Source organism: Balaenoptera ricei, chromosome 19 (genome assembly GCF_028023285.1).
Source record: "Balaenoptera ricei isolate mBalRic1 chromosome 19, mBalRic1.hap2, whole genome shotgun sequence".
Classification (NCBI taxonomy): domain Eukaryota; kingdom Metazoa; phylum Chordata; class Mammalia; order Artiodactyla; family Balaenopteridae; genus Balaenoptera; species Balaenoptera ricei.
Window position 1 is genome coordinate 57,383,039 of NC_082657.1, and position 220,503 is coordinate 57,603,541.

Consider the following 220,503-nt stretch of genomic DNA (forward strand, 5'->3'; position numbering starts at 1 on the left):
GGCAGATAGATAGATAGATAGACAGACTGTAGCCTCTGTTGTTGCCATGGGTTTGTTACTTAGGTTGAAGGGGAAGGCGGTGGGGGCAGGGTGCATTGAGCAGAAGACCTTGAAGAAGGAATCAGAGAAGCTGAGAGAATTAAGCAAGTAGACAAGAGTATTCCAGGCAGAGGGAAGAGCTGGAGTGAGACTCCAAGGCAGGGTCCTGCCTGTGTGTTTGAGGAGCGGCAAGGAGGACCTTGTGACTAGAATGGAATGAATAACAGGATAGAAGTCATAGATCAAGAGCAACAGGGGCCAGATTATCTAGCCTTGGAGCCACTTGAGGATTTTGGCTTTTACTCTGGGTGAGATGGGGAGACCTTGCCAGGTTTTTCGCAGATGAGTGATGCGATAGCACTAAGGTTATGAAAGGATTTCTCCAGTGCTGGGTTGAGAATGGACTGTGGGGAGACAAGGGTGGGATCAGACGGACCCACTGGGAGGCTGTTGCTGTCATCCAGGCAGGAGGTGATGGTAGCCTGGACCAGGTTAGTAGCAGTGGCATCAGCAGGTAGTGGATATATTCTGAAGGTAGAGCCAGCAAGGTTTCTTGATGGATTATTTGGGGGTTGAGTCAAAGATCAGAGTCAAGGGGAGTCCAGTGCCTGTATGCTGTGCTACTAGAAGGATGACCTTGCCCTCACTGAGATGGGGAAGGATGCGGGTGAAGCAAGATTGGAACATGTAAATTGGGGCATTAGAGTGAGCTGTGAGCTGAGAAATCTGCAGGATAGAAGAAGTTAAAGTCCATGGGATAATAAGGGAAGGAGGCAGAGGAGGGGGTTAAAAAGAGAGTGAGAAGAAAAAAAAAAAAAAAGAGAGTGAGAGAAGCACAAAGAAGCATCTATGAGGTCGGTGACACTCCACAGTGGTGATGGTGGGAGGACACGTAGGCCCTCGTTAAAGCTCCCAGTACTATTACATGCACTTCGGTGATTGTGTTAGTTTCCTAGGATTGCCATAACAAATTACCACAAGTTTGGTGGCTTAACCAACGGAAATTTGTTCTCTGACAGTTCAGAAGACTAGAAGTCCAAAGTCAAGGTGTCGGCAGGGCCGTCCTCCTTCTGAAGGCTCTAAGATACTTCCTTGTCCCTCCCAGCTTCTGGTGGCTCCAGGTGTTCCTTGGCTGTGGCACCATAATTCCAACTTCTCCCTCCATCTTCATGGGGTCTTCACGCCGTCTCCTTCTGTTCATGGGAATTAGGGTCCATCCTAATCCAAGATGATCTTATCTAGAGAACCTTATGTTAATTACATCTGCAAAGATCCCTTCTCCCCCAGATAGTGTCACCTTCACAGGTTCATGGATTTAGGACCTGAACATATCCTAGTGGGGCCACCGTTTATGCAACTACAGTAATGCTCCTCCGTCCCCTCCATCCCTCCCACCTGAACTTCCAAGCCTCCAAAAGTAGGAGGAACTTCAATAAAGTTGACTTTACTGCTTTAAGTTTTGTTTTACAAATGAAAAAGAGAGGTTGGGTTTCACACTGAGCTCAGAATGGTAGAGAGAAGCAGTGACTTACCAGAAGCAGACGAAACTGTGAGAAGGTAGGTCCCTAGGATCTTGAAGAAATCTTGGTAAGGCTTTGACATCCCCAGGCTGTGGGATTGGGAATTTGAGCCAGTCTTACCTGGATCCCAGAGTTTAGGAAGCTCCTACTGATATCTGGGTTATGAGGACATAAAATATGATCATATTATATATTCTACTTTGTAACCTGCTCTCCTTGCTCAAAAAATATTGCAAAAGTTTTCTCAAGTCATTAAATATTCTCCAACAACATGATTTTTAATGGCTGCAGAGCAGTCCATCAAATGGAAGTACTGCAATTTATGTAACAAATCCTTTATGGTAAGCCATTTAGGATGTTTCTGCGTTTAACATATGAAAAATAACACTGAAATGAACAACTTTCTCTATAAATCATTGAGTACATCTTTGATTATTTTCAAATGGTCTCATTTTAAATAACCATGAACAATTTTGTGATAGCAATTTCTGCTTATTGTTTTCTTATGAACTAAAACTTTTCCTTCAGGAAAAAGAAAAAAATGGAAAAGAAGTTCCTGGAACATCTGGCTTATGGTATAATTTACTTTTGGTATTCAGCTGTGCTCCCAAATTTTGCAATGCCTTCTTTCTAATAGATTCACCCTAGATTTAATCTCCCTTCTGGAGATACAGATGCCAGCATGTTTCCTTCTGTGAATCTTCAGCCTGGGAGCCATGGCCGCAGGAGAGAAGCCACATCAAACTGTGCATTGGTTGCCTGCAGCTCCTATTTCTCAATTTGTAAATCCAAAGAAGGGACAGAAACTGATAGAATTATACTGCTGGAGTTTTTGTTGAGGCTGAAAAGATTCCTGTGATAATGGCTGTCATGGAAAACGCTGATATGCTAGGCCGTTTACATAGATTATCTTTATAACCAGTATGAGGTACAAGTTATTATCCCACCATTGGTGAACAGCCTGCAGTTCAGAGAAGAGAGGGCAGTTCATACAGTCAAGTAAGTAGCAGAGTTGGATTTCTACTCAAGATTTATCTTACTCAGATCCACCATGTTGTATGTTAGTGGGACTCCCACGTTTTTGAATTTTGAACACTGGTAAGGTTTCAGATCAAAATCTGGGAGACATGCAGTTGCGCCAACTTTTAATTTTGCCAAGTAAGGGCATCAAAACAGAAACAACAACCAAACTGTGATATCCCATCACCACCATTTCATACACAAAAAAAGAGTTTAATGCCAAAAAGAGAGGAAGGCAATACTCTCCAAAGATAATCCTTTAAATTAAATGAATTCAATCATATGCAAACTCAATACGTTGTCCTTACTGATGACCATCATCTCGCCAAGGATCAGTGAAAAGTGAGTGCTGTCTCTAGACCCCATTCAAGAACTGCTTTCGGAGGTCCTGTTGTCACCACTGCCTCGATGGAATGGTTTCTCTGCCTTGGCTGACCAACATGGAAGGGGATGCATGGCCTCCCTTCTGCTGCAGGAAGGAGCTGGCAAAACATTCAGCTGAGTGAGAGTGGCGCATTCATGTCATCACCATCCCCCCCTTTCAGGGTAGAATTCTCACACTCCAGTCCTTTCCAAGAGTGAGGAAAGGAAGTGGAGACCGGGGTGTAGACTAATTTCAAGACATTTAAGAGGGAGAATAAGAAGAGAGAGAGAAATATTTGGATACATGGGCAGAAATATTTGGGGGTTGATTCCTTAATGTATTCATAAGAAGTAGAGCTATGTAGATGGAGAACCCCTGTCAGTCTCCAAGTGGATAAATCAAAACAGAACTCATGGATCTTTAAAGCTGGCCCTTTACTAATATGGTGGTTCTGATATACAATGTACGGGAGGGAAGGACGATGGATCATTAGCACGGATTTCCACTCCTTCGCTGACACAGGGTCCCTCAAGGACTACGAGGGGTCTTGGCACTGAACGGACACTAGGTAAGTAATTGATGAACCATGAAATAAACAAAAACCAGTTATTACGTCAATCTCTTATTGTTTAATTTTAGTAGCTCACTCCACCCCATCCACCCTCATTGCTTCATTTTATTGGATTTATGGTCATAAGTGGCTCATAAAGGCAAAGTTGGCTTGTGGATGGTCTCCACGGTTGAAAATGTCAGCAAAAAGGTCACAGAAATGAAGGTCAGGATGGTCTCCTGACTCAGGAGTAAGGTTGGCATTCCTGAAGTCAGCCATTATTGAATGAGCACCTTGAACCTGACATTGTACTAACCGCTTAACTGGCCGTGAGCTCACATGATCCTCCTGAGAACACAGTGAGGGAAATACTATTAATATTATCTCCAGTTTACAGACTGCGGAGACCATGGAGATGCTTAGTGGCTGGGCTAGAGAGCTGTAATGGAACAAGGATGGAAGCCACATCAGCCTTGCACACACACAGCCTAGGCACACATACATACACTCACACACAGACACAGCCCCACCCACACACATACACATATACACTCCCACAAATACCCACACACCCACACGAATGTGAACATACACATAATCACACACCTACACATATATACACGTGCATGCACACACATACCCACAGACACCCACACACATACACAGAGTCATATATATTCACAATTACACACATATAGTCATATAGACACACACACACACATACGCACACACACACACACACACACACACGGCAAGAGCCCTGGTTATATACCAAATTCTGATGCTCATTGTCTGTATGACTCTAGTCGAATGTTATCCCCTCTCCGTTCCTCAGGTTCCTCACTGCAAGTTTAGATTAAATCAGAGATCATCTGGTCATGTGTCCAGGAGCCCTTGGGTCCTGTGGCGGTGCCTTGGGGCTGCCTCAGGGGTGAGAGAAAAGCCCGGCAGGCTGCCCATACCTCACCTCGGCTTCAACCAGGACAGCTAAACTTTCTTTTGTTTCACCCGTTGCTATTCCACTTAATTATTTCATTAGCACAAAAAGTACTGGAAGCAAGCAGAGTAGAGTCCCGGGGAGAGGATCAGCCTGAGAAAATGCTCCAGGCCAGGCAGGGCCAAGGGGTTTCACTGAGCAGCGATGGTAAGCAATCGATGCTCGGGTAGTCCCTGTGCAGCCCCCTAGTGGCCATCTCCCACCCTGCAGCTTCCAGGGAAAGTCTGTCATACAGGAGAGCCTTGTCCTACTGACGCTGCAGGAGATTGTGTGAAAGGTTATTGAACAGAAGTGCAGCCTGTCTCAACTCACCCTCCCGCTGAGGACAAACACGGTGATCATTCTGCCGTGTGAAGAGAAGGCTCTGGGCTCAGAGTCCCACGCAGCTGCCTGAAGGGAATCACTGGGGTCCAAGGGAACTGAATTGCTGGTAGGAGCCAGACCCGGACCTGGACCTGCTGGGGGCAGGAAATGCTTTATGAGAAATGTAACTCCCCCCAAATCCTCAGGGATAATGTCGAGTTCTGTATGAGGCATTAGGACTCCAGCCTTATGAGAGAGAAGGAAGGTCCCAGAAAGCCAAAGACTTCGGAATATTCAGGTTTTATATCTATGTGTACCTAAAGCCAAAATTACCATCAGGTAATCAGGCAGAGGAATGTTTAAATCTTTTTTTTTAATCGAGATTACAAACCTACTTGGCAGGAGGAGGACTACCTTGTAATCCGAGCTTAAACATACTTATTGAACTTAAAGGGTGTGTGTATGTGATCCTGTGTGTGCGTTTGTACTTGGCTTTTCCATTTTGGTGCTTGTTGTTTATTACCCCTTGCTGTGGTCAGTGCTAAGAGTCAAGAAGGGGATGGGCCCCCAAACAAGAGCAGAGATAAAAGTATTGGGATTTTACATGCTGCTTTCTATCCACAGAATCCATAACTTGTTCCCTATGTCTCTTGAGCATGAAATTCTGTCATCTTAAGAACAAGAACTTCTCCATTCTTACACCTCACATTTTGGTTCCCAAGTGGCAATCCATTGCCTGCTGCCAGTTGGTGACAAAGTTTTTCTTTTCTGGGGTGATACCTGAAAAAGGAGGACAGCATAGAAAGTTTCTTATAAAGTTAAAATGAATCAGTGTGAGACCACATTTTATTCCGAGACTGTGTCCATCTTTTCAGTTTTAAAATATCTTTTCTTGTGCAGACTGTCGGTAGTTGATTTCTTAATGCATTTTCATTTGGCAAAGCTAAATATTGGTGACTCCATGTGTATCTGTCTCATTTTGAAAATAGTTTACTGGTCTATGAAGCGAAAAATTTGGGAACTACTGATCTAGGCAATTTTATTATTAAGTTGCAGTCCCAGGAAAATTATCAGCCAGAATCACAGCAAAGATTTTCTAAGAAAATTACGCAGGAAGAGCTTTGCAGCCTACAAACTAAAAATATAAAATGTTACTACACTTAAAGATAGGATACCTTCCTCTATGAAGCTGAGATCCAGATTTGGATTTTACCTACAAACAACCTTGATGCAATGGGCATAGTTATGGATTAAAATTTTTTCTTCCAGTTTTATTGAGATATAATTGACATACAGCACTATATAAGTTTAAGGTACACAGCATAATGATTTGACTTACAGAAAGAGAAAGACAAATACCGTATGATATCACTTCTATGTGGAATCTAAAATATGACACAAATGAACCTATCTATGAAACAGAAGCAGACTCATGGACATAGAGAACAGACTTGTGGTGAGGGGGCTGGGGGAGGGATGGAGTGGGAGGTTGGAGTGAGCAGATGTGAGCTTTTATATACAGAATGGATGAACAACAGGGTCCTACTGTACAGCACAGAGAACTATATTCAATATCCTATGATAAACCATAATGGAAAAGAATATAAAAAAAGAGTATACATATATATATAACTGAATCCCTTTGCTGTACAGCAGAATTTAACACATTGTAAATCAACTATACTTCAATAAAAAATAATGATTTGACTTACATACTTCAGGAAATGATTATCACAATAAGTTTAGTGAACATCCATCATCTTGTATAGATAAAAATTAAAGAAATAGAAAAGAATTTTTTGTGTGTGATGAGGACTCTTAGGACTTAGTCTCTTAACAATCTTCACATATAACATACACAACAGTGTTAATTATATTTATTATGTTGTACTAGTACTATTTATCTTGTAACTGGAAGTTTTTACCTTTTGACTGCCTTCATCTAATTTGCCCTCCCCTCCACAACCCACCTCTGGTAACCACAAATCTGATCTCTTTTTCTATGAGTTTCTTTTTTGTTTTTGAAGTATAATTGACCCATAACACTACATTCGTTCCTGTTACACATAGTGATTTGGTCTTTCCATGCATTTCAAAATGATCACCACAATAAGTCTATTTACAGTATGTCACCACCCAAAGATATTACATAGTTATTGACTATATTCCTCACACTTATTTCATACCCATAACTCATTTATTTTGCAACTGAAAGTTTGTACCTCTTAATCTCCTTCACCTATTTCTTTTCTCCCCTCACTTCCCTCCCATCTGGCAACCCCTGTTTGTTCTCTATATCTATGACTCTGTTTCTGTTTTGTTATGTTTATTCATTTGTTCTGTTTTGTTTTACATTCCACATATAAGTGAAATCATACAGTATTTGTCTTTCTCTGTCTGACATTTCACTGAGCATAATACCCTCCAGGTCCACCCATGGTGTTGCAAATGGCAAGATTTCATTCTTTTTTATGGCTGAGTAATATTCCATTGTGTGTGTGTGTGTGTGTGTGTGTGTGTGTGTGTGTTTATATATACCACATCTTCTTTATCCATTCATCTATTGATGGGCACTTGGGTTGCTTCCATATCTTGGCAATTGTAGATAATTCTGCAATGAACATTGCTGTGTATATATATTTACAATTGTTATATCTTCTTCATGGATTGATCCCTTAATCATTATGTGATGTCCTTCTTTGTCTCTTGTTGCAACCTTTGTTTTAAAGTTATTTTGTCTGATATAAGTATTGCTTCCCCAGCTTTTTTTTCATTTCCATTTACATGGAATGTCTTTTTCCATTCCCTCACTTTCAGTTTGTGTGTGTCTTCAGATCCAAAGTGAGTCTCTTATAGACATCATATATATGGGTCTTGCTTTTCTATCCATTCAGCCACTCTATGTCTTTTGATTGGAGCATTTAGTCTATTTAAAGTAATTATTGATAGGTATGTACTTATTGCCAGTTTGTTGTTTTGGGGTTTTTGTAGTTCTTTTTTGTTCTTTTCTTCTTTTGTTCTCTTCCCTTGTTATTTGATGACTATTTTTAGTGTTATATTTGGAATCCTTTCTGTTTTCTGTGTGTGTGTGTGTATTACAGATTTTTGGTTTATGGTTACTGTGAGGTATGTATGTGTATTTGTGTGTGTATGTATATATATATATATATATACACACATACACATATATGTGTGTGTAAATATATACATATATATTTTAACTTGCTGATCTCTTAAGTTCAAATTCAGTTTAACAACCTCGCATTTTTACCACCCCCCATGTTTACTGTTTCTGATACAATATTTTACATCTTTTTGTTTTGTGTATTGATTAATTACTCTGAGAAATTATTTTGAGTTCTGAAAGCCCTACACTCCCAGCTTCTTGTCTTTTTTAAAAAGAGAAAGAAAATGTCTTCTGAAAATCATGGACCAGAGAGAGGAATTAGATTCTCATCATGGGTCTTATTGAAAGAATGGTTTGGGTAATCTTAGAAGAGGACTCCACAGTTATCAGGAATTAACTTGGCTGACTAGTAAATAAATATGTCAGGTTAGAATTACTCTGCTGATTGGTAGAATGAATAAACATACTGACTTTGGATTTCAGCAAGGGATTTGACAAGGTCACCTTTGATATCACTGTTGGCAAGATAAATAAATGTCAGATGATTAAAATCAACTTGAAAAACTGTTTTCCAGTGGTACATCTCTCATAGCTATATTGAATTAGCTATTTACTGGTCTGTCTCCCTGACTAGAATTTAAACTCTATGAGAGCATGAACCAAGTCATTTTTTTTTCACTGATGTATTCTCAGTACCTAGAACAGCACCTGGCACATAGTAGCAACTCTATAAACATGTGATGAATGAATTAATGTTTTATTAAATGTCTTGCTTCAACACTTAGATAAAGCTATGTAAAATACAAATAGATTTTCCCATGACATGTTGCTAGCAGGCTAGAACAGTGGACCCAATATTAACTACATAAAATTTAATAGGATTTCCACTTTTATATAAATAATATATCTTACAAGGACAGGGAGAGCTGAGCATTACCAGAAGGTATAAAAAAGACACAGGAACTTCACTTCTGGTAACAGCAGACAAGATAATTAGGATGAACCCTTTTGCTGAGAGCTTATCCAATAGAGCCAGATAAAATAGAAAACATATCTCCTCAGACGCATCAAAATGCTGAAAGAAAACAACTGCCAACTAGAAATTCTATACCCAGTGAAAATATTCTTCAAAACTGGTGAAGTGAAGACATTCTTAGAAAAACAAAAACTGAGAGATTTCCTCACCAGCACCCATACTAAAGGAAATACCAAAGAAAAATGACCTCAGGAGTAAGTGTGGGGAAGTGGGAAGGAATGAGAAGCCACAAAGGGTAACAACTCTGTGGGAAAATTAACTGAACACTGCATAAAACAAATATAGTAATGTCATATGGGATTTGACATATCTAGATAATACAAATTTATGACAACAACAGCATTTAAGTCAGGAAGGGTGGAATGGTGTTAAGGTGTTCAAAGGTCCTGTGTTATGCAGATAGAGAGCCAAAATACCAAGTCATGTTAGACTTTGATAAGCCTCATAAGTAGCTATTAAAAGAATCATAAAAAGTATGTAACTGTCAATGTAATGAGGGGAGAGGGTGGAAGATGGACTAACAAACAATAATTCAAAAGATGTCAAAAAGGAGAAGGAAAGTAATATAGAATAGAAAGGACTAATAGAAGGTAAACAGTAAAATGATGGGTTTAAACTAAATATATCAACCCTCACATTTAAGGTAAATGAATTAAATTGTTTGATTAAGAGACAAAGATTATTATACTGGATTAATTTTTAAAAGTACCCTAATATGTGGTGCTTTGACAAGACATATCTGAAATGTAAGAATATAGCAAAATTGACACTAAAGGGATGGGGACTTCCCTGGTGGTCCAGTGGGTAAGACTCTATGCTCCCAATGCAGGGGGCCTGGTTTCGATCCCTGGTCGGGGAACTAGATCCCACATGCATGCCGCAGCTAAGAGTCCGCATGACGGAAATGAAGAACCCGACTGCTGCAACTAAGACCAAGTGCAGCCAAAATAAATAAATAAAGCACAAAAGTTTTAAAACAAAAAGAAACTAAAGGAATGCAAAACATCTAGTTGACATGCATGGAATAGTGGAACCAACAATAGACCATACATTCTTTTTAAGTACATGTGAACATTTACAGAAATCAGCTGTATGATGGACCATAGAGCAAGACTCAAGATATTTCAAAGGACTGCAATCACGTATGTTTTTTGATCAGAGTAAAACTAATCTAGAAAATGCAATAGAATTATCACTAAAATTACCCATATGTTTGGAAATTACAAAATACACTTCTAAATAACCCATGGAACAAAGAACAAATCCCAACAGAAATTATAAAATATTTTTCAGTGAATAATAATGAAAATAGTACACACTGAACATGGGGAATGCAGCTCAGACATACTTAGAAAATATTGTATAGCTTTAAAACGAATATAGTTTAAGAAGAAAAAGGCTTAAAAACCATCCATCTAAAGAAGTTAGAAAAATGGAGAAGAAACTTCATAAGGCACTTCACCAAGAAGATACCACATGGCCAATAAACATATGAAAAGTTGCTCAAAATTATTAGTCATCAGAGAAATGAAACTTAAATCTCAATTAGATCCTACTACAAACCTGTCAGAACAGCTAAAATTAAGAAGCCTGATCATAGCAAACTTGGGGAAAGAAGGTAAAGCAATTGAAACTCTCATACTCTGCTTTGAATTGGTGCAATCATTTTGAAGTTAACTGGCACTAAAGTTGAATTTATGTATATCCTATGGCTCCCACAATTCCACTCCATTGAATATATTCAACAGCAGTGGATACTCATGTGCCTCAAGAGACATTTCTAGCAGCTTTATTTATGACAGCCAGTAAAGTGAAAAACAATCCCCCATTAATATTAATGGAGAAGTAAATAGTGGTATACTTATGCAGTGCAACGCTCTACAGCAACGGTTGGCAAAATGTTTATATAAAGAACAAGATAATGTTCATTGCAGCTCTATTTACAATAGCCAGGACATGGAAGCAACCTAAGTGTCCATCAACAGATGAATGGATAAAGAAGATGTGGCACATATATACAATGGAATATTACTCAGCCATAAAAAAACCAAAATTGAGTTATTTGTAGTGAGGTGGAGGGACCTAGAGACTGTCATACAGAGTGAAGTAAGTCAGAAAGAGAAAAACAAATACTGTATGCTAACACATATATATGGAATCTAAAAAAAAAAAAAAAAAAGGTTCTGAAGACCTAGGGGCAGGACAGGAATAAAGATGCAGACGTAAAGAATGGACTTGAGGACAGGGGGAGGGGGGAAGGATAAGCTGGGAGGAAGTGAGAGAGTGGCATGGACATATATATACTACCAAATGGAAAATAGATAGCTAGTGGGAAGCAGCTGCATAGCACAGGGAGATCAGCTCGGTGCTTTGTGTCCACTTAGAGGGGTGGGATAGGGAGGGTGGGAGGGAGACACAAGAGGGAGGAGATATGGGGATGTATGTTTATGTATAGCTGATTCACTTTGTTATACAGCAGAAACAAACACACCATTGTAAAGCAATTATACTCCAATAAAGATGTTAAGAAAAAAAGAACAAGATAGTAAATATTTTAGGCTTTCCAGGTCTTATGAGCTCTTTCTCAACTACTAAACTTTGCCATTGTAGCAGGAAAGCAGCCACAGAAAAAGTAAATGAATGAGCATGGCTGTGTTCCAATAAAACTTCATTTACACAGGCCAGATTTATCCTTTAGGCTATAGTTTGCCAACCCCCGCTTTCTGCAGTGAAAATTAAGCACCCACACAGTATGAATGAACCCATATAGTGTTGAATGATAAAGCTGAATATTAATTACTGTATAATTCCATTTATATAAAGTTAAAAAAAAAGGCAAAACTAAATTATAGTGTTAAAAGTTAGGATAGTGCTTACTTTTGAGAAACACAGAAAGAACAGTGATTGGGAGGGGGCATGAGAAGGGTTTCTAGGAGTTTCTGACAATGTTCTTTTTTTTTTAAATAAATAAATTTATTTATTTATTTATTTTTTGGCTGCATTGAGTCTTCGTTGCTGCACTGGGTCTTTGTTGCTGCACGTGGGCTTCCTCTAGTTGCGGCAAGCGGGGGCTACTCTTTGTTGCGGTGCATGGGCTTCTCATTGCAGTGGCTTCTCTTGTTGCAGAGCACGGGCTCTAGGTGTGCAGGCTTCAGTAGTTGTGGCACGCGGGCTCAGTAGTTGTGGCACACAGGCTTTGTTGCTCCGCGGCATGTGGGATCTTCCTGGACCAGGGCTCGAACCCATGTCCCCTGCATGGCAGGCGGATTCTTAACCACTGGGCCACCAGGGAAGTCCCATGAAAACGTTCTTCTTGACCAAGAAGGTGTTATAATTTATTTTCATTTGTTGGAATATATATATATATTATATACTGTGTAAAATTATATATTATCTCAAATACATAAAACTACATATTATATAATACTTGTTATATTTATATATAATATATAATAGATCACTATGTATGCATATATATGTACCACACATGTATATGTATATATAAATAAAATTCTGTACTATCTTCATAATTTCCTGTAAATTTATTCTAAGATAAAAAGCTTACTTAGATATATTTATATCTATCGCTACATTTACGATTTATTATAATATAAATAAATAACATTTATTATAATATATTGTATATAATATGTACCATTATATTTATTACAAAATTATTAATAGTTTTATATTTATATATTACTATATATTTAAGTAAACTTTTAATTTTAGAATAGTTTTAGATTTATAGAAACATTGTGAAGATAGTATGGAGTACTGTATACTCACACCCACTTTCCCCTACTGTCAACATCTTCCATTACTGTGGGGCATCTGTCCCAACTAATGAGCCAGTAGTGATACATTATTATTAACTAAAATCCATACTTTTTACCTGATGTCCTTGCTGTGTTTCTGTTCCAGGATCCCATCCAAGATGCCACATTACATTTACTCATCATGTGTCCTTAGGCTCTTCTAGACTGTGACCATTTCTCAGAAGTTCCTTGTTTTTGATGACCTTGACAGCTTTGAAGAGTGCTGGTCGGGTGTTTTGTAGAATGTCCTGCAATGATAATGGTGCCATTTTCATTGCATGACTTATCACTGGTCATGTTGACCTTGATCACCTGGCTGAGATGGAGTTTGTCAGGTTTCTCCATGTCAGGTTCCTCTCTTTCTCAGTTTCCATGCTGTGCGTTTTGGAAGGAAGTCACTATGTGCAGCCCACACTCAAGTGTGAGGTCTGTTTCACCTCCTTGAGTGGGTATATCTACATAAATTATTTGGAAATTTTCTGCATGGGAGATTTGTCTTTTCTCCATTTATTTACTTTTTCAATCATTTATCTATATCAGTATGGACTCATGGATATTTACTTACATTTACATTTTGGATAGTTTCTCCACATTATATTTTACAACAAAGTAATTTTAATGACAAGAAAACTACAAAAATTGGAATTTAACTTGATAGCAAACACAATGGAAGTAAATCATAGGGCACTACTGTTAAAAGAGCAAATGAGTCTTTGGACATATAAGTAAAGATATAACTTCAGGGATAGGGGAGGTGATAATCTTGCTCTATTCTGTGCTGTTTGCACTGTACTGAAAGTATTGTGACCTCTTCTGGGCTTAACCTTTCGGAGGAGAAGTAAGTACTTGGATTCCATTCTAAGAAAAGCCACGCTGCTAAGGATCCTTGAAACCCTATACAATAAATTGAGATCTGACCTATTTGGAATTAATGATTTAGACATCTTCACCATAATTCACTGACAGAAAAAAGACTCGATCCAACACCACCATCTGGTTGTCTTTTCCGCCTCCCAATGTGAAATAGAGAATAGATATTATATATTTGCACAATTACACCTCAACACTTAAAATGTTAGTTATCATCCAAATGCTTGAAAATCATAACAAAACTTGTGCTACCAGTAAGACCACCTTGATGTCCGTGAGATGATCTGTTATGACTTGTACTACCACATCTATATCTTGACATTTGGGTCATGGTGACATCAACACATGGTCATTCTCTGCTTGGTGAATCACGTTGTCACCATGCTACATTCATCGTAACAACATATTCTTCAATTATTGCAACAACATGATTTTTTAAATGTTTGAACTCTTAAAAATATGGCTGCTTCAGGCACTAAGCATCAGATAAAACATATTCTACCATATATAAGGGGCAATTGAGAGAACTGAGGACCATCCACCTGGAGAAGGTAAGACACGATAGTAGTCTCCAAATAGCTGAACATATTCTACTATATATAAGGGGCAATTGAGAGAACTGAGGACCATCCACCTGGAGAAGGTAAGACACAATAGTAGTCTCCAAATATCTGAATGAAACAGGGACTAAATTGGTCTGTGTGACTCCAAGTGGAAAAGGAAGGACAAGTGACATGATCAAGCTCAGTCTAGAGGAGATCTTTTTATTTTTACATCTTTATTGGAGTATAATTGCTTTACAATGGTGTGTTAGTTTCTGCTTTATAACAAAGTGAATCAGCTATACATATACATATATCCCCATATCCCCTCCCTCTTGCGTCTCCCTCCCACCCTCCCTATCCCACCCTTCTAGGTGGTCACAAAACACTGAACTGATCTCCCTGTGCTATGCGGCTGCTTCCCACTAGCTATCTATTTTACATTTGGTAGTATATATAAGTCTATGTCACCCTTTCATTTCGTCCCAGCTTACCCTTCCCCCTCCCCGTGTCCTCAAGTCCATTCTTTACGTCTGCATCTTTATTCCTGTCCTGCCCCTAGGTTCCTCAGAACCTTTTTTTTTTTTTAAGGTTCCATATATATGTGTTAGCATACAGTATTTATTTTTCTCTTTCTGACTTACTTCACTCCGTATGACAGTCTCTAGGTCCCTCCACCTCACTACAAATAACTCAATTTCATTTCTTTTGGTGGCTGAGTAATATTCCATTGTATACATGTGCCACATCTTCTTTATCCATTCATCCGTCGATGGACCCTTAGGTTGCTTCCATGTCCTGGATATTGTAAACAGAGCTGCAATGAACATTGTGGTACATGACTCCTTTTGAATTATGGTTTTCTCAGGGTATATGTCCAGTAGTGGGATTGCTGGGGCGTATGATAGTTCTATTTTTAGTTTTTTAAGGAACCTCCATACTGTTCTCCATAGTGGCTATATCAATTTACATTCCCACCAACAGTGCAAGAGGGTTCCCTTTTCTCCACACCCTCTCCAGCATTTATTGTTTGCAGATTTTTTGATGATGGCCATTCTGACTGGTGTGAGGTAATACCTCATTGTAGTTTTGATTTGCATTTCTCTAATGATTAGTGATGTTGAGCATCCTTTCGTGTGTTTGTTGGCAATCTGTATATCTTCTTTGGAGAAATGTCTATTTAGGTCTTCTACCTATTTTTGGATTGGGTTGTTTGTTTTTTTGATATTGAGCTGCATGAGCTGCTTGTAAATTTTGGACATTAATCCTTTGCCAGTTGCTTCATTTGCAAATATTTTCTCTCATTCTGAGGGTTGGCTTTTGTTCTTGTTTATGGTTTCCTTTGCTGTGCAAAAGCTTTTAAGTTTCATTAGGTCCCATTTGCTTACTTTTGTTTTTATTTCCATTTCTCTAGGAGGTGGGTCAAAAAGGATCTTGCTGTGATTTATGTCATAGAGTGTTCTGCCTATGTTTTCCTCTAAGAGTTTTATAGTGTCTGGCCTTACATTTAGGTCTTTAATCCATTTTGAGTTTCTTTTTGTGTATGGTGTTAAGTAGTGTTCTAATTTCATTCTTTTATATGTAGCTGTCTAGTTTTCCCAGCACCACTTGCTGAAGAGGCTGTCTTTTCTCCATTGTATATTCTTGCCTCCTTTATCAAAGATAAGGTGACCATATGTGCGTGGGTTTATCTCTGGGCTTTCTATCCTGTTCCATTGATCTATATTTCTGTTTTTGTACCAGTACCATACTGTCTTGATTACTGTAGCTTTGTAGTATAGTCTGAAGTCAGGGAGCCTGATTCCTCCAGCTCCATTTTTCTTTCTCAAGATTGCTTTGGCTATTCGGGGTCTTTTGTATTTCCACACAAATTTTGAAATTTTTTGTTCTAGTTCTGTGAAAAATGCCACTGGCAGTTTGATAGGGATTGCACTGAATCTGTAGATTGCTTTGTGTAGTACAGTCATTTTCACAATGTTGATTCTTCCAATCCAAGAACATGGTATATCTCTCCATCTGTTGGTATCATCTTTAATTTCTTTCATCAGTGTCTTATAGTTTTCTGCATACAGGTCTTTTGTCTCCTTAGGTAGGTTTATTCCTAGGTATTTTATTCTTTTTGTTGCAGTGGTAAATGGGATTGTTTCCTTAATTTCTCTTTCAGATTTTTCATCATTAGTGTATAGGAATGCAAGAGATTTCTGTGCATTAATTTTGTATCCTGCAACTTTACCAGATTCATTGATTAGCCCTAGTAGTTTTCTGGTGGCATCTTTAGGATTCTCTATGTATAGTATCATGTCATCTGCAAACAGTGACAGCTTTACTTCTTCTCTTCCAATTTGGATTCCTTTTATTTCTTTTTCTTCTCTGATTGCTGTGGTTAAAACTTCCAAAACTATGTTGAATAATAGTGGTGAGAGTGGGCAACCTTGTCTTGTTCCTGATCTTAGAGGAAATGTTTCAGTTTTTCACCATTGAGAATGATGTTGGCTGTAGGTTTGTCATATATGGCCTTTATTATGTTGAGGTAAGATCCCTCTCTGCCTACTTTCTGGAGGGTTTTTATTATAAATGGTTGTTGAATTTTGTCAAAAGCTTTTTCTGCATCTATTGAGATGATCATATGGTTTTTCTCCTTCAATTTGTTAATATGCTGTAACCCATTGATTGATTTGTGTATACTGAAGAATCCTTGCATTCCTGGGATAAACCCCACTTGATCATGGTGGATGATCCTTTTAATGTGCTGTTGGATTCTGTTTGCTAGTATTTTGTTGAGGATTTTTGCATCTATGTTCATCAGTGATATTGGCCTGTAGTTTTCTTTCTTTGTGACATCTTTGTCTGGTTTTGGTATCAGGGTGATGGTGGTCTCATAGAATGAGTTTGGGAGTGTTCCTCCCTCTGCTATATTTTGGAAGAGTTTGAGAAGGATAGGTGTTAGCTGTTCTCTAAATGTTTCATAGAATTTGCCTGTGAAGCCATCTGGTCCTGGGCCTTTGTTTGTTGAAAGATTTTTAATTACAGTCTCAATGTCAGTGCTTGTGATTGGTCTGTTTATATTTTCTATTTCTTCCTGGTTCAGTCTCAGAAGGTTGTGCTTTTCTAAGAATTTGTCCATTTCTTCCAGGTTGTCCATTTTATTGGCATATAGTTACTTGTAGTAATCTGTCATGATCCTTTGTATTTCTGCAGTGTCAGTTTTTACTTCGCAAGAGGAGATCTTTCTAATACTCCAAGCTGTCCTGAACTGGAAAGTCACCTTCAAAGGCTTTGCAGTGCCTGTTATGAGAGGCGTACAGGCAGTAGACAAGATGACCACTTGGTGGGGATGTTACAGAGAGAATCCCTGTTTTAGATGGGACGTTACTTCTTCAAATTCCCGTTTCAACTCAAGAGCCATAGACTCTAAGAAAGTATACATTCCAGGATTCTCAGCATTCCCCCCCCTTCCCGGGGTTGAGAAATCCTCCCTTTTGGGTAAGATATGTTGTCTTCAGAAGGCGCCTTCAAAAAGGCACCTCTACTGGCAGAAGGAAGCAACACATTGACTCATTGGCATCATTAATAAGAATGAGTTGATCCAATTGCCTCCTTCCCCCTGTAAAGTTAAGTGCAAGTTTGCCAGAAATGGAACATTGGCCAAGCAAGGAAGATCTCAAGGAAAGCTCTAAGACAGAATGATGTGGATGAAAAGGAGATCCAATTCAACTCAGTCAGATGGAAGTAAGTCAGAAAAAGAAAGACAAATACCATATGATATCACTTATATGTGGAATCTAAAATATGACACAAATGAACATGTCTGTGAAACTGACTTACGGACATAGAGAACAAACTTGTGGTTGACAAGGGGGAGAGGATTAGGGGAGGGATGGAGTGGGAAGCTAGGGTTAGCAGATGTAAGCTATTATATATAGAATGGATAAACAACAGGTCCTACTGTAGAGCACAGAGTAATGTATTCAATAACCTATGATAAACCATAATGGAAAATAATATTTAAAAAAGAATGTATCTATATGTATGTATAACTAAATCACTTTGCTGAACAGCAGAAATTAACACAACATTGTAAATCAACTATATTCAATTAAAAGATAAAAATAAAAAAATAAAAAATAAAGCTCATGTTCTCAATATAGCATACCACCTTCCCCATCAGAGGGCGAGAAGCATCCTTACCTAGGCTTCTACATCACGGCAGGGTTTGCCTTCTCCTTGGGAGCCCCAGGACTGAGCAGCTGGAAAGCCACGTAGGCTGCCACCAGGAGATTTGCTCCATCCTTTGTGGGTGTGCACCATCAGGAAACCCACATGGGTGTTTGGCCCCAGCCCCAGCATGGGAGCCACTGACAAAGTGCTGAGGCCCCCAGCAGAGAGCCATAACTATCCCGCATCCAGCTAAGTCATGGGTGTGGGTCTGGACCCACTACTCTTACTTAAGTAACTTATCCTCTTCCAGCCTCAGTTTTCCTCTCTGTAAAATGTGCATAATAACATCCACCTTGAAATATTTCATGGTTCAAATGAGGCTAAAGTGAAGAAAGGCTAGTACATAATGTACTAACTGTCTTTTGCTTTTTTCCTAAGGCAGGCCGTAGAGTGGTTAGAGCATAAAGCTCTGAAACAAGGCTGCTTGTTTCCACTTCTGTGTGATCTTGGGCAAGTCTCTTAACCTCTCTGTGCCTCAGGGTGCTCACCCCTAAAATTACTACAGTAATAGAACTTACTTCATAGAGACATAGTGTTCAAAGAGACTGCACATATTGACTGTTGAGTGCCAGTGCCTGGAGCAGAGCTTGGCAGAGAATAGGGTCTCAGCTGAACATGGCCCCTGGCGCAAATAAGTACCAATAGGTATTGACCATTATTTATATTGTTATTATTGTGTTATCTCTCCCTGGCCTATCTTTCCTCTGGCGAGACCAAAGCAGTTCTCATCTGCCAAGAATCTCTTCCTCTACTTCTATATTCTCTTTCCATCTAACCCTTCAGCCTGACTCTAGTGGGGGATGGCAGGAGTCCCGCAGATGTGGGCAAAATCAGTGATGTGCGCACACACACACACACACACACACACACACACACACACACACTTGAGTCAGGAAAAGGGCTCCACACACAGACACACCACAGGCTCCTAAAGCAGAAGAGACTTCCTGCGAGCTAGAGGTTTTGTTATTCACTGTTCAGACAGATTGAATTCTGTCAATTATTACCCAACTAGTTATCTCTCCAGAGGTCATTAAAAAAAAATGCGTGTTTGTTGTGGGTGAGTATGCGTCTGTGTTGTGTGTGAAGTGGGCGTGCGGGGAGCAGTCAAATAGGAAGTGCTCTAGTATTTATATTAAACTGCAGACTGGTTTAAATTACCCACCAGGAAATATGTGGCTGTATGAGTATGCTTAATTCATGCTCATTCAACGTGTTCCGGGGCTGTTTTCTCCCCCTCCCTTCTTGCCTCTCCGTTCATATAACCCAGGCTGCCTGCAGCCTGTCTTTGCCCACTTGACTCACTGGCCCTGAGCACGGAAAGGAGCAGAGAGTCTCTGAGAATGGGCACTTTCTTCTCTGAGCCAGGATGGCTTTGCCTGACTGTCACCGCAGTGCTGGGAGGAACAATTTTTTGCAAACTCAAGAAGAGCCAAGGGCAGGTGGGGAGAAAGGTGGTCTGCCTGGCGGGCCTCTGGGGAGGGGCTTGCCTGCTCAGGCTGTCCCTCTTCTGGGGCTTGATCCTCTTCTCCCTGTCATGTTTCCTCGTATATACTTACTTTTCTGGCCAAGAGTTGTTACCTGCGGATCAGAAGGCGGTGCTGATCACAGGTAAGCAGACGGCACTGCGATTCTCCCTCAGGGCAGGAACTGACACTTGCTTTGCCTTACGGGGACTCTTTCAGATTAGTTTTAAGAAGAAAATACTTGGCATGGAGTAAATGAAAGCACTTCCCCAGCGTCTTTCACTACACTGTTTCGGTTTGCTTTCTTTAGGAGGTGCACTTGAGGGGCTGATGGTGAGAGGGACTGGGAAGGGGACGTGCACCTAAGCCACGAGTTTGTTAATTTCCCAGCATGTGTATGAGTAAGTGAACGCGGTTTGTTTCGTTGTAGCCAGGATTGTCGCCTCGGTTTTTTAAAGCTTAAACCAAATTTCGTTCTGAGATTAATGTTCAGCTGCGTTCTAGACTTGGCCTCTTATTCCCTAGGTGCGCAAAAAAGCTGTCAAATTTAGGTTATCCTTGTACCTTGCTTCATTTTTTTAAAGATCAAAGAGACTTACCTGGGCTGGAAATTTTGCGGTTTTCCCCGACTGCTGTCAAGAACCTTGGGTCTCATCTGAACCTTTGTCTTCAGATCTGTCATTGGACCACTAATATTTACTAATTGGATCAAGCTGGCAGTGTGTCCAGAAGGCGGCTGCTTGTTGGCTGAGCTGCCAGCTTTTTCCTTCTTTTGTGTTTCTTTTTCCGCTGCAAGTGTGAGGCCAAATTAAATTCCTGGGTGTTGTAAAACTGGTTTGTTTGGTTGTGAAGTTTGAGCTTGGATAGGGCTTTAATTAGGATCACCCAGCGTTATCCTAACCCAGAAAGCCCAGCCAAGGTGAGGATACCAGCTGTAGAATCGTTTGCCGGGAGGTCATCACCCCATTCCCTGCCCCCCACCCCCAGGCTGTGACCTGCGGGAGTGAAGGCAAACAGGGAGTGGTGAACAGAAGCAAATCAGGCGGTTTCCCAGTTCAATGAGAAATGGACTAGAAAGTGACTTGTCTATCTTGCCTTTGACTTTAACTCAATAGTGAAATTCTCTCTTAAAATGAGACGCAAGTTGGCCCTTGTTGGAGTTTTGAAGTGCTGCAGAAATAAAGCTTCTGCGATGAAAAACAAAAATAACCAAAACAGTTCAAAGGTAGAAAATTCAGCTGATCCATGGGACGCTTATCTCTGTGAATGTCTGGTATCACCTGGAATCATGCATCCAGAAGACTGGCTGTGTTTTCCACTGTTCCACTTGAATTCTCTGGGGCTGGCTGGGTGAAAAGCTATAACAGCAGTATAAATTTTTCTGTTCTGTGTGTAGTAGCAAGTACCCATGGTCTTCAGAGTAATTCTAGGTCAAAGTTATTTTTTGTACTTTTCCACTTGCCCGAAAGAAGACAGAACAATTAAGCATGTTAAAGAAAATAATGGCGATGCTGTGGTTGACACTAATGAAACATGATCTCCTGGAGGTCCAAATATTCCTGGGAAATCAATTTCAGCGAGCAGCACTTCTAAGGCTCATAGATAAGAATACGAAAGCTTAGGATAAACAGAGGCAAACTTCAAGGTAACCGAGAAAATAGGAATTATCTCTTGCTTGTTTGTCTTGTCAATGTTCTTTATCCTCTGCTTTTGAAGATGTAGGCATGCAGAAACGCACCAAATACACACCCAATTCAGTTAGTTCACATCAGCCATTGAAATGTCCTGACTTGTGTTTCAGTGTCATGGAAAATGACTGATTCAATTAGGCAACTTGAGCCCAATGACTAATCCCTCAATGAAATGCTTAGCAATTAGAAAGCTTAGAATTAAGAAAGGAACGACATACATTAAGGCTGACTGAAATGTGCCTTTCAGGTTCTTTGTCATTTTCATGAGGAATGCCATAGATTCCACATAATTCTAGAGACGCTTTCAAGACCTTTGTACTAAATAGGGAAATTTTAAATGACTTCATTTAGTTAGGCCAAAACTCATTAAAAAATGAGTCATCGTGACTTGGAGTAACTTTTGTTTCAGGTTGGCTTATGTTATAAATTGGTACACATTTTAGTGTCGGGGGATACAGAGAGAAATGTCTCAGTATACGTCAAAACCATAAATATTATTCCTTTATCCGATAATTCAAGATTTGGACATTTCTCTTAAAGAAATAATCTGAAATGTAAAAAAAGGGTAGATGCAAACCAAAATGGCACATTCACAAAGTTGTTCAACACAACCTTATTTAAAATTGTGAAATATCAAAAGCAATCAAAATGGTGACAACATTGTAAAATTAGAAAGAAAACAATAAATGTCATTAAAAATGAAAAAAAAAGAAAACCCGAAATGGTGACAAATTACGGTATATCCTCTGGATGTAAAAATAGGCAACAATTAAAAATGACAACCACAGGACTGTGTTATAACATGGAAACTGAACTAAGAGAAAACACTCCGGGGATCTAGGTGTTTGGATAAGACTGCATCTATGTCACATGAAGAGGAAAACACTGGAAGGAAACAGTCTGTGAATGGTTGGATCAGAGTACTTGGATTTGTTTTTCCCTTAGAATTACTCTAATATAGTTATGTAACTTACATAACAAAAATATTTAACAAAGAGATTATGTTAAAAGGGGAAAGTCCATTTTAGTGCCTACTTAATTATGGACCCAGGTATAGGACAATGACAAGAACAATTTCAAAAAAACTTCTTTTCTTTGAGTCCCCTACTTCACTTTGCTAAGATAAAGGTCTTTTGTCTCTGAGACATATACTTATAGCAAGAAGAAGAAATAAGCAAGCACAGGGCATTTGAACACACATTTGTCCTCAAGGCCCCTGAAGCCACAGCAGCCATTCAATTTTTAAAATAACTACAAGATTCGTGAAGAACAGGTCCACAAGATTGCAATAGCATCTCAAGCACAATACAGTGAAAAGAATGTTGAAGTCTGACAGGCCTGGCTTTGAATCTTGCATTTACTTTGCCTTAGGGTAGGCTCTCCAGGGGCAGGGCTTGAGATGAAGATTTGTGTGAAAGGGATTTATTAGGAAGTTCTCCAAGGAACAGAGGTCCCAGAGTAAGGAAGATGGACAGGGAATGGGAGGAGGCCAAGCCCGGGTTCAGCATCAAAAGAAGCCTGCTGAGGGTCCCATGTTGGCTTAATCGCCCGGGGCAGATCTGGAGGCACTGGGGGGCGGGGGGGGGGTCACAGGTGAGAGCCATCCCCATTGTGGACCAGGGAGCTGTACTCCTTATACCCCCACACCTGTCAATCATTAGTTAAGGGCTGTCACCCCCATCCTCTTTGGTGGTAGGAGGGGAGGCTTAAACTCCAGGCACTTCTGGCTCTCCATGGTCACTGGCAAAAAGGACCCCAGCATCCTGGGCAGCCCTTGGACAAAGTCGCAGGTTCAGGTGGCTGGGAGTGAAGGTGGTATGGATTAGAGCACCAAAAAATGGTCAAGGGATCTGGGGCAGCATGACGTCTGCTACATACCTCTTACTAGAAGTGTGATCCCTGAAAGTACCCAGTTTTAGGCTTTTGAACTTTTGCTTTCTCCTCTGTAAACTGGAAATGATACACACACACACACACACACACACACACACACACACACACACACACACACTCTCTCATAGATGGAGTTAGTAGATGAGAGAGGGAGAGGAAGGGAGGAAGATAGGAGATTCTGTGTGTTGACAAGGTGAGCGTTGAGGTTAGGGAGAATAAGAAGAGAACAAAAAGAAAAAAGAACAGCTGACAACGAAATGGAAAGAAGAAACATCCATTTATTCATTCTATTCATTCAACTATTGATTGAGTCCTTGGTATGTGCCATGTATTGTCCAGAAGCAGTGGGGGAAGAAAGTTAAAGACCATGCAGTTGTTATGTTGTTGGGCGATGGGATCTGAGTTCCCAGTTTTCCTTAACTTTGGACCCACGTCCCCTGGGGGTTCCTTCCTCTTCTTCTGAGGTTGTGCATTGTCATTCTCAGCCTACCCTTTGAACCTGGTAGAAGATACACAAGTAACTGATTTTCCACCCTCAGGGCTTTCATCCTGGCCCCTCCAGTGTTTCTCGCCCATCTCGAAAGTTAACTACTGATTTGGCATCTGCTGTGTGCAAGGCAGACACCTGGAGGCTTTCCTAGTCCACTGGGACAGATATGGCCACAGCTTACTGTAGCCATGAGGTGGGGTACAGAGGGTGCCTTCAGGAGGGTTCCCAGAGTGCCATGGGTCCCAGTGTTGGGTGCAGGAGGGGCCTCATTAGGAACTGAAAAGTAGCTTTCTACAGAGAAAATGAGGTCTTCCAGGCTAACTGGTTAATAAGGTATGACACACATCTAGCCCTCATTAAAATTTGTTGAGTTGAATAATTTTAATTGGAATTTTCGAAATTGGGTACAATGGAAGAGAGATCAGGGAGGGCAAGAAAGATATGTTTGATGTGGAAGTCTTTATCTTATGCTCCAAACAAAGTGTCTAGGTCGATGGTGACCCCCTTCTAGGGCTTATTAGATAGTCTAATTAAGGTTCTAAAATGGAATACTGTTGGCATCAGCCTGGGATTTGGGCTCCTTTGACTTTAATGGTAGACTACTGAAATGGATAAACATTGACAGTGGACTAGGGACTAAAGCAAATAACATCTCTGCACTCAGAGCTTTACATACCTTTTATATTTGATTCCCATAACCCTAATAACTAACATGAATGAGGAAACGGTGTCCAAAGTCCCTGAACTACTAAGCAGCAGAGATGGGACTAAACCCAGATCAGACCCATTTGCCACCCAAAGCCTTTTTCTTAACCACTGTTATTATCAGTGTTATAGCTACAGTTACTAGTAGCCTACAAAGCTTTCCAGGATATAAAATGTGTCCATTCATCGGCAAGTGAGTGTTGAACATCTTTTATGTGCACAAGACTCTGCTTGATACAGAACTTGGCAATTGACTGGATGCAAGATATGCTCATGAGAGAAGATAAAATGAAGGCACCATGGATGGGGAAACCTTTGAAAAGGGTGATAACTGAGAGATGACATATGGTGAATTTGACTTCGGGTTTGAGTTTGAGGGCAGTGAGGGGGCAGTGCAGGTGAAAAGTCATTGGCAGTTGGAAATACAGACCTAGACCTTGATTAGGTTTGGAGAAGGAGGATGGAGAAACACAAGCAATACAGTGATGGTTAATATTACAAGGGAAGAGGTCATTGGTATATATTGTATGAATCAATACTGTCCTCAGTGAGTCTATAATTCAGTCGGTCTGTCAGATTTTTTTTTTTTTTTATGAGCACATATCCTCTTTTATCATTCAGTTTGAGCTTAACCTTAGCCCTCTACAGAGAGGCATAAAAAAGGGATTGCTAACTTGGGTAATTTTGTAAAGGTTTGAACAGTGACTTTATTAGGCATTCTAGATGACGTGTTTAGGTTGGCGGATACTCTCATGGAATGAAGTCCCCCAAATGTATCATAAGCTGTTTGATGGCAGGGACCAGATATTTTTTATAACCAAGTCTCTCCTCAGTCTCTGAGCACGTTAGACCCAATACAATGTTAATGAGTGAGTGAGCCGTGAATGAATGAACCAAGCTCGTGAAATGTCCTCCCATTTTCGTGGTCATTGGTTAGACACAATGGGTTTGTGCCAATCTGCCCACTTGCTTAGGTACTTATCTCTGCCGGTTCTTTTTGCTGGGGTCACCTGTGTAGAAAGGGCAGAGTGACATGGCTGAGCTCTGAAGGCCCCATTGTTCTACAGTGACTTCATTGTTGGCTTGCTCTGGACAGGGCTTCGTGGTGACTTGGTTCTAAGCACGCTCCTGCTCACCCAGGATGTGGCACGAACAGACTGTCCTCTGGTCACACCCCCAACCCCTCCCAGCAGGCTGCTGAAGCTGCTCTCCCAAGGGTCACTGGTGCCCTCCTAGTCCCCAGAGCTTGGTTTCTACTCCAGCACTGCTGACCATATTTTCCTTCTTGACACGGCCTCCTTTGCCTTCTGGGATACTACATGTCCATGCTTCTCCCCCACTTCTCCATCCTTTGACTCCTCCGGGTCCTTCTTCCTACCCCTCCCACTAGGTGGCCTCTATGGCTCTGTCCTTAGCTCTCTTCAGAAGGGTTCATGGTACAAACAAGTTCTTATCTCAGAAAGTGATCAAAGATTATCCTTGCTTACCCCCTCATGGCCAAAGCTGCCTTGTCCATTTGTTTATGTCACTCTGTGAACCTTGATTACCCCACAGATTTTGGCATCCCCTATTTATGCTCCTAAAGATGAACCCTTCCCAGATGCTATTCCTTTGCCTTATCCCCTACCTTCCAGCATTGGGGTTCAATGTTGAGCCTCAGAGTTGGGGATTACATTAGATCATAGGGTGTCAATATATATCTGCTAGGACATGGTGTGGGCAAAGGTTCTGAAGCAAGACCGGAGATAGCAGGTTAATGGGTAGATGGTTCAGATAGTTCCATTTTGCTGAAACAAATGGAGATAAACAGACACCTGGGGATGACACAAGTCAGTAAATCCAGGGGCCAAAGAGGACAAGATGGGGGCAAGGTAAGCAGGGAGCATGAGGAAGTCTCGTGCGGAGACAGAGCGGAATGGAGAAACATGTCTATCTTGGATGATACAGGGACCCCTGGGTCTGTCCCATTCACCACTGTCACAAAGTGGCATCTCCTCTTTAACATGGAATTCACTACATGCAGCACACCCTGGTGTTCCCTGACCCCCAACCCCTTGCCCACTAGTCTGGATCATGAGATCCTTCCTCTGTGCTCAGAATTGCCATCTCCCATGGATTTCATGCCATAAACAGGACATTGAAAAGATACATATCCTGCTCGCCAGGCAGGGTCTGGTCACATGCAAGGGTCTCCCTTGGCCTGACTCATTTGTAACAAGCCCGTTGTGATACTGGGTGGAAAAAATAATGAGGAGGAAAGAACATCTCATCTGCCACTTTGGCATTTACACAAGCTACGGATAAACTTCATTTCCACCATGAAAAGGTACTGAAAAACAATTCTAAAATTCAAAAACAGAAGCCATTAGGAACCTTGAATGTCCTCTGTGTGCAGAGGACTCAAGGTCCAGGGACTGGGCCAGATGAATTTTAATTTGAAACAGTCAGTGGCCAGCATGGTCTTAGATTGACTAGAACCCAAATTCCACTTTTATGGATCAAAGGCTTTGATAGGGCAGTTGAAACACTGGAAAGGGATCTGGATTTCATTGAATTCTATTTTCTAAAGATTCACATCTACTGAGGTCCTATAGCCTATAGAGTCAAACCAAACCTGGGCATCATTAAGGAGAGGAATAGAAACAAAACCAAAACTATGTTCCTCTCTTGAAACAACACATGTGCATCTAAGTGCAGGTCTGGTCACTGTCATTCAGGGTGGGCAGTAGGTTGCAGTGGTTAACACCATACACTTAGGACAATGACTGATACGGCTACCAGCTCCTGCCTTGCCACTTACTAGCTTTCTGACCTAGGGCAAATTAATTAACCTGTCTGAACCTCAGTTTCCTTATCTGTAAAATGGAGATAATCATAGTAGTGATCTCACTGGGATTGTTGCCAGGATGGAAAGAAATAACACCCATAAAGGGCTATCTGTAGATGGTAACTCTCATTCTTAGCCAAACAGGGCAGAATGAGGGTGGTGACCACATAGTCAAAGGATGAGGTTGCTGAAAGAGTCCTCCACCTCTGGAAAGAGAAGAATGAGAATGAGCATGATTGCAATAGGCTCTGGAATATGAGATGGAAGGAATCACTTCCTTGGGATCCTCCCACCCAATACCAACACCTTTTCCCACTTAAAGTTTGAGAGAAGCTTCTAGAAGCCACAGAAAGTGGGTGTTCACATACAGATAGTAAACCAATAAGTCATCCTAGGGAAATATCATTGTAGGGACAATGGTGTAGGGGCTGGGGTTCCACTGCATCCTGTGCCCCAGGCAGGGTCTGGTCACATGCAAGGGGCCCCTGGCCTGACTCATTTGTATCAAGCCCGTTGTGATACTGGGTGGAAAAAAATCATGAGGAGGAAAGAACATCTCATTCTGCCACTTTGGCATTTACACAAGCTATGGATAAACTTTATTTCCACCAGCCATCTCCCAATGCCTGAATGACCTTTTCAGGATCATCCATTTAATCCAGTGGGGTTACCCCTGTAATGGAAAACTCATTACCTTCTCAGGGAAATCATTTCACTTTTATCCAATGCTAATCGTTGTAAATATTTTCTTTATAATGAGCCAAAAATTGCCTCCCTAAAATATCCAACAGTGTACTCAGTTCTGCCCTTGGAAGTCACATAATCTAATTAAACCACTCTTTTGCACGGTAGCCCTTGAAAAATGTGAAGACTGCATCATATCATAGCCAAATCTGCTTTGAACTAAATCTTCTCATTCGTTTTATCATTCCTCCCATGACCTGGTTTCCAGAACTTTCACCATTCTACTAAGTCTCCTCTGGACCATTTCCAATTTCTTGACATTCCTTTGAGATGTCAACTCATTTTTAACATCAGGTGCCATCTCGGTATGAGCAATACACATCAGACTGGAACTAATGCGGTGAAATTAAATCAGTATACATGCAAGGTTCTTCTTAGACGTTGTTGCTTTGTTTGGTGGGGTCAATCCATAACTCCCTTTTTAATATCCCCAGCTGAGTTCTGAACTAATAGACATAGACAAGTGGAAATCAAGATGTCAGCTTTATTCCCGATGGAAGCCTTGGAGAAGGTGTCTTAGATGTGTAGTACTAATGGTACACCCAGTCAAGGCAGGGTTGAAAAGACTCAAGCCTTGCCCACAAGGTAGGGCTTGGGTTGAACAGCTAGGCTATCGCAGCCTAATTGCACAGGCGCTCTGCAGGCTGGGCGATGCCGAGGAGGAGAGGAGAGCTTCCATGTGACACTCTGCCCTCTTGAGTTTTCGCCTCTATTTCTCAGTCCTGATCATTTGCTCTGAACTGTCCTTTTGGTTCTTCTGTTAGAGAGAGGAAAGACCTTTGCATCCAGTGAAACGGTCTTGTACAGTTCTTTCTGTCAAAATCACCAATCAGATGCTTTTCTCCACCTCCCGAGGGGGAGGGAGGAGTGGGAGACAGAGAAGGTCCAGTGTCACACTGATAGATATCCCTCCATACGGAAGGAAGCATAGGCAGTGAGGAAGAAGTGTTCGCCCTAATATTAGGCTCAGAAAACCGGCTCTGTGGATGGAGGATGCTGTATCTGAACTGTGGCTTATGTGATAGAGGTCCAGGGAGGTCTGACTACAAACTTAAATGGGGTCAATAGTGGGTAGCTTGCCCACAACCTACCCCCTACCCCTACCTACCCCAGCTTGCCACAACCTCATCCCAACACACACACACACACACACACACACACACACACACACACAATATCTAAAAGAAGGTATTAGACCACTGACTAGCTCTGGGCCCTTGAACAAGTTGCTTTACCTCTCTGAGGTTAGTTTTCCTCCTGTGGAAAAAGGGAATCACGACGGATACCTCTTCTCAGGATTAAATAAGATTACAAATATACATGTATGCTACATGGCACATAGTAGATGCTTCCTGAAATATAATAACTTTTACCCTTCCCCATCTTGTCCGGTTTAGTAATCCCCTTGGCAAAGGAGATAAAAGCGAAATAGGAGTTTGGTAATAATTCTGCCTTCTGTACCATTCATGAATACTACCTCATTGGCCTCCATTTTGCCTGCTCCTTTGCTCTTTTGCATTATAACCATCACTTGAAAGACAAGCCTTCTTTCTGTGGTTAACTCATTTCTGCAGGCCTCAGACTCATCTAGGTTTTCACTTACAGATGCTTTTCTTACATGGGTAGGGCTTCTCCCATGTCAGGACCCTTAGTTCTGTGCTGTACCTATGTTTGGTTCTTACCCTTTTAAGCCCTGGCCTCATCTGAGAGCTCCCTATGTGGTCACTCTAGCCTCTTGAGTTTTTGCCCATGATTCTTCTCAGTCTTGATCCTTTTCTCTGCGTTGTCTTTTTGCTTCTTCTCTTAGAGAGAGAGTCTTTGGAGGGCATTGGATCAGGAGCCCTTGCTCTGGGTATAGCACTCAGCTGCTGTCTCTCCTCCTGAGTCTCTACCTCTATATGAGAATCCTAGGCTGGGTGTGAGGGGTGCCGAGAGTGACGAGGATGTGTGACTGACTTGAGCTGTGATGGGAAACACAACTGGTTATTGTCTTCACGTTTCCAATCACCACTTGTCAACTGCCCCCTGAGCACACTTGACATACAATGGGGAGCAAAGACAGACAAGGTCTCTGCCCTCATGAAGCTTAATTCCAGTGGAGAAAAACATAATACAAACCAACCAATAAATAGATAAAATAATCCCAGCATGGCAAGACTTTGATGGCACGGATAGTGACTTCACTGTACTGCTGAGAACCACCTTGTATTGGAGGCTTCCTATGTGTTAGAAACTGCATCAGCCACTGTGATTAGCATTTTCCATGCCTAATTTCAGTCAGTTTTCACAATACCTCATAAGAAAATTTTTTTAATATATGCAAAGCTTTAAATATATGAAAGTAGGGTAAATATTCACAACATGCCCAATACCCATATTCTAAAATCATGATGGAGAGATCGATGAGATAATATCTATCATTAATCCCATTCAGAGATGAAGAAATTGAGGCTTTCAAGGGATTATACAACTTAGGTCATATAACATAAAATAAGTAAGTGGCAGTGCTAGAATTTAAATGCAAGTATTCTATCCTTCTTTTAGTTCAAGCAGATGATAGAGTAGTGCAGGCAGGGGAATGGCAGGTGTGCCTCTTCTGGGGGAAAGGGACAAGGATGGCCAAATGTTTCAGACCTGCTAAGCTGTCTCAAGCATCTCTGGCTTCCACATTCAGGCCTAGGGTGTGATGGTAAAGCAGACTCTCAGCAATGGAAGGAGAGCTCTATCACCCAGCAAGGCTCACCTTGGCAGCTCCAGAAAACCTTGAGGACTGAACAAGCAGGGACTTCCCTAGGGTTTCTCTCCAACAGCAGGGTTGTTATGTTTCCCATGAGAAGCCGTTAGTGCCCCGTGCAAGGTGACTTCTCACAGGGAGTCAGTTCCTATTTTCCAAATATTCCCAACTGTGCCCTGGGGCTGTCACTTGGCTACCTCTAGGTTATTACTTCAAACCTACCTTGTGTACTGTTGAGTTTTGTGAAGTTTTCGGTAGTGTGCAAAGGGGATTAGAATCTATTCATTCATTACTTCACCAATAATTATTGAGCACCCTGTGCTGGGTACTGGGAATACAGGGACAAATAACATGCATTCATTACACTGAATAAACTTACAGTGTAGTTGGGGGGATAGATAAGGAACAGGACATTACAAGGCAATGCAACATGTGAGCGTTCAGAGAAGTGAGAAGAAGTAAGAGGAGATAAGACCCCCTAGGAGTCTGGGGCAGAGGCCAGGAGTTTGGAGAGCAGCAGCTGATTGGAGGGACCTTATGATGGGAGAATCAGAGGACTTGCTAGCTCATTGGGTCTAGGTAGAGAAGAGGAGAGAGCCACTGCACATTAGACTTTCCCTACTATAACCCTCAGCAAAGCTCTTTGTGATTTCTTTTGACAGTCTATCTTGCCAGATGGACGGTGAGCTCCACGAGGGCAGGCAATATGTAAAGCATGGTGCCCACAGCAAGCTCAAGGAATGAATTCATGAACAAATGAATGTAGACAATGATTCTGAGGCACTGAGAATGATTCTTCCTACTAAGAGAAACAGATTTTGAGAGGCTGAGGGGAAAGAATTGACTTTGAAGAAAAGATAAAGCCTTTTGTTTGAGACACTTCAAATCTGAGGTGCCAAGGTTGTACCCAGGTGGACTGTCCAGATGAACTGGAAAAGTGAGGCTAAAGTCCAGAAGGAGCCCAAGACTGGAGATACAATTAGGTTAGTCTTCCACATAGGTAGGATAAATAAAGCTCTGAAAGCTAAAACAATGCCTGAGAGAAGAGTGTAGATAGAGATTGGGACAGGGAACTGGGCAGTGAAGGCTACCCAAGTCTATAGAAGAGGAGGTAGAAGGTAGATCTGAATGGTGTAGGGTTCCAAGGAAGAGGAAAGTTCCAACGAGGAAAGTTATAAACAACTTCCAATATGGAGGACAGATTGAGTGGGATGACAAGATACCTCTGGATTCAGTTCTCTGGGGAAACTGATTAGAGAGATTTCAGGAAAGGGTATAAGAAGACGCCCCAATGAAAGGACAGTGAGGGGATGGTGTTGGTGAGCAACTCTGAAGTTCTGAGAACACTGGTGGAAAAAGGAAGGAGCAAGATGGGAGATTAGCTCTAGGGAATAGTAAGATCAAAAGAACTTTTGGGGAGGGAGAAATTTGTGGGAGTGGTTTTGGAGCCCCAAAAGGAAGGACTCAATGAAGAAGACATTGAAAGTGCAACAAAGATTGTGGTAATTGATGAAGTGGGAGGCTCTTGCCCAGGGGATGAAGAAGAAGTACAAGCAGTCACTGTCTCAGCTTTCCTTCAATTTACTTCGTTTCAATTCACTTACGTAGTGAATCGTCAATGGTTTGTGGTGCCAGTTATGGTTATAGGGTAGTTACGAGAATAAAATGATATAAGGCATGCCAGATGCTTAGTAGTGTGCCTGGCTGCATACTACAAAATCAGTGAATGCTACTGCAGGAAACGAGAGAAGACAAAAGACAATAAAGTAATCAGAGAAAGCCTCATGTTGGAAGTAATACCAGCTATTTTTCTGGGCTGGAACAGGTAGTCTCCATGTTGGACTCTCATCTCTCTGTTCCTGCCAAGTTAAACAGAATGTCTCCTGTCATCACATTTGCCAACCTTTATGAGTATTTGTCTGATGTCTTCTTCCTTCTAGAGCAGTAGCTCTTGACTGGAGCAATTTTGCTTCCCAGAGGACATTTTAGCAATGTCTGAAGATATTTTTGGTTGTCACAACTTGGGGGCATGGGAACAATCCATTGGCATCTAATGGGTAGAAGCCAGGGATGCTGCTAAACATTGCACAGCATGGTCCCCATAACAAAGAATTACTTGACGTCAGATGTCAATAGTGCTGAGGTTGAGACACCCTGTCCTAAGGTGTGAGCTCCCTAGATCAGGGGCCATATCACTTTTACTGATCACGGTATCCCCAAGTGCCAGGTACAGAGCAAGTCACACGATGGGTACCCAATAATAATAAAAGGAAATGAAAGGAAATGGATAAAGAAGATGTGAGATACACACACCCACAAAGGAATATTACTCAGCCATAAAGAAAGAATAAAATATTGCCATTTGTGATACGATGGATGGACCTAGAGGGTACTACGTTAAGTGAAATAAGTCAGACAGAGAAAGACAAATACTGTATTATTTCACTTATATGTGGAATCTAAAAACCAAAACAAATAAACAAACATGATAAAACAGAAGCAGAGTTATAGATACAGAGAACAAATAGAGGGGGGTGGCCGATGAGAGAAATAGGTGAGGGAGATTAAAAGGTACAAACTTCCAGTTGCAAAATAAATGCATCACGGACATGAAATGTACAGTGTGGGGAATGTAGTCAATAACTATGTAATATCTTTGTATGGTGACATATTATAACTAGACTTGTGGTGATCATTTTGAAATGTATAGAAAGACCAAATCACTATGTTGTGTAACAGGAACTAACATAGTCTTGTAGATCAATTATACTTCAAAAACAAACAAACAAATTCATAGAGAAAGAGATCAGATTTGCCGTTACCAGAGGCGGGAAAGGGGGAATTGGATAAAGGCAGTCAAAAGGAAGGAAAAAAAAAAGGAAATTGGGGATTGAACTGGAGCTTGAAGAATAGGCCAGGTCTGAATGTATTTTTCTCTGCTTTGAGTACACAGTGGCAGAGGGTGCTGGGAGTTGTTTGGAAAAAAAAGTTCACAAAGGAGACTGTAAATATTCTATCCCCAATGGAATGGAAGAGATGAAGCAGCCCTGGGGCTTCCCCAGGAGACTGACACTGCTATAAACAAGAGTCTCAGAACAAAGGGCTTGGAACTGAAGGTAACACAAGGACATCCCAGACTATGAGCAGTTCATTGTTTTGACAGAATTCAGCCAGTCTCAGAAGCAGCAGAGATAGAATTTTAAATAGACACAAAACAGAGGGTTCTTTTGGTAATGCACAAAGGTGAGGTTTCTCAGCCTACTGTGAGCTGCCTGCACACAGAGAAGGTCTCCACCTTGGGGCAGGTCTACGAGTCTGTGGGATGTCAACCGTCACTGTGCACTAGAATCATCTGTGGGGCTTTTAGAGCATACTGATGCTTGGGCACCCACTCCCAGAGCTCAGGTTTACCTGATCTAAGGTGTGTGACCTGGCCATTGGTATTTCTTACAGCGCCCCATCCCAGGTGAAGCTACATTGAGAATGGAGCACAGCTCAAAGCCTCCTATAAGCAATTCCTCTCTCTAACACCTTATGTACCCAAGTCCACTGGGTGTCTCGGACTTGCCATGTCTGAAAGTGAGCTCTTGATTCGGGACCCCCTCCTACCTGGCCCTGGCTCAGTCTTCCCCACCTTGGAGATCCACACTACCCAGCACCCTGTGGAGACCAGAATCCCTGCTTCTCCTCCTTCTCCCCCCAGATCCGGTTCATTGCCAGTGCTGTAGCTGCTACTGATACCCCCATTGCTCTCCTGCACCACCTCTGTGCTAGTCAAGGCTGCCATCATCTCTTCCTGGGCAGTTCCGGGCCTCTGGGGTTCCACTCTTGCCCCCCGGCCCAAATCATTCTCTGCAGAGCAGCCAGAGTGCCCCTCTCTGGTTTAAAAACCTTCAGAGGCTTTCCATGGTAAAGAATAAAACCCCAAACTCCTGCCCAAGCCCAGGGGCCCTGCACGATCGGCTCCCTCTCATCCCACACCTTTCTCCCCTACTCCTTAGCCTGAGACACTAAGCTTTTCCTGGCATTGTAGCCTGTGCACATGCTGTTCCTTCCATCTGGAATGCTTGGGGCAGGGGAGACCCTTTACAGGGCTGGCATCTTCTTCACCTTCATATCTTAGTCTAAATCAGGGTTCCTCAGTCACCATTAACATCCCAGGCCATAAAATTCTTTGTGGTTGGTGCTGTCCTAGGCATTGTAGGATGTTTGGAAGCATCCATGGCCTCTACTCACTAGAGGCTAGTAGCACCCTACCCCACCATTTTTGATTGTGACCACCAAAAATGTCTCCAGACAATGTCCCATGGGGGCCAAATCACTGACCAATTGGAACACTACTGGTTTAGTTTAATTCTTTTTTAAAAAAATTTTACTGACGTATAGTTGATTTACAATGTTGTGTTACACTGGTTTAAATATTCCCTTCTTGAGCAAGTGTTCCCTCGCGTCCAGGCTTTAAGTCTCCAGCTGTTATTCTCATTCTCCGTATCTTACTTTCATAGCACTTTTCTCACTCAGAAATTAAATATACGTAGCCTTTCCCCACTAGATTACCTTGACCTGTTCACTCAGTTCTGTATTAACACAGCTGCTGGCACATAGTAGATACTCACTAAACATGTATTGAACAAGTGCATGCATGAACAGATGAATGCATGAATGAGCCAGGACTGCTGGACATGTGAGTGGGAGATGATCTAGCACAGTAGAAAGAGCATGGACTTTGGAGCCAGCAAGTTCTGGCTTCCCAGAAGCCAGACCTGTGTGACCTGGAACAGTGTAATGAATACCTCAGAGCCTTAATTTAATCGTCTACAAAATGGGGACACTATCCTTGAGTGTCTCATCAGCTGTGCATTCCTTCCTGCTCTCTCCCAGATCACAAGTGATTTTCATGCTCCTTCCTGTGTCCTTGGCAGCTGGAGCAGGTCTGTGTCAGAGCTCACCATTGCCAAGGTCAGGAATCAACACTGTATCCTCCAGGCCTTATCTGATGCCAAGCATATCAGAGGTGTTCTGCCAACGATCTCTGGGCAGTGTGACCAGAGATCACGTTGTATCCATGCTTTTGTGACAGCACTGTGGCCAGTCTGCTGGGATGATTCCTACGGGGCCGGTCCCTGGGAAAAATGACCTATCCCAGATCCCTCCTTGGTAGGTCATGGGTCTGGGCAGGTTGTGCCCCTCTCTGTTATGGGTTCACATTCATGTAGGCCTTCTGGCTTCATGCAGAAAATTGGGAAGCCTGGCCTGGGTCCTCCAGTTTCTCTGTTCCTCCTTCTTCTCCAGGCTTTGCAAATAATGAATTTGATGATGATGTTGTCCGACTGACTCTTTGACCCAGGGAACTGAGGGTGGGGAATAAGGCCCTCCTCTTCCTCATTCACCAGAAAAGGGAATCTCCATGTCTCCAAGATGGTTCTAGGAAAGAGTCCTTGTGAGTGGAGTTATCAATAATTTCTAGTTTGTTCCTAGCAGGAGCTCCCTCAGGAGGCATCCCTTTTGTAAAAAAAAAAAAAAAAAATGTATTTATTTATATATTTGGCTGCATCAGGTCTTAGTTGCAGCATGTGGGATCTAGTTCCCTGACCAGGGATCAAACGCGGGCCCCCTGCACTGGTGGCATGGAGTCTTAGGCACTGGACCACCAGGGAAGTCCCAGGAAGCATCCCTTTGAGGTGCCCTACCTGCTCAGAAGCCCGCAAGAGGAGGCTAGCCCCTGGGGTATGCATTTCCCTTGGGACTGGCTCATACGAGTCCCACTAGGCCAGCAAGTGGCAAAGCAAGGATCTGAATCTAGGTCTTGTCCATCTCTCTATTTAATGCTCAAAATCCACATCCTGGGGGAAAATATCCTTTTCCCCAGCTCCAGCAGGGTTGGGCTATCCAACCAAGATGCTACGTGGTAGTGAAGGGGTAGCCCCCTCTGTAGTGTCCTAGGGATGCTGTAATAAGGGACCGTATACTGGGTGGCTTAAAACATCAGAATAGTTGTTTTTAAGTTGGTTTCTTTTTTAAATTTTATTGGAGTATAGTTGAGTTATACAATGTTGTGGTAGTTTCCGGTGTACAGCAAAGTGATTCAGTTATACGTATACCTACATTCATTCTTTTTTTAGATTCTTTTCTCATATAGGTTATCACTGAATATTGAGTAGAGTTCCCTGTGCTATACAGTAGGTCCTTGTTGGTTATCTATCTTATATATATTAGTGTATGTATTCATCCCAAGCTCCTGATTTATCCCTCCCCCTGCCCACTTTTAAGTTGTCTTACGGTTCTGAAGCCAGAACTCCAAAATCAAGGTGTCAATAGGGCCTTGCTCTCTTAGAAGCCTCTAGGGGAGGATACTTACTTGCTTCTTACAGCATCCAGTGGCCCCTGGTGATACTTGGCTTGTGGCAGAATAACTCTAATCCCTGCCTCCATCTTCACATGACTGTCTTCCCTCTGTGCGTCCAAAGTTCCCTCTTATAAGGACACCAGTCATATTGGATTAAGGGCCCATCCTACTCCAGTATGACCTCATGTTAACTAATTCATCTGCCACAACCCCATTCCCAAATGAAGGTCACATTTTGAGGTACTAGAGGTTGGGACTTCAATTTATCTTTTTGGAGGATGCAATTCAACTCATAACATCCCCTCAAACCAAAGCAAGGTCCCATCACCAGAAGAAGAGGGAATGGATGTTGAGCAGATGTGCCGGCTACAGGCAAATCCACACTGCACCCACCCCTTCTCCATGCATCTTCCCCCCTCTGCTCTCCATCCTGGAGACTGACCTCAGCCAATGGAGAGCAAGGGTCAGAGGTTGCAGGAAAGGAGAAGTGTGAAATCAGATTAGTCCTCCTGGCACCCTCCCTGTAGGGTCACTGGGGGCTGCCTAACTCCCTTGCTGGAAGGTCACAGTTCACTCTCTCTAGATTCCAGTATCTAATCCCTCCCTTTGCCCCTTCAGGCCTAGGAAAGGGGATCCTGACTTTTACATGCCCGGGGTGTTCTACTGTTCTTTTACCCTTCCCACACCCCTTATTGACTTTCCTTCCAATCACCCAATTTGCCATCTCTTTACTCAAGGTATCCTGCCTTATACAACAGATGTCCACTGAACTTCTAAGAAATGTTCATTCTTCCGTTATTTCTTGATTAAATAAACACTTTGCTAAATGACATCTCTTGGTCACGACTTCCGATTCTCCGTGTTTCTTTGATCCTTCATCTAATCATAACTCATTAACTAAAGTGCCTTCTAAGAACTTTTCCTAGCAGCACAGGCTTTGGCTGCACTGAAGGTGCAGAAACATAAGGACCCGCAGAGCCCGTGCAGATCAGGGAGTTAGTGACTTGGACCACAGAGAAAAGAAGCCAAGCCAAAAAGCACTAAGAGCAGGGGAGATTTGGAAGAGGCACGCATTCCCAACAGGCTAAGATTAACATGCCCCTTGTGCAGAGTCTACAGAGGAGACAGAGATCCTTGAAATCGTCACCATTTTTCATTCTCCTGAGTTAAAAACAATGGCAGGGATTGCAAACTAAGACAGCAAATACCAGCATAACCAATGGTAAATTTAGCAGGAATGGGAAAAGTCCGGAGTGCCAGCCATGGACTCTGAGTTTCCCACCAGACTGTAGGCCCCTTGAGGGCAGCGACTGGGTCAATCTCGGTCATCATTCTACCCCCAGCATCCAGCCCAGTGTGAGGCAGAGAGAAGCTGAGTGAATTAATGAGTGAGGCTCTTTGGTTGGGGCTAACTTCTAAAGGTGTTATAAATCAACTCTGAGACTATGCAGAGAGAAAACTTGACTGTGTGTGTTTTTGTCCCTGAGGGAAGCTTCACCTCTGGTTGCTGCTGGGAACCAACACAAGGCTGGATGTGGAGAGTCGCCCATGAGCAGGGTATCCCCTTGGCACTATGCAAGGAGGTTCTAACCTAGAATATATAACCATAGATAGAAGTTCATGTTTTGATTTAATCAAGCAAATAATCAAAGTGACTCAGATATCAGGGAGGGTCACCCTGCCCCATTAAGTCAAGATATCATCTGCTTGAGTCCCTATATGATACCCTGTGAGAGGTCCATCCATGCTCTCTAAAACATGTTTGCAAATCCCCAATCTTTCTCCAAGTCAGCTCTGACTCTCATTTCCAGTGAAGGTGAACTCCTGTTCTCCACACTGCTTTCCATCAAAACATTTAAGAGCCCCTTCTCCTTAAATACTCACCCTCAAACCACCTACCAAAAAAGAAAAAAAAAAAAAAGCCACACACACCACGCACACAAATCAGCTGAAAGTAGTAAGCTTTCCAGAAAATTCAAGGCTCTTCTGTCATAGCAGACACGGTAGATATTAGACTGCCCTATTCTTCTATTATTTTTTATATCTTACTTTTAATTGACTTGTAATTCACATACCATAAAATTCACCATTTAAAGTGTACAATGCAGTGGTTTTTAGTATATCCATAAGGTTATCCAACCATCATCACTAACTAATCCCAGATTTTCATCACCCCCAAAAGAAACCTGGAACCATTAGCAGACTGTTGGGTTCTGAAAATGTCACTTAGTCATTTCTGTCAATTCGACTTCTCAGCCTCCCGACATGTTGCTTTCCATCTCCACCACCTCCACTTCATCTCTTTGGAGTGTCACTCTTTCTCCCTTTCCATTAGTGTTTTTAGCTGGAAGGGAATAGTACACGGCAGTACTGTCCAGTGGAAATATAATGAAAGCCACATAAGTAATTTAGATTTTTCTAGTAGTCACATTTTTAAAAAATGAAAAAGAAACAGGTAAAATTAATGTTAATCATATATTTTACTTAATGCAATATATCCAAAATGTTATCTTTGCAGTATGTAATTGGTGTAAAAGTTATTAATGAGGTATTTTTCCTTGTACGAAATTTTTGGTGATTTGCTTGTATGTTACTTCCTTGGAGAAGTCTTCCACGATCTGCCTCCTCAAGGCTGGTCCCTTCTGCCTCAGTTATTCATCACAGCACTCATTTAGTTCCTCTGTAACACTTAAAACAATTCATCATTTTCTTTTTTATACCATACAGGTAATGTGTGTATCCCACACTGGACTGTAAACTTTGTGAAGACAGTACTATAGTCTGAATTACGTTCTCCCCAGGAATTCCCTGGTGGTCCAGTAGTTAAGACTTCATGCTTTCAGTGCAAGGGGCACGGGTTCGACTCCTGATCGGGGAACTAAGATCTCACAAGCTGCGCATGCAGCCAAAAAAAAAAAAAGAATTACATTCTCCCAAAATTCATATATTGAAGCCCTAGCCCTCCCCTCCCCCCCCTCCCCCAAAGTGATGGTATTCAGAGATGGGGCCTTTGGAAGGTGACTGGGTTTAGATGAATTCATGAGGGTGGGGCCCCCATGATGGGATCAGTGTCCTTACAAGAAGAGATACCAGAGAGCTCTCTCTCCTTTGCTCCCTGTCTGTCATGTGAGGACACAGTGAGGAGGCCTGCAGTGAGCTTTCTTCCTGTAGGCCAGGAAGATAGCTTTCACCAGAACCTGATCATGCTGGCACCCTGATCTCTGATTTCTGGCCTCCAGAACTGTGGGAGAATGGATTTCTGTTGTTGAAGCCATCCAGTCTACGGTATTTTGTTATGGCAGCCTGAGCTGACTAATACAGATGGGTATCACATTTATCTTCCTCATCAATATATCCCAAGTGCCTACCACAGTGCCTGGCACACAGTATGATCTCAGTAAAAACTTGGCGAATGAATGAATAAATAGATATGGATGTCAAAAATTACTAAGGTGTAGCAATAGCTACTTAGACAAGTCACCTAGAATAGTATCCATTGGGAACTTTTCTTTCTGGGAATTGTCACCAAACCTGGAGATTGTCCTCCTGGGAATGGGCCACACAACACAAATGAGATTTACTCATAGCTGTGGTCCAGGCAACAAATGTTGAAACTCAGTTCTCTTGTCTGTGAAATGGGGATAAACAGATTGACCCTAGGAGCCATTTATTCACTCAACAAACACAGAGTTCCCAGTGTACTCCAGGCACTGTGCTAGGCGCTAGAGATTGAACAGGTCACAAAGCAAAGTTCTTGCCCTCATCAAGTCTGCATTCTACTGGGAAAGACAAATATTTAAAAATTAACGTACTGGGGGACTTCCCTGGTGGCGCAGTGGTTAAGAATCCGCCTGCCAATGCAGGGGACACGGGTTCGAGCCCTGGTCCGGGAAGATCCCACATGCCGCGGAGCAACTAAGCCCGTGTGCCACAACTACTGAAGCCTGCGCTCTAGAGCCCGCGAGCCACAACTACTGAGCCCATGTGCTGCAACTACTGAAGCCCGTGCCTAGAGCCAGTGCTCTGCAGCAAGAGAAGCCACCACAATGAGAAGCCCACGCATTGCAACAAAGAGTAGCCTTCTCTCGCCACAACTAGAGAAAGCCCGTGCACAGCAACAAAGACCCAACGCAGCCACAAATAAATATAAAATAAATAAATTAATTAAAAAAAAATTAACGTACCGGGACTTCCCTGGTGGCGCAGTGGTTAAGAATCTGCCTGCCAATGCAGGGGACACGGGTTCCATCCCTGGTCCGGGAAGATCCCACATGCCACAGAGCAACTAAGCCCGTGCGCCACAACTACTGAGCCCGCATGCCACAACTACTGAAGCCTGCGCGCCTAGAGCCTGTGCTCCGCAACAAGAGAAGCCACTGCAATGAGAAGCCCGTGCACTGCAATGAAGAGTAGACCCCACTCTCCACAACTAGAGAAAGCCCATGAGCAGCAACGAAGACCCAACACAGCCATAAATAAATAAATAAATTTATAAAAAAAAAATTTAACATACCAATATGTCATACAATGTCAGGTAGTGGTAGGAACAATGAATGAAAATACTGAGATATCCTAGTTAAGGTGTGTAGTACAGTGTCTCAAATATAATAAGGGGCCAATAAATGGTAGCCTTTATATCACTCTTACTATTCAAGTCATGATTTACTACACAGTAACTAAAGAGATATTTTTAAAATCAAAGTCAGCTCATGTCACTCCTTTGTTCAAAACTTTCTGATGCCATCTCATCACACTTAGAATAAAAGCTGTAGTCATCACCGTGTTGAAGGCAGGGTTTCTCTATCTTGGCACCATTGACATTGGGGCTGGATACTTCCTTGTTGTAGGGCTGCCCTGTGCATTGTGGGATATTAAGCAGCATCCTTAGACTCTACACACTAGATGCCAGTAGCACCACTCAACTGTGATAACTAAAAATGCCTCCAGGTACTGTTGGATGTCCCCTGGGGTGGGGGCCAAATCACCCCAGTTGAGAACCATTGGCTTAATGGCCCCACATGAACTGGCCTTGAACCACTGCTCTGATTTACCTATTATTCCCTTCCTCACCTACTCTGCTCTGGTCAAAATGGCCTCCTTGTTCTTCCTCTAATAATTATGTCCTAAGAGCTCTTCCCTGTGCCTATACAGCCTTCCCTGGGATATCTGTTCAACTGTTCCTGCACAGAGGTGCCTTCCCTGACCTCCATACAGAACCTGGCATCCTCCTCCCCAGTCACAGCACTCATCACCTCTTAATATCATATGCATTTGTTTGTGTGTTTATTGGATGTATCCCATCTCCTTCTACCATGTAAGTTCCATGGGACAGGGACTTGGGTGGTTTTATGTACTGCTGTACCCCCATGATCTACTATGTGCATAGCACATAGTAGGTACTTAATAAATAGCTGTTGAGATGGCCAGTAGGCACATGAAAAGATGCTCAGCATCACTAATTATAGAGAAATCAAAACAACAATGAAGTACCACCTCCTGCCAGTCAGAATGGCCATCATTAAAAAGTCTACAAATAACAAATGCTGGAGTGGGTGTGGAGAAAAGGGAACCTTCCTACACTGTTGGAGGAAATGTAAGTTGGTGCAGCCACTGTGGAAAACAGTATGGAGGTTCCTCAGAAAATTAAAAATAGAATTACCATATGATCCAGCAATCACACTCCTGGTCATATACCCAGACAAAACTATTATTCAAAAAGATACATGCACCCCTGTGTTCATAGCAGCACTATTCACAATAGCCAAGACATGGAAACAACCTAAATGTCCATGGACAGAGGAATGGATAAAGAAGATATGGTACATATATACAATGGAATACTACTCAGCCATAAAAAAAGAATGAAATAATGCCATTTGCAGCAACATAGATGGAACTAGAGATTATCATACTGAAATAAGTCAGAAAGAGAAAGACAAACACCATATGATATCACTCATATGTGGAATCTAACATGTGACACAGTGAACCTATCTATGAAACAGAAACAGAATCACGGACATAGAGAACAGACTGCTGGTTGCCAAGAGGGAGTGGTGTGGGAGAGGGATGGATTGGGAATTTGGGATTAGCAGATGCAAACTGGTATGTATAGAATTGATAAACAACAAGGTCCTACTGTATAGCACAGGGAACTATATTCAATATCCTGTGATAAACCATGAATGGAAAATAATATGAAAAAGAATGTATTGGGTTGGCCAAAATGTTCGTTCGGTTTTTCTCCGTAAGATGGCTCTAGTAGCACATAGTTGTCTTTAACTTCATTCGAAACAATTTTGTTAGACTGTATTGTGACAGCTGTCATATCAGTGTGCATTTAAAAAAAACATCAAAATTGGTGAATTTTTGTGCAGCCATTTTAATGTTGAAGATGGAAAAAAAGCAACATTTTCAGCATATTACACTTTACTATTTCAAGCAAGGTAAAAATGCAACTGAAACACGGAAAAAGATTTGTGCCGTGTATGGAGAAGTGCTGTGGCTGCTCGAAAGTGTCAAAAGTGGTTTGTGAAGTTTCGTGCTGGAGATTTCTCGCTAGACGATGCTCCAGTGTTGGGTAACTGAGTCACTTTGCTGCACAGCAGTAATTAACACAACATTGTAAATCAACTATACTTCAACAAAAAAATAAATAGCTGTTGAAAGAATTAATTAATGAATAAATGTATGATTATCAGAAGGATAGGCAGGAACACACAGGATGGAAAAAGCAGGACATGTGTGGGATGATGAAGAAATCAGCCTGACTGGAATACAAGGTAGAGCCTAATCTTGGGCTTGGTTGGGTGTGTTATAGAGATTATTGAAATCCAGGCAGGGTACTTCATCCATTACTTATCAGACAAGAGGGAGCCAGAGGAGGTTCATAAGTCGGGGAGAGATATGGTAAGGATGGAGTAGAAATTAGAAGCCAGACTCCAACTAGAAAACAATGGAATGAAAGTCTGGATCCAACTAGAAAATAACACAATGTTTTGTGTGTGAGTAGGGATGGCAAATAGCTTCCTCTCTTTGCTGTCTCTGGTTGGTTAGGCATATGGGGGGAGTGGGTTCTAAGGGAGAGAGGGCTTTGATTGAACAATGTCCATGGTGGCATCAGAGGGGTGTGGTGGCAGGGACATCCCAACCCTGTTGGAAGGAACTAAGTCATTGGCGGTGATTGTTAATGAAACAGAAAATAGAGAACTTCTGTAAATCAGAGATCTCTTGGATTTCTGGGCAGTATTTTAGTCATCTTTGGCAGGTAGCATCTTGTACCATTATATGTTAGAAGCAGCCAAGTGAGTTTTTGGCTACATGTTGGCAAGTAGGACATCCTGTCAGTCAGGAAACACCTTTCCTGTGTAAAAGACGCACAGAGATATTATTAAGGCAGTCCTTTGCAGATGAAACTAGAGATAATCATAGGGAGGAGGAACTAAGCCACCCTGGGACAATGGGGGAATTTAACGACATCTCTAGGTACCTTTCCCTTCTTTGTGTTATGTTAATCTTAAGTAAATTCACTTTTTATGTAGTAGCGTGCTATTTTTTTACGGAGTTGCTTAACATGTTTTTACAAGTGTTACTTTGCTTGTAAACTTTCTTGTGAAATACAGGGTTGGAACCTTTTGAAAAAAAATTCCACTAACCAAACCACGTGAAAACAAAGCAGAATGAACAAGAGAATCCAGCTTCAAAAAGGAGTAATGCATGGCTCCATTTATTTAAAGTGAAAATCAGGCACAAGTGATCCGCTGTTCGAAGCCAGGATAATGGTAACTTATGGAGTGGGGATCACTGGAAGGAGGTACAAGGGAGATTTCTGGTGAGCTAGTAATGTTCTGTGTTTTGATCTGGTTGCGGCTGCATGAGTGAATTCACTCTGAGAAAATTCATCAAGGTGTACATTATAAAAAGTAAAAAAAAAAAACTAAGGAAGTGGCGGGGGGATGGTGGTGGTGGGATGAATTGGGAGATTGGGATTGACATATACACACTAATATGTGTAAAAGAGATAACTAATAAGGACCTGCTGTATAAAAAAATAAATAAAATAAAATTCAAAAATTCAAAAAAAAAAAAGCTAAGGAAGTTTCTCTGTAATGTACACAGCAGACTGATAGTCTCAAAACTGTTGTTGCTTAAGTAACTCCATCAGGTGAAATATACACTAGTCACTGATTTACAAAGATTGACTATATTCAGATGAAACATGGTGAATAGGAAAAAAAAAACAACCACCCTGTGATTTAGAATCTAATGATTTTAATTGCACCTCTGCTCTTGTTAGTTTAGTGATGGTGGATGGAAACTTTATATTCTTTGAAGCTTGGTTTCCTCACCTATAAAATGGAAATAAAAAGATACAATTTTTTTTTAAACAGTATTCTGCTTGCTTTTCTTTTTCTTTTTTCTTTTTTTAATTAATTAATTAATTTATTTATTTATTTATGGCTGTGTTGGGTCTTCGTTTCTGTGCGAGTGTTTTCTCCAGTTGTGGCAAGCGGGGGCCACTCTTCATCGCGGAGCGCGGGCCTCTCACTATCACGGCCTCTCTTGTCACGGAGCACAAGCTCCAGACACGCAGGCTCAGTAATTGTGGCTCACGGGCCCAGCTGCTCCGCCGCATGTGGAATCTTCCGGGACCAGGGCTCGAACCCGTGTCCCCTGCATTGGCAGGCGGATTCTTAACCACTGCACCACCAGGGAAGCCAAAAAGATATAATTTTATAGGAGCCAACTGAAAGAGCTCCAAATGGCCAAAGCTGGAATAATTTGAGCAATAAAATAAAGTAGTATTGGATTATAACCCAAAGTATAAAATTAACATCCAAGAGTCCATAATGATATGAATAAATGAATACATTTATAAATGAGGGAGAAGAGACAAATCTCCAATGCAGAAGAATTCCAAACAATTTATGTAGATATTTATGCATAGAGGCTTCCTTCCAAAGAGTACAGTATGGAAGGAGGTGGCAGGGGTGGGGGCGAGTGTATAAAGAGCAACTTCATAGTGGAGAAACCTCCCCACTTTACTTCATCCAGGTGATCAAGGGCAACATCAACATTCATAAGTCTTGTCGACTGTATGTACTCAATACAATGTGATGAAAGTGGCACTTTACCTGTGATCTCCTCCCCCAAACTCATAACCCCAGTCCAATCATAAGGAAAACATCAGACAAATTCTAATAGAGGAGCATCCTGCAACATACTTGACCAGTACTCTTTAAAACCATCAAAGATATCAAAAACAAGGAAAAGTCTAAGAAAATGTCACAGCTGAGAGGAGCCTGAGGAGATAGGATGAATAAATATAATATGGGATCCTGGAACAGAAAAAGGGCATTAAGTAAAAAGTAAGGAAATCAGAATAAAGTATGGAATTTAGTTAATAATGATGATTCAGTATTGGTTCATTAATTATAGAAAATGTAGCATACTAATGTAAGATGTTAATAATAGGGGAAACCGCCTGCAGGGTATATGGGAACTCTCTATACTCTCTTCCCAATTTTTCTATAAATCTAAAACTGCTTAAAAAATTAAAATCTATTTTTTAAAAAAGACCCACTTTACCCTGAGATCTTGGGCATGAAATAAGGTAACATATATAAACATAAGGCTCTCAGACTTTTGGGACCTAGATCCCAGCACTGTTTTAGGCACAGAGGACTGAACAGTGTAGTAGATAACCCAGTTGTTTCCCTGCCCTGATGGAGGTGACCTAGTTCTTTCTCTTTCCTGCCTGTATTCTTCTCCAATGGGGTGTTCACTAAAGGAGGGACTTTAAGTTCTCTGTAAACAAAAACTATGGCCTGTAGTTCCCAGGACTTTTCTTAATGTCTGTCTTCCCCCACACCAGGGTTTCTTCACCTCAGCACTATTGCCATTTGGATCATTCCTTGTAGTGGGGTCTGCCCTGAGTGCTGTGGGATGTTCAGCAGCATCCCTGGCTTCTACTACTGGGGGCCAATAGCACTCTCAGAGTTATGACAACCAGAAATGTCTCCAAATATTGCCAAGTATCCAGGGGGACAAATTCACCCGTGACTGAGATCCCTGCCTTAAGTGATTCTCGACCCTGGCTGTACACTGAAATCACTTGGAGAGCTTTAGAAGCTATTGCCAATACTAAGCCCCATCCCAGGCCAACTAATTAAGACTCTCTGGGGATGGGGTCTGGGCACTGACATTTTTTAGAGTATCTCAGGGATTCTAGTGGGATTCACGATTGAGAACCTCTGTTCTAGGCAGTAAGCTTCATGAAGGCAGGGAAATGTCTTTCTAGGACCTAACACAGTGATCCCTTAGTGAATGAAAAATGAATAAATGAATGAATGAATGAAGGTGAAGAGAGGCAGGAAGATGTGTCAGAAGTTAAAAGTGGCATTTAGGGAAAGCCAGAGCACCACTTTTTTTATGGTCATGGACACCAATTGTTGAATAGATTCTTCCTATTTCTTTTTGAGAAGGTGGGCATTTAATAGATTTTTTAGAAGTATTCTCTGAGTCTCTGAAAAGGCACCCTAAGAGGAAATGGTCTGGGGAGGTTTGGCTGAGTCCCCTAGTACTGCCAAGAAGGAGTTTTCACACTCTTGTCTAGATACTTAACTCACCTCTTTCTAATGGCTTCTGGTCTTGGCTGAGGATTTCTGAAATTCTGGCCATCTCAGCTGACTGAACATCATGCCCATCAGCATAAATTTCGGGGATGTCAGTACTGAGTTTCATGTCCAGTGTTTCTTAACTGGCATACTCTCAACAGATGTAATATGAAATCTTGGACAATTATGATGTCATTTTCTGTGGCATTTGAGGATGTATATCCCTAACTTGGTGGCAATCTGATGGGAAGCTGAGCTGAGTTGGCTTTTTTTTTGTCATGAAATGCAGAAAAGGAGCTATAGATAGATGTCAACGTCTTAGGACGAAAGGCATGGGTACTGAATGGAGGTGAGGACTGGGAGAGAAGGTTTTGGTCCTAAGTAACTGGAAGGAGGGTGATGTCATCTAGGAGAATAAGAAATTCCAGAAGGTGAAGCAACTGGGGGCAATTGGTGATGAATTCTGTTTGAATTTGGAATGGCAACAGGTGGAGTTCAAGAGAGGTTTCAGGACTGGACTGTGGTCTGGAAATCCAGCCACTTGCTCAAACCCAGCAGGGCTACTTTTTTTTTTTTTTATCTTACCCACAGGATATAATCATTATTTTTTTTTCTCTAACAATACATTTTATTTTATTTATTTCTTTTTAACATCTTTATTGGAGTATAATTGCTTTACAATGGTGTGTTAGTTTCTGCTTTATAACAAAGTGAATCAGCTATACATATAAATATATCCCCATATGTCTTCCCCCTTGTGCCTCCCTCCCACCCTCCCTATCCCACCCCTCTAGGTGATCACAAAGAACCAAGCTGATCTCCCTGTGCTATGTGGCTGCTTCCCACTAGTTATCTATTTTCCATTTGGTAGTGTATATATGTCCATGCCATTTGGTAGTGTATATATGTCACTTCCTCCCAGCTTATCCTTCACCCTCCCTGTGTCCTCAAGTCCATTCTCTACGTCCAGAAGAGCTACTTTGATTGGTTGCTTATTTTGCTGCACGGCTAGGAGTGGCTCCATCATGCACCACTGAGAATAAACCCATTGCATTTTTCCTTCTGGAAGAGCTCTCAGGCAGAGAGCTTTCATCATTGGTGTCCCCACTTTGTGCACCCCCCACCCCCACCAAGTGCTCAAGGAGATGATGAATGAATCATAGCAGTAAAAGAATGTGAAAGAACAAGTCTGGGTTTGAGAGCCAACTCTAGTACATCCCAGCTGTGTAGCCTTGAATGAGTATATAATCTCTTGGCATCTCAGTTGCCCATCTTAACATAGGAATATCAATAGTATAGAAGAATTATTCATAAAGGTTACATTCCAGGAAAAATGCATCTATTTTCATTAAAAAATTGACGTGAGAGAGACCTTCAAGATGGTGGAAGAGGAAGACGTGGAGATCACCTTCCTCCCCACAAATGCATCAGAAATACATCTACATGAGGAACAACTCCTACAGAACACCTACTGAACGCTGGCAGAAGACCTCAGACCTCCCAAAAGGCAAGAAACTTCCCACGTACCTCGGTAGGGCAAAAGAAAAAAGAAAAAACAGAGACAAAAGAATAGGGACGGGACCTGCACCACTGGGAGGGAGCTGTGAAGGAGGAAAGGTTCCCACACACTAGGAAGCCCCTTCACTGGCGGAGACGGGGGGTGGCGGTGGGGGAAAGCTTCGGAGCCACGGAGGAGAGCGCAGCCACAGGGGTACAGAGGGCAAAGTGGAGAGATTCCCGCATGGAGGATCGGTGCCAACCTGCACTCACCAGCCCGAGAGGCTTGTCTGCTCACCTGCCAGGATGGGTGCGGGCTGGGAGCTGAGGCTCAGGCTGCGGAGGTCAGATCCCAGGGAAAGGACTGGGGTTGACTGTGTGAACACAGCCTGAAGGGGCTAGAGCGCCACAGCTAGCCGGGAGGGAGTCCGGGAAAAAGTCTGGAGCTGCGGAAGAGGCAAGAGACCATTGTTTCGGGGTGTGCGAGGAGAGGGGATTCAGAGCACCATCTAAACGAGCTCCAGAGATGGGCGAGAGCCGCGGCTATCAGCACGGACCCCAGAGACGGGCATGAGATGGTAAGGCTGCTGCTGCTGCCACCAAGAAGCCTGTGGGCAGGCACAGGTCACTCTCCACCCCTCCCCTCCCGGGAGCCTGTGCAGCCCGCCACGGCCAGGGTCCCGTGATCCGGGGACAGCTTCCCCGGGAGAACGCACGGCGCGCCTCAGGCTGGTGCAACGCCATGCCGACCTCTGCCGCAGGCTCACCCCACATCCGTACCCCTCCCTCCCCCGGGCCTGAGTGAGCCAGAGCCCCCGAATCAGCTGCTCCTTTAACCCCGTCCTGTCTGAGCGAAAAACAGACGCTCTCAGGCGACCTACATGCAGAGGTGGGGCCAAATCCAAAGCTGAACCCCAGGAACTGTGCAAACAAAGAAGAGAAAGGGAAATCTCTCCCAGCAGCCTCAGGAGCAGCGGATTAAATCTCCACAATCAACTTGATGTACCCTGCATCTGTGGAATACCTGAACAGACAAGGAATCATCCCAAAATTGAGGCGGTGGACTTTGGGAGCAATGATATATATATATATTTTCCCCTTTTTCTCTTTTTGTGAGTGTGTATGTGTATGCTTCTTTGTGTGATTTTGTCTGTACAGCTTTACTTTTACCCTTTGTCCTAGGGTTCTGTCTGTCCGTTTTTTTGTTTTTTTGTTTTTTTTAGTATAGTTTTTACGACTTGTTATCATTGGTGGATTTGTTTTTTGGTTTGCTCTCTTCTTTCCGTTTTTTCTTTTTTAATTTCTTTTAAATTTTTTTATTTTTAATAATTTTTATTATTTATTTTAATAAATTTATTTTATTTTATTTTATTTATTTATTTATTTTTTCTCCCTTTTCTTCTGAGCCATGTGGCTGACAGAGTCTTGGTGCTCCAGCCAGGTGTCAGGCCTGTGCCTCTGAGGTGGGAGAGCTGAGTTCAGGACATTGGTCCACCAGAGACCTCCTGGCTATACATTATATCAAACAGCAAAAACTCCCCCAGAGATCTCTATCTCAACGATAAGATCCAGCTCCACTCAATGACCAGCAAGCTACAGTGCTGGACACCCTATGCCAAACAACTAACAAGACAGGAACACACCCCACCCATTAGCAGAGAGGCGGCCTAAAATCATAATAAGGCCACAGATACCCCAAAACACACCACCAGACATTGACCTGCCCACCAGACAGACAAGATCCAGCCTCATCCACCAGAACACAGGCACCAGTCCCCTCCACCAGGAAGCCTAAACAACCCACTGAACCAACCTCAGCCACTGAGGGCAGACACCAAAAACAATGGGAACTACGAACCTGCAGCCTGCGAAAAGGAGACCCCAGACACAGTAAGTTAAGCAAAATGAGAAGACAGAGAAACACACAGCAGATGAAGGAGCAAGGTAAAAACCCACCAGACCAAACAAATGAAGAGGAAACAGGCAGTCTACCTGAAAAACAATTCAGAGTAATGATAGTAAGGATGATCCAAAATCTTGGATATAGAATGGAGAAAATACAAGAAATGTTTAACAAGGACCTAGAAGAACTAAAGAGCAAACAAACAATGATGAACAACACAATGAATGAAATTAAAAATCCACTAGAAGGAATCAATAGCAGAATAACTGAGGCAGAAGAATGGGTAAGTGACATGGAAGATAAAATAGTAGAAATAACTACTGCAGAGCAGAATAAAGAAAAAAGAATGAAGAGAATTGAGGACAGTCTCAGAGACCTCTGGGACAACATTAAACGCACCAACATTCAAATTATAGGGGTCCCAGAAGAAGAAGAGAAAAAGAAAAGGACTGAGAAAATATTTGAAGAGATTATAGTTGAAAACTTCCCTAATATGGGAAAGGAAATAGTTAATCAAGTCCAAAAAGCACAGAGAGTCGCATACAGGATAAATCCAAGGAGAAACACGCCAAGACACATATTAATCAAACTATCAAAAATTAAATACAAAGAAAAAGTATTAAAACCAGCAAGGGAAAAACAACAAATAACATACAAGGGAATCCCCATAAGGTTAATGGCTGATCTTTCAGCAGAAACTCTGCAAGCCAGAAGGGAGTGGCAGGACATATTCAAAGTGATGAAATGGAAAAAGCTACAACCAAGATTATGCTACCCAGCAAGGATCTCATTCAGATTCTACAGAGAAATTGAAACCCTTACAGACAAGCTAAGAGAATTCAGCACCATCAAACCAGCTTTACACCAAATGCTAAAGGAACTTCTCTAGGCAGGAAACACAAGAGAAGGAAAAGACCTACAATAACAAACCGAAAACAATTAAGAAAATGGTAATAGGAACATACATATCGATAATTACCTTAAATGTAAATGGATTAAATGCTCCAACCAAAAGACATAGACTGGCTGAATGGATACAAAAACAAGACCCGTATATATGCTGTCTACAAGAGACCCACTTCAGACCTAGGGACACATACAGACTGAAAGTGAGGGGATGGAAAAAGATATTCCATGTAAATGGAAATCAAAAGAAAGCTGGAGTAGCAATTCTTATATCAGACAAAATAGACTTTAAAATAAACACTATTACAAGAGACAAAGAAGGGCACTACATAATGATCAAGGGATCGATCATAGAAGAAGATATAACAATTGTAAATATTTATGCACCCAACATAGGAGCACCTCAATACATAAGGCAAATACTAACAGCCATAAAAGGGGAAATCGACAGTAACACAATCACAGTAGGGGACTTTAACACCCCACTTTCACCAATGGACAGATCATGCAAAATGAAAGTAAATAAGGGAACACAAGCTTTAAATGATACATTAAACAAGATGGACTTAATTGATATTTATAGAACATTCCATCCAAAAACAACAGAATACACTTTCTTCTCAAGTGCTCATGGAACATTCTCCAGGATAGATCACACCTTGGGTCACAAATCAAGCCTTCATAAATTTAAGAAAATTGAAATCATATCAAGTATCTTTTCCGACCACAACTCTATGAGACTAGATATCAATTACAGGAAATAAACTGTAAAAAATACAAACACATGGAGGCTACACAACACACTACTTAATAACCAAGAGATCACTGAAGAAATCAAAGAGGAAATCAAAAAATACCTAGAAACAAATGATAATGAAAACACGACTACCCAAAACCTATGGGATGTAGCAAAAGCAGTTCTAAGAGGGAAGTTTATAGCAATACAATCCTACCTCAAGAAATAAGAAACACCTCAAATAAACAACCTAACCTTACACCTAAAGCAATTAGAGGAAGAAGAACAAAAAAACCCCAAAGTTAGGAGAAGGAAAGAAATAATAAAGATCAGATCAGAAATAAATGAAAAAGAAATGAAGGAAACAATAGCAAGGATCAATAAAAATAAAAACTGGTTCTTTGAGAAGATAAACAAAATTGATAAACCATTAGCCAGACTCATCAAGAAAAAATGGGAGAAGACTCAAATCAATAGAATTAGAAATGAAAAAGGAGAAGTAACAACTGACACTGCAGAAATACAAAGGATCATGACAGATTATTACAAGCAACTCTATGCCAATAAAACGGACAACCTGGAAGAAATGGACAAATTCTTAGAAAAGCACAGCCTTCCGAGACTGAACCAGGAAGAAATAGAAAATATAAACAGACCAATCACAAGCACTGACATTGAAACTGTGATTAAAAACCTTCCAACAAACAAAAGCCCAGGACCAGATGGCTTCACAGGCAAATTCTATCAAACATTTAGAGAAGAGCTAACACCTATCGTTCTCAAACTCTTCCAAAATATAGCAGAGGGAGGAACACTCCCAAACTCATTCTATGAGACCACCATCACCCTGATACCAAAACCAGACAAAGATGTCACAAAGAAAGAAAACTACGGGCCAATATCACTGATGAACATAGATGCAAAAATCCTCAATAAAATACTAGCAAACAGAATTCAACAGCACATTAAAAGGGTCATCTACCATGATCAAGTGGGGTTTATCCCAGGAATGCAACGATTCTTCAATATATGCAAATCAATCAATGTGATACACCATATTAACAAACTGAAGGAGAAAATCCATATGATCATCTCAATAGATGCAGAAAAAGCTTTTGACAAAATTCAACACCCATTTATAATAAAAACCCTCCAGAAAGTAGGCAGAGAGGGATCTTACCTCAACATAATAAAGGCCATATATGACAAACCTACAGCCAACATCATTCTCAATGGTGAAAAACTGAAACCATTTCCACTAAGATCAGGAACAAGACGGTTGCCCACTCTCATCACTATTATTCAACATAGTTTTGGAAGTTTTAGCCACAGCAATCAGAGAAGAAAAAGAAATAAAAGGAATCCAAATCGGAAAAGAAGAAGTAAAGCTGGCACTGTTTGCAGATGACATAATACTATATAGAGAATCCTAAAGATATTACCAGAAAACTACTAGAGCTAATCAATGAATTTGGTAAAGTAGCAGGATACAAAATTAATGCTCAGAAATCTCTTGCATTCCTACACACTAATGATGGAAAATCTGAAAGAGAAATTAAGGAAACACTCCCATTTACCACTGCAACAAAAAGAATAAAATACCTAGGAATAAACCTACCTAAGGAGACAAAAGACCTGTATGCAGAAAACTATAAGACACTGATGAAGGAAATTAAAGATGATACAAACAGATGGAGACAGATACCATGTTCTTGGATTGGAAGAATCAAAATTGTGAAAATGACCCAAAACAATCTACAGATTCAATGCAATCCCTATCAAACTACCAATGGCATTTTTCACAGGACTAGAACAAAAAATTGCACAGTTTGTATGGAAACACAAAAGATCCCAAATAGCCACAGCGATCTTGAGAAACAAAAACAGAGCTGGAGGAATCAGGCTCCCTGACTTCAGACTATACTACAAAGCTACAGTAATCAAGACAGTATGGTACTGGCACAAAAACAGAAACATACATCAATGGAACAGGATAGAAAGCCCAGAGATAAACCCACGCACATATGGTCACCTTATCTTTGATAAAGGAGGCAAGAATATACAATGGAGAAAAGACAGCCTCTTCAGCAAGTCGTGCTGGGAAAACTGGACAGCTACATGTAAAAGAATGAGATTAGAACACTCCCTAACACCATACACAAAAATAAACTCAAAATGGATTAAAGACCTAAATGTAAGGCCAGACACTATAAAACTCTTAGAGGAAAACATAGGCAGAACACTCTATGACATACATCACAGCAAGATCCTTTTTGACCCACATCCTAGAGAAATGGAAATAAAAACAAAAATAAACAAATGGGACCTAACGAAACTTAAAAGCTTTTGCACAGCAAAGGAAACCATAACCAAGATGAAAAGCCAACCCTCAGAATGGGAGAAAATATTTGCAAATGAAGCAACTGGCAAAGGATTAATGTCCAAAATTTACAAGCAGCTCATGCAGCTCAATATCAAAAAAACAAACAGCCCAATCCAAAAATGGGCAGAAGACCTAAACAGACATTTCTCCAAAGAAGATATACAGATTGCCAACAAACACATGAAGAATGCTCAACATCACTAATCATTAGAGAAATGCAAATCAAAACTACAATGAGGTATCATCTCACACCAGCCAGAATGGCCATCATCAAAAAATCTACAAACAATAAATTCTGGAGAGGGTGTGGAGAAAAGGGAACCCTCTTGCACTGTTGGTGGGAATGTAAATTGATATAGCCACTATGGAGAACAGTATGGAGGTTCCTTAAAAAACTGAAAATAGAACTACCATATGACCCAGCAATCCCACTACTGGACACATACCCTGAGAAAACCATAATTCAAAAGGAGTCATGTACCACAATGTTCATTGTAGCACTATTTACAATAGCCAGAACACAGAAACAACCTAAGTGTCCATCGACAGATGAATGGATAAAGAAGATGTGGCACATATATACAATAGAATATTACTGAGCCATAAAAATGAAATTGAGTTATTTGTAGTGAGGTGGAGGGACCTAGAGACTGTCATACAGAGTGAAGTAAGTCAGAAAGAGAAAAATAAATACTGTATGCTAACACATATATATGAAATCTGAAAAAAAAAAAAAAAGGTTCTGAAGAACCTAGAGGCAGGACAGGACTAAAGACGCAGATGTAGAGAATGGACTTGACACGGGGAGGATGAATGGCAAGCTGGGATGAAGTGAGAGAGTGACACAGACTTATACATACTACCAAATGTAAAATAGATAGCTACTGGGAAGCAGCCACATAGCACAGGGAGATCAGCTCGGTGCTCCGTGACCACCTAGAGGGGTGGGATAGGGAGGGTGGGAGGGAGACGCGAGAGGGAGGAGATATGGGGATATATGTTTATGTATAGCTGATTCACTTTGTTATAAAGCAGAAACTAACACACCAGTGTAAAGCAATTATACTCCAATAAAGATGTTAAAAAAAAAAAAAACTGACGTGAAAGATGTAGGTATTTCCCAGGGCCTCACCACCCAACAAGTTACTATCCTTTAAGAGTGCCATGGGCAAGGAAGGTGGGGTGTCAGTAGTACAACTGTCAAGTATTTTCTCTTCTTGGATTAGGAGCTGAGCCTTGTATGGCTCTCAGGGAGGTCTTATGTGCACTAGAGTTTTATTCTATTTATCTCCCATTTTATTATACCTCAATCAATTTTATAGGGAACAGGCCATGTCAACATAAGGGTGGCAACCTGATGGATTGCTTAAATCTTAAACAAGGGAGGGGAAAGTCCTTTCCTCCTTAGTTTTCCACAGGTTTCCAGATAAACAGGGCTAGCCCCAGATGACCTTTGTTAAGTGGGACAAAGAATTGCCTGTGTGTTGGGCTGTGAGTGGGGCGGGGGTGGGGTGGGGGTGGGGTGGGGGGCGAGTCCCAGTGGTGAGGATGTTGGCCATAGAAATGCGCATGCGCCCTAGGAAGTGGTGAGTCTTGATCTGAGAGCATGACCCGTGGGAGGGGGCAGCTTTGGGATCCTCAGCTTGAGCTCCTGACTTCATTGTAGGAACGCAGGCCTGGGGTTGGCCCGTCTCCTGGTTAATCAAGAGAAACCATCGATCTGGCTTTTCAGGTGAAATAGCTGGACTCCAAGTGTTTATTTAAATTTTTTACAAAATACAGTGTGTTGGCCAAGCAAAACACATATTCAGACGGTGTCCTCTTATTTGGTATCAATACATAGCAGGTCCTCAATTTGTGTTTGTCTATTCCACTGATAGAACTGAAATTCCACTATGAGAATGGGCCTTGATACCTCTGAAGACACTCATCCACTGAGAAGCTCTGCTTTAAGCTGCTGTTGTTCAAAGATATTGACAAAGGGGAGACTTGGAGGAGCTTTAGGGACAGAGTCTGGGAGAGATGGGACCACTGGCAGAAAGCAGAGGGTAGTCCTTGGCCAATTCATCACTGTGGTTAGAATAGCTGTGATGACCTTCTGAGATAAGAACTGAACTGAAAATCCTTTTGGTTCCAGGAACTAGAAGTAGCCAGTGAAAGAAGTAGCATGGATTAAAAATTTTAAAAAACCCAGTTGCCATTTATTTAACTAACATCTGGATAGTAATTGCCATGTGCCAGGCTGTGGTCCAATTACTTTAGTACATAAAATCATTTAATCCTTCTAACAATCTTATGAGGCAGGTCCTAGTATCACCTCACTTTATAGATGAGGAAACTGAGGCACAGAGAGGTTAACTGGCCAAGGTCACACAGCTGGTAAGTAGCAGAGCAAGGATTTGAACCCAGGTATCCTGGCTCAAGAACCCAGGCTCTCATCATTTCTGTCTCTACTGCATTTTGACTGGGAGAATTTTACCCAATAGTGAAAAATGATGATTTATGGTTTTGTAGACTATGTAGAAATAGCTAAAACTGGTTTATGTAATATTAATTTAAAAATTAGTTGTCAAATCATATGTGTGCTATAACTGTAATTGTTAAAGAATAGTGTATAGGAAAAAAAGACTAGAAGAAAAAGTACAAAAGTTATGTTAGATTGGTGAGGTTATGGATAGTTTCTTCTTCTTTTGTTTATCTTGTTGTTCTTAAAGTTTTATTACTTATATGATGTTTTACTAATGTCTAGAAATTGTTTACAGGCTTGCAAATTCTTCCCCCTTCATCTCTCTTTCTGAATGCAGCTTCCAAGGGACCAGCCTGTGTCCAAGAGCACATGCAGTCTGTCTTTACAGGGTGGGTGTGTTTCATTCAAGGGACATAGCCCTGAAGAACTTCCGAACTCGAATTATTCACAACTTGCCTAATTTAAGACTTGACCCAACAAATGATGGGATGTGTTTCTGTTCAACAGCTAATCCGGCGCCCCCATGTGGTAATAGCATAAATCCACTTACAATTAGCCCACCAGCTCTGAAACTATACAATTCTTAATTCTTCTGGATTAAAGGGATTCACGTTTCCGTTTTTCACACAAATTGAATTTATTAATATTTTAGAATAAATCACTATTTCACATTCACTCCTATTTTGCAAAAATGGGACTCTAGTACTCGTTGCTTGCTCCAAGCTGATGGATTTCTAGGCCACTAGAGATAGAATGATCTCAAAGGGCATAGCTTAAAACCACCCCCAGCATTTTCCCCACCCTCTCTTGGGGTAGACATCCAACTCAATATGTTTGCTGGGACTTATTTTGAGTCAGGAACCCTAGTGCCATAGGACTCTCTCTCTCGCTCTGCATTTTTAAGGCATTAAGGCCAATGCCCTCTTTTTTTTTTTTTTTTTTTTTTTAACATTTATTTATTTATTTATTTTGGCTGCACCGGGTCTTAGTTGCAGCACGCAGGATCTTTGTTGTGGCATGTGGGATCTACAGTTGCGGCATGCAGGCTTGTTAGCTGCAGCATGTGGACTCTTAGTTGTGGCATGCATGCAGGATCTAGTTCCCTGACCAGGGATCGAACCCGGGCCCCCTACATTGGAAGCACAGAGTCTTACCCACTGGACCACCAGGGAGGTCCCAAGGCCAACGCCCTCTTAAATGCCCATTTAGCCAACTCATGCTTTTTTTTGATCACCTACTATATGCTAAGCCCTGTGCTCTGGAAGATTTGAATATTTTACACTCCAGATGTTTATATGCCAAGCCCTGCCTGGGTTCCAACCTACCTCTGCCATGTGCAGCTGAATGACTTAACCCTTCTGTGTTTCATTTTCCTCCTCTGTAAAGCGATGATAGTAAAATGACTTATCTCCCAGGGTGGTTGTAGTTAATATGTGTGAGGCTGGCTGGACCTTGGTAAGCATTAGAGTCATACTAGGTATGATACTCTTCCGAGGTTACTATTGGGTAACTTATGAAACACTTTGCCTTTTCACAAAGGCCCCCACCTTGTCTTTGGGTTTCTGGAGTGCACAAGGGCTACTCTATCTTGACAGGGAGCAGCTCCCCAGCCACATACTTTCCCAAGGCCCTCTTACCCCTGCACAGCCCTAAGACACCAGGGCGCTAGCATAGCCTGATCTCTGACAGGAGATCAAAAATGATGTCTGGGTTAGAGCCACGCTACTGATAACAAGTCACATATGACAGGCTGGGCCTTGTGCAGAACATCCTCTGTCTTGTTGACTTCCAGGGTCAGCCTAGGAGGGAGGTACTGGTATAACCCCACTTCCCAGATGAGGAAGTGGAGGATCCACACGACTATATGTAACATTTCCCAAGGCTCAGACATGGGAGAGGCAGAATCAAGCAGTCTGAGTCTTCACCAAGCTGTTTAGCTGACTGTCAGTAGAGGCAAACTCCCCATCTACCAATATCATGAATGTAAAAGGCCTGTAAGTCAAGAAGGATGTCATGTGCCTAGTATTATTAAAAAAAAAAAAAAAAAGATCTATTATAGTAATTACAGGCACTGTTAAGCACATCACAAATATCAACTGGTGTAGGCACCATTATCAAGCCTATTTTACAGATGAGGAAGCTGAGGCACAGAGAGGTTAAATAACCTGACCAGGGTTGCACAGGTAGGGATGGTGGGGCCAGGCTCAAAACCAGGCCTCTGTGCTACCTTTTCTCACTGGTAAGGACAAACAAATGGTCCCCCGTGAACTTTGGCTTTCTTAATTCACTGTCAAATAAAAAAAAACAAATCCAGATTTTGTATGGAAAGACTTTATAGGATTACTATGGGGCCAGGGGCAGGACTGTTGCAGTGAAGGGAACACTTTGACCACAGGTCTGCAAGTATCTCAAGGGTTAGTCAAAAAAGAGTTTTACTTTCATGGGGAGGGTGAACAAGTCTGAAAAGAACCAGGTGAGGGGAATGGGGATAGGCCAGGAGTGATCAGATGGCAGAGGAGGGACCATCTTCTCTGAGGCCAGCCTATTCTCAGGAGGGGCTATCTGCTGCCTCAGGCTGACGGTGGGCCAGGACCTGGGGGAAGGAAAGAATCTATACCAAAGTTTGGTTAACAAGCATTTTGTTCCAGTGACTCACTGGGGACAAACAGTTTAGCTTGTCATTTATGAAGCAAAGGGTGGGAATTTGGAGGGCCTGGGTCTGGCCTTGTCATTGGTAAACAAGGAGGGCATCCCTGAATCCTCTCTAATTCACATGGAGAAGGTGACTCCTGTGCAGGAAACTATTTCCCAGAACACAAAGAGTGGAAGTGTTTTTTAACTTTTGCTGTTTTCCAGGACCACAGGGCTCGGTAAAGTTCAATATGTCATCTCTCATTTTGTGGCCAGCATCTCCCGTAGGCCAGGCTCTTCCTAGGAACTTTCCGAAGAGAGTTAGATCCTGGATTCACGAAGCTGCCTAAGCTGGTCTAAGGCATTACCTTCGAAACTGTCTTTGGATCATTCTCTACTCAGAGAAAATGGGGTCAGGATCAACGTGTCTCTTCCTTCTTTAACCTAGCATAATGTTTTCAAGATTCAACCTTGTTGTAGTGTGTATCAGAACTCCATTCCCTTCTATTGCTGAATAATATTCCCTTGTATGGATAGACCACGTTTTGTTTATCCACTCAGCCACTGATAGATGACCCTTTCTCACCTTCCTTGGTATGCACCCTGGCTGAGTTTATTTGCTGCGTGGAGCTGAAGGCCACAGCCTGCATCTCTGCACCACAGGATGATTCTCTCTGCGCAGAGGGAACATGCTGGCATCCTGATATGACACAAACGTTTCAGGGGAACTGGGAGCTTTAAAACCCATGGCCCCAATATGCCCAGCCACACCACCCAGGAGGCAGAAGCACAGGGTGTGGTGCGTCGCAAATGGGAGGGGCCTTCTGTGAACACCTGCTCTCACCCAGCAGAGTGTGTATCACCTGGCTCCAGGTTCACGCGTCACTCCAGTCTGGTTCTGAGTTAGTTATTTTCAGGTTAATTCATATCCTTCCTTGCTGGGCCACAAGAGGCTCATTCAGAGGCTGGCTTCCCCAGACCTTCCTTCTCTGCTTTCACAGATAAAGGAGAAGGTGGTCCAGGATGAGGAAGAGTCATGCACTGGGATTCAGGTCCATCCCTTCTATCTCTGTGACCTTGGCCTCTCTCATTTTCACTTTCCCCATCTGTAAAATGGGAATGATAATCTCGACTGGAGACATGGGGAGAATAATTTTACAAGACAGATTTGACCACCAGTGACATTTGGTGGTTTCCAGGGAGAGGCCACATGCATTGCACCCACCACCTGGTGAACTTGCCACTGTCAAAGATCTGGCCTCAGATCATTTTTTTTTTTCCTCTAAAATACTTAGCTTTATTAGAGAAATGGCACTAAAAATAACAAAGGTTCAAACAACATTTGCTCTATTCTACTTACATATCATAAATAAGAAGCTTTGATACAAGACACACACTCCTTCACAATCTTTCCACGCAGACTCCGAAGCTGGATTTGTCCAACTGCAGGTCCATTTCTACAGGGCAAAGCTACATTTGCAGGGCTCGCAAAATTGTTATATGCATGTAGTATTATATTTTAAAACCAAAATTCTAATGTGCTAATTTACAGCACAGCAGAGATCTGTCACGTGGCCCAGATGCTTAGGTCTGCCTCAAACGGTACGGTCTCCTCCTCTTACCAGGACCAGGCAGGAAACCATGCACACACAGGTAGATGTGGACATACAAGAAACAAAGTAAAGTGCAATCAACTATGGTAACCAGACGCCTTCATCTTGTGTTAGGAGGGGCAGAAGTGCCCGCACATCTTCCTAAGGCTGCACTCTCTTGGGCAGTGTTTGCAGACGCCACCTACAATGGCCTCTTGGTAATACCTTTTCCTACACTTATAGGGCCCATCTTCATTCTAATTGGCATGACCTTTAAAAGAAGAGAAATTACACAAGAAAAATCAGTACTCTCTTGCAGCAAAAATGGAAAACATTGTAAAACAAAGCTCCGTCCATTCTGCCTCTCCTCCTAGAGGCAACTATTACCATCTTGGTGTCTCTCGTTGCAAATCCTTCCTTCTATATTTGCATGCATGGGTAGGTAGAGAATTAGTTTCCTCCACCCCTGTTTTGGGTCATAAATTGGATTCTGTATAATAATGGCTGTACTGTAACATTTTATTTCACTTAACAAAGTATCTTGGAGCAGTATCTATGCCAGTTTATATAGTTCTACCCTATCTTTTAAAATCGCTGTGTCATATTCCATCATAGGTACCATAATTTATGCAACCATTCTCCAATTCATGGATGTTAAGGTTAATTCCTTCTTTTGCTATTATATACAGTCCTGTAAAGAACATCCTTTGTCTCTGAATACATGTGAGTTTTTCCTCTAGGACAGATACTGAGACTTTTTGGGTCTCAGTATCGAAAATGGTCATAGATTTCAGCCCTTCACATTTATCAGCAGTATCTGTGAATGCCTGTTTCTCTGTCCTTTTGCCTTTTGTTGGTGATTACCCTCTCTTTGGAGACCGCAACACTTCTGGTCAGATTCCAGGCAGGTCTTGTTAGCTTTGAAGTCAGACATCTTTTCTGATCACTTACATACTGATCCTTGAGTTGACTGTCAGCATGCTGATTTCCTGAATTTTCTGATTCTTAGGGGGATGCCTGACTGTAGTCCCCAACTGCTGACAAGACAGATTCCCTCAAGGTTTACAGGAAAGACTGCCTGACACAGCCAATGTGAAGATGATCTCTCGTCTTTAGAGCTGTAGAAACATATTGTTACACGCTTTTTCTGGTATGGCTCAAAGGGTGATTTTATGTCCACATTATCTTCATCTTCGGAATTTCAGGTATCTACGTTTGTACTTGTGGGTGTGAAACAATTTCTCTAGGGTCCATAATATCCTCCAGAGTGGGTTGGGTAAACTCCCATCTCAGATTCTGGTAGGCTTGACATGTATTTTACATATGATCTTATCCTCTGGTTTCACAAAGCAGTGCACTTAGGGATTTCTATCTGGTTTCTGTTGCAGCTGTCTTCCTAGGACTGATGTCTATTCAATGGTTTGGGAGAAGGCCATGGCTAGGGAAAAAGTCCTGAGGAGGTGAGAAGGGCAGGTGGCTATGAGCCTTCATCCTTCATAATCCAGAAGGAACTGGTCCCTGTGGGCAGCCTCTGCTATTGTCCTGGGTCCACTATGAATCAGGACCCGACACTTTGCTCCATCTTTAAAATGAAGAAACCAACTCCAAAGTATTAGTTTGTAATGAATGTTTTACTGAACATTTTATGTAGTGATGGAGGTTATTACATAAAATACTACATGCGGAGATTAATAAAACAGCTTCCATTAGATGTCTTAGTTTTCCCTCCTACGTTCTTTGGCCACCAGCCACTCCTGGACCCCCTCCCCCTCATCAGCATTTCTCCTCCCACTTATGCCCCCACCTCAAATTCTACCTCACCTCCCTTTTTTTTTCATACAGAGAAATTTGTCTCTTGTGGCTTCTCTGCCCATTTTCCCACTTAGCAAAAAAAAAAAAAAAAAAACAAACTTCCTCAAGACCTACTCTCTCCAGAGAACATGGACCATCATAAATAGCATGCAGTGATTTTCTTCTTCAATGATTTTTTCCTACCATTGTCGTTTGACCCCACTTTGTATTGCCTTGACACCTTGCAGGTGGCGATTCTGGGATTGGCCATGCCTTGTCCAAGTATCTGGACGAGTTGGGCTTCACAGTATTTGCTGGAGTTCTGGATGAAAAGGGATCAGGAGCAGAGGAATTACGAAGAACCTGCTCCAAGCGTCTCTCCGTGCTCCAGCTGGACATCACCAACCCGCAACAGATAAAAGATGCCCACAGCAAAGTGAAGGAAAAGGTGCAGAACAGAGGTACTGCCTTCAGCCACCTGCGCCCTCGAATGCCCTCCACCCTCCTTGCAAATGCCCAACACTGGTTCCAGCCTCTAATTACCATTGTCCTCTAGTCTGTTCTGGCACCTGGAGACCCCTGTACTGAGCACCTGCCACACGCTGGCACCTTTCACAGACATGAAGACATTAGGAATGAGTCAGGTGTGGTCCGTCCTCAGAACTTACAGAATTCTCCATCCCATTCCCTCCAACATCTACTTGGTCACTCTCCCATTAATTATTGCCCCTCCTCATTTCTTTCCTCTCACTGATATTAACTTGTATTAGACTTAAGAAAATAGCTTCATAATCACTGCCTTCCCTTAGCCACTGCCTTTCTCTTCCTCTTCCTTTACAGCCAAGCTCTTTGGAACCCTGCCACCCTGTTTTCACTTCTCACCATGCCTCCCTAACTGGTCTGGCCAAGCGAATCAGTATTATCCTAAACACCAAGCTCTTAATTTCTCTGCTGTCTTTCAGTGTGTTGATTATCCTCCCCTGCTTGGGCTTTGGGGTCTCCAGCCCCCTCTTGCTCTCCTAGTTCTCTGATCATTCTTTCTGCTTCTCCTGTATGAACCTTTTCCTCCGTCCCCTCCCCCTATTCCCCTAAATGTGAATGTTACTGAGGACTCCATCCCCAAACTTCCCACTCCATGTTTCCCAGGCTATACTGTTCTCTCTCTATACCAGGAATTCTCACCTGGGAAGTGTTTTAAAATACCTATGCTTGGGCCCAGGATGGGCTATGTAACTTGAGGGGCCCAGGGCAAAATGCGAATTATGTGGGGCCCCTCGTTTACAAAATGTTTAAGATGTTTAGGTGGTGCCAGCAGAAAATTAAACTAAACATGAGACCTTTCTGAAACACAGGTCACACACCCGTGATACCCACCCAACCTGGGACCTTCCCCCAACAGATTAAATCAGCATCTACAGAAAATAACTCAGCTAATACTTCCACAGTGAGGCCAGTACTCTTGCTCTCCTTTTGCTGAGAATGTCCACTGTAAAGAAGATCCCATTTGGGGGTCCCAGGTATCAATACATTTGAAAGCTCCCCAGGTGGTGCTAATATTCTGCCAGAGTTGAGAAACACTGCGATTTAATACAATAACTTCTGAATGTGTGTTACCAACCTAGCTCTCTTCTAAACGTCAGGACCTATATGCATATAAAATTGGTTAGCAGACATCCCACCTCAATTTGTCAAAAACTGACCTCATAATCTTTTTCTCTGCTGCCGGTCTGCAAATCAGTTTACCCTCCTGCATCCGACGACTCAGACACTGGCTCAAACGCCAGCACTGCCATCTAATCTGTCATTCAAGTCAGCAACCTCGGGGGTCACTTAGACCTGCCGCTTACCCTCGATTTCTGCATCCTATTGGTCCGGAGTCCTGTCAATTCTACGTCCTAGATCTTTATCATCCCGCCCCTTCCTATCATCCCCAGGCAGCTGCGGCTTAACTGGGGCCCTCATCTCCCGCCTGAGCTCCCACAATGGCCTCCTTGCAACTAGGCTTTCCTTCCCCACTGCTTTCCAAATGGAGAGTGGTCTCTACAATGTGCACATCTTATAGTGTCATCCATTTCCTGAAAACCTTTAGATAATCAGAGCCTCCATGTCTTGCATTCCTCCCATGAGCAAGGCCTATGCTTTGCCTCACTGAATGGTTCTGTGGTTCTCCATCCACCACCAAACACCTTAACAAGGATTCGAAGGCCCTTCAGGAAAATGGCCCTTCCCAAACCCTTAATCTGCAATACCTGCTGGTCCACTCAGTAAATTCTGCAATGGTTTCCAGAATAGAATTTACTAGTTTACATCTTTGCACGTCCAGCTTCCTCTTACCCAAATTTCCCTCTTGCCTCACTCCATTCCTCTAGACTTTTGCTTTTGTCCAGCTGCAGACTCTACTCTCACAGGAGATCTAGCTCAAACATCTCTTGCATGACCCTCCTGGTAATCCAGGTAACGTCATTCACTTCCTGTTCTGGACCTTCACCTGATATCCCTTGCACACACTGGTATTACCAATTATACAAATCTGTCCACCTCTCACTCCTCGCCACAAGGTTCCTTGAGAACCAGAACCATGTCTCCAACAGGATTCTTTCAGACGCAAGTGACACAACCCAATTCAAAATTGCTAAAGCATAAAGGGAATGTCTTTTGCTTATATAACTAAAAAGGCCCACTGATTTCAGGCATGTCTGGATCCAGGCACTTAAGCAACGTCATCAGCACCCAGTCTCTGTTTCTTAGCTCTGCTTTCTCCTGTTTTGCCTTCACTTGGGGGTTTTCCGTGGAGGCCTCAAGCACTTCCTGCTTACATCCTCTTTACAGCTGATCTTCCCAGCAAAAAGAGAGCAATATTATCTGCTTCATTTGGTGGTTGAAGGAGTAGTTATTATATACAGAGCACTTACAAGAGTCCCTGACATGAGGCAAGCAGTCAGTAAGAACTCCTATTTTCCAGTCATTCAACATTAAGCACAGCCCCTGGCATATAGTAAGTGCTCAATATACATCTGAGAAATGAGAGGAGGAGAGAAAAATAGATGGTTGGTAATTAGAAATTAATTTTCAGCAAGTTTAGCAGTGTGTGGTTATTTTCTAGAAAGGTAGTTTTCCTGGCTTTGCCTTTTACTATCCCTCTTATTATTGACTTGATGGTATCTTTAGGAGATATTCAATACAGACCCATCTGGTGAGGCCCAGAGGGACAGTATTGACCATAATGAATGATAGTGGTTCTTTTTTTTCTTTTAGGCCACGCTGTGCAGCATGCAGGATCTTAGTTCCCCAACCAGGGGTTGAACCCATGCCCCTGGCATGGGGAGTGTGGAGTCTTAACCATTGGACCCCCATGGAAGTCCCAAAGTAGTGGTTCTTGATACGCTAATACTATCCCAGTGTCCTGGGATGAAGGGGTCCAGCGAGTACATTTTCCAAGGTATGAGCCCATGCTATTTTGGGGCCAGCCTTCTGGAGAGCAATCCTCCTCTGAGGCAGGATTACCAATACACCAATACGATACCAATACAGAATTGCCTGCTCCCCTCGAGGTCTCTCTCGACTTCAGCCTCTCAAGTCAAAAAGAAAGTGCAGCAGTAAAATAGGCTCATTAAAAATCACTAAGAAGGATGTTTGCTAAAGAACCCTCTGGGCCACGTGGATAAACCAGAAAACCTCAGCTCCTGCAAGAGGGCCAGCAACTGTGCTGTGTTCCTACACGCATATTTTAAAATTATTATGAACATATTGTTAATTATTAATTAATATTATTTAAAAACTATTATTAAGTCCTACAGGTATAATGGGCTTATTGGCCAGCTTAGAGTTCTATGGCAGGAGTTGGCAAGCTGTGGCCCTGCCTGTTTTTTTTTTTTTTAACGTTTTATTTTGAAATAATAGTAGACGCAAGCCTCCCCCAGTATTAACATCTTGCCTAACTATAGTACAATATCAAAACCAGGAAATTGGCATTGGTATAATCCCCAGAGTTTATTCAGATTTCACCAGCTATATATGCAAGTGCGTATGTGTGTGTGCAATTCTGTAACGTGTAGCTTTGTGCAAAAATCACCTCACTCAAGATACAGAACTGTTCCATCACCACCAGGCTTTCTCATGCTACCTTTTTAGAGCCCTATTCTCATCTTTAACCTGTTCTCTATCTCTTTGTCATTTAAAGAATATTCTATAGATCTGCCACCTGTTTTTGTGTAGCCTGTGAGCTCAGGGTGGTTTTTACATTTCTAAATGGTTAAAAGAAATCAGAAGATTTTTTTGACACATGAAAATTATATGGAATACGAATGTCAATGTCCATAATGTTTTATTGGAACACAGCCACTCCCATTCATTTACAGATTGTCTGTAATGGCAGAGTTGAGTGAGTAGGACGTGCAGTGCTAAAATATTTACTATCCACCCTTTTATAGAAAATGTTTGCTGGCCCCTGTTCTAGGGCATTCTCAAGCTGCCACCTGCATGTGGACTGGTCAAAGGTGTGCATCAGGCTGAGTGAATTAAAACCATCATTTGGAGGTGGGAGTGGAGGCATCCTCTCCTCCTATCACCATCCTCGTAATAGCTGTTGAGCTCTTACTATGTGCCAGGCATCATCTCACTTAACGCTCCCAATCACTATTGCATGTAAATGTCAGACCACCAACTCAGGTGTGCAAGAAATGTAATTTTATTTTCTATAAGTCAATGTAATTTCTATTTTGAGCCGTCTTTCTGCCACGTGGCGAAAACTGTTTCAGTCATTTTGAGCTTTATCCCATTTCCCCAGGGTAGCATCTTAAATTCCTGGGGATGGGACATTTCATCTCCGATGGTCAGTGCCTCATGCTGGACTCTGCTGAGATGTCCAGTGCTCTGTCCAGCCCTCATGCAGGTTGGCAGCTACCTACCTCTTGGAAGCCATCAGAAAGGCACTGTTAGGGCTGGTGCCTCCTGCCATTTCTGTGCTTTTGCTGGCACTGGGGCTCATTCTGCTCCTCTACATCCCACTGGTTCTCACACTGGGGTGTGCATCAGGACCACCTCGAGGGCACGTTATATCACAATGCTGAGCTTCAACAACAATTTCTGATCACCAGTTTCTGATCCAGCAGGTCTGAGGTGGGGCTCCAGAATGTGCATTTCTAACAAGTTCCCAATTGATGCTGATGCTGATGGTTCTGGACCACACCTTGAGAAACAGCTGGCCTAAACCATGCCGAGGCTCAGGGAACTCAGAGAATCTGCTTCAGGTCTATCTAGCTGAACACACCCCGATGTTTCTCCTCTGTAAAGAGGACCCAGGGACTTCCCTGGTGGCGCAGTGGTTAAAAATCCGCCTGCCAATGCAGGGGACGTGAGTTCAAGCCCCAGTCCGGGAAGGTCCCACATGCTGCGGAGCAACTAAGCCCGTGCGCCACAACTACTGAAACCTGCGCACCCAGAGCCCGTGCTGCGCAACAAGAGAAGCCACCGCAATGAGAAGCCCGCGCACTGCAACGAAGAGTAGCCCCCGCTCGCCGCAACTAGAGAAAGCCCGTGCGCAGCAACGAAGACCCAACGCAGCCAAAAATAAATAAATAAAAATTTTTTGAAAAGCCCAGAAATTAGAAAAAAAAAGAGGACCCAGGTCACTCACTTCTGCTCCAGATCCCCCTCCCCCAAAACATCTGGAGTTTTTGTATTACCTCTCTGCTACCGTTTAGGGCAATGACTCCAAAGCTTGGTTGTACATTGGAATCACCTAGGTAGGGAATTTTAAAAACTACTAATGCCAAGGTCCCCTTTCTTCACCACCCCACAGTTTCTGATCTAATTGGCTGGGGTGTGGCCTGGGCATTGGGGTTTTAAAAAGCTCCCCAGGTGATTTTAATGTGCAAAGATGAAAAGTCACTAGTTGTGGACAGCGGTTCTCCAAGTGTGGTCCAGGCCTGCAGCATCAGCATCACCTGGGAACTTGTTAGAGATGCAGATTCTCAGGCCCTACCCCAGACACCCCCAATCAGATTCTCTGGAGGTGGGGCCTGGCGACCTGTGTGTGAACAAGCCCTCTTGGTGATCCTGGTCAGTCGAGGGGATCAGGCTGGCTGGGGAAGGGACTAGAGCTCAGGGACTCTGCAATCTTTTTAGCTCTTGGCACTTCTAGTTTTCCTGGACTAAGGAATCTTTTCTAGTCGAAGGAAAAGGGAAGACAGGATCTTATATCATTGCACTGCATGTAAGATATATCGTCTTATATCTGCATGTCCTAAAGATACCATTCTGTCTCCACACACTCCTTTGAGGGAGAAACAAGAGGTAGACTTTGATTAAACCTCCTCCTTGCTGTGTCATCCCTCCATAGGTATAACAAATATCTCGCTGCCCGGATGTAGGAAAGGGCTTTGGGGCAAAAGAATATACCTCCAAAAAACCGTTGCTTAATATTTCACAAGTAATCAAGGAGACTAAGGTTTGAGAGTTGAAGTCATCTGCCTAGATCCTAAATCTCAAAGGGGTCCTTTTGACTTCAGAGCTTGAAGGGTTAAAAATCTTCCCACTCTCCCATCTTGCCTGACCTCAGAGTTGTTCCCTTCTGTCCTCAGGACTGTGGGCTGTGGTCAACAATGCTGGGGTCCTTGGCCTCCCAACTGACGGGGAGCTCATTCCCATGACCGAATACAAACGATGCATGGCCGTGAACTTCTTCGGGGCCGTGGAAGTCACGAAGGCATTTTTGCCTCTTCTTAGGAAATCCAAGGGGAGGCTGGTGAACATCAGCAGCATGGCAGGTGAGTTGGCCTTTCCCCACAAGGTCGTGGGTGCCAGTCATGCAAGATGTGACTCGCAGTGCTCCCTGTGGGCTGAACAAGAAAGCAGGGCACTCTCATGCAGGGCTGGGTGAAGAATAGTCAAATCGTGTGTTTACCGTTGATCTGAGTACAATAAAACCTTCCTTTCCTTTCAAATCCTTTCATGTACTGACTCTTACCTACCTTCTAACTCATCTATTCATTACTGGGGATTTAGGGCTCTCACATATCTTCACAGTGTGACCGCTAATGCACAAGCTTCCTAGATTTGGAAAGGAAACCCTGCATACAGTTAACGTCATCGTGACAGGGAACCTGTTCTCAACCCTCCCTGAATTCTGCACACTCTGTTGTTCCCTGTGAGATGAATAGCAAATGTCTTCACTCTGTTGGCACTGTCAGAGCCCTGTGTCTCAGTTGGCTGCCTGCTAGTATTTTCCATAAGACAATTCCCATCGTTCTGCAATCTCAAGGCAGTTGGGGCAGGGTGTGACATTTGATAACTCATCTCTCTCCATTTCAAAGAACAGATAGTCAACAAGTCAAGGGTTTACCAATCTCCCTTCCATAAAAAATGCCCATGTATGTGATGTCTCATTCTTTCTTCTAAAACAGATATTTGCAAACTGGGGTTCCTCAGAGCCTTACTCAGCTTTGAGTGGTGTCCATGGGGTTGTCTTTTGGGCCACTGCACAGGTGAGAGGGAAGCCAAGAGGGTGGGCTCTGGACTCCAGGATCCTGCCTTCACATTGAGGAATACCACTCTTCACTGTTGGATCAGTTGGTTCTGAGTGAGATTTTTTTTTTAAAATAAAGGATCCAACTATTTGGTTGGTTGGTTTTGGTTTCTTTGTTGTTTTTTTTTTTAAGGGAGACATTTTTGTGTATTTTCTAGACAATTGTTTTCCCGCATATTTTCTTACCTGGTTCTAACTTAGCAACTTCTAACTTACTAGCTATGTGAGTGTGTCACTAGCGTTGCTTGTTGGCCTGAGGAAGGAAGGAAGGAAAGAAGGAAGGAAGGAAGGAAGGAAGGAAGGGAGGAAGGGAGGGAGGGAGGAAGGAAGGAAAGGGAAGGGAAGGGAAGGAAAAGAGGGAGGGAGGAGGAGAAAGGATGGAGAGAGAGACGTCTAAGGTGGTTAAGAGCAATGAGTACTGTGTTTCAAATTTTATGAGAACCCCAAAATATTTCCAATTTTTTTTCTACCTTGCTAAAGCAAACAAATCCTGAGAAAATACATTTGCAATATTTCACCCTTAACTTTCTTCTGAACTTAGCCTTTACATTTTTGACCTCTGTGGAAACCTCACTTTTCTCAGTTCCCTGGTACAATCTGGTACATCTGGAAAAGTCTCACATGCTCCTTTGCCTCACTCATTCAACAAATATTTACTGAAATGACTTATCATTGCCTTCTCCTTGACACAGTGACAAGGAAGATTTTTCTCTTCCTCTCTTGGTTCTCAACTTTGAGCAGCTCATTCGTTCATAAGATTTTACTTACGTATCACTGATATGCACACTACCTGCTATAGGCCCAGTGTCTGGCATGAAGTAGAAGCTCAATTAATAAATTAAAAAATGCAAGTGTGCAGATGAATGAATGGGCGAGTGACGAATTTATCCTACAGAGGATGCCCATTCATAAACCTTCAACTTGACCTCTAAAACTTTTTCTACGCCAAGACGTTGAATGGACTTGTCACATATTTCCACTGGAGGAAAATGTTTGAGGGTTAAAATAAATCACACACCTCACTCCTATTCTCACCACTGGACATACAAAATCTTTTATACCCAGCCTTACTAGTTCCATTCCAGTATCTTACCATCGTCACCAAGTCAACATGTCTGAAGCTAAACTTTCTATCAGCCATTCAGCGCTTCCTCTCTTGACTTCCTTCTGTTCACTCCTAGTCTTTTAGGTTTCAGAGCTTTGAGCCTTCTTGGATTTGTTTCTCCCTGTGCCTTTCTCTCCTTTTCTCCCACCCAGTCAGTCACCAAGATGTATGGAGTCTTCCTTCATCACATCCAGCTTTGAATCCTTATGTTTCAAGGAAACTCTAGAAATAGGTTCATTTGCAGGACTCAGAAACCACCCAGGGAATTTTATAAAGTTGTTAAAACAATAGCATGAAAGCAGAACAGAATGGAAACGTATGTACTTGACAGGGCAGGTGTTTGTAAGAGGACAGGAGCCAAAGATCTTAAATCATGCTTATAGTTTCCCGCATTGATGAGGGGCAGAGGAGTTCAGCAGAATCCCTAGCACTTTGCTGATGAGTGTTTTGCGAAACAATGGAAAAGATTTTTGAGCAAGGGGATAAGAAGCTAGACTGTAACACAAGAATCAGAAAAGTCATGGCATGTGTAAAAGAGACTATATAACCAACCACCAACCCACAAAATTAACATCCAATGTGATGCCAACTTGATGATGTGTCTCTTGGCAAAGCTAATGTAACAGTAATTTTGGAAAACGTACTTATTTGGGAGTTCACCCTGGTCTTTTTCTCATTTTGAAGATGGAGGTATGGAGAGAGAGAGAGACAGCCAGTAAGTGTTCTCCAAAAGGAGTTCATGGTTGCCCTGACCCATCAGGTTGTCTTGAGTCTGGCACCTCGGCCACCCTCTGCATGACAAGAATTTCAATGATGTAGATTTATCATGGAAGTTTGCATCAGCCAGGAGGAGCTGAGCTGGAACCGCTGACTCTATTCAAGTTATCCACTGCTGCGTAGTAAATAACCCCAAAGAAAGTGTCTCAGGATACTGTGAGTAGGCAACCGGTTTGGTAGAATAGTGGTCTCTCAAATACATGCATGTCCTAAAACCTGGAACCTGGAATATGTGACCTTACCTGGCAAAAGGGACTTTGCAGGTATGATTGAGTTAAGGATCTGAAGGCAGAGATGATCCTAGATTATCTAGGTGGGTCTGATGCGGTTACAAGAATCCTTATAAGAGGGAGGCAGGAAGGTCAGACTCAAAGAGAGGTTGGAAGATGGAGGAAGGAGCCGTGAGCCAAAGAATGCAGGTAACTTTCAGAAGCTGGAAAATTCAGTGGGGATAAACTGCCTAGGTTTTGATCCTGTCTTTACCACTGACAATGGAGTGACCTAGGACCAAGTGCTGAACTTCTGAGTTGCAGCTTCTGCGTTTTACGATGGGGATAATAATGATCGTTTCTTCTTAGGCCCATGTTGAGATGAGATGAAATGACACGGTTTTAAGCATCAGCCTTGCACCTGGCACATGGTAGAGTTAGAGACCCAAAAGCCATCTGCCATGAAGAGGCTGGCTCTGTGTGCACCTGTGGCTTTTTATCCTGCCAACCGCTGGCATTGCCACCTGTGACTGTTCCATCCTGTTGCTCCCTGTCACGCACTGGCTCCTGGGCAAATAAGCCCAACAGGTCATTACTTCCACATTTGACCACATCTTCTCTGGGAGGATTTTCCACCCCCCTGTAATCATGTTTGTCATCCCTCCCACAGAAATAGAATAGCTCTTTAACCTAAATCCTGGCAAGGAAGTTTGATAAATATTTAACCAAGGATTGAAGGAAGTGGGAGATGACTCTTTGATTGATTGTACAAAGGGCACTTGAAAAATCTTTATGTTTGAGAGGTCTAAAAGTCTTTTCTGGCCAGTTTTCCTCTTAAGAAATTGCAGAGTAAATACCCATGTTATGTCATAAGCTGTGCTTGAATGAGAACAGCTGAAAGCAAACCTTATAAAACGACTAAGGCCTCAGGGATTTTGAGCCGGTTGTGCTTTGAATCGTGCTCTTGGATTACTAGCTGGGTGATCTGGGGCAAGTAGCCCCACTTGTCTGTGTCCATTTCATCTTCTGTCGTGATAGGGTGACACAGCTCCTGAGTCTAAGGCAGCATTTCTCAACCTGAACATTATCGATATCTGGGGGAGGCTAATTCTTTCTGTGGGGGGCTGTCCGATGCATTGTAGGATGTTTAGCAACATCTGTGTTCTTGACCCATTAGATGCAAGTAGCACCCAGTGCTGACCTTCAGATATTACCACGTGTCCACTGGGGTGGGGGTGGGGTGCAAAATCAGCCCCAGTTGAGAACTTCTGGTCTCAACTGTAGATCTAAATGCATTGTGGATTCTGAGTGTTTAGCACAGTTACTGGTACACAGAAAGTACCCTAGTAACAGGGACCTCTCTACTGAGAGACAGTAATGGTTGCCCATCACATCGAGCTATTTAAAATGCATGAAAATTACTTTACACCAAAGTAAGTGGCCTCAGAGAGTCTTACAAGTCTACAGATTTTAGGTATCTGGCAGATTTCACAGTTCCAAACTTGAGCCTGGTCTTACTTAGTCCGGAGAAGTTGACAATGGGATCATTCCTGGATTTTTTTTCTTGCCGAGGTAGCTGCCTTAAGGGAATCATCTGGCAAATCATTCAGCCAGTCTCAGCTGCTCAGTGACGTGAGAGAAAGCCAAAGCTGAGATTCGTTTCCTTAAAACTCTCACACTAGCCAGCGCTTAGCGTAGAGTAAGGGGGAGAGGGGAGAGCAAGATGGAGTGAACGTCTTCATGCTGAGTTGAATTAGATGCTTACACCCCTGAAGTCATTCAGTGCTAACGTGTGCAGGATGCAGATACTGATTCCTTTTTAGATCAAGCACACTCTAGCCCAGGATCATCCAGCTGGTAAGCAATGATCAGTGCTGGTAACTGGGTCTATTTAACTCCAAATTCTGTGTTCCTCTCACTTTTCCAGATTACCAAGCAAGAACACACCAGGGAAACGGGGGGCGGGGGGGAGGGCAAAAAAAACACAGACCCTAACGCTAGTACGTTTAAGCAATGATTAGGAAGTGTTAGCGATTTAGGGCTGTCTCCTACCCCAGTGCTTCAAACATTATGTGTATAGTGATCAGCTGGGGGTCTTGTTAAAATGCAGAATTTGACTGAGTTGGTCTGAGGGGGGCCTAAGATTCTGTATTTCTATAACTAGTTCGTAAGTGACTGCTACTGGTCCCTGGACAATTTTTTCAAACTTCAGATGCATTTGATTCACCAGGAGGGCTACTTAATAACGACTGCAGGAAATCAAAACTTCAATGAGATAATATTTCACACCCACTAGGATGGCTATAATCAAAAAACCAGAAAACAGCACTTGATGGCAAGGGTCTGGAGAAACTGGAACTCTCCTGAGTTGCTGGTGGGAACGTAAAATGGTGCAACCTCTGTGGAAAACACTTGGCAGTTCCTCAATAAATTAAACACAGAGTTACAACTCAGCAATTCTACTCCTAAGTGTATGCTCAAGAGAACAGAAAACAGGTGTTCCAACAAACACTTGTACATAGGTATTCATAGCATTATTTATAATAGCCAGAGATGGAAACAACCCAAATGTCCATCAACTGATGAATTAATAAACAAAATGTGGTCTATCCATACAATGGAATATTATTAATCCATAAAAAGGAGTGAGGCACTGATACTCTGAAGGGTGAATCTTGAAAAGATTGTGCTAAGTGACAGAAGCCAGACACAAAAGGCCATATCTTGGGACAATCCTATTTAGGTGAAATGTCCAAAACAGGCAAACCCATAGCGACAGAAAGCATATTAGTGGTTGTCAGGGGCTGGGGTATGGGGGTTCCTTTTGGGGCATTGAAAATACAGAACTGGATAGTGCTATTGGTTGTACAACATTGTAAACGTACTAAAAGCCACTGAATTGTACACCTTAAAAGGGTTAAATGGTGAATTTTATGTTTTATGTATTTTACCACAATAAGAAAAAAATTCTGCCCGATCCCCAGAATTTCTGATTCAGTGGGTCTGGAGTGAGACCTGAGGGCTTGCACTTCTAACAGATTCCCAGCTACTGCTGCTTCTCAATCACACTTTGAACAAGGTCTCAGACATTGGTTTTGATACCAAACAGTTGTCGAATCCCCAGAGATTGTCAAATTACAAGGGAACAATCAGATGCTATTAGTCTCCAATTTCTGCTAACCATGCCTAAAGTTTTTTTTTTTTTTTTTTTTTTTTTGGCCGCACCACGCGGCATGTGGAACTTCCCCAACCAGGGATCAAACCCACGCCCCCTGCAGTGGAAGCGCGGAATCTTAACCACCTGACCACCAGGTGGTGGTTACTTTTTTTCCTTTTTTTTTTTTTTTTGGCCACGCTGCATGGCTTGTGGGATCTTAGTTCCCCGACCAGGGATTGAACCCGGACCCTCGGCAGGGAAAGCTCAGAGTCCTAACCACTGGACCACCAGGGAATTCCCTGGACTTGGTTACTTGAGTTGAGTCCAGTTGACCTTGGAGGAGGCAGAAACCAGCTGGGAGCCCTCATTACTTTCTCCTGAGACAAGGTCATGGGTGTTCTGGCTTGGGAAGATATTAGAGAATGAGAAAGCTGCTGTGGGCATGGGACCCTGGTACCCCTATAAAAGTGTCCTGCACCTGGTTCCATATTGGAGAGAGGAGTTTCCCCAACACCAACAAGCAATGCTCAGATACCAGCAGGGTGTCCTACAATTCAACTCAATTCTGAAGCTCTCTACCTGGAGAGAGCATCAGATCCCACAGGTTAGGGCTCAGTCCTACAAGGCTGCCCCCCATCCCCACTTTGGATGCCAGTGGCAAGCCCAGGTTATCACCTGTGCTTCTGACTGATTCGCTATAGATCAGAGGTACCAACTACCCCCTCCTTGGGTTCGATTAATTTGCTAGAGCAGCTCACAGAACTCAGGAAACCTGCTTACTCACTGGATTACCGGTTTATTACAAAGGATATTAAAGGATACAAATCAACAGCCAGATGAAGAGATACACAGGGCAAGGCACAGGGAAAAGGTGTGATGCTACCACGCTCTCTGAACTCGCTACTCTCCCCGAATCTCCCTGCTCACCAACCTGGAAGCTCTCCCAACCCCCTCCTTTGGGGTTTTTATAGAGGCTTCATTATAGCATGTGATTGACTAAATCATTAGCCATTGGTGATTGATCTCAATCTTTCTCCCCTCCCCGGGGTCGGGGTAGGACTGAAAGTTCCAACCCTCTAATCACAAGATTGGATCCACTTGCAGCCAGCCCTCCACCCATTCTTAGGAGAGGTTCTCGTTGCCTCATTAACATAACAAAAGTCCTCATTAACCTTTGCCACTCTCATCACTTAGGAAATTCCCAGGGTTTTAGAAGCCCTGTGCCAGAAACAGCGACCATGACCAAATACGTATTTATTATAAATCAAAAAATCACACCTTACCTATACAGCCTCAGGCTGAAAAGCTGCAATATTTCTGCCCTGTGTTAATAGAGCACTCGCTTGGAAAGCCCTTTCTTTTCCATAATTCCTATATGGTCATATGTTAGCTTTAGGTCAGGAACAAGAGGATCTCCTGGTAGGTGTTGATCATTATGGCTAGGATGAGTGTTGTGAGGCCCTGTGTTACCTCAGGGGACATCAAGAACATCTGAATGCTAGAACCTTGGGAAATGTTACTAACTTGTTGCTTATGCCACACCAAAGGAGTCAGGCAAAGACCAGGACCGAGCCCCCCGAGGGGGGTGTGGGGAAAGGGCCTCACAATTCTGTAAGCTCCAGGATAGTAACTTCAAGTTTCCCTCCGTGTTAGCCACGGCCAACAGTATGCCATAAGGTCAAAACAAGGACCACCAGAAAGACAAGGACCACCAGAGTGATCAGAAACATGAGTGCTGAGTTTATTCTTGCCAGGGGACAGATTCACTGAGTAGTTCCCCGAGGCAGAAAAGCTGGGTGGGGGGGACTGGTATGTTCTAGAAGAGGGGGAGGATGCTGCCTTCATGGTAGCTGCACCGAGTAGGGCTAGATGATTTGCAGTTATGAAGGATGGAAAGAGTCCACAGGTCTGTACGTGGTTGGTTAAAACACGTCCCATTGTTGACTGGGTGTTCCATTAAGTCGCTGAATAACAAGGTCACCCCATATTCTGAGCCAGTTACCATCACTGGCTACTTAGAGTCGATTGGAGGGAACCCCAGCATTCAGTTTTGGTACCTCCTAAGTGAGTACTGCTCTAAGGGCAAAGTTTTGCCTTTGCATTAGCCACGTCCATCAGTGATGGGGGTGAGCGTGGAATGGAGTGAGGAAGAAGTATATTGTCACTTTAAATTCAGTTGCAGCCTTGGCAGAAAATGTTTCAAAAGCTCTAGCTTGCTTAGGGGGCGCTTCTCTTATGTTTTAATATTTCAAATTAGCCAGGCCTTGATTTTTGGGCCTCCCATGCCAAACTTCAATAAACTTAATTTTTTAGTTTTATTTACCAAAATGTTAGGAGACCTTATGACCTTGGTATGGCCAAAGACCTACATGGGAGCTAGGCAGTTCTCCTGACCTAAGCGTGTTTCTGTTTAAATTTAAATTTAAATTTTTTTTTAAATTTTTGGCTGCGTTGGGTCTTTGTTGCTGTGCACGGGCTTTCTCTAGTTGCGTCGAGCGGGGGCAACTCTTCGTGGCAGTGTGTAGGCTTCTCATTGCGGTGGCTTCTCTTGTTGCAGAGCACGGGCTCTAGGTGCGTGGGCTCAGTAGTTGTGGCTCACGGGCTCAGTAGTTGTGGCTCACGGGCTCTAGAGTGCAGGCTCAGTTGTTGTGGCGCGCGGGCTTAGTTGCTCCGCGGCACGTGGGATCTTCCCGGACCAGGGCTCGAACCCATGTCCCCTGCGTTGGCAGGCGGATTCTTAACCACTGCACCACCAGGGAAGCCACCTAAGCGTGTCTTAAAGGGAGTATGCATTTTTAAACTTTTTATTTGGAAATAATTATAGACTCACAGGAAGCTGCAAGGAAATGTACAGGGAAGTCCTGTTCGCCCTTCATCCAGACTCCCCTAATGACAACATTTTACATAACTACAGTACGATATCAAAGCCATTGGTACCATGCACAGAACTTATTCATATTTCACCAGTTATATCTGCACCCATTTATGTGTGTGTGTTTATAGGTCTGTGCAGTTTTGTCATATGTATAGCTTCCTGTAACTATGAACACAATCAAATACAGAATGTTTCCAGCACCATAATGATCCTGAGATACCCCTTTTATAGCCACATTCACATGCTCACCCCATCCCCAACTCCTGGCAACCACGAATCTGTTTCCATCTCTGTAATTTTCTTTCAAGAATATTATATAAATGGAATCATACAGTAATGCAACCTTTTGAAACCGGCTTTCGCTCAACATAATTTAAAGGAAATATATTTTGACCAAGGCATATGGAGCTCAAAAACAAACAAGCAAAACCGAACATATAAACAAAAAACGTTTCTTCCAGCATAGCACTAGAAAGTCTCTTTTAATTTCAGTCTCTTGAAACACAACATACCTTAGGCCCCACATCTGTGAGACTTGGATCAAGGATCAAACAGCACTGCCAGGTCACTATCCAACTTCTGAGATCACAACTTCTACAACCAAAACAGAGATCTCAGTTTTTCCAGAGCCCAAGCTGTATTAATATTTACATGTCCAGAGGACAGAAATAAATCGAAAAAAATCATAGATGTTCTCTAGAAGTGTTTAACAACCCTATCTGCCCATTGGAATCACCTGGGGGAGCTTTTAAAAATCCCAGTGCCTTGGCAAATAATAGGAAGGTCTAATAGGGAGCTTATTTTGTGCCAAACACTGTTCTAATATATTAATTCACTTAACTTTCATAACAACCCTGTGATACATGTATTATCATTATTCTTAATTTACAGATTAAAGAACAGGCACATAAACATAAACTGGTTTTCCTAACTTTAACTGCTTTTACTAATCAATGGCAGAGCTGGGATTTGAACACAGGCAGTGTTGGCTCCAGAACCTGGCTCTTAACTGCTGCCCTCTGCTAACCTCCCTTCCAGCTGGCCAAGCTCACCTCACCTTAAAAACCGTGAAGAAATGAGAATAGTCTAACCGCACAGATTGGGTTGAAACTTTGAACAAGTTGCTTTAACTTCTTTGGCCCTTCTCCCCAGTCAAAGGAAGGAATTGGATTTTGAACTCTTAAGATTTGGTGAAACTAAAAATCACTTAAATAAGAATCAGCTGGTCATACGTGACAAGATGGGAACCACAGTTGAATGTTTGATGCCAGATACTATACTGAAATTTCACCAGTTAAGCCTCAGAACTCTTCCTTTTAAGTGACAGGGCCAAACCTCAGACAGACTTAAGGGAGAAGGAGGTGATTAGCTCACCGACTGTTTGGAACCAAGTTCCGAGTCATCGTAACTCTCCCCCACCTCCACTCCCCGTTTCCGTCCTCAACCCCTACCTCCAGCTTTCTGAGCTCCCTTCTCGCTCCTCTGTTTCCCTTTGTTTCCCTTCTCCTGTGTGGGGGCAGAAATGGCCCCTGGGAGTGCCGGTGTTGCACCATTATCACACTTAAGTAGCCAGGAATAAACCATAAAAGCATCTCCCTTCCACGATCTAGGTCAGGACTCTGGCTCAGCTGAGGTCACGTGCCCAGCCCCAAGCCAATCTCCGGGTCCAGGGGATAGGATATTATGATCAGTCAGTCTGCCTCTCTGAATGAGGACAAACCGTTGACTGACAGCCTTCCTACAAAGACAGGGAGGTAAGGATGAGTGTTTCCCAAAAGGAAGTTATGTGAGCCAGACCAAAGCTTTTTTTTTTTTCATTTTGGCCACACCGCGCGCGGCATGTGAGATCTTAGTTCCCCCACCAGGAATGAAACCCGCGTCCACTGCATTGGACGGCCAGGGAAGTCCCAGACCAAAGCTTTAATAATCATGTAAGAATCATGATGATAATTGACATTAGCTATTCTAGGTATCTCTACTTCAATGCCTACATTCCCTGCCCCCAGTTTGATTGGGCTATAATTGGCATATAACATTGTCTTAGTTTCAGGTGTACCACATGATTTGCTACATGTATATGTTGCGAAATGATTACCACAATAAGCTTAGTTAACATCCATCACCTCACAGTTACAATTTTTTTTCTTGGGATAAGAGCTTTTAAGATTTAGTCTCTTGGACTTCCCTGGTGGTGCAATGGTTAAGAATCCGCCTGCCAATGCAGGGGACACGGGGTTCGAGCCCTGGCCCGGGAAGATCCCACATGCTGCGGAGCAACTAAGCCTGTGCGCTACAACTACTGAGCCTGCGCTCTAGAGCCCACGAGCCACAACTACTGAAGCCCATGCGCCTAGAGCCCGTGCTCTGCAACAAGAGAAGGCACCGCAATGAGAAGCCCATGCACCACAATAAAGAGCAGCCCCTGCTCGCTGCAACTAGAGAAAGCCCACGCACAGCAACGAAGACCCAACACAGTCAAAAATAAAAAATATAAATAAATTTATGAAAAAAAAATTTACTGTTAACAGCTTTCAAATATACAACACAGTATTGTTAACTATAGTCAGTATGTTGCACATTACATCCCCAGAATGTATTTATGTTATAACTGGAAGTTTGTACCTTTTGACCACCTTCATGCATTTCCCCAGCACCCCACCCCTCACCTCTGGTAATCACCAATCTGTTCTCTGTATCCATGAGTTAGCGTTTTTTTTGTGTGTGTTTTTTTTTAAGATTCCACATATAAGGGAGATCCCACGGTATTTGTCTTTCTCTGTCTGACTTATTTTACTTAGCATAATGCCCTCAAGGTCCATAGATATGTACCTAGGAAACCATCACCACAATCAAGATAGTAAACATGACCTTCATTCCCCAGACTTCCTTGTCCCCCATTCTAACCCATATACCCTGGCCCCCCAGCAGGTAACCACTGATCCATTCTATCACTATAGATTTGTTGGAATTTTCTAGAATTATAAATAAATGGAATTATACAATACATACTGTTTTTTTGTCCGGCTCTTTCTTTCACCATAATTATTTTGAGACTCATCCATGCTGTTGTGTGTATCAAGTTCATTCCTTCTAACAGCTGAGTTGTATTCCATTGTACGGCTGTATCACAGTTTATCAATTCAGCCAGTGGATGCTTCTTTGACCAAAGAAGGGGGAAATCTTTGCCAAACCTGGGACCCTTAATGTCATGGGCTCAGTCATCCTGGGTTCCCCATGAGGTCTCCTGGGTGCTCTGAACCCCTTCATAATCTCGTGTTTTCCAGTGAAAGGACACCAGGAACACACCCGTATTCATTTCTTAGGGCCGCCGTAACAAATTAGAGTGGCTTAAAACAACAGGAATCTATACTGTCACAGTTCTGGCGGCCAGAAGTTCTGAAATCAAAGTGCTGGCAGGGCCACCTCCCTCTGAAGGCTGTAAGGGAGAATGCCTCCTTGCCTGTCCCAGCTTCTGTAGCCCCAGGCATTCCTAGGCTTGTGGCAGCATCACTCAAATCTCTGTCTCCATCTTGACATGGTCTGCTCCCTTGTTTCTCTGTTTCTTCTCTTTCTCTGTCTCTTACAAGGACAGCCATCATTGGATTTAGGACCCATCCTAATCCAGGATGGTCTCATCTTGAGATTTGTACCTTAATTACATCTGCAGAGAACCTTATTCCAAACAAGGTCACACCACTTTTCTGGCTTCCTTTGCTTCTGCCTTCCATAGCTCATCCCTCACAGCTGGTCCAATGAGACGCAGTTTAAGGCTCAATCTCTCTCAGCTTCTAAAAGAAATGTGATTCAAGTGGAATAAAGAGCGTCTGCCCCCAGCCCTAGCTAGCCCTCCTAGAATAAGTCCTTTCTCACACCCTCTTTTTTTTAACCCCCAATTTATTATTTTACAGTTCTACAGGCCAGAAGTCTGAAATGAGTCTCACTGGGCTAAAACCAATGTTTTGGCAGGCCTGAATTCCTTCTGGAGGCTCTACGAGCAAATCCATTTCCTTGTCTTTTCTAGGTTCTAGAGGCTGCCTGCATTCTTGGTTCATGGTCCCATTTCTCTGTCTTTAAAGCAGCAACATCAGGCCATCTCTCTCATTCCAATGCCCTTCTCTCCTCTCTTTCACTTATAAGGACCCTTGTGATTACATTGGACCCACCTGGATAATCCAGGCTAAGCTCATGATCTCAAGGTTGATTAGCAACCTCAGTTCCCCTTTTTCCATATAATCTAACATATTCATAGGTTCCAGAGACATCTCTGGACATCTTTGAGGGACCATTATTCTGCCTACCATACCTCTCTTTCCTATTTTCCACTTTCTCTGTATTCCTAGTGATTTCCTCAGATCTAGCTTTTAGGTAACAAATTCTCAACTGTGTTTGAACTACCATCTAATTTGTCTACTGAATTTTTTCTTTTAAGTTTAGTTGATTTACAATATTGTGTTAGTTTCAGGTGTACAGCAAAGTAGTTCATATATATATTTCAGATTTTTCACTATAGGTTATTACAAGATATTGAATATAGTTCTCTGTGCTATACACTAAATCCTTGTTGCTTATCTAGTTTATGTATAGTAGCTTGTAACTGTTAATCCCATACTTCTAATTTATTCTCCCCCCGCTTTCCCCTTTGATAACCATAAGTTTGTTTTCTATGTCTGTGAGTCTGTTTCTGTTTTGTATAACGATTCATTTGTAGTATTTTTTAGATCCAACATATAAGTGATATCATATAATTTTGTCTTTGACTTACTTCACTAATAGTCTCAGGTCCATCCATACTGCTGCAAATGGCAATATTTCATTATTTTTTATGGCTGAGTACTATTCCATTTCATATATATGGTATATATATATATATACCACAGCTTCTTAAGCCAACTGTCTGTTGATGGGCACTTGGGTTGTTTCCATGTCTTGGCTATTGTAAATAGTGCTACTATGAACATTGGGGTGTATGATGCATCTTTTCAAATTAGAGTTTTCATCTTTTCTGGATACATATGCAGGAGTGGGATACCTGGATCATATGGTAGCTCTTTTTTTAGTTTTTAAAGTAATCTCCATACTGTTTTCTATAGTGGCTGCACCAATTTATATTCCCATCAACAGTGTAATAGGGTTCCCTTTTTGCCACACTCTCTCCAGCATTTATTATTTATAGACTTTTTGATGACAGCCATTCTGACTGCTCATACCCTCTTACAGAGATGCCCCATGGTTCCCTATGGCGTGTGTTACTCCTTGTTGCAACAAGTATTAAACCCAATTTGTTCAACTACAAGCTCTGTAATGGAGAGAACAGTGCCCACTCTGCCCCCACTTCCCCAAAGATATGTCCATCCAGAACCTCAGAATGTAGGTTGGCCAAACTGGAAGGTCAGAGGCTGGGGCAGATGCTCTTTACCCCACCTAAATCACATTTAGCTTAGAAGCTGGGAGAGATTGAGCCTTATACTTGGTTTGCCATTGGACCAGCTGTGATGAAGCAGGCATGGAAAGCAAAAGCAAAGGAAGCCAGACAATGATGTGACCAAGAATATGCGTTCACCTGCATACAGAGGGCCTTTGTCTTCCTTTCTCTGCCTTAGTCACCACTGATACCAGTTCCTGGCATGAAGTAGGTGCCATTTAAATACTTAGTGGATGAACAAATGAAAACATCAGACCTGATTTTTTTTTCTCCCATTATTCCCATAGGAGGGGTTCCAATGGAGAAGATGGCAGCCTATAGCTCATCCAAGGCAGCTCTGACCATGTTTTCAGCAGTCATGAGACAAGAGCTATCCAAATGGGGAGTTAAAGTCTCTGTTATCCAGCCCGGAGGCTTCCGAACAAGTAGGTGTCTGAGCCCAAGAGCCCTGCAATATTCATTCTGGAAGGGATGCTGAAGGTTCTTTGTTTTGACAGAGTTCAAGCCAAACCCCTCAGTGGTGGACCAAAGGGGGTTGGGATGGGTGGGCTTCTTCTAAGCATAGAGGGGCAGGTGCCAGGTTTTGCAATGTACGGTTGCTCCCCTGCCTCTTTTCACCAAGGAATTAAGTTTTGATGTTATGTATTTTTCAAACACAACCTCCTCCCCTCTGAAGGACATGACCCACATCCTTCTACCCCGGGAGGAGATGGCCATCCTCTCCTCTCCGCTCCCTGAATTTCTGGACTCTGAGCAGATGTAGACGACCCCCATGGCTCAGCCCTTAGTTCTGGGTCATCAACCATGTAATTGGTGATCGAAATGAAGACGTAAAAGAGCATATCTAATAAAAGACCACGCACTGGGAGGGATGCCTAACACACTAAAGAACAAACCCTAGAGGTTTGAATATTAACCCAAATGCACCAGATAAAAATCTAAAAGAAAAGCAGAACTTTGTCTTGAAGCATTTAGCAGCCAGGATCTCCCAGAGTTGTCCAGGAAGAGCACGAAGACTCGGAGAAAGGGCTCATCTGGGAAGGAAACCGAGGGAAAGAGACCTGGGCCGCTCAGGTTGAGAGGCGGGACCAGGGCAGTAGGAATGGAGGGAAGGTGAAGTCTTGAGAGGGGTTTCCAACCTGGGGACTCCCTGGGCAGGTAGGAGAGTTGAGGGGAGTTGATGGAGAAGGAGGGGGGGTCAAAGATGATGCCGAATATGGCAGCCTGAGAGACAGACCACAAAAAGCTGCCTGACAGCTAGTGGAAGGGGAGAATGATGAATTTGATTTTGAACCTGGCAGGAGGATTGAGAGTTTGGTGACACAGCCAATGAAAACTTCCAACACACAGATGCAAGATTCCCTTTGGACCAGAGAGCAACCCTGCAGTTAAGTTACAGGTTCAAGGACTCACTGAAATTGTCATAGCTAGCATTTTGGGCAGCTGTTCTTATCAGGCACTAGCCATTTTCCGTACATTCTTTCCTGATATTGTTGATCTTATTTTTTTAATTGAGAAATATATCATATACACACATAGTTTAATAAATTATCAATATTATAAAAATTCATGTACTTAACATCCAGATAAAAAAATAAAACATTGCCACCTCTCAGAAGCCCTCACATGGTCCTCTCCAGTTTTAGCCCTCTCCTCCCTGCAACATGTAACCTGTCGTACTTTTTGTAACATTCGTTTATTTGCTGTTCTTGACAGTGTTCCATGCATACATGCATCCCCAAACAATAGTTTGGCTTTACTGGTTTTTGACCTTTAAATGGAATCAATGTGTATGTATTTTTTTGCGTCTGGCTTCTTTCACCAAACATTATGTTTTCACAGTTCATTTATATTGTGTGTAGCTGTAGTTCATTCATTTTCATTGCTAGTATTCTGTGAATATGCCACAATTTTTCTACTATCGATGGGATATTTGGGTCACTTTTGGACGACTGTGAACAATTCAGCTGTGGACCTTCTGGCACACCTACTGTGGCATATGTGTGTGTGATTTTTCCTATGACATATATACCCAGGAATGGGATGACTGGATCATAGATTTTAATTATCTCCAACTTTATTGGATATTTCCAAATTGTTTCCTTAATTATCATTCCAGTTTTACTCCCATCCTTTCCATATATGTCTTAATCTGCATCACAGCCCTGAGGAGTAGGTTTAATTGACATCATTCACCAGGTGAGGACACTGAAGTAGGGTGGGTAATATATAGCTCAGCATGGACATCTGTGACACCACGATGGTGGGGAATTTGAAACCAGATCCCTAGGTGCAGAACCTGGTTCTTTCTTTTATATCAGGATATCCTCAGTTTAAAGCTGACATTTGATGGGCTCTCTAAAGGCAAGAGGCCAGACGGTGGAGAGCTGAGGACTTAAGTTTGGAGAATGACATTTGAAGTGGGGGATGAGACAAGGAATCTTTAGGGACACAGAGAGCTCCTGAAGACATTCAGGGAGACATATCAGATTTTTTGGGTACCCTGCAATAAAAAATAGCTCAAGCATATTGTACGCTTTGCGGATTTTAAGACTTTATGTGTACAATCTCACTTAATCCTCACCTATGAGGTAGGCATCATAATATTCCCATCTTATGGGTAGAAAACCGAGGCTCAGAGAAGTTAAGGAATTTCTCAAGCCACAGTGCTGATATGAGGCAGAGATGGGATTTGGATCCACGTCATCTTACCAGTTTTATTGTGTGTAGCCCCAAAGTGGCAGGGGATGGGCAAGTGTGTGTCAAAAGTGGCAGATGAAGACTGACAAAAGGGTGGTGGCTTTGTCACCAATAAAGAGAGTTTTGGGGATTTTGGACAGGGTAGGCACAAGAGTGATTAGAAAGTCCATGAGGTGTTTAAAGAGGGAGGAAGTGGAGAGGAAAAGGAATCCCCCTGTGAGAGTAGAGACTGAGGCAGAAGTAGCTGGAGGAACAATAGTTCATGCAAACATGTTTCTTAAGATGCAGAAGTCTCTGGAGTAGTAACTGTCAGGGTAATCATTTCCTTAAGTACGGTCGTGCCTTCATGAAAAGAAATGAGCAGTTGAAACTCCGTTTGCATTTCCATGAGTATAATTGGATTTCACTGGCTTACATTTCATAGCCAGGCTCCTCTGCAGTCCTGGTATCCAGGAGTCACCCAAGCTAGCAAAGACTCCTCCCCAAAGCAATCCCTGAGCAATCACACACTTTGTAGGAGGGAGTGTGGGTTGCTGCAACCTTTCTGGAAAGTAATCTGGTACTAGCTATTAAAATTCAAAATGGGGGCTTCCCTGGTGGCGCAGTGGTTGAGAATCTGCCTGCCAATGCAGGGCACACGGGTTCGAGCCCTGGTCTGGGAAGATCCCACGTGCCGCGGAGCAGCTAGGCCCGTGAGCCACAACTACTGAGCCTGCGCATCTGGAGCCTGTGCCCCGCAGCAAGAGAGGCCGCGATAGTGAGAGGCCCGCGCACCGCGATGAAGAGTGGCCCCCGCTCGCCGCAACTAGAGAAAGCCCTCGCACAGAGACGAAGACTCAACACAGCCAAAAATAAATAAATAGATAAAGGAAAAAAAAATGCCATAGAATAATTAATTTAAAAAAAAAAAAATTCAAAATGAATGTGTTTTTTGACCAGACAGCCACCCTTTGGGGACCGTAGCCTAAAGAAGTGAATGCCGAAAAACAAAAGGATACATTGTGCAAAGCTGGTGATGGCAGCTTTCCCTGAAATGGTGAAACCTAGGAACGACTGGCAAGTCCTTTGATAGAGAAATGGTGACTAAAAGCTGCTCAATGGAAAATTCTGCTGCTCTGGTTTAAAACTATAGCCATTGACCAGGAGGCAGGTCTGTGATTCATTACTAAGCAAACAAACAAAAATCAAAACCCACAGACAAACAAAAAAGCAAATTCCTGGAAAATACGTCTAGTATGATCCTTTTTGTGTTTTGTTTGTTCCTGGTAAAATAAAATTAAGCCAAAGCCAAACATATCTATATGTTTGTATGAGCAAGGAGGGAGTGTAGAATGACACACAATACTGTAAGTTTCCTCAGAGGAGATTAATTTTAAAAACATATGCATCTCCTTATTATTCATTATTTATATAATGAGCAGCCATTGCTACTATATTTTAAAGTAAATATATAGATACTATTAGATTTTATATAATAAGCAAGAATTTACTTCTATATTAAATATATGGGTATATATTTAATCACATATAATTTATACATTAAAATTTAATGTATTATTTAAAATGAAATTAAAATTATATTTATTAAATAGATAACATGAGGGACTTCCCTGGTGGTCCAGTGGTTAAGACTTCGCCTCCAGTGCCGGGGCGGGGTTGTGGGGATGGGAGGGGTGGGGTATGGGTTCGATCCCTGGTCAGGGAGTTAGGATCCCACATGCCTTGGGGCCAAAAAACAAAAAACATAAAATAGAAGCAACACTGTAACAAATTCAAGAAAGACTTAAAAAAAAAATAGATAGCATGATGCTCAACATTACATATTTTTTTAACCTTTTCTTTTTTTTTTTTTTTTTGGCTGCGTGGCTTGCGGGAACTTCCCTGACCAGGGATTGAACCCAGGCCACGGCAGCGGAAGCCCGGAATCCCAACCACTAGGCCACCAGGGAACTCCCAACATTATATATTTAATTTTATACACAGAAGCAGGCGTTACTGCTATATTTTTAAAAATTATGTGTATGTATATATGTAGGTATATACATATCGTATAGATAATATATATTATATACATTATATTTTATATTGTATATAATAGTCATGAAAAGATATGCACTAGAATGTTTGTGGCAGCACTATTCGTAAGAGCCTCAAACTGAAAACAACCCAAACACCCATCATAGTATAATAGATAAATAATTTATGGCATATTTACAGAATGGAAAGCTACTGACTACACAATACATGCATCCATGTGTGCATATGTCTAAAGTCAGGCAAAGCTACTCTACTCTGTTCATCTGACAGTGGCTCCTGGGAAGGTGGCCAAGGCTGGTTTGTCCTTTTCTTGGTCTGGTTGCTGGTTACATGAGCTATTCGGTTTGTGCAAACCTATTCATCTGTGCACTGTTCTGTATGTATGTTTAAAAGAATAGAATTGCCATTATAAAGCACATACTTTAAAAGGCATTTGGGAATGTCCTTCCCAACAGAAGCCAATTCACAAGGGCCTTCTTCCCAATTAGGGGTAGGACATGCCTGTTTTAGCCTTCCCAGCATCTGAGCCTCTCTTTTTTTCTTGCATCTCAGACATCACAGGCACGAGTGACATGTGGGACAAGCTGGAGAAGAACATCCTGGACCACCTCACCCCTGACGTGCAAGAGGACTACGGCCAGGACTATATCCTTAGGGAACGCAATTTTCTCATGCTAATGCAAACCTACTCTGTCATGGACGTCTCCCCAGTGCTCCTGGACGTCCAGCATGCCATCTCTGCTAAGAGCCCCTTTGCATTTTATGCCCCGGGGAAGATGTCTTATCTGTGGCTCTGCTTTGTTTCCTTTAGCCCTACTGGCATATTTGATTATTTTAGCAAAAAAGTGCACAGCCATGGAAAGAGCACGCCCAGAGTGTTAAGCAAGCCTGACTGGAAGAATGAGGCCGTGCAGGCAAATCAGTGGGAGCTGTTAGAGCCTTGGAATGAGAGGGCGTCTCGAGCTTCCCGTTAAAGTTGTGGTTTCCTACCTTGCAGCCCCTGTGAGCTCTGTTGGTTGAATAGTGAGACAGCAGGGAAGAGGGCAGGGCACAACCTTGAAAAGAATGACATAGACATTGAGCATATGACATGAAACTGGTTAGAACCGACTAGGCCCAAGATGGCAGAAGATTCAACTTCCAGGGGACCTTCTGCCTCATTATACGCTCACTGTAATATATTACCTAAATGACACACCCACTGGCGCCGTAATAGTTCTGAGGCGACCATAAAAAGCCAAAAAGTGGGCGGTGGCCCAATTCCTGGAAATCCCCACCCCTTCCCCGAAATAGTTGGAATAATCCTCCCACTCGTGAGCCTATGAAATCACCCAGCCCATAAAAACTAACCACCCCATATCTTGGGGTGCTCTCAAGCCTTTTGAGATGGACCAAATTCTGTCTATGGGGTGTGTATCTCTCTCAGTAAATCTACTTCTTACCTATCACTTTGTCTCTCACTGAATTCCTTCTGTGATGAGACATAAAGAACCTGAGCTTCATTAAGTCATGACACCAGGTGTGCGATTTCAGTTAAAAGACGGTGGGTTTGAGTCTCAGTCTGGGTTGTGAGGTTTCAGTAGGACTTACTGCAGGGTGGAAATGATCACCATGGAGAGCATTAATTGGGTGTTTACACTGAATACATTTCAGATATTCTCTCATCTAGTTCTCATTTGAGAATGGAGGTAGGAAACTTCACCCCTACTTCATAGGTAAGGGAATTAAGGATCAGAGAAGTTAAGTTCCTAGTTCATTGTCACACAGCTAACAAAAGGTAGAGCTAGAATTGAAATCCAGGTTGGACTACACTGCCTGCCAGGAGAGACAGAAGAGAAAGAGAGATGAAGAGGGAAAAGAGAGAGGAAAGGGAGAAAAGGAGGAGGAAATGGTAAGGACCACAGTCAAATCGAGTCTTTCTCACTGTGCATTGATAGCCTACTGTAACTACTGCTTCCAAGGTATTGGATTCATTGTATGTAATCAGCGCTCCATGCCCCTCTTCTCCCTTCCTCTACCAGGAGCCCTGGGGATAATAAGATGAGGTCTCCCGTCTCAAGCAGCGCCCCTGAGGTCTTTTGGCAGACATGGGGCATGTGACTGGCTGGGTTTGGTGTCCATAGTAACCATCCCTGTGGCCTCCATCTGAGCATCCAGGATGGAAAAGGCAGCATTATCGCTTGGAGAAGGCCAGCTGAAAGGAGCAACGTCAGATACTAAGGGAGGTGTAGCCAAGTTCACCTGGTAGAGGCAAAAGGGGAGGAGCTGGTGAACAGAGGGGGCATGAAAGTAACCAGAAAAAACCCAGCTTGACATGAGGGAAGCAGAGGTCCAGATATCTTGCTCATTGCAAACCTCCCTTTGTCCCATTTCCTTTCTAGAATGTGCAGGTTTTCTATTTTCCAACCCCATGGAGGTTTGGGGAGAGTAGATAAACTGACAATGCTCTGTGATTTCACCCCAAAGAAAATAATAAAAAAAGATATAGTGAGATAAATAGTTATAAAATACTAATATGATACATTTTTAATGGCTGGTCATGCTAACTGTCCAGTGGTTCTACAGCATTGTTTTAGGGTAGAACAGAAAAAAAAAAAGAAGAAAAAAAATCAAGTGTTAAGTACTGATTTCCAAAATAGGCACTTTTTGGGGATAAGAGTTATGAAGCCCAAGGCTTCCATTTGCATGATTTGGATGTTGAGAGAACAAAGTTTTTATACAACCTGCTGTCCAAGGTTTGGAGGACTGAGGATTGTGTGTTTCACTCTAAGCCAGTGGTTCTCAGACTGTGGTCCCTGGACCTGCAGCATCAGCATCACCTGAGAACAGTTGACCTAAAATAATAAAACAGTTATTATTTTACCAGCAAAATGAGTTTATTCGAAACAGCAAAGCATTGCAACTTGGGACAGGCAATCTATGGCAAACCACAGGCAAGTCTAGAGAACAGAGAGGTCTTTTCTTTTATAGAGGAGAAGGGGGAGTTGGGAGGAGCTGTTATAAACAAAGAGTCCATTGGAGGAAACTGGGCGTTCCAAGTGTAGTGGCTTTTCATTGGCTGAGCTGTGACAGTCTCTCATTGGCTCGTACGTTGCCCAGCAAGGAGTTCTTCCTCCTGCTGGGTAGTAAAGTAGTAACCTTCTTCCTATTGGAGATGCAAAGTACCTCTCTTTCTGATGGGTCTGCAATTCCTCTAGTGGTCGGGCATGAGAGCACCCCCTTCTGGCCTCCTGACTCCATTTAAAATGAGGTTTCTCTTTATTAATTTCCAGAGAACCTATTAGAAATGCAGGTTCTCAGGAGCCAACCCAATGGTACTTTAGGTTCCTATGGCTGCTGTAACAAATCACAAAAAAACTTAGCAGCTTAAGACAACAGACATTTATTATTTTACACTTCTGGAGGTCAGAATTCTGAAACGGGTCATACAAGGGTAAAGTTGTCAGCAGAGCTGTGTTCCTTCTGGAGGCTCTAGGGGAGAATTCATTTCCTGCCTTTTCCAGCTTCCAAAAGTCTTCTGTATTTCTTTGCTTGTGGCTGCATCACTCTGACCTCTGCCTCCTTCATCTCATCTCCTTTGACTCTTACCCTCCTGACTCACTCTTTTAAGGAACTTGTGATGACATTGGACCCACACAGATAATCCAGGATCATCTCCCATCTCAAGGTCCTTCACTTAATCATGTCTGCAAAGTCCCTTTTGCCATGTGAGGGTCACATATTCACAGGCCCCAAGAATTCTTGTGCCATTATCATTAGCCATACATCAGACCATTATTCTACCAACCATACCTACTAAGTCAGAAATTCTGGGGGTGGGCCCAGCAACTTGTGTTGTAATGAGCCCTCCAGGAGATGCACACCCGAGTTTGAGAATCACTGCTCTAAGCCACATAGTAAGCAGGCTGCGGGATTTGTGGTCAGGTCACAGAAGGAGAGGGAATCTCTTTGAGGACAGTGGGAGAGAGCTGGAGACATCAAACAGGGTCTACTTTCTGTTCCGTAGCCTCCCAGGGGTTGAAATCACTGTGAGGCATGGGGAGAAGGTGCTGAATACAGACCCAGGTGGGTCTGAGAATCCTGGATCAGAGAAGCTTCTAGCTGGTTTCCCATAGGAGTGCTTCCACACTACCTTGGGGTTACCTCAGAGGGCAAGAAACCACAGTGTGGCCTATCTGGTTGGAGAAAGACTGACCACCTCTCACCAGCACTCCGGCCATGACTCCCCTGGGTTTTGGTGGGAGTGGGGGGTCTGGAATAGTTGCTGAGTCTCCTGGAGAGAGTAGTGAAGGGCTCCAGAATGAAGACCCAGCACACCTGTGGGGTGGTTCAGGGGAATACTGTATGAGAGGCCACTTGAGCTAGGGGCTAAAGCGAGGATAAGAACTCCAACCAGAGGCCAGTGAAGATGAAACAACGCTGCTTCCCTGGTGCCAGGAAAATACACCTGCTCCTACGAACCCAGATTCTTAGGATTAGGGCAAGGAAAAGAAGAAGAGATGGCAGGGGAGGGGATCTTGAATTCCACTGCATATTCACCTGGAAGCCCCTGTTTTAAACCAGAAGAGACTAAGTTACCTGAGAGTATTAATAAGCATTAAAATATATTTCAGTTTTAGCACAATACCTATAGGTTCTCAGAAAACAAGAGACAAGTATTACATATGAAATCCAGGCCCTGACCATGTCTGCACAGTAAATGATGTCCCTGGTTTACTGTAAGAAACCAGTAAGAGCTAATGGCAGAGGGAAGCCCCCAATATATCCACAATTCTTCGTATTCTTGGCGGAAGGCATGATGAACAGGTAATTCAACAACAGGACTCCTGGCAAAAAGTATTTTATCTTCCCCAGTCCTGCTTTCTGCTCAAGGGCAGGATACAAGGTACATTTAATACCTGGCCACACAGCATCACATGCAAATTCCATGCAAACCCTCACCCACTCCCCTTTATCTCTTCCCTTTCTGTATTTTCCCAATGCTGGCAGAGGCAAGTGGGCCATCCTCACAACCCAGGATAAGAGGAAGGAATTAGAAAAAAGCATCCAGGGAAAATATGACTTCTTTTATTGCATAGGGAGCTGATAAAGGCCTACAAATAAACTTTACTATACTATTGAATGGAACATTAAATTCCATCAGTTTCATTATACTGGTGATAAAGACCATGTTTTGCAATGCCATTCTGGATGGTGTAATTCTGAGGAAGAGTAATTCCATGCAAACAGCTCTGACGAGGTGCTGGTATCTCCTGCCCAGTAAAATTTCCCAGGCCAACTCACACATAGTCGTCCACTCAGGGACTTAGGACCCCTGAACACCTGCTCTGGAGTGGCTCCAAATAACGTTTCTCTACTGATTTATCTTCTAAGCCAATATTTCCCTCTGGGATCTCAGGTGTAGTGGTGTCCATGGCAGGACCAGGTGGGTGTTTCAGAGTCTCAGCTTAATACCCAACTCAGAATTCCACAGCAAGAAATAAGAAGCAAAAGGAAGGGAGAGAGTTTGGGAACTAATGTAAAGGTTGAAGATATGTTTGTAGTCTGAAGTTGCTTACTCTTGCCTGCCCAGCATTCCTTTGGGGGAGGATTTTAGTGAGACTGTCATTCAATGGACTCTTCATCCCCATCATAGGGGTGGGCATGTGACTCAGGCTGGCCAATCAACTCATACCCTTGGCTCCAGTGACTTGTTCGGGGCAAGGGGGCACATGACCCAGGAAGAACCAGTCACGGCTCCCGATGGTGGGAGGATTGCTAATGGGCTCTGGGAGAAAAAGGGTATCCTTTTCCACTGTAATGTCCATGTTAAACTGAAGCCTCTAGAGCTCACAAAGAGGAGAGCCTGGTAGAGAATGAAGCCAGGATAGAGGAAAGTGGGCCAGAATGATGAGGAAAAACCAAAGTTTGATGACATAGTTTGAGTCCCTTGATCTAGCTATACCTGCTGATCTACTGTTTGGACTGATTTCCAAATTATGTGAGCAGATACATTTCCTTTAAACTATTTTGAGTTGGGTTTCTATCTTTTGCAACAGAATTAATTTCTGACAAATACACACTCTAGGGAAGGATTCAGTGAAGAATGAGAAGTAAAATAATGCTTGATGGAGAAAATAGGCAATGCCACAATATCCTAGGAGAGGAAGAAAGACGAGACTAAAGAAAAAAATAAAGGAGGTTAGGGTGGGTGATATTACTGTTTAGTGGCCCTCTTCCATAGAAAAGCAATTTTTCTGTTAAAATTTCCTTTGGGGTTTTATCCCCAAAGTCTGCGAGCATGGTCCCTCTGGAGAAAGGCGACACAAAATCCTTGCTGAGGCCCATGGTGGAAATCAAAGATTTCAGCTGATCACTGGCAATTCTAGACTATTGAAATCACACTTGGCAAGAAGAACAGTGGTAGGTACAGTGCGTCTAGTGTGGTAAGACACACTGTCCTGGATCATCACAAAACTTATTTACCATATTGCAAAACATGAAGATGACGAAAGTGAGAATCCCAGCTTACCATGGGAAGCAGGAAGATCAACAAAGAAACTCAAAACTTTTGTTCTAAATTATTGGTTCTTCTCAGGTTATTCCATCCACGTGAGAGTGTTCTGGCCACCAGGTAATTGCCCTGGGAATTTTACCAGAGAGATAATTTTGTTTAGCTCTACTTTCTGTTCTTCCTCCTATTTTGATAATAGGTAATGATTCACCACTGGATATCATGTAACCTCTTTCTTTGACTTTGTCCTGTGCTCTCTCTCCTAACTATCCAAGATGAACTAATTCCATATAGAGAAGGTCTTAACTGGAAACATGCTATTTTTTAGACTGGGTATGATTTTTAGGTAAGACAAATGTTTGTGCAAGACATTTTCATTGATGAACACAAGAGTTACATTTTCATCTTGAATATTCATGGTATTCAAGCAAACTGGGACTGGAAAAAATCCTAAAAGGGCTACTGATATTAATACATGTCATTGCTATTGCAATGACTGGAATTTTCTGGCAGGAGTGGGGGTAAGGGGGACGTTGTGTGGTTCAGCATCCACTTACCTTCCTATTTGGAAGTCATTCCCCAGGTGTGAGATCTTGGTGGAAAGCAATGCTTTTCCTCCAACTATGGAAGCCAGAGATCTAAAGCCTGCCTCTCCCAGAATCTTAACCTTTAGGACTTGGGCATCGTGAACAAATGTATGACCTTCCTAGGATACGGAATGTCGATTGAGGGATATGAAGAGTGATGATGGCAGTCTCCCACAAATGACAGTCGTTGCGTTTCCTGTTTCTTGACCCTTTGGAGGCACTTGGTCCCATCAATTCTATTTTTCAAACCTAGTCTTCCAGACTTGCCTTGATTAAGTGAATCTCATATATATATATAAACAACTCCCATTTTGTTCAAAGAGTCAGAACTCAGTTTCCATTGCTTACAGCCACAAGTATTTTAATTATCTCCTCCTCTTCCTCCTCCTCATCGCCACAGTGTTTTCAAAGGCCCACTCCCAAAACACAGTCCCATATTTTCATGGGTCCTCAGGGTGAATGGCTCCAAGAAGGATGCACCCTCTCCAAAGAGGGACAGAGTGTGCATTTCTCCTTGTGTACCATCCCAAAAGCCCGCTCCTCCTCTCGCTCTGTCTAGGACTCTGTCTCACCTGCAGGGACGCAGTCGCATGGGGACCCAGGCAGGCCCTGGATTCCCATCTCTTCTTGTTTGGTTTCTACTGAGAAACAACTTCATAATCCCAAGTCATTAGGTGGCCTCCCCTCGACGGAAGGCTTCAGGCTATAATGTAAGGGGTGAGACTAAGATTTGACCTGGGCATGTTGGGAGAGGAAAGGGAGACTGGTGTTTGAGAGAACACTTTTCCAGGCAAGCTTATAAGAAGAACTGGGGAGACTCTGCTAGTCTCTCCCATTTTAAGGTCAAAGGAGAACTCTCTCCTCCTCCTGCACAGTGATTCATCTTGTTTTGTGTTTTGAATTCTGGTTAATATTGCTCCAAACATGTCACACTCTTGGTAGCAAAGCAGCATGGTGGTATAATATGGGTATTTTGGAATTATTTTTAGAGAGTGTCATGAACTGAATGCATGCCCTCCAAATTCATATGTTGAAAACCTACCCCACAATGTGACGGTATTAGGAGTGGAACTTTTGGGAGGTAATTAGTTCATGAGGGTAGAGCCCTCATGATGGGATTAGTGCCCTTAGAAGAAGAGAAAGGAGAGAGCTTGCTTTTCTCTCTCTCTGCCACAAGAAGATGGCCATCTGAAAACCAGGAAGTGGGTCTTCTCCAGACACCATATCTGCTGGCACATTGATCTTGGACTTGCCACACTCCAGAACTGTGAGAAATAAATGTTTGTTGTTGAAGCCATTTCATGCATGGTGATTTGTTATTATAACAGTCAGAACTGACTAAGATGCGTAGACTTGGTTTCGAATCTTGGGTCTGTTGTTCAGCAGCTGGGTGACCTTAAGCAAGCTGTTTAACTTCTCTGCATCTTAGGGATTTTCTTCTTTTTCCTCTAATGCAGGTGATAATGCTGATTTCATACAGTTACCATGATAATAGGATGATAATGCAAAGGGTTTAGCTGGTGCCTAGCAGTTAATAAGGGCCCCCAAACATAGGATAATAGTAGTTGGTTTTTTCTTCTTTGTATCTGAGCACATTTGCTGTGGAGATGAGGTTACCTTGGTGTGTCCTTTCTAGGTTGAGGCTGGATGGTGGGACGGCTGATGATTGGCTAATGCTTCTTCCTCCCACAAGAGTACAAGGTAGTCTTTCATGGACAAACAATGAAGTTCACACCTCCTGTTCTTCCTGATAAGAATCTTTACTGCCTTTATTTATTTATTTATTTGTTACGCTAACAATCATTTCTGTCCTCCTACGTGCCAGGAACTCTGCTGAGCAATTTACTTGAATTAACCAATTCGATCCTTACAGCAACCCCACGACGCACGTACTGTTATCATCTCCCTGTTTAGATAAGAAATCAGGCTTAGAAGGTTAATTTGCCCAAAGTCACACAGCTAGTATGTAGTAGAACTGAGTTCTTTAAAAATTGTGGTAAAATATACATACCATGCGAATTTATCATTTTAACCACTTTTAAGTATGTAATGCAGTGGCGTAAAAAGTACATTCACAATGCTATGCAACTATAACCACTATCCATCTCTGGAACTTTTTCATCATCCCAAGAGTTGAGCTTTTTAAGTTGAATTTGTGCAACTTCTAATTTGTGAAAGGAGCCTATTGTGAAGTGGTTATAGCATAAATTCTTCCAAGGTTCAAATCTCAGTTCTGCCACTGATGAGCTATGAGATCTTGGGGGGAAGTTACTTGATTTTTCTAGTGCTCCAGTACCTTCATCTGTAAATGGAGAGGATGATAATTAATGGTGCCTAACTTATAGAGTGGTTATAATATTAAATGACTTAAGTTATATTAAGTACTTAGAATTTACCTGGTAAATATTATGCATACAATAAGCATTAGTCATTATTACTCCATATTGCTAATTATAGGGGGCTGTGGTACTGATGGGAGGGAAGCTGGAACATGAGAGCATTAGGAAAGATGTTGTGATGTGGAGAAGGCTTTGGACCAAATGAAGTTTTATTCAAGCTCACTTCTTTGAGCTGGGCTTGAGGTGACACATCATTTCCTTGCATAAGGTTGATGGGGTCTCATTAGGTCTCCAAAATCTCCTCTAATATTGAAAGGCAACATGATCTCTCTCATCACTAGATAACTGGGTGACCCAAACAGGCAACTGAATACACATATGTGTGTCTCTACCTACAGAGCTGGGTCCCTGGCAGATGGAGAGCCTGGGATGAACTGCAGAACAGAAGCCTGTGTAGGCAACATCCTCAAAGCCCTCTCTTCCTCTGGACTCCAGGCCACAAACAAAAAGCTCACAACTTCCATGCCTCCTCCCTCCTCCTTCCATACTGTCAAGGAATAAGTTTCAGAAAATATTAAAATCTCAAACAAATGCAGAGTGAGCATGCACCAAAGTTTTATTTAACTCATAATGAGAGAACCAGTGGGATGGCAGAGCTGGCTTCAGAGAGGATATGAGAAATGATATATAAAATATAGCGCTCTTAAAATAATAGAAGGATGCTAGAATTAGATTGCTAAATGCAGTACAAAACTGCAAGACTGGTTAAGGTTCTACAAACAATATGTTCATACTGTTTGGGTCTATATTCTCTGCTGATCAGAAATCATCTGCATCTCTACTGCATAAAAATATTGTAATTTGCACCCTCCAAGTTTTTTCCAAGTTACTATCTACCCTTGCAGAGCTGGGTCCCTGGTCAATACGTAAGTTCACATTTCCTTGGAGGGTCAGGTGGTTCTTAGAGGGCTTTTAGACAATGCTCTGGCCTGATACTAGAAAGATCACAGATGTCGTTGTGCCTTATTTCCAAGTTTTGGGTGACTTTTTCATAATAATAACCAAGGTAGGGATTGATGAGCAATCAGAAATTCTCTTCCACCATGCCTTAGATAAGGCCTCAGTTGGCTTCTCCAGAACTGTGCTCCATGTGGCCACTACCAGTTGATGGGAACTAGTGCAAAGGATGAAATTGATTTGCCATCCACCTTGATGATGACAGTGGCTTGGTTTAGAAGTTCCAGATAGCTTCTCCCACAGCTGGCTGAGGCTATTCCAATGACTCAGTCAAAGCTCTGGCTTAGCCACGAGGAAAGACCTAAACAAGCATCATCTCTCATTGAAAGAAGGCGAGAGGCCAAAGGAAGTGGGAGGTCAAAGAAAACTATTTTTTTTCATCCTAGATGAATGTTCACTTGTTCTTCCTAAAGTCAGGATTTCATAGATAAGCTACATGGCTTCAGAGCCATTTATGTCAGGCTGATGGGATGTTTTGAATGTTCCTAGTGTAGAGAGTTGTGTGTTAATGGGTGAGGAGCTTGGAAGGGGATGGGAGATTTGCTCTTCCTTACATTGGGTGCCGCTAATGACCTTACAGAGTGTATGGTCCATCCATCCAGTCAACGGACCTGTTGTAATCAAGAGAAATGGGAAGATTAGGCCCCTGAGGAGAAGCAATCATCCTTCATTCATTCCAAGGCATCCCCTGGCACCTACTATGTGCCAAGCTTTATTGAAGTCCATTGGAAGATGTCAATGAGTCTCTCCCCTAGAAAGACCATGAGATGCTACCATATAACAAGTTTCCTTTGTGAGCTACACCAAGGCCCACGTGCTTCTGGTCTATTTGCAGCTAGAGGGAAGACTTGAGTACTGTGTCAGTGTCCTTCGTTGAAGTGTTCTTTCTTATAATTACACAGTGTTTAAATTGTCAACAACAACTCCTGCTTGAAAATTACACTTGACATTTATATTTCTATGCAAAATTGGGAAGAAGGTGGTTCATCAATGTTTCAAATAAGGTAAGAGAACACTAATTCAGTGTCATCATAGGTCTTTCATTTCTGTCCTGAGTGAAATGATAAAAAGGGACAGGAAATTTCCCCTCTCAGGACAGCTGTGAATGGTAGGTGAAGAAAAGCACAAGGAGGCAGAGGCTGGAAGCTGAGCAGGTGATACCTGGCATTGTGATTTTTATGCAGTAAAGGAAAAGTGGAAGATGTGACCCATCTCTGTGTCTTGGTGTCCTGTGACTTCTGCTTCACTGTTCATTAAGAGTGAAATTCTTACCTTGTTGAGAGATGGGAGACAACCCCACTTTGGTAGACTATGAAGCAACTGCACTGGGTGAGAAGCTATGGGAGGGTGGGGTGGGTCCAAAGCAAAGAAGACAGCCCCTGCCCTCCCAGAACTCACTGACCCTCAGAAGGCTGATAGTCAACGTCCACAAGGACGTTGAAACTAGAGGGTGTCAACAAGAGAAACATCCTAAGATTGTAGGTAAGAAGATTAATTATACCATGCAAATACTAATCAAAAAAAAGTTGGCATAGCTATACCAATGCCAGACAAAGTAGACTCTAAGGGAAAGAGTGTTTCATACATTTTATATCCTGCACACCCCAACTGGAGCCGAAATGTTTCTGCTCTGTGACTCCTGGCCACTCTGCCTTCTCTGATCTGCCCTGGGGTGTGAATGTCAAGCCAGATCGTGGCTGTCCGCTTTGCCCATCCGTCCTACACCGTTAAAAGGAGGGAGTTCTGCCTCAACCCTAAACCTTAGGTTTTCGCTTTCATCTCTCACCCACGGCATTACCAACTCCTTCTCCTGCTCAACAAGTTTTTCTTGAGTTCCCACGCTGTTCCAGGTACATCTGGGAACAAGATAGATGGATCCCTGCTCTCCTGGGAATTGACAGTATAATGAAGAAGACAAACATGCAGCGACTAAAGAGTCTGAGTTAAACGTGTGGTCATTGCTATTACTTTTGAGTGCACAGGGAGCTCTACTGACCTATCACAAGGGGTTCCTGATCTTAGCTGTTTCCCACCAGGGCTCCAACCACCAAGCCAATTACCACTGGCTCTTCTGAAAAGATGCCAGTAGAGGATGAAACCCTTGACAATCAGCCCCAGGAGGTGTAAGAAGGATAACAGCCCTCTCCTGAATAACTCCTTGATGTTTCAGGCTGCTCAACTCCAACTCAGATGTCTGCTGCTCCTAGACTCTTGAGAAGTGACCACCATCCCCATCTGACACCTGTGGGGGACGCTTGGCTCTGCCCAGGGCTGATTGTAAAGTCAGCCAATGTGGGGCCTCAGCACCCAGGTCTGCAGGCCCTGGGCCACAAGGAGGAAACTGTGTTCTGGCTCGAGGTGACAAATTGCAGAATCAGTTTGGTCTGGTAATTGATTTTGAAACACCTGGGTACAGGCCAGGTGGCAGAGGCCCATGAGGGAGTAAGGGCCTCTCTAGCCAAAGCTGAGTGGATGGATGGAAATTGTCGGGCAGGGGTTGTGGCTGATTTTACATCATGTAACTTGCTGAACATCAGATAACAGGCCTCATTGAAAACTGGCTCATGCCTTTAGGCGGCTTCTTTCATACCTTCTCAGAAAAGCCTGTAAATCAGGGCCCTGAATGGCTGCAGGGCTTCTGAATTCAGCCACAGTCAGTTCCCTTCCTGTCTCCCCAGGCTAGGTTTCAGGGTGGATGCTAGACTCTTTAGTACCTTTTGCAAATTAGTACACAATTTTACTAATTGTCCACTAGACAGACACAGTCCCAGGGACGTATGGTTTGTTAAGGGGAGTGAAGGCTGGGTTTCAGGTCCCTCTTACCGCCTTAGCAGGATGTGTTGTGAAATGCACAACCTGTGCAACTGTGCATGTCAGCCTTGCTGAGCTTTATGATCTCCAAGGACAGTTTCTATCATCCCTCCTTAAAATATGTACCTTGCAAGGACAGAGTTAGCATCAGACCCAAGGGGATGAGCAAGCAGCAATTAGAGAACAAAAGGTAGTAATCCAGCTTCAATTCTACTTCCCTGGCGAAGCCTTCGGTTCTAGGGGCACCAGAAATGATTCTGGATCCTGAACAGGTACCGAATAACCACAGAGACTCTGATAGGACACCCAGAAGGCAGGGCAAGTTTGGGGTTTCAAAGTCCAAACGAACAAACAGGTGTGTTGTTATTATCTCTTACTTTGTGATCCTCAACATCTTGGAGGAGGCAGCCTGGAAAGCATTTCTAGGGGAAGAAGATGAGGAGACTGGGATGGGAAAGCAAGGAGATGATGGGTGGAGCAAAGGCTGGAGGTGGTGGGAGGGAATGGGGCAAACATATAGGGGAAGGGGAGCAACAAAAAAAAGAAGAGAGGGTAAGCGGGGGGGTGGGGGATGGAGGTCGGTTGTAGAGCAGGGGGATGAGGAATCTTGGCTGGATAACATTCTATCTTTTTCAGGTTGAAGTCAGTACAATGCTGAAGGGACTGAAGGTCTAGAGTGGTAATGGAGGACCTCTCTGAGGAGGTAACATTTAGGCTAAGAGCAAAGGTTGAGAGGAATTAGTGGACATAATCATTTCAAACAGAGATTTTTTAAATTGAGTATTATTTCATGTATGAGAAACACACACACACACACACACAGACACACACACACACACACACACACACACCCCTTAAGCACATGGCTCAAAGAGTTTTGAGAAATGAATAGAGCTGTGTAGCCCACGCTGGTGGGAGTAGAGATCAAGGTTCCCTTTTTTCCATATAGACATCCAGGTGTTCCTGAACCATTTGTTGAAAAGACTTTACCTTCCCCACTGAGTTGCTGTCATGCTTTGTAAAAAATTTACTGGTCATATAGATATGGGTCTATTTCTGGATTCTCCTCTATTCCATTGATATATTTGTCTATCTTATGCCAATACCATGTGCTTTTTATTTCTTTTTTCCCCCTCTTTTTCTGTCTTTTATTTTTGGCCTCCTTTTTTTAACTTGACCATATTCTACTTCAATTCCTTTGGTGGTTAGTCAAAATTTTAACAGGTACACTTAAGGGTTTTTTTTTTTTTTTTTTAAATAAATTTATTTATTTATTTTTGGCTGCATTGGGTCTTTGTTGCTGCGTGTGGGTTTTCTCTAGTTACGGCGAGCAGGGGCTACTCTTCGTTGCAGTGCGCGGGCTTCTCATTGCCGTGGCTTCTCTTGTTGCTGAGCACGGGCTCTAGGTGTGCGGGCTTCAGTAGTTGTGGCACATGGGCTTAGTAGTTGTCGCTTGCGGGCTCTAGAGCGCAGGCTCAGTAGTTGTGGCACATGGGCTTAGTTGCTCCGCGGCATGTGGAATCTTCCTGGACCAGGGACTGAACCCGTGTCCCCTGCATTGGCAGGCGGATTCTTAACCACTGTGCCACCAGGGAAGCCCCTGGTGTTATTTTTTAAACCAGATAATTACAATCAATGCATATTTAAAATTTTTAAATAATTACACAACTTACAATCAATGCACACGTAGACTGTCCAATCAATTTCTGCTGATTTCTGTCCTCACTAATTCTTCTTACATGATGCAACCTTTGTCTTTATTTTCCTAGTTTCATTCTTTAATACTGTTTTCAGGGGGGGTCTGTGAAGAATAATAGCTCTTGATCTCTGGGTTTCTGAAAATGAATTTCAATCCAGAGTTCTATGCTCAAATGAGCTGTCATCACGAGTGATTCCATTTCTAAGCATGAGTTCAAGGTGTAGTTCCCAAAGGATTTATCTTATGGACAGCCTCACATGAGTTACACAGCTGTTTTCTTTTTTGTTTTTAAGACAATTTTTTAGAAAGAAGTTTTAGGTTCACAGCAAAGTTCAGGGGAGAGTACAGAGATCTGTAATATAACCACTGTCCCCACACATACACAGGCTCCCCCACTATCCATATCCCCCACCACAGTGGTACATTTGTTACAAATGATGAACCTACATTGACACGTCATAATCACCCGAAGTACAGAATTTGCCTCAGGTCTTACTGATGTCATACATTCTACAGGTTTGGATAAATGTGTAATGACATGTATCCACCACTGTAGTATCGTACAGATAGTTTCACGGCCCTAAAAATCCACTGTGCCCTGCCTATTCATCCACCCTTCCTCCCTCCCCTGGCAACCACTGATCTTTTGACTGTCTCCATAGTTTTGCCTTTCCCAGAATGTCACAGAGTTGGAATCATCCAGTATGTAGCCTTTTCAGATTGATTTCTTTCACACAGTAACGTACATTTACGTTTCCTCCCTATCTTTTCATGGCTTGATAGCTCATTTCTTCTTAGCACTGAATAACATTCCATTGCCTGGATGGATCAGTTTATTTATCCCTTCACCTACTGAAGGACATCTTGGTTGCTGCCAAGTTTGGGGAATTATGAATAAAGCTGCTGTAAACATCCGTGTGCAGGTTTTTGTGTGGACATATTTTCAACACCCTTGGGTAAATACCAAGGAGCGTGATTGCTGGATCAGATGGTAAGAATGTATTTTAGTTTTGTAAGAAACTGCCAAATTGTTTTCCAAAGTGGCTGTACCATTTTGCATTCCCAGGCCACATGGTTTTGATTTCTGCTTGTTACTGGGGCTAAGTTCCCCTGGTGGCCACGGGAACATTTTGTCTTTTGTTTTCAGGTTTCGCTATATGTTTTTAAACTTGGGGCGTAGTCTGTATCTGTTTAGTCCTCCATCTTGGGCAGACTTGTTTACACTCAGGAACAAGCACTACCGAGACAGAGGACAAAGCAAGTGCACAAACCCTACTGAGGAGAGAGGTTTGGAGAGAAGGCCGTCTGATTGTATGGTCATAAGAGACTGAGAGCTAATAAGGTGAGATTACAAAGGCAGGTCTGAACCACACAGGGCCAGGGTAAGGAGTTTTGAATTTATTCCCAGTGTGGTGGAAAACCATAGAAACATTTTAAGTAGAGAAAGTGGCATGATTGATTTCGAGATTTAAAAAGTAATTTGGCATTTATTGCTGGCTTTCTCATTCTCTTTACTTATCTAGCTTCTGAGAGCTCCTGATTTTACTTTCATATACATATGGCTGTTTCCACAGCCTCCAAGCATTTACATTTTGAGAATGCCTTCCAAAATATAAATAAAAGTTTCCAACATTAGTCTGCAGAAAAGAAGAAATCATGGTAAAGAACTGGACTAACACTGGGTTATAAACTGCATGACTCAAAGGAAGCAAAAATGTAATTTGCATTAGTTTTAGCCAAATCTTAGTAAATTAAAATGTATCAAGTAATTATTTAATAAATGCAGTGCAAGAAAAAGAGTGAGATGGAGTAGGGAAACTGTAGATTAAAAGAGACTTAAAAGAAATATCAATGAGTGATTATGTGGACAACTTATTTGGATCTTGATTTAAGCAAACTGTAAAAAAAAAATATGACATTTGTTAGATAGTTGAATTGGATATTTTATGATATTAAGAAATTGTTACTTTACATGTGATAATAGTTATTTTAAAAGCCCTTATCTTTTAGACATATATACTAAAATATTTTCAGATGAAATGGTATGACGTGATATTTCATTCAAAATAATATAGAGTGGGGTAAGTGGATGGAAGTATAAATGTAACAAGATGGCTGTAAGTAAGTTGTTGAAGCTGGAAAATGGGTACATGGAAACTTATGATACTATTCAGTCTACTTTTGTATAGATTTGAAATTCCACAATAAAAATCTTTGAAAGAAATTTGCCATTTTTAAACATTCAGTAAGAAATATGAATGTAATCAATACAGATTTTCTAGATAAAAGTCTGTGATCCTTCTCCTTTCCAATCATTCTTTTCTTGATTTTATGTATTATCTATCTATCTATCTATCATCTATCTGTCTGCCTGCCAATCTACCCTTGCATTGACAATAACAATTGTTCCAAAGTCTGACTCAGAGTTGCTGTCTCAATTTGGGTTCCCCCAGAAGCAGACCCTGAGATGAGGGTTCAAGTGCAAGCAGTTTATTTTGGAAGTGCAGGAAACATGCAAACAACGTGGATAAATCTCAAAACATTATGCTGAGCAAAAGAACCTGGGTACAAAACAAAATGTACTATAAGATTCCATTTATATGGAATTTTAGAACAAGCAAAACTAACATAATGTGGCAGAAACAGATCAGTGGTTGCCTAAGACAGGAGATCAGGAATTGACCACAGGGAGGAATGAGGGAATTTCTAGGGTGGATGGAAGCAGTCTACGTCTCCATTGTGGTGATGGTTACCCAGGTGAATACTTTTGTCAAAAGTCATCAAACCATAGATTTAAAATGGGTGCATCTTATCACATACACATTATACCTCAATGTTGACTAAAAACAGAAATTCCTTTTACCAGTTGACAGAGTGTCAAAACAAAAGAGACATATAAAATGACCTGACCTTTTAAAAGAGTTACTTTTAAAATCTTCAGCTTGAAGCCAATCTCTTCCTTGGCCCCTTCTCAGGGAAGTTCAGTGAAGAAAGAGCTTTCCATACTTCCTCCACCTTTTCATTTTCTTCCTAAGGAAGAAAGTATTTATTCCTCATCAAGGAAATGAAGAGTGAATTTATATTCGATTTTTTACATTCAGAGTTGATTTAATACGAATTAGAATTTTTGGACTAAGACAGTACTAATTCTAACACTTTTAAGTATTAAAGCCAATAAGCTTCCAACACGCATAATTCACATTCACGAGACGGCTTTTCTTAGCTTCATAATTATTACTTCCTCACACCTTTGGAATCACTGGCATCTATTTCGTGTCTTTCTCATTTTTTGTAATCTCTTCATCTGGGAGAAGTAAGCTCAGGGAGACTTCAGGCATTTCTTAGTTTTGCTCTTCTGCTCCCAGGTATAAACACTTGGAAACATAGTTTCTGATTTGAAAATTACTGACTGCCAATCCATGGGTGCTGGAGGGTGTTTTGAAACCCTCTGCCGCCACCCAGCTGTCTCTGCCTCATCATGAGGACAGATGTTTCAGCCTCACTTTCTTTCACCAGCGAGCCTTCTGGCCCAGTGGTTTCCTACTCGATTCCTGCTGGAAGCTCTAGGGCTTCTGCTACTTTTGCTACGGAGGATAGAAGCCACCTCAGAATTGTACATTTGGCCATATGGATTGTAATGTCTAAAAATCCAGATGCCAGCTTTCCCAGAATCAAGGGCATAGAGGCCATAATCTGTTGAACAGTTCTGAAATCAGCTACAGTCTTACCACCATCTTGTGCAATAACTACCATCCTGCGTAATAACTGGCCAGCCAGCAACCTAACATTCTGGGATTATTTGCTTCCCTTCAAATTTCTCTCCAGCAATATCTGCACTGCAGTTTATCCCACAGAGTTGATTTCTCCTGGCTAATTCGGAGAAACATGTTTTTTCCCTTTCCAAACCTTATTATCCAATTTACAGCGGTAGGAGGTATTCACAGGGATTCAAGAAAAGATTCCCAACCCTCTCACCTGTTGGTGGGAATGTAAATTGGTGCAGCCACTATTGAGAACAGTGTGGAGGTTCCTTAAAAAACTAAAAATAGAGTTACCATATGATTCAGCAATCCCACTCCTGGGCATATATCCAGAAAACGTGAAAACTCTAATTTCAAAAGATACATGCACCCCAATGCATGTATAGCAGCGCTATTTACAATAGCCAAGATATAGAAGCAACCTAAATGTCCATCGACAAATGAATGGATAAAGAAGATGTGGTACATATATACAACAGAATACTACCCAGCCATAAAAAAGAATGAACTAATGCCATTTGCAGCAACATGGACGGACCTAGAGCAGGGGTCCCCAACCCCTAGGCCGAGGACCGGTACTGGTCCGCGGCCTGTTAGGAACAGGGCCACACAGCAGGAGGTGAGCAGAGGGTGAGTGAGCGAAGCTTCATCTGCTCCCCATCGTTCCCGATCACTCGCATTACTGCCTGAACCATCGCTTGTATTACTGCCTGAACCACGCCCCCTCCCATCCCTGGAAAAACTGTCTTCCACGAAACCAGTTCCTGGTACCAAAAAGGTTTGGGACCGCTGACCTAGAGATTATCATACTAAGTGAAGTAAGTCAGACAGAGAAAGACAAATAACATATGATAACACCTACATGTGGAATCTAAAAAAACGATACAAATGAACTTATTTACAAAACAGAAATAGACTCACAAACATAGGAAAAATACTTATGGCTACCAAAGGGGAAAGGGGTGGGGGGGAAGGATAAATTAGGAGTTAGGGATTAGCAGATGCATACTACTATATATAAAACAGATAAACAACAAGAACCTACCGTACAGCACAGGGAACTACATTCAATATCTTGTAATAACCTATAATGAAAAAGAATATAAAAAAGAATATATATATTGATATATATAAAATATATATAATTGAATCACTTTTCTCTACACCTGAAACTAACACAACGTTGTAAATCAACTGTACTTCAATTAAAAAAAAAAAAAAGATTCCCGGGACTTCCCTGGTGGTCCAGTGGGTAAGACTCCGCGCTCCCAATGCAGGGGGCCCGGGTTCGATTCCTGGTCGGGGAACTAGATCCTGCATACATGCCGCAAGTAAGAGCCTGCATGCCGCAATTAAAGATCCTGCGTGCCACAACTAAAACCCGGAGTAGCCTAAATCAATAAATAATAAATAATAAATAATTAAAACAAAAGATTCCCGAACTCACTAGCAGCCGGGGAAATGCAGATGAGAGAAACAAAGTGCCACACCTCTTACAGATAAGATTGGCAAACGTTTTAAAGTTGGTATTTTCATTAGGTATTGCTGCATAACAAAGTGCCCCCCTTAAGATTCTTGGAATCTCTCTTACATAACAAAGAAGATCTAGGAGACATACCTTTAAATCTGACAGCTCAAAATCAGAAAATGGTCTACAGCTGCATCCTTGACTTTGACGATTTACCTGAAAATTATTCTAAGACCAAATTTTATTGACAACACTCCAGATTTGATCTTTGCGTTTTCTTACTTTGAGGACCTTTGGCTTGCTAGAAAGACCACCCTTGTCCCTCACATTTCCTCTAAATTCTGCTACAAAACTAAACAGTTCCTTCTGTAGTTCATCTCTCTGGCTTTTTAAAACCATATTTACCTATTTTACCATAGGCAGCCAGAAGAAGCCATTTGTTGCTTTTAATTTTCTACCTGGGAATTTCCCCAGCCAGATCTTACCAGATGGGGTGGGCCCTGGAGTTAATTTCTGGGAAGAATCAGCCTCAGATGCCTTGCATCTTCTGCTTGACAGAGAGAGTAGAATCTGGTGCCTGGAACAAATCAGAAGGGAGAAGTAAATCCCAAACTAAGAATTTTATAATTCTAACCTCCTGGGGAAGGTACTGAAATTCTACTCCATTACTCTTGAAACTTCAACTAAAGACTTGGAGTTTGTGAATATATGCCTGCAGATAGAATTATCTTGCAAAACAGTGAAGTATGCAAAATCTTTGAGGAGCCAATATTTATTAAATAAATTCACAGAGAGTCACTAAAAACATTTATATGAGGCTAGGTAAACAGAAAAAAATTTTTTTTTCCATTCAATTCACTATTATCTTTAAATACCTACTTCTTTACAAAGCCCTACATGAGGAACTTGGTTTGGAACCAAAGAACAGTGAGGCATAATCCCTGCTTTGAAATTAGGTAATATATCATAGAATAGGACCTAAATGAATATGTGATGACACAGTTATATTCCAAGCAAGCACTCATCAAATAATTGCTTTTCCAATTTTTTTGTTAGCATAGATTGACACGTGAAATCTTTCTTAATATGGGATCACTAATATTGAGAATACCCTATTTATGAAATTAATTGTTTACGTTGAAAACAGATTATTAATGTGAATTTAACCCATACCATCTGGAAAAAGTAAATTTAGAAAAAAGGAAATATTAAAAAAATACCAGGTAGTACAATATAATTCTGTGAGATTCTGTTTGGGAAAAATTAGGGTCTTATGGGGCTAGGTTATTTTATGCCTGTTTCCCAATTCTAGTCTTTTGCTTTCCCCTGTAGTGTGACATGAGAGAAAGAGTGTGGGCTTTGAGTTCAGTAAATCTGGGTTCATATACTGCTCTATCACTTAAAAGATGTGTGACATCAGGTGAGTTACAGAATGTCTTTGTACCTCAGTTTCTTCATGGATAAAATGGAGGCAATAAATGATATCTCCAGCCCACAAGTCAGTGCCTGGCTGAGTGTCAGAACTCAACATTTGTTTAACAAACAATCGAATAATATCAGAAATATTCCCGGCACATGGCTGACATTTAATGACAAATCTTCGCATGGCTATTGCAGTGGTATGAGTAACTGCTTCTACCTTGCTTCATTTTCCTCCAGGTAACATCTGGGTCCTCCATTACCAGCTCCCTTCTTGGTTAAATACCTGCTAGGGTTTCTGATGATCAAGTGTGGGTTTGTGCTTTATACTCCTGAGGTAGCTCAGGTTTTCTGTTACCACGGACTCCAGAATCTGGCCTATGGCTCAAACAGCACACTTGTTGTTCTCCATTTTTAAGTTGTTGCCATCCCAACGAGGTTAAATGAGAATCTGAGGTGGGAGCAGCGAAGGTTCAAGGACCGATCCACTTGACATGGGTGTCACATGTGGTAAAGTGACATCAGGGACAATGGTCAGAGCAGAGGTCGAAGATGGGGACGTGGGTGTGACAGCCTGCCATGAGTGGGAGAGGAGGAAGACAAGTTGCTGGGAATCATAGTCTGCCAATATTTGTCAGGTTGTCGTCTTCATTACCTGGATGGTCTTGTTTGATCCTGCTGCAATTTTGCAACAACACACGATTACCCCTGCTACTCGTGGGCAGACAGGCTTTTCTCCCACCCGGACAATGCGGATGGAAGAGAAATTAGCAAGGGATACCATCCAGATTAAATATGCCTTAAGGAGAACAGTGTGATTTTGTACAAGCGTGTCCATGGACTCCTACTTTACAACGAATGTCTGAAACCAGTGCATCTTTTTTCCTGGGGCAAGTGAAAACACAGGGCCACATGGAAAACAAGCTAAATATGCTGGAAGGAAACTCCAGGATATAAAATTGAGCTGCTGGCTTGGAAAGTAGTATCCTCTCTGTGTAAATAGTTTCTTTGTCCAAAGAGGGCTAAACAGGGTCCATTTAAGTGTTAATGACTTTCATAATGATTAAAATTAAAATTAGAACTTACCGTGTAGTGAGAGGCTTATAGCTCTATAAAAACTTACAGAGACACCAAATAATTTTAGTAAACTGCTTATGGAAGGCTATGCCTACAGGGAGAGGGGAGGTCAGACCACAGACTCTCTTTTAAGAAGCTGCCAACACACCTTGGACTCAAATGATAAGGCACCTGTGTGTTCTCTGAAGCCAGGACTGGGAAAATGTATGAGTGTTTCCGTAGGCAAGTGGAGAAACTGGTATCTTCATAAAAGACATTAAACACTGGAAGTTCTCTGGAGATTTTCTTGCAATTACTATTATAGCTATATCTTCTCTCCCTCCCCAAATAGCCCACTTTGATAAAGTTCATCAACCAACTTGAATGTCAGCGAATGGCTGGTTGTATATGCATGAAATGATGATTATCTTTTAAATTGAATTTTGTATCCATTAGCCAGTGGTATTCAGTTTTCTTCCCCAAGATCTGGGAGGGCAAAAAGTTTCAGTCGCCTGATTTGGTGGCTTTGTCTCTGTGGCATTAACCGCTGAAGGGTCTGCTTCCAGCACAGGCAGCTCCCTTAATGGCTGGAGCAAACATCCCTGATCCCACTGGTGGCAGCCTCTTCTTAAGTTGGGTGCATGCTTCCTCAGAGACATGATCAAGTGGTTGTATTTTATAGTACGATTAGAAATAAACCTGAGCATTGTGAGACTGAATACACAAATGGACAATGGCCAGACCACATACAAAAACAGAATTTTGATTCATAATCTGCAGCAACCAGCCCAAGAAATCAAACTTTATAATAAACAACTCAGGAAGCCAGCCTGCTACAAGCCAGACTTGGCAGGAAGTCAGATGGTTATCTCCAGGGACAATCCAGGAAGCTAAAAAATAACTTTGTAACAATCAGCCCCAAATGGTCAGGACTTGGTTAATAACTGACAACTTCCTTAATTTTTGTCCCAATTTCCAATTTGGGATCAACTAGAGAAAGTAAAATACGAGACCCCAACCAATGATTTAGGATACCCTGCTGCTAGCTGGCCGCCTATAGCTTTCCCATGCCAACAGCCTCCAATCAAGGCACGCCTAACCCTTCCCTTTCTCCCACTGTAAAGCTTTCCCACTCTCTGCCTGCCTGAGTCTCTGCTAAGGCACAAGTGATGGTGGCTGACTCCCTAGCTATACAGCAAGCTCAGAAGAAAGTCTTTGTTTTTTCTCATTTGGTTGGTCATTACTTCCATAGCCGTGTGGTTTAAACATGCTCTGTAGGCCAATTGGTTCCCAAATCCATTCATTTAAGAAACATTTATCAAAGCCTTTACTATGAGCCATATCCCTTGCTAAGTGCAGGAGTCAATAAAAAAAGGTAAGATATAGTTCCTGCCCTAGAGGACAGTAAGTAGCTTGACAACTAAGGGGATGAACATGAATGACTCAGCAACCAAGCCGATGGGCATTACTGTGCTGGGCAGTGTTCTCCAAAAAGTGGTCTGCTAACTTCTGGTTACATGAGATAACTTCCAGGAAGTGGAAAGGGTTGAACGTCCTTACTTTAATAGTTGTAAACTTGAATGCAGATTAGAAAAAGCAGGGTTTCAAGCCGTACCAAGCCCATGATTTCAGATATTACTGCTTTAGGATGAGTCTGTATCTGTCAAAACCTAGTCAGGAGATAAAAGCCACCCTTATTTTAACAGGGGAAATCTAACATAAACAATTGTTAATGGGGTATTAAAAAGCTAAAAAGGCAAAAAGACAATGCTTAAGGTTATCATGCAGGAAGCTGCCACTCTCAGGGAAGAGGCTGAAATTGTTCAATTTTAGAAGCTTGGAGGGCCCTGGAGAGCTGAAACTCAAGACCTCTGACAAGAAGTTGCTGCTCAGGGTCTTGCCTGGCGGTCCAGTGGTTAAGACTTCGCCTTCCAGTTCAGGGGGTGCGGGTTTGATCCCCAGTGGGGAGCTGAGATCCCACATGCCTCAAGGCCAAAAAACCAAAACATAAAACAAAAGCAATATTGTAACAAATTCAATAAAGACTTCAAAAATGGTCCACATTAAAAAAAAAAGAAACTTAAAAAAGCTGCTGCTCAGTTAAAACCAGTGTCTCTGAGCTGAGTAGGGGGCCCTGTGGGCCAGGGTACCAGGCAGAAATCTGAGGGGCACCAAGTGTTATCAACAACTGTGACTTGAATGAACGCCAGCCTTTGCTGGGGTGAAGAGGTATTGTTTGGGGGGGGGGGGTGGGGGGTGGGGGGTGGGCAAAGGAAGAGGAAGCAAAGAGGAAGCAGACAGGAAGGGCCAAGCCCTTTCTTCCCCCTCTAGCTTTGCTGTCTCCTTCTGGGCTCCATTGGCTGATCCTAGTAAGGAGGCAGCTGGCGAATGAGAAATGGTGTTTGCCTAGTGCCAGCCCAGCATCAAAAGCTGAGTATAGAAGAGTGTTTGAATCTGAGAAACAACAGGTTAATATTTGCAACAGTCTGTCCCTTGGGCCATTCAGCATACACGCACGCATGAACACACGCACGCACACACACGCTTCTAAACGTGATTAAACTTCCCAGAAGAAAAACTCCATTTCTACCTAACAAATTGCAAACATCCTTTGTACAAAAGATGTTCTCACTCATTCTCCAAAATCCCAGCAGACATTGTATCCGTTTCTGGGAAACAGTCACACTATTCATCTTATCTCCTGTCAGTTACACCTGGACTTTAGTCATAGACCCATCTGAATATTCTATTATCTCAAGGCTAGGAACAAAGTTAACCCTCTTTAAAAAAATGTACACAATAATAAGAGGAAGGAGGGGAGAGAAGTTAGTACACACACGCACCAAGGAAGAAAAGATGTGAAACTGCTCCGTAACTTGTTCCTGTAATTGGTCGCAAGGCTGTCAGGGTCCCAAGTTAATAACCTTCATTCTTTCCCTACACACTCCATGTTTCCTCTTTCCTCAGCCAGCATCTCAACTGCTCAGGGTTGACACCTGCCAGGGTGACCCAAGACTTCATAGCCTAAAGGGTTGAAATCGTTCCCACCTCTGAGGTTGTAGTTTTCCATTAAAATTTGTCACTGGACATGGAAGTGCTAAAAAAGATGCCCTGGAGAATGCTCTGGGTTTGACATCCTTCTTCATCACCCATTGTGTAGGAACAACACAAATGTCCCTTTGTTCCCAAGATCACATGCACCAGCCAGGAGAGTAAACTTCTTTGCCCACTGATTTACTGGTAAAATGACCAGATTGTTTCAATTTCTGTCTTAATGGGACCACTGTTGTCCTCCCTGGTGGGAGCACACCTTCCTTGGGAACCCAGATCTCCAAACAATGGAGGTCAAAACTGTGAGTGAGAGGAGCCACTCCCTCTGCCTCTGTTGATTCCAGACCATACATTCTGACCATGATGAGAGCAACAGCCCCATCTGAGTGGTGAGTGGTTCAAAACATAAATTACATTTTGTAAGATGGAGTGTTGTACCCCACCTAGGGCTGTGACTGAATCTTCAGTAGACCCTTCCACCATCCTATTACACCCACCGCTCCTGGGTGTTGGGGTATGTGCTCAGACCAGTGAATTCCAGAGGCACAAGCCCACTGCTCCACTTCTTCTATTGGGAAATGGGTTCAGCTATCGGAAGTAAGGCTGTGCAGAATATCATGAGGGATTCCATAAATCCATGGATTGTGGTGCCGGCGAAGCACTGTGAAAAACTTCGAGCTTCTGCCCCAGGATGTAGGGAGCCAGAAGGTGCACTGTCCTCACCTTCACAATGAATTAGAGTCAGATTAACTGCAAAGTCACAACCTTTTCATAACTCACCAGAGAACTGAGGTCACAGAGTAATCTGAATCTAAGGAGATTCAGAGAAAGAGGAGAAATGCACCTCATTTAATTGCTGGGAACATAATTAGATGAAATCAGTATTTCTTAGATGTCCTAGGTACATATCTCCAGATGGACAGACACACTTACACACTTAATTCCATGGGCTTCTGTATTTACTACTTAGAATAAGGTTCAGATTAGGAGATGGTCTGCTTGGTGGTAAATTCTACTGGGCTGAACTATCAAAAATCGATAATTGTTTTTGACCCATAAAAGGCAATTTCTTATGGTTCAACCTAATACATCACCATATTCTAAATTAATGGCTGTTTTTTAGAAGTTACTAATTGGACAAAAGCTCCAATACTGAATTAGACTAAAATTATTATTTGAAAGTATAAGAGAAAGAAAAGTACATGAAAACAGGTATTTATGACAGAACAATTTTTTTTCTTAATTAATTAAAGGCTTTAAACAAAAAAACGTAATTCCACACACTGACATTGACTTGGTAGCATGGAAATACTTCAGCCTGGAGAGGCATGTTTGTTCCTGATGAATTTACATATAACAAATTCTCATGACGTTTGATTCCGAAATATATGTATGAATTGACTTGACATGATTATAAACATATGGGCAATTTAAACACTGGTATTAGTTTACATGAGTCAATTCAAGGTCAGTGACTGGAGAACTATATTAAAAAAAATCTGAGATAAAAAATTCTTTAGGAAGCAACCACGTACCTATGTATGGTTGAAGATCAAGGGTTAAAAATCCACTCTTGATGAATACCATTAAGCAAAGGATGTATAACATCCATCACACATCTGTTCCAAAAACAGCATGTTTCCAAAATTATACATGTCTTTACAAATAAACATTACAGCATTAATAACTATAGAGGAACCAAAAGAATGAGTTCCAAAATGTGCTAATTCTCACAAGGCAACCCTGAGCCACATGTTAAGGCATCCGTTTTAATCTTGGGGCTTTAAGAACATCTTCCTTGTTTTAATTGGTTTTATGTCTCCATTTTCATCTTCTTCATAATTGGCACGGTCTCTTTTTTTGGCAAACTTTTTCCCAATTGTCCCCACCAAGGTCTCATATCTGTTAAGATGATATACAGAACAAGTTTAGTTTCAAATAAAAAAGGTAGGAATCAAGACTTGTCAAGAATATCAAACCAAATACGCAACAAAGAATAAGAAAAATCAAAACTTTGATGAAAAGAAACCATCTGATTTAAAATTTATGAACTTCTCTATGAACGATTAAATTCTTCACTGTTTTTTTTTTTTTGGTTTTGCATTATCCTAAATAAATTGAGATGTATATTTTAGAATATGTATTAGAAGCAGCACTAGAAATAAGCCCTCAATTTGCCAGCCTTTGACAGGTATAAATCCGCCCCAGGCCATGTTAGAAGATGACTAAGCCAAGATGACCTCCTGCTGGGGTATTCCCTTCAAAGGCATGGCAGACCAGTCACCGTGTGGAACGAGTGCACATGTGAGAGCCAGTGAATGCTGGGCTCAGATTATAAAGCTGGTCCAAGGTAACAGTTACCTTCTAGCCATTTCTTCATCTGACACATCGAGCTCCACTGTTTCCTCTTCAACTTCTTCTGCTTTGTTCTTAGCATTCATCTGAAGCATTAATTTCTGAAAAATACAACAATGGGGACTAGCAGGGCTGGAAAAAGCTTGTTAAACGAACTGGTGTCAAACGTATTTGAAGGGAGAGACACAGAAGCCACAGAATCTACACGACTAACCAAAATTTATAAGGGATTCTCTATAATACTTTATTCTACAATATGCTAATAGAAGCCAGCTCTGAATTAAAAAAAATAATAAGACAAAGCTCCACTAGATTAGACTTGCTGTTAATGAGTTTAAATGTATTTTAGATCATAAATTTATTAGTTACTTGTATCTAAAGCAGGCACAGTGCTGACACACTCTAGTGACTGGGGGAAAGAAGAAGTAAACTTTCAGATACCCTTTGAACTTCCCAACTTTGGGCCAAATGGGAGAAACACTACAGTCAAGAGTAATTTTAAATGCAGTTTTTGGTGGTGGTTGGGGAAGGGGAGCAGCAAACTGCTGGAAGAACTGGAAGGCTGGCTCTGGTAGAACTGGGAGACCTTCCTCACCCCTGAACACGCGGGCGGATAACGCACTGACTGCCACATGATGTCCACGTGTCATGGGTCTCTCCTTCATTTCTTTTTCTCACGTTAACCTTTTCTTGATAGTTATCCTCTGACAGACTTAAAAAAAAAAAGTACACTACCTTCTTTATCACTAGAAACACATAGATATTAAAAAATGTGTTCTAAGTTTACCCTGCTTATAATAAAGTAAGTACTCTCAAGTTGGTATCATTCTTTTTATAACCAGGTACCTTGAACTTTTCTCACAATTTATGACAGCTCAGATCTGGAAGCCAAACAGTTCAAAACCTTTTCCCAGAGAGAATATATTCAGTGTTACAGAGTGCCAGTAACGAAAGTCATTTTCTAATAACCTCCCACATCAAATCTGGAGGGCCAGATCAACTCCTTTTCCCACTGTATCAGACATACTTTGGAGTCCTTGCCCGCCCAATACCCTAGTCTCTGGGTATCATCCATTCATAATCTTTGCTATCTTTTTTTCCCTTTTACCCCATTGTCCTCTTTGTCTTCCTAATCTAAAGCTTTAAGCAGGCCAAAACAAGGAAATATATTAAAAACGAACACTTTGTGTTGATTCTGTGTAAAGTAAAATTAACACCTTAATGATCATATCCCCTCAAAAAAGGAAAAAAAAGAAAATCAACCTACAATCTTTAAATAAACCCTGGCATTTAGTTTGGTTAACTGTGGTTCCTATAAGCATCCTGAGAGAACTGGTTTTCAACCAGGTTATGATTTTGCTTGCCAAGGGACCTCTGGCAATGTCTGGACACATTTTTGGGGCCCACAGCTGGGGTGTATATATGTATCTAGTGGATAGAGGGCAGAAGCTAGGGACGCTGCTCAACATCCTACAGTGCACAGGAAAGCCCCCACCATAAAGAATAACCTGGCCCCAAACGTCAAGAGTGCCAGGGCTAAGAAACCGTGGCTTCAAGTGACAGTTACAAAACGAAAGCTTTATACCACAAACCTCCATGTGGTTGGTCAAGTACCTGACAGGATGGCTTTCAATATATAAGCCAGAGTTCTAATAATTACTTGTTAAACGAAGGTTTGTGCTTCTCTACAAACCCGAGGCAGGAAAATTAAAATGAACATCTCAGTTATAAGCTGAATATTTCGTTTCCAGACAAACTTTCCAAAGATTCATTTAAAAATCTATTTACAAGCTTGGATTAAAACCTGTCCATTAAAAAGTCAAATTACTCAAATTTTAAGTAACATTTTTTCCACTAGAAAAGATACATTTATAGATGCCAGAAAATACTTTTTTGTAATAGCATCATATGAATAAAATCCTGACATTCCTGCAAAAGAACTGAGGTAAAATTCTAACACTTAACAGTGGCACTGTCCAGGACTGTACACTGCTATATTAAATTATCTACTCAATTCTATCATAAGACTAGATTGCAATGCCTATAATTTCTTTAAATAGCTATGGCAATATTTCAAGCTTGTTATTTTCTATATAATGAGGAGAAATGGTATCTGGTGGAGAAAAACCTAAACCCAATTATTAGCAGAAAGAATTCAATTGCAAAAATCTTAAATGTGAAGCAATTATATTTAATACCTCAACCTCAGGATTAAATCCTCTGAATGACATTCTTCCATAGAGAAGATCTTCACATAACAAGAAACTCTGCTCTTCTATTATGAAACTCCTAGACGAGAAAATAAACCTGTATTAATACCATGACTACTTATAACAAAGCACAGCAAATAAAAGTCAAGATTTCAAATGAAAAATAGATCTTATGGTTCTCAGCGGAATCAAGTAAAAATACAGTAATATTACTAACCTAGGATTAGAAATAAAAACTGATTAATTTGGTCAACAAAAGCATTAGGAGGCAAGAGCAGCAGGGCACCTGAATTTTCCAAAAGTGAAGCAAAGGTTCCTTGACATTTATACCCCCCACCAAGTTTTTATTAAATCTGCAGAAATTAGTGTCCTAGGTGGCTTTAAAAGAGTGTTTTACTTGGAGCTCTTCGCTATAAATAACAACTGGCCCTGGATGACTTCAGCAGAGAAGTAATTTATTATAAGGATACTGGTATCTCACAGAATCAATGGGAGAGCTGGATGAGCAGAACTGGAGAATGGGCAGAAACAGGGTAGCTAGGTGGTTGACTCCAAACCACACTCGTGCTACAAAACCACCCTGGTAAAAATGACACTGCTGCTGAGAGGGCATCCAGGAGGCACTGTTGCCCTGGAAATGTGATGCAAGTGTGAATGTTTCAGTCTCCAAAAGGGATTCTCCCGTGAGTCACCAGTTTATGACCCCAATTCCAGGTAAGCATATCCGACTACAGCCCGGCAATCAACCATAAAGCAAGCCAGGAAAGCAAATACTTAGCCTTTATGGCAGATTGTTCCTTGTCAAGCAATCTTGCCCTGCTTCTTGTCAAGATACGCTCATTCATTCACTCACTCCGCAAACACTTGTTAAACCAAACTGTGTGCCAGGTACTGTTCTAGAGCTGGGGAGACAGCCATTACTGAGAGGCTCTGCTCTCATGGAGGGTATGTTCTAGAGGGGGGCCAGATGATAAATAACAGACTTATACAGTGGATAAACATGAAGAAGGTTATTCCACTCCTGGCCACAATGGAGCAACTGGTACCAAACCAGGCCTCCGACTGTAACCAATGAATTTAGGCACATGTTCTCCTGAATTTTTTATTCAGCCTCTTCCATAAACTAGGGATTCCCTTTCAACTGGCCAGTCTTGTTTCTTGTAAAGTACAGGTGATAAAACATCACCAATGTCCCCAGTAAATCATCTCCCTCAGGAAAGCACCATACATATGCATTTAAGCATTCACTTAAGTCAAGAGGTGGACCCAAAGGCCAGGAAAGGATTCATAGTAGGGCCACTGGCCCCTCAGAGGGTTTTCCCATGGGTTTCTATTGGCCCAAGAACTGTAACATTAATATAAAAAGGAGCATAAGTGCTTTGTCATCTACAGCATAGTTTCAATGATGAGCGACACTAATTCAGTTAGCAAATAAGGGAAATATTCATCTATTTTTGCAGATGAGAAACTACTGCTCAGAAAAAAATAAACAAACTTGCCTAAAGCCACAAATAATATGCACGGCAAAACAGGGCAAAAACTCACTGCTGAGAAACAATTCTCTATGGGTCGCTCTTATTTTAGCACACCTTGTGAGTGAGGCGCTAAATGCCCTTTTGTTCCGAAGTATCTTTTTAAGGATATATGCACAGTGAACAGCTTGGAAAGGCAGAGCTTTGCCTTCATTCTTCCTCTGGAGCAAAGCGCAGACTTGCTTAATGCCCAGTATAATAAAGATAAGGCCTCCCTTGGAGCCAAGGGCAAGTCTGTCTGCAGTCTAGTATCAAAGACTCAGGTTTCCCTAAGCTCAGGACTTTGCTGTGATGCAAACCTACTGTGGGTGCCACATCCTCCTCCCTGGGATTAGGGGAAATGATGCCAATGTGATGCTCATGCTGCCTGCTGTACTGTGAGTAATAAAGTCCTCTGTCTCTGACTCAGGAATCTCGTACCTTCCACCAGTATCCATGAAACTGTGGCAGGCTAACTTGTCAGTTTGTTAAGTAGGGTCAATCTCAGACCTCACAGTTCTTGAAGTTCACCAGGCCACAATGCACAAGCACGAGAAGCACAGGAGGCAAAAATACTTTTTAAACAACATCTTATGGCAAAGGAGTAATTAAAATGGCTATACTCACATCCTCTCTACCAGGGCACAGCCTTTGCAGAAAAACCATATAGCCACAACACAGCAAAATCTTGGATCTGGTAAATTCTATTCCTAGAAATTTACACCAAGTATTTTATGTCAGGTTCCCTGGAAACAGACTCTGAGACAGAGCTACGTGCAGAAGTTTTACTGGTGAGTGCTGCGTGGCAGATGCCCCTCTATGGAAACGAAGACCGCAAGGCTGGGCTGAGGGAGAAGCTAACTTGCAACGTGGCTATGCCAAGACCTCACCCCCTACAAGGAACTCTAGGAAGCCCTGCAGTTGTTCCAAGCTGAGACAAAGAAGCCAGATCCTCAGCCCCCTACATATCCTGGTCACTGGCTAGGGGTGTCCTATAAGGGGAGGTATGAACACTGAACGGCCCTCACAGTCACTGACTTATAGCCCAGTGCAGCTGAATGGCAACCTCTAGACTCCCAGAGCATATACACCATGGAATCTCCAGTGTCACAGATAGCAGTAACCCTCTGGAATAACTCAGATGACAATACCAAGTAAAGATTCACAGACACAAATGAGCAAAAAGAGTGGGTGAATTTCATAATATTCAAGTATAAGGAAACACATATACTGCTAATATTTCTTGTGCTTTATGCCGGGCACTGTGGTCACTGCTTCACATACATTATCTCATTTACTTCTCATAATGTAAGTGACAGATACTGTTATCACACCCAATATACAAATGACAGAAGACAGGTTCAATAACTTGTCCAAGATCCCAAGTAAGCAAGTAGCATAGGTGGGCAGCAAACCCAGGTCTGCCTGTCTCCAGAGCCCATGCACTTAATTAACCAATCCATTCTACTGTCTCCTTATTTGGGGTGTTAAAACACACACACCCCAGGGACATACCATCCATTGACCCCTCCAGATCTACTCCCCACTCTCCCCACCCCCCCACCATCAATGCCTTGGGAGGCTGATCTGAATGTAATACATGGAAGGGCTCCTTTGCTGTCTGGAACGGCTGGCTCCCTTCCTATGGGATTACTTGGGCTGGCCATGCCCTCAAGTAAAGGTAGCAGCTCTTGTAAGATGCTCTCTCCACACAGCCTGCCTTTAGATTCAGTAACCATTCCCTCCCCTTGATCCTCCAGGCCTGGAGTGGGAATTATTTCTACTATACAAGCCACCAAGGTGCTGCACTGTCCACAGCAGCTTCCCTACACCTGCTCACACTTTGGTGGTCTCTGTTATACGCTCCTCAAATTACCCAATTTGACAGTGTCATCTCTTCCTGCCAACATCCTAAACTGATAATTCGTTCCTATACATAAATAGGACACTGAATGAGGGCAAAAGGTTATTATTTACTGCTATGGCCTGAATGTTTGTGTCCCCCCCACCCCCAAATTCGTATGTTAAAATCCTAACCCTCAAAGATGATGGTACTAGGAGGTGAGGCCTTTGGAAAGTGCATAAGTCATGAGTGTGGGGTTTCATGAAGGGGTTTAGGGCCTTAGGAAAGAGACCCCACAGAGATCCCTAGCCACTTCCACCAGGTGAGGACACAGCAAGAAGGCGCTGGCTATGAACCAGGAAGAGGGCCATCATCAAAACATGACCATGCTGATATCTTGATCTTAAAATTCCAGCCTCCAGAACTGTGAGAAATAAATTTCTGTTGTTCATGAGCTTCCCAGTCTGTGGTATTTTGTTATAGTACCTGAACAGACTGAGACACCTACCTCCCTAGGAAAGGAATCTAGAGGTCATTTTTCTGGGACTAATATGCTGTGTTGGGGGAAAAAAAAACAATACTGAAAACAGGATACAAACTGTCTTGCTTTTCAATAAAAGTAAGTAACAAAACATGTGGCAAAACTTTGAGCAAGTTTAGCCAAGGCATAAAATTAAATTATAGCTCCTTACCAGTAATGGTCCCTTCCTACCAACCCCTGCTCCCAAATCCATACCATCTTCAGCATCATCTTCTCCTTCCTCACTAACATCTTGCTTCCTCTGAGAAGCAAGAGAAGAGCAAGTTGAGAAGCAAGCAGAGAAAACAAAGTACCTTCCTTCCATCCCTCCTGGTGGGACGTACTTTCTACCTTTAGAGAAGGATGTCTAACCTTCCAGAAAAGATTCAGAAAAAGTCTGCCAAATGAACCATGAAAAACAACGTGTTAAAAAGAAAAAAATAAATTATAAGGTATGGAAAGGAAAGACATAAATGGGCCTGGAGACAATAAGCAGCATCTTCAGTCATTTGACAAAATTTAAACAAAACTGCCATACCACAGAGGTTACCAAGGTAAGAAAAGCATCAAGGAGAAATGATAAATAGCTTCCAGAAGAATTCAGAAGAATTAATTGATGATGTGACCCGTCACTCCTTCATTCAAAATTTATCATGCATCAACCAAGCTTAGAGGTGGAAGAGAAATGATCTAGTGTGTTATCCAGCTTCAGTAATGACTAGCTGGTGACCCTGGCCTAGTTACCCTCCCTTAAGCTTCAGTTTCATCAACTATAAAATGGATGGAATGATAGTAGCCAGCTCTCAAGTTTGCTATGAGGATTAAATAATTAAGAGATGTAAAGTGCTTAGCCCAGTTCCTAGAACACACTATAGACTCCATTCATCTTAGCTAAGATGACTGGTATTAATAGCAAAAATTTTAAAAAAAGAAAATAAACAAAACATTCTTGACCTGCCTTTACAAAGCTCAGCCTAATGGAGAACTCTGTTACTGAAACAAAACTGGAGAGGCTTGAAGAACACATCTAATGTTCAGAACTTAATATGATACAGAGCACGTTACTGATTCTCATAAAAGGTCTCCAGTTATTACCAGAGACATACAGGCTGGATTCCTTTATTCAATGTAAAAAAAAGAACGATGTTTGTTATAAATGACGGCCGAGGACCAATAAAAATGTATAAATCAAACTAGAACTCTTATAAACTTAATAATTAAAAAAAAATTTGCAAGGCTAGTTCAAGAAACTGAATAGATACTATTTCATGGGTTTTATGTCATGCAATGATCAATCGCATTTAAAGGGATTTCCCTTTGAATGTCCAAAGTGTCATAAAAAACCTACTCTTTCTCTTTAAGCTCGGGCAAATCCAAGTACCAGTGCTCTTCACTAATGATTTTCTTTTCTTCCTCTTCTAGTTGTTTCTTGGTTTCTGAGTCCAGTCCCCTTTGCATGAACTGTCAAAACGAAACAAAATCAGTGTCAGCAACTATTTTTCCCAACTTCCAGTTGAGGAAAACTCAACCTGCCCTCCCTCATTTCTCTGGGAATCCCGTCTCGTGGGTGGGGGTGGGGTGACCAAGCAGCTTAGCCCTGCCCTTGATGACATCACTTCAGGAGGGAGCCTGCGAGAGCACAGAAAAAGCAACATGTGTACTTCCTTTAGAAGACTTTAAAAGAGCTTTACCACATTTTAGTTTTTCTGATTTAATGAAACAGGCAAAAAACCCCAACTGTATTCAGTAAGTATCACGTTAAATATTTCAGTTTTACATAATAGCCAGTGAGCAAGGGCTAAGACAAAAGACTGATCCACAGAGCAGGACAGGCAGCTTGAGACAGAAAGTGAGGGGGGCACAAAGGAGAGGATGCTCAGTACTATCCGAATGTCTCTCTGACCTGGGAAGCCCATCGGCCTTTGCACCTGCTGACCTGGATTCGTAATGCCCTTCTCAAGTCCTTCCACCTGGCCAACTTCTAGCCCTTCTGACATAGGTAAAGCTACTCCAACTCTGTAAAATTGTCCCTGACAGCTGCAGGCAAAATCAGCATCTCTTTCCTAGAAGCTTCCCATGGCAGCTTCAACTAGTCTCAGGACATTTTAATTTCTTGAGTATCTGTTTTTTCTGAAGACCTTCAGGGCAGGGACTGTGTTTGGATCATCTCCGTCAGTACCAGCACGACGAATGATGCATTGTAAGGGCTCTGTGAACACAGATGGCAGCAAAGCTGTATCTGTAACCCCGCTGCTCTTCACTTACATCTATCCTCTGAAACGCTCAACTCTATGGCTGCCCTTTACTCTAAAATCTGCAGAAACTCAACTCAAAACAGGCCAGTCCTGCTGTTAGTCTCTTCCTAGCACAAACAATAGCTATATTTCCTCAGGAGACAGATGAACAAACCAAGAAGTTAACTGCAGCAAAATGATAAAGTATCAATACGGGAAAAAATAAATTCAGAAAACATCCAGGAGCATCCCAGAAGTTAGGTCTAGGGTTCCACTGGTTTCCATTAATCCCCATTTATTTCCCTTATCCAGGCTCCATATTACTTTCCCCTCTACTCCAGCACTTCCAAAAACACAAGCATTTTTAGGCATAAGGGCTTTACCAATGGCTACAAAAAGAAATGAAAAAACTTGAAAAATGTTCACAAATAAAATACAGTGATAACATCAAGTTCTGATGACGATGTAGAGAAACTGGATCACTCCTACACTGCTGGAGGGAAAGTAAAATGGTATAACCTCTGTGGAAAATAGCTTGACAATTTCTTACACAAGTAAACATACACTTACCATAGAACCCAGCAACTGTCCTCTTGGGCATTTATCCCAGGGAATGAAAACTTACATTCACTCAAAAAGTTATACAAGAATATTCACAGCAGCTCTATATGCAATAGTCCCAAACTGGAAAGAACCAAAATACTCTTCAAGAGGTGAATGGTTAAGTATATGGTACGTCCATAGCATAGAATATTACTCACCAATAAAAAGGAACTACTGATTGACTCAATAACCTAGAAGGATCTCAAGTGAATTACGCTGAGTGAAAAAAGTCAATCTCAAAAGGTTACACATTGTAATGATTACATTTCTACAACATCTTTGAAGTAACACAATTATAGGAATGGGAACAGATCCGTGGTTGTCAGAGGTTAGGCATGATAGAAGGGAGTGGGCGTGGCTACAAAGGGGTCGGTCAAGGGAACTTGGTGGTGACGGAACAATTCTGTATCCTGAATGTGGTAATGGTTACATGAATCTACACATGATAAACACTCTCACATACACCTGCCCCCACACACGAAGGAGTGCAGGTAAAACAGTGAAATCTGAGCAGGCTCTGTGGATTGTACCACTGTCCATTTCCTGGCTTTGCACTGTACTCTAGCAATATAAGACAGGGAGGTGAAGTGGGCACGGCATCTCTCTACATTTTTTGCAACTTCCTGTGAATCTATCATTATTTTAAATAAACATAAAAGAAATGTTTGCAATCTATCTGAAGTGTTTTGTGGTCCTCATCCTTTCACCTCTGTGTCTATAGCCTCACCACAGGAAAGAAGAACTGGCAATTTCTGTAATGCATACCCTGTACTTCCCACTCCTTCTGCCTCTGCTACTCAACATCATGCTTCAATTTTCTGCCTGGCAAAATATTCCTCTGGGAAGGCCCAGAGCATGTGTCCTTTGGGCCTTCCCTGACTTTTTTGGCCAAGCTCTTCTCAGGTCTGTTCCCATAAAAGAATACCTTTCCCTACTTCTAAGACAGCCTTATGAACACTGGCTCATTATGCTTTTTCTGCGCCTCCCAAAAGACTAAGATTAGGAAGAGTAGACCATGTCTTTTGTTCATCTTGTATTACTGGTACTCAGGCATAACTTGGTACCTGAGAAGAACTCAATAAATTTTCTCTGAACGTGAGTCTAGACTTGTCTTATTTTTCCAGACTCCCTTTCTTGGATGGTTCTCTTTAAACCTAGATGCCTCATTTCATCACTTATACTCTTGGTGGCGAAACTCACCAATCCTGCCCAACTGCCCTTTTACCTCCTAATTTTAGTCAGGTAGATATTATTTATGGTATACAAAATACACAAACACACACACACAAACATTCTGTACACATGGAAAGGACAGATCATCCTGTGAATATGAATCAAGCAACTCCCCAATTCTCCTGACTCTACAGCATCTAAGAACATACTCTAAAGATAGTGATTTAACTTTACTCACAACTGACGGCCTAGGGCAGGTCTCACAAACTAGTACAGTCCTTAGGCTGGATGTATATTGTTGTGAATAAAGCTTTACTAGAACAAGGTCATATTCATTTGGTTCTGAGCCACAATGGAAGAGCTGAGTAGTTGTAACAGTGGCCGTTTGGCCCACAAGACTAAAGTCTCTTTACAGAAAAAATTCACTAATTTCTGTCTTAAGAGTCCAAAAGAGCTAAAATCACAAGTAAGTACCCTCTCTACAACCATTCCATCATACTGACAGACCTTCCACCTACCTCCTTTACTTTCTACTTCTGGTCAGGATCACCCTCCAGCCCCCAGTAGCTGACCAAGACAGAGGAAGTCGAGTACACTAGAAAACAAATGAGTCAATATTAAATCCTCAGCCCTCTCATTCTTACTCTACAGTTAGCTCTGGCTGAACAGCTACGCTAGATAAGGAAACCTAATGCAGCTGCTCCATTGCTTCTCAAAGGATACCCCACTCTATCTGTATATATTGTGTCTCCTGCTATCCTGCCAGTAAGTTCTTTCTCATCAATGGCTGAAGTTGCTAACCCACATAGAGAACCTGGGTAATTTTTTTCTCTTTCCTTTGCTTCCAATGTCCAGTTGTGTCTTCCCCAATCACTCAAGTAGGGGTGGATAATTTTTTTAAGTTAACTTCTTCCTTCCTAATTCCAGAGTCAGATAGTTGGTCTGAGCCCTAATTACCCAGCACATCTTCACTTGACTTATTCCAAGAGCTAAAACAACTGCTAAAATCTTTTCAGTGTCTGCTTTGCCAATCCACTTCTCTGAAGCTTACATGATGTTACAAACCATAAGCAAAAACAAAAACTCTGTTCAGTAAAGATTCAAATTTTGCTAATATGCTTGAAAGAAGTACTTTAGAAATGATAAATAATGCTATGATTTACCCTGCACCCTCACTCTCCCTATTCATCCCGAGTTACACCCTAGCTCAACTCCACTCGTGTCTTGCACATGCAACGTTTACTCTCCAGTCTTTCAAAACATTATTCATGCCTTGCTTCCTTTCACTGGAAATTCCATTATTCTGTAAATATGACAGCTAACAGTCTGCATCTATGAGTGGTGTTCAGCGACAAGCAGTACAGATAGTAATTAAGAGCAAGGGCTTTGAAGCCAGACTGACTGAGTTTAAGTCCTGCCAATACTCTTTATTAGCTGTGTAACTTTGGGCAAGTTACCTACTTCTTGTTTCAGGTGCCTCAGCTGTAAGAGAGGGATAATAATCGTGCCCACCTCAAAAGGTTATTACGTGGATTTCACACGTTATAATATGCAAAGCACTGAATGTCTACCACATAGCATGTTTGCCACTACTATTAAGTTTTAAGGTTTGGGTCTTTCTCTTGTTTTAATTCCTGTATTAATTTCATACACCCTTGTCTTCCCCCACACAACTCCGAAATTATTTGGTTAAACTGATTCAATTTCAAATCTGAAAATCACTTTTCTTTCAAGTTGGGTGACATAATTCACTTTCACCTCAACTCTTAAAATTCTCTCCATTCCCACCATCACCTGAAACCCCTCACCCAGATCATCACTTCTAGCTGGTCGTTATGACTGCAGTTTGGTCCCTTGTCGGGTCTTTCTTTCACCAACGTATTCTCCACTGGACAGTTAAAGTAACGGTGAAAAGTAAAAACCACAGCTAATGATACTTTCCCCGGTGCTCAACTGCTTCCCAATGCTCACAAGATAAAGAAAAAAATCCTTAACCTGGCCTAAAATTCCTTGTATCTTGTGATTACTGTCTCCTTTTCCAGGCCCATTTCTTGCTACTTGCTTTCCAGACATACTGAATGACCTCTAGTTCTTGGAAATAACGGATTTTGGGGGTTTTACCTCCCAGAGTTCTGAACTCGCTTTCCCCACAGTCTATGCCGCTATGCACCCAACCCTCCCTCCTACCCTCCAGTCTCTACTAGACGCCACTTTCCTCAGAAGCCCAAGTTCCAGGGGCTTCCGGCGACTCTAGCATCACTGCACTTAGTACACTGCATTCTAATTGCCTGCTTAGGCGTCTCTCCTATCCGGCCGCGGGCTTTAAAAGAGAATCCGACGGATTTCTAATCCGGTTCCCAGTGCCTAACGCAGAGCAGGCGCTAAGTGAATGAATGACCGCGAGAGCTGGAGGTCCTCCGGGGCCTCTCGAATGCCGCCATACGCCCGCCGCCTCGGCTCTAACCACGTCTGGAAGACCGGGTACTCCCGCCGCCCGACCCGCATCCCTCGCGTCCCCGCACCTTCATGCGCAGCAGGTTCTTGGACAACTTAGTTTTGCGCTCGGCCGCCATACTGATCACCCCAGCCGCCGCGCTCCGCCACTAGGTCCGCCGCGCCTGCGCAGTGCTGCGTGCGCGTCGGCGCCTTCTACGTACATCACGTCGTCCCGCCCCGTGGCTCCGCCCCCGTGTCTCGCGCTTCAGCTTGGCCCGCGCTTTTCGCGCGTCGCCTCCGGGAGCGCTCGCCTAGTGAAGAAGCTCAGGGGAGAGGCGCGGCCGCCAAAGCAGGAGAGAGAGTGACTTGACGCCGGGAGGGAGACCCCAAAGAGGCCTCAGCCGCAGAAGGCCGGAGTCCTGGCCGCTGTTGGCCTTCCCCGAGGGCTTCGACCGGGCCCCTCAGGCCGCGCACCGGCTGAGCGCCGCCCTCCTCACGGACCCCGTCCTGCCTCGCCGACCCAGTCGCCCTGGTGAGACCTTTGAGATAGTTGCCACACCAGCCGTCGCCCCCCCACCCCCCGACCGTTTCTTTCACGTGTTTCTGACGTGGCTGGCGGGCTTTTTATGTTCTGCATCACTTTACGTGTCATAAATTCATTTTATATTCTCGATAACCCTATGGGGCGGTCATTATCCCCTTGTTACAGTTGAGTAAACTGAGGTACAGGCAGGTTCCAGAACTTAGCCCAAAGCCAGAGGGAGGGAGGGAGGTGGGGGATGCACCCAGGCGGCCTGGCCGCAGAATGGCCCTTACAAACAGTGTTAAATCCACCTGTTAAGTGGTGTGTGCGTCTCTGAACCTAAATGATCTGTGAACGAGGAAGAATAGGAAGAGGTAGATGTCAAAGACATACGAGCATGAGAACATGACCTTGTTTTAATCCGAGGAATTAAAAGAACGTTGCCAAGATGATACTTTTAATGCTCCGTGTACCACCTAAAGACAGTTGTCACACCGTTCACAGCTGCCACACTTTGGAAAACACCCAACCTAATAGCTTTTCAGCTGATAGCGTGCACTGTATGCCGAATTCTTATGCTGGGTATCCCACGTGTATTATTTTATTTAATCCTCATAAGAACTGCGAAGAAGGTATTTGTTTGGGAACCTGAGGCCCAGAGAGGTTAAGGGACTTACCAGAGTTTACACAGCTAGTAAGTGTTAGAGCTGAGGTTGACCAGAGAGCTGACACATGAATAAAACATGGCCATGCCCTGGCAGGTTTTCTCAGAAAGTCATGATAATGTGGTAAGTGGTTATAGAAACTTACTCATTCGCATGTGCATGTGAAACGCTGGGCTAATCTCTGAGCTACACTAGCGCGTAAAAACACATGACCTCCCTTTCCTGGAGCTGACATTCTGGTGAGTGCCATGGCAGAAAGAAAATGATGATGTGATAGAGTGACTTTTAGGGTTACATTAGATAAGGTGATCTGGGATGGCTCTTGTCAGATGATATTGCCAAGGCTTGAAAGCTGAGAAAAACCTGTTGGATGAAGGGTTGGAGGTAGAGTGTACTAAGAAGAGGGAATAGCAACGGTAAAGGTCCTGAAATGAGAACGAGATGAGTTGTCATAGAGTTTACCAAGTGGGAACAACAGAGGTGATCCCATGTTATGGGTTGAATTGTGTCCCTCCAAAATTCATCAGAATTTTGTTTCAGAATGTGGCTGTATTTGGAAACAGGACCTGTAAAGAGGTGATTAAGTTAAAGTGAGGCCCTTAGAGTGGGTCCCAATCTAATCTGACTGGTGTCCTTATAAGAAGAAATTTGAACACACAGGGAGATACCAGGAATGCACATGCACAGGGGAAAGACACAGTGAGAAGGTGGACATTTGAAAGCCAAGGAGAGAGGCCTCAGAAGAAACCAAACCTGCCTGTGTCTTCATCTTGAACTTCCAGCCTCCAGAACTGTGAGAAAATAAAGTTTTGTGGTTTAAGCCACCTGGTCATACTGTTTTGTTATGGGAGCCCTAGCAAACTAATACGACACAAAATTAGGTATTGGTTACAATTATAATAAGAGCCCTACATGAAAAGTATGGGGCTCATGAGAGGGTATAGCAAGGGCACCTAAACCATTCTGGCCTGGAAGAGGGAAGGACTCTTAAAAGTGGGACATTTAAGTTGAGATCTGAAAGGGGAGGAGTTAGCCTGGGGAAAGGCCTTCCAATCATTTAGTTTTGTGCCTCTGTAACTCCGATATATCCACAGAAAACTTTTCATCTTGCAAAACTGAAACTCTACCCATTGAACAATAACTTCTCATTCCCTCCTCCCCTGGTAACCACTATACCACTTCCTGCCTCTGTGAATTTGACTTTTCAGGATTTTGAAAGAGGTTCTGTGGAGCAAAGGTGAAGAAGTGATCCATTCTGTAGTCTGCATCTGGGAAACAGAGCTGACTATGAATATGATCTTGAAGGATAGGCACATGTCTTATCAGCTTAAGAGGAAAACAATTCTTGACAGAAGTAAGAGCATATGTACACCAGCTAAGGATGCTGGAAGCTCCAGACCTTCCCTCTGGACCTCTGTTGTTACCAGTCTGCTTGCACACTGGATTCTGATTCCTTTTCCTGAAACATTGGCCTCATCATGGCCACTGACCTACTCCACAATTTACAATGACTGTCATTGTCTGAGGGATGAAGGTCAAATTCTTCAAACTTCAAACTTCTACATTTTTATTTGACATAGAAAATACTTATAATTAAAGCTAATCCCCAAAGTCTCTTTCTAGCCATCAAAATGTAATAAATGAGAAGTGATTTAAAAGTAATAATGTAATTTTAACTTTGAATTAAACTCCCAGACAGGGAAGATAACTCCTTGATCTCTCTATGCTATTGAATTGTAGAATACAGAGGATTGGTTTCACACTCAATAATGTGTTAACCTGTTTTAGTTACCCAGCCAAGCAAACATCATTTTGGGGGAAGAGATATTTTCATAGGTCTTCACACAATTCTGAATCCTTCATAATGGAATTTGTTGGAAGTGTGAAAACCTCCAATTCCTTCCAGTTACTAAATCCATCAAGAACACATCCCCTGAGTCTCTTCAATCTTGGAGCTGATCATGTCTAAGGCTGTGCAGCCCAGTACAGTAAGCCTAGTCATATGTTGCTACTGAGCACTTGAAAGGTGGCTAATGTGACTGAGTAACAGAATATTTAAATTTAGTAAATTTAAAAACTATAGCAGTGTAAAATATTTTCCTGTTATACACATTTCATTGTTTTGGAAGGACTGCATTTCACTTTAGCCTTGCAAATTTATTGTCTGCATTGAGATGGGCTGTAAGTGTAAAATATATACCACATTTCAAAGACTTGAAGAAAGTAAAATATTTATATTTTTTATATTGACTACATGTTGAAATACTGAGTTTGGATGTATTGGTCTAAATAAAACCTAGCATTACAATTAATTTCATGTTTCTTTTTTTAATGAGGCTGCTAGAAAATTTAAAATGATATATATATCTTGCATTTCTTTTTCTTCTCTTTCTCCTCCCTCCCTCCCTCCCGTCCCCCCTCCCTTTCCCCTTTCTTCTTTCTTTTTCTCTTTTTCTGTTAGCTTTTGTTCTTTTGTTCTTTGCAAGCAAGTACCAGAAATTGACAATGGCTTATTACATAAAATGGGGATTTATTAGAAGGACATTTCTAGTAGTTCATAATAAGGTTTTAGAACAAGGACAAGTTAAAAGCACAGAAACCAGGGCAGCCCAGGTATCTAGGAAGCAGGAACTAACTTAGTGCCACTGCAGGAATGGTGAGCATCAGGTGATTGCTCTTAGGACACTCAGTTTTTCAAAGTCAAGGAGAGAATCTCATTGAGTCTTAGCTAAGAGAGGGCAGGACCTGATTTATAGTCCCTTTAGGACTATACAAAATGGGGGAGGGTAATTCTTTAAAGAGAAATTGGGTGCTATAACCAAAGAAGAGAGAATCATTTTACAAGCCAAAACAGCAAAGCCAAGGTTAAGTATCTATTTAAGGCAGGAAAGAGGAGAGTTCTGTTGACACAGCCATGGAGGACAAATAAGGAGCATCAGTTGGGAAACTGACATACAATATCAGATCTCCCTTTCTCACAAAATGTGTTCCCTCTTACTACTAAATCTTACTACTTTATGACTAACAGTCATAGACTCCTATTTTTTTCTGCCTTCTGCCTTTTTCATTCTTTAACAAATATTTTTAAGCACCTCTTATGTTCCTGGCCCTTTGGTAGGTGGTGGGGAAAATACCCCTTCCCTGATGGTATGCCACAGACAAGGATACAGGTCTTAAATGCTGTCAGGGATAAGACTTATGGCAGGAAACCTAATCTGGATTTGAGGAGCTTGGAGAGCTTTCCTTGGGGAAGTGACACCTAAGCTGAGACCACAAGATGAATTAAGTCTATACCAGACAAAAAAGGGAAAGGGGCAGGAGTAATGAAGGAGAATTTAATTCAGATGGATGACCTCCCTTTCCTGGAGCTGACATTCTGGTGAGTGCCATGGCAGAAAGAAAATGATGATGTGATAGAGTGAGTTTTAGGGTTACATTAGATAAGGTGATCTGGGATGGCTCTTGTCAGATGATATTGCCAAGGCTTGAAAGCTGAGAAAAACCTGTTGGATGAAGGGTTGGAGGTAGAGTGTACTAAGAAGAGGGAATAGCAACTGTAAAGGTCCTGAGATTTTGATTCGGGTTGCATTGAATCTATAGATCAAGTTGGGAAGAACTGCCATATTGACAACATTGAGTCTTCCTATCCATGAACATGGACTATCTCTCCATTTATTTAGTTCTTTGATTTTGTAAGAGTTTTGTAGTTCCCTCATATAGATCTTCTACATGTTTTGTTAGATTTATACCTAAGTATTTCACTTTTGGGGAATGCTAATAAAAATGGTATTGCTGGAGATTAATGTGAATTAAAAGAGATAAGGCTAGAGTGCTAGCAAAGGTAAGATCACAGGGTGCATTTTATGCTCTGTTAAATGGCACAAACTTTATCCTACGGAACTTGGGAACCACTGATTACATATATTTAAAATTTAAATGGAATAAGAAGACCTCAGAAAAGAAAAAGAAAACATTTCAAGTATGAAGAGAAATAAGAGTTTAGTTACATAGCAGTCATGAGCAGGGCGTTTCAATAATAATTAATAGAAAAAACATTTTAAGTTTCTGTGTATCCATTTTTAGTTTTATTTTTCTTGTGTACGTGCATTTTCTAATATGCATTTTGGAATGTACACTGGTTACGTATTTAAAATTGATAGCTTTTATCAAAAAATGTAAAAGAAGATCTTTGCAAATAAATAATAGTTACTTAAATATAAAGGGCGAAGTGTAATGATTTCTTTTAGTCCATTTTTATTTACTTGGAATTCAAAAATGGCCTGACATACCCTAAGTGAATGAATTATCTGCCTAATATTGGTAGATCTCCAAAAATTATATTAGTTCTCTGGGAACTTCATAACTATTTGGCAGTCTATTTAACTTTACATATCAAATACATTCTTAAGATAAATGTATCTTAAAGATACATTTCTCCATAGAAATAATTTAGGGAATGAAAATTTCATGTAACTGCCAATTATAAAGGAACACCAGAGTATAAGGATTTTTGAGATGACCTTGACTAAGCTTTTAGCTTTCCTATTTTCAACTGCTATCTTATAATATTTGGAGTATGCACCCCAAATTTTGTATTCCTTCATTGGTAAAACTTTAAGAACCGGTTTTGACTAGTCAGGTCCCAATAGATATGAACTGTTATAAGCATCAATGTTAGAAATATAGTCAATTAAGAACTGGGATTAAAACTAACTAAAAAGCTGTAGTGATGCAAATTTCCCAATGACTGATTCATACTTCATTCCACAAAAGCAGAATAAAAATTTAAAGACAGGAATAAAGTAGTTGTTCAGCTACCAGATCACATCAGCATTTTGATTATTCAGGGAGAACTTTTACTTGACTGCAAATTGGTCTTCTTTACTTCCGAAGTATGAACAATCACTATCGCATATAATATCTACATGTTTAATCCTTGACATCTGCATTTTGTATTTGAGCTGTGTATGCCTGTGAGTGTGTGTGTGTCTAAGGACGGACTTTGGCACATTAATTTAGCTAGTTGAAAACTTTATTCATTTCTATTTCTATTGTACTAACAGACAAATTGGTTGCAGCTGGTCACAATTGCTTTTGAAAAGGATTCAATAACATACTGTTTCAAATACAAATGTATATAGTTGAGCAATGATTAAACAACTGTACCACTCTATCCATTCATAAAGTATTTACTGTGAGCATCAAGCAAAGAGAAATACGCATATACTAAAATTCTGAGTTTTATCTATACTGTTTATTAGATAGGTAGGTAAATTTGTGTGGCATCTGTAAATGAATGAATGTCAATACTTTTTCAAAACTTCATGCTGATAATGTATATATAACTTCGGTAAAAAAAATATATATAACCTTTCCTATTTTCATTGAAACTGAAACTCTCAAAAACCCCCCAAAACCCCACAGGCTTATTTGGCAGAAGTTGACAAGCTGAATCTACAATTTTTCTCAAAGGGTGAAGAAACTAGGATAGATAGAACAATTTTGAAAAAGAAGAAAGTTTAAGAACTCACACTAGTTTATTTCAATGTCACTATAAAGCTACTAATCAAGATAGGTTAATATTGGTGAAGCATAGATATGTAAATCAGTGGAACAAAATATAAATTTCAGGAGTACTCCCAACAATGATGAATTGACTTTTTCTAATTAATAAACTTTACTTTTGGAACAGTTTAGATTTATAGAAAAAGTAACCAGATAGTACAGAGAATTCTGATATGCTCTCCACCTTCCCCACGCCACATAGTTTTCCCTATCATTAATATCTTGTAATAGTATGGTACATTTGTTATAACTGAAGAACCAATAATGATACATTAGTATTAACTAAAGTTCATGATTTGCATAAATGCTCACTCTAAAGTCTTGCTATGAGGTTGGTGTTATCCTAAAAACAAAAGCAGAGAAAAACAATAGATGTAACAAAACTACAATTACAGACCAATATCCCTTAGGAATATAGACACACAAAAATAACAAAATTGAAAAAACCAATAAACAAAAACAAAAAATTTCATCAAAATACTACCAAAACAGATCCAGCAATGTATAAATGAATTGAACACCATGACCAAAAGAGCTTCAAGTATAGAAAAGTTTCAAGATTGGTTCAACCTAAGAAAATTGATCAATGTAATATACCATATTAATAGAATGAAGGAAAAAAACAACAAATGATCATCTCAATTTGATGGAAATAAAAAGTATTTGACAAAATCCAACACATTTTCATGATAAACTAAAACTAAAGCCAGGAATAGAAGGGAACTTTTCAACCTGACAAAAACATTTATGAAAAATCCATAGCTAACATCATATTTAATGATGAAAGACTTAAGGATTTCCTCCTAACATCAAGAACAAGACAAGTATGCCCATTCTTACCACTTCTACTCAACATTGTACTGAAGGCTCTAGCCAGGGAAATTAGCCAGAAAAAAAAGAAATAAACGGCACCTGATAGGACAGAAGAAATTAAAACACTCTATTCAAAGATGGCGTGAGCTTGTATATAGTAAATCCTGAGTAATCCACGGGAAAAAACTATTTGATAAAAGAATTCAACAAGGCTGCAGGATACAAGATCAAGATACAAAAATCAACTGTATTTCTTACATTGGCAATAAACAGTCAAAATTGAAATTAAGAAAACAGCTCCATTTACAATAGAATCAAAAACAATAAAAGCCTCAGAAATAAATTTAATAAAAGAAATCCAAGGTTTATACATTGAAAACTATAAAACATTGTTCAAAGAAACTAAAGAAGACCTAAGTCAATGGAAAAACATCCTGTATTCATGGACCTGAAGACTTAGTTTTGTTAAGATGTCAATAATCCCCAAATTTATCTACAGATTCAACACAATCCGTATCAAAATCCAAGCTTCCTTTTTTGCTGAAATTGACAAACTGTTCCTAAAATTCGTATGGAATTTTTGGGACCACTGAGAAGCCAAAGCAAGTTTGAAAAAGAACAAAGTTATAGAATTCACATTTCCTGATTTTAAAACATTACTACAAACACACAATAATCAATAGGATGTGGTATTTTTATATAGATAGACATATAGATTAATGGAATGTAATTGAGATTTCAGATGTAGACCCTTACATTTATAGTCAACTGATTTTTAACAACAGTATAAAGACAATTCAAGGGAAAGCAGAGAATATTTAATAAATGTCTGTGCAAACCAGATCTCCACATACAAAAAGAATGGATTTGGACCCATACCTCACAGCATTTACCAAAAATATATCAAACAGATCAAAGACATAAATGTGAGATCTAAAACTATACAATTTGTAGAAAATGTAAATGCAGATCTTTGTGACCTTGAGTTAGGCAATGATTTCATAGATATGAAACCAAAAGCAGAACAACAAAAGAACAAAATAGATAAATTGTACCACATCAAAAAAATTTTTAACATGTGCTTTAAATTATACTCTCAAGAAAGTATAAAGTTAACCCACAAAAATGAAAGAAAATATATGCCAGTCATATATCTGATAAGGGATTTGTATCAAGAGTATATAAAGTACTCTTAAAACAAAACAATAAAAAGATAATATACAAAGGATTTGAATAGACATTTCTCCAAAGAAGATAAACAACAGGCACATGAAAAGTTACTCAATATCTTTAGTTATAAGGGCAATGTAAATTAAAACCACAACAAGCACCATTTTACACCTACTACTATAGCTCTAATCAAAAGGTCAGAAATAACAAATGTTTGCTAAAATATGAAGAAATCAGAACCCTCATATATGCTGGTGGGAATTTTAAATGCAACAGCCACTTTTGAACAGTTTGATAGGTCCTAAAAAAATGTATGCATAGGGTTGCTAAATGACCTAACAATTCCACACCTAGGTATACACCCAAGAGAACTGAAAACATATAGCCACACAAAAACATGTACACAAATGTTCCTAACAGCTTTATTAATAATAGCCAAAAGCTGGAAGCTATCCAAATATTCATCTCTTGATGAATATATAAACACAATGTGGTATATTGATGCAATGGAATATTATCCAGTCCTGAAAAGGAATGAAGTACTTATCCAAACTACAATATGGATGATATTCTTACACCGATACATACAGATAAATATATATATATATGTATATATATACATATATATATCTAGGTCTATATAGTTATTTAGATATATGGATATAAATGTACACTTGGTCATAAAGTAAAATATCTTTTTCATTGTGGGGTCAAAATAAAAAACATTTGAAAATCATTGTTATATCCTGGCTGGTACAAAAAACAAAACACAAAAAAGGAATAATATTCATGGCATGTGAAAATTATAAGAAATTCAAGTTTTAGATTCCATAAATAAAGTTTTGTTGGAACGCAATAAGGCTCCTTTATTTACATACTGTCTATGGCAGTTTTTGCATTACAGTGGCTAAGTTGCGTTATTGTAACAGAGAATGCACAGCCTGTAAAACCTAATATTCACTATCTGTTCTTTTATAGAAAAAAACAATTTTTAAACCATGGATTAGACAGTAAGTACTTGGCAGGAAAATGAAGGAAAAGGTAGAATAATACTTTGGGGAGTCTCTATAAGTATATGTGGATTTTAAAAATAATCAGATAAATTTAATTGTGAGACTTGAAACAACAGAAGACAGCAAATTTTAAAAAGAAGAATTCAGTTATTATTACACAAGTTCTTGGAATGTTAATGGTTAATTTTAAAATAATAAACACAAAAGGATAAATTTACAGTTTGTGTAAATATATAGATTTCTTGAGCAACTACTGTATTCTGAAAATTGTACTGAGAGAAATGAATAGGATCTATGCCTCAAGACTTATTTAATATGGTTGAAGAGTCAGTACTTGTCATTCACTATTACTCATAATTTGTAAATTTTGATAATTCCCAGGGACTGCAGTCACATGTACTGGTATTTGAGGTATGGAGTTACTTCCCCTTAAAACCAATAATCCCACTGAATTTCAGATTCACTTTCCTATGTTGTTCTATACAAATGACTAATTTCTAATTATATGAAATAAAAATTATGGACAGAAGCCTATGAGTAGGAGTTATACACCCATATTCCCAGTAAGACTCATTCCCTGATCCAGGGGCCAAAGGAAGCTAAGTATTTTGAATAATATCGATTACGGTTCCCAATTTCTCAGTGACCCCTTCCTTCTCATGCTGTTGACTAACTGCTAGCTCTTTTGAAAGTCAGGATAGTTGTGGTCTCAGCAGGAAACATTTATTCCAAATCTTCTTCTCTGGTTCTGCCTTTCCAGGTTGGATGGAGACAGAGAAAAAGAGAACGAATCCAGGAATCCAGACGATCTGCAGAGAACACTGTATTCTGTGCACATGCACAGGAGGTACATGGTGGCATAAGCCCTGGACTGGGAGGCAGGAAAATCTGCGTTCAGCTCCCTGATCATCATCTAACTAGTTGTGTAAGTTCCTGCACATTTAATTTCTCAGGACTTTAGTTTCCTACTGTAAAATGAGATTGTGGTAAATGGTCTATATTTTTTAGCTTTAAATTTATTTTTGAGTTGACCATAAAAATATAACCCTTATGTTTTAACACACTTCATAAACAGATTCAAAGAATGTAACTTATCAACACCATAGTATACGGCATATGTGATAATGTTACACGGAGAAGTTTCTGCACATTGTCAGCTTATAATTCCAAAATAGTATTAAATGAATTGTGAAGCACTGGTGGAAGTTTTATAAGTATAAATAAAAGAGCTTTTATAAACAAAGGAATGCATTGTGACAGGCTTGAAAGATAGGTTAACATAGGTCAAAATACCTAATCTGAAAGATTAAGTTTACTATCTTTAGACAATGATCATATTAGATGAATTTAGTTAGGGTTTTTTCTATTATCATCCATAAGGAATATAAACTTTACTGTAATTTCTTGGTTCTAATTAAAATAGAGTACAATCATCCAAAATCCAAAGCTACATTTAATCATCTGAGCTATTCTTATTGTTTAAGGCGTTCTGAGGTTCTGAGATCCTTGATAATAAACTTCTTAGGAATAAAAGGAGAAATATTAGCTTCTACATTTTAGAAAATTTGCTTCATGTTAGGCTATAGGAAAATTACTGGTATACATAATTTTCCCTCCATTGAACTGCAACCTTAGGTCATAAATGCATGTTTTATTAATAGTATTAATATTGACTAGATAAGTCTATATAATTAATTTGCATGCTTAACTATTCCCTCCCATCTTTCTCCAAATTTTGCATTTTCCCCCCTTATGTACTACTTTGAAATCTTCATTAATCTTCATGATTTTTTCCTTTCTATAATCTTTGGTTGAAGATTTTGGTTCTTAATCTTTAAGAACTGTACCATGATATCTAAGATTGTCCATCTATTCTACATCATCTTATATTTTTTTCTCATGTACCTTGTTTTTAAATCCTTTTATTGCTTGCTACATATTTGACCTAGAATATAGCTTAAGTAAGTACCAACCTCTCTAACTACTAAGACATTTACTGCTTTTATTTGAAAATATATAAGAAATTTCTCTCTTCAAAACAGCACGTTCATTCAAATTTAAAACCATGGAAAATGCTAAATTTACACAAGTCCAATAAAGATGCAATGTTGTAAGTCCTATGAAAAATATGAATCTGATTTTGTAATGTCATTAAGGAAATACTATCACAAAAACAGCATCAGGTGTGGCTGCAAGGCCATTAAAAAAGTAATATGCCAGGAAACATTTTTAGTAGTTTCATTGTCTAAAGTTAAATTGAACACTTAGTCATCTTGTGCCAGTAATAGAATTGTTCAATTACTCAACTAGAAATACTTATATATATGTATACACACACATTGCATAGTTTACTGTTGTGCATTTTATTTTATGCTAATTATAGCTCAATAAAACTGATAAGAAAAAATATATGAAATTACTGGAAAACTAAATGAAATTAAAAATAATAATATACTAATTGTTAAAAAATCGCTGTGTAGTATAAACTTAGGAAGACTAATATCAGGTAGAAATTTCTTTTTTTAAAAAAATGGAATTTCAAAGACAAAGGAGTCTTCCACAAGACATTAAAGCAAATGAAAGATAGGATTATATCTATGAGAGGGTAGTGAGATTTACAGAGGATAATACAAATGTTTAATTAAACTTTTATTTTACCTAAAAAGAAGTGAACCCACATATTTACTAGGTACTCATTATTAGCAGTTGACAGAATCGAATAAAAATAGTGTTATAATTTCTGAACTCAGCGTAATACAATGATTAAGAACAAGGTGTCTGAGGTCTGGTGACTTAGTTTTAAATATTTGCCCCAAATTCCCTAGCTCTGTGATTTTGGACAAATTATTTAATCTCTCTAAGCCTCAGGATTTTTATTTATAATATGGGAAAAACAGCAATACGTACTTTTGGGATTTGTGGTGAAGAGTCAAAGACAAAAAATACATAAACTACTTAGCACTGGGTTTGTTGAGAATAAAGGCTAACATATTTTTAATGGAAATAAGACACTGTGTTAGGTTGGGAAATGTTTACTAGCATAGTCTGTGTAGTAATATGATGAAACTGTATTTTTAAACATATTGCTTCACAACACTTCTCTATGCTAGGAAGCGATAAATGTAGCAGTGGGGAAAAGAAAAAGTAGGTAATTTCCCCATTAAGTAAAGTTCATATCAATGAAGAGGTAAATTTCAGTAGAAACTATAATATCTCTTGTGACATCAACTATGTGTGTTTTCAGTGGTATGATAGCCTCTTCCTTATGAATGATATCTAGGCCATGTTCCTTAAAATCCCTCTGTGCAGTAGCCCAGTCTGATAGAATGAAAAATGAATGTCAAACTGCCATGAAAAATAAGAGTAGTGAAGAAAATCTGAGCACTACATGCACTAGGTTTTGCTTAAAGGGCATATAGAAAATAATTTGACATAAATATTGATATGTGGAAAACATTGATATGTGGGGAACTGTATTAACACAAAGCATCAGACATAGGGCTGCTAGATTTAAACAATATTTTGCTTTAAAAATGAGAAAAAAAAGGAAAATTCTGAAAAGGGAAAAAAAGCCAAAGCAGAAACTGATCATTTTGGAAAAGGTCAACAAATAGTGCAAACAAGACCCATGGCAGACTCTGAAATTTCCCATATGGGAAAGCCATTCGTATGTGCAGAAGTATCAACAGCTTTGAAGTTAAGTAAGAAGGATAATTATTGCTTTAACTAGATACATCTCCAAATGAAATCTAGGGTGAAATGGAGCTATTCCTTGCCATAAATTATAGGGACATAGTTCTCCTAGAACTCATGGTTCCTATGACTTATTTTCAGGTTGCTTCACAGAAACAGATTGTTGAATATACTTACTCATTAGCAGAGGTCTCAACAAGTCAATTCCACAAAATAATAAATACACAGAGAAAAAAAATAAAAGAGTAAATTGAGTTTCAATTTTTAATGACATGCACATCCAACTTAGAAGATAGTTAACCATGCCCTAAAAATTCTGTGATTTCTTGATATCATTAATAAAGTCATACTCAAATAACATTTTCTCATTGAAATTGTTGTTAAACTGTCTTTTCTTTCATCATTACGTATACTTCAATGCCCATCAGGAACCCTGCTATCATCCACATTTTATAGTCATGGTGAACAGATTATATGGCAGTGGAAGATGATATACCATATACCAGCCTCCCTCTCCCTACTTTATTAATATATCGGAGACTAAGCTAGTTGTGACACATTAGCAGGCTCTCAGAACACATATAGGTTACTAGGTAGGTGAACATTAGATCTGGTGATTCTTCTGACATGTCAAAGCTTCTCTTTAAAGGCTTATTCATCTAAGTTTTCTCTCATAATCTATTTATAGGACTCAAAAGAGACTTTGATCAAAAGTGGTTGGATCATATCTTTAACAGTGTGAAAGTTAGATTTATTTTTTACATCTGCTAAACTGCTTTTTCATATACACTCCCCCAGTGACTTTCACAAGCATCACTCCAGTGCATATACCAGAGACTTCATGCTGCAAATACTGCTCCTTGTGCTTGAGGCAGAGATTCTACCACTAGGAGTCCTACTCAATCACTTGATAAGTATTAATATGTCAGCCATGAGAAGGCCTAAGACCCTTGCCATTAAATTCCAGGTTGTTTGTAAGGCACTATAGGGGGATGTATATCTTTTAAAGAATATGGGCAATATGTACATCATCTGAGTTAAATGAACACCATTTATACCCACGGATATTAGACATGTAGAGCCAGGAATATTAACAGAAGAGCTCTTATTAGATGTCAGAGTAACAATTGCCAAGTACCCCTGTAGTAGACCATTATGCCATAGTTTCCTGAAAATAGCCTCATGTCTTAGTTTCTTTCTTAGCTCTCCATTTTCCCCTTGTGAGCTATCTTCTATTTATTTGACACAGTTTATGTAATCTATCTCTACACTTGTTCTTGCTCTGTTGTCAGATATTAAGTGGCCTAAGCCACTTGACCTCCTAGTTCACTACACCCAACTTGCGACTATCTTATTTACTTGGACTAGTTTGGAGTATTTACTTGATTATTTACTTGGATTATTTACTTTATCCTGACACGACCAGTTCCATTCACCTTCACTTATTGCCAAGGTCCACTTTTTTTAATGTGGTTGATTTTTATCTATATTTCACAAGAAATGTTGTAGATTATAATTCATGGGGTAAAATGTGGAGTCTGAAAAGATCATGAAACACCATGGAGCATACCCAAAAGAGGAGAACAATTTTAGGTTTATACTGCTTCTGTGAAGGAACACTCTAGATCTTAATTGAGTTCACCCTAGGTCTTAAATACAAAGCCAGAGTTCCATGAAGAATGTCAGGGATACTGTTCACAAAAAAGGGGTAATGTATGTAGCACAGTCTGTCAGTTTCACACTCTATCTCTTTGGCCTACACCTCAGGTAGTTTTCATAGAGGACTTAGACATACCAACAACTTCCTGCATCTCTGCTCTGGAGATATCTCTGGCCATGGGAAGATGCTAGGCAGTCACACAAGGCAAGCTTAAAGTGCATGCAAGATAATTCACTGGAGCTCCTGGAGTCCCAGGGGTTGTAGGTAATTTCTCCAACTTTTATTTGCAGGGCAAGGGGTTATATATAAGTTCTTCAATTCCCTGCCCCTCAGTAGTCAAATTCTGTGGCATGTTTTGCACAGTGTTTTAGCGGCTTCTGGTGATATTAATCCCAATTGCCAACAGGGGTAACTTGCTCATTAACTCATCTTCTATTGACTTGACTCCATTCATTTCTCACTTCCCTTCTTTCTCAAGTAGTTCCAGGGTTCAACTCACAAAGAGATTTCTTGTATCTAAATTCCTGTGTTAGTATCTATTTATGGAAGAACCCAAATTAAGATAAAACATAAGGATTTGTTCCCCAAATTGATCATATTTATAGTTCATGTAGTCTAAATTGTTACCTAGTACTAGGTACTTTATTATTTTGACCTCTGCCTCAAGAGGTTAGAAAAGTAGTTGGAATATACTTGTTTAAATTAATAAGATACCATGTATCTCATACTAATTATTTATATATATTTTGTTGAAAGACATTTAGTATTTCCTCTTAGCAGTTTAGAAATTAAATTAAGGTTGTACCAGATTATCTTCACCCCATTGGTCTATAATCAGATAACAAAAGGGATCTGATTGTCAGTCATACTCACACAATATCAGAGACTTTACCTGATGTTATGAGTTGAATTGTGTCCCCCACCCCAAAAAAAATATGTTGAAATCCTAACCTCTAGTACCTCAAAATGTAGAGACAGTGTCATTGCAAATGTAATTAATTGAGATTTGGTTATACCAGAGTAGGGAGGCCCTTAATCAAACATAATGAGTGTTCTTATAAAAGATGGCATGTGAAGACACACACAGAAAACGCCATGTAGTAATAAAGGAAGACAATAAAGCTACAAGCTAATGAATGCCAAGAACTGCCCACAAACCATAGGAAGCTAGGATGAGGCAAGGAATGATTCCCTTATGTCTCTACCAACACCTTGATTTTAGACACCTACCTTTGGAATATGTTTCTGTTGTTTTAAGCCATTCAATTTGTGGTACTTCGGCAGCCCTAGGAAATTAATATACTTACTATCAAGCTATATTTAAGAATTCAAGGATCCTAGTAATCACAAGGCACAGGCAAATAGAGATAAGTCCAGGTCAGGTACTGTAGCACTCCAGGTCTTTTCTTTCCATATCAGACACACTTTGACCAGATTAATATAGAAGTATCTAAGAAATATATGGAGCCACATTCATAATAGAGAAGGGAGCCCCTCAGTCATCTCCATTTTATACTTAAATATTTAAATAGCTAATGTGATTTTTCCAGGGATCCATGCCACATAAATTCATGGATTCCAAGTGTATTTACTTCAGGCACACTAGACAAACTAGGTAAACCCTGCTAAAACGATTCCACAGATAACAACTCTCCTATTGGCAAAACCATTAAACAGTTTGTCTGCAGATCTGTCATCAGCATGTTTACAAGGTTTGATAGAGCTTTTCCCCCCAGCAAAGGGATAGAGGAGATTCCTGACCTGCTGCTTAACCATTTTTCTTCCAACATAATAAAAGTATATTTATAATGTTTTAAACTTATTTTTAGCTCTCTGTAGATTTTCAAGATAAATTATTGGTTAATTAAAGGAAATTATAAGGAAGATAGTATCTGCTGTATTTCTGCTGTATTCAAACTTTTTTATATTATTGTTTTTTAAATGCTTCATCTTTAGTCTTAGGGAAACATATGTTAGAAAGACATGATTTTACCACGCAGTCATGTAGTCTTGAACAAGTTACTTAAACTCAGCTTATACTTTCTAAACCTGAAATGAGAATAACTAGTCCACAATTAAATTTTAATTATTGGGTACCGTGAATCTCACTATAAATGCACCATATATTAGTCCCTTCTTTCTCACCTTGGTCTCATCTCAATAATTTCTAGCGTCTCCACTCTGTCGTTTTAAGGTATACTTGCTGGATTGTAGACAGTATTCTCAGTGTAGATACTTCACATTTTGGTATTGTGTGTTGTTTTGTTTTTAGGAATAAAGTTTCATAGTGCTTTAGATTTAAACTGAGAGTGAATTTCAATGTCTTCTTTGCATGCTATGTTTAAAAAAGTGGGAAAAAGCATTAAAATCTTCAAATATAGCTTTAAAATGTTGTTTGATTCATGTTTAAGTACATATTAGAAAGATGCAAAGCAATATAAATAGAAATTTAATCCTGGGGATAATAAAGAAGGGCTTTAATTATTATAACAGATGATATGAAATTTAGATAGGTTGATATATTTTATATATTTAAAGTGTGCCATTTATAGTTCTGGATCAGAAGAGTGGCATCATTTTTTAACAAAAGTTAACTCTTGGGTAAGTATCTAGCTGGGATATAATATATCTATTTCATATGTTTAATATAATTTTTTAGTTTAAATTAAATTTCAAGTCTGCATACCACAGCATATGTGTGAATACATAGTGTTCATATAACTGTGTGACTCACAGAATTTTCACAAACACATCAGAGCCAATTTAGTGGCTTTCTCCTGGGCTCTAGTCCTCAGTTACACCCTGAATAGAATTTAAACTCTTATGCTGTGTGTCTTTCTTTAAGTCAACATACCTATCCAATAACTCTCCAGGGATAATCACTTCTGAATTCTAAGAGTAGAGATTAATTACAACACTTTTTGTACATTATAAATAAATAATTATTAATAAATACTCTTTTGTACCTGGCCTTTTAACTCAAGATTATGTTTGTGAGGCCCCATCCATATTTTTAAGTGTAGTCACTGTTCTATGTGGAATGTTTTGTTTGTTTATTTTTGCCATAGTCTTTTCATGCTTGACTCATTCTTATCATTCAGGTCTATCATGAAAAGATGTGATTTCAAAGGAGATGTTTTTAAATTCATCCTCCTCCTTCCATTTGACTACTTTACAGTCCTTACTGTACTTACTGTTATTGGAAATCATTTTGTATACTTACTTTTTATAAATAATTTATTGAGGTGTAATTAACAAAATAAATTTCACATATTTAAAGTATAATTTTGACATAGGTATACACCTATGAAAACGCCAAAACTCCTCCATGAAAACATCATCTTTGAGGGGAGATAGTGATAGAGAAGGAACATGCAGGGAAATTCCAAGATATGGATATTATTCTGTTTCTTCATCCAGTGTTGACTGCATACTTGCCTTTGTAGAGTTTCACTGAACTGAATACTGATGATTTGTGCACTTTTTTCTAGTGTATGTTATATTTCAATTTTCAAAAATTATGCTCTGATTTGTCTTCAATCCCTATGCTTTCTTTACTTGAATCTTAATGTCTATTTTTGTGCAGTTCTTTTCTATACAAAAGTATTTTTCACATATTTATGAATAAAGACTCAAATCTTCCAGGCATTATAACAGACTCATGGAACTGCATGTTTAACTAACTCAAGGGTTAGATTTTAATATAAACAGCAATCTACTGTTAACCTAACTTAAAGCTGCATGATCTTACGTAGGAGTATCAAGAGTTAAAAGATTTTTTCCTGATTTATAAACTGAAGATTTCAAGTGACTAAAATTCCCTTAAAAATAATTTAAATTTTAGACAGTTTTTCTTTAAAAGACATACTAATTAGATCTCTAAAAAAGAACTAAAATACTGGTTATATTTTTCTTGCAAAATTCCTTATGTCTCGTGAAGAAATACCTTATGTTTCAGCATCCACTGAGTTCATAAACACCTCCTGAATGTTTTCACACTATGTAATTGTGTTATGTGAGAAAAGCAGTCCTTTTCACCCTTAATTGTCTTCTAATGTATGCTTACCATATGGCAAGCTGCTGAGTATAACAAAACAGTGATGCTAATGCTCTTTTATTTTATAGAAATCTGACAGTAAATAAGTCAATAATAATCGTAGGCATTCTTTAAGTAGAAGGGGTGTCTCCTGTCACCTCTCCAGAAAGACTACCAAAATAACCCACTGACTGAATATAGATTTATTGCTTACTGCAGAAAGGCAGTGAACTATCTTGACAGTTTTAGGAGTACTTGGAACAGAAAGGTCAGGACAGGATATTTATAAGATTTGGGGGATCCAATTAAAGGGGGTCCTTTCAGTGAGAGGGTATACTTGAAATTGGGTCAAATTTGTAAAATAATAATTTATTAGTAAGGGACTCAGTTGGGATTGTCGAAGTGAGCCTTGATGAGCCCATCTGAGAAGTCGATGGCTGTGAGAAGAGAATTGTACTTCAGGAGAGCTAGTGAAATATTCTATGCTTTGGGTGTCTGGATTTTCATGAAGTACTTAGAACAAACTTATCTGTAAATTAACCTTCTTGGGTAAGAGTTTCCTGGAAGAGCAAAATAATGTTAATGCAGACTGTTGGACAGTAATGTTAAAACAGACACTCAGCTTTCATTTCTCAAGGATTTTAAAGAAATTTATACTGAGAAATAGCTTCACCAATTATTAAAAATGCTCAAACTTACCACTAGTAATATGGTATAGTCCTTCCTAGAAATGCCACATGTTTGAGATGCTGAGAACTATATAAAATAGTAACTTAGTCAATAATATGAAAAAATCAAATAATTTAATAGTTAAAAGCATAAAAGCAGTACTAAGTACATGTAATGAAAAAGCACAAAATAATTTTACCAAAGTGTTCCTTGTAATGATTTTCATCATTTTCTCTTTCCAACATTTTATAAATTTTGTGATATTAATTATTTTAAAATATAGATCTTGTCTTCAGAAGGTTGTTTCCCATATTTACTTTTGTCTATGTATTTCTCCAGTTTATCATCTTTAGAGGTATCCATTTTTTTCACATTTATTTTACTTAAAATAGCAATGCATCTTACAAGTTAAGGTATTTAAAAATTACTATCAATCTGGCAGCACATGTAAAAAACCTATTTTCATTATCAGACTCAGTGGTGTTAAATTTGTTGAAATATTGGTATGTAGGTATATTTTAACATTAAATATTCAGGAATTCATTAAGTAATATCATGGATAAAATTTGAGGTTATCAGTCAGTGTTTATGGAACGAGTAATTTCAAATGCAAATTGATAATTATAGCTCAAGTAGCACAAAATACATTTTTAAACTAAAAATTATTTTAAGAAGTTAACATCAATATTTTTATTCCAAATATTATATGGTTTCTGAATTATGAGTTTGAGTTTCTTAAGTTAATCCATCAATTCTAGAAAAAAATATCCATTATTGGATCCTTTTTCGATTGACCTTGGCCTTAAATTATGTGCTTAAAGAGATTTCAGCATTTAAATGCTCATTGTAAATTAGATTACTGAAGCACAGCATAGTGTCTTATTTCTGAGCAATTATTTTTTCCAAGTTTTCTACAGGAAAATTATTATTAGCACATTCTATTTTCCAAATAATTTGTCCTTCAAATTTACTGGGTTTAAGTACTTTCTTTATTAGTTTGCTTAATCATTTCATTCATCTTACAATCTAAGTGGAAGATACTTGAAACCAAAGGACTTAACTATATCTATTTGAGGAGAGATGACGGCTAGCTCAGTTCTCTTGGGTGTGAGCTCTGCATCAATCTTAGAGATTATTCCCTCTAATATTCACTTGAAATGGCTTTTACAGATAAGCAAATACCAGTAAAGAAATTCCAGGAATTCATTAGTTTGGTCTTCATGAAATAAATACATTATGTTTTAGACTTCAAATACTCATCTCATGCTCAAGGATAAAAATGAGTTTTTATCACCTCCTATCAGATGAAGACACATTTTTCCTTTTATTAATATGAGCAGTTGAGCTTTGACTCTAATATGTCTATTTTAGGATGTATACACAGCAGATAGTCTCAGCATATCTGTTCTATATTTATGTCTCTTCAAAGTTATCCAAATATTGTCACAGTGTATTTAACTCAAACAAATAGACATTTAAAATAAAATTGAATAGTAATTTTATAAATATTATGCTTAAATAATTTACAAAGCCTTAACTAATACAAAATTTTTTTAAATCAAGTTTTAGGCTTTAACTTGTCTAAATTCTGTTCTGTTTCTCTCCTCTGATTATGATTATAGAACATAAATTCTGTGGAGGGTATGTAAAGCATATAACTTATATGAAAGTTTTGTAAAAGGTTATTAAAAAAAACTCAGATAACAGAAATACAGTACTGCTGGACAAAGAGAATCAATCATACTGGTGATACAGAAATTGGCAGTTATCACAAAAATGTTAGGACTAGTGATATTTGAATTTTAAGGCATTTCATTCAAACCTATCCTCTTAAGATTATTGAGGGACGACAACTGCAGCAGTTTTCAAATGGCTTTTCCCCCTACAGCCTGTTTTATATACTATCTTCTGAAACAGTGCTCATTATACCACTGACTATTGTAGATGCTGAGTAGTTTTCTAGTGACTGGAAACCTAAGTACAAAGAACCAGTAAGGAAAAAGTATATAGCAACAGCTTACTTTTCCAGACACATTTCAATTTCCTTGAACCCAGTTCTTCTCCTCTGCATTATTCAAAGTCCACAAACATACCCATCAATTCTCAGACTTGCTGCTTTCCTTCAGCACACAGTAATTTACATAAAATCCTACACTGGCCAACTGAAACCCATTTTGCCTTCACTTGCCATCTTACATGGCTTCTTCTATGCATGCATGCATTCCTTTATCACACAAACGCTTACTGAGTACCAGCTATGTATCAGGCACCATAACCATCCTAAGTGGTTAGGATTTAGATGCATCAGTGAGCAAAATTGCCAAAGATACCTGGATTTGAACAGCTGATATTCAGGCTAGAGTAAACAGAGAATAAACAACAGGTATGATAAACAAGTAAATCATAATTATTAAGAAGGTAAAAAAATTCTATGGAAATTCCCTGGCAGTCCAGTGGTTAGTACTTGGCACTCTCACTGATGGGGCCCTGGGTTCAATCTCTGGTCAGGGACTTGTTGAATACCTCTGAATTAGCTGTTGATTTTTAAAGAAAATATCACCCACAAGCCACACAACGCAGCCAAAAAAAAAACACACTATGGATTTATATATATATAAGGGAAAAGTATAAGTAGGAGAAGGAGTGCTGAGGGAGGGAGGAAGCAGATGGAATTATTAAATCTGGATGTTCAACGCAGGTCACTGAAAATGAGACATTTGAATAAAATACAGAAGAAAATAAGGATGTTAGCCACAGGAAGAGCTGGGACCGTATCCATGAGGAGGGAGCTTGCCTGGAATGCAAGAAAATGCATATAGGCCAGTGAATCTGGGGTTGAGTTAGCTTACCAGGGTACTAAAAGAAAAAGCCAGAGGGGTAGGAGTGCAAATCTACAGACCAATGAGTGAAATGGGGACAAATGCACAGATTTATCAAAGGAATGAAGTTATCTGAGTTATATATTTAAGGGATCATGTAGGCTTCTATGTAATTCTTTGGGGAAAGGAAGGCAGGTAGAAGCAGTAAGGTATGAGGAGCTAGGAAGTTACTGACATAATCAAGAAGTCCCATTACCCCCACAAGAAGAGAGATATTTTGGATATAATGGGGAAGATGAAGAATAGTGGTACTGTAAATGTTTGGACAATAAAGCCAAGAAGATTTCTTCTATGAAAATTTCCCAAATTCTATAGATACACACTTCTGTAACACTTGTTTCATATTGCATTATAAAATATATCCCAGCTCTTATTTTTCTAAATATTTTTGTCACAAGTTTGTGTCTTACAAGGGCAAGAAATATCTAATGACTTGTTGAATACCTCTGAATTTGCTTAATATTTTGAAGAAAATATTACCATAGAATATTTTTAGAGCAATTGAAATTAATACTATGTAAACATTTCTGAAACACAATGTTTTCAAAAGTATGTGTATACATAGAAACATATATGTATATAAATATATACATACACATGTACATATACATGTTGGGGAAATGTATGTATATATATACATATACACAGATATGTATATACAGATATATATATGTATATATATATATACACACACACACACATACATATATACATGTATACGTGTGTATATATATATATACATATACATATTGTTGGGACATATAATTTTTAAAAAATCTCTTCCCAACCTAGAAAACTTCTTCCATATACGTAGAAGAGAAAGAAAACAATTTTACTGTTGAATAAGAATTAAATCAGAATGTGATGTACATCACAGGTAATCCACTAAGAGATTTTAGAGACAATTTTTATATAGCCAAATGGCCAACCATCACATATATGTTCTCAAGATAAATAATAAATAGTCCTCAAGTAAAAGGATTTAACAGCACTATAGGTCACACATAATTCATCTGGTAATTGGAATGACCATCTGTGTTAGGAAATTGGTTTTATCTAAAGGAAAAATAAATTTCTCATATCTTTATGACACTAATGTCATACCTAAGTAGTTTTGCAACTTGGAGAGAGGCATCTACCCAAATTAGGCTCCTTCCTTCTCACAGAAACTTGGAGATAGTGGGGCTAGCTTCCTTGAAGATTACACTTCAAACAGATGGCTCCCAGGTCCTTGAGAAGGCATTCCTGGATCTTAAAACTGGCAATAAGCTTAATTAGCTTTTACAAGATTTATATAATTTCAAAGAGACAGTGAAGAGTTTACACATTTTCTAAAGTAAATGAGCTCAGAAAAAGGAGGGGAGAAGTCTCTTATTTATAACAGGAGAATTAAGCATTTCATTTTTATTTGTATTTGCTCTTGTGGCACACACACAAGCACACACAAACACATAGACCAAAACATAACATTGTGTTACACTAGCTCCTTCAAGAAACAGACACCAAGATAAGATTAAGTGTGCAAAACTTTATTAGAAAAAATGAATGTGAGAAAAAAAGGAAGGAGCTTGGAGAGCCATGATTCTGAGATGCAAGTCTGATCTCAAATGCAGGAGTGAGTGAAAGATGGAAGAAAATTTGGGTGCAAGCATCTTAGACTGATCTCAAGTGCTAAAGAATTGTCATGGAATCTTGGAGTCAAAGTCATTTATGAGGTCACAGGATTTCCTCGGACAGGCCTACCATAATATTCCTACCATGCTCAGGCACTGGCTTGGTATAGCTCATCAGAAATCTAGTTGAGGCACAAACATGGTAATGGATTTCAGAATGCAATAGTTTGGAACGTTGCTCAATGATGTTTGCTGTGGTCAGAGATCTGAGAGGCATATTCTCATGGCCACAGCATTCATATATTCATTTTTCATACCATTTTGGAAAATCCTTTGAACATTTATATATTTTTTAGGCTTGGGAATCTGGATTCCATGATAGAGGTTATTCTCATTGCCAGATTTTTTAATCTGATTAGTCCAAAAAATGATAGTTGAAAGAATACTTGTGCCCTGAAGATATTTAGTTTATCGTTTATATATGTTATATGTCTACTGAGAAGAGTTACTTGAAAGTCACGATTTATTTATTTATTTATAAAATAAACTTATTTATTTATTTATTTTTGGCTGCGTTGGGTCTTCCTTGCTGCGCACGGGCTTTCTCTAGTTGCGGCGAGTGGGGGCTACTCTTCCTTGCGGTGCGCAGGCTTCTTATTGTGCTGGCTTCTCTTGTTGTGGAGCACAGCCTCTAGGCACGTGGGCTTCAGTAGTTGTGGCACGCAGGCTCAGTAGTTGTGGCTTCAGGCTAAGAGTGCAGACTTAGTAGTTGTGGCATACAGGCTTAGCTGGTCCACAGCATGTGGGATCTTCGTGGACCAGGGCTCGAACCCGTGTCCCCTGCTTTGACAGGCAGATTCTTAACCACTGTGTCACCAGGGAAGTCTGGAAAGTCACTATTTAGAGTCAAGGAAAGTATCTGCTTTATTGGATGCTGTTGCAGAACAACAGTTTTCTTGATTATCATTTTTTATTCACATTCTTTTTTGCCCAAAACCATCACTTTAAATTTGTTCTACCTGGAAACATAAAGTAAATCTTGAATCTCTTGACAATTACAAAATCCAAAAATCTTTTAAAACTGAATGTATTTGTCAGATTAATGCAAAAATCTTTGGATGGCAAAACCTGACGTGTATTTAATGTGAACCTATTTAGTGTTTTTGTTTATGTCACTTGTCGATATTAATGTTTTGCTACACAAAAAGTAATGTGTTTGTGTTAACTTTGCAAATTGTCAACTTGGCTTGACTGACCTATGTTTCCCAGAATTCCCACCAGTGGTTAGGACTCGGCCCTTTCACTGTGTGGGCCCAGGTTTGATCCTTGGTTGGGGAACTAAGATCCCTCATGCTGTGCAGTGCAGCCAAATTAGAAAAAAAAAAAAAAAGAAGAAGAAGAGCAGTTTAAAAGAAAAAAATGGATGAGCCACCAAAGGTGTTTCTCCACAGGATTTGAAGGGCAGAAGTGAAGCAGCAGCCGTTTTGTTTTTGTACTCAAGAGGTCAGGACAGAGACTATTTGTTGACTTTCCTCATTGGCCTGTGGCAGCTGCCTGGCCTGAAATTAAATGCACTTTTCCCAGAATCCTCCTTTCGTTTCTCTACTTCTAGGTCATATGTGCATTTATCTATATGATAAAAGATATCAGCTTCTTCTCTAAGATACTCTCTTCATCAAGGATGAAGGCCGTGTGAACTGACTTTGGTTCCAGTCTATTCTCATGGGTTCTTCTTCCGTTTGTGGGTTCCAGCTTATCCTGGCTTTCACTCACGTTACATTCATTTTTAATTCCTAACTGCCTGCCTTGTGAACTTTAAGCACATATAAAATAGGAAAGTATCACACTGTTGAAACAGCTCACAGAATTGTGTGAGGTCAAATCTCTGAAACAAATTCCTGCAAATATGTATGCATTTAAGTAGCAACACAAGTGATTCTATTTCTCTGATTGAACACTGACCAGTACAGAATTTGGTATCAAGAGTGGTTCCAAAGAAACATAATCTTAATTCATTCTATGTTACCTGTAATTGGGTCTCTGATCTTATTAGATTTAAATATATTAATACCTATGTTTTCAATTTTAATTGAATTGAATTTTATTTTTTTCCCCTCTGGTTGTGTAGATTTTTAAAAAAATTTTATTGTCGTATAGTTGATTTAATGTTGTGTTAGTTTCTGCTGCACAGCAAAGTGAATCAGTTATACACATACATATATCCACTCTTTTTTAGATTCTTTTCTCATATAGGTCATTACAGAATATTGAGAAGAGTTCCCTGTGCTATATAGAAGGTCCTTATTAGTTATCTATTTTATATATAGTAGTGTGTATATGTCAGTTTTAATTTCAGAAGGGACATTTATAGTCCACAATATGCAGAGGCAAAACAGTTCTGTAAATTATCATTTGTAGATATTGTGAAAATAAATAAAGGTAAACCTCATTTAAAATGGAGTCAGGAAGCCCCTGAAGGGAGAGCTCTCATGCACATACCACTCATTGCAGCCTGCATAACCAGTAGGAAGAAGGAAAATAAGACTTTAACAAGGTCTGTTCGTATAGAATTCTCTGTATAAAGTTTTCTCAGTCTCAACTTCTTAACTTTGATGATAAGAATGTTACTTTTCTTCTGGTACAAGGGAGAACATTTTTCACAAGGGAATTTAATCTCCCGCTTTTAAGAAAAAGAAGGAAATGCCCCAGCAGCATTTCCTGCCCCAGCAGAAACGCACTAACCACCACTTGCAGCCAATAAGAAACTGCTGCAGTCTTGAACTCTTGTTCTTCTTCAATGAAATTTCATTCAAAACAACCCTCCCCAATTTCCTTCCAAAACCTAATAAAAGTAGACCTTCCCTCTGTTTCTTCAGATTTACCTGACTCACCAGCTTGCCTGTCTTGAATTGCAATTCTCTGCTATTTCTGAATAAATCCATTTTGCTGGTAAAATAATGGGCTACTTTATTTCTGTGGTTGATATTATTTGGTAATCAAAAGTGAGAGCCAAAGAAGACCCCAACAACTCCTAGGCACGTGAGCAAACAAATGCTAGTAACCACAAAGCTCATTGAGCTCAGGGCTTTCTCCCTAATCCTGGAGTTTGAGGGTCTCTCCTGGATCTGAGCTCCAGTCTCTTTGCATTTTGAGCTCGCCAGCTTTATTTGGGATCTGTTTTTATGAACCTTCTTGGTAAGTCACTCATTCTGTTCAAAAGAGGGAAAAACATGTGATTTCTGGTATTTTAGAACAGCTGTTGGAAAACAGGACCCATCATAATTAAGGTGTTTTAGGGAATCCAAAGGCAAGATAGGATCCACCTAGTCCTTGGACCAGGATCTTGTGCCTTTCTGAAAAAATGGATGAACTTTTGGATAATTTGGAATTATAATGGCCATTCTGGGGAATCTTTATTTTATATAAAATTTATAAGGGGCACCCTTAAAAAAGAGTATCCCAAACCTCTCAGAGACAATGGAATACATTCTTTGATTGGTACACAGAAGCTTCTAAGACAAAATGACTTACAGCATGCAAATAAAAAATCTTTAGTAAAAAACTTTGGCCATCTGAGCAAGTAAACTTAACTTACTGAATCTGCCAGAAACACAATTTGGATGCAACTATTCCTTTGAGTTTTCTACCTGAGACATGGCTAAAATTATTAAAAACAAAACCTGTAAGATGTATGCGTCTGTCTGTATATTATGTAAGTCTATATGTGTATAAGTATATAATATTTTTCTACCACTAGGTGGCATTGTCAAAATTAATTTGTAAAGAACACTATTTAATTGGCCTAAAGAAACATTAAGTGTTTATATAAATCAAGTATACTCTCAGAAACACAGAAACTAACCCAAATGTTTTTTTGAGTTCATATGATCTGAGGTAATCTTTGAGAAATAAAAGTTAGCTTAAATTTGTTGGTTTAATGAAAAAGGCATGTCTTCAGAGTCATCAATATTGAATATAATGCAAATATACAACTTTTTCTACCTGGGTTTACTGATAAAATTAGGTTGTGCTATTTCTGTCACAGAATTTGTCAACAAGAAAAACAACTTAAGATGATGGTTAACTATTTAATATCTAACCGAAGCATAGTCGCTAAAAACAAGTGTTTTAAAAATTATAAATAAGATAAAAGTTTATACTAAGTTACATTAAATAATGGATATTCATTGACTATCTAAATCATTTCCAGATAGGATGGTATACTGAGATACTGATTGCTAAACATAAATTTGTCTAGTTTTGGCTTTTTAATTTTTGCAGAGACAAGGGCTATTTGGGGCTCTTAATAAACATGTTTTATGCCACATTGAAAAAAGATTATTATGAGGAAGAACATACTTCTAAAAATTTTTTAACGTATTTATAATTTTTCTAATCTACTGCAGGATCCTAACATATGAGAGATAGTTCACAGTTGCCTGCTTCCTAGTTTTCACTGGAAAGCAAAAATTACAAATAATTTAAAAGGTTGAGAAAAGAGCTCAGAATACAAAATAGACCAAAGAGAAAGTGTCAAAACATATAGAGTAATAAGCGTAAATTAACTCCACATAAACTGTACGTACTGATGATGAAAGAATTCAAAGAAAGCAGCTAGTGCCGCTTTGGAAGATGAGAAACAGTGGAACTCCCATGAAAGCATTTTCCTGTGAGAGGATTTACTATAACTTTTCCTGTGAGAGGATTTACTATAACTTCTTGTTTTTCAAACTGTGTTCACATACTACTGGTTAATTATGATACACATATTACCTGTATTTGTCTATATAAATAAATTGATAATATGTATCTTAAATTTTATCTATAATTTATAAATAGATTTGTTATAGATTTATTTACTATCCATATATATAAATAAAAGAGAGCAATTTCATAAGGTGCAAAACAGAATACATACATGGCATACACTAAAAATAGGAAATACATGTCAATTTATTAAACTTTTTTTGGTTAGTTTGTGATCTTTTTTTTTTAACATCTTTATTGGAGTATAATTGCTTTACAATGGTGTGTTATTTTCTGTTTTATAACAAAGTGAATCAGCTATACATATACATATATCCCCATATCTCCTCCCTCTTGCGTCTCCCTCCCACCCTCCCTATCCCACCCCTCTACGTGGTCACAAAGCACTGAGCTGATCTCCCTGTGCTATGTGGCTGCTTCCCCCTACCTATTTTACATTTGGTAGTGTATATATGTCCATGCCACTCTCTCACTTCGTCCCAGCTTACCCTTCCCCCTCCCCATGTCCTCAAGTCCATTCTCTAGTAGGTCTGCGTCTTTATTCCTGTCTTGCCCCTAGGTTCTTCATGACCTTTTTTTTAGATTCCATATATATGTGTTAGCATACGGTATTTGTTTTTCTCTTTCTGACTTACTTCACTCTGTATGACAGATTCTAGGTACATCCACTTCACTACAAATAACTCAATTTCATTTCTTTTTATGGCTGAGTAATATTCCATTGTATATATGTGCCACATCTTCTTTATCCATTCATCTGTTGATGGACACTTAGGTTGCTTCCATGTCCTGGCTATTGTAAATAGAGCTGCAATGAACACTGTGGTACATGACTCTTTTTGAATTATGGTTTTCTCTGGGTATATGCCTGGTAGTGGGATTGCTGGGTCGTATGGTAGTTCTATTTTTAGTTTTTTAAGGAACCTCCATACTGTTCTCCATAGTGGCTGTATCAGTTTACATTCCCACCAACAGTGCAAGAGGGTAAACTTTTATTTTTGTTACTTAGATGGTTTTATATATGTAAGTATATATACACATATGTATGTATATACATAATATACACTATGTTTCTTACTAAGGAATGATTCAGCATGATTGAAAGCTACTGCTCTTCTACCACAATGAACTGAGCCACAAAATGGTTTGTGCAGCCAGCTGAAAAGGTCAGTTCAAAAACAACCACCCTTTCTGCCCTGTTCAAACTCAGTGATAATTCCTCAAGGTCAGTCAGACTGCAATAATTGTTTAATATGCTCATACCTGTTACCTGATCTTTTCAGATTTGTAGCCAGGCAGCAACCTTTGTATAAAAGAAATTCTCCCATTTCTTATAATTACTTGCAAGGCTGGGAATTCTGGTAGTGGTTTCCCAGATTTATAGATCTGCCATCAATTTGGAAGTTGTCTTCCCATTTTTCAAATCTTTATTCTGTCTACTCAATTTAGGACAACGCTCTTCGGCAGTAATGTGGGGATCCTGTTGCCTCTGTCTGTTCATTCATTCACTCTATCAGAGCAATGTCAGGATGAAACTGTAGACAGAGGTAAGACAGTGAATCTCATACTGTAATTTCCAAAAGTATATGCTTTATTTTAACTATATTATGTAGAAGGAATTTACATTCATTTAATATAGTGAATAGACAGTTATTCTCTCCTATAAGAGTAAATCTGTAATTATTCTATAACAACTACCTCGCATCATTTCTTTCCTAGATAAGCTTTGTAAGTTTTTGAAATTGAGAAGATAACATTTGAACTAATGAAATTGAAATTGTCAGCAAAAAAGAGGAGGAAAAAATTTTAAATACAAACCTGATTTGTAAAAGAGCTAAAAGGTTTTTGTTTTGTTTGTTTGCTTTTACAAAACTACTAGAAATAATAAGGATGAAAGAAAATGACTGTATATGAAAAGTAGGATATGAGTTTTCAGTGAAAGAAGGTATAAATAATGGAGATGCATTTTTGATACGGGAAAAAAAATTTGTCCTAAAATAAAATGATTGCTCCAGAATAAGAAAAGAAAAAAAGATAGGACAAAAGCTAAATGGATATAGAAAGTTGTAGAAGGTTTGTGGAAAAAGAATCCTGGGAAGGGAATTTTATGTATGATCAAGCTGAATAAGATTGAACAAATTGGTTATAAGGGTTTTTAAATTAACCTTTAAGATCAATAGTGTACTTAGATAAAACCGGAACTTAATTTTCTTTCATCTGCTAAAGAACAAAGTTTCGTTGGACTATTATTGGTCTGCTCCTGATATAAGAAAATCTTATGAAAGATTTTTCCCTACCTTTATAAGTAATCTGCTTAAAAGCAAAGATTTTATGTTTTACCAACTGTGCCTCACACTGTTTACACAGGTCTTTGATTACTTAAGGAAACTAGTCATCTTGATAATAAAAGAGCTAAGTTTTGCTCTACATTTCTGTGGAGCAACCTTCTATGTTTTCCTGTGAAGTCTTTAATTGTTGTTTTGGTCACCTAGATAACTAAGGATAGTTTCACAATGACTTATGATCCTATTTGACCAGGTGTTTTGAAACCTTTTGGTATTTGACAAATACCTCCCCCCCAAAAAAAATCAAGTTGTAAATGAAGTCTTTTTGACCTCCAACTAACTTTGGGATGTTCCAGAGGGCCTCTGGAACATCTCAAAAGATGTGTTCTCTCTCCTTATAAAAGGAGAGATGTTACACTAATTAGGCTTAATTGATTTGTTAAGTTATGTGGGAAACATTGTCAAATAAGTGATGCTAAACCTTTATTAGATTATATTTGTGTGGACCTGTTATTAATATAAGTATTCCAGAATTGTATGAAAGTCCTAGAAATCTGATATGTTCTATTATCACTTGTAATTCTAGTTATTATCTTAAAGTGTTATGTGTCACAGAAATAACCAAATTTCTTCATAAATTGCAATTCTCATCAGATCTTTAACTGTGGCTATTTTAAAGTTATTTGTTCCTTACAGTTATTGTTTTACTCTGATGCTTTTACAAAAGTGTCCTTGCACAAGTGCTTCATCTACAGAGAAATTCATGGAAAGGGCTCTGACAGGTATTCTGGAATAGAGCTTTCTGATAACTTTTCTAATCATACCACTGAACTGGGTAAAAATTTTTGGAACTCTCATGGAGAAACTGATGGCTTCATAAAACTTCCAACAAAAGATTGAAATCAACAAGAATTAGTTACATGGGACTAAATAAACTGAGGAAGATGGTTATAATTTCTTGTATGACTTTTTATTTGAAATTGCTGATTTTTTTAATGTTTTGATTTATCAGATTTAAGAAAGCTTTTTCTCTTAAGCTATCTATGACTTTCAGCAATTTGATAAAATGTACCTTTGTAAACAAAGATGAAGCATTTACTTTTTCTCTCTGCCTGATCCCTTCAATATTCAGAAACTGTCAATGAGTATTTTTCTTTTAATGTCAATACAGTTGTTTGCATGAGTTTAATAAGAAGCTGTTCTCCTTGAAACAGGAAACAATTGGAAATATTGGCTATATTATCAAGTCTTTGACTGGAATGTCATATTTGAGAAAGCTATACATACACTCAGATACGACCAATTTTAAGAAACTGCCTGGAAAAATCACTCTAGTATCTTGCTTACAAGATTCCAGGAAAGTATTCTTTAAAAGAGCTTATGTGGTCACTTACTATTCTTGCTGCATTTGGGTCAATAATCAGGCCCAAATTAATTCAAACAAATGAGTTCTACTATGATTACCTTTGACAAAAGGAGGAATAATTATGGAGAGAAAAATTGTTTGCACGTTTGTAAATATTAGATTCTTGTCCTGTTAATTGTCTTTAAGGTTTTGTTATACATCTGTAAGCTGAACTAGACCCTAAGCTTTTCGGTTTCCTCAGGTATCTGACTACAGATTCCCAAACTAAACAGTTCCCCATTTTCTCACACCTTTCTGTTTTGGAATCAATAAGAAAAAATGCTGCCCTATATCTCCTTGGAAGGGACTATACAAGGTCCTCCTCACTACCCAGATGGCACCCAAGCATCAGAGACTCAAGCCTTAGATACACAGCATATAGCTAAAGAAGGCTCCATCTGATATACAGTCCTATGTGCACTGGGAACCTTCAAATCAAATTTACCGGGAATCGAAGCACATGACCGCTGAATGAGATAGCTCTCTCAATATGACCTTACCAGGCCTGTTTACTTTTTTCCCATGGTTACTTCCTACCCTAGTCTCTCTCCCTCCTTTTCTCAGACAGACAATGCTCTCATTTGTATTTCTCAATCTATTACAAAAGGACACTTATCTAATTGTTGGGTTTGCCACCAGAAACTCCCATCCATTAACAACAGTGGTGACCCTTCAGTCCACCCTGTAATAAATTTTTTCACTTGTCTCAAGTGCTTCCTAATTTCACCCAGCATCCCCTTGATATCAGCTACAAAGTAAAGCTTTTGAAACCTCCCATCGATCCACCCCATTAAGCCTCCACAGCCCCTTAAATGGGAAATACTAAGGGAATATATGACTCTGAGTTTGCCTCCACAGGGAGAGCCTTTCTCCTTTGGGTCAGAATAAGTGCCAATGAACACATGATCAGAAATCTCTTTTTGACAGCAGGAGAGCTGGACGATTCCAGAGCCAAAGCAGTAGCAGCCCAACAACAATCACTTAATTCATTGGCTAAAGTAGTTTTGGACAATTGTGTAGCCCTTGATTACCTACTTGCTGAACAAGAAGGCATTTATACAATAGCAAATACCACAAGTTGCACACGAATAAATACCTCTGGAGAGGTAAAAATTTAATTACACATGATAAAGAAACAAGCACAATACAAATTGGACTAGTCATGTTAATTTTAATTCTGCTTTGCATAATTATTTTTAAGTTCTGTACCTGTTGCCTGTCTATCCTTTGTAGAAATGACATACTCATTAGATTGATGCTAGCTTCACACTTCTGAGATGATCTCCAATGTTTATGACCTTGAAAGGATATAGACTTTAAATGGGAAACAGCTGAAAGTTCTCCCTCCTGTCCCTCCTTGTTACTAAAATGGTTTCACATCACAATGCGCTTTCCCTCAGATGGGAGACATGAAAACCAAGAAAGGTCATTCCTGGCACCAAGGGATAAAACCCACTAAATATGTACAACCTAACTCTTGACAAGCAATGCTTTCCAGGAAAAAGCTTGATAAAAAAGGGAAAATGTGAAAATAAATAAAGGAAAACCTCATTTAAAATGGAGTCAGGAAACCCCTGAAGGGAGAGCTCTCATGCACATACCACTCATTGCAGGCTGCATAACCAGCAGGAAGAAGGAAGATAAGAAGAGTTAACACCTATCCTTCTGAAACTACTCCAAAAAATTGTAGAGGAAGGAACACTTCTGAATATATTTTATGAGGCCACCATCACCCTGATGCCGAAACCAGACACAGATATCTCAAAAAAAAAAAAATTACAGGCCAATATCACTGATGAACAGAGATGCACAAATCCTCAACAAAATACTGGCAAACCGAATGCAACAAGACATTAAAAGGCTCATACACTATGATCAAGTGGGATTTATCCCAGGGATGCAAGGATTTTTCAATATCCACAAATCAATCAATGTGATACACCACATTAACAAACTGAAGAATAAAAACTATATGATGATCTCAATAGAGGCAGAAAAAGCTTTTGATAAAAATTCAACATCCATTTATGATAAAAAAATCTTCAGAGAGTGGGCATAGAGGAAAAATATCCTGACATAATAAAGGTCATATATGACAAACCCATAGCTAACATCATACTCAATGGTGAAAAGCTGAAAACATTTCCTCTAAGATCAGGAACAAGACAAAGTTGCTCAGTCTCACCACTTTTATTCAACATAGTTTTGGAAGACCTAGTCACAGCAATCAGAGGAAAAGAAGAAATAAAAGGAATCTGAATTGGAAAAGAAGTAAAACTGTCACTGTTTGCAGATGCCATGATGCTGTACATAGAAAATTCTAAAGATGCTACCAGAAAACTACTAGAGCTCATCAATGAATTCAGTAAAGTTGCTGGATACAAAATTAATATACAGATATCTGTTGCATTTCTATACAATAATAACAAAATATCAGAAAGAGAAATTAAGGAAACAATCCCATTTACCATAACATCAAAAATAATAAAATATCTAAGAATAAACCTACCTAGGGAGGCAAAAGATCTGTACTCTGAAAACTAAAAGACAATGATGAAAGAAATTGAAGATGACACAAACAGATGGAAAGATATGTCATGTTTTTGGACTGGAAGAGTCAATATTGTTAAAATGACCAAAGTACCCAAGGCAACCTACAGTGCAATCTACAAGGCAATCTACAATGCAATCCCTATCGAATTACCAATGGCATTTTTCACATAACTAAAACAAAAAAATTGAAAATTTATATGGAAACACAAAAGACCCCGAATAGTCAAAAAACTCTTGAGAAAGAAGAACGAAGTTGGAAGAATCAGGCTCCCTGACTTCCAACTATACTACAAAGCTACGGTCATCAAAACAGTGTGGTACTGGCACAAAAACAGACATATAAATCAATGGAACAGGAGAGAAAGCCCACAAATAAACCCATGCACTTACAGTCAATTAATCTATGACAGAGGAGGCAAGACTATACAATGGAGAAAAGACAGTCTCTTCAATAAGTGGTGCTGGGAAAACTGGACAGTGGAATCTAAAATAGGACACAAATGAACATATCCACAAAACAGGAACAAACTTGTGAGAACAGACTTGTGATTACCAAGGGGGAGAGGGGTGGGGGAGGGAAGGATTGGGAGTTTGGGATTAGCAGATGCAAACTATTATATATAGGATGGATAAACAACAAGGTCCTACTGTATAGCACGGGAAACTATATCCAATATCCTGTGATAAACTATAATGGAAAAGAATATGAAAAAGAATATATATATGTATAACTGAATCACTTTGCTGTACATCAGAAATTCACACATTGTAAATCAACTATACTTCAATAAAATTTAAAAAATAAAAATAAAAGATGCCTTCTTCTGTATTTCCTTAGCCCTAGAGTCAAAAGAGACTTTTGCTTTTGAGTGGCAGAACCCTACACGCAATAAAAACAACAATACTGCTGGACAGTCCTGCCCCAAGGTTTCAAAAATTCCCCTACCATCTTTGGGGAAACTTTAGCTAAAGACCTAAAAGAGGTACATCTGGAAGAGGGAGCCCTCCATCAGTATGTAGATGGCATCCTGATCGTCAGCCTTACTAAGGAGGTCTTTGACAAAAATGCTATAACTGCTCTGAAACACCTAGCCCATAAAGGATCTAAGGTGTCCAAGAAAAAGGCTCAAATATCACAGACTTGGGTGACCTACCTAGGCTTCATTCTCACAGAAGGTCAGAGAAGCCTACCCCAGAAAAGAGAAGAAGCCATTTGTAGCCTCACCCCTCCTAAAACTAGAAGACAGCTTAGAGGTTTCTTGGGGATAGCCAGGTTTTGCCATATCTGGATCCCTAAGTATGGTATAAGAGCTAGGCCTCTATATGAAAAGTTGAAAAGGAAGGATGATGATCCTTTTGAATGGAATTCAGAAGGCAAAGGGGCCTTTCAAGAATTCAAAAAGCAATTATTTCAGGCCCCTGCCCTGGTCCTCCCAGATTTAGCTAAACCCTTTGACCTTTACATTCATCAGAGAAGGGGAATCGCCCATGGAATATTAGCTCAAAAACTGGGACCTCTTAACTTGGGTGGTGTCTATTTTTCTAAACAGTTAGCTTGAACCACTAAGGGATGGCCTCCTTGCCTACGAGAAGTAGCTGTTACTACAACCCTGCTAAAGGAGGCTGAAAAGTTAATGTTTGGTCAGCCAGTCACTATATGGACTCCCCACCAGGTTCGAGTAAGTTCTAAGGGAGCAGAAGGCCATCCCCTGGAAGGTCTATTCAAGTTCAGACTATGCTTATAGACAACCCAGTGGCTACAATAAAAATATGTCACATGATAAATCCTGCCACCCTGCTACCCATGGAAACAGAGCCCCTGGAGCATGACTGTATAGAAACCACAGACATGGTCTATTCCAGTTGCCCAAACTAGGAAGCGAGCCTCTCCTGAATGCCAAAGAACAATGGTTCACAGATGGGAGCAGTTTTATGAGAGAGGAAAAAAGGTTGGTGGGATACATAGTGACCTCCCAGACCCAAGTCACAGAGGCAAGAAGCCTAACCCAGGGGACTTCTGCCCAAAAGGCAGAGCTGATAGCCCTCATCTGATCAGAGGTCTCATCTCTGGACCAAGAAAATCTTCAATGTTTACACAGGTTTCTCGGTATGCCTATGCCACCTTACACATATACTGGGTTATTTGGAAGAAAAGAGGTATGCTTACTGAAGAGAATAAACAGGTATAGCATGGCTTAAGCATGGCTTAAGCTTAAGTTTAAGCTCTTAGATGCAGCACAGCAAAAAAAAGGTGGCAGTGATTCATTGTAGGAGTCTCAAAAGGGGGATGCAGAGTTATTAAAGGGAAAAAACAAGGCAGAAGCAACTGCCAAAAAAGTGGCCCTAGAACCAGTCAGTAACTTGTCAACTACCCTCATACCTCGAAGGCTGGATCCATTCAATTATTCCCCAATCTACACAAAGGAAGAATTAGACAAAGCCCCCAAAGGCCATGGATGGCTCGTTAAGAACATGGGCCATGATTCTTCCCCCAAACTGAAGCTTGTCAAACCATCAGGGAAGCTCATCAAGGAACTCAGTATAGGAGGCAAGCCCTTAACAACTGGTTAGCTGAGGTCATCGTAACTCCTGTCATGAAAAGTATAATTAGTTGCATAGTTGAGACGTGCTTCATCTGCATAATGACCAACTCCAACACCAGACCCCCACCCCCACCCCCTCAGAAGCTCTCAGATAAGGCCCATTCAAACCAGAGGGACATATCCTGGAGAAGGTTGGCAGACAGATTTCACCATCATGCTGAGAGTACCAGTCAATTTCAGGTATCTCTTGGTGCTAGTAGACACATTTTCTGGGTGGATAGAAGCACTCCCTGCTAGAACTGAAATGGCAGCTGAAGTGGCTAAGGCATTAAAAGAAGTGGCTAAGCCTTAAAAGAAATAATTTCCAGGTTTGAGCTCCTAGAGTCCCTACAAAATGATAATGGTCCAGCATTTGTGTCTCAAGTGATGAAAGAGATAATGAGTATCCTGGGAATAAAATGGAACTTTCACTCAGCCTGAAGACCCCAAACATCAGGGAACGTAGGGCAATGCAATGAGATCTTCAAATGGGCCTTAGCCAAGCTATGTTAGGAACTTCAAGAAAATTGGATTAAGTTGCTTCCAATTGCCCTAATCTGCATGCAGTTAGCCCCAAGAGATAAGTTAAATCTAAGTGAATTTGAACTCATGTATGGTAGACCCATTCCCCAAGCCTAAGGGACACCTTAACCCCCTTGAGCCCCCTATACCTCAAGTATGCCTACCAGGTAGGTGAAACCATGAAAGCTCTCATAGAATATGGTAACTTAGTGCTGCCTGCACCCACTGACCTGGCCCAACACCCCTTCTGGCCAGGAGACTGGGTGTACCAAAAAAACCTGGAAAACTGGCAGCCCACAATCAGTTCACTCCTAAGTGGAACGGACCACACTTCGCGATCCTAACCACCCATTCTGCCCTGGAATTGCAGGGGATTATTCCATGGGCACATCACACTCAAGTGAAGGGGGCCCCTGAGCCCCAAACTCCAGAGTGACAACGTGGGGCAATGGACTCCCTTGACTACTCATGTGAACCTCTCTCTGGCCTGAAGCTTCTTTTCCAAAAAACAACAAAAGTGTCACCAGAGATATTCAGTCCTTGGCAGTGAGCCTCAACATCAGGGCATACTTTTGCCTACAGGCAAAAGATCTAGATACCCTCATTTTTAAGAAAAATTTGACATATGACCATTATTCTCTTGCTAGTATTTGGGCTATGTGTCTTAAATTGTCTGGTGTCCTTTGTCTCCAAAAGGTTAGACAAATGGTAGTCCCTCAGGGGTAAGAACAGTTAGGGCTGAGGCCTGGTGACAATCAAACATATCTAAAAGTAGCTGGAGAGAAGTTCTGCTTCTCTACCCGAGGTTATGAGGACGCCCCAGATCAGCAAGAAGCAGATACAGACGACAGACTTCGCTCCCTCAGAGCTCCTCAAGAATGAGGAGCAGGACAAAAGACACAGGAGGGACTTTTCACCAACAAAGCCCATTAAAATTCCTGGGAAATAAAAATAGAATCTGGGTAATAAAATCTAACCTTTTTTTTTTTTTCCTTTTCCTTTGTGCTTCATCCAGTTTTACTTGCTCATAGGGGGCCACATGCGGAGGCCTCACACCTGGCACCTCAGACAGGGTTCCTAGTGTGAAACGACTATGCTGACACGTCAGCTCAGGCCGGGACCTTGTACAGAAGTGCTGAGCACAGCACGGCAATTCAAGATGGAGGTGGCAGGCCACGTCAGAGACGCCGTGCTGGCACCGCCACGTGGAATGTGAGCAGTGCAGCGGTGCCCATCAGGAGAGAACTCCGCTCCCTCCTCTCCCCTCTGACAAGAACCCTGTAAAGCAGCCTGCTCACAGCCTTTCGGGGAGAGTGTGTCCTCTAGAGCTCAGGCTTGCACCTCTCCACTCTTTGATCAAAGAATAAAGCTTTCCTTCTGAACCAAACTCTTTCTCATTCTATTGGTTCTAAAGACACCAAGCAGGAGGACACTTTTTGGGGCCTGACTCAAAAGGGTTGGTAACAATCGCACTTATTTGCTCTTGCACTTATACCATCACCATGAGAAGAACATGGCTGGGCTAGCAGCCTGATCTCTCCCGGTATGGATGGATCCTCCTCGGAATAAAGACATGTGGAATGAGACATGTGGATGAAAGAGACATCCAGGATCACCCTAGATCAGGTGACCTAAGCCAGCTGTAAGTATGAAAATTATCTTAACCAAAATCATCAGAGCTGCCCAGCTGAGTTCAGACTAGATCAGTAGACTCTCCACCTATCAGCAGAGGCATGAAAAATGACTATTTAATGTTGTATGCCACTGAGATTTTGAGGTGATTTGTTATAAAGCAAAAGCTAATGAGTTCAGCAACGTTTAATGACCAAAATTAGTGGAGTAACATCTACAGCATTCTCATGGGAATAAAGAAATTAATATCCAAGCTATTTGTCTTTTACATAAAATCACTACAGACAAATTGCCTGAACATGCAATATCAAAGAGAATATTGTTAATATGAGACTTCTAAGAAAAGACAAAAGGAGTATTTCTTGTCATTCAAGTAAAACTTTGGAAATTTTAGCAAAATAAATGCCACAGGTTATTTAATATATTTAATTAAAGATCCTAGGTTCTCTTTTAGTTTTTTAAGGAACCTCCATACTGTTTTCCACAGTAGTTGTATCAATTTACATTCCCACCAACAGTGCAGGAGGGTTCCTTTTTTACCACACCCTTTCCAACATTTATTGTTTCTAGATTTTTTGATAATAGCTATTCTGATCAGTGTGAGGTGATACTTCATTGTAGTTTTGATTTGCATTTCTCTAATGATTAGTGATGTTGAGCATCTTTTCATGTGCCTCTTGTCCATCTGTATGTCTTTCTTGGTGAAATGTCTATTTAGGTCTTCCTCCCACTTTTTAACTGGATTGTTTGTTTTTTTGATATTGAGTACCATGAGCTGTTTGTATATTTTGGAGATTAATCCTTTATCTGTTGTCTCATTTGTAAATATTTTCTCCCATTCTGAGGGTTGTCTTTTTATCTTGTTTATGGTTTCCTTTGCCGTGCAAAAGCTTTTAAGTTCAAGTCCCATTCCAAATGTAGAATAGTTGGCTGGTGGGAAGCAGCAGCATAGCACAGGGAGATCGGCTCAGTGCTTTGCGATGACCTAGAGGGGTGGGATAGGGATGATGGGAGGGAGAGGTCCAAGGGGGAGGGGATATGGGGACATGTGTATGCATATGGCTGATTCGCTTTGTTGTGCAACAGAAACTAACACAGTATTGTGAAGCAATTATACTCCAATAAAGATCTATTTAAAAAAAAAAGATCTTAGGTTCTAAAACCAAAATGGGATAGGATGAAAGAATGAAATGCATACATTACAAACACTGACAATGTGGAAATGATATGTCTAAAAGAAAGAGGGAGAAAAATAAGAAAAATATATAGGAAAAAATAAAAATGCTTAATGCATGTCTCATTTATAATAACTGAGTCAAAGCTGACAAAACAAGTAGTAGAAATCTAAACTTATTCAAGAATACAGAAGTAAACTCTAAGAAATATAATACTAGCGGCAAAAATTAGGAGACGAAGCTAATTTTATTTTTCTTGTAGCAAGGATCTGATAGCTACTGTAAATAAAAAGGAAGAAAGTAGATATATAAAATCCTAAGTCTAAAGTTATGGAAGACATCTCTCTTGCCCTGTCTCACACTTTCTGAGCCTATATTTTACTCTAATTATTGCTATGACAACTAGTTTAATGCCGTTGTAACCAGATAGGGCCTTTTCCTCAGTTTTACAACTATTTCTTTCTTTCTGTTCCAGCACTGTCTCTGAAATCTACAGTTGTGTTGTGATTTTTTGTTAAACTAACATTTATTAAGTAGAACCCTGAGGTGGTGGAGGGTGAGCCAAGTTTCAATACAAGGGAAAGTAAAATAGAGAAGGTTATTACTCACAGGTCCTGGAGGAGGTCCATGGCCTCAAAGGACCACACAGAAGGTAAAGGCAGGGTGCCGACAGAGAGCTAGCAGCTGTACCTAAGGCACACATCTTTATTAGGATCCCTATTAGGTGGAGTGATTTGGAGTTTTCTGACTAAGAGTGAATTGGTTAATTCAAGCCCCAAAGAGTGGGGTTTTGGTAAGCTCAGTGGGGGTCTTTTTTTTTTTTTTAAGTATCTGTTGGGTGTTTTCAAGAACGTTCAGAAAGGAACATTGACAGTTACTTGTGTTTTAATTCACATTCATGTTTTAAACTTAAACTAGATATTCTTGTAGATCTTTTTATCTCAAATCTATTTTGTGAGTGAGGGTCTTCTTTAAGGGGTGCACAAGAGGAAGGAGTCAGAAGGCAGGAGAGACTGTTTATCACCAGGTGTGCTGGGGAACTCACATCAGGAATTTACATTTACTTATGGCTCTGCCAACTGTGATCTAGGGAATGTGGGAAAGTCCCACATTCCCATTCAAGGCCCCTGCATTACTCTTGGCCACACAGAGTGGACGCCAAGGCAACAATATTATAGAGTAGTTTAACTAAACTCTAAACAGGTTGGGACTCCTGAGAAGTCACAGGACTCTCACTCATTGAAAATCTGGAAGTGTTCAGAGGTTAACAGTTAGCACACCCGGAAGCAACTGCTTGACCAGTAGGGTTTGAGTGTTACTAGATGTATCTTCAGAACACCCTGGAGGAACTGAGCATCACTGCCCATTGCTGTGTGTATTCTTCCCGTCACTCCTTGTTTCACTCTTCCCAAACCCCCACTCTTGTTCCCTAGGATCAATTTCCAAAACAAACCTGCATGGGAAGCCCTTGTTTTATATGCCAATTTCTGATGGGAATCTAGGCTTAAAAAAATCAAAAGATAAGCACTAAAACAAATATATAAATATGAAAATTTTGTGATTATATAGGGAAAAATGTGACAGTTGCTGTTTATGCTACTGTGGTTTGTTACCTACTTTTGTAATTGAAGGAAATGCTAAATTTAAGGTCAAGGTTAAGAAAAACTAAAAATATTTTACTCCCATCCAATTTCATGGACTCACTGAATTCCATCTGTGGAACGCTAAGTTAAAAACTCCTGGTATAATAACTATTTGATTTTCATAACAAACCAACTCATGAGTTGATATAAACTTTAATACTATTAAAGAACTTAACATTGCTCACTCTAAGGCAATTTTTATTATGTAGGTAATTTTTAAAGGACTCTGGTTCATCTTTTTAATAACATTGATCATATATACAAAGTGCATCTACGTATTTTCTTAAGTATATACGACTTTGAAATTTACATAGGACAGGTTTTGCTGTTCATTATTTACAGAGGGAGGAAAAGGCAGCAAATGAATTCAACACTTGTCTAAAATGACTTGTCTAATAAGTGCAGGAAGCTGGCATAGACCCAGGTTAGCAGAAAAATTCCTTGCCATAGGTGGGTACAGCACGCTATGGCGTTTTCATATCTGGTATAATATCCTAGATAACCCACTTAACTATATATACTCTTTGAACCTTATTTACAAATTGAAGATGATATAATCCTTTTACAAAATCATGTTGTAAAGATTAAATGAAAAAAATCATTTATCAGAGTGTTTTTATTTATGCAAGACTTCTGAGAGTATAGAGGTGGTCACTGTTTGAAAGAAAAGATTTTATTGGTGAGATGAGAAACCTTTACATGAAGCAAATGGAGGACTGGAATTTGTATAGACACTGAATGTGAAAAATGTGAATAGCTCATTAAATAGCTAGTCATAGTCAAGTCTAGACAAAGGAAACTATCTCCACCTTCTCCCCAAAGAACTAAAGTAGCCTAGAGAATGTCCTTACTGGAGAAAGTTAGATAATCCCTGCTCCAAATAAAGAGAGGAATGGGAAAAATGGGCTGACAATGCAGGCTGAGTTCCCCCACATTCACCAGTCAGAAAAGTTGTTCCTTCTCCTCTAAAAAAGATGCCCTGAATGGAATACTCTTCAAGTTAGGAAAATGCAGAATTGGGGAATAAGCACGCCATCTATTAAAAAATGGGAATTTTCAAGTCACTTCACATATGTAAGAATCAGATCAGCATTACAAAGTGAAGTAAAACATACTAATATATATTAAATAGCCGAATGAAACAGGAGATGAGACACAAGAGGAAGAATTGGTAGAACATTAGTATCATAAACCAAGATCAAAGCAAAACTCAAGTTCATTATTTCAATCCAGTCATGGGTAGAAGAGGAAGATAGGGAGGACTTAAAGAAAGAGGTAAACTTGACATACAGAGGACATATAAACTATTAGTGTGATGGTGAGTTCCTAAATGATGATAAAATAAACGTCCTGATGGAACAGTAATTTCACTGTAGTCTGAGCAGGGCAGTGATTTTAGCATGCAAGAGAAATTAGAAAACATAGAATCTGGACAATGCAGTTAATGAACTAGGAATTTATACATGAGATTACAAATGTCACAAACCCAACCTCTGATAGTTTACAACACAAGAGCCAGATCAGATAAACAGCAAAGTCGAGTTGATTCAGAGTCAGTGAAGTATAAAGAAAGGCTCCTTTCCAAGAGCCAGAATTTTGACCATATTTTTGTAGAGTTAGGGTTTTGTTTAAAAAGTTAAATTGGTATCCTTTGTAAGATAGGGCAAGGAGAAGAAAACAAGCATCTTTGACACTAAATAACACATTTATATTTTAAAATCAAAGAACTTCAGGTTTGGAAATGTCTTTAAAGGGCATATTCAATTCTTGCATTATGCAGGACTGACTCCAAGTTAAAAGAACATCATTGTGAATTGAAGTCTAGAGAAGGCATGAAATGAGTTCTTAAAAATAAAAACCTTTGGCTACATTAAAATAGCTTTTGAGTTATTTTTATATCCTGACTTAGCCAAAGAACTTCCAACATCAATAGATATAAAGGACTCAGGTTGCCATCTAACATTTTTACCAATTGAATATGCAATGATAAATTTCCTTTTGATAAAAAGTTAAGATACTTTCTTAGATATGCTCCATTCTTCATAAGGTATAACTTACTAATCATTTAAATAGAACAACATTCCCATCAATCCATGTCATTTTAAAAAATGAATTATGTCAGCTGCTCTCAGTAAAAGGGACATTTTACTCAAATTTGTGTTTTTATATATAGGCAAAGTAAAATGAACAAGGCTCAATTATATCTATGCAATCCATTTTCCTTAAAGTGGAGGATTATGAAGGAAATGAAGGAAATGAATGTCTAGTCATATAATATCTTTTATGTTCTGTATTCAGAACAGTAGAACAAAGACTTAATAACATTATAATGGTTGATCAATTGCAATTATTTGATATTTTCATACAAGCACTATTCAAAAGCAGAGTATAAAGAGAAGCCGGAATTTCTTGGGTTATTATGTTATTCATTGTGATATAATAAATATTGATAATAAATGTGTTCTTTGTCCCTAGTTCCTGACACAGAGCTTCAAAATCCCTTGGAATTTCCTAAGTGATAGGAGTTCTTTTGTTTTTCATAATGAGCCCCTTTAGATCATACTTGAATTTATGCTAAGAGATGACTCATGGTGAAACTTAGTTTCAATAGTTTTGAGGGAAAGGTTGGCCATGCCAGAAAGACCAAGCACTTCATTAGAGGGTTGAAACTTTCACTTTTATTCCTCAAACTGTAAATAGGGGAGTGGGACTAGAGATTAAGTTCAATCACATGGTCAATGATTTCATCAATCATTTCTAATTAATGAAACCCAAATAAAATCTCTGAATACTGAAGCTCAGTAGGTTCTGGCTTGCTGAACACATTGATGTGCTGGGAGGGTGGCATACCTGGATGCTACAAGCAGAGGGGATGGGAGTTCTGCACCACCTTCCTCCCTTGAGACCTTGCCTTACTGATTTCTTCCATTTGGGTGTTCCTGAGTGTATCCTTTATAATAAAACGATAGTCATAAGTGTAGCACTTTTAGTGAATTTTTTCTAGTAAATTTTATCACCTGAAGCAGGGTCATGGGAATCCAAGAATTTGTAGTCTAAAGTAAGTGTAGTCTTGTTGGATGCTTTGCCATTTAACTTGTAGGACCTGACGCTAACTCCAAGGTATTTAGTGTCAGAACTGAATTGACTTGCAGGACACTCAATTGATGCAAAGAATTGGTGACAGTATGTATTCATTAATGTTAGATCATATACCAATATTTTATTGTTGGCAAACAAATATATCTTTGTAGGCATGCCAGCACTTAACAATTAATTTTTTGAAAATAAAATTGCAGGTGAAGAAATTAACTCTGTACTTGGCATATCATAAGAACACAGAAATAATGACATTTTTATGGGTTGGAGGAAAGTCCAAAGACCTCACATGAAAGAGCATAAAATGGTCTCAATAGGATACATAAGAGAAAAAAAAAAGCACAGCTAGTGGAAGAGGGAGACACAATGTTAATGGCTTCCATGCATTGTTTTCCATGCATAGCTTTATATTAGCGTCACCTAGGGAATTTTAGAAATACTGCTTCAAAGGATGCACTGAAAATCAAATACATTGATTCCATGAGAACCAAACATGTTTAAAATGTCCCCTAGTGATGATTCTAAAAATTCAAACTTGAAAATAACTGTTCTAGAGGCAAAATGTATATCCTATAAAAATCAAGAATTATACTTCATCAATCATCTATCTAAAATACTGGATGAAAGAAGATTATTATATAAACCAAATATTGAAGAAAAACAACTTTGAACATAAGTTTCTATAATAAATCTTATGTTAAACTGGATACATACTTTCTTTAAAGTGCACAAGACTCAAATACATTATCTCATAGAAACATGCTCTGAAAAAAATTGCAAAAAGTACTTCAGCTGAAGTAAAATTAATCTAGGAGGAAGACATTATATGGGAAGCAAGATTAATAAAGATTTTATTTAGATTTACTTTTATCTAAATTGACAGAACACATATTTAAGTTTAAGATAATTCTTAGATTGGATTTCAAAAAGCACTCAACAATGTGTTGTTTGGAAGTGACACAAAGCAAAAGGAAAAAAAATTAAGCTTAAAAAGATGTATACAGAGATATAAGGCAAATGTGGAGCAGATACCCCAAGAGGGCAATTTCATATCAGATAAAATATAACTCAAGATTAAGAATAACATAGAAGATGAAAAACAAATAGCTAAAAGAATAATTTAGTAAGAATATATTACATTTATAACATAGTCTTGATATCTGTAAGACAAAATTTGTTAGAAATACAGAAATTAATTATCCTAAAATAGTGGTTTCATCATAATTATCTTGAGAACTGATAGATGTAACTGATCAGAATAATCAAGGTGTTAAAAATGTGACTAAAAGAATAAAAATAAAAGAACTGTTTTTTTAATAAGATATGTACTATGTACTGCCTTGGACACATAGATTATTGACATTGACATTAAAAATAAAAACATTGTATAAGAAACACAGAAAGTCTCAATAAATCCCACAAAATCATTATAATCAATGATTACAAAGAAACTGAACTCATAAGCAGAAACATAATAGCTTGCAATATATGTTAATGTATAGATATGCTAGTGTCATGTTTTTAAATAACTCATAGCTTATACAGGACAGCAAGAGAAATTATAAAATATTTAAAACAAAAAATATTAAAAGTAATAAATTCCAAATTTCCAGACTGAATCCAAAGGGGTCATTGAAGAATACTGAGAGAGAGAAAGGGAGGGGGAGAGAGAGAGAGAGAGAAATTGATTTTAATGCTTTCATGAGAAAAGGAAGAATGAAAATAAAGGCAGTAATAGTGCACATTAAAAAAAACTTAAAAAGATGAGTATATCATATTCAAATAAATAAGAAGAAATGAAATAGGAGAATAATTTAAAAAATAAAAAATGATTATGTGATAAAACATTTTTTCTTTAAAATCTAATAAATCTTTGGCAAGACTGATAATGAAAAAAAGAAGAAATAATCATGTATCAGAGTTGCCTTTTTTGTTTGTTTTTGCAAGGATGAGAAATTAACAATGAATGAATTAAGTATAAAATATACATTGAAAAATATGGGAGAGTTCACAGAATTTACTTAAAGCACAAAAGAACAAGACTTAGAAATGAATGGGATAGAAGAGTCTAGATAGCAGGCAGGCCCACAGATTCGATTCTGCTGCTGTCAACACTAAACCCAAACAGCTACAGCTTGTATCACTGGTGCCAGTCCAAGATACTGGCACAACTGCTAAAGCCCTAACAGTTTGCCCCTCAAATTAATCACTTGGAGAATGAATCCTTTGCTTAATTTACTCCCTTGGCTTTCTGGCTCCTTATTCATAACCTACAATTAATGCTATTGATTGGATGAGGCTTCACTAGGCCAGGTTCACATGAAGGAAGGGCAAGCAAGACTGAAAATGAAGTACCTGGAATTTCCAATATCAGTAGTAAATGAAAGAGGTTCTGCTTTCCACCTTATCAAAAAATAGTTTTTCCATAAACCTCACGTCTACGCTTCATTATCTAACAGAAAATATGTTTCCCAGCAAAATATATTCAAAATTTCCTTGCTTTCAGTATCTAGAAACAAATCTCGGATTTTTAGGTAAAGGAAAGTCCTTTTCCCATTCTGTCGTGATTTCAACTGGATTATCTGTAAACAGTAGCCATGTGATATTGTGATTTATAATAAGACATACATATTTGGTCTTTGTTCCCTTTTCTGGCACAAAGCTCCTATATCCCTTATAATTTCCTGAGCACTGAGAGAGACAAAGGTATCTTTTGTTATGTTAATGAGGTGACTAAATGTTGGGGGCTGGTTGCTAGGAGAACCAAGCACATGATTAGAAACTTGGAACTTTCAGTCCCGCCCCCCGACCTCTGGGGAGGAGAGGGAAGAAGACAGGGAGATTGAATCAATCTCCAATGGTCGATGATTTAATCTATCATGCAAATATAATGAAGCTTTCATAAAACCCCAAAGAGAGTTTGAAAAACTTCCAGATTTGGGGATTTGGTGAACACATGGAGATTTGGGGAGAGTGGTGCCCCTGACAGGGCATGAAAGCTCTGAGTCCTTTCCCCATGCCTTGCCCTGTGCATCTCTTCCATCTGGCTATTCCTGAGTTATATTCTTTTATAATAAACTGGTAATCTAGTAAGTAAATATTGCTCTGAGCTCTGTGAGCTGCTCTAGCAAACTAATAGAACCCAAGATGAGTTGGTCAGAAGCACAGGTGACAATCTGCACTTGCAACTGGCACCTGAAGGGAGGAGTAGTGGCAGTCCTGTATAATTGAGCCCTTAACCTGTGGAATCTGATGCTATCTCTTGGCAGATGACATCAGAACTGGAGTGAACTGTAGGATACCCAGCTGGTGTCAGAGAATTGCTTGCTGGATGTGCTGGAACCACCCCCCCTTTCCTCTCTACCCCTGCCCATGCCCATTGGCATTGGGTGCAGAATAGGAAGCCAAAATTGGTAATTTATATACCATGAACATATTTTATATAAAACTGTGTATACAAATGGGAGGAAAGAAAAGTGAAATTTATTTTAAATATATAAATATATTTTTATTACACACTTTGGAAGGAAATATATTCAGATAATGCTGTCCTTGTTTTTATGTATTTGTCAGGAGGCTGTAAGTAGTACTAGTAATTTTCCTCTTCAATTGTCCCTCAAGGCCACTCTTGAGGTTAGCCATAACACCGACACACTAACATACCTCTCCACATCTGAGTATGCCAGCATATTTACAGAATTCTCTGTAAAGCAGGCTTGATTTTTTTTTTTTTCTTTAACAGATATTCATAGAGGGAACATCCCATGTGACTATAGATAAATGCTGAAAACGCAGTAGCAGTATAGCAGATGTAAGCATACCAATAGTTAAGCCCAATGTCTGTGCACCTTCTTTTGCATGGCCCTTTGTGATAGTGGAATCTGCTTGTGTGCCCTACTTTTTGGCTTGATGATAAAAAAGCACTAGTTTATAAATAGAAACTTGGATTATACGGTCACCTGAATTTCCATAATCAGATCTTTGTTGTTTAACTGGAAACAGAGGAAGAACATTCCTCAGAGGTGAAGCAGTATATTGTCAAAGAGGGTATCATTTTGCTCAAAACCAAAATCCAAACTGGATTTTAACTAGGGATGCTCTAAGGGTCCTCACCCTTGATGATCTGGAATCTTTAATGCTGGCACTAGTATTTGTGATTCCCAATCTGCTTCTCTCCATCCCCACTCCCAGAATATAATAAATTTTTAGTTTAAATTTTGGTAGAGATGTAGCTTCATATTCTTGGCCCTTCACATAATAATACTCCTTAGTCTAAGGGCTGGAGTTGTTCAACATATTTATTCTTACTTTCTTAATCCCACCACCCTTCAAATACAGCTCCCTTTTTCTGCTCCTCTTTAGAAAAATATTTTTTGAAATAGTTGTCTGCATTCACTGTTCCTGATACATCTTCTATTTTCTCCTGAACTCAGTTTAACTGACAACAAAAAGAGTAAATTTAAGGATTAGGAATTAATTACACACACTCATCTGAAAAACTTTATATTGTTCAGGTATTAAAATACTTCAATGACTCCCATTAATTTTAAGATTAAAGCCAAACTTTTAAAAATGACATTTCAATGCTCTTAAACTTTGCTGCCCAAAATATATATCAAAATCAATTTCTTCCCATTCTTTCAATTGTTCTATGAACTTGCTATAAACAACCACCTGCCATACATTTCGAATGCTAACCTTATTACATTCTCTGCCATCATGCTTAATTTCTATAATTCCTATTTCTCCCTAAAGTTACGATTTATATATTGCAATTTATAATAAGAAATATATCTTTGATCTTCATCCCCATTTTTTGCAGAGCTCCTAAATCCCTTGTATTTCCTAAGTGATAACAGCTATGAAGGTATCTTGATATTTATAACCCCTTTCAACCACACCTGAGTTTATGTTAATGAGGTGACTTTTGGTATGCCCCTAAGGATAGGGGTTGGTTACAGTGATTAGAGGATTGGAATTTTCAGTTCCACTCTCTAATTTCTGAGGAGAGGAGAGAGACTGAAGGTTGAATCAATCACTAGTGGCCAATGACTTAGTCAATCATGTCTGTGTAATGAATCCTCCATAAAAACCAAAAAAAAAATGGGGTTCTGAGAGCTTTTGGGTTGGTGAACAAGTGGAGATTTGGGGAGAGTGGCATATTCTGAGAGCATGGAAGCTCTGCGTCCCTCCCTATATAATTTGTCCTGTGCATCTTTTCCATCTCTCTGTTGATTTGTGTCTTTTAATATCAGTTGTAATAAATCAGTAATTTAGTGAGTAATTTGCCTTCCTGAGTTTTGTGAGATGCTCTAGCAGATTAATCAAGCCTAAGGAGGTGGTCATGAAACCAAGCAGAACCCTGTGGGGCTCCTGGACATGGAAGCCTTTCTGTGTTCTCTGTTTCTTGTTTGTAGGGAATAGACTCCAGCCTCCATGAACTTCCCTGAGTTCTGAAGGGCAGATTTGAACAGTTGCTAATCAGGGAAGGGAGGGATGCAGAGACAAGGGAGGAGCAGCCAAGAAACAACAGTGCAGCCTTGGGGCAGGGTCCTGGTTCCTCCTCAAGTGATGCCCATAACAACAGCTTTAAGCTCTTCTGCAGAACTAAAACCCCTATCAAATGGAGGATGTTAGCATTCTTCATTCCAGAGAAAAGGTCGCAGTTTGATAGCCTCAAGAATCAAAGAAGCTCATCAAGAGATGACCTGAGGACAGATTAAAGGAACCAGAAAAGCTCATCAGGAGACTACTTGAGACCAGATTAAAGGAGTGCAGGCCCTGCCCACACCCTGATCCTTATAAGCAACCCCGCCCTTGAACCATTGCTATAAAACTCCTCATCACATCCTCCTGGATTGGGACCCACAGTTTTGAGAGCATGAGCTCACTGTGTCCCTCTTTGCCTGGCAAAGAAATAAAGATATTTTTTTCCACTTCACCCAAAACTCTGTCTCCGAGATTTGATTAGGCACCATTGCACAGAGGCCGAGTTTTCAGCATCAGTCATGGGAACCTCTGATTTATAGCCAGTCAGAAACACATGGACTTGAGACTGGTATTGTAAGCAGATAGGGTAGGGTAGGGGGTCCCCAGAGAAAGAGAACCAGGTATGGCTTTCCTGACAGAAGAGAAGCCATTTTTGGCCTAAGCCATTTTGTGATCTAAGCCTGCCTACAATGCTTGTCCTTGGACAGGTCTCAGTAATTAATGATCTTAAGAGAACAAAAGAATGCAGAAACAAACAACTGTTGTCATGCAAGAGAAGTAAAAATAGCAAAGATAATATATCAGTTGTAAAGACTCTCAGTTCTGTTTCAGTGGTAAAGATTAGCCTGAAGCACTCAACCACCAGATCAACTGGAACTTAAGGGATGATGATGTTGACCTTTTCTGACCCTCCTGACTTCAATCAACTAAAGCTTGGACTCTGTCCACAGCCCAGGTCCCTCCATGAATATGCATGTACCTTTAGCTTTAAACTTCTCCAATTTTGCTGTTCAGGGAGACACTGCTTTAGGAAAGATTCCCAGTGTTCTCCTTACTTACTTCAAGTAATACATCCTTCCTTATCCTGATCTTTGGCTTGGTTATGTCTTTTGGCTCAACACCCACCAAGAGGTAAACCCAGTTTTTGGGTAACAGTAACTGAAGTGGAAGACAGTCCTGTGGTACTGAGCACTTAACCTCTGAAATATGATGCTATTTCCAGGTAGATAGTGTCCAAATTGAGTTGAATTGTAGGGCACCCAGCTGGTGATGGAGACTTGCTTGGTGGTGTGGGGAAAAAAACCCACACATTGGAATTGGAATCAGCATTGTTACATATCTAACTTAAAGCATATGTTTCCATAGAAGCCTGTAGTAGCCCTAACCCTGCATTAATTATAATTTCTTGTTTCCATTTTTATTTCTCTCCATAACAACAATAGCAATTATAATTATAAATAAAATCTTAAGTTGGGGTTCAATGTCAATCAATTTTCATTGCATGAACTAAGGAATACATTTGAGAGGAATTTGATTCTTTGATTCATCTCTTTAATTACACATTTGTTCATACTGGTTTCATGTACTAGGATATATACTACATATAAGAAAACCAATACTGTAAAAATTAAATCTGTGTGTATTTTGAAATGCCACCTTCTACCTTGATGTGTGTGTTTGTGTGTGTGTGTGTGTGTGTGTGTGTGTGTGTGTGCACATGATTATATAGAATGTGGTGATCCTCAAGGCAGGGGAAAGCATTTTAAGTCTAGAGGAGGGGTAGGTGTCTTCTTCTTGATTCTACTGTATCTTTGTCTCTTGTCTTGGGGAATCTCTGTTTTCAAAACTGATTTGGAATCTAGTTAACATGAAAATCTGATATTCAAAATAGGGTTTTTCAATTGCAAAGTTCCAGGGGACATGCAAGTAAATACACATACATATCTCCTGCACACCTCCCATAAAGAAGTTTATCTTAACAGTTTTGTTGTGGTCAGCTTTGCTTTTAGTAAGAAAATCAATAAAATCTACAAAAACAAAACTTACACACTAAACAAAAATGACAACACTTAACAAGCACTTAACTAGTAGCTAGGCTCTGTACTAAACACTCGACATTTATATTATTGTAAGAATAATTGAGATAGTAAATATATTATTTATATTTAGGTTTTAGTTTGAGGAAATTGAAGCTTTCAGGTTGAGAAACTTTCCACAGATCACTCTTTTAGAAGGTAGTGGAGTTAAGTTTCTAATTCAGGCAATTTACCTTCAGAGCCTGCAAAACTGGTAACCGTATTGTGTTCTCTCCTATTAGACAAGACAGAGCATAGTTTCAGGTACTAGGAACAAAGCTGGGAAACCTTTATGAACAGTGAGTACTGAACAAGTGAAAGGGGAGGCATTTCCAACGGTGTTTCCAATTGAATGAGTGCCATACAACAAGTTTTACAGTTCATTAGACAATACATCCTAGCTGATTTAATTATCTCCTCCCTGATCATTTATTTTTTCCATCATGTTTTCACCAGAAGAGAATATATTTGATCTTGTATGAATAAACCATTTTATCAATAGGATGTACTACAGACAAAAGGTTTAGTTGATCTAGAAGTAGTGCATTTATTGGAATGTTAACTTTCATCCAAACTTGTCTTCAGTTAAGTACGTGTAAAACTGGATCTGCAGATACTCTTTGTCAGCATTTCATTTGTGAGTCAGTGAATCTATAGAAAACATTTATGAATTCAATGTTCAGTGTTTATGCATTCACTTAATTTTATATTTTACCCAATTTATCATGATATACTAAAGGAAACAGAAGAGTATTAGCTTCTGTTCCAGAGGAATTAGAAATGTTAATATATAATTATAATGCAGTGTGATGAGAACCATAAAAGAATAAACACAAATAGATGAGTAGCTAAAAACATCTGCTGGAGAACAGAAAGTAAGTCTAATTTTTTAACAAATAAATTGGCATCAATTTTCAATGAAATGCTACACACGTACAAGTTCCCCCACTACCTCTCATTCCACCTGGAATTCAACTGATAAATAAAATATCTGATAAATATAGGAAATGTTTAAGAACTACTGGGCAAATATTGAGTTTATAAAGACAGCATTTCTTATTAATCCTGACTCATTTTCTCTCTCTTATAAATCCTAGTTAGCAAGATAAGTTACACTTAATTCTCTGTCTGTTCCTGAAATCTAGGTGGAAACGTGGACTGAAAAGGAAGTATTTATTTTGAGTATTTGGATGACTTCATTAGAATAAGAATCTGTTTTTTCGATGCACAACTTAGAAAAATAGGTGAATTTTTAAGTCCAAAGAGAAAGAACTTACTTTTTTAACTTTTTATTTTATATTGGAGTATAGTTGATTAACAATGTTGTGTTAGTTTCAGGTGTATAGTAAAGTGATTCAGTTTTTTTTAAGTGGCTGGTAATTTTGGTATCTCTATAGAATGACACAATCAAGATATTGTTTTGTTAAAGCTAAAAAATCATTTGGCAGAAGCCAAGAGAGGTAATTAGTGTAAGTTCTCTTTAAACTAACAAATTTATAGGGTAATGGTCTTTTTGTGAAAGAAGTTCCTTGAGTGATATCTGAAAGCATTTGACTGAAAATATGTACTATGCAATTTATCAATTTATGTTAATTTATTCAGCATATATCAAATATAGAGGTTGTTTCTGATTAGTTTGCATTATAATTACAACTTTTGATTTGTATAGACTTTAAAAGCCTTAAAAATAACTTTCTCATTAAACATTCTGATATACATGAAAAGAAATTGCAGTTTAAATTATTTTAATGCAGTTTGAAAAAATATAATAATATTTATATGAATATTACTAAATAGTGATTTAATACTACTTATTTGAAGGTATGTAAACTACAGTCTTACCATGAAATATTATCTTATTAAATTATGATAGACTAATAGTTTAAAGAATAAATCAATACTGTTTTTATTTTAAAATTTTGATCAGTTAGCAATGATGAAATATTTTTTTCCTTTTCATTGGTTATTTATTGCTCTTTCAAGAATTGTCTTTATATATTTTAAAAATTATTTTGTTGGGGTGACTGAAGGGTATTTAATTGATTTATCATGTCTCTTGTAATACTAAGATCATTAATGATACTTTTCTAGTATTTCTAGAAAGTATCTAGTAATGATACTTTTCTAGTATGTATCTTTCTATTTGCCACTTTACTATTTATCATTTACTGTTTTAATCATTTATATGGTGCTTAATCTAGAGATGTTTTCACTTTACATAGTTTACCCATCATTTTTTAGTTTGGAGTATTTTTTAATCCTTATAATTTCTTATTCTATATTTAGTTAAATTTTCACTAAAAGTGTCCTCTACCTTCAAATTTAATTTAGTTATATATATTTTTATTAAATATTTAATCTATTGGAATACTTTTAGTGTCTGGCATAGCAGAGACATCACTGTTTGGGTTTTCAAACTTTATTTTTCTATAATTTTGATACCTTACAAATATTTCTTCTATTGCTTCTGTTTTCTTCAATCCGCTATTGCTACATGAGATCTTCTTCTTATCATTTCCCATTGCTAATATGCCAACTGCTCTCTTGCTGCAAATCTGTTTATACACATGTTGACTTTTCCCACTGTTAGGAGGGTTAACTTCTAGAAAATCAAATCAGATCATTTAATTCCTCTGGGGAAAATGTAATAGCACCATTGGCTCTTCATTAGCCAAAGAATAAATAGCCAAAGGGCTTATCTCTTAACATGGAATGTAAGGTTCTTCACAATATGATTATTCAATTACCTCTCTGGAGAATATTATTTCATTTTTGTACCCTATATAGCAAACATGATACATATAATATCATTCCAAAATGTGCAAATGCTACTCCATGTTTTTGGACATTGTCTTCCCCCTGCTTAAAATGTCTACTACAACCCATTTACAGCTTTCTTTTCTGCTTGCAAAAGGCTACTCATCTTTCAAACCTGAATAAAATATCACCCCTTTTGTTAAAACCAATAGCGACATTCTTTTACCCTTAAGTAGTGCCTATTCCCTTTAAGATATCAACTAATATTTGTTTAGCACACCATGCTATATGTGCAGCATTTTGCTAAAAGATATAAAAAACTGAAGGTAATTCTAATATATTGGCAATGGCATACATGGAGCATGACAATTTCCAAAATCAGTTGACCCTTACTTTCCTTTATGAGGTATTCTTTTCAAAGTATAAGTGAACTTAATATATATCTGGCCTCCATTAAGTTGATTCACTTCTTTCATGAATGTAAATGTAGATACTGGCTAAGTTCACCAATTCTATAGAAAAAAGTTAGGTTGATATTAGCCTATGTTTAAAATCTAAGTTTCTCAGAAACAATGATTACAATTTCTCATTAAAATTCTATACCTCAAGAATGTACTTAGGCCCATGTTCCCACACAATCTCTCTTTATATGTTGATAGGCAGACCACATACTTATATGCTTATTTTCTTCATAATGTCTTATTTGCTGGATATTCTGGAGATACTTCAAATTCAACATACCCCAAATTGAATCTAGTCATTTTAAATCTCCAACTACTTCTTTTCTCTTTTGTGTTTGACATCATGAATCACAACATCATTTACCCTTAGACACCAAATCTTGAAACCTTGAAAGTTACTTATATTTGACCCATTTTCCCTCCCTCTCATCTTATACAACACAATCAAATAATCACCAAATCTTTACATTTTCTCCAGTAGTATCCTTCTAATTGCTTTCTCTGCTTTAAACCCTGCACCCTTACATAAATTTCCTCTGAGTAACCAGAATTGCTTTCCTAAATGACTAGCCCTACCAGTTCTTCTTAATCCTGTGGTGCTGTCAGGACTAGGTCTTTCCCATCTGGATACTCTCTATACTCAGAAGAACACCTGTAATATAGGAATAGTTTACAAGGGGCATTGGAGGTATACTTAGTATCAGAAAAGTATACTTTAGGAGTGTAATTGCATAAGACAAACATTTTATGAATATTAAGAACCAGCATGGACTGTGGGGAACCTCTGGAAAATCTTGGCTATTAAAAAAAATACAACTCACAGTAAGCAATTATCCAAAAATCTTCTCTCAGTGTTATGTTTGGTGAGGATTTCAAATCACATTCCCAGAGGTGGGACAAAGATGGTGGAGTAGGAAGATCCTGACTGCACCTCCTGCCCAAGACACACCAAAACTACAACTACATACAGAACAATTTTCTGAGAACAACCTGAAGTCTAGCAGAACAACTTTTCTACAATTAAGAATATAAAGAGAAAAACATATTGAGATGGGTAGGAGGGGCAGAAACACAATCGAGTAAAGACCCACACCTCCAGCAGATAACCCATAAACGGAGGGGATATCACACATTTGGAGGTCCTACCTAAGGAGTGAGGGGATTGAGCACACATTGAGTACCCCAGACTTGGGGACTGGCACTGGAAAGATAAGCCCCCTTAACTGGTTTTGAAAACTAGTGGGGCTTATGACTGGGAGAGCTGGAGAGCTATAGGACCAGAGACAGCGCTCTGAAAGGGCTTGCACACAAACTTACTATCCCGAGTTCCAGCACAGAGGAAGCAGAATGAAAAACACCTCATAATCTAGCTAGCCTGCAAAGACCACCCTAATATAACCGCCAGCCCATACCAAGCTCTGGATCCAGCCCCCACCCCAAGGTGATGGCCCCCAGCATACCCTGGAAGAGGCTCTGACCCACACCTGCTTCAGCTCCAGCCCTCCCACCAAAACCATTGAGCACACGTGGTGCATAGGTACAGTCCTACATAAGAATTCACCTTCAAGACTGAAGCTGTTTTGCCTAATTCATAGAAAAAAACACAGAAAGTCAAACAAAATGAGAAAACAGAGGAACCTTTTCCAAAGGAAAGAACAAGATAAAACCCCATAAATAAAACCTTAATGAAATGGAGGTAAGTAATTAACCTGATAAAGAGTTCAAACCAACAGTCATAAAAACGCTTACTGAACTCAGGAGAAGAATGAAGGAACAGAATGAGAACATCAACAACAAATAGAAAATATAAGAAAGAACCAATCAGAGCTGAAGAATACAATAACTGAAATGAAAAATACACTAGAGTGAATCATTAGCAGATTAGATGATACAGAAGATCATATAAGCAACTTGGAATACAGAATAGTGGAAATCACCCAGTCAGAAGAGCAAAAAGAAAAAAGAATTTAAAAAATTTGAGACTAGTTTAAGGAACCTATGGGAAAACATCAAATGTATTAATATTCACATTATAGGGTCCCAAGAGGACAAGAGAGAGAGAAAGTAGAAAACATATTTGATGAAATAATAGTTGAAAACTTTCCTAATCTGTGGAAGAAAACAGATCCCCAGTCCAGGAAGCACAGAGAGTCCTATACAAGATAAAACCAAAGAGATCCACACAAAGACACATCATGTTTAAAGTGTTAGAAGTAAGGGATAAAGAGAGTATTTTAAAATGGCAAGAGAAAAACAAAAAGTCACATACAAGGGAACTCCCATAAGGCTATCAGCTGATTTTTCAGCAGAAACTCTGGCCTGAAGGGAATGGCAAAATATATTTGAAGTCCTGAAGGAAAAACCAAAGACACATGGAACACTGTCCATGTAGATCACATGCAAGGCCACAGAACAAGTCTCAAGGATATTCAGCAAGTTTATCATTCAGAATTGAAGGAGCTGTAAAGAGTTTCCCAGACAAGCAAAAACTAAAATACCTTATCACTAGTAAACCAGCCTTACAAGAAATGTTAAAGAAACTTGTCCAAGAGGAAATAAAAGACCACAACTAGAAATATGAAAATATATAAAAGAAAAAAAATCTCACTGCTAAAAGCAAATATATAGTAAAGGCATTGGATCAACCACTTAAAAAGATAATATGAAGGTAAAAAGACAAAAGTGACAAATTCAATTATAACTACATTAAGTAGTTAAGGGACCCACAAAAAAGATGCACAATATGACATCAAAAACAAAATGTGGAGGGTAGGGTAAAAAATGTAGAGCTTTAGAACAGGTTTAAGTGTAAATGACTATCAACTTAAAGCAAATCTATCATCTATCTATCTATCTATCTATCTATCTATCTATCTATCTATCTTTCTCATGGTAACCACAATCACAAATCAAAAACCTACCATACATACACAGAAAAACAAGGGAAAGGAACTCAAAACTAACGCTAAAGAAAATCATCAAACCACAAGGGAAGAGACTAAAAAAAGAAGAAAAAAGACCAAAGAACTACAGAAACGACCAGATAAAAAGTAACAAAATGGCACTGAGTACATACATATCAACAATAACTTTAAATGTAAATGGACTGAATGCCTCAATCAAAAGACATAGGGTGGATGAATGGGAAAAAAAGAAAACCAGACCCATTTTTATGCTGCCTACTTCAGAGCTAAAGACACACACAGACTGAAAGTGAAGGGATGCAAAATGATGTTCCATGCAAATGGAAACGAAAAAGAAAGATGAGATAGCAATACTCATATCAGACAAAATAGACTTTAAAATGGACACTATAACAAAAGACAAGGAAGGGCATTACATAACAATAAAAGTCAAACCAGGAAGAGGATAGAACATTCTTAAGCATATATGCACTTAACATAGGAGCATGTAAATATATAAAGGAAATATTAATAAAGGCAGAAATTGACAGTAATACAATAATAGTAGGGGACTTAATGCCCCACTTACATCAATGGATAGATCATCCAGACAGAAAATCAATAAAGAAACATTGGCTTTAAATACCATATTAGACCAAATGAACTTAACAGATATCTACAAAACATTTCATCCAAAAAGAGCAGAATATACATTCTTTTCAAGTGTACATGGAACATTCTCCACAACAAATCACACACTAGGCCCCAAAACAAGTCTCAGTAAATTTAAGAAGATTGAAATCATATCAAAGCATCTTTTCTGAGCACAATGGTATGAAACTAGAAATCAACTACAAGTAGAAAACTAGAAACAATACATTTGGAGACTAAACAACATACTACCCAAAAAATGGGTTAATGAAGAAATCAAAGAGGAAATAAAGAAACATACTGAGACAAATGAAAATAGAAACACAACTTTCTAAAATCTATGGGTTGCAGCAAATGCAGTTCTAAGAGGGAAGGTTATAGAGATAAAGGCCTACCTCAAGAAACAAAAAAAATGTCAAATAAACAGCCTAACTTTATACCTAAAGGAATTAGAAAAATAACAAACAAAGCCCAAAGTTAGTAGAAGGAAAGAATTAATAAAGATCAGAGAGGGAATCAATGAAATAGAGACCCAAAAAACAACGGAAAAGATCAACGGCACTAAGAGCTGTTTGTTTTAAAAGATAAACAAAATTAATAAACATTTAGCCAGACTCATCAAGAATAAAAGAGAGAGCACCCAAATATATAAAGTTAGAAATTAGAGAGGAGAAGTTACAACTGATATCACAGAATGCAAACAATCATAAGAGAATACTATCATGCTCCCTGACTTCAAACTATACTATCCATACAAAGCTATGGTAATCAAAACAGTATGATACTGGAACATAAAAATAGACACATAAATCAATGGAACAGAATAGAGAGTCCAGAAATAAACCCACTCATATATGGTAAATTAATCAATGACAAAGTAGGCAAGAACATACAGTGGGGAAAAGACCATCGCTTCAATAAGTGGTGTTGGGAAAACTGGACAGCTACATGTAAAAGAATGAAACTGGACCATTTTCGCACACCATATAGAAAAATAAACCTGAAGTGGATAAATACATCAATGTAAGACCTGAAGCCATAAAACTTTCAGAAATAAACAAAAAACACAGGTTTTACACTGTTTGACATTGATGATAGCAAAATTTTTTTGGATCCCTCTTCTTGGGCAAAGACAACAAAAGCAAAAATAAACAAATGGGACCACATCAAATGAAAAAGTTTTGGGATGGCAAAGGAAACCATCAACAAAATGAAAAGGCATTCTACTGAAGAGGAGAAGATATTTGCAAATGATATTTTTGATAAGAGGTTAATACTCAAAATATATAAATAACTCATATAACTCAATATGAAAACAACAAATAATCTGATTTAAAAATGGGCTGAGGACCTGAATAGGCATTTGCCAAAGAAGATATACAGATGGCCAACAAACACATGAAAAGATCTTCAACATCACTAATCATCAGGGAAGTGCAAATCATATATTACCTTACACCTACCAGAATTATCATCATCAAGACAACAACTAAAAAGTGTTTGTGAGGATGTGGAGAAAGGGGAAACTTCCTGTTGTTGGGAATGTAAATGGGTGCAGCTTCTGGAAAACACTATGGGGGTTCCTCAAAAAGTTCAAAATAGAACTACCATATGATCCAGCAATTCCACTTCTGGGTATTTATCCAAAGAAGATGAAACACTAATGTGAAAAGCTATATTCACCCTTACGTTCATTGAAGGATTATTTACAACAGCCAAGATATGGAAACCACCTAAATATCCATTGATAAATAAATGGATAAAGAAGAAGTGGGGTGTGTGTGTGTGTGTGTGTGTGTGTGTGTGTGTGTGTGTACTCAGCCATAAAAAAGCATGAAACGTTGTCATTTGCAACAATGGATGGACCTAGAGGGTATTGTGCTAAGTGAAATAAAGACAAATACATACAAAAAAAGACAAATACTATGTTTTCACTTATATGTGTAACCTAAAAATACAACCAATGAACAAATATAACAAAACAGAAATAGACTTATAGATACTAAGAACAAACTAGTGTTTGCCAAAGGAGAGTGGTTTGTGGGGATGGTCAAAATAGGTTAAGGGGATTAAGAGATACAAACTACTAGTTATAAAATAAGTCACAGGTAAGTCATTTTCAGCCCAGGGAATATAGTCAATAATATTGTAATAACTCTGTATAATCCATATTAAAATGTTGAATCACTATATTGTGCAATTAAAACTAATATTATATTGCAAGTGAACTATACTTCAAGAAAAGTAGAATTATTTTCCCACCCAGTTGCCAAGGCTATAATAATTGCATATTTGTTATCAAAGAAACATTTTCTCTTTTTAATTCTAAATTCAAATTAGTTTTTGTTTAGTAATGCTATCATCTTTTGTCAAATATGGCATGATTTAACATACCCTCTCCCCACTAACTTTAAATTGGTTGCTAAAGCAATACAATAGTTTGTATGGTGGATTTTTAAATTTATAGCTCATTAATATATTCTATTTATATAGCTATTGTTAGAAAGAATACATTTAAAATTTTTGATAGCTTTTTCATTTTTTTTTTACTTTCTTATATTTTATTTTATTTGTGCCATTTAGACATATTCAAAGGCAAATCCCAGAAAATATTAAGTTAAATTTGAAGTCTCAGTGGGAAAAGCATTTTAAAATTTAAAAAATTGAGGAATTAAGTCAGATACCCTTTGTTTCTCTCTCTAGTTCTTTTATGTTTAAAAATATGAGACTAATGAATGAATAAAAACTGTAGTTTAGTTTATGATTTAGCAATATTATTATTAGCAATAATATTATATATTAGCAATATTATTATTATTAGCAATTAGCAATATTATTATTAGCAATAATATTATGATTAGCAATATTTTTCGTAATGACAATATTTGATATCAAGTAACAAAAATAGACAGCTGTAAGCAAATGCATGTATACATACATGAATATATACACATAAATTATATATAACTATATGTAATAGTCCAAGAAAGCCAAAATAAAAATAAAATCAACATAGACTCCACTCAGTTTTTAATTTTGCACCTGTAGTTACATTGCTTTATTTTCAGCTTCTTCTCCTGGTTTTCTTTTAATTAAAAAAAAAAAAAAAAGTATATGTATTTTATATTCTCTGAGGAAAATAGAGAGATTGAGAAAAAGTAATCATCCACAATCAAACCACTGTAAAGATTTTGCTGCCTTTCTGTCCAGTATTTATCATACCCTTTCATTGCAATCTTTGAAAATTCCTTTGGTGTCAATTTGCTCACAACTGAGTGGCAACCTCATGGGTAAATTCAGCTTTCCGTAACAATTCATAGAGTTGAATTTGCTTTGTTTGGGCTTGCAATGTCCTACAGACCAAACAAGATTGAGAAATGAAATATTCTAATTGCATTGGTTTTGGATGTGTGCTAATGATGTATCTCCATTGATTTTACTTCTGCTTCAGGTTGACACCAGCTGTGCTTAATTGATAGACATCTAGTGCATTATTTGGGTACACTATAAAAGAGATGCTTACCCCAAATAAAATGTTTAGGTGTTTCCTAAGAGTAATCCTAACATCTGGTCATTCCTAAGCCAGAAGGAGGTGTACTTCCAATTCTAATTACAGAAGTTCAATGACTTCTATTGTTTCACCACCATAAACATAGCTATATCCAATTTATCTTCCCTCCCCGTTTTTTTGCTACTCTATGTCAACACAGATTGTGACCTAGAGTCGGTGGCAGTAGAATGTAACATGCTCTTTTATTGAAAAATGATATCGTTTGTTTATGTTATATCCAACTAAATGGAATAATTCCTAATTATTTCTTAATGTCAATAAATGAGTAAAAGAGCCCAGTGGTTCAGTTAGGAACATACATATCTTCAAAGAGGAAAACAGACTCTACCTCATAGATGGTTAGAACAGCATGTCTGTACAAAGAGGGAAGGGATTGCTGGCTGCCCTCTTTAAAGACAACCTGCCTTTTGTTCTTTTAAAACACCAATGTGCCATGAATAGTTGTAAGTGCTTTATAAATATTGATTAATTTAATCTTTCTGAATACACTGTGGTAATTATTATTATCATGAATCAAGAATATAAACATATACAATAAAATGGAAATAATGTTTAATTATATTTATCAGCTACTTTTCCAGCCTCTTCCCTTTTGGAATTGATTTTCTATATAACCCCAGGACCATCAAAACATCAGTATTGGCTATTAGAGAGAAAGAGAGGGAACAATAGGCATTTTTTTCTCGTAGGCTTAATAGCAAAGAGTAATGAAAGGGAAAATACATGGAGTCACTGGCTTTTGAGATTTTATCTAAAACACACCACCAGATTTTATTTATGTCACAATGTTGACAATTAGACTTTGGATTTATTTTGTTTTCGTCTAACTGAGCCTTTTTAAGTCATTTCAGGTCAAGTCAGAGAGAGTATAACATCATTCCAACATCACAGCTATATGATGTGGCTGTGTGTATGAGGATGTGTGTGCATGCGTGTGTGTGTGTAAATGTGCTTTCAGCCTCTGGTGCTATAGCCTCTGGAAGCAGTAATAATACATAGTCAAAGGTAATCTAGAAATGTTTTATGTTTCCACAACTTCTTATATTGAAAAAAAAGGAATTTTTGAATTTTGTAGTGTATTGTAGACTAATTCACATAGTTTCGGGATTGATGGACAATACCCCAACACGCACACATACATACATACACACACACATGCAAACACACACATACCTGCTGGGTTATTTCCTAGGAAGGGTAATTAAACATATTTTCTCATATTTAAAACATACTAGACCTATATTGAAGTCAGCAAAGAAAATGTGTGCAAACTGATATACAAAGTTTTACCAACTATCCACCAGAGTTTTATTAGAATTTTGGACACCTAAATTTAATGCATAACATGTATTTGGAGAATAACCACAATGGTTTGGAAGAAGATTCAAAAAAATAAACTTAATAGAAATGATTTCTTTTAGCCTCAAGAATATAGGGCTTTGAAGTTTAATAATAGTTTTATATTGTAAAAACCCAAGTGTTTTTTGAAACATAATAGCAATAGATATTAATTGTCATAGGCACTTCAAAAACTTCTTTGTCCACATGCTGTCTATTGTTCTTTTTGTATCATCCAATGTAGTTCAGTTTATTAAGTAACATTTTTTTAATTGTATAGAATAAAAATTTCTTAGATTCAGACAACTCTCATCATAAAAACCTGACGATAACACCCAAAGTGGGTTAGTCTCTGACTGCAAAGAAGGTCCTACGTATATTTAAATTTGAGGAACTATCTTCTTTACTAAGTAAATCAATTTAATAATACAATATGCTACAGTGGTAATCAGGACCTTCTCCTGTCCAGGGAAATGGATTTGCCTTTGTGATGGTTAATTTTATGTGTCAACTTGTCTAGGCTACGATACCCGTATGTTTGATCAAACACCAGCCTAGATTTTGCTGTGAAAGCATTTTTAAAAACATGATTACCGAGTCAGCTCTACCCACCACCAGAGCCTCCCATCAAGCCTCTTAGATAACCTCAACCACCAGAGGGCAGACAGCAGAAGCAAGAAAAACTACAATCCTGCAGCCTGTGGACCAAAAACCACAGTTACAGAAAGATAGAGAAGATGAAAAGGCAGAGGGCTATGTACCAGATGAAGGAACAAGAAAAAAACCCAGAAAAACAACTAAATGAAGTGGAGATAGGCAACCTTCCAGAAAAAGAATTCAGAATAATGAGAGTGAAGATGATCCAGGACCTCGGAATAAGAATGGAGGCAAAGATTGAGAAGATGCAAGAAATGATTAACAAAGACCTAGAAGAATTAAAGAACAAACAAACAGAGATGACCAATACAATAACTGAAATGAAAACTACACTAGAAGGAATCAATAGCAGAATAACTGAGGCAGAAGAACGGATAAGTGACCTGGAAGACAGAAAGGTGGAATTCACTGCTGCGGAACAGACTAAAGAAAAAAGAATGAAAAGAAATGAAGACAGCCTAAGAGACCTCTGGGACAACATTAAATGCAACAACATTCACATTATAGGGGTCCCAGAAGGAGAAGAGAGAAAGGACCAGAGAAAATATTTGAAGAGATTATAGTCGAAAACTTCCCTAACATGGGAAAGGAAATAGCCACCCAAGTCCAGGAAGCGCAGAGAGTCCCATACAGGATAAACCCAAGGAGAAACATGCCGAGACACATAGTAATCAAAGTGGCAAAAATTAAAGACAAAGAAAAATTATTGAAAGCAGCAAGGGAAAAACGACAAATAACATACAAGGGAACTCCCATAAGGTTAACAGCTGATTTCTCAGCAGAAATTCTGCAAGCCAGAAGGGAGTGGCATGATATACTTAAAGTGATGAAAGGGAAGAACCTACAACCAAGATTATTCTACCCGGCAAGGATCTCATTTAGATTTGATGGAGAAATCAAAAGCTTTACACACAAGCAAAAGCTAAGAGAATTCAGCACCACCAAACCAGCTCTACAACAAATGCTAAAGGAACTTCTCTAAGTGGGAAACACAAGAGAAGAAAAGGACCTACAAAAACGAACCCAAAACAATTAAGAAAATGGTCATAGGAACATCCATATCGATAATTACCTTAAACGTGAATGGATTAAATGACCCAACCAAAAGACATAGACTGGCTGAATGGATACAAAAACAAGACCCATATATATGCTTTCTACAAGAGACCCACTTTAGACCTAGGGACACATACAGACTGAAAGTGAGGGGATGGAAAAAGATATTCCATGCAAATGGAAATCAAAAGAAAGCTGGAGTAGCTATACTCATATCAGATAAAATGGACTTTAAAATAAAGAATGTTACAAGAGACAAGGAAGGACACTGCATAATGATCCAGGGATCAATCCAAGAAGAAGATATAACAATTATAAATATATATGCACCCAACATAGGAGCACCTCAATACATAAGGCAACTGCTAACAGCTATAAAAGAGGAAATTGACAGTAACACAATCATAGTGGGGGACTTTAACACCTCACTTACACCAATGGACAAATCATCCAAAATGAAAATAAATAAGGAAACAGAAGCTTTAAATGACACAATAGACCAGATAGATTTAATTGATATATATAGGACATTCCATCCAAAAACAGCAGATTACACGTTCTTCTCAAGTGCGCACGGAACATTCTCCAGGATAGATCACAATTTGGGTCACAAATCAAGCCTCAGTAAATTTAAAAAAATTGAAATCATATCAAGCATCTTTTCTGACCACAACGCTATGAGATTAGAAATGAATTACAGGGAAAAAAACGTAAAAAAGACAAACACATGGAGGCTAAACAATACGTTACTAAATAACCAAGAGATCACTGAAGAAATCAAAGAGGAAATAAAAAAATACCTAGAGACAAATGACAATAAAAACACGACGACCCAAAGCCTATGGGATGCAGCGAAAGCAGTTCTAAGAGGGAAGTTTATACCTATGCAAGCCTACCTAAAGAAACAAGAAAAATCTCAAGTAAACAATCTAACCTTACACCTAAAGAAACTAGAGAAAGAAGAACAAACAAAACCCAAAGTTAGCAGAAGGAAAGAAATCATAAAGATCAGAGCAGAAATAAATGAAATAGAAACAAAGAAAACAATAGCAAAGATCAATAAAACTAAAAGCTGGTTCTTTGAGAAGATAAACAAAATTGATAAGCCATTAGCCAGACTCATCAAGAAAAAGAGGGAGAGGACTCAAATCAATAAAATCAGAAATGAAAAAGGAGAAGTTACAACAGACACCGCAGAAATACAAAGCATCCTAAGAGACTACTACAAGCAACTTTATGCCAATAAAATGGACAACCTGGAAGAAATGGACAAATTTTTAGAAAGGTATAACCTTCCAAGACTGAACCAGGAAGAAACAGAAAATATGAACAGACCAATCACAAGTAATGAAATTGAAACTGCGATTAAAAATCGTCCAACAAACAAAAGTCCAGGACCAGATGGCTTCACAGGTGAATTCTATCAAACATTTAGAGAAGAGCTAACACCTATCCTTCTCAAACTCTTCCAAAAAATTGCAGAGGAAGGAACACTCCCAAACTCGTTCTATGAGGCCACCATCACCCTGATACGAAAACCAGACAAAGACACTACAAAAAAAGAAAATTACAGACCAATATCACTGATGAATATAGATGCAAAAATCCTCAACAAAATACTAGCAAATAGAATCCAACAACACATTAAAAGGATCATACACCACGATCAAGTGGGATTTATCCCAGGGATGCAAGGATTCTTCAATATACGCAAATCAATCAATGTGATACACCATATTAACAAATTGAAGAATAAAAACCATATGATCATCTCAATAGATGCAGAAAAAGCTTTTGACAAAATTCAACACCCATTTATGATAAAAACTCTCCAGAAAGTGGGCATAGAGGGAACCTACCCCAACATAATAAAGGCCATATATGACAAACCCACAGCAAACATCATTCTCAATGGTGAAAAACTGAAAGCATTTCCTCTAAGATCAGGAATGAGACAAGGATGTCCACTCTCACCACTATTATTCAACATAGTTCTGAAAGTCCTAGCCACGGCAATCAGAGAAGAAAAAGAAATAAAAGGAATACAAATTGGAAAAGAAGAAGTAAAACCGTCACTGTTTGCGGAAGACATGATGCTATACATAGAGAATCCTAAAACTGCCACCAGAAAACTGCTAGAGCTAATTAATGAATATGGTAACGTTGCAGGATACAAAATGAATGCACAGAAATCTCTTGCATTCCTATACACTAATGATGAAAAATCTGAAAGAGAAATTATGGAAACACTCCCATTTACCATTGCAACAAAAAGAATAAAATACCTAGGAATAAACCAAAAAAAAAAAAAACTGGTAAATGAAAACAACATTTAAAATTGTGTTGTCATTAGAGTATACACAAAGTAATTGAAGCTGTAGGTATAGAAGTGGTTGCCTTGAGAAGACATGTATAATAAGGAAAGGAAGGAAGGAAAGAAGGAAGGAAGGAGGGGAAGAAGGAAAGCAAGAAGGAAGGAAGAGAAGGAAGGGAAGGAAAGAAGAGGTCTTCAAAAATAGGGAGATGTAAGTGGCATTTAAGTAAACCTGCCAAAGGGAGCAGTGGCAATCAAGGGACCTGAGTATTAATCAGGAATGACTGATCACGTGAGTCCCATGAGGGTAGGGATCACATCTGCTTCTCATTTCTGGAGCAGAGCACCTAGCACAGTACCTGGCCAGTAGATGCTCCATTCGCAATTGTCCAGTGTTGTCCATGGGGCAGGAAAGCTACAAATACCATTGGCTGCGGCAACTGGGTGACTGGGGATGTGTGCAAGCTGGATGGCAGGCAGTGAGTAAAGAAATGAATAGGGAACAGAAGTGCCCTTGACCGGTGGGGAGGGCCGCGCTGTGCACCCCTCTGCTCTCGCTGCAGGGAGATGGCTTAGCGACTTCTCCTGGGGAGGTTCCTGGCCTGCATAATCTGCAGGAAGCCCTCTCAGAGTCAGTGGGCGCCCCTTGCCTCCAGGGCCCTGCAGACCCCACAGCGCAGTCCTAATAACCTGACAGTAACACCCAGCCAAGCCCAGTCAATATACACCACCAGAGTCTGTACAATGACCTTTAACATCCAGGATGGACCAGACTTTCAAGACTGAGTTGTCAACAGTGAGACACCAGTGGTTGTGGATTTCCATGCACAGTGATGTGGTCCCTGCAAGATCCTGGGGCCAAGGTTAGAGAAGGTGGTGGCCAAGCAGCATGGAAAGGTGGTGATGGCCAAGGCAGATATTGATGACCACACAGACCTCGCCATAGAGTATGAGGTATCAGCTGTGCCCACCGTGCTGGCCATCAAGAATGGGGATGTGGTGGACAAGTTTGTGGGCATCAAGGATGAGGACCAGCTGGAGGCCTTCCTGAAGAAGCTGATTGTCTGACAAGCAGGGAAGCGTCCTGACTGCCCCTGCCCACCTGGGCCCCGTGGTCCCGGGGGACCCAGATAGAACTCATAGCCCTTCTGTGCCGGCCCTTCCTACCTCCTCCCTCTGCCTGGCCCCTGTGGGTCCGTGCTTTGGAGACCAGGCCTCCAAACACAGGAGCCTCAAGTGCTCCCAACCTGGCTGACCGCCAGGGTGGCCGCCCAAGGAGCGGTGCCGCCACCGAGCTGGGACAGCCGTCTCCTCACCCACTCTCTGCTCCTTCTAGGGCTTGTTGCCGTGCTCCCAGGATGCTGGGACAGAGTCCCGGGGCCAGCCTGCAGTAACAGCTTGGTCTCCCTGCTCCCTTCTGATCTGAACCCCGGTGCCTGGCTCATCTGCCTCCTGCATTTTTCTTTCCTGCTGCTGTTTTGTAAAAAAAAACAAACAAACAAAAAAAAAAAACAAACAGAAGAAGCAAAAAAGAAACCCAGGGCTTCCCTGGTGGTGCAGTGGTTGAGAATCTGCCTGCTAATGCAGGGGACACGGGTTTGAGCCCTGGTCTGGGAAGATCCCACATGCCGCGGAGCAACTGGGCCCGTGAGCCACAATTACTGAGCCTGCGCGTCTGGAGCCTGTGCTCCGCAACGAGAGAGGCCGCGATAGTGAGAGGCCCGCGCACCGCGATGAAGAGTGGCCCCCGCTTGCCACAACTAGAGAAAGCCCTCGCACAGAAACGAAGACCCAACACAGCCATAAATAAATTAATTAATTAATTACCAAAAAAAACAACCCATAGAATACAGTACCAACAGCGGACCCTAATACAATCCACGGTCGTTGGTGATAACGATGTGTCAATGTAGGTCCATTTATTGTAACAAATGTACCACTCTGGTGTGGGATGTTGATGATGGGGAAGGCTGTGCATGTGTGAGGGCAGGGGGAGTATATGAGAAGTCGCTGTACTTTCTACTCATTTTGCTAATGTTTTGTTATTTGTAATTTCTTCTTCTAAAAAAAAGAGGATATTAAAAAAAAAAAAGAAATGAGTTATCAAGCCATGAAAAGACACGAAGGAACCTTAAGTGCATATTGCTAAATAACAGAAGCCAATCTGAAAAGGCTGCATACTGAATGACTCCAACTATATGACATTCTGGGAAAGAAAGTAAAAAGATGTGATAGTCAGGGGTCAAGGGTCAAGGCGGGGTGAGGAAGTGATGATTAGGTGAAACACAGGAGATATTTAAGGCAGTGAAACTATTCTGTAGGATACCGTATTGATGGATACATGACATTATTTGTCAAAACCTACGGAACTGTAGAACACAAAGAGCGAATCCTAATGCAAACTATGGACTTTAGTTAGTAATGCTATATGAATATTGGTTCATCAATTGTAATAAATTGTAACTGCACTAAGGCAAGAGAACTAAGAGAGAACTAAGAACCGCACTAAGGAGAAACTGTGAGTGGGAAAAGGAGAGGATATATGGAAACTCTCTGTACTATCTGCTCAATTTTCTTTTTTTTAATTTTATTTTACTTTTTATTTCTTTATTTTTGGCTGTGTTGGGTCTTCGTTGCTGCACGCGGGCTTTCTCTAGTTGTGGTGAGCGGGGCCACTCTTTGTTATGGTGCACAGGCTTCTCATTGTGGTGGCTTCTCTTGTTGTGGAGCACAGGCTCTAGGCGCACAGGCTTCAGTAGTTGTGGCACGCGGGCTCAGTAGTTGTGGCTCACGGGCTCTAGAGCGCAAGCTCAGTAGTTGTGGCACATGGGCTTAGTTGCTCTGTGGCATGTGGGATCTTCCCAGACCAGGGATCAAACCCGTGTCCCCTGCATTGGCAGGAGGATTGTTAACCACTGCACCACCAGGGAAGCCCTATCTGCTCAATTTTCTGTAAACCTAAAACTGCTTTAAAAAATTGTTTATTAATTTTGTAAAAAGTGCAACCCATGGCTTGACCAGTTCTGTATATACCACTTTCTTAGGCAGTAAGTTATCTTTGCAGAGCGCCTTTGGGCAACAAGCAATGATGCAGCATAGCCCACATAGACAGAAGGGTTTTGAAGACAACAAGCCTTCAAACTCATCCCCCCACTAGAGTGTGAGCAGGAATGACAGAAGGGGGAACAGAATGTGGTGTGTGGAACCCTGGGTCCCCCTTTTAGCTACAATCAAGGAGTCACTGAGCACATGAAGGCAGCCTCGCAGGGGTAGCACCGCTCTAAGAAACAAGCGACACTTCTGACTTGTTTTACCCAAATAACTTAAACAAGCAGATAATAACCAAGTGATTCATCCTACATGATCTTCAGTTTTCCCATTGATACAACTGACAGTATTATGCATTATAGATGCTGCTGTGTTGTTTTCAAGCCTTCCTTGAAAGCCTTAACAAAAACGTCAAAACATCCTCGCATATGATACTGATGATAAGGAAGTGGATATGTGTGATCACATATGAGATATCTTATTAAGGAAAGTGTGGGAGGGTTCTTCTTTAGAATATTTTCAAAAAGCTCTTCTAAACACTAGATATATTTTTTATTACTTTTACTGCTGTTATTCTCCTACTTGTTACCTGAAGTTTCGTCTAAGGACCGCAGGGGTTTTCTTAACCTTACAAGTAAGTTTCTGTTGAGTAGAACCTCGTCATGCTACTTGTTGCTATTGATAGAGTTTGTTAAGCCAACAGTGAAAGCAATCTGTCCTCTCAATGCATGGTAGCACTTCAATACTGGAGATTCTGTAATGAATTTTAAAATCAGAGATGAGAAGCATTTCCCCCACCCACCTGGGATTGGAAAGAGAAAATTCAGTAAGACAAAACAGGATGCAGAGCTTAAGAAGTGGGTTAGAGCCCACGACGTTCTAAGAATCACAACTGTTGAAGAAATATTAAGCAGACCAGAAAATTAGTGAAATGAGTCCAGGTTGAGTGAGACTGGATGCTTTCCCCAAGTCCCACATGGTAACTGCCTTTTTTCTTCTGTAGGGAGAGAAAGAATTGGGAAGAGATTTCAGATTTCTAGAGATTCACTTGAATAGTTCCTACTGCACTGCTCACTGGGACAATATTCTTTTTCCTCCCCAAGGTGGCCATATGCAGCAGCAGTTCACCCCATCCATTCACTCTCATCACTTAGAATGGAGCTGTCCCCATGCAAACATCGAGCAATGGCACCGTGAGAATTGAGAGGCTCATGAAAGCAAGGCTGATGGGAGCCCTGGGGTGCACCCCCAAACTAAAAGGACTCAGGTTGCAAGACCTGTCACTTAACAGTCACAGCAGGATATAGTTTTGGTAATTGAAGCCTAATTTGGATTGTGTTTTTGGAAAACGATGACATTAGTTTTCTAAAAACTAGAAAATTTTTTAGGGGGGAGTGGTGGTTCTCTCCAACTCCACTTTGAAGCTAAAATGGCAAACTGTTTAGAATACAAACTTTTTCTTCCCGTGGATTTATGTAGTAGATGTTTCAAAATGACTGGCAAATACATAGAATTCATACAAAGTTAGAGGCAAAAGGGTGCTCCAGAACCCTCTGGTTGAATCTCTTCACTCTATAGTTGAGGAGAATGAGGTCCAGAGAGGCTAAGTGTTATGCCCAAGGGCACACAGCTGGCTCACAAGATGAGACTTGAATCCGGATTGCCTATGTACTGGCCAATGCTCTTCCCTCTCTACTGTGCTCTACTTCCCAGCACCACAAGAGGACACCTACTGTGTCTTGCAGAATCTAGACTATTTTTTGAAAGCTTGGAACTAAACTTGTGACTAATTAGAATACAGTGTTCCACCACCTTTCAGTCACCAGCTAAAATCCACTGCTCCCCGTCGCAGCACGCCCGAGGCCTTCTGGGTAACCAAAGAAAGATTATTGTCTCAACTCAGTTCTCTGTGTCTAGGTACCCACAAAATGGAAATCACTTTACCTGGGGAAGAGCAAGAGGACAAGATGAGATGAAAAGGAAGCATGTTTAAAATGGATAAAAGGAGGCACTTTTTTCCTACTACACACAATTGAACTGGGGAACTCACTGCAGCAGGATATTAAGATCAATGGTGAAGATTTGTGTTTTAAAAGATTAGACATTTCACATGCATATCATCAACAGCGACACTCAATGGGATGAAAGTAAGATGGATGAAAGTTCTCAAGCTTCAGTGCATAAGTTGATCACCAACTGGGTCAGGTGAAAAGAAAAAAAGTTGTCGACTGGATTAAAATTTCACAGAAAGGCAGATCTGGGGGGTTCCAGTCATTGCTGCTGTGTAACAAACCACTCCAAAGTACTGGTGTGAACCAACAGGCATTTTATTATGCACATGGATACGGTGGATCAGGAATTTGGAGAGGGCACAGCAGGGATGGCTTGTCTCTGACTCATGACATCTGGGGCCTCAGTTGGGAAGACTTGAACAACTAGGAATGACTTGAGGTTGGGGGCTGGAATCATCTGGAAGCTTCTTCACCTAACCTGGGATGACTTGAAGGCTCACTCAGCTGGGACTGTCAAGTGGAGCATCTATATGTAGGTGTCAAGAGGGAGTGTCCCAAGAAAAAGCACTTCCAAAAAACAAGTGTCCCAAGAGACCCAGGTAGAAACTACACGGCCTTTTATGACCTATCCATGGAAGTTTTAGAGCATCACTTCCAACACAGTCCATGGGTCAAAACCGTCACAAGCCCCCTGAGATTCAAGAGGAGGAGACTTAGGACCTCCTACATCCCTCCCCTATGGGGAATGGCAAGGTCACATTGCAGAAAAACCTGTGGGATGGGAGAGGTTTTCGCAGCCATCTTTGGAAAATGCAATCCCCCAGGGAAGTGGTGGGTGATGTGAGGTTACAAGAACACACAATCTAGTGGAAAAAACTGACATATGAACAGAGAATCACAGTACAATAAAATAAATTTCAAGGTAGTTATTTCCCCCTCTTTTACAAGAATTCTTTTTCTTTCCCTTTGATAAGAGTCATCACATTAAAATTTTTTCATTCATTGTCTGTCTTCTACTAGATTGGAATCTCCATGCATTTAGTTTCCTACTGTAACCCCTGTGCCTAAAACACTACCAAGCCCAAAATAGGCACTCAATAAATATTTGCTGAAAGAGTATATGAGTAAAGTGCTGTAATAGAGAAGTAGTGGGAGGGCTGTGGGAGTACAGGCAATACCAAAGCACTCAGCTTGACAGAAATGACATTTGAGTGGGTCTTGAATGCTCTTGAAGGATAAACAACAATTTTTCTGGTGGAAACAAAAGGGAATAAATTTTTCTCCTTAAATCTCCTCCAGAGACTTCATTAGCCAAGCTTAAGTGGGCAGATCTCATCCTAAGTGTACAGACTGCATGTAGTAGTTACAATGTTCTTGGTTGCAAGTGAAAGAAAAGAGGGACTCAAATGTATTAAAAAATAAGCAGCGTATCGTATCACATAACAACAAGTCTGGAGGCCAACAGTTCAGGCAGCCTCAATGCCATCCTTCTTCACTGGGTCAACTTAGCTCCTTTGTGGTTGCAAGATGGTGCCCACAGTGGTAGGCATCACAGGCAGACAAAACAATACCCAGCAGGGGAGAGGACTACTTCTCCTTTGGAGTAAGATCTTTCCCGTAAGCCCCTGACAGACTTACCTCACACTGGACCCCACACCACGCCTTATTGGCTAGAACTGTGTCCCATGCATGTATGTAACCTAAACGCTGATAAGAAGAAGGGGAGAAACACGAGCAGTTAGACTAATCACGTGTTACTCCTTGGGGCTTGACCTGAAGCTCCTGCCTCTCCTGAAGCACAGGGCTATGCAGAAAAGGGTGGATTCCCCAACAAAACAGAACAAAACAAATAACGGGGGTTTTGTTAGGAAGGAAAAAGGGGAGATGACTCCTCGGCACATAATCAACAGTGTTTGCAACATTAGGCTTGGGGAAGGTTAATGTTCTGTTTTCTTTGTGGATGACTATTACCTAACAATTTTATTTATTCTTTTTCATGCTTTTTGCTCCTTTCCTTTCTCCTCTGCGCTAGTAGTCAGTTGAATAAATCAAGCGCTGTATCAACAGGAAAGAGTGTCATGTGTACAGTGTACATACGAATCTAATTAATCAAAAATATGTTGATTAGACGTGAGTGCACTTTCAGGTAAAAACCTTGATTCAGATGCTTCTGATAGCATAGCCATGCCCAGCTGTTCACCACTTGAATCGTGCTCTTTCATGGCCTTGTGCCCGTTACTTGTGCTGATTCCTCTGTCTAGGAAGTCCTTCTCAGTTTCCTTACCTATAGTGGATACTAGTGATTGCCTCTCCAGCGTCCATTCTATCCTTCTAGTAATTTGCTTGAAGAGATGGCGAACTGCCAAGCTACTTTTTTCAGACTCCCTTGCAGCTAGGGTCTTGATCTGAAATAAGTTCAGTCAATCAGGTGCACTTGTGTAAGATTTGGAGGCAGATGCAAGGAGAAGGCATCATTCTGTTGCTGTTGCTGTTGGCCAGCAAGGTTTGAGCAATAATGTTAAGAGGCATTTAATGCTGTTGGACTCAATGTCCTGCTTCAGTGTCTAGTCACCAGTTTCATGGGTGTGAAGAGCCCTTGCTGCAGCACCATCCCAACTTCTGGAACATAGCTACTGTGGTAGGCCCGTGAACTCAATAGCCCAGGGGTACCCCCCTGACTTCTGCCCCTCCAGCTCATCAATTTTGTAAGCCTCTGTTTGGTTCTCAGTATTAAATATTTCTCTGTTTGAAACACCTAGAGTGGTTTCTTCCTGTACTAAACCCTGACTCATAGATCACCTAATTCATATTCAGCCTTCCAGGCACAGCCTGGGTCTTCCCTGAGCCACCAGGTTGGGCCAGGTGCTTCCTCTGTGCTCCCACCACGTCCTGCCTGGTAAGCCCATGCCTCTTCATCTTTGCACCCCCGGCACCAGTGTTTGGCTCATAGCATGTGCAGCAATCAATATTTACCGAACTGAAGCTCCCTCTGCCAAGATACCAGACAGGTCCTGAAATCTAGTCTAAAGGGTGCCCCACCTCATGCCTGGTCTGCAAAGCCCAAAGAACAAGTGGCTCTAGACTTACACTGGATTCTAGATGAATCCAGAGCCCTCAGCTTTTCCGTACTTTAGTCCCCCACACAAGAGGCCACACCAGAATTGAAAATTTGACCTGGTCCCCAGGAAAAGGATGATAAGGAACAAGGGAAGTTGCTTATCTCAAGAGTTACCATCTGGTGGTTTTCAGGACCCTCTACTGCTGGGCCTACAACGAGGCCTGCAATCAATGGCAGCATAGTCTTTGGAGCGAGGAAAACCCAAGTTGGAAGGTGTGTGCCGTTGTGTAGCAAGTTACTTTCTGAACCTCAGATTCTTAATCTATAAAATGGGGTTGATAATATCAACCTCACAGGATTCTTGGGGGTAAAAGAGATTATATATGTAAAATGCTTAGCACAGTGCACGCACATGGGAAATGCCCGATACCCATCAGTTACTGTTACGGCCACCATTGTTGTTGACTGTGCCATCCCTGTACCACAATTCTGTTACATATTTTTTACTTCATATACATATACTTTCCTTCAGCCCAAACAGACTCACATGCAGTTAGACTAGAACGTACTTCTCTATACTTTCTCCCGAGGTGTTCCATTTTACATCATGATGTGATTAACCCTTTTCTGCAGAAGATCCAGCTAGGCCCAAGTTTGGGGCTGTGCTGAGGAAATAACAAAACCATCTATGTCAGTGGCTCTCGACCCTAGCTGAAAATCAGGATCACCTGGAGAGCTAAAAACAAAACGGCAACAAAAATAAACAAATAAAACGAAACCAAGAAACAATGTCTGGGTCCGTCAACCAGAGATCCTGATTCAGTAGGGCCCAAGCATCAGTAGATCTTAAGGCTCCCCAGGTGATTGTAATGTGCAGCTGAGAGCCATGGCTGAGAGTGGGAAAGATTAGCGCTTCCATCGCCTCTGGGAAAGAAGAAAGAAGCTCTTACTTTTCTATAATCGCCACCACAGTGGAGGAGGGGAGAGGACTAAAGATTACAGTTGAATGATTCCACTTATAATGTGAACAAGGCATTCTTATTATGAACCTGGATAAATGACTCATCATGTTAATCCTCTGATTAGTGTCTGGGTTTCTCATCTAGAGGTGTCTGATCTGATGAGAAGAGGAGTTATCAGAAATGCTCTAGGACATGGAAAAAGCTAGCCTGGAAATACCTGTGAGGGATTTCAAGTTGGCTTGTGGGTGTCTGTCCTGTGCCAGCCCTGTGCACACTCGCACACTTGCGGGCTGGTTGCTGATGTCAGGTGTACGCACTTTGATCCAGGGCAAGTGAAATGATCCCTGCTTTGGCATAAAATCTAGCTAATATCTAAATGCTAGAGATAGCTGGTGACAGCTGGGAGTGTGCTCAGACATAAAGTACAGGCACACCTCATTTGATTGCGCTTTGCAGACTTTGCTTTTTCACAAATTGAAGGTTTGTGACAACCCTGAGTTGTCAGATGATGGTTAGCATTTTTTAGAAATAAAGTATTTTTAAATTAAAATATGTACTTTTTTTAAAGACAGAATGCTCTTGCACACTTAATAGACTGAAGAATAGTGTAAACATAAGTTTTATAGACATTACTGGAAAACCAAAAAATCCATGTGACTCACTTTATTGTGATATTTCCTTTATTGCAGTGGTCTGGAAGCAAACCCACAATATCTCTGAGGTATGCCTGTACATCTAAAAAATGTAACTTTTTTCCCATTATTAAAGTGATACACAAAAGAAAATAGAGTGAGAAAACAGAAAAATAGCATGAACCCAGTAGAAACTAATAACAGACTTACATAGAGTTACGAGGTGCTAGACATGGTTTTAAGCTCTTCACCATATAAATTCATTTACCCCTCACTACAACTCTATGAGGGGTAACTCCACTTTACAGATGAGGAAAGAGGACCTGGAGCTGTTGTGTGACTTGTCCAAAGTGGCAGCTAGTAAAGGAAGAGCCAAGGTTTGGACTCATGCTGCATTTAACAGGGGAGGGTCAACCTCAGAGATATATATAGCTCATAAGGTAAGCTTTATCCAAGGATTCAATGCCACTTGCTAAAGTTTAAAAAGTTAATCTCAGTTGCCATTTATTCATCCATTTATTTCACAAATATTTACCAAAGGCATCTATGGGCAGCACACTGTTCCAGGCTTGATTATCAAGATACTGAAGAGTATACAGAGGCTACCTGTCCAGTCATTCCTAGAGCATTGAACTCTCAAGTGTCTCAATATGTATAATCAATACAAGTATAGTAAGATTAGAAATGCAATAACTATTCTCTGATTACAAAATCCAAAACCAATACTTCAAAACTTTCAAAATGTCACAGTCTTACTAGATGGAATGTTTGGCACGATCCTCCGTATTTTCATCAATTAATAAGTACACCTTGGACAGTAATTTAAGTTGAACCTCATGAATTCCACTTTGTAGCAACACGTTTAATATAACAGTAGTGTCTTCAAGTCAGAAATTTGGTGTTTTTGGATGGATGGATGGATGGATGGATGGATGGCTAGATGGAAGGATAGATGAGTGAATTAATAGCTAAGAATGCCTGGCAATGTTCTGGTTGCTTAAAAATTGCATCTTTAAAAATAATTCAGTGTTTTCCAGTTTGTTAAACAATAACTATGACTCAGAAGAAAATTGTGATTTCTGTCCTTTCCATGGACTAAATATGTAACTTCAAGGAAGCCATTATGATGCCAGTCCCATCTGATTGTTGTGAGGATCAAATGAGCTAACTGAAATGAATTATGTAGCACCCTGCCTAATACATGTTAAACAGCATATTTTAAACTGCCTTTAAAGTGAAATACTATATGCAGAAAAGCAAAAATTCAAATGATACAAAAAGCTATACAATGCAAAATACGTTTCTTTTGGCCAAGTTTTCCCGCTACTATTACTACTATTATTAGAGATCTCCAAGCAAAAATAACATCTCCCTGTTGATTAAGAAGGGAGAGGTTTACAGACTAGGAGATAACATCCTTTGAGTCAGAACCAAGTGAAATAACACATGTATTCTGGTTAAATTCCAGCATGAGTGATTAACATTCTCCAACTTCAAATAATTTTTATTATTAGCCAACACTTGTCCAGCCCCAATAATACACATGTTGCGTACAGGCCACAGAATGAGGCAGCCTCTCTTGGCACGGTCACAATCTGTGCATACTTTCCACTGAGGGTTTCCCTTTCTTTTTGATTGCTATTCCATAGCTTTCCAACTCCCACTACTTTCAACCCTGGGATGTTTGCCGACACTGAGTGCCAAGTAGTTCCAAAAACACCAAAACAATATAAGCACCTGTAGAATCCCAGGGAATGAAAGAGGTAAAGTACATTTTAAACATATTTATTAACGGTTTTAATGTTTGTGAAGAGATTTATATTTATTTCTTTTAACTTTGAGGCTGGGATTAATACACGTATTCCTCATTATTTCTCACAAAGTCTTGTTGATAAGCAGGAGGAAGAGGGCTATTCTGCAATTTTGTCTCCCAGTCTGTGGAAGTGGGATCCAGGACACAAGAACGACTCAGCCCTAAAGTGCAGTCCTGAGTCCCTCAAGAACTCAGGCCCTCCTGCCTTTTTCCCGCCTTCTTCCAGTAGAAGGAAGGGGTGGGGGGAGCGGGAAACAATTCAAACCCTCTTTGTAAGCGTGTGAATGAATTTCAAGAATGTTAAACACCTCAGTCTTCCAACCTAATTAGAACATGTAGAAAAGAGGCATTTTTAGGACATTTAAAACTTGCAGAGTAATAACCCATCTGGAGAGCGCCACAGTGCGTCCCAGTGGTCGAGGCGCCCAGCAGGTCTTCGCGCGGGCTCCCGCAGCTCCGTGCGCTCCGGATCGCCGGCGGCGCGCGGGTGCGCAGCTAAGCAGCGGGTAGCCCCCGGCGGTGGGGGGGGGGGGGGGCCGGCCCCTGCCCATCACAGAGCCCGGAGCCAGTGTTGCTTTTCTCTGCGGGCGACTTCGAACTGCCTGGATTTTTAACCCGATAAACTGATAAAGGACTAACATGTCTGGAGTCTTCCAAAGACAGAAAGAAAATCACTTTCTTGTCGCAACAGTAAGATTTTGTTACGAAATGCAAAAGTAAAGGTTAAAGCCTGGGAGATAACCGGTCGCATATGGGGGGAGGGGGGAGGAGGTGGTAAAAACCGTGGCTGTCGCGTCCCAACTATCTCGGTTCGAATCCCGGGTTTGCCATTTGAGAGCCTACTCTGTGCTAGGCGGTCGGAATACCGCGCTGAACAAGATTATCTAGGTTGTGGCTTTCTTGGGGGAACTATCATTAGCTCGGTTCCCTTGGTATGCTTCTAAACTCTGTTTCTTCACCTATAAGAATTGTTGTAAGGATCTGAGACATCCTGTATTAAGATGAGAATGATTAACGCGCCGTCTGACACACAGTAGGGGCTCAGTAAGCATTTGTACTTCTCTCAATTTGAGCTCACCTGGTGAGGGCAGCGCAGAGAGGAGACAGGTGCCACGGTTAAGAATGATTCTTTGAGCAGTTCTTTTAAACAAGCGCTGGACTCTAAGGATGCTTAGCTGCAGATAGGAGAGCTGGTAGGTGCCCTGGAAGCTAGGGTTCATAAGCTAGAACATTACGGGAAAGTGAGCCCCGCACCAGTGGACGCCAGCAGAGAACTCAGGAGAGACTTCTAGCTAGGGTTTCCCGCTCCGGGTCTCAAGAAGGCGTGATTAGCATTCGCCCCGCCCCCCATAGCTTCCCGGCCGGCGATTGGCCCACGCTCCTCGGCTGCCAGCTCCAGGCGGGGCCGGAGGGCGCCTGGGGAGAGGCTGAGCCCGCGGGGCAGTGGGCGGGGACGCGCGGAGAGCGTGGCGGGGCGGCCCACCAACCGAGCCCCAGCGCGAAGGGGCGGGGCCGGGGCGGAGCCTCCCGGCGGGCATTAGAAGCAGGTGATCCAGGCTGGGCGGGAGAGGCCAGTCAGTCCGAGGTCGTGATTCCACTGCGGCCAGCGCGGCCGCCGCCGCCGCCGCCGCGCGCAGTTCAATACCCGCCGGAGGTGGGCCAAAGGGTGCTAGAGCGCGGGGGAGGAGCGGAGCCCGGCGCGTCCCGGGAGAACCGCCACCGCCCCCAGGAGTCCGCTGGAGCGCGGATCCCCCTGCAGGGGAGGAGAAGAGCGGCGGGCGGGACGCGGCGGCGGGCGCGCACCATGCAGTCCTGTGAACAAACACTGGCAGCGATGGGGGAAAATAAGTGTCCCTGGACTTTGGACTAGCTATACAGCCAGATATTCCAAAAGCATCGAGACACTGCTCTCTGCGGCCTCTGAAAACAAATGAGACCCATAACACCCTTGCATAAGCTTTTAAAACATGGATCAGTGTAGCAAAAGGAAAGCTGTTCCCCCCCCCACCTCAATATATTTTTCTCTTCCTCCTCTTCTGAGAAAGCCTATATAGTGATGAGCACACACTTTACTGTTAGAGAATTCTGTTTGCTTTTCTAATCTGTTGAACCATTCCCTCATTTATATACGAAAGCCTATGTATTGATGAATACACACGTACACACACCACGCATACATACTTTACTGTTAAAAATTCCGTTTGCTTTCCTAATCTATTTAACCATTCATTCAAGAAGAGTGTGAGGCCATTACTGGGGAAGGGGGTGACAGTGCATTGGCCAGCAGAATACCAGTGACCAGGACTGAGTGGGGACTAAATTTAAGAAGCTAAAATGGCAAAAACAATTAAAATTTGAGGATGTCTCCCTAGAAAAACAGCAAGTGTAGGGATTTGCGCTTCATTTATACCAAAGTTGGAAAAGTCAGATTTAAGCCCAGGTCAGTTTTTACATTATGGATATTAAGTAAACAAGTGTATAGTTTCCATAGTGTATTTAAGCACTTTGCTGGTGGAAAGAAGCCTGGTGTTATAGTTTTCATGGACTTTCAGAAGCTATTCACGTTTATAAAAATGCACTGCTCTTACACACTCATCCTCTGAATCAAAATTTCAGTATATTCGACAAAACCTTGTACACAGAGCTACAGAACTTTTTGCACATCTAATTCCTCTACTTGTTCAGAAGCTTCTTAGAACCTTGAAATAGATCCCCTGCCTGAGGGCCAGTTCCTCTCTTGTTTTTCAAATGAGGAACTTTTCTGATCACCTTGACCTCTTCCCTCAGTTAACATGTCTTCCCAGAAAGTACATAGATTATTCTGCTGCCTTAGGTCATTGTGCCTAATTTGGGTTTGTCCTCTTCCTTTTTTTTTTTTTTTTGTGGAGGAGTGTAAAGATGATGCAGAATGTATCTAAAAGTCGTGGGATGATGTGGTTGAAGTGATTTAATTCTTCCTGTTAAAACAACTATTTTTCATTTTGGCAACATACCAAACCTAAAAAGAACAACCAATTTACTTTAAAAAAAAAAAAAAAAGACAGTTAAGACAAAGGATACTAAGCCAAGGAGAGGCAATACAGGTAATGCATTTGGAGGTCTAGGTCCAGGCCAACTCTCAGAGCTGCCTCTGTTTTCAGCCTCTGTTCTCACCGCTGCTCTCCCCCTCCCTTCCCTCAAAGATGAAGCCCACCTGCTTCCCTCAAGTCTTACCTCAGCCACCCCTCCCGCTACCCAGGGCAGAGAAGCCCATCTATTTATGGTCGCCCCCTATTTCCATCTCATATGCTGTTTTCTTCTGATTTTTATTTTTATTAGGCAAACAATCCACACTCATGAAAACAATTATAAAATGGAAGGTTGTGGGGTGGTTTAGCAGCTTCTTCACAGCCAGCTCTGTGATTTTAGTGAGGATTTAAGGCCCAGTTTAGTTTCACATGTACAGCTTTTGGGCTGTCCCTTTCATGGTTCAATTGTAAGCAACGTCTCCCATCACAGATTAGGGGGTAAAGATTTAGAAGGAACTAATATGTGACCTCTCAGTAAATCAGTTGATAAGACTTAGGAAGTCATTTTAATTTCTATTATTAACCTCACACGTTGAAGTTGTCTAAATTGGCTGAAAATAAGTATTCTTGGTGCCTTATTGGTTTATCCTTGCAAACCTTTGTCTTGTTTTCTCGTAGTCATTTCCAGTGATAAGCCTGTGTGTGTGTTGTGTGTAATTGTGAGCAATGTACAAGCTTAAGTAACGTGCTGACACCACTGTTTCCAAGTTGGTATTCATTAGGCCGTTTCCTCCTGGGCTAGGGCTGCACTAATCCTGACACCGGCTGCCAGGAGAAAACCTCATGGATCCCACACCGCACCTTAATAACAGCATCCGTGACCTGCAGTCTCAAGTACAGAATGGGAACCCCAGAGCTAGGAAATGTAGTTGTATATTTTAATGAACTGCTACCCCTGCTAAAGAGGCTTCTTTCACTTTTGTGCTCTACAGAAAGACCAAGGGGGGTAGGAGGGACAAAGCTTTGAATAACTGCTTTCTAACACCGAATGTGGCCAACAGGACAGAGAACATCACAAATCTAGGCAGGTGTGAGGTACAGTGGCTGAGGATTTCCTGCTCCCCCTGCATGCCCTTTCTTGCCTCCAAAGTCCGATCAAGTGATCCTGGGAAAGAAATACGCCTGGGTTGAGGAGGGTGGTTTTGAAAGAAAAAGCTACCAAGACATTAAAGCAGGGTGAATGAAGGGTAGGCAGGATGAAAGTAACTAAGTAACCTGGCTCAGAACTCTCAAAAGCTTCTAGCAGCTCGATGACAGTTACAGGATTTATTTCAGTCTGTGGTACATCATTTGAAGACAATATTACTTCATGTTGTTCCAAACTGTATGTATAGTGTGTATGTGTTGTGGGTGTGTATATAAATAATATCTATTATCTATACGAGAGATTTAGTGACTTTTGATTCGGGTCTGGTGCAGGTGAATTTATTACTGAGCCAAGCGAGGCACATCCTGCGTCAGTAGTGCGAGTCCAGGGCATTCAGTGCTTTTTCTGATTTCCACGTGTGTGTAGTGCCTGTCCCATGCGGTATTGTCAGTGTCACGTCAAATCCAGAACTCACAAAGCAGAGCCAGCGATATTTTCTTTGTAGACAATCAACTAGAATCTATAAAATTATTACTGGCAGATGATTATAATTCCAGATCCCTAACACTAGCAAAAGGAAACCCAGAGCACCTTGATAAGAAGTTTTCTGTTTTTGTTTTGTTCCTGGAAGTCAGTAGAATAGCAGTTGTATGTGGTTATATTAGTGTCAAGATACTTAATTTGCTGACCTTATTATTTCAGAAAAAAAAAATTGTATGTATTATATTTGTGGGAAGTTAAAATAATGCTTTGAGATTTTTATCAACTATGGAGAGTAGTTATTTATGAAAAACAAAGAAATGTCTATTTTTGTTTCTTTGTTCCCAATTACTGTAGATAAATTTTAAAGTGCATTAAAGCAATGGTAAAGCAAATAAGATGCTGTACAAGTATTTTTCTCATGCTTTCATGGAGAGACACTGTTTTCTAAGAGTATCTGAAGGAGGTATGTGCATTCTAACTTCATGATCAGATTTCTCGGATGTACTTTGAATATAAGTGGCAACGTTTTTATTGATAATAAAATCAAAGAAATTCCAATCACCAGAAGGAGAACTAATGAAAACATGTTTTACCTGAATATACTTCCTAGGTTTCTCCTGCTGATCCTGTGATTGTTTCATGATTCACTTGAAGAAATGAAGGAAAATACACATAAGAACAGAGACATTACCTGAGATTGTGTTCTATTTTATCAACCCTCCATCTATACTCTGTACTGAAGCAATTTGGCTAGAAGTGCTGCTGTTGTTGTGTGTGTCTGGTTTGCAGTCAGAAACTCCCAAAACTTCATCATTCAGCAGTTAGATCCACAACTTTGTATTAAGGTCTAAATACAAGTCAGGGAACCCAGATAAGATAAGAGGATATATGGTTCTCCCTCTGTATTTGTGGGTAATTGGTTCCAGTCGTCTCCCTCCCCCCCCCGTGCCACCCCATACCGAAATCCATGGATGCTCAAGTCCCTTATATAAAACGGTGCAGTATTTACATATAACCTACGCACAATCCTCCCATCTTCCCCCGCACCCTCCTTTATACATTAAGTCATGTCTAGATTACTTATAACACCAAGTACAAATCCTAAGTAAGTAGTTGTAAATATAATGCAAATGGTTGGTGGTGTGCAGCAAATTCAAGTTTTGCTTTCTGTAACTTTCTGAAATTTTTTTCCCTAAATATTTTCAGTCCATGGTTGGTTGAATCCACTGATGCAGAACCTGTGGATACGGAGGGCCAACTGTAAATTGATTTAGAGTTGGCACTTCCCTGACAATCTGGACAGATGCTTAGTAAACCTGAGATAATTAATTTAGCATCAAAGTGAGTACTATGAGCATTATTAGATTGGTACATGTTAGGGCATTTGGGAGAAGAGAAAATACAGCAGTTGAGCTGGATCCTGGTGCAAGAGCCACTGTGCCTTACCCGTACAGGTCTCTAGTTGGCACATCTTCCCAATGCTTTCTCATTGTTCATTCCCCCCAGTGGAAAAGGGGGGCACTGTTGGACTTAGGAAGTTGGAGAAATAGGTAATAATGCTTCTTTTAGTGATTTAGTTACAGAGCTCTTACGTGCAACAGAATGAGAGGAAGTAGAATGGTTCTGTGCATAGATTTGGGAGCTAGACTGATTAGGGATTCAACTCCCAGCTCCATCATTCATGGGCTGTTGATCCTGAACAAATTACTTAAGCTCTTAGTACTTCACTTGTGTACTGCATCTGAGTACTTTCTCATCTGTGAAAGGGGGATAATGATAGTACTTATATTTTAGGGTTGAGAGGATCTAAAAGATTCAATCAGGTTAAGGTAAGTAAAACAAGGAGGAAGCAGCCATTCAGGCATGGAATGGAAAGGGAATTGAAAGACTAGTTTTCAAATTTGTGTCTGCATAAGAATCATTTGGGGTTCCTATTAGAAATGTAGATTCCCAGGCTTCAGCTCCAGGAATTGAGATTAATTTGGGATCCCAGAATTAGGTCTTTTTGTTCTGTTTTAGTAAACTTTTAGAATTATTTTAGGTTTACAGAAAAGTTGCAAAGATATATCCATTTTGCCCTAATACTAACATATTATCATAGCACATTTGTTAAACTAAGAAGTCAACATTAACGCACTACTGTTAACTCCAGACTTCATTTGGATTTCACCAGATTTTCCACTGATGTTCTTTATCTGTTCTAGGATTCCACATTGCATTTAGAGAAGCTTCATTTCTTACAGGGACTTTCAGCCCATGAGAGGCAGGTGGTCTGGAGACCACATCTTGAGAAACACTAGGACATGTCAAGGGCTGAGGAAGGTCAAATTGCCCCATCCTCACCACCATCCTGGTGGTGGGGGTGTTGGATATAGAAATTTGAAGAGTTGGGATGGAATCCTCTCCCTTAGATGAGAGGGGTTACCTTAAGAAGTGAGGCATCTATTCCTAATGCCAGATGAAATGAGTTTTGGAGTTTGGAAGGTGGGGTTGCTGCCTAGCCTGAGGAGATACATCTAGGGTTGTGGGCAGATCAGGGGAGTGAGTGCAGCAAATTGGGAACAACTACTTTGTGGGAACACAGGAGGGCTCAAGTAGTTGATTAAAGGGGATTACAAGGGGCCAGTTAGCCCGTGAGCCATATAAATCCTGTATTTCCTGGAACCTGGTGATAGTGTTTTAGAAATGGCTCATAGTAGTAACCAACATCAAGCACTGCCACATTGGACACGAGCAGAGAGTCAAAGGGTGAAGCTGAGATGACCTTGTTGAGAGAGGGCAGTGGGAGGTGGACAAAACACTGATGCCCTGCGTTTGGAAGAGTCGGTTCCCACAGTGAGGAGATAAAGGGCCACCATCTGGGGAGCTAGAAGTAAAGGTCAGTAGAATTGAGAACGGTAAGATGAAGGAATAGATGTTGTAAGAAAAAGCTAGCAGAGTAATTTGACGTCTTGAAGTAGAGATCGACATATTCTTGAGGACCTTAGGTCCTGAGGCTGTCACTGACTTTCTCTAATCACATTCAAATTATTTAGCTGCCCTCACAGCAGTTAAGTAATCACCTATCCTGTTCCTTTTTTTTTTTTTTTTGTTAAAGAACATTAACCTCTTCATTTGACTCTGGATTTCTCTTAATTTCTATACTACTTCACTTTCCTGGTTCTTTCTGCATGTTAGAGATCCTAAACCATAAACCGATATTCATAACATTTCTTTCACATGAAGTACATGTTATCTCATCTGCCAAACCCATTTAAAATGGACTAGTGGAAATTGCCTCAGAAGCCAAACAGATTGCACCTGTGTACAAGGGACCAGGTGTCTCTGAAGGGCTCCTAGATCTTTTGTATTCTTGTTGGCACGGTGTCAGGCTGGCCAGGCTGGTGAGTGGCTAACAGTTAAGATTTTAGGTGATCTAATCCTTAACTTGATAGATGCTGGGTGTAATCTACAGATTCTGCATAGAAATTAGCACTTACCCCTGGGAGAGCCCCTACCAGCTGTCAAGTGCTTTACCAAATAGCTCTATACTCAAGAATGCGGCTTCTGGGTGAGGGAACAGTCGTAGTCATTTTACATGTGGTTAGAGAGAAGTCTTGGGTGATGAAAGATTTTAGCTAACCTACACGCTATAGGTAAACATTTCCAAAAACATTGCATAACCTGAATACAGAGTGAATTGTTTTCCAGTAAATACTGGCTTCAGCATTTTTCAAAAATCAAGGAATGGTATATTTTATAGAATGGGAAAACTAAGAAATGAAATTTGACCTGTTGTAAAACTAGGATTTAGTGCTGTTGAATTTCAATAATGGGCATACAGGGTACATTAGGAGTAAATGTGAAAGAATAGGGTCATGATGGAATCTGATACAGGGTGGAAAAAATTTCTCTTAACCAGAAACACTGGGCCCTAAGAAGTTGTCTTAGGGTCAACCACATGAATTTAACATACAAAAATGGCAATTTAATTTGGTTCAAACATACATTTCAAACTTTTGTCTTTTCCTTGTAAAGAATAAAGTTCAGTTCACGGTATACCAGAGTTAAAATTGCACAGATGTCAGTATTCCAATAGAGAAAAATAATTTTTTTTAAAAAGCGAAAAAGTAAAATTTGAGTTCAGGTAGTCAGATATTCTTTTATAGTCTTACTACTTTAGGGAACCAACCCTTCCTCGGTATAAAAATCTGGAAAAAAATGCCATAGTTGCCACCCTCTTAATAACTAGTTTCCATGCCCCATATTTGTTGGAGAACCTACTTTGTGATGTTTAAATTTTTACCTTAAGTTGCCTCAACTTCCCATTTATTAAAATGGCTGTATTGCCTCTAGAATGAAAGCTGAAGGGGAAAAGCAATTTTTAGCGATTCCCCTTATTCTACCAACTTGTTCTTGAAGCTACAGTCATGCCCAATGTTCCTACCCCCAATTTTTTTTTTTTAAACCTTCGACCACTCGAGATATGTCAGCATTTCTGCTTAGTAACTGGCATATTACTACGCGGTGCAAACTATTGATATAAACAGTGACTTGTGATAGATTTTTTTTCCCTTCTGTACTAAATCAGATCATTTCTCCTCATCAGCAACTTAACAAGAACAAAGTTAAAGATGTGACCTCAGGAAGGTAACTAAGGTGGATGAAATACTACGGCAATACTATCAGGACTGATGGAATATTGCTCAAGTGCAGTGGCTAGGGTCTAAAAGAAACTTTAGAGATCTGGTATATTTCCAACTGAATGTTAAGTGAAATAGCATGTTAAAGTCAAATTACGTGGCTTGTTTAAAAGTCACCCTCTTAACAGCAACCACAATTCTACTGCTTCCTGTTCTTCCATTTTCTTTCCTGTTCAATTGCTTGAAACCCTCAAACAACAAGTTCTGATTC

General features: G+C 40.2%; 2 protein-coding genes, 2 long non-coding RNA genes and 1 pseudogene across 10 annotated transcripts; 3 read left to right on the forward strand and 2 right to left on the reverse strand.

Annotated features, from left to right (window-relative positions):
• Positions 1–2,842: 2,842 nt before the first annotated feature.
• LOC132354378 (uncharacterized) lies at positions 2,843–20,841 on the reverse strand. The gene is made up of 4 exons (XR_009499254.1): positions 20,470–20,841; positions 12,852–13,022; positions 4,803–4,948; positions 2,843–3,061 (listed from the first exon to the last, which is right to left on the reverse strand). It is a non-coding gene; the product is annotated as an uncharacterized LOC132354378 (long non-coding RNA).
• HSD17B2 (hydroxysteroid 17-beta dehydrogenase 2) lies at positions 19,621–92,491 on the forward strand. 2 transcript variants are annotated; one of them, XM_059906320.1, is made up of 5 exons: positions 19,621–20,015; positions 64,071–64,283; positions 70,404–70,589; positions 85,180–85,317; positions 90,182–92,491. In XM_059906320.1, exons 1-5 carry the CDS (start codon positions 19,748–19,750, stop codon positions 90,601–90,603), a joined length of 1,227 nt encoding a protein of 408 aa, XP_059762303.1. In that variant the 5' UTR covers positions 19,621–19,747; the 3' UTR covers positions 90,604–92,491. The 2 variants fall into 2 exon arrangements, with proteins under 2 accessions (XP_059762303.1, XP_059762304.1); XM_059906321.1 differs by lacking the exon at positions 70,404–70,589.
• On the reverse strand, positions 92,283–130,409 carry MPHOSPH6 (M-phase phosphoprotein 6). Of its 6 annotated transcripts, none has more exons than XR_009499251.1 (9): positions 130,302–130,409; positions 125,118–125,230; positions 119,884–119,974; positions 117,692–117,786; positions 116,866–117,232; positions 110,290–110,381; positions 109,382–109,421; positions 107,486–107,605; positions 92,283–92,463 (listed from the first exon to the last, which is right to left on the reverse strand). XR_009499251.1 is itself a non-coding variant. In XM_059906323.1 (6 exons), the coding sequence occupies exons 3-6, from the start codon at positions 125,225–125,227 to the stop codon at positions 117,100–117,102; spliced, it is 429 nt and encodes a 142-aa protein (XP_059762306.1). In that variant the 5' UTR covers positions 125,228–125,230; positions 128,298–128,374; positions 130,302–130,393; the 3' UTR covers positions 116,484–117,099. The 6 variants fall into 6 exon arrangements, 2 of the variants coding, with proteins under 2 accessions (XP_059762306.1, XP_059762305.1); XR_009499253.1 differs by lacking the exon at positions 92,283–92,463 and adding an exon at positions 96,234–96,251; XR_009499252.1 differs by lacking the exon at positions 92,283–92,463 and adding an exon at positions 104,172–104,476.
• Positions 130,410–130,489: 80 nt separating this feature from the next.
• Positions 130,490–169,797, forward strand: LOC132353966 (uncharacterized). The gene is made up of 5 exons (XR_009499125.1): positions 130,490–130,747; positions 140,725–140,889; positions 160,364–160,447; positions 160,731–160,828; positions 169,644–169,797. It is a non-coding gene; the product is annotated as an uncharacterized LOC132353966 (long non-coding RNA).
• A 30,202-nt stretch (positions 169,798–199,999) lies between these two features.
• Positions 200,000–200,515, forward strand: LOC132352976 (thioredoxin, mitochondrial-like; annotated as a pseudogene).
• Positions 200,516–220,503: the final 19,988 nt, after the last annotated feature.

Coding starts and splice junctions, on each gene's coding strand:
- HSD17B2 (XM_059906320.1), top strand. CDS start 19,748: ATGGGCACTTTCTTCTCTGAGCCAGGATGGCTTTGCCTGACTGTCACC. Junction 20,016..64,070: donor GAAGGCGGTGCTGATCACAG/GTAAGCAGACGG, acceptor GACACCTTGCAG/GTGGCGATTCTGGGATTGGC. Junction 70,590..85,179: donor GAACATCAGCAGCATGGCAG/GTGAGTTGGCCT, acceptor TTATTCCCATAG/GAGGGGTTCCAATGGAGAAG.
- MPHOSPH6 (XM_059906322.1), bottom strand. CDS start 130,352: ATGGCGGCCGAGCGCAAAACTAAGTTGTCCAAGAACCTGCTGCGCATG. Junction 119,975..125,117: donor CCCGAGCTTAAAGAGAAAGA/GTAGGTTTTTTA, acceptor TTTCTCGTCTAG/GAGTTTCATAATAGAAGAGC. Junction 117,787..119,883: donor GATTTAATCCTGAGGTTGAG/GTATTAAATATA, acceptor TGTATTTTTCAG/AAATTAATGCTTCAGATGAA.